We start from the raw sequence: 288,358 nt of genomic DNA, 5'->3' as shown, positions 1-288,358 counted from the left end.
GAGGGCATAGCTCAGTGGTAGAGCACATGCTTAGCATGCACAAGGTCCTGGGTTCAATCCCCAGTATCTTCATTAAAAAACCAAAAAAATAATACTTAATAAATAAATAGACCTAATGATCTCCCCTCCCCCCAAAACAAAACAAAATGAGCCTTTTATTTTGTGTTGTTACATTGCTTTACTTCCAAGAAGTTTATGTAGTTTTACATAATCAGGTGATATGAAGTCATTTTCTTTTGTGAATCTTATTACTCTTTAAAAGAAGTTATTTTGTCTAAGTGGTCAAAAGCTAGAAGAACGATGTGTCCAATAGCATACCTGATTACTTCTCAGAGGAATAAACTCCCTTGGAACACAAGATTTCTCTCATATGATCCATTTTATGTGTTGGGATTACTAAAGTTGATTTCAAGATAATCTGAATAATCTATTTTTAGTATCAGATAAAATGTGTATTCCCATTGCAAAATCAAAATCTGTGGCTTATTATGCTAATGTGATATTTACAAAAGCCATTACCATGGTTTCCAGCCCAAAGTCCCTCAAAGCCTTCAGAATTGGTCAATGAGATGTCAGACTCACACACATGCAACTTTTAATTTTTTAAAAAAGCTTTCTTAAATAATAGCGAAAAAAAGCTCAAGGAGAAATATTTTTGGCCATATAAACATAACTAATGTATCAATTACAGAAAGAGATTCAAATAATAACTATGGTTGACTTCTAAATGTTTAGTAATTTGGTAAGTAATAGAATCTTTTATCCAGAAAAGTATATTTTCTCAAAATAATCTTCTGTTTGAGATTTCCTCCATGATTCTGTATTTTATAATTAACACTAAGTTGAGCAAAACCATCCATGTCCTACCCAGAAATTATTTCCTTTGTGGTGATACTGGTTATTATATTCTCAAGTTTGCATTTTGTTCAATAATATCCTAAGCTGTGAAAATTTGCAGTAATTTGGGGATCTTACAGAGAACAATTAGTTCTAGATGAAATCCCCTCCCGTCCCTAAAGGCAGCATTGATTGAGTCACAGAGCCCACGTGGAGCAGTGTGCTACCACAACTAGATAATTTGCTTCATAGATCAAGTCAGTTAACTGGAGACAACTTCCTAGAGGTGGCAAGATAGCAAAGACGTGGTCTGAATATTTCAGTCCTCTGACAGTCACTTTAGGGATGTGTATTAATTTGTTGATTATGCATTGCCATCTTTAAAAAAATCACTCCAGTTCATACATTCCCACTGGAGCAATATTGCCCCCCAAAGGAACCATAATTTGTTTTTGCAGAGTGAAAAACACTTACTGTTTAATGCATAAAGCACAGATATACGTTCAGTGCATAAACAGATATACAGTATATCTGTGATATTAAAATTTACAGGGAGGGATAAGTAAAAAAAAATGACCAAAATGGCTCCTAAGGGGGCAATAATGGAAAAAAAAAATAAAGGTTGAGAAAGACTGCTCTTGTTATATTCAAAAAGATTAAGGTATCTCTATGTGTACTTCTCAGGAAGATACATAGCAGCAAAGCTGTCAGTAATGTTTTGGTACCTCGGTATTACCATTATTTAGTTTTTAATTCTTTCTATTGTCCTTATCTTACTGGCTTGGCCTCTATGGTTTACCTGTGACAGCAGAAGTTCAAATTAACTTACTGTAAATTTATGTAATTACGGGGTGATTTCAAAAGTCTTTCAATCACTTAATTTTTTACTTAAGTATCTATAATTTTAGTTAATACTCACTAAAACATAAAAGATGATAAAGCATATAATATCATAGATATGTATTTAAGAAAATTCTCATTCTCCCTATGCCATATGTTGGTTATTCACTGAATAGGTATTTATTAGATGATCACTCTGTGCTATGTACAGAGATCCAGCAATTTTTTTAAAAAAGCTGATTTTTTTCTGTCTTTTGGAGAGGAGAAATGAGCATTAAAATACTAATTTTATAATTAATAATTTAACTATAATTCTTATAATGCTTAAAAGACCAAAGGGTAAAGACTCAAATGGTTATTTGAAAGGGTATATATTATAGAGAACTGGTCTTGTTGAGGGATAAGAACTTACTTGATGAAAAAAAATTTCACCTAAAGGATACAAAGTCATAGGAAGAGGGATGGGAAGACAGAGGGACTAAAATGTGTGAGGATTCTGAGTATAAATGAGCATGCCTCTGTGGAGGAACCAAAGAATGGGTGTGGTTGGAGAGAAAGGGACTAGGCAGAGAAATGGGTACAGTGAGGTGGGTGGACAGTGGACCAGATGATGTAGGAGTTTGTGAGCTGTTTTAAAGATCTGAGGAAATATCCAAGCAGAAATGGAAGTCAATTGTAGAGTTTTAAGTAACAAAGTAAATTAACGTGATGTGAATGTTGAGATGATGCATTCTTTCTTTTTTTGATTGAAGTATAGTTGACTTACAATGCTATATTAGTTTCAGGTGTACAACATAGCAATTTGATATTTATATAGATTACACTCTATAAAAAGTTATTATAAAATATTGACTATATTTTCTATGCTGTACCTTATATCCTGGTAACTTACTTATTTATACCTAGGAGATTGTACCTCTTAATTCCCTTCGCCTATTTTGCTCCTCCCCCTCCCCATGCATTCAGAGTGTATTGTGGAATTTTAGCCAGAAGAATGTTGGCGTGGGACACTTACAAGTAAAAAGGTTTTTTTCAGTTGGATCATTGCAGTAGAGATAAAACGATATGTAGAAATTGGTGATCGATTGGATATAAGAAGTAAGAAATAAAGAGATACAAAATGAGAGGCTTAGAGTCCTAACTGTGCATCTGGGTAAATAGTGGAACCATCCCTTAGACGGCATACACTAGGGGAGAACTGGTACACTCCATCTCTGGAAGGTGAAGACAGGGGTGGCGTGGGAAAAAGGACATGGAGAGAGACTAGGAACCCAGTTTTGAATACATTGAGTTTGAGGAGCCTGTGAGATATTTTAGTGGAAAAGCTGAGTAGGAAGTTGGATATATCACTCATCTGGACTTAGAAGAGAGATCTATACTACAGATAAAATTTAGAGCATACAATTGGACATTTGCAGCCCCAGACACAAATGAGAGAGCCTGGGGAAAGCATATCATAGAAGAAGAAAATTGGGTCTTGTAGTGAACATTATGTGATTCCAACATGTTCGGCAAAAAAGACTGAGGTGGGTATGAAGGTTAGTGGAATAGCCAAGAGTCTTGTATCCTCAGGGAAGAGGATATTTCAAGATGGTGGAAATCCACTGGGTGAAATGTTACTGGAATTTCCATCTAATATGTAAGAAGAGGAAAGTAGCTATTGGATCTGTTGGCCTGGATCTCTCTCACCGAGAACTGATCAGGCGCAGTCAGTGCAAGCGAGATGAAAATGCACAGAGACAGAGAAGTGAAGAAACAAGCAAGCACAGCCAACTCAACCCTGAAGGGGAGAAGAAGGGAAGAACAGCTGGAGAAGGAAGTCGTGTCCAGGAAGAAGACCACACTATGAGGGACAGACGGGAGGAGAACAAGGTCAGTCTGAAGACAGAGGACTGAACTTCAGAGGTGCAGGAGTATCTCTCTATTCTACAGAAGAGAAGACATTAAGGATGAGGGAAGATGCAGTAATTCTATAGGCTTGGCCACAGGTATTTGAGAAAGTTCCTGGGTAAAATATTTCCATTCTTACAAATATCCAGCCCAAATCAAGAACACTCTCAAATTCCTGTTAACCTAGTCCCTAAACTTATCTGCATCTTCTCCCAGGACAACTCAGATGACATCTAACTAGTATTCCTCATCCATTCAATCCCGCTGACTAAGCAAGTTCTCTCAGTCTCGCTTTCACTCTGTCTTACAGTAAGTAAGAAGAGGTCATTTTGGTGCCTAACGAAAGCAGAAAGAAGAACTATTACCCTGGGTATCTTAAAGAGACAAAGCCCTGACATAAGTTCTTGGTGAGGAAGGTTATCGCCTTATTCAAAGCTCATGGTGGTTTTTGGTCCTTTAGGCTTAAGGATTATAAGTTTGGTGCCAAGAAATTCTCATGCCTCTTCTTGTTTCTGCAAGGAGTACACAGCATAAATGTGACCCAGGGACAAGACTGACAATTTATACTCCCCCCACTTTTTTTTAGCCTCTGCATAGATGCCAAGGATTAGATCACCTTTTAATGAGAGATTACAATTCCTTTAAGGATTAATTCAGTTGAAATGTCAAAGAGCTTGGTGAAGAGGATTTTTTCAGCACCTCAACTCAAAAGAGAATAAATGATATTTAAGTAGGTTCATATTTCACGTCTGGAGGGCAGGGAGCTTTAAGGTTTAAAGGGTCAGTGATGCTTCCAGGAAATGCCAGGCTTTAGAAGATTTTCTAATTTCCTGCTCTCTCTCCAGAAGGGATTCTTGCCCTTTTCCCATTGAGACAAATCAGATAACGTTCAGATCTGAATCACATCCCAATGGACACACCCCTGGCTGTCACATGGACACATTTGCTGTGATTTCCATTCCTTTCCCCTTCCAGAGAGATCGTCATAGTTCAAGAGAGGGGGATGTACATTAACTTAATATAAACCTGAACATCGGCTCCAAATAACACATGTTTTATAAGTTGTATATGGATGTTCAGACTTAACTATTGGCCAAGTTAGGTGCTGGAAGTCAGTGAGGAAAATTCAATGATTGAGAATTTTAACTTTTAGTGAGGAGACAGGGGGAACAAAGTGAAGCTAGAGTTGCCCTAGTAGAGAAAGAATAGTTCCTCTTGTTTGCAGGAAGAGAAGGATATTTTGTTGCTTTTGTGATTGTCCTTCATCTTGTCTCTGTTCAGGCATGATTCCGGAAAGGTCTTACTTGGGCCTGGCTCCATCATGGTCATGGTGTGACCTCATCTGATGTTGAAATTCTGTGAAATTGTTTATGTTCATAGGGAACACTGTGGGTTGGTACCAGCTGTTAGTTGTCAGAGCCTTCATTTGGTTTGCATCACAGACACATCTTGCCCCTGTAGCCCTGCTGCCTAGTTTCTCTCCTGCCCTATTTGGGAGCCATTTTTGTCAGGTTCTTGTTTATCCTTCCAGTATTTCTTTTTTTTTGCAAATATAATCATGCATATTCTTGTTTCTTCCTTTGCAAAAACAGGTGGCATACAACATACAGTGTTCTACAACCTGCTTTCTTCTCTTATCAATACACACAGGAGATCTTCCCATAACAGTTCACGAATGTCTCTCATTCTTTTTTATGGGTGTATAGCACTCCATAGTCCAACTGTATCAGAGTAATTACAGAACTTTGGCGTCTTAAAAACAAATAGCTCGTGCTCCTAAAAGAATATTGTGTGGATGGCTGTTTATTTATAAAGTGCTGAATTTGCATTTCAAAGCATTTGCCAGATTAACCAGAATCAAGACAGATGTGACAGAGACTCTGGGGAACTAGCAATCTTCTTGGCAAGTCCACCAGGCAATGTTCCCGGCAAGTCACTTAAACTCTCTGAGCCTCAGTTTTCAAATTTGTTAAAACAAGGAGTTGACACATATTTGAAGTCCAGTCACATTTCATCTTTTTTAATCTTATTCTTATAGCTGAAAACCAGTGATTTATAGGTAGATGTTTAACAACTCACTCAAAGTCCAAATTTGTAGCATTTGCTGCTTACCATAGTGTAAACACTCCCATGGGGACCAGTTTCAAGATTCTAACAGTTTAACAGCTAGCTAGCAAATTTCTGAAAATTTAACAATCAGCTCTTGGAGCTGATACAGTCTGATTTCAGCATACAGCCAGGAAAACTTTCTAAAATAAGGCACACTAAGATTCATACAGTATAACCTTATCAGGTAGAAGATACATCCTAAAAGCTCAAGTTACATCACACATAGATTGGAAAAGATAAAAAGAAAGCTAAAGAACATTATTTTCTAAATCTACTACCTTTAGCATTCTCTGAGGCTTCCATTAGTCTGTCGCACAGAAGGAATGTCAAGGAACAAGCAAAAACTCACTTTAATAAATAGCATACATTTACCCAACATTTACAAAAAGGCTTACTTGATTGGGTCAAGGTTTACTAAGTATCCTATCTAATTTTGATTCTTAACTGTGGTTGTACCTTCTCATCAGGATTTTTCAAATTACTGGCATCCTGGTCCCACCCCAGACTAATTAAGTCAGAATTTCTGAAGGATGGGACTCAGGAAGTGATTCATCTTAAAAGAGTTCCGGGGAATTCTAATGTGCCATCAGGGGTAAGGATAAGCAGTCTTGGGATACTCGGTGCATACGTCTTCTGCCATTTCTCGTTCTCTTTTGAGGTGAAGCACACTGAACAGTTATGTGCCCACAAACAGGTACTGATTCAGCTGAACTGACTCAAGCAGGAGAAAAAGTCTTTGAGACCCTACAAACACAACTAATGCAACTGATCTCTCTGAAAAATCAGCTCAACAGAACTCGTAATCGGGCCTCCCATGTTACTGCTCAAGTGTAAGACCCACTGCAAAACTGAAAATAGAGCTTGCTTAGAAGTCTAGTCTCTCTATGTGAGATATAAGTTTGTTTTGCTTTAAAGAAAGGTCATCTTGCTGCTTCTTTTTTTGCTGGCCTTGAGAAGCAGCAGACGATCCCTGCACACAAGAAGTTAATTACCCCGGAGGACCAGGTGCAACCAGTTAGGTGGTTTCCATGGAGACAAAAGCTACACATCCCAGGGTTTTCCAGAATGGGCTCTATTTCATGAAATCTTATTCTCCTCAATAAAGATCATTCCTAAACATGAAAATAGAAGCGTGATTTGATTACTTTATGTGTGCATTAATGTATAAACAGAAAAAATACTTTGTCAAATAATGAACCCTTGTCTTTGTTAGGAAAATTTAAGGATAGGTATAACTTGAGCAGATTAGTTAAAAAAAAAAATGAAAGAAAGAAAAAGGGTAAATCCAAGGTACTTTGAAATCCTGTTGGAAAAACTGGAAAACCAGCTTTCCCAGAGGCCTTCTGACACTTGAAGAATGGTGCTGCTAAGCCTAGTGTAAGTTCCAGGTGTGCCCAGCATGAGAGGCCCAACAGCTCCCATCCAAGATTTCATTACAAATTCTGTCCAATTTGATTGACTTTCAATTCTTCTGAAGAAAACCCAGTGTAGAGCTACGTCTCTAAAACTTAACTCAAGGGGTATTGTTGATCAGCCAAAATGGTAGTATTTTTTTCCTTAAAAAAAGATATGTTTACCTCATTCTTTGGATAGTTTTTGAGTTATTCCACACAGTTGGATTTCAGTTAATAGCAACATGCCAGTGTTGTTTTTTTTAGTTTTGACAATGTCCCATAATAGTTCATGTAAAACGTTGACATTAAAAAATTGTGTGTGTATGTTTGGGGTGGGGGTGGGGGGGGGTATTAGGGAACTCTGTATTGTCTTTGCGATTTTCCTATAATCCTAAAATTATTCCAAGATAAAGGGTTTATTAACAAGTAATTTGTGATGATTAATTGTGGTGGATACATTAATTCATTATATTGAATACTGAAATGTGTTGTACTGATTGTTAGGTTGCCAATGGAAAAAAATGGTGAAATTTGGGGTTTCATACTGCCTTTATTTTGGGGTTTCATACTGAATTTTAAGCATTTTCTATTGAATAATCCAGACATATAATTTTTGGACTGTTTTTATCTTCTATTGCATCATCTGTAGCTTTAGAAATGTCCTAACTTTCATTTTGAACATACAATTTTAGACTGAAGTGACAGCGTTAGGTAACTTTGAAGGACTGACTTAAAAAATGTTATTGAAGTAGAGTTGCTGTACAATAGTGTATGTTACAGGTGTGCAACATAGTGATTCACAGTTTTTAAACTCCATTTGTAGTTATTATAAAATAGTGGCTGTATTCACCATGTTGTACAATACATCCTTGTAGCTTACTTTTCATCCAATAATTTGTACCTCTTTTTCCCTCACCCCTATAATGCCCCTCCCTGCTTCCCTCTCCTACTGGTAACCACTAGTTTGTGAGAAACAGATAATATCCGTGAGAAGTATTGAATTTCTTAACTCAAATTTCTGATATACTGACAGTGTACATAATTCACTAGAGGTCCAATATTTCCATATAGTGTGCTTTTATTCAGCCAATTCTTTTTGATATTTGAGTGACTAATTTGCAATAAACTCTTATTTTCCCTTATTAAAAAAATCTGTTCCTATTTTTCTTCATCTTCTCAGAGCAAGCAGCACTTAGAAATAAGCCTGTGTTTCAAAGGATTGAAATATCTCTTGGTACTTACTACCTCCTAAACTGGTAGAGAAATTGAAGAAGTGTCAGTGATTTACCTCACCTTCTGCATGTGTTAATGAAAGCTTAGTTTATACTTCATATTTAATGTCAAAAGATATTAATTATGTCTTGAAAAACCCTAGGCACATAGTAAGCGCTTCATATATATTTGTTACATGAAGAAATATATTAAATAATTAAAAGTAGTGTTTTTCCTATTTAGCTGCTTTTATTCTGTTTTTAATTTGCTTGAATGTATAGATCTGGCCTATTTCCAGGAAAGTTTATTTCTAGGTTTGCTTTGTCAAAGTCTTCTATTACAGGGCAATCCAACTGAGTGTATGACATATCCCTATTATACAAATTCCCAATCAGAGAACCAGTCTGGCTTATGTCTAGCTCAGAATTTAGACCCATATGAATTTTATGCTTTCTTGGTTTTCATCCTTTTGACCTGGGCTCCAGGGATAATTCTGCAGAGACTGAATTAAATATGACTTCCAGTTTGCAATATATAAGAGACAAAAGGTTAAAATTCTTTTTTTTTTTAATTGAAGTATAGTCAGTTTATAATGTGTCCATTTTTGATGTACAGCATAATGTTTCAGTCATGCATATACATACATATATTCATTTTCATATTCTTTTTCATTATAGGTTACTGCAAGATATTGAATATAGTTCCCTGTGCTATACAGAAGAAATTTGCTGTTTATTTATTTTGTATATAGTAGTTAGCATTTGCAAATCTCTAACTCCCAATTTATCCCTTCCCACCCCCATCCCCCCAGTAATCATGTTTGTTTACTATGTCTGTGAGTCTATTTCTGTTTTGTAGATGAGTTCATTAGTGTCTTCCTTCTTCTTTTCTTTTTTAAATTCCACATATATCATATGGTATTTTTCTTTCTCTTTCTGGCTTACTTCACTTAGAATGACAATCTCCAGGTCCATCCATGTTGCTGCAAATGGCATTATTTTATTCTTGTTTAATGGCTGAGTAGTATTACATTGTATAAAAATATTACAGCTTCTTTGAAATTCTTAATGTATAAGTCATTTAAAAATCAATGAAAAGGGCACTTCTGGGCAAGATGCAGGGACAGGGACTAGATTTACTCTCCACCCTGAAACAGCCAAAACACTGGGGAAAGTATATTAAATAAAGCTTTTTAAGACTTTAGACATTAAGCAACAAGGGAGAGTGATCCTTGGGAAATGGGAAGAAAAACAGGGAAGGCCTATGATGACCCAGTTTACTGCTTGGCTAGAGGCTTCAGGAAGCAGTGCAGGAAGCGAAACCAGTGCAGACCCCAGAGGTCTACTTGAGTTGAGAGCCCAGGGATGGGAGCCTGGGGAAGCCAAGGTGGCTAGCGTTTGCTAAGCACAGTCCCAGAAATGAGAGAGCAACCCAGAAAGAAAGTTCTGGAGATCTACTGAAGGGCCCCCTTTTGTCTCCAGCTGAGTACTGATCAGGCCATGCAGGAAGGAAATGACCTGAGACCAGGAAAAGAACCATTGACAAGAGACAGAGGGAACACGGCACTGACCTCATGCAGCTTGGAATAGTTTGTGTTCCCACGAGCTGAGGTGGAAAACCTCACAATTCATGGAGCATTAGGTAGAGTTCTCAGAAGGCTTTGTCTCAGTCAAATGACTGGGTAGGACGAGTCCTCTATAGGGGAAAACCAGGAGCAGATCAAGCGCTGTTCTGGACCTGCCTCACAAAACTTTGAAGCAGGATCTGAAAGAACTGAAAACTGTTTTCAGATACAATAACTATGTTCCAGACCAAAGCTCAAGAACATTTATAGGAATATAAAAATATCCAGAAGCCAACAAGTTAAAAAAAAATCACATTTTTAGGCATTCAATTAAAGCATGCTAAGAAACAGGAAAATATGCCCCTAGTGATAAAAAAAATTGATATCAACCCATAAAATAACCAGATGATAGAGTTGTTATGACTGTACCCCATATGTTCAAGGATCCAGTGAAAAGATTGCACCTGGAAGATATAAAGACATAAAAGACACAAATCAAACTTCTAGAAATGAAAACTACATTTTCTGAGATGAAAACCATACCAGATTGGATTAATAGGTTGGCTAATGCCCCCCCCAAAGTTGAGTGCCATGGGCTGAACTGTGTTCCCTAAAATTCATGAGTTGAAGCCCTAACTCCCAAAGTGATACTACTTGAAGATAGGGCTTAATTAGGATTAAATGAGGTCATGAGGGTGGGGCTCTCACAATGGGGTTAGTGGCTTTATAAAAAGAGAGGGAGAGAGAGATCATTCGCTCTCCATCATATAAGGACACAGCAAGAAGGTGGCCTTCTTAAGCCAGAAAGAGTGCTCTCAGCAGGAACTAAATCACCTCCCAGCCTCCAGAATTGTGAGAAATAGATGCCAGTGGTTTCAACCACCCACCCTTTCTATGGCAGCCCAAGCTTAGACAATTGATTAACTTGACATAGCAAAGAAACTGAAATGAAACACAGAGAGGGAAAATAATCTTTTAAAAATGAGAAGAGATCATCAGTGAACTGTGGAACATATTTAAGTGGAGATACACACACACACACACACACACACATATAGTTGGAGTCTATGAAGGAAAAAGCAGGCACACAGAAGAAATATTTGAAAAATAATGTCTGCAAATTTGATTAAAAAAACCAACTATAAACTCATATTTTCAAGAGGCTCAACAAACCCCCAGCATAAGAACATGAAGAAAAATACAGGGAACATGATAACTATGTTCCTGAGAAACTGTGACAAAGAAAAATCCTAAAAGCAGCCAGAGGGAAAAATGTACTTACCACAGAAGAACCAGGACAAGGATGACTGAAGATTTCTCAACAGAAGCAATTCACATCAGGAGACGTGTATTAGTGTGTTCAATGTACTGAAAGGAAAAAACAGTCTGCCAACCTAGGATTCTATACCCAGTGAAATTACCTTCCAAAAACCAAGGCAAAACAAAGACATGTGGAGGTGTATACAAAAACTGAAAGACGTCGTCACCAGCATCAGACCGACACTGCAGTAAATGTTGAAGCAAATCCTGCAGGCAGAAGGAAAGTGATACCTGATGGAAATCAGGATCTAAGAAAAGGAATCTAAACAAAAAAACGCAGAAATGATGACAAAAGAACATTGGGACATATATGCCTAGGGATAAATGTGACAGACTTGTTAAAAAAATCATCGAAGTATTTTTAAAAAATCATTGTTTAAAGCAAAAATGATTACATTATGTTGAGTTTGTGACAGACATAGAAGCTAAACGTATGACAAAAATGGCACAAAGACCAGGAGAGAAATGTAAAGTTTTTATACTACATGTAAAATGGTATAACGTTCCTTGAGAGCAGACTGTGAGAAGTAAAGGGTGTATGCTATAAACCTCAAAACGACTGCCATAGTGACATGGTAAATGGTATAATAAACCAACAAATGAGATTAAATGGAATTATAAGAAATACTCAGGACAACAGAAGGGAGACAAATAGGAGAAAAGAACCAAGGAACCAAAGGCACAAATGTAACATGGTGGATTTAAACCCCAACTGTGTCAGTAATAATGTTAAACATGATGGTTTAACTCCAACTAAAAGGAAGAGATGTTCAGTTCAGATTAAAAGTAAGACTCAATCAAATGTGCCTACAAGAAACACTTTAAAGACACAAATAGGCTAAAAGTAAAAAGATGTTATATATAATCTAAATACTCAGCAGGAACAGATTGGTTAAATTACAGAATATTCATAAAATGGAATATTGTGCAGTTATTAACAATGTGGGTGGAGAAGTATATTTACTGACTTGGAGAGATAATCATGATCTATTAAGTGAACTGTATGATCTAGGAAAAGAATTAGGAAAATTTCCCCCTAAATATTAGCATGATTATCTGTGGGTGACAGGAGATTTGGGGTGATTTAATGACTTTGTATTATGTGTTACCCATTATTAATAACCAACCTTGAAAATCAGCTGTCAGACGAACAATTAGGCCATGTGCCTTTCCTCTGACTATACCTCACATGACAAATACAAAAGATGGGGTCGTGGTTTTAGCAGTTCCCATTGCCCTCTGGAAACAGCAATGAAACAGCTTTTCAGCTTTTTATACAATAAACTTTGAGATGATCAAAGTATTTCTTCCCTTTTCATCTGGCATCTTCCTTTCCGTACACTTGACCTATGAGTAAATCTCCTAATTCTATGTAGACCAATGGTTCTCAACCTAATTGTGGTGAAATTCTTGAAAAAAACTCCAGTCTATCTTTGATTATTTTGGTCTATTTGTCATTGGACAAAATGCTCCCCCTGGGAGCCCATACTTGGAAATCACAGCAATATTAAATTGTTATACGTGCTTCTTGGTGCTTAATCTTAGTTTCTGTATTAAGATTGGTAACAAAATGCTTGCTGATCACACCTTAATGTAGCACTGTTATAAACAACAATCATTGCACAGTGCATCATTCACTTAGCGCTAATAACTTAGTCCTAAACAATTCAGCGAGCACTCAGCAGTAAATTCAATGCAAGCTGAGTTGATAGAGGTTAGTTAGTAAGTGACAGCAAACTTTAAAAAGCCATAAAGTAGAAACTTGAGTTGGGACAAACTTGCATCCAGGAGAATTAGGACCACATTGTTAAGCTTTGGATGCTTGCAGATCCCACAGCCTACCGCCTTACAGCGTTATACAATGGCTCCACATTTCTGTAATTTTCATTTTTGGCATATGTATTTTTGTGTTAATATGAGTAACATAGTCAACTTACTTTAAATGTATGCTATAGAGAAGATGTGTTGCATTCTTGGGTTCAATTTTTATTTCCTTTTGGAAGTCATTTCTCTTTTGAAGCAGTAGAATATATTCATTCCATTTTGAGAAGACAGTGGGAAAAGGCTTGCTATATAAAACCTTGCTTCACAGTTAACTTCCATATCTGTTCCACGGACTGAGGATTTTTTCTTAATATATTCTCCTTTCAAGCCCTTTCTATAGATTTGTGAAAAGTTGAAGGGAGAAGAGAAGGAATGTGCATTCTCTCTGCTGAAGCAATTTAATGGTTCTGTTTTCAATTATTTTCATAGGATTTCCATAAAATAGTTGAATAAGAAATGTTTTTGCCAGTTCTGGTGTCCAATCTTACTAAATAATATCAACATAGTTGGGCTAAATCTTATTTTTCCAGGATATGTAACTAATTCTCATTGCTGTTTCTATTGGCAGATATTTCCCCTCCTTAATCTGACTCTACATTTTATCTTCAAAGAATGGACCATTTTTTCTGTCTGCTAAGAACACTATGAGACAGAAAAGTTGTTTTTTTTTTAATTTTCCTTCCCTTACAGTCAAAGCGACAAACTTTCAGACAGCCAAAAGCATTTCTCTTTTCAAAATGAGTTCTGTGAAAGAGTTATACGTCGGACTTGGAGCTGTTTTTAGAAGTTTGATATCTAATTTTGGATTCACAAATCAATCAAATATTAAGTGCTGGGAGCATTAATAGATGAAGGTGGAACATGGTCTTGTAGCTGAAAGTGAAGCTGAAGGAAAGGTGCTGAAACTTCTTATTGGGAAACAAGATAGTTCTGAACTTTTGCAAAGGCACCCCCCCACCTTCAATTTAATCTAGGAAAAACATATTCATTAAATCAAAGCCGAAAGATATTTCAATTTGTGAGCTTCAGACTGACAATGCTGGCATGATTTGTTACAGTGGATTATCGCGAAGATTTAAGTTGCCTAGTTAAGATTAAGGATGTGGAGGTGGAGGGTATAGATCAAATGGTAGAGTGCATGCTCAGCATGCATGAGGTCTTGGGTTCAATTCCCCAGGACCTCCATCAAAAATATAATTAAATAAATACACCTAATGCCCACCCCCTCAAAAAAAAGCAAGGATGCAAATGTTTCCCTCCAGTATCTTAGCTATGGTTTAAGTCATCAAATCCTTTTGCAGTTTTCTGGTGCCTAAGCATTTTGCAATTTGTTTCTCATTATGAATTACACGTTTTCTTTTCATTACAAAATATTCTATAAATTATATGTTTAAACACTTTTCTTCCTTATCTTTTTCTTTTCTGCTTTCCCCAATCCTAGACTAAAACAGCCTCACAAGCGTTCCCTTTGTGTGCTTTCTATTTATTAGTATTTTTCCCTGGTAAGTTTCCTTCCAGTCACTAGTCATGAAGTTGCTGACTAAAGACATTTTTACAAGTAGTTTTTAGTGGTATTTGACTATGGTTTGGATGTGGAGAGCAATTATAGGATTTGGAATTTTCACTAACATTGACTTCCTTGTATGTGCACTCAAGGGTATATCCTGATGTTTGAAAGATGGAAAATTATTAAGTGCGGGGAGATGAGGAGCTGGAGGAGGACAGGGAGTGGAAAAAAATGGTAGCAGACTTCCTTCCTTCCTGTGTCCATGAGTTACAAGCGCATTATCTACTCCCATCTGCCTTCAGGTAATTTAGCAAGTGAGGCCTGAAGATACAACATTTAATCAGCCTCCCTTTTTAAACACCTTTATTATGGCATGGTTCCTGTGCGTAAACTATGCATTTCAGATGTACACTTTGATGAGTTTTGATAGATGCATATGCTAATGAAACCACCACCACAATCAAGAGATCTAACGTTTCCATCACTCCCCAAGAAGTGCAATTCTCAAATTCCCAATTTATCCCTTCCCAGCCACTTTAACCCCTGGTAACCGTAAGTTTGTTCTCTATGTCTGTGAGTCTGTTTCTGTTTTGTAGGTAAGTTCATTTGTGTCCTTTTTTTAGATTCCACATGTAAGCGATATCATACGGCATTTTTCTTTCTCTTTCTGGCTTACTTCACTTAGAATGATGATCTCCATGTCCATTTACATTGCTGCAAATGGCATTATTTCATTCCTTTTTATAGCTGAGTAGTATCCTATTGTATATATATATACCACATCTTCTTTATCCATCATCTTTAATGGACATTTGGACGGTTTCCATGTCTTGGCTATTGTAAATAGTTCAGCCCCCTTTTCTTCACACTCAGAGGCACTGCTGAATTCAGGTTCTCACCACTCTCACATCCCTGCAACAGCCTTCTAACTGGTGTCCTTGCCCTATGGTCTTGCCCTGCTACAAACCATCTCCTTCCTGTTACCAGAAGGATTTCAATTGTAGCCAGTTGGATCATGTCCATCCCCCTGTTTAAAAATTCTTGCTCCTGGGCATATACCCAGAAGGAACCCTACTTCAAAATGACACCTGCACCCCAATGTTCATAGCAGCAGCTATTTACAATAGCCAAGACATGGAAACAGCCTAAATGTCCATCAACAGATGACTGGATAAAGAAGATGTGGTATATTTATACAATGGAATACTACTCAGCCATAAAAATGACAACATAACACCTTTTGCAGCAACATGGATGCTCCTGGAGAATGTCATTCTAAGTGAAGTAAGCCAGAAAGAGAAAGAAAAATACCATATGAGATCACTCATATGTGGAATCTAAAAAACAAACAAACAAAGCATAAATACAAAACAGAAACAGACTCATAGACATAGAACACAAACTTGTGGTTGCCAAGGGAACAGAGGGTGGGAAGGGATAGATGGGATTTCAAAATTGTAGAATAGATAAACAAGATTATAGTGTATAGCACAGGGAAATATATACAATATCTTATGGTAGCTCATAGAGAAAAAAATGTGACGATGAATATATATATGTTCATGTATAACTGAAAAATTGTGCTCTACACTGGAATTTGACACAAAATTGTAAAATGATTATAAATCATAAAAATTGTTTAAAAAAATTCTTCAGGGATGGGTCTCACCTTCCACTCTCACTGATGATGATAAAGACCAATCTATTTTACATGCTGTAGTAGCCAAGAAACTGGGCCTGCAGAAGACACAGACCCTTCTGAAAGATCTTCAGCCCAGGAGCAACTCATTACTTCTGATCACGTGCCATTGGCTAGAACTTAGTCCCATAATCACACTTATTTGCAAGGAGGCTGGGGAATGTAGTCTATTAATGTAGTCTGAGGGAAAGAAGATAAGAATGTATTCTGGGGGGAGAGGTAGCCTTCTTTGCCACAGTATATTATTTTTTAAAGCTCTAGGCAATCACGATAAATGTTCGTTGATTCAGAATTTCTCTCACTGGCAGAAAAATGGGAACTGACATTTTTTGAGTTTACCATGTGCTCAGCATGGTTTTTCTGGGAGAAAGATTTGGTCTTACTCATCTTTCTTTCTCCTGAACTTAGCAGATTGTCTAGCACACAGAAGAATCTTTGCTGAAATGAATTTTATGAAAATATGGAATTTTTAAAAATATGTGAATAATAATATCAGGCTTTCATAATCTTGTTTATTTTTTTCTTTTTTTTTTCCCTGCTTTTTCCCCCATACCTGGACTGTTATTTTTCTCCCCTAGTGTTAGCCCTTATTATTATCCTCTTCTGCTCAACATTCACTAAAACAAGTTCTTCAAGCTAACTCGAAGGTGAGAGTTACTATTCTTCAACGGCTGCCTCAGACTGGCTTCTGGTTAGTTCTGTCCTTACCAGCAAGACGATTCAGACAAGTTTATGATTTTCATACATTTTATTGATGATGATCAAGGATTTTTTTTTCTGGGTTATTCCTTAAGGAGAACATTTAGGAGGATAGGGGAACTGAAACCCAAGTTATCAGCCCTCCAGGCAAGAGCATCTTCTTTCAAATTCCAGAAAGGCCTCTGCCACTCATTCCTCCTGCTTATTGTAACATAGATCATAGCCATTCAGAGCTGAAATGTGGCTCAATGGCCCTGGTTCATCTCAGTGCCATTTCTCAGGAATTGAGAGAGAGAAGGAGGCAAAGAATAGCGTCATATCCTGGGAGGGTTAGACAAGAAGTTGTCTAGGTAGGGACTGAAGGGTTACAGAAGAGAGAGTGCTGGCTGGGGAAGGCAGGAGCCTCCTCTTGCCAGCCAGGTGAGCCATATCACCATGATGACCGATGAAGAGACAGCTATTGAAGCCAAATCCACCTCTCATCCGGAAAGGAAGTGAGATTCTTCTGACTCAGACAATGAACATTCACTTGGCAGCTACAGGGCCAGCCTGGATTTTACCTTAAAGATTGCCAAGATCTCATGCCTTGTTCCTTTCCCCACCTTCTCTGCATCTGTGTCAGTGTCATTTGTAATCTTGCCCTGGGTTGTCTAGGTTAGGTCGGTGGTGGGGAGGGGGAAATTTCCGGGTCTACCAGGCTGAGGGATCCCAAGGTCTCCCATCAGCCATCCCTTAACCATCCCTGGATAGTGTGATGTGCTCTCCTCATCCTTATGCTGTTGGGGTGATGAGTGGCACTTCCATGGACTGCTGAGGGCTCTCGAGTCCCATCAGTGCATAGGGCCAGCCACGATTTGCTTTGGACAAAGGTAGGATTCTAAACCCTCGGATACATACACTGGTAACTAGCCCCTCTGGCCAAAGATGCTGACCCCTTCCTCATGTTCTTTAGGAAGAAGTGGCCAAATTTCATGAGACTGAAAAGATTCTCATGACAGGAGACTCCTCTCTCTCAGGTAGACTTTATCTGGAGCAAATGTCAACTTCACAATAAGTTCTGGAACTATCTCTAACTTTCAACTTTAAGATTGAAAACCTATTTCCTTGTCCATTTCCAGGAGTGGCTTAGCATTGTCTCAAGTGATTTATCAACAAGATGCCAACATTTCTCTCTCATCTTTGAAGCAGGATTCTTATGGAAAAGCAGATCTGTGTGAAGCTGGATTCAACGTTGTCTGCACCCACTCTGGGGAGCCTGGGGAGGGGTGGGGGCTCCTTCCCCTGAGAATCATTGAGAAAATCCGAAACAGGGAACTTGGAAGCGCTGAACTCTGAACTCTATTCAGGGAACCAAGTAAGAATTTTGGAGATGTCAACTTTTGCTGCAATTATGAACAGTTTGCTCTAAAGAACTCAGAGTAAGAATGAGCTGTCAATTATTTCCTTTCGCATTTCCAGCCACAGCTTTTTTAAGCCATTTTATAAATATTCCTCATGACTCCACAGCCAATTAGTTCTGTCTCCGAGCTTTGTAGTAATTGTTCATTAAGCAGACAGGTCACGCATTACTCCAACTCTCGGATCTGGCCATGAAATTGAAACTTTCCTGTCCTCACTATTTTGGACATTCCCGGAGTGACCCTAACCACCTTGTAAAGCTGAATAAATTGTCTAGATTTGAAGTGGTTGGTGATAAAATTGGTCAAGGAATAATGAGGATGATATCATGTCCGGGAAACCTCTTGCAAAAGAAAGTACTTTTAAAGGAAACACAGAAAGGGAATTTTCAAATACCATTTGACTTGTACCACTATGGAAAAAATTTTTCAAGCTCTACAGGAAATGCATCTCAAAGTTGTTTACCCTAACTGTCTGAGAAGGCATGTGGGAGGAATGAGTCCTGCTGTTCCTCCGAATTACCTCACCGTGGATGCTGCCGCTGGGTACCCACAGCAGCAAAGCCCTGGGCATACGTCTAGTGAGTGGCTGTCACTCTTCTCCCTCAAGTCTGACCCGGAGCAAAGCTCTCCCCTCTCCCACCCTTATAAACTCTGGAGTCACTGCATCTTCTGTGTTTATCATTTCTGCCAGCATCCGCCTGCCAGGACTACTCTCTTCAACTTCAGTTTAACAAAGATCATCCTAGGGAGAATCCTGAACCAAACATGAGGCATCATTCATTCATGTGACATGAAATAGGCTTTCTTTCTATGCCTTGGAGGAAAAAACTCCCAGGAGCCAAAACCAGTTCAGGACTTTTTAAATTTTTGAATTACGGAGATGAGGTTACCTAAGAAGGAAGTGATCTGCTATAGTGGGAAAATCACAGCCAGAAAGGAAACCTGGAGATTAGGGCTCAGTTTTTGGCTTTGGCTCTCTCTGGTTGGGCAAATTTGGGCAATTTGCCTGTCCTCTCTCAGCCTCAGCTTTCTCACCTGTGAAATCAGGGTCTGTTAATGCATCTCCCACAACGTCACGGTGGAGATTAAATGCCCCTATCCCAGTGCCCGATCCGCATAGCTTCCTGTGTCCTTCATACTAGACTCTAAAGTCCACCTGAATGGCTCTTCCTGAGACTATGTGAGTCCTCCTTCTCCCTCCCCCATCATTCATCTCGAGCCACAGAAAAAAGGAAGTAAATATTGGAGCAGGAAAATGATACACAATTCAAAAAATGAAGGGGCTAAGCTGCTTTTGTGAATTCTCTTTTAACTGCATGATGTGACTCCCTGGGAAAAAAACTACATTTCATGGGCTATAAATCTGGCTCATAATTACTGAAGTTTCTTGAACTGCCTTTGAAAATATAATTTATTTTTCCTCTATACATCTCAGCATTAACAACTTACATAATTTTTCTCCTCCACATTTTTGACAATCTTTTCTTTCTCTACGTGATGGAAATCATTGCTCAAGCAGATGCCAGATTGTCATGAGTCTAACAAATTTATCATAAATAATTTCATTTTTATAAAGGATTTGGCTCAGTCTAACAGAGAAATCCCAACACCAGTTAACTACCAGCCTTCAGGAAGTCATCCTAAGGGAAGATCGGCCCTCCCCCATCTTTTGCCAACAAGGAGTGAGTGTAAGTAGCTAAAACTATGTCCAAGGAGGGCTTAAAATCTTTTCACATCAGTTTTCCATTTGGGGTTCCAGTAAGACTCTTTGGGCTCCATAAGAGTGGAAAACGATTTATGTGAATATAGAGTTTTGCTTAGAGAAAGGATGATGACTCAGAATGCCGAAAATGCCTCAATTCTCCCACCCTGGCTGAATCTTTGCCCTTTGCAATGTGACTTTGCCATTTCCCCCTGCAAGCCTGTAATTGACTTTCCTGTCCCTTAAATCTGAGCTGTCCTTTTATCTCACTTTGGTCCAGAGAATGAGGCCTCACCTCTGAACCCAGGCCTGATGAGGTCTTGTACGCGCTCTCTTGCCTGAACCATAAGAACAAGCCCAGGTTAGCGTCCTGGAAGATGAGAGAGTGTGCGGAGCAAAGCCAGTCACCCCAGCCAAGACCACCCTACGGTAACTAACAAGTAGTTAACTGCCACATGTGTGAGTGACCCCCCCCCACCCCCAGCCAAGACAAGAACTGCTCAGCGAGGCCCAGCCCAGAGCAGCAGAGCTCTGCAGCCAACTCACAGCCATGAGTGAAAATAAAAGTTTAATTTCACGTGACTTAGATCTTGTGGGTATTTATGTAGCATAATTGTAACAATAGACAACTGATACTTTAACTACCAAATAAGTGGTGGGAGCTCCTGGAGTGATCAGGAAGATTTGCAGAAATTTTCCCATGCTTTGACATGGGAAAGGAGAGATTCTGGGGGGTTTTTTTTGGTTGTTGTTGTTGTTTGTTTATTTTAAAAACTTATTTTCAAAATTGAAGTATAGTCAGTTTGCAACGTGTGTCAATTTCTGGTGCACAGCATAATGTTTCAGTCATACATATACATGCGTATGTTCATTTTCATACTCATTATAAGTTACTACAACATATTGAGTATAGTTCTGTGTGCTATATAGAAGAAATTTGTTTTTTTAATCTATTTTATACATAGTAGTTAATATCTGCAAAGAGAGATTCTGTCTGCCCTAGATGCTACATTTTCATTTACTCATAGTAATCCTGGAGCAAGTCCTGTAGCCAAGGCTTAGTAAATATGTATGTCAAACTTTTTGTCCAGAGGGATGCTGTCTACTACAAGAGAGCAATAAAGACTTTGAGGCCTGGACTCTCAGCCTGGGGTGGGGCAAAGTATCCAAGTGTGGGTCTGGGTACCAGGGGTCAGGCAAAGCTACGTAACAAGCCTGATGTATCTTGTTGGGACATGAAATATCTTGAGGACTTGGGGGACAAAAGTACCGTAGTTTTCAATCCAAATAAAAGGAAATACAGAACAGAATGTAAAGTTCCAATACATTTTTGTGATAAAACACAATTATCCATTTCTCTTTCCTCTTTCAGCCAAGGGTTCACACTCCTATGGTATAAAACACATATTCTGAACAGTTTAAAAAACCCTATTCTGGGCAGTGGCTTCCAAATTTTTCTTTTGTGGTTATTATTCTTCCATCATCAGAAGTTTTACTATGCCCCTTGCCATGTTGAAAAACCGTTTTAAACCTTTTAAATGTATTCTGTGGTTGATGATTATCAAATTTTACAGATGGAGGTTTTTAGAATTAAATTGCTTATAAACTGTTATGTATGCTTCCATAATCCTTCTATATTCCGTATGGTCTAATTCACTCCCAATCAGGAAAAAACAGGTGGTTACCACTCACCTAATGAGAAAACTGATGCTTCACTTTCGAGGTTGGGGGGATGCTGGACCCAGTTAGCTGTCTGACTTTGCATTCCATTTGTTTCCCAACCTGACCACTGGCACAGCCCTGCTGTTCTGCTGTTCGCCAGCTGTGGATGACTTCAACTGCTGGTACAAATGTCTTCTCACCTGTTACGGTCTGGGCTGTGTCCCTCCAAAATTTGTGCATTAAAACCCTCACCCCCAGTACCTCAGAATGTGATTATATTTGGAAGCAGGGCTTTCAAAGAGGAATGTTAAGATGCAGCCTTTATAGTGGTCCCCAATGTAATCTGACGGGTGTCTTTATAAGAAGAGGAAATTTGGACACACAGAGAGATACCAGGGGTGTGTGTACACGGAGGAAAGTGAGGGCACAGTTAGAAGGCAGCGCTTGGTCAGCCAAGGAGAGAGGCCTGGAGAGAAACGAGCGGGCTAACACTTTGCTCTTGGATGTCCAGCCTCCAGAACTGTGAGAATATAAGCTTCTGTGGCTTAAGCCAGCCAGTCTGTGTACTTGGTTATGGCAGCCTCGCAAACCAACAGATCACTCTAGAAAACCAACTTTAGTCCCTTCAACTGTCAATGATTTTTGGTTTTCTTAAGTGCTAAGAAAAGTGTCTCTCCCTTTCCTTATTGACAACTTTCTCTTAGCTCTGCATCTGTTGGTCGTGGTCTCCAGAATGGCCCGTTGGTGCGAGTCTTTGTGATCATCTTCATTATCAACGCACAGTGCTCTTGGGTGGAGGACCATCTGGTTCTAGGAGTTAATGATGATGTGTTTGCATTAAAAAAAAACAAACAAAACTATACCATTGCTTGTTTCTTCATTAATTTGTTTCAACTCTATATTGTATAATAGAATTTTCTTATATTTCTATCAATTTGGAATAAATATAAAAACAAATTTCTTATGTTTCCCTATGGATAGCTCAAAGCTCACTTTTCTTACTAGTCCAACGTTTCCGAGCTTATGTGTCTTTCAAAGTTTTCTCCTTTTTCCTCCCTTGGGCTGGGAAAGCATTTCATTTTAACTTTTACGAGTTAAAAGAAATTCATACCAAGCACTGTAAAATTCCAATGGCAAGTAAAAATATAAGACATATGAAAGTCTATGATTTGCAAAGTAATAGTTACTCTCATCTTTAAGGGGAAGAGGAAATCAAAACGCCAAGTCAAAGCAAAGTTGAACAAGTCCTTCAGGCGAACATTACAGCAAAGTGTACGGAGCTGAAATCAAGACGAGCCTTCGTAATGTGGAAAGTCTGATGTGATCCACTCTGCATTCTTGTCTTGGAGCAGCTGACTAAAACCTTCAAATTACAGTGAATGAATTGCATCACAGAGAGTGTGGGAGTGGAGGGAGGTGGCAAGATTTAGGGGAAATGTCAGACTTGAGTGGGAGCGAAGAGCCTGTGATTGCAACCAAATGGAACTGGGGATGTACTGAAAGAAACGGAATTATATACTTTTTCTTAATTAAATGCTTCTTGTGTTTTCCTTCCTGGCCTTGACTGGTATTTATTTTTCTCTACTTGCATCAAAGCAGCATGACATTCTCAATGGGGGGAAACAGAGTTTTTCATGGTTCTAATGGAAATATTTACTGGCAGCAGACAAGGATATGTTCCTCTAAGGCGAAGGCTGCATTTGTCCAAGATTTGCGTGGATTCCGCCTTCCTTGTTGGGAATAGTTATTCAGTCTCAATTAGCCCTAAATATAGTTGAGCAGTAGAAGGGCCTTAGTTTAAAATCACCATTGCTGTGTTAAAGCTGACTGCAGTAGAAAAGAATGACTGACAGCGATGGAAAGGGCAGTTGACGGGCACGTATCAGAAATCATCATCAATAATAAAATCTGACGACAGGAGCAACATGTATTTTATGTCCCCATAAACACAGATTTAGTGCAGGAAGCCCTCATAATAGTACTTGCGGCACGGGCTGGAGCGCTCTGAATTTAATTTAGAACAACATGAAAGTTCCAGTCTCAGCTGCAGGGTACGCGCCCCGATTTCAGCTGGAGGGCGGCACCTGTTTTGAGAACTAAAGCGATTTCTGAGGTTGTCCTGCATCCTTTCCATTTAGGAAGAAATTCAAAAAAAAAGTCTGGGATTCACCTTTCCAGGGTGTCAGAGCGTGAGTCAACTTGTCCGAGGCTCTATGGGTCTCTCCTGATCACCCTTCCTCACTCTCAGACTCATGTGTGCACGTGCGCGCACACACACACACACACACACACACGCACTCACAATCTCATGGCTAATTGAATCTCTTTTTATTATTTCCTGCCAGTCAACGTAATACAAGTGGATTATCCTGAACATTCCTTGCCTTTAGGCTACTTCGGGGACCAGGAAAGGAAACACTTCCAGTGGTGATGAGAGGAACTCAGAGATGGTGTTTCTCATCTCTCCTCTCCTTTCTGACATCCCTGAATCACCTCGCTGTAGTGTCTCTCATGTGGGGTGGCAGATGATCTCCCTCTCATTGCTACACTCATCCTTGGTAGCTTCCCACCACCTTAAGCCTCCACCAGCATGGTAGCATTTTACTTACGTAAATTAAAAAAACCTACCTAACCATTCACTGCCATTTTCCCCAAGGCACAACCCAAACACGTCAGGGAGGTTTTTCTGATCACACCCATATCTCAAAACTATGACCTCATCCCATGACCTCTTTCCCTGGGCTAATGAGCCGAGGAGGTCCCTCTACCTTTCAATCCCTAGGGATGCCCGCATTTCCTATTCCGGGATAAGTGACATTTCTTTTAGTGGAAATAACCACCACCACCCCCGCCCCCAGACTTCTTATAAATGCAAACCTCACCCTTGCAGTTTCTGTCAGCCTTGACTTAGTGGGAGCAAATGAATCCCCTATTATTTAAATCTGCCATTATTTAAATTAGATCTCTGTTCAGGAAAGCTGATCTCATTTCCCCCAAATCCTGCCTGCCTGCAGGAAGGGAGCAGAGGGTTCCTGGGCCTTTCAACAACTAGCCAGCCAGAAGTTTCTGAAGACACAACTTCCTTGCGGTGGCCCCTAGCAGAAGGTCTCTGAGCCCCCCAGGCTGAAGGTCAGCGTTTTGCTGGGCTGGGCCTTCATAGTCTGACAAGGTTTGAGGAGCAATAAAGCCATTCTTTTTATTTTAGGAGAAATTAAAAGGTAAAATTTCTTTTTTAGAGACATTTTGCAAATACTGGTGATTTCCGTACGTGACTTTTGATGGTCGACTTTTAAGCCTTAGAGGAAAAAAAAAAGAAGAGACACTGACCAGCTGGGAGACACTCATGTATCTTATTTAACCAGCATAACCGAAAAACCTCAAATCCCCAATGTGAACATTCTTATCATAATAATTGTTAGAGACCTGCTCTTTTCCACTTGTGGCAGGAAATCCCTACCCACAGGAAGTGTGTGTGGAGATTTAAGTCAGATCTGCAACTCAATGCAAAAATAACCCCAGGCCATGCTTTCCCAAGAAAATACAGGAATGGCAAATAAAGTACAATTGCTGTTTTGTAGAACAGCTTCCGTAAGTCTCTCTTGGCCGTGGGGAAAGGAGCAAGATGGGCTTTGTGAAGTTCATACTGATTAAACCAAATGTGGCCAAAGGAAACCTTACGTCTCTTCCATCTTTCTGTGCCCAGTCTCTGGTGGATAAAACAAGGTTGCAGATGTCCTAAAATATACAATCATGATCATTCCAGGAAGCGAAATGTCTGAAATGGCCCTTTGGAGAAATTACAAGTTGAAATACGTGACTTGAGTGAGAAGTCAAGTCAGTCGGAGAAAAGGCTGTTTGGCAGTTACTAATGAAGGAAATTTACAGAACTCTGCTACCTGGTTTCCCTCCCAGACAGGTGGGCAGTGAGGTCCCAGTGGACTTCCCGGGGCTGAAGTAGAAATAGGACTGGCTGCTTGTTCCTGATAAAGCAAATTGGTCTAACTTCTGGAGCTCCCCAAATTGGCAGGCTTGAAATCCAAGATGTTCAGTTCCCGAAAGTTCCTGATAGAAATGTAAAAAGGCAATGCTCTACATTAGTTCAAAGCTCTAATTTCCGACACAAGGGCACGTGATTGGGGGTGTTACCTATTCTTGCTGACAGCTGGAAGAGCTCCCCTGAAATTTCTTTTTCCTTTATATATTTAACAAGCTTTAGTTGGGAGTCTACTATGTACCTGGCACTATTTGGGGCACTGGAGAGATGTCAGTGAACTAAAGAAGAAAAAACTGTCTGCCCTCGTGGGGCTTACATTTTAGTCTGGGGAGAAAGACAGTGATGAAGTGAACATCTGGCCCGTCCTATGTTGATGGCTGCGTTGGAGGAGAAATAGAACAGAGAGAGGAGATACAGAGTGGTGGGGGTCAGGGGTGCAGAGCTGTGAACCAATCAAGGAAGATAGCTGTGGGAAAGAGGGTCTAGAAACGCTCATAAAATAATATTAACTGGGTCTCTAGGATACCTCTGATCTCCATGCTGTTTCAACAAATGGAGAGGCTTAGAAACTCTCTTATAATTATGATAAGCGGTGTTTATCTAGCCCTTAATATGTGCTAAGCATTCTCCTAAGCATTTCCCTTGCGTTTTCTCGACCTGTCCGTTCATCAGCGCAGTGACACAAGGTAAGAGAGATCCAGGGAAGTTAGGCGATTGGCTGGAAGTCACCCAGATAAGACAAGAAGTGTTGTCACTTCTTGGGTAGCTGCTAAGGGCAGGTGCTGTGAGAAGGGCTGTACATATATTGATTAGATGTTGGGGTTTGTAAGGGAAATCCCCACCTCACAGAGGCCCACTACCCCAGCACTTTCTTTGTTTCTGAAAACATGCATGCTTTACTTGACATATGCCTCTAACAAGACGGCACCTTCTTTTTTGTTGTTTTCATTTTTGCGGTTTTGGGGGGGGGGTAATTAGGTTTATTTATTTATATGTTATTATTTTTTAAATTTAACTGGTGGTGCTGGGGATCAAACCCAGGACCTCTTGCATGCTAACCATGCACTATACCACTGAGCTATACCCTCCCTCCAAGACTGCCCCTTCTACCAAAATTCTCTCAGCCCCCTCACCCAAGCTGCGCAACAAACCTTCAATGTCACGGTCTACCTCTCTGACCTCCTCTCCTACCACCCTCCCTTTGCTCACACCACTCCAGCCTCAGTGGCCCTTTTCTCGGTTCCTTGAATGTGCCAAACGTACATCAGCCTCCAGGCCCTAGAACTGCTGTTCTATCTGTCTGGAAGCCTTTTCCTCGGACACCTATATGCCCGCTCCCCACTATCATTCTGTTCTATACTTGAATGTCATCTTAAAGTGATGCCTTCCCTGAGCGACCAATAGAGAACGACACAGTGCGCTGCAACTGGTCCACCACCTTCCATCTCCCTGATTCTGCTTCATTTTTGTTCACAGGTTTTTTATCACCTCCTGACTTATTTTATGGTTGTCTTTCATTGTCTGCCCTGCTTTATTAGAAGCTCTGTTCTGTTTACTGTTTCCTCAGCAACTAGAACCATGCCTGGCATCTGATAGACACCCAATACATGTTTTTGATAAATTGTTAAATCACAGGGACTGAACTTTATTGACAAGATCTACGTATCTTGAAGACCGCTGTTAGCTTAACAAAGAAAAAACAACTTTCCACATCCATCACATCTTTCTTGACAAGTTAATACTCTTTACTGATAATCAAATACAATTTCTTTGAGACGAAGGTAACAGAGAGTCATTTCTTTGGGGTCCTGTTGTCAGAAAGTCATGGCAAGGTGGCAGCCAGTGTGGAGCCCACACCAGGGCCTTTCGCTTCAGTGTGGCCGCAGGTGGCTATATTTAGTTGACATTTGAAGGAAGAGTGATTAAGCGGTATGAAAGACTTAAATGGCTGTAAAAGTCATTGTTCCTGGTGCTGTCTACAAGTTAGGAAGCTACACAATAATCCAGGGGAAAGACATTAGTGTTCCGGATCGAGGTGATCATGGAACATGTCAGGAGAAGCAGGTAAATTGGAGGTGTATTTTGTCAATAGAACCCCCAGGACTTGCTGAAGGACTGAAAGAGAAGAATTGAAGGAAATAAAAAATACAAGGATGATTGTTAGGATTTGGGATTGATGATTCTTATCTAAATGGGAAAGACTAGAGGCGGGCACAGGAAATCAAGAGTTACGGATTTGGAACTTGGTATATTTGGAAAGCTTATCGGACATCCAAGGGGAGATGTCAAAACTTAGAGACAAGATTTGGGACTGGAGTAAGTTTTGGCGCCATCAGCACAAGTAAGATATTTAAACCCTACAAATGGACAGGTTTGTCCTGTGAGAGGTTTTAACAGGGCCCAAGATAGTGCCTTCATGTACAGTCTTTCAGTGCTGGGTTGTCAAATGCTTTAGCCTGGGTTGCTCTCAGTTTCCCTCTGTCTCTCTCTCTGTCTCACGCTCCTCTCTCAGTTCTTGCCCCTGGAATCCAATCACTGTGTTTTGAGGAAGCCCAGTCTTCCCAGCATCTACTGCCAGACATGTGAATGAGGGAGCCTTCGGACGATTCTGGCTCCCAACTCGTATCAAATGGAGCATTTGATGGGGGTGGGAAGGGATAAGTTTGGGAGTTTGAGATTTGCAAATGTTAGCCACTATATATAAAAATAGATTTTAAAAAAAACGAATTTCTTCTGTATAGCACAGAGCTATACTCAATATCTTGTAATAACCTTTACTGAAAAAGAATATGTATGTATATGCATAACTGGGACATTGTGCTGCACACCAGAAATTGATGCATTATAACTGAGTGCACTTCAATTAATAAAAAAGCGGAGCAGAGGTAGGAATGCCAGGCACTGTTGAGTCCCCAGGGGAGGCGGACACTCAGTCATTCAGTTGGCAGTGTAGAAAAAGCCAATAACTAGGTAAAACCAGGTTGCTCAGAGTTTTCCCCAGAAGGTACATCAGAGAGAGGGGCATGGAGTCTCAGGGTGTATGTGGAAAGTCACTATAATAACGTGTCTTGGCACAGACACTAAGAAAGGAAGACCAAGCAGTGAGAATGTACTGAGGTCCCTGAGTTGGTGGTGTCAGTGAGGCTGAAAATACGTTACAGTAGAAGTTCTAGAAAGTCTAGGACAACCTGACCCTCAGAGTTTAATGTGAGATTCAGGCATCGTGGGTTGGACGAGTGGAGAGGGTTAGCTGCAGAGTTCTGGGTATTGTGTAGGGCAGGCGCTGGGGACGGCAGAGCCCAGGAACTGTTGCTAATAAATGAAGCCTAAGTACTAAGAAATCAACTGACATCAACAACCCAAGACAGAGACTGTTCCCTCTGTTTTGAGTACAGATTATATTACTTCAAATGCAAAACTTTCCTGTAAGAAAAAAAACCCCGAAAAATCCTTTAAAAAGTTCCTCCTGAGAATTTTCTTTTTCATGTGCTGTGAAAAATGACTGCGGTGTTTTTTTATATAAAGGTTGATAATGATGTTAAATGCAGAAATAAATGAAAACCTGTTGGAAGTCTCTGAAACGGAACTAATGCACCTGTAGCTGGCTTGCATAATGAATCTCGCTCTGTTTCTTGGTATTCGGCCTCCGATAAATTGCTGATCTCAGACCACGCTCTGTTGCCTCCTACTTGCTGAGTTTTTACCAGTACAGTTTGACAAATCTTGTAAAGACAGATATAATGCCTGCCACTACCACGACTGAACTGGGGCTGGGAGTGCCAACTTCAGCACCAAATGCACTTTCTTGTTGGATTTTTCTGTCATTCTTTTAGTTTCTTTGTCTTGGAGGAGTTGGAGGTCATGACTTTACAAGGATCCTTATTGATACATTTCCTGCCTTCGGGAGAAAAATGGAAAGATAGTTGCTATGTTGAGACACCCTGTGGAAGAACCACACGCTCACAGGCATTTCTTGGTAAATGTGATTGCTGAACTATGTGCCTTAGCCTGTTTCTAAAAGACTCAGCAAAATGAAAAAGACCAACATACCAGGCGATAGTCTGTAAATATTATTTATTTCTAAACGGAGGTGAAAGGGGATTATAGAGCTCGTCTTTACTTCTGCTTCCTCTCCCCTTCTCTTTCCATGGTAGCATCCTAACACTCATATAATCAAGCCACAGAGAATTTACTTCTTCCAATCTTCGAAGTTAATAAATTTCCCAATCTCTGGAATCCAGAGCCAGTCACTTCCAATAGAACCTTATGTGATGAGGGAAATGGCCTCTATCTGTGCTCTCCAATATGGTGCCCACTAGTTATATGTGCTTATTGAGAACCTGAAACAAAACTTTATCCTATTTAATTTTAGCTCATTTAAATTTAAACAGCCACATGCGGTTAATGGCTACGTTACTGGCTAATGCAGCTAGATAATCATTTCCATTCTGAGTACCTACTCTGAGCAAAAAGGGGAGAGACACAAGATGCAAAAGAAATTGAGCTCTTCTGCTGGGGAAATGTCCTAGGTGCTGCTCCATCAGGCAGAATTCCTAAAGAAGACAAGCTTCCTGGAATGGTCCAAGGACAGCTTATCCCCCAGACATCGTACAAATGAAAAATCTGACTCTCACACTTTGATGTAAGATTGAGGAAAAATGAGTGGAAACATAACTCAACCATAGCACCTTGGCTTGAAAAATAGGACACAATGATCAGAAATGTTGCTGAAGATGGTTTTTTTTAAATGTCGTAGCCAAGATTTTATGGCGTAACAAACAGCCCCCTCCCCCAAATCTCTGTGATTTATAATAACATGCATTTATTATTCTCACCCACAAGTCTGCAGATTAGCTGGCCTAGTTTTGCTTTTGCCTTCAGGCTGGACTCAAGTCAGCTGCCTGTGTCTCCCATTCTGGTCTCAGTGGCTTCTTGGAGGACACTCTTCTCATGACAGATGGTACAAGACAGCAAGTAAAGCCCCTGCTTGTGTTACAGGCACTAACATTCAATTGGCCAAAGCAAATAATGTGGTCAACCTCAAAGTTAGTGAGGCAAGAATTTTTCCTCCACCTACCTTCCTGGAAGGCTCTGTAAAGTCATTTGGCAAAAAGTATGAATGCATAATTTGCTACAGGGACAGAGTGAAGAGGTTGGAACAATAATAAAATCCATCACAAACGCTAAGAACGCCGAGGATTTGGATAGGGCAATATTTTCTCTGGGAGTGAGTTAATTCTTTCCTTCATTTGGTAGATTCCCCCTCCTCCTCCTCCTACCTATCCTAACTTCCTCAGGAGGAATCAACTCTCCCTGGTAACAGCAGAGAGCAGACAGAGGAGCCATGGTGTCAAATTGCCCCAGTTTCCAGTAGCCAAGCCAAATCATGAAGGCACCATAGGAAGAGAACAAGCCTGGGGGAACCTGGGATCTACTTGAAAGCGGCGACGACCATCACAGAGAGTGGGGGAGTCACTGTGGATCTGCCAAGACTCAGTTAGTGATACTCACCGTGACTCTGCGAGGAGAGGACACAACAGGCTTGTAGTTTACCAGATGCTGACAAGTTTACAGGCTCAATGCAATCTTTAAAATTTCCAATCCCAGTTCAACCCCTTGTCACCTCATTCTTTGTCAACTCCCCAACCCCTCCTCAGACTTCTCCCGAGGCAGAGCTAGCAGACCATACATTGCTTCTCTTCTAATGACAGTTTCCTTTCTTTGCATGAATTTTTAAATCGTTCACTCCTTCATTCATTTATTCATTCAACAAACACTGAAAGAACATTGACGCTGCCAGGCAATGCTTTAAGATCTAGAGATACTGCTGTGAGAAAAACAAAAAACTTGTCTTTTCTCATAGAGCTTACATGCTGGTGGAGGGGAAAAAAAGACAATAGACACGGGACAAATAAATACATAATACAATGTTTTAGAAAGATAAAGCAACATAAAGGGCTTGAGAATGACCAGAATGCTGTCCATCTTACATATGGCAATGGAGAAGTTTGCTCTGCGGATACAACCTTAGAGAAAAGACCTCAATAAAGTGAAGACAGAAGAAAATAATAGAAAAGTGTTCCCATTAAAAGGAATATCAACAGGGCAGGGATGTGTGTGAGGCATATTCAGGGAGCATCTTGAAAAACAATGTGTATGGATCAGAGCGAGGCGGGGAGAGTAGGAAGTAATTAGGCTGGAGAGGGATTGGGAGCCAGATTACGTAGGACTTTGCAGGCTGGGAAGTGACTGGAGCATTTTGAGCAGAGGAACCACATGATCCAACCCTGGAGTGAGAAGGCGCGCGGTTCTGGAGCACTGGGCGTTGTGGCTGCCTCCCTCCGTGTCTCTGGGACCTCCAGCTGTGCACTTGCTGCATCTCTGCTCATCCTTTCTGCTTCTACAGATGCAAACATTCTGTGGTCTCCCCCACTTAATCTGATGGATCTTCCAATATCTCCTTGAATTCGCTGCACTTTTTCATTTCTGTTAACTCCATCTAATGCATGTCCCACCTTCAGTGCATTAAGATGGAAATCTGATCAAATAGCAAACCTATATCACTCACTGCACACAAGTTTATTGTCCGCTTGCTGTGTGCAAACTTCTGAACCAGGAACAAAGAAGGCTCAAATGTGAATTGAAATGGACCTAGTAGGTCAGGAACTAACCACCTAGTTTGTTTCAAGTATGCAGACCTCTATTACCATAAAAATTCTCAATCTCCTCCCTAATAATACCTTAGTGTATTTAATAGTCATTCATTGAGAAACTACTTAATGACAAGAAGCTATTAAACATTCAATAACTCCTTTTATGCATTTTTTTTATTAATGCAGTAACTTCTATATACTATTACTACATAATAGTAAATGCATGTCTGAGACGCGTTACCCCTTCAGTTCAATGTGAGACCTAAATACAGATTTGCCATCCTTTGGGATAATTCCATCTCCATCTTACACCCCTGGATCTAAAGAGAAGCACAGAACCGGAATGGAACCCAGCTGACCCTTAACTCCTTTACTCTGACCGTACAGACAAAGCTTAATGCCCAGAAATATGCTTGTAAGTATGTTTGTAACTTCTGGTACAAAAGCTTAGACTTTGAGGATGTCTCAAAGTAAACGCAAACTATGCATATGGGTACAGATGATAGTGACCTACAGAAGCCTGAGCTCTTGAATTAATTCCAGAAAAGGAGGGGCAGCTACATAATTTGCAGGGCCCAGTGCAAAATGAAAGGCAGGGCCCCTTGTTCGAAAATTTACTAAGAATTTCAAAATGGTGACAGCATGGGGAACTCCTGGACAGGGGTCCTATTGGATCTATGAGACCAGCCCTGAATGGGAGCCTGGTACACACCAAGATGTCTGCGACAGACGATGGACTTTCATGCTCATTCAACAAAATCTATCATGAATCGGCAACAGCAAATGTAATGGTGGCACCTATTGAGTGCCAGGCACTCCTCTAAGTGCTCTGTGTGTTACGTTGCATTTAACTGATGGAATAGGTATTTTTGCTATCCCCATTTTACAGATGAGGAAACCAAGGCCCAGACAGGTTTAATAACTTAACAGAGTTGTGCAGCTAGTCAAAGGGAGAACTGGGATTCAGTCCCATGTAGTCTGACTTCAGAATGTAGGCCCTTAACGCCTCATGTGGTTTGTTTTCCAAACACTGTTTAGCTTTCATTTTAAGAATGAAATAAGAAAAGGTAAGCCAAATGCTTGTTAATTCAGAGTCTAAATATGGAGTACCTACTATGTGCCAGGTATTGTTCTAAGCATATGCCAGCTCATTTAATTTTCAAAACTGTCCTGTATGTATTATTATCAACTGCATTTTACCATTGAGGAAATTAAGGAACAGAGACATTAGGTAACCAGCCTAAGGACATGCAAGTAAGAGACTGAGCAGGATTTCAACCGAGGGAGGGAGTAGAAAGTAAGAAACAAAAACCAGAGGCATTGGTTATTTTATATATTTTTTATATATAAATTATACATAAATATATTATATATATATAATTTACTTATTAAATAGTCATAAGAATATTTTGTGGTTCCTTGTAGGATGGTTCTGAAGGCATTAGCTTTTAAAATGCTTCTTTTATCATGGAAAAGGAATGAAAGATTACAGTTAGAATCGGAAGGCGTACTACAAGAAAGCTCTTGCTTAAGTGGTATCCACGTCTGATGGAAAAACGAGGAGCCCTTATCTCTTCTGGGTCTGCAATTTATGTCTTACTTTTTTATGATCTTGAAATTGATTCTCCAGTAGGATGTAAATAAGGTAGCCTCTGTTTTTTCCCCGTGTTCCTCCATTTTCATACTAATTAAATTGCCCTAAGAGTAACCATTAATCTTCCTCGGCCACCAACCACCCTCCCCACATCAGGAATTCTCACACTGTGCTAACACTGTCTTGCAAAGCCAAACCCAAGGCCAAGAGTGGTTCGTGTGCAAACAGATCAAGGCTAGTTCCTTGGGAAAACTAACAATACAGACCCTTCCCATCTCCTGCCCTGATGTGTGAGTAATTTAATTTACCAAGATGCGAGCTAGGAACCAACCCCCTAATGAATGCTTTCACTGGTATTACCCACTGGAGAGCGTGGATGAGCTGTTAAACATTAGCTGTTAGAGATAATGGAATTACCTTCTTCTAACACCTTGAACTGGTACCACTCTACTCTTGATGCTGCTTCCGGCTTTCCCTAAAACCCCTCCAGAGTGTTGTGTTCATTCAGCAATCAGTGACTGAGAACCTCTTAATACTTTGTGGCAGACACGGAGGAATCAAACTTTCAGGTTCTTTGCAGTCTAGGTAATGCAGAAAAGACACCCCCCTGCCCCCAGACATCTGATGAATTTGCCTGAGGCATGAAGAAATGCCATGGGCATCTAGAGGAGAGAAATCCCTTTTACCAGAGGTTTCAAAATGAAGGAATCATGAGCTGATCCACGTAGCAGCCAGGAAACTCAGTGCCTTATGTGCTTTCTGCACTTTTCTTAATTCTCCCAGCTCTTTCTCAGTCTATTCGAAGCTTATACAAGCCTTTTCAAATCAGATTTCATCCATGCTCAAGAATCACTCAAAACATGAAGGAATTTTGTCCAACTTCTCCATGAGTCAGCTTATAGGAAGAGAAGGAGAAATCAAAGATCATAGAGAGAATTGGCATTTTTTATTGCCAGGTCTCGTGGTGACTGTGGTAGCCTGCCTCCATGATGGCTGCCACCAATGACTTTCCTCCCTGCGGCTCATACAGTTACCCCATCGAGAGGCTGAGTCTATTTCTTTTCCTCTCCATTGAATCTGGGTTTTAATAAACTGAGCAATAAGACATGACAGATGTAGTGCTCTAGGACTTTTGAAGCTAGTTCAAAAGAAGCTTTGTATCTCCTGCATAGGTCTCTGGGAACACTCTGGGTGTGTGGAGCCATGATGTCCCCAATTACAGGAGGCCACCATGCTGGAAAGATCGCTCCTGTGCACTCCTGTGACTGTTCCAGTAGAGCCCAGCCTTCCAGGCCTCTCAACCAAGGCACCAGACATGGGATTTCTATTTGGTGCTTCCAGATCTGCCCAATTGCCACTTGGATACGACTGAGTGGTCTCAGTCAGCACCACATGGAGAAGAAGGTGTGCCCCAGGAAGCCTTGTTGAGTTCCCCATTGACAAGACTGCGAGACAGAATCAAGTGTTGTTCCACGTCACCGCCTTGGGGAGCAAATGATCGCACGACAGCAAAAACAAGAACAGCGATCAGTCAGATCCCTTGAACACTTTTGGTTTCACTTTGTGTTCATAAAACAGAATGGACTTTCTGTAACCTGTAATGGATCCTCACATTTTACAGATGAGAAAACTGAGGTCTGGAGCATCAAATAGCCATCCAGGGTTCTATTTCACGTTTTCTCTTTCAATATTCTCTTCTTTCATGAATCTTGGCTGTTCTCAGAATCAGTTAGAAAAATCATTCCATTTAGTCTCGAACCCGCCAATAATGCGACCAAATCTGGAGCGTGTGTATAGAGCAACCGTGGACCAAGTGGAAAAGCTCAGCTTAACTCACGGGGTTTCGGGCACTCAGCAAACTGGTGCTGAATAAAGGAAGGAAGGAATTTGAATGAGGAGTGAGTGAAACATCCTCTCTTTGTGCAAATGGAGAGATCTGCCACAAGGCAGCTTCACCAACTTTATTTTCATAATGAATTCATCTGACGCACTGCCTTTTGGCAGCTTGACCCCCAAAGCGTCAGCTAGAAAACTGGTATTTGTGTCAGAACCTGTGACTCCATGACACGACTCTCTGTTCCCCGCCAGGATTCCAGTTCCGACCAAGGAAATGGCTTTTCTTGGAGGTCACACCTCTCCATGTTATGTACCACATTTATTCTCTGTGTTGCATCTTGTTGGGGAGCCTGCGGTAATAATTCCAACAGCAATAACTCACTTTTTTCCTGTGAGTAAATTCATTCTTCGTGATGGTTCTGTACCACCTCGGAATCCAGTTATTTGGGTTAAAGAGCTGAGGGTGACCCAGTGAAGGATGGGGTCCCGCTGAGCAATGCTGGCAGTGGGTGGTATTCGTTGGTGTCATATTTGTGTGTGTGACTTGACCCAGAGGCCTAGTAATGCCAAGGGTCCTGCTCACAGGGAACTCAGGTAGAGGAACAAACTAATCTGGGATTCTGTTTCTCGAAGACGATTGGTCCTTTGAAGGCTGAACAGCATGTATTGAAAGAAGCACAAAATTCACTGGTCACTAAGCTTAAGAGGGGCCCTGTCCCTAGTCACCCTCGGAGACGAGAGCGCTCAAAGCTCATGCTCATTTACGCCACAAATCACACCACAGTGAAGCCGCGGAGACAGCGTCGCCCACGGACTGCGGCAGGAAGCTGGGCTACGGAGCTGGGAAGGAGACGGTTCTTTGGCTAGACTTCACTGACTGGAGTCTCTCTCCACAAAGGGAGACCTTTGACCGTTTGACCTTTGGCACCCCTGGGAGCACTGAGTCTGCAGCTGTTGCATCTCCTGGGCTCCCCCCCAAGAACTGGAGCTCTGAAGGCCCCTTGTGAACAGACAATGCGCTCTTATCTAAGAGGGATGGGATTGCCTCTTCTCAGGGAAACAGTCCAGGGCCCTTGTCTCTCGGGGAAGTTACTGAACCACAGCCAAACCACAAAAATCAGCTGCTAAAATAGCCTCAAAATTTTTTTTTAAGGAGTGTGTAAATAAATTAAAGGGACATTGGAGTTTTTAGAGTTTCCTTCTGTCCCAGCTGGAATATTGATCATCAGACCAGTGGGAGGTTAGGGGAAGCATCACTCCTATGACTCTGAGGTGACACGACTCACCATCCGGGCCAGGCCCTGGCCAGCTGCCCCCCCTTCCCCCGTGCCAACCAGTGAAGACCACGCTTCATCCATGGGGCAAGTAGGTACTAAAATCAGGACTAAATGCTAAGCATGGTGCTGTGCTGTGGGAGATACAGTTTGCCTTAAGAATAAACGTGGTTGCTGCCTCTATGGAACTTAACAGTTTTGTGGAGGAAAGAGAATGTTAACCAAACATTCCCATGAACAGTATAAATTTGTAACTGTGATAAGTGTCAGAAAAGTACTCAGTGCTCATCCATAGACAGGGGATTGACTCAGTTAGGGAAGTCAAGTATGTCTGCTTGGAGTAAGAGAAATTTGAGCTGAGCCTTCAGAAAATTTGAATAGGAGTTAACTAGATGATAAGGGAGAAAGGGGTATTCTAGCCAGAAAAAGCAGTACATGCAAAGTCCTGTGACGGACAGAAGACAGTGAGTTTAAGGGACAGAAGATGGCCTGACCCATCCTGCAGGTTGAGGGTGGTCCTGCCACATGACCCTGCCTCGCTCCTGTGTCATACCACTAACGTCGTCTCTTATGTGCCCCAAATTCTTCCTCATGGGCACATCCTTCTCCTTGGAGGAACTTCTCTCTCTTCGTCAATCCTCAGTCTAAAATGTCATCACTGGGGACATCTCCTTGTGTTTCCCCAGAGTTTGTATTGATGATGTTCACAGCACTCTCTAAGGCATTCTTTTTCCACAGCACAAATGAAAATTTTGAGGAAATAAATCCTGAGTGACTGCCTACCATATGTCTCCTCTGTTAGACTATAAACCCCTTGAGGGCAGAGCCTCTGCCTTCTCTGTGCCATGTTCCCACATTTGCACATAATAATCTTGATTAACTACTGAATGCTTATTAGGTACTAGGCATTTTAGAGAAACTAGTTCATTTATTCCCTACAACACTTCTGTGAGGTAACTGCCTTATGGAGGGAGGAAGGCAAGTGAAGTGCAGAGAAAACAATGCGGCTAAGATTGTGCAGCTGTTGTGGTGGAGACAGGATTTGAACTCAGGAAGCCTGAGCAAACGGATACAGCTTGTATGGTGAGATGCACATATGCACCTTTAAAACTTCCATTGCTTTATGTCAAAATAAAATCAATACTTGGGAGAATCTAGAGTTATGAAGTCCAATTATAGAGTTTTTAAATGAGTTGCCAAACGTGGAAATTCTCCCATCTACATCTGATTTCTAGATAAATTGCAGTATTCTGAAACTGAAACCCATGTCCTCTTAAAATATGGCACTGGCACTTTCTCTCTCTCTCACCTTTGGTTTTTATTTGTCAGTGTGTTCCATTATTTGAAAACAAGCTAACTTAATAATTTGCTGAAGTAAAAATTTATCTCCATGTGGGATAAAGATGGGCTTTGATCGGTGGTGATACGGGCAATATGTTAAACTCTGAATGATAACCAACATCTTCTTATAGTTCAAAGATGCTCCAGAAAACATCTGCGTGTGTGATTTTCTAAGAGGAGAAGGTGATGTGGGTCAGTATACTTGCTACCAAGGAAGTAGGAATTTAAGACTTGGCTTGGTCACTGGCCTCTGGGATACTGCTGGCCAGGTGACTTGGCCTCCACCAGCTCCAGGTGCACGGCGGGAAGTCTCCAACCTCCGCCAGTTACTTCCACAATAAAGAAGAGATTCTTCAATTCATTCTCACAGAAAGAGGTGAGAGGGACCACGGGCTGGGTCAGATTGCCAAGGGGAGTCAAGGTCTGCCCCTTCATGAGGGGCTCCAGGTACCCCTGGACCTTTTTGACTGAGAATTGCATTTATGTCAGAAATGTGCAATTGATCATAGAAGCTCAGTGCCATTTCACCACTGCATTGGTTCCTTCTTTCAGTGCAATAAGCCAAAAGTGAGTGCTAAGTTCATCCCTGGTGAATTTAAATCTCACAGGGACCCTCAGAACATCCTTTGATGTTGGGGACGTTGTTCTGAATAATTTTGTAGGAAGGCAGTGCTGGTGAGTTTGGTGAAAAGGACAATTTATGGGAGGACGTTAGTGAGCTGTGGAAGCCAGCCCTTACTTGAAGTAAAACGGCACAAGTTAAAGAAGAGACAGGAACGTCGGTGCTTTGAAGGAAGAACACGTCATGTCCTCGGGGCAGAACAGGAAAATGAATGAGGCTGATCACAGGGCAGGGTCTGAGGAGAGATTTCTTTTTAGGAGCAAGGCTTGCAGAGAGAGGCTTCCACAGACCTCTTTTGACAGATAGAAAAAATATGTATCTATTTTGGAAAATCAAGCAATTAGCTGTACTCCAGAGCCCCCAAAGGTATTTTAGGGTCAATAATACAATGTCTGGGGTCGTGTGTCACAGCTCCCCTCCCTCACACTACCTTTTTTCTCCACTCTTTCATACTCTGATCATGTGTGTAAAAGCTAAATCGTTAGAATGGCCAATGATCATAAGCATAAAAGAATCCATTTTTATGTGAATAATTGGATGTCAGTCCCACTGTGTAACAAAGGCTTAATAAACAAAGGTCATTTATGAAAGAACTAAATGTCTCTTGCAGCCTCAGAACCCCAGTCTCACCTCACTGTACCAGGTGTGGGGGTGGCGATGCTTGTTTTGAATGCAGATTACCTGAAACCACCTGACATTTGCCAGATTAAAATCCCTAGGGGTGGTGCTGAAGAATCTGTATTTTAATCATGTAATTTCCTCAGGCGATGCTTGTGTACACCTGCTTTTGAGATAGAAGGTGATGACAGGTACCCTCCTTCATTAATAAAATTAGCAAATTGGCTCACCGTCATCAAACCATGGGTTACCTCTTGTTTTTCATGATAAACTTCCTCCTTTTGGGTTTGCATTTTCTCTAGTGGTTGCCATTTGCTGACCATGGGGTACCGCTCATACCCAGGTATCCCTGAGCCTCATTCACCCTCTCTCCTAATCAACCCAGGCTCATGGTCCAGGCAAATTTGCTCTTATGCCCAATGGGCTGAAATGCAATTTACACAATGTATTTTCCATTAATGATGTCTGACTCCCATCAACGTTGAGTAGGAAATCATTAAAATCACCCTACACTTTATATCTCATTATAACTTGTTAGTCGTTTCAATATAATAACATAATTCTGTTCACTTTAAAAATTATGAGATGTAAAAATTCTTTTTTAGTCTCTCCTCGGCGTGTTCGATATGCTTAGAGATTAAAATACATGACCTGCATAAAAGATAAGATCAAAAATAAATTCTAAACCCCAACATAAATGGTCATGAGCTTCCAGGAAATGAATTTAGATAAAAAGCAGCAGGTCTGGGCATTTATAACAGTTATCACAGATATGGATTTGGTCCTTTCGAAAAAAAAAATTTTTTTTTCTTTCATTTCTAGCTCCCTCTGGCCTTTTTCTTTTGCTGAGCAAATTTACTTTCTCTCACTCTTGTATGAGATCTGCACAAGGTTCTTTTCTTTGAACAATCAAAGCAATCTCTGTCATTTTAAAGCATCCTCTCTGCTGGAAATTCACTTTGGTTTCCAGAAAGACATTGTTAATTAGGTTACAAAGGTCACTTCGTGTAAAACCAGGCAGGTTTGGGCTTGTATCTTGGTATCCTTGATTAGGAATATTTAAAGTGAAGTCATCTTATAGTTTGAAAATTTGCCTGATACACTCTGTTACAACATTATACAGATGTAGGCTGGGACGTCAGTAATAATGATGCCAGTTGAAGAACGGAATTCAAACGCTTACTGCAGTCAAGCACGATGTGAGGAAAAGAGAGTGCACCTGGCTTCTGAGGGGCCCACCTTGGCACCCAGTAGAGCCCTGATAAGCAGATAACATGATCACCTCTTTAGAGAAATCTCTCCAAGAGACAGCAGAAGCAATCCCACCCAGTGCACACATGACGAAACTTCTGAAAATCACCTCCAAGTTTCTCTCACATCAGAGCAGCTGCCCAAATCCCTGCTTCCCTCTCTCAAAACATCCCAGCCCATCTCCCAAATCCCAAGCCATGTGGCCTTCGCTTCTTGCCCCGCCCTCTCACCGACCCAGGTTCTTACTGCTCACAGATAATTCCCTTTTCTGGTGAAACCCAAGGCATAAGCATGATGGTGCAACGCTGGTACAATTCGTAATTTGTATTTAGGCTCCAGGAATTTGTCTTTAGGCTATGCTGAACTCTCAGAGTGCGATTAGAATTTTTAAAAACATCATATAAGCAAATTTATGGGCTATGGTGAAAATAAATCCTTACTTAGGAAAGCCTGGCCTCTTGCATTAAGACTTAAGAGGATCTGCGGTTTTTCCTGGGCAAAGGTCAACAGAAGAGATAGGGTCACCAATGGTCACAGGTCCTGTTCTGGTTTTAGCACCAAAACTAGGGGCTTCCCATTCCCAGCAAACCAGGACACGTGGCCCCCCTAGAAGGAGGCTGTATGCTTCTATCTGGGACAGCCTGACGTAACGAGACTCCAAAGAGTAACCCAAAGATGAAATCAGAACCTCCTCTTTCACTGGACAAGGCAAGTTCATTGCTCCCAGGGGACCACGGGTTGGCCGGACAATTCCTTCTGCACGTCCTGCCTACACTCTGCTTGTTTCAGGGGTCAGTGTCGCCTGCCTGGGACAGTGGCCAAGCCAGGGACTCGTGCCTTCTTCCAGGCAGGGTCTTAGGCCACAGAGGGTGTACTAAAACTTCATTTCACTTTACTCAGGGTCTGCCAAGTCTTACCCTAGTTTCAACAACTTAGTCATAGTGTCACCTTTAGGATTAGAAAACTGAATCACTAACAAAATTAAAAGCACCATTGTCACTACAGGACTACTTCCCTGTGTGGGTGAAACTCATCATTTTAGCCCTAAAGTAATTTCACTGCCCCCTTCCTTATGAGAGGATGCCAACACATAAGCTGAAATTGTTCCTCTATTTTTTTAAGTCATTCTAATGACATTATAATGATAGCTATTTTTAATGTTACAAATTACATTTCAGAGAAAGCCACTCGTGCCACACCCTTTCAAAAGTCAAACTGATAATATTTATGGATGACCGGACTAATCTCTATTTCATTTTTGCCTACTGGGGGGTGGGTAGATGTGCTTGAGGGGGGGTCTGGTTCAGCTTCTGCGCACGTCCCCACCAGTCCCCACTGTGGGCTGCATTCTCAGACCTGTCTCTCTCCCCAGTGCAAGTCCTTGGGGCATTTCCCTCATTGGCAACTTGGTCTTGTTAATTAGCCCTCCTGAGGGCTCAGGTCATTTGTCCTTTTGGTGGCCAGAAGTTTCTCGACTTAAGGGAGACTGTGCAAAGAAGAGATAAAGTCTTTCAAAAATAAATCTTGTTGCTATTTTCAACGCGTTTCTTAGCTTCCAAAGACCAAAACCAAATGAGGATAACTTAACAAGATACATCGGTTTAAATCACATCTTTCATAGTTTTTTTAAGAGAAAGTGTAATGGACGGCATTCAGTTTTTAATAGTTATTTTCATGTATTTTGCCTAATGCATTTGATATACAGTGTGAACAACACAAATCAGCACTTAACTGGAGCTGAAGTGCAGGGGTTGTGAGACTGTTGCCATACGTTTGATTCACTAGGAAAATTCATCATACCTATGACCAACCCAAAGCTTCAGAACAAGTGGTCCAAAGACCACATGGCAATAGAGACAGGCTTCTTAAGATGGAAATTCCAAACCCAGGATTAAACATGGTCTCTGTCATCCTAAAGAAGCTGAAATGGAACAACCTTAGGAGCACTTTCTGGAAAGCTAGCCATCGAACCAACCCTCTTGGTCTCCTTGGTAATCAGCCCAGGAGGTCTGGGGAGATGTTTCGCTTTCCACTACATGGCGTCAGCTTCCTGGCCCCCTTCTGAGCAAGGTCAAGCCGTCTGGGGGCATCGCCTGCCTCTCTTGGCTCCTTCCTTTGCTCCTTTGCATCAGTCAATACTTTCGGGTCTGACTTCCACCCAGTTCACACTGGCCAAAGGACAAAAAGAGTGTATTGTAAGAATGATGTGGATAGAACTCCAAATGCAAAGAATGGCTTGAGGTCCTGGGGGAACCTCGATACCTCGGGATCCAGATACAGCACACACTGACCCCCTTAGTCTTGCGGCAAGGCTAAGCTGTAGGTTTGATTATTGTCACCATTACATAGAAGAGGACAGAACATTCAGGTAGCTTGCTGAGGTCACATAATTGGTGAGTAGCAGGATTTAACTGCTGTTAGACTGGCTGACCCCAGGTCTAACCACTCAACTACCATCATTCCTGCCAAATTCTCTCTCCTCTTTTTCCTCCCTTTGCTCTTCCTGTCTCCCCTGTTGGGTTATTGATGGAAGGGCTTGGAGAGGACTGGGCGCTGAAGTCAGGGGAATTCTCAGAAACCCGTTTTGCCCTGACAACAGCCCCAAACGCTTGCTCTGGTCTTTCTCCGCTTCCTCTAGCCGCTTCCAGTGCTATTTCTCTTTGGTTCAACTAACAGCTCCAAACTGGAGCCAAGAACTGGATTCAGATTTCTCCATTTGGACCGAGGCAGTGTGGAATATTCTTCACCAAGGCAGAGAACGAATGCCCACTGAACACCGGGAGAAAATTTTACACAAAAACGGTGTGGGGGAAGGAAAGAAGGAAAAAGCAATAATACACAGAAATCTATTCAAACTGCTGAATCACTCATGTTTTATCAGATTACTGTCACACCTCAGGGCTAAATAACCACTAAAATATAATTTAACGCTTGATTGTAAACTGTCTTCTGCTTCCTTCTTTACTTCAGGAGATAGGAAAGTCTTAAAGACCCCATCCAAACACCACCCCTTCCATGTGGCTCTGCCTCCCGGCTTCCCCCGAAGCAGACACGCTGGGGTCTTCCCTTCCCTGCGTTGGCCAAGTGTTCAGCACACAAATATCCCATCGTAGCATCACTGCTGCTTCCTCTGTGCGTTCCTGCCACGAATGATTGTTATTTTCTTAAGAACCGTAACCGTGGCTTGTGCATCTATATTTTACTCATCCTCCCTAATAACGTCTGGAACAAAGTAGTTCAATAAGTATTAATTCATCGATCCCACTGGTCTCCCTTCAGCTCTTCCAGTACATTCTGCATTTGCCTGCCTTAAGGCCAGTGGGCTTACTCTAACTGGCTGAGTGACTCTGTCAGACTCAGTGGGGTGCTTTCTGCTGAAAGCAACGCTTTTCTATTCCTCCATTGCCGCTTCCAACCCACTGCTCAGAGCCATCCTGAGTGACACCAGGATGAAATCTCAGGCAAGTCTCGCCGGTTTTCTGTTGACTCTCAGGTAATAGATGAGCTGTGTCTTTCAGAGGCAGGAGGAGGTTAAATCGCTTGGTCAAAATCATGGAGCTGGTAACTGATGGAGCCAGAACCAGCGTCCAGCGTTCTGCTGGCGATGCTGTCCAGGCTCCAGGCAAGTTCTCCTTTTTGCCTCCACAGTCAGTCATTTGTTGAGAAAATCTCACATCTTGGGAGAGATCTGCCTGAAAAGTCAGTGCATTTAAAGAAGGCTTGAAATCCTAACCAAATCAAGAACCTGGCCTGGAGAGCCCTCTGGGGCTCGTGTGTCCTTTGTCAGTTTCCACTTCATACTGGCCAGAAGTAAAATGTTGGCTGGGTTTGGTTCTGTCTGATCCTCAGTCACCCCGCAAACATAGCATGCTGTTCCATGCTCCTGTATTTATGCACATGTTACTCCTGCTGGCAATGCCCTCCGGTGTAAGTTAGTGCCAACGTCCCCTCGCCTCTGAAACTGCAATAAGTTTGGGGGCTTTTCCTACCGTGCCTTCATTGAACCTCTGTTATCTTTATCCCATTATGTGTGTGTGTGTGTTGAGGGGGTGGTGTATGTGTCCCCACTAGACTCTGAGCTCCTGAAGACCAAGGATCCTGCCTTCTTATCTGTGTGGCCCTAGCATCTAATTTGGCACCTGCCATTGAAATATAAATTTTACTGAGCACATACTACATACCAGGTCCTATGCTACACACTATGGAGTAATAGTCTGTCCTCAAAAACTTTCAGTAATGATAATAACTGTTGCAGGTTTCCCCAACCCATCCCTCCTCTCCCACCATGATTGCATCTAAGTTCTTCAGGTTCTGTGTCATGCTGAGATAGATACTGGGTTGCTGGTTGAGGTGGGGCGGGGGTCTCATCTTCAAATATTGTCCACACAGGACCCCAGCACATTGCTCCTTGGAGTCTTATCTGGAAGGCCCTTTGGAGTCAGGCTTTCTGTGTCTTTAAGCCAGTACCTCACACAAAGACTCACTCTCTCCCCACCTCTGCCATCTGCCCTGACCACAGGGAGCTCCAAGACACTGACCAAGATCTTGTCTACTTCCAGACTCTTTTGGGCACATGATGTCTGCCCCAAGTCTCCCTAAATCTGTCGCGAGTTCACATCATGCCCCACACCCCCAGGACTGTCCCCTCCCTCCACCTCCCGTCACGAGGGTCCCTCTTTCTCAGCCTCCTCAAATGTCTTTGCCACCCCTTCCCCACATTGAAGTTCTGTCTCAGAAGCCGGAGGGCTGGTCCAGCTCACTGTAAATTCTTTCTGCCTCTGCGTTTGCATTGGAGTGTCAACAGCCTTTTTCACTTCTGCTGCAGCAAGTTTTCCCCTAAAGGCAAGGTTTGTGATGGTAATGGCCCAAAAGGGAAAAGAGGTAGAGCAACAGAAAATACCGAGAAAGGAAATTTCAAAAATATTACTGAAGAACAGTAATAGCAATAGCAGCTAATTATTTCTTCGCTGTTATAAAGCACCAGGAACTACAATCAGTAATTCATATGCCTTACGTGAATTCATTATCCCAACGACCCAGGATGATGATACTAGTAATATAATAATAATAATAATAATAATAATAATAATAATAATAATAATAATAATAATAATAATAGTAATAATAATAATAATAATAAAAAATAATAATAATAATAATTAATAATAATAACAATAAATGATTTTCCTTGTGTTACACATGAGGCACAAGCAAGGTTGCCTACATCCAAGGAGCCAGTAGGTGTTGGAGTCTGTTGGGAACCCAGACCTCCCAGCCCCAGAATCCATTTTCAACCACCATTCCTATTGCCTCCCTGCATCTTGGGGCTCGTCCTAGACCTAAAGTAGCCGCAACAGAGTGGAATCAAATCACAAACCAGCACAGAGCAGCCATATTAGCTGAAAGGAGGCGAACAAATGATTGTAACAACGTGGACAATAAAACTCCACGTGGAGGCAACTCATCGGGGAATTGCTTTGGGGGCTGCTCGCCATATTCTCCAGTCAAATAAAAATGTTCTAAGTTGGACACTTTTGTATGTTCTAGAAGAAACAATGACTGTTCTGAGCACAGAGCTCTCCAACCCTGTGTCCAGAACATGCTGTGGACCAGAGCCAAAAGCCAACGTGAATCTGAAAAGAACTCCCTAGAATGAATGTATTTACATTTATTCTGTAAACTTGCACTTCCTTTCCAAGCAATGACATCCATCAACCACTCTTCAAAGTCACTCTTGCTGGGCTAAGCCTGTGGTCACGCCGGAGCCCTATTTTTAGCTGGCCTGTGGTTTGGGCCTTGCAGACGTTCACAATGTCTGCTTTGGTCCTAATCTGTTTCTTTCTTTTCCCCCAGCCTTGGAGCCCATGTTTACTTCATCAGCAGCTTGAACTGAACATCTTGAGGGCCTCCAGCAGGGAAAAATCAGCTTCGAGTGTTTTGAAAGCTCAGTGCTTGATAGCATTGGTGCTGCTTCATCATGAAGAAAATTAAGGTAATAATAAAGGTTTTCAAGAGACCTCAGAGTATGTTTTAACTGCATAAAAATTGGTTTTTAAGAGCGGTGAGCCGTGGAAACTCAAGCTAGAAGAAATCCTTGAATTTTTTTCAAAAATTCATTTTCCTGCTTTAATACAGCAAGAATATTCAAGGTAAGATAACTTCACATAATATCTTGTTGATGTGTGCCTAGCGTTGTTCTACGTGTGGCGAGCGAAGTGCTTTCAGTAAGCATATGGCCCTCCTGAAGGGGCAAGGTATCCACACATGTGTAAAGCAAAACATTCCAAGAGCCACGTGCGACAGACATGAGTGACAGACAAATGCATCTTACAGGCAGAGAGTGCTAGGTGACTCCGGGCACCCCTGGGATGCCCTCCTGTGATGGGCTGCATTGTATGCACACCCCCCAAATTCGTTAATTGATGCCTTCAATCCCTGTACCTTGGAATGTGACTGTATCTGAGATAGGGTCCTTACAGTGGTGACGAAGTTAAAATGAGGTCCTTAAGATGGGCCCTCATCCAACGGACTGTTCTTATGAGAAGAGGAAATTAGGACACAGATACCCTGGCACAGAGAAAAGGCCACGTGAAGGCAAAGGGAAAAGACAGCCACCTATAACCAAAGGAGAGAGGCCTCAGAAGAATCAAACCTGCTGTTTCCTTGGTCTCAGACGTCAAGCCTCCGGAGCCGGGAGAAAACAGATATTTGTGGTTTAAGCCGTCTTGTCACCCATGCTTTGTTGTGGTGGCCCTGGCATCTCTGGGAGCTGGTGTGGTAGCGGGAGACCTCGTGGAAGGCAGAGAAATAGAAATCGGCCAGAAGGACATCTAGGATCTGTGGATGAGGGCAGGCACCCCGGCAAAGGGCAGGAGAGACTTGTTTGAACCAAATCAAGTGGCTGATATATGACCTCCTTCAGCCTGTAAAAATGGCGGTTCCATATGATTCAGCCCAGTGTGAGCAGAGGGCCTGGGACAAGACGGTCACCTGGGTCTTGCAGCAAGACTTCATGGTCACGACGTGCCCACTCCACTCAGTGACTGCCGGTGAGTTTCTGCTCAGACCCTCAGTTTCCTCTTCTGTAAAATGAAGACAAGAACTTGCACCCGATTCACATGACTGTTGGGAGCCTTAAAGTAGATGGTGCCTGCAGTGCAGGGCCTGGGGCGTATTTAGGATCTTGGGACGCGTTAGGATAGCTTTTAGGACTCTGCGTGTTGCAGGTAATAAGAGCTAAATTGAAACAGCTCAAGGGGGATAGAACAGATTATTAAGAGGATGAGAATGCCTCACAGAACACTAGGAGCGAGCTCAGCCCAGTGACTCTCCACTGGGAGTCATGTGGCCCTCCAGGGGACGTGTGGTGCTGTCTGGAGACATTTTTGGTTGTCACAACTAGGGAGGTGCTGCTGGCACCTAGTGGGTAGAAGCCAGTGATTCTACTCAACATCCCGCAAGCACAGAAACTCCCACATCAGAGGATTATCCGGTCCCATGTGTCAGCAGTGCTGGTATCGAGAAACTCCAGGCCAAGAGCTAGAAAGTCACCTGCAGCCTCGAGACCGCACCTGTTCAGGGTGTCGGCCGTGAGGCGCTTGTCCCAGGGCTGATCACACTCTATTCTCTGCTTTGTGATGTGGAAGCTGTGTCTCTGTAAAGCACATTTCTGCTTCGCTAACTTGTTCCATGTGAAGTTCTGTTGAGGGCACAGGATGGCCGTGTCCAATCTCATTCTGAGAACTGAGAACCTGTGCCTGGCCCAACAGCCCATTAGTAAGTAACTGTGGTTACTTAGAGATGAAATAGAAATGTGATTTTTATTTCAATTTATATGTAGCTCAGATGGCTCCTAAGTTGGTAATCCTTAAGGATTTATTAAGTTGTTTTTATCTAACTATTAAATAAAGAAGAAATATTAGTTATTGCTTTCAGCCTAGGGGTGTCATGAAAATATTATGCTGTGATCAAGAAAGTCTGGGAATCTCTGCCATGACTTTTTTACCCTGAAACAAATGTCACACACACACACACACACACACACACAAACCAGCACACTGTCTGATGCACAATGACTTCTCAACAAATATGTCAAGGAATAGATAAAAGAATGAATGGCTGAGACAGCAACACATCTTGGGTTTACCTTCTCATGCTTGGAACTGTGTCCAAGTCACTCATCTCAGGGCAGAGAACCCTCAGTTAGCTTACTCTTAGCCTTTCTTTGGGCAGTCCGGGGGCCAGGGGATGGACCCAGTGGAGCTCTGAGAAGATGGTGGCACCACGAGGTGGGAGTGTAGGAAGGCTTCCTGGAGGAGGTGAACGTTACCGAGGTGGACAGGGTAAGAAGGATGGAGAGGCTGGCATCTGAGTGGGAAAATGTTTCTGGCAGAAGGGCAGTCATGACGGGAAGCACATGAGAAAGCCTGAGACCGAAAACACAAGAGCAGCAGAGGAAGAGGTTGAACAAAAGGGAAGAGAGGTGTGGGATGGGCCTGGGATAGGAGGCACAGAGGCAGGGAAGTCAGACACAGAAGAACCAGGAGGTCAAATCACAGAATTTGAACTTACTTAGAATTTATTGAAGAAAAAGAGTAGGTCAGATATTTGAAGAAGGGGTGATGTGCTCAGAGACTCAGGGAAGAAGTGTAATTTTAGCGCCAATGACCCCACGAGGGCGCCAAGGGCCACCTGGTTAACAGGTAGCTTAGGGAGCCCCCAGACGGGCCCTGAGCAGGGTTTGCAAGGTATTCAGAAGCTTGGGGGAGCATGCAAAATATATCCCAGTGTAGACTCATCTGGGTGAATAATCTGCTGTGTTAGAACGGTTGCAAATGAAGAAAAATGATTTATGCTTTTTCTTTGGGCTGAAAAGTTTCCACACTGAACAGACTTTTATAAACGCAGCTACAGAACTTGGTCCAGATAAACTTCTCCCGTAGGCTACCCGTAGAGGTGAGGGGGTGGCTCAAATATCAAAATCTGCTCACATTGGGATTACGTAGTCCTCCGAACAAAGGCTCTGGTGGCATAGCAGGCTGGCGGTGGGCTCCGCCTGCAGGGCTCATGCCAAGTTTTGTCTTGTTCTGTCTTTAAGAGGGCTCATTCGTTTTGAGTGGCAGCTCACGTTTTCACAAAGGTCTCATTTCAGTGTTATCCCTACATCATCATACCATTTAAAAATAAATAAAATAAAATAAGTCATTTTCATCTGCTTGAACTTGAAATATTTTACAAATTCATGTCAGAACTTTATTCTTAGTTGAACCATTTTTCTTGTGGCATCTGAGATACATGGATTCTAAAGAACTGGTTATCTTTTTACTGATTCTTTGAGGTTGTGTTGTATTGTGGTCTTTTTCATGCTCTTCTTGAAGCACCGGCATGTGCGTCGTTAATACCCTCAAGAAATGCCTGAGGGGCCACTGAGTTTTACGGAAATTCACTCAACTGGAAAACTTGGGATCAAATCCCAAATCTATCCACATTTGCTGTGACTTTGGCACAGTCACTTTACCTCTCTGAACACCTGCTTTCCTATCCAACAGATGACAAGGGACAGTGTGTCACCATGGGCAGAACATGAGTTTCAGGTTCCCACAAGCCTGGGGTCTGAATTTTGGGTCCACCATTTACTAGCATTCTGAACCCAAAGAAGGTACTCATCCTGCATCCAAATTTTATTGTATGTAAAATATGAATAATGATATCTTCCTCACAGGGCTAGTGAGAGAAATAAAGTCACTTATAAATAGAGTTTCCAAGTATCATGTTTCGAACCTCACTGTCTGGTATTTGAGACTTTCACTGGGGGAAAGGGGCAGGGGAATTTTTTTTTAATGGGGGCATTTATCATGATATATACGGTAGTGATGAGTGTTAGAGTTAGCTTGTCGTGTCATGATTTAGGTGCAATTATTCCTGCTTACTCTCTAGGCTTATGCCTTACTATGCTGATTTGCAAATTAGATGTTAAGTACGGGATTTGCTTCCTCATAAATTCTGGTGCGTGCAAGGCAGAATGGCTCTATGCAGCGAGGCAGTTCAGAACTGTGAGCAGACAGGTAACAATTATGAAATAATGCAGAACTTTTTTCTTTTATAAACTTACAGTGCAAGTCAGTCTTGGGTCTACTTTCATTTTTCTCATTTTCTCATTTATTCAGCACATTTGTGTTTTTGATTCTTTGTTTTTAACTTCTTTTCTTATTATAAAAAATGCATATTTATTGAAAAAATTAAGAACACATAGCACTTAGCATGATAGTTTCAAGGTTCATCCACATTGCAGCATGTATCGTACTTCATTATTTCGAGGCTGAATAATATTCCTTTTATGTGTATATCACATATAGACTTGCCTAAGGAACCATATCTCCAATAACTCTAATTCTCATATCAGTCCTGAAAGATTGTATGTATCTGAAAGATACATAACGTTATTCCCATTTTGCAGATGAAAAAACTGAGGCAGAGAGGGTTATACAAGTGTACATGGTGTTAACACTGGAGCCAGGGTCAGAACTCAGTTTTGTCTGTTTCCAAAGCCTGCACACTTTCCCTTTAAGTTTCATTAACAGGACAATTTCCTTAGGATAAAGTTCTAGAAGTGAGATTTGTAAATCACAAGTCATGTAGAATTTAAAATTATTTATTGCAGGACTTTTTAAAAGCAAGACACTTTTGGTGACTTCATCCAGCTTGATCAAAAATCTTGAAGATTTAATTTAGTCCCAAAGAGACTTTCAGAAATTGATGCTACAATTTTTGGCCTGAAGGCCATATTCAAATTGTGGAAAAATGAGTTTCTTGTTTATGCAGATCATAAATTGACTGCCAAGCCACAAATGTGAATTTAAGGAGTCTCAGATTCTAGAAGGAGAATTTAGAATTCATGATACTATACTCTGAGTCTTCTGCATGTGGCTAATGATGATCAATCTTTTGATGAGTAATTCAAATCTGGAGGTTGTCAACATGAAAAAAGGGGCTCCCTCCAAATTCTCTTCAGGAGAACTGTTGGTATTTGGGACATGATGTTCAAATCCCTTGAGAAAACGTCATTTCTTGATAAGTGGAAATATGTTTTCCACAGGGAACCTGCCACTCGATATAAAAACTACTTTGATAATTGCTCTAACTTCTGTACCAAATACCAGATTGAAAATAATTTTTTTCTGCTATGAGTAATCTTGGTTTAATGACTATAACAGAAATAGTCTTGAGTCAATAAAAACCAGTCTTTGTGGTTTGTTGGAGGTTTTTAAAATACTTTTACTTATTTGGTAAGAAGGAGAATGTTAGGTAGAATGTCATCATTAAACGTTCCACAAAATAAATAATTTTTACCTGATAAATCATTCCCATCTAGGCTAGAATGATCTGACAAATCTATTCCAATGTCAGATACAATCCCTGGCCTCTTAGACATGATTAACTTCATTACTTGCATTGATTTCAAAAAGTAGAGATAAGATTAAAATTTATTTACTTATGCAGCACATATTTATCGGCCACTTACTCTGTTGAATCATTAGGGATGCATCAATGAACAAAACAAATTCCTCTCCACCCTCACGAATGTAGACCCGGCAGAGGAATGGTCAGAGGGTACCAACCAGACAAACAAAATGCTATGTGTTCAATGGTGATAAACAAAGGAAAAGCAAGATGAGGAACAGGACGTGACAAAAAAAGTAGCTTTATGAGCAAATATCTGAAGTTAGAGAACAATTTGTGCAGGGGGGGTCAGCAGGATTAAAGATCCTGGAGGAAGATCTCAGCTGGAGGATTTGCGAAGCAGCACAAGGGCTGGGAGGACTAGAGTGAGTTCAGGGGAGGGAGGGTTGTCAGTGAGGTTACAGAGGTCTAGACCATGAAGACCTTTGCAAGAATTTTGCTTCTCCTCTAGTGGAAAACCATTGCAAGCCTTGAGTAGATGTGACATACTTGTGAAAAGGCTAACTCTGGGTGCTATGTGGGGAAAAGAGCATAGGGAGGCAATAGTAGGAACAGGAAGAACATTCAGAAGTCTAGTGCAGCCATCCAGGCTAAGATGGTGGTGGCTTGGGTCCAGGAGGACAAGCAGTTAGATTCTGGATATATTCTGAAGGTAGAGCTGAGAGGATTTGCTTACAGAGTGAATATGGGGACTGAAAGAAGAAACAGCTCAGGGATGATTCTGAAGTTTTTAGTCTTTAAAAATGTATCTTAAAAAATGAAGTTGTATATACAAGATCTTGTGGTAGCTCACAGCGAAAAAAAATGCGACAATGAATGTATGTATGTTCATGTATAACTGAAAATTTGTGCTCTACACTAGGAAATTGACACAACATTGTAAAATGACTATAACTCAATCAAAATGTTAAAAAAAAAAATGAAGTTGTTGTTAATTGAAAGAGGAACATCTCATGAACAGTTTCTTTTAGTTGTTTTTGTTATTGGCTTTTGTCTTCAGGTGATATACGAGTTTGATTTGGGATATATTAAGTACGAGATAACAACTAGAGTCCAGGAGCCAGGTGGATGTACAAACATAAGCAGGAGATGCATACTTGGGAATCATCAGTGTTGTGTTAGATTGTGTTTAAAGGCAAGGTCATATCAGAGGTAAGGACAGACTGGAGAAGAGAAAAAGTCTAAGAACCGATCCCTAAGGAACCTCAAGGTTTAGAGAAAAGAGAGAGAAACAGAATTCAGCAAATGAGACTGACAGAGAATTGTTAGTCAAATAGTAGAAGAATGAAAAGAGACCATTGTCCCAATGGTAAGAGAAGGGAGTGTGTTCAGAGGGAGAGAGTGACTAACTGTCAAATGGTGCTATTGTCTTGGTAGCTCAGGCTGTTATGGCAAAATACCTAGACTGAGTGGCTTAAATAATAGACATTTATTTCTCACAGTTCTAGAGGCTAGAAGTCCAAGATCAAGTGGCGAGCAATTTAGTTCCTGTTGAGGACCCACTTCCTGACTTGTAGATAGCCACCTTCTTACTATGTCCTCACATAGCAAAGAGAGGAAGCTCTGTGTCTCTTCCTCTTCAAATAAGGACACTAATCCCATCATGGGGGCCCCACCCTCATGATCTCATATAACCTAATTACTTCCCAAGGCCCCACCTCCTATTACCATCACATTGGGGATTAGGGCTTCAACATCTGAATTTTGTAGTGACACAAACATTTAGTCCATACTAGGTACAATGAAGAGAATTGAGCATTGGATTTGGCAAAATGGAAGTCACTGCTGACTTTGAAAAGGGTAGTTTTGGTGCTGTGGTGGGATACACTCAGTTAGAAAGCATGGAGAAAGCAAGGTCACCATGGAGAGACTGAGTTGTACTTTACACAAAGTTACCCAGTTTTGAGGCAAGTGGGGATCAAATCTCTCCAACCGGAGCATCACTGGCCAAGTCCTCCACCTATCCTGAACAAGCTGTTTCAGCCTAGAGGAAAGGATGAATTTTTGTAATTTGTCTGCCTGGAGTAGGCAGAATTCTAAGACAGACCCCAGTAGTCTGGCCCCTGGTTTACACATATCATCTCCCAGTTATTCAGTCAAACACTGATCTAAGCACTAAATACTAAGGTACTGTTGTAAGGTTTGCAGATATAATTAAGGACTCACATCAATTGATCTTTAGGGAGATTATTTGAGTGGACCTGGATTGACCACATGACCTTTTTAAAAGTAGAGCATTTTCTCCCATTGGTTGGAAAAGAAATCAGAGAGACATACTCCACCTGGCCTGCAAAAAGCAAACATCAAGACTGTGAACTGTTTATGGGGGCCATTGGGAGGGAACTATGGGTGCCTTTAGCTGCTGAGAGAGGCCTCCAGACAATAGGTATAAGGAAAATGTGACCTCAGTCCTGTGACCACAAGGAACTGAATTCTTCCAACAATCAGCAAGTTTCAAAGAGGACCTTAAGCCCAGATGAAACTACAATTCTGGCCAATACCTTGATTTCACCCCAGTGACACTGCTGAGCAGAGAACCCAGTCATGCTATGCCTGAACTTCTGACTCACAGAAACCGTGAGATAACTCATTTGTATTGTTTTAAGCCATGAAATTTGTGTACTTTGTTACACAGCAATAGATAACTACTACAAGCTTTAAAAATTCACACTATGCACCACAAGTCCCAGAAGCAATTGAAGGAAAAGTAGAGGTAGCCAAGATAGACAACTCTTTCAATAAGTTTTGCTAAAAAGGGAACAGAGAAATGGTGACATATGGAGCTCATGGCCAAATAGTGCTGTTTTTGTTTTAAGTTGGGAAATATTATGGTATTGCACACTGACAGGAATGATGATTCCGTATCACCAGGGAAATGAAAGTGCATGCTAGAGGAAGAACAATTCCTAGTGCAATGTCCTGGAGAGAGGGGTGGGACCCCAGGAAAGTAGGAAGGGTGGGCTCAGTCTTCCACAGAAACAAAGTCATCCTTCCATAGTACAGAGAAAAGGCAAAATGTCTTCTCTGTGCATAGAAAGAAGACAGCTGGTCACCAACTGATGGGAGATTCCTGATTGCTCCCATTTTTCAGGGAAATAAGAATCAAGGAATTAGCCCCAGTTGGGAGCAGAGAGAGTATAATAATCATCTAGGAGGGTGGGTAAGTGGGCAGAACAGGGGAGTGCTGTGGGCTCGATTGGCTCACATCAAGTTAGTGGTTAGGAATTTAAAGCGAAGCCATCAACATAGATATGTATTTTTCTCCAGCCACATCCAGCTCTCTGGGGCAGGCTTTCAAAATTCAGAAAGTTGCATTTAACCAAACTGAGAGTTTTCAGACGAGTCCAACAGCTGAAGGAGGTAGAATGGTCACCATTGAGAGAGCTGCAGGGAAAGCAGGGCCCTGGGGATGGATGCAGGATTCAGAAAGGGTAAGAGGGTGAGGGAATATTGAGTCAAAGGGTATAGGAAATTCTGCTGATGACTAATGTTGAGAGGGTCCCATGGAAAGGAGGCAGAGTGGGAGATGGGGCCATTGCAGGTGATATATGGCGCTGTATGTGGATGACAGTCTGGAAGATGAGGGGGGATCTGGGGAGGTCCTAGCTTCCTGACGGTAGCTGATGAGGAGATGGTGGCAAAGAGCTTGTGAGGATTGGGAGGTGGGTGGGGTCTTCATGTTAAAGGCACCCAAGAAAGCTCTTTCCACTTTCACCCTCTTCTTGCCTACTCCTGGCAGGAGCAGAGGAACTGTATGTGAATGTACTTTGAGAAGGATGAAGCATGAGATAAAGGGAAAAACTTTGATTACAAGTCCATTGATAAAATGCAGTGTGTGAAGAAAAAAGTATCTCTTGCTTTAGTTTGTTTTCACAACAGCACCAGTCAGACAACCATGCCAGGACTGACAATGGCTGTCATGCCTCCCACAACTCCCACTGCAGGCTGGAGCCTGACCCACTGAGAACGTAGAGCATTGCCTTTCAAAAGCCACATCTCTGTCTGACCAACACCAAGAAGGTCCAAGACTGGACTGAGCTCCTATCTTATGATTAGGGAGTTGAATTTAAAATCTGTAGATTTGGTACTTTGGGTCCATTTTCAATATGCTCCTAAAATAACAGCTTTTGTATAAACACAGAGTCCAAACAAAAGTATGGGCCGTGACGGGGGGAAATCTGGTGCCTCATGATCGAAGGGAATGTTTAGATTAAAAATTTAAAAAACCTGCCTAGTGGGACCAAACTTTCAAAGAATGAGAGTCACAGCAAGTACACGTTGGCAGTCAAAGTTGAGTCAGGGAAGAGGTGAGTTGCCAGAGGACTTCGAACTATTATATTATATCCAGATCACAGCCAAGTAGAGAAAAGGTTGTGGACATACAGAGATTAGAGAGGCCAGTGGGCAAAAATTGAAAGACAGCTTACTGTTGCTTAATATTCACAAAGAGGTCTTACCCAACAATGTGTGTGAACTTGTTGTGACCTCTGCCGTTGTCTTTCTGTTAGCAGGACAAGTTTCTGGGAACTTTTACTTGGCCTTTCTCACCATCTAGGATGGTGTATCCTGAACAAAGAATTGTTATGAGAAACAACAGTTCCCTTGAGATCTGAAGACATTTTCCATAGAAGAGCACTGAACATCTGTTAGGGATACCAGTAGGATCCTTGACCATCAGAAATTGATTCAATTTTACTGATTATTGAAGGGTATGGGAAGAAAATTCTGGAGAACACTTGGTATCAGCTCTTCTTCATTTGTTTTGAAAATGGTTAATCTCTCTCCCCAACCCTCAACCCAGCACCGTTTTCTCCTGTGAGCTAGTAGGGCTGCTCAGAGATGCCAAACCAATTTTGCTATCAGCCAAAGAAAGATATACTCTGAAAAGTCCCTTCGGAGTCTCACATTCCATGATCATAAAGCAAACCTCCTGATACCCCTAATCATAGCATGCATCCTTAAATTAAGTAGAGTTTGACTTTGAATGACCCAACTCACAGCTCCTTCTCTGCATGGGAATAATCAGGAAGGCCCTCTGTTCATCTTCCCCACCATCCTTGAACACACATGCATGAACAGACCACTACCACTGTTGCTTGAACAGGGCATGATATGCGATTACTTTATTCAAAAATACTTCAAGGTAATAGATTCAGAGTGACACTGAAAAATTGGCTTGTTGTCCTAGTCTCCACTATCATCTTCAGTCACAAATAGCTGGGCTTCAAAAATACCGAGCTTCCTGTGTTGTAGTTGTTTTGTCAATTCTTGATTCTTCTCAAGGGAATTATTGAGTTCCTTAGGCTTTGGCCTCTTCCTAAGATCATACAACCAACCCTATAAGGAAACAGAGAGGGTGAAAGAAAGGCCAGGAAGTGTGGCACTCTCCAGGGAAGGATGAAGTCATCAGGACCTCAAAGGGCACCCAGTTATTAGCTTGCTTTGCAAGTGACCGCTGTCTTGGCTTAAGAGAACAGGAGGATATTTGAACTTGAGGTTAGTCTGGGGATGAAGAAGATGGAGAGAGGAGGAAGAGGCATTGCCTGCAAAGCACAAAGTTGGGGAAAGATGTAGGAAGCAGTGTTCAGAGCATCTAGGGGACCACATTAGAGTCCTGGGCACTTGTTCAGAGGAAAGCAAAGATGAAGGAAGACCAAGGCAAATGTCACCTACTTTTCTATGTGTTCCTAAGTCGGCATGGTTGCTTCCCTATTATTCAAGGATAATAAACTTTTAAAGGAAACCCAAGGAGCATTTTAAGGGGTGCTTGGGTTCCAGGTCTGTTGGAATAATTATATTTTCATTGTCAGCCACCAAGTGGGATAGAGATTCTCTCAACCCATCCCCAATGGCTTTCCACAGGGCTGGTGTTTTGGGGTCATAAAGAATTCGCACATGCAAATGAAGGCCTTTGCATCTGAGAAGATTTCTGAGGTGTCTCCCTCCCCAGCCCCGTCCTAGCTTCAGCTGGGTCTGCAGATCAGTCACCAAAGCCGTCAAAATTGAGTCTCCCAGGCTTAGGGCCTGAATTCGTATTTCCAAAATTTCCCTAAGCAGTCAGATTTGGAAAGCACTGAAAATTCCCAAGAATGACAGAAAAGGTGAAGGGGGATTGGTAGGAGGCCAGGGGGCAGAGATCGAGTGGGAGGAGGGGCCTGCCTGTCTCTCTGGGTCTTTCTGCAGCGGGAAGCTGGCCCTGCTCAACCATTGCTTTTTCTCTTCTTTCCACTAACTACTGAAAAGAGTGAGGGGAAGCTGGGTGGAAATCTTTTGGGGAGAGACTCTCTGGCTATTTGTGACCAGTGTGAATTACCTAAACCCTCAGTTTCCTGACCGATAGCAATGACTGAATGGCTACCAGCGTCAGCTCACAGGCCCAGGCCAAGCCAGAACAGGCACTGATTTATGGCCTCTGGACGAGTCCTGACCTGGCAGCCCTGGCAGCCCTGGCAGCCCTGGCATTCCCAGCCGCCGAAGTGCCCAGGCAGTGACGTTTTGTGCACCGTGACCCTGATGGAGCCCTGAGCCAAACTGGGAAGTAGACCAAGGTTTTCAGCAACATTTCTCCTATTCCTCTCCTCCCAGCCCTGCAGACTCTGAAGCACCAAGTCCCATTCAGGCCTGTTTTCCCCCAAATGAACCATCATCTTTTTCTCACCACCATTGCCTTCTTACCAATTCCCTTCCTTCTTGAAGCTGGTCACTGCTTAAATTATTGGTCTAATTAAAGCAATTATCACTAAAGTATGGATGACCGATGCATTTCCAACCTTTCAAGGAGTGTCTGTTAATTCAAATGCATCTCCTTGTGGTAAAAAATGGATTCAGGAGGTGGGTTGTTATGGTCTGGAGGGCCCTCTGGGCTCCTTGACTCTTCCAGGAAACTTCCCACCCCAGCGCTGACCTGTCAGCCTCATAATCACCATCCCGTCTCGTTCATCAGTCAGTTTTGACTGAAGCTTTACACCACACAAGCCTGAGTTCAATACATAGACATTCCCGGGAGAAGCCTGACTACCGTGTGAGCCCATTCAAAGCAAGAACATTTGCAAGCGTTACTTTTCTTAAAAATGCCAAAGAATGTTCCTCTGGCATTCATCTGCAACTGTTGTCTACTCCTAAGCTCGCTCTGCCTATATAGATGCCTCCTCTTCACAAATCTTGAATGAGTTAAAACTTGAGTGAGTGAAAAGGTTATGCCTTCAAGTCCAGGAATATAGTGAGGTTGTCAGACATTAATCCAAGACGGCAGCTCTGGGTCCAGTCAGCATGTCCGCCATCCAGCCGACAGAGAGAAGGGAAGGACCCTTCACAGGCATTTAACACACAATGTCCACTGAAGTTGTGCTGACCAGAATCCAGTCACATGACCAGACCTGTCTGCAAGGAAGGCTGTGAATTTTCACTTCTAAGTGATTGTGGGTTTACCTCAGCCCTTATGATTTCCTTGTACCTTAGCCCTAGCAGCATCCACATGTGTGTCACTGCCTAGAAATGCCACCTCCTGAGGCATGATGCTCCTTTCCTACCTCGGCTTTTCTAGCATCTGTGAGATCATGGCCCATGCAGTCCTGGACACTGGTCCGAGGATTAAGTCCTTAAGAATATTCATTTTTGTGTCACTTCCCCCGAAGTCACCACAGAGAACATTCTCTGTTCTAACACTACAGTGGAAAGTGGGAAAAAGCCTCTCAGGCAGGTCATTTCATTAATCAACAAGAATATTTATGAGGTCTCCAATATACCAAGTACTAGGTGAGGTGTTGAGGAGGATACAGTGACAAAAGGCCTGCCTTTAAGGAGTTGAAACGTCTCCGGAGAGATGGGGTGAGTGCAATGTCAGAGACACATGGAAGGTTATCCAGGAGCTCTGGGTGAGGGTGCCTGGACTGTCAGAGCAGGAGGAGGTGGTTGGTAAGTGAACTTGGAAGAAATTAGCTTGAGATGAACTTGAGCGGAGAAGCAGGGATTATTCAGGCAAAATGGAAATGTGTATGCCACATAGAAGGTGTAGCATTATCAAAAGCAAGGAGGAAGAAAAGAGTGTGATGTATTCATGCAAGTACATGCTGTTCGGCGTTACTGGAAATGCGAGAAGATGAACTTACAGAGTCCGGAAGGCAGGCTCTAACTCCCAGACCATCTTGTATGCAACATGGTACAAGTTTCACTTTAGACTGAAGACAGTAGGGAAACCATCAAAGGGTTTCAGTCCATGACACAGTCAAATTTGTGTCTGTTGATAGAGTACTCTGGAAGCACTATGAAAGAAAGTTTTAAGGAAGGGTAAAGAGAAGTGGAGAGACCAGATAGGATTCTACTAAAGTAATCAAGGGAGAAATAATAATAGCCTGTACTAGGGTGGGGTAAGGGAGATGGAGAGAAATTACTAAATAACAATCAAAGGAGGAGGTCTGATGTTTGACTGAGTGGGAGGATGAGGGTAAGAAAGCCATCGTGGATGACACCTTGCTTCCTAGTGTGGGCTGGGGTAGATGGTGCTGCAAACCAATGAAAGTGAATGTGTATGAGAAGCAGGTTTAGGGATATGCTATGCTGTAGACATCTGAGGGTGCTGTGTCTGGGGATATCTGAGTGGGGAAGTCAGACAGATTGTTGACTATAGGAATCAATTTCCCAGGAAAGGTCTGGCCTGAGAGATCTGGGTGGACAGCTTTGGCGTGTAAGTCACAGTTTAAATCACAAGAGTGCCCTGGATCACTCAGATGGAGCTTGTAGGAGAAGAGAGCAGTGATCCAAAAGCAAAGCATTAAGGGCTTTCAGAAGATGCCATTAAAGGAAGGAGGAACGCCGGGGTGGAAGGATGTCAAGAAAGCCAAAGGCTGAGAGAGCCCAGTAAAGAGTGTGGTCCATGGTTTCCCCTTTGGGTGTAACAGAAAGGCCTTACGTGATAAGGGTTGCAAACAGTTTTCGTAGTAAAACACAAATGTCTTTGGTGACCTTACTGGTAGTTGTATCAGAATAGCGGGAAATGAGTAAGATTTTAGAGTCAATGGGACATAAAGAAAGAGAAATGCTGATTTGGACTTCTGTGTGGAGTTTGGATGACCAAGGGAGTAACGGTGTTGGACAGTTCCTGGCTGTCAGAGAATGTAAAGGAGATTTTATTATTTTTGCTTAGCATCAGAGAGATTTGCATGTTTCTCTTGGCTATAGGAAGAGATCCAGTAAAGGAAAAACATCAACTTCAAATTTCTCAACAAAGTAAGAGGCAGGGAATCTTCTGTGACTCAGGAAATGGAAGTGAACAGTGACCTGTGGGGTCACTTTTGAGGGGAAGCGAATGGAGGAGGACCAAGAACCAGTAAAGTGCTTGATGACACCCTGGGATCAGGGTCCTCTGCTGACACCTTAACTATGGAGCTGGAGCCCCATACTCCACTACGGACTTTCTGGATTTCCATGTCTTTCTATCTTAATCTTCAAAACAGTCTGCCTGTGGGTCCCCATCATTGGACTCTTTCCACTTGTTGGCACCCTTTTGTACGATGTGTGGCCTCATCCGTGTCTTCTGAACAACTTTCTACAATTGACACTGTTACATACTGTCATTTTCTCCAGATAAATTGTTCTGCCTGTCACACTGGGATTCTCTGCGTCCCGCACGCAGGCTTACTCTACCCAACCTGACAGTCAGTGGTTAGGTTCCCAGTCTTCACATCCCCTGGTCTGCTGCGACGTGATCTATCACAGCCAGTCAGCTCTGCAGGTAGAAAAAAAGCTAAGCAATGTAGGCGTGAAGAAAGCTGAGGTAGGCAGTTTCCAAGAAGCTCCCCAGTAATCCTTACCTCTTGATATTCACACGTTTGTGCAGTTCCCTCCCATATTATTCTGGGGTTGGTACGTGTGACCACAGAATATGCAGAAGTGATGGTACGTCACTTTTGAGGCTCGGTCATTAAAGACTTTGTGGCCTCTGTCTTTCTCTCTTGGCCCCTGCCTATGCTCAAGCACAGCCAGCCACCCTGTTAAGACCCTTCCATAGCCCTATGGCCAGGGCTATGGAGGGGAGAACAGAGGGCTCCTGCCAACAGCCCTGTGAGTGACCCTTCCTGGAAACAGACCCTCCAGCTCCACTAAGCCTTTAGCTGGTGGCAGCTCCGGCTGACATCCTGACTGCAGCCTCATGAGAGACCCAGAACAAGAACCAGCCAGCTGCGCCAGTTCTGAGCTCTTGACCACTGAAACTGAGATAATCAGTAGTCATTTTTTTTTATGCCATTATTTCTGGGGATAATTTGTTATGTTAGCTAATAGTTCTTCGTTGCTCCTCCCCTTGAGGAAGTGATGCTGATCTGATTGGCTAGATTTCAAGATATGGATTGGATTATGTTTACTGGTGAATGAGGTCCTTGGTACCCGGTCAACCAGAACTTGCTGAGTTTCTACCCTGAGCCAAGTACCATTTTAGGGGCTGGAGATATGGCAATGGATAAGATGGTGCCTCTGACATTCTACCAGGCGGAGGCAGGCAACAAGCACACACACTTTGTCAGTAAGTGCTATCAAGAGGACGAAACAGGCTCATATGTGGAGAGGGCCAAGGATGATGCTTTGGTTGGGATGGGTTAGCAAGAGTTCTCAGAGGAGGGGACATCGAAGTTAGGACCGGAAGCTGAGGCAGAAGTGACTTTCTTGGGCAAGAGCACTACTAACAAATGCAAGGTCCAGAGAGAGAAAAGAACTTGGTGTATTTTAAGGCTGGAAAGAAGGCCAGCAGTGAAAAAGCAGGAGGGAGCCAAGAGATGTATCACTGAATTACATGTCTCCCCACTTCCCCCCATTTTTGCTGGCTGGGTCAGCCAAGGCAGAGTCTGAGTTCTTGAATAGACCGTGCCATCTGGTCTCTCCTCTTCTCCGCACAGATCTGGGGTGGGGAGGGGACGGCTTCCAAGCTTTTGCAGAGTGATTCACTGTGGACTGATTGAGCCCTGGGGCAATTTGTGATAAAAGGGTAAATGGGTCCACTTTTTTTTTTTTGCCCCCTGAGAACCCCATGGAAGGAAGGATGTTTGAGCTGCAGAGAGAATCCAGCTATTCCTGGAGGCTTCAAGCTCTGCCAAATACCGACCACCAATGCCTGCTATGGGAAGCTGGCAAATGATTGAGAAAATGTTTGTATCAAAACTAAGACCATAAGCTTAGACTAAGGGGCATAAAAAGGTAACAGAAGAAGGGTATGACCTAACTCCTACCTCAAGTGTGTCAAGAAGAATCTTCCTGGGCTTGCCTTACATGCTTGGACCTGGGCACTAAATTCTGAACAGCTGTGCTTTTCATGTTTACAAATACAAAAATTTCCAGAATGCTCCTTTATAAAATGTATAATGGAAGGCTGTTGATGAGACGTGATGTAACCATGCCCATTTGTAACTCTTTAGAGTTTCATTAAAGATCCAATCATCTATTAATTTGCTTTTGGGAAAGAGGAGCCAAAATCCTCCTGTTCAAGGAATGGGCAAATATCAGAAAACATGTCAGGAATTCCAGACTGGATAACGTTGTGAAGATGCAAGACATGACAGGAAATAACAGGCAGTGAATACAAAAGTAACTTAGCAGATGCTCCAGAGAGCTCCAGCGATGGGACGAGAGCATCGCTCTTTGGCACTAACCAGATAGGTCAAAAGTAGCACTAAATTCCTGCAAAGGCTCTGGGTGGGTGGCAGAACTTCACGATAAAATGGAGTGAGAATAGGTTTCTGTGACCCCTGTCTACCAAATCACCTTGAAGGCTGAAAGTCAGAAAACCTTGTAGATTAGAAACAGAATAAGAATTACCTAGGGGAGTGTAATTGAAGAAAAAGCTGGCTCTGAGAAGATTTCTGAGCCACATGAAAATGGACTGGGATTTTTAAAGTTCAATGACTTTTTTTCAAAACCAAAAATGAATCAGCCTGGTCAAATGAGTAGGAAGCCACTGCTTAAAAAAATAAAGAACTTGGTTAAGAAAGATTGCATGCATTCCTTGGTCTTCTTCCTGTTTTCTTTGTAGTACTTTGGTTTGCATGGGAATCTGATCTCACAATAGGACTTTGATTATATGTGGTGCCAAAATGTGTATCCCCTTGGTCTGCTGATGGGAGAGTGGTCAGGCCTGGGGGAGGGTGGAAAACAAGAAGGAGAGAACGTTAGAGTCCCTGTGCAAACTGCAGACATTTGTGCAAGAACAAGTGAACACTAATGGAATTTAGTCACCTAAAAATCAAGACTATGCAAAAGAGAAAGTCTTAATGATTAAAATCAGTGAATAATTTTATTTTTCCTTTTTATTTTCAACCTCCTGTTCCCCACCCTGAGTCTAAACCAATGTCCCTTTATCTGTTCATCCACAGCTAATGTAGGGTACACCCCATTCTGACATGGAACACCCCTAGTTGCTTGCTATGGTCCTCAGGACCAGCACCTTCCTACCAGGGCTATACTGGAAGCTCCTATGGCAGCAGAATTCTAAGAATGACCCCTAAAGACTCTTGTCCTTGTATTCTCCCCTTCCTCTTGAGTGTGGGTAGACCTATGATAATGATGACTGTCACTCCACGACTGTTACCAGTGGGCCTGACCCAATCAATGAGCCTTTTAAAAGCAGAGTTTTCTCCATCTGATCACAGAAGAGAAAGTTAGAGATCTGAAGCATAAAAAGAATATGATGTACTCTTGCTGGCTTGAAGATGGAGGGGGCTGTGTGGCAAGAAATATGAGTGGCTTCTAGGAGCTAAGAGTAGCCCCTGGCTCAGAACCAGCAAGGAAAAAGGGACCCATTTCCCAAGGAACTGAATCTGGCCAACAACCCAGATGAAGTTGGAAGTGATTCTTTCCTAGAGCCTCTGGATAAAAGCCCAACCTGGGCAGCACCCTGATTTCAGCTTTGTGCAATCCTAAACAAAGAACCAGGACTGTGAGATAATAAATGGTTATTATTTTAACTTGCTATGTGCATGGTTATTTGTTACACAGCAATAGCAAATGAATACACTTCCCTGCCCGAAGTTCAAGATGACTCTCATTGGGCTTTCAGTCAAGGCGTGGCTCGAGCTGCATCCCTTCTGGAGGCTGTAACTGAGAATGTGTTTCCTGCCTTTTCCAGCTTCCAGAGGCTGCCTACATTCCATGGCTCATGGCATCCTTCTGTGATTTTGCCCCTCCTGCTTCCCTCCCTTACTTATAAGGACCCACCCAGATAATATAGGATAATCTCCTCATATTAAAATCCTTAATCTAACAATCAAAAAAAGTCAAAGTCATAGAAACAGAGTAGGAAAGTCGTTTCCAGGGACTGCGTGTGGGGGAAAGAGAGAGAGGTTGGTAAAGGGTCTGAACTTTCAACTATAGGATGAATAAGGTCTGATGATTTAAAGAAAACATGATGATTATAGCTGATAATACAACATCATATAGTTGAAATTTACTAAGGGAGTAGATCTTAAATGTTCTTACTAAAAAAAGAAAAAAAGATATGTGAGGTGATGGATGGGTCAATTAACTAGAAGAGAGGAATCCTTTCACAGTGGATGTGTATAGCAAATCACTGTGATGTACACTTAATATCTTGCAATTTTTTATGTCCAAGCTGAAATTAGAAAAAAAAATCTTTACTTACACCTGTGAAGTTCCTTTGGCCATGTAAAGCATGCACAATTTCTGGGGACTGGGATGTGGACATATTTAGTGGCCCTTCTTCAGCCTACCATAAGAGGCTTGCCTAGCTTTGGTCTGTTTTTTTCTTTGTTGCTGTTGTTGGTTTTTTTTTGTTTTGGGGTTTTTTTTAAATTGAAGTATAGTCAATTACAATGTGTCAATTTACGTGCACAGCACAATGTCCCAGTCATGCATATACATACATATATTCATTTTCACATTCTTTTTCACTAAGATTATAACAAGACACTGAATATTTAATCATTAACAATTTTTACTACTTGAGAAGGAGTGTAAGACCTTTAGAAAAAACTGTCTTTCTCAATCATTTGTTTCCTCACTAGTTCCTAAATGCCTATATGGCAAGACCACCCCATTGCACCAGTCGACAGTCTCTGTAAATGACATTCTCCTTGACGTGTGCAGCAGGTACAACCATCCTAGACCATTCTGCTGATGTGTGTTAGACACTGAGATACAACGGCAAGCAAGATGACAAATCTTTGTCCTTATTTATTGAACACCTGCAGGAGGCCTAGGCTGGTGTCTGAGCATGTGCGTTTTCTAAAGCTCCCCACATTATTTTGATGTGCACTGAAATGTAAGGACCACCAAAGCCCTCACGCCTGGTACTACCCTGGACTACTGAATTAGAATTTTTGTGAATGGGAGAGATAGCTGTCTTTTGAAGATCTTCCTAGTGTGATCCTCATGTACATAAAACCTTGGGTTTTCCTGCTTGCAGCATCATGGTCCACAAACTGGTGCCTGGAGGGGACAGGATACAGGAAGTTATGTTTGACAGGCTGGAGAAAGGAAAGGTCAGGGCATGGAAACAAGGGAGGCACTAGAGAGGTACCCATCCTCCAAAACCAGGGGATGGTGAGGAGGGGGAGCAGAGAGAGCATAACCTCCTCATTTCCACTAGGAAGCAGGTGTCTAGGGCACGAGGCTAGACTTTAGAGGTATCCGTGTCCACAGGTGAGTGTGGACTCTTCAGTGTTCTTCACAGCTTAAGGCACCGTCCGTGAGGTATCTCAGGGCCAGATGGAATCTCTCTTCAGAAGGTTAAAGAGAGATGTGTCAGGTCAGGCTGTCCAAATGGGCTGTTCATACCTGTCAAGGCTGTAAAGAGCTAAGAAAGGATTTTTAGAAAACTATTTTCACAGAAAGTAAAAAAAAAAAAAAAAAGATGGAAAGACTATTTATGACCATCAGGAGTAAAATCAGCTCCCAGAAGCACCTTAGGGAAAGAGTCAGGGTAAGAGGGAGAAGGTAGGAATCATTCCAAAGGCCAAGTTCAAGGGGACACCTACAGTGAGAGAGAGGCAGCTGTGGGCTCAAGGGCCCTGATCAAATGCAAAATCCTTTCGAGGTCACCAGTGGAGAGAGACTTGATTCCAGATACCAAGAGGAAGCCAAAGGCCAGAGCACTGTCCTGAAAAAGAGAACTATCTATGCTTTGGCTCAAATCCACTGGGCCAGACAGAAAAATTCTGTGGTCCGGTGGATGTCTTCTCATTGGCTGCATAGTGAACACCATATTGTTTATCAAGACAACTTTACAACAACATTAAAAGAATTTTTAAAGAAAATATTCACCATAACACCATCTACCTAATCTAACAGCTTAATAAAGTCTTCAAGAATAATCTTTTTGAGGACCAACATTTGTGATTATAAGCATCAAACTCATTTTGATTCAGAAATTAGTTATTTCTTTAAAATATCTCCCTTTCCACATCAAATGTTAAGTCGCCAGCGAATAAATGAGCATTAGATCATGGAGAAAATGTAAAATAAAAGTCGTCAAATAATGCAAAGAAACAGTTACATTTTTAAATAATCTTAACTATTTTCTTTTCTCTCTATAAAGTGACACACGTCTCTTAGGGAAAAAAATTGAACTTGGATAGGTGAAAGACAGAAAATAAAAATAACTCGTAATTTCACCTCTGAAATCACATTAGGATTTTGTGTCTGCGTATACTTACACTTACCTTCCCTCATAAATGAGATCACACCGTGCATATCATTTGTTAAGCTATTTGTGTGTGTACACACACACACACACACACATGACTTTATACAGCTGGAACATCTTTCTATGTCAAATATGTTATTTTCCTACCACTTTATCTGAATGCCTGTTTAGTCATATTTTGAATGGCTGTTGTGTTTCTCCGGTTCACCATAAACAGACGATGCATTTCAGAGCAGCAGCTGAGGGCCCCGGTCAACTGCGCTCCCTTGAGAACTGAGAGGTTCATTCTCAAGGTCATCAAAGATGTACTAACATTTATTTAATCCACAGTGGGTTACAAGATATTAAGGTGGTCCAATTGTTTGCTATTTTTTAAAAGGCTGCAAAAATTTTTATTCTTTTCACATCTCAGAATATCTTCTAAAATTAAATTTCTCGAAGTATAAAAAAGCTAGGCCAGAGGTTATAGACATTAGATAGATGTTACTAATTTGCCCGACAGAGAGACTGAGCCAATTTGCACTTCTGCCAACAGAATGGGAGACGGCCTGTGTCCTGCAGCCTCACCAATACTGAGTATGGTTCTCTAAAGATCATTGCCAATTTGAGAAGTTAAAAAATGCTGTTTCATTTTAAATTATGTTCCCTTGATTGCTCATTAAATTCATCATCTTATTTTTTTGTCCATTTATATTTTTTCTTTATGAATTATCTATTCATAATGTTCTATGCCTATTTTTCTGGCAGAAATGTTAAACTTTTATTAATTGATTGATATTTATTATTATATATAAATTTTTTACTGTATAATAACAGTGTCAGAGAACCATACACTCTTTACACATGACGCACATTACCCTCAATCTGCCTTAGATAGTGCAAGCGTTTTTTCCTAGCTTATCATTTATCTTCTAATCTTGCTTGGGATGAATTGGTTTTGTTTTGCTTTGTTTAGAAGCCCAGAAGTTTTCAATTTTAATATAATCAAATCTATCCACTCTCCTTTCCCGTCTATCTTTCTCCCTTTTTCTTAGAAAGGCTCTCTCTACCTTGAGAATATTTAAATATTTACCTATATGTTTTTCTAGAATTGTTGTGGTTCTTCATTCAGCTGGACTTTATCTTAGTGTAAAATATAAAGAAAGGGTTGAATGTTTATTCACATATACCTAGCTGGTTGTCACAACACATTTTATCAAATAAATCATAATGTTCTCTTGTTTAAAATGATACTTTTCCCATGTAATAAAGAAAACAAACCCTTACTGACTGATGACTGTATTCCAGAAACCATGCTAAGTGCTTTTCACGGATTAACCCATGTCATCCTCACCCCCTAAGTTGCTATTATCGCCTTTTTACGGAGGAGAAGACTGGTCACAGAGTTTGGTGATCACACAGTTAAGAAGTGGCAAGCCGGGAATCACACTCCATCAGGCCAGCCTCAGAGTGCAATCTCTTCAAGTTCCACCCCAACTGCCTCTCCAATTTTTAATCTACCATTCTGTTGATTTTTCAATTTTATATTCTACTTATTTGTTTTTTCCTTAACTTGTCACATTGCTTTTACAAGTTTATAATATATTTTACTCTCTGGATGGGTGAGTCCCTATGAATCAGAACCTGTGCTTAGGGTCCCTTATCTTGTTCTGTACACCAAAGATGAGACCAACAGGAGGACCATGGCCACAGTTCTAGTGCTGGAACCACAGGTCCCCTGTCTTATACTCCTTCAGACATTTGAGGTTGGGAGCATTAGGGGCATTCTGCTAAGTATCACTCCGACTTCCTAGAAAGGCTTTGAAAGTCAGTTTGTGAAGCCTTGCTCAGTCAGGGCCGCGCTCTGCTATGTCTGCATTAAATTTCCCTGACCTTCTGGGAATGCAGGTACAGACTTCTCTTGTTCTGATATAGTCATTTTAATGGTAATTTGGGAAGTACATGCATTGGTTCAAAACAGAGTCTTGAGCTGGACCACAGTTATAATTTTTTAAGTCTAAAAATGTGTTTAAATGTTGCCTATATTTCCTCTATTCTGAAGCCTCTCTTGTTTAAAGAAAGCCCCTGTCAACTTTACCTCAGCTACTTCTTGGTGCCCTCTTCACTCCCCTCCAGCTCATTCTGGCTGTGGTCAGCACGCCTCTCTTCCCTCCACTCCCATCGGCCCTCCAGGAGAACATCCAACCCTTCAGGGAGACCTCCACTCGCCCACTCTCCCCCACGTCTCTGACACTCACCCACTGAGCTCTCCTGCGGCCTCTGGTAACTCTGAGGATCATGACGAAAGACCACATTCCAATAAAGAGCAAGTAAGTTCTGGCCAAACCGAGTTCTCATGGGCCATGTGCTTTTGAAAACATCTGACCTTGTTACTAAAGCAGGACGTGATTCATTCCCAAGCAGGAGCCCTCTCGGTTACACGCACCAGGGAAGGAGAGCTCGGGCCAGATGCAACAAGCTTGCAAACAACCGCACAAAGACCGTGCATTTCCACGGAATGTGCCCTATGACGTTACTTACACAGAGATGCTGTCTTCTACCTTCAGTTTGCTTAGGACTGTGATGAAATTAGCTTCTACCTCTTGAATTCCTATCTGTTTGCAAGGCTGCGGGTGCTCGGGGGCAAGCTGGGTCGTGGTGATGTTGATCCGGGATTTTACATGTCTTGCAACATACTAATAACCCCAACAAGGTGATGATTAAAAAAGAAAATTGATGATTAAAAGGAGAAATTCGCCAGAATTCAACAGAAAGGCTTTCCAGGCATTGTCAACTCTGCCAAAAACAAACACCCCATAGCACTTAAACCATAGTGCCTGGAACACACTGGACTCTCGCTAAGTGTTGCTTTCATATGGAAAGAGAATATATTTTTTAAATACAAACGAAGTCATATGAGCCTTGTAAAGTTAGTGGTTAAAGACCTAACGTCTCAGGGCTGAATGACTTTTGAAAAATGAATCAGCTTTTAATGAAATTCACTGGAAAACTTGGGGCTTTCTTGGGCTTTGTACTATGTTTTGGGGAAGAAATTAAATAAAAAGAGAAATCCAAGTGCTCATCTGGAGATTTATGTAATTTGTCAATTACATAGTTTCTTTTTAAGAACCATGTCGTATCTTACAAGACCTTAAAGGCTCTGCGCCTACGTGCAGGTCCTTGTCTTTCCATGTGACATGAAGGTATTTTAGATACTACGGGCTGTTGGAATGAGGCTGTTTCTCCCACACCCCGCTTTCTGCTGACATTTTTCTACCACCAAAAACACAAGCACACCTAAGGACACACACACCCAGCATACCAATGTCTACAGCAAGGCATTTTTATAAAAACACTTGATTGGATTCAACCGGATTTTCTTCTTTTTACAACTCGGTTTTGAGAGTCTAGACACAGCCAAACTCAAATCCACTCTCGTTTGCATTTATACCCTATGATATGATTTAGTAGATAATGGATTGTTGTCCACTACTGTAATCCTGGGTGAGAACTGGTTATCACTGCCAGCACACGTAAATCAAGGGGAAACCACATTGCTCTCGAGTGACGTTCATTCAATATCACATTTGCAATTGAATTCATACATAGGTTTTAGAAAGTGTTCTCTTTTATTTTTGTAAATTGGTGTTCATCAGAGAGAGCCAATGTTATCCACACACAGAGTACTCCAGTGGCTTTAACCATTCACTCTCAAGGGACTCTTGTTGGCAAGTGGTCCTTCAAAGGAAGATCTGTTCTATTTAATCTTATTCTGGTTACAAAAGTCTTGACATAATACCTCAATTTTGTTTTTTTCTGCGAAGTGCATGCATTTTAAGCACTGTTTAACATCAGTAGAGTCAAGAACAAGACTCTTTTTTCATTTTGTAGAATTATAGAGGTTCCTCATAATTTCTAATGATTTTCTCCTTTTATAAAATTAGGAGTGCCTTCTACAAAACAATAATTCAAAGCCTTGACCCTGGGTCTTTCTCACATGCTCTACCTGAATTTACTTCTATGGGGCAGCCCTCTTTCAAGACAATAAGCAAGGCATTCAATAATTCCTCGATCATAGCTCCTAAAAAATTCATAGCTGGGGCTCTTACAATGGAGTCGCTTTGCCACAATCTCACTACCTTTGGAATATTTTGTTAAGATTTTAATGTTTTCAAATTCAGAGACATAAAATCTCAGAAAAAAAAAAGTGGCAATAAGTTCCAAAGTAAACCTTATTCAGTAGGATATTCTTAGTACATTTCTTAACTGAAATGTTACGCTGTCTTCATTGAGCTCGCCACCCCAACACAAGTGCTACCGTCCTGGTCTGGTCACAGTTAGGGGTAAGTGCTAGTTCACACGATTGCCTTTTTGGAGGACTTCTTATATGCTGGGTGGTTCCAGAAACATCTGTGTGAAGCTGTACCCAGAAGAGCTCGAAATTATTCATGGTGTGGTTTCTAGATGGCTGTGATTCCCAGAATGGTTTAGGGAACAGAAGTACAGGCTTGTACTTCGAGGCAGTTTGGCTTCATTTACTGACAAGTTTTTGACTTCGGTTTTGGTTCCATTGGTTAAGTTGTTCATTTGCATCCATAATCCCTAAAATTAATCTTGAAAGGAACACAAAAGGGGGCTTTGATGGGAGACTGTTAATAGGATGCCCGATAAAGTACAAATATTTATGAAGATGAATGACAAGATATTCTGGGATTCATATTATCAAATTCTCTTGGTATTTGGAAAGATATGCATTTCTTCCCATCCTCCTGCCACAGAAGGGAAAAGAAAAAGAGATTTACTTGTTGCTTTGAAGTATCTGTCAGGATTACTCCATGTTTTCCCTTTGTGTATACACATAGCAGACAAAAGAGGAGAAAATGAACTCCTTAAGTTACAGAAATTTTTCATCTGATCCAGTGAAACAATTTTTTAAATTTTTCTTTTTTTTAACATTTTTTATTGATTTATAATCATTTTACAATGTTGTGTCAAATTCCAGTGTTCAGAACAATTTTTCAGTCATACATGGACATATACACACTCATTGTCACATTTTTTTCTCTGTAATTTTTTTTTAAAGCCCAAATACATTTATTATTATTTTGTGCCTTTGTTATTCTCCAGATGTTATTTAGTGCTGAATGTTCTGTAACCATTTAGTGGCCAGAAGAGGGCTCAAAAATGTTGGAATTTCAGGAGGCAACTCCTGTTACTTTCTTTCCCTTAAACTGATTTGTACGTATTAAGAATTGCTTTTGTAAATTATTCCCTGGTATCTCGGGTCTCATTTAAGCTAAAGTTTTTCTCTCTTTTATACACGTCCCAGGATAACAGTATTTACTTTTGTTCAACACAGATTTTTATGGTTCAGTAATATTTTTTTTAATTACAAATCTCTTGCGTCTGTTATGCTGTGAGTCAATGACACATTTGGAGTAATTTGATTAATATGACACTTTTTTTAAAAAAATCAACATGTTCCACAGCTTCAATTCAACAGAAAAAAATTTACATGCTTCAACTACTATGACAACTCTAACTTAAGTCATATTTGAAGTATTTTAATACATTCATCTCCCTGGTCAATGACTGGCTTTGTTACTTCCCTTACTTGGTTTTGCTTGTCACTTCCCCCTACCCCCTATTACTTTTGGACCATTTATAAGAACAGTTTCTACATCAGATTTAGTACCTTGAGGTTCAAGATTACATTATTCAAAATGACTCATATGAGGAAAAGTAGCTTCAGAAATAATCAGTCCGGTTGCCCTGGGCAAGTGACTTAAGCTTTGTGAAATCCAGAAAAACAAAGTCAATGATCTCTGAGGTTGGTTAAGACACATAAGCTCTGTAATCTTCTTGACAGAAACGCACGTCCCCAGAGAAAGCATGGGGGTGACATAGTTTCCTCTGGATACAACTTTCCGTAAGATCCTAAGTAAATATCTAGTGTCCCCGCATAGGCTGGAGCAAGGGTTGCCAGAGAACACACAGGACTGAAGGAACCCATGGGATGAACTTACGCTAAAAAAATTACTGTTTATCTGAAATTCAAATTTAACTGAGTTCTCTGTATTTTTATTTGCTACCTGGCCGGAACTCTAACCAGAACCAATTCTTTAGTCATCAGGGAGTCTAGCACATTGTATTAGAAGGAAGTTTTATCATTTCTTCGTCTATTAGCCAAACATGATGTATTCCACAACAGGCAAATTACAGTCACCTAAAGCTTTGCAATCTCTAACAGTCGTAAGAGCCCAGAACAAGTCTTTCCTATAGTTATTTAAAATTCTTGAATGGGCACTATTTCAATACAGGAGGCTTCTCTGAGCTACACCCACTCAGCAACCTGCCTCATTCTTCAGTCATAGCAGCCGGCATTTTAGCTACGCTCTGATGGATCCTTGGCCCAGCAGGTATGTTCCCTCGTCATTAAGCGTCTCCTGAAAATGAACAAGGAGACTTAGGAGCATTCTTCTCAAGATGGCCCGTTTGTCGTAGAGTATTTGTTTTGGACAGTGAGGTTCCTTTTTGCAGTCCAGTTGCTTTTCAGAGCTAAGAAATTGGTCCATCTTTTAAAAAGGATTTAGGTTTAGAACCTCAACACTTTCATCTTACAAATCGAATCTCCGTTTTTCCCTTTGTGCAGCAGGGAAGACAACATCATAGAATATAACTGAAACACTACGTCAAGTTCTAATACCCCTTTGGCCTCTAGACCATTGCTTTTCAAACTTCGATGTGCACACTGAGCACCTGGCGATCTTGTTAAGATGCATATTACTGTTTAGTTTGGGGTGGCGGCAGATGCTGTATTTATAACAAGGTTCAAGGAGATGCTGGTCTGTGACCCCTAAAATAGCAAGGCTAACTATAGCATCCACTGTCCATCCTCAGCTGTTCAGAGTGGACAAGACACCACTCCTTCCAGCAAGGCATGATGAGATACAGTCATGTATCCATGAAAGTCTCTTCTCCATATTACCTTTGACACCCATTCCAGTTGAAATTGCTTGTTTAGCAACTCCAGCCCATAGCTAGAAGGCCCCTAAATTAGTCCTGGAGTAATTTAAATCTCATAACCCTTGTTAATATTACACTCACCACACTTATTTACTACTTTAAAAAGTCATAATCTAAAAAATCATTTGGGGGAAAAACACAACACTAATCTTATTGATAGTCAAAGATGCCCGTACCACTAATTGCATAGTCTCCCCAATTTATTCAGAAGACTGTCGAAGCTACCACATCGGTCAAGTATTTTGAGTGCCTATTATGCCAAAGTCACTGCAGTAGGTCAATGATGAATCAAAAAGCAGAAAATATTATTCTTTTCCCCAAACATAGGCAGACTTTGAATGTCTACAATGTGTCAAGCCTTTTCTTGACATTTTATGTATTTTATCTCTTTGAATTTTTACAATAACCCTCTGGAGTGGTTATTATTATAATCCCCATTTTAAAGACGAAGAACTACCTCAAACTAAAAAGCTTCTGCACAGCCATCAACAAAATGAAAAGACCACCTACAGATTGCGAGAAAATATTCGCAAACTACGTAACTGATAAGGGGTTAATATCTAAAATATATGAAGAATTCATACAACTCAATAGCAAAAAAACAAACAACCTAATTTTAAAATGGGCAAAAGACCTAAATAGAGCAAAGAAGACATACAAATGGCCAACAATTGCATGAAAAGATGCTCAACATCATTAACCAACAGGGAAATGCAAATCAAAACCACAACATCACCTCACACCTGTCCGAATGGCCATCATCAAAAAGAACACAAATAACAAATGTTGGCTAGGATGTGAAGGAAAGGGAACCCTCTCACACTGGTGGTGGGAATGGAAATTGGTGCAGCCACTGTAGAAAACAGTATGGAGTTTCCTCAAGAAATTAAAAATCGAACTACCAGGGGTGGGAAGGAACAGAATGAGAGTTCAAAATTTGTAGATACTGACAGGCATATGTAGAATAGATAAACAAGATTATACTGTGTAGCACAGGGAAGTGTGTGCAAGATCTTGTGATAGCTCACAGCGAAAAAAAAAGTGACAATGAATATATGTAAGTTCATGTATAACTGAAAAATTTTGCTCTACACTGGAAATTGACACAAGATTGTAAACTGACTATAACTCAATTTAAAAACGTTAAAAAAAAGAATAGAACTACCATATGATCCAGCAATCCCACTTCTGGGTATATTTCCAAAGGAAAGAAAATCACTATTTTGAAAAGATTATCTACACTCCCACAGTCACTGCAGCATAATTCACAATAGCCAAGGTATGGAAATAACCTAAATACGGACAAAGAAAATGTTATTTTATACACACACACACACACACACACACACACACACACACACACATATATATTAAAAAGATGGAAACTCTGCCATTTGCAACAACCAACATGGATGAACCTAGAGGGCATTATGCTAAGTGAGATAAACTAGACAGAGAAAGACAAATACTGCATGGTCTTGCTTGTACGAGGAATCTAAAACAAAAAGTCGAACCCATAGAAACAAAGAGTAGAATGGTGGTTTCCAGGAACCAGGGGATGGGAAAAGAGTGTAGGCTGGTAGAGAGTACAAACTTTCAGTTATAAGATGAATAGGGTCTGAGGACCCAACGTATCACATGGTGACTGTAGTTGAAAATAACCCGCTGTGTAATTGAAAATTGCTAAGAGAGTAGACATTAACCGTTCTCACACAAACACAAAAAGGGTAAAATATCTGAGATAATGAATATGTTAATTAACTTGATAGTGGGTATCCTTTCATAATGACAAATCACCATGACATACACTTCAAACATCTTACAATTTTACTTGTCCTTTATACCTTAATAAATCTGGGGGGAAGAAACTGGGGACAAGTTGATTGTTCAAGGTCAGATAGCTAGAAAATGGTGGATGAAGATTTGAATGCAGAAAGGTTTGGTGCCTGGATTTTCAAACAGCACGTTCAGCTGTGTGTATGTCTCCCTGGGACGACTGTAGATCTACATAATTCTTGGGAAAGATTATGACAAGCGGAGCTGGGGCTGGAGAACCACTGGCCACGTGAGCAAAGGCACTGGTGGTTTCCTTCCAGGGCCGAGGGTGTGGGGATGACCTGGGGCACGCTGAGTGGACAGGTCTGGTCCAGCCTTGGTGCCGGCAGGTCCTGACAGTGTGATCTTGAGCTGCGCTCAACCTCTTTAAGCCTTCGTTTCCCTTCTGCTAACAGAAGTGGAAGTAATAGTACCCATCTCATCCAGGTTATCATAGGTGAATAAAAGAATACAGGTGCAGAGTTAACCCTCTGAAATGCTAACTGGTGGTTGATGTTAAGTGACAGCCAAAATTCAGGTGGCAGCATGGGCAGGAACGAGGGAAATGCAGAGGCCTCATGCAGGGACAATCTACACACAACTTGGTGGCTAGATGTACAGGGCCAAAAAGAAGAAAAAAGGGACACAAGGATGCCAGGAGAAAAGGTAAGTTATGATAGAACATGTAATTCATTTTATTTATCATTTACTATGTGCTCTCTCTGCTTGGTGCTTTACAGCCACTACCTTATTCAGTCCTCCACGTTAGACATGGATATCATATTCATTATTATCATGATTATCTTTATTTTACATACGGAAAAGCTGAGACTTTTAATGAGGGTAAATAATCTGCCCAGGGTGACCCAGCCAGCCAACGGCAGAGTTGCAAGCTGAACACGTCTGTCTGATTCAAGGCCACGCTCTTGAGCTTGAGCGGAAAAAAGAGTGTGAAGCCAAAACCACTTTCTCTCTCCTCTACTTTCCAGTGATTTTTTTTCTCTGTATATTTTGCATTGTATGTTGTATCAGAGTGGTGGGTTTTTCATTTCTCCTTCTAGATTATAAACTTTCTGAAAGCAGCCTCTGAAACTCTTGAATTCTCAATGCCTTGGACACAGGAAGTCCTCTCCTACCTAGTGAATGAATTAATGAATTAATGAATTAAAAACTAGGAAGAGTTATCAGGACTAGACAGAAAGATTCTGAAGCCATCTGTACAGATGTAATATTTCACATAGTCATAAAAAATTGATGATAAGGTAGCAAATGGTATCAAAATAGCTTAAAGCTAAAAAAACACGTTCAGGCTGAGCTGCATCCCTGTGGGCTGTAAGCCATCTCATTCTCCCAGGAGCCTTAACTTTTCACAATTGTATTAAATCTCTCCATGCTTATCACTGAATCTTAGGAAAACCAAGTTTATGGGAAATCCACCATTTGTCAAGATACCTTTCACTGCAACTATTCTTTTCATTTCTCTCTTTGTTTCTTATATATCTGCTTTGTGCTCCCATCCAAGGAAAGTTAAAACAATGTTTTTTTCCTGTGATATTTGAACTTTCAGTTGGCTGTTGGCATCACCCTTGATCTATTGACAAGAGTCCTGTTCCTAATCATAGTTATATAGTTGATGAAAAATTTGAATTCATTTTAGTACCATCAAGATAACCTGAGAACAAAGGAAAGACTATGGTAAACGGTAGGAAATTAGGCTTTTTATTCACACAATAGTAATCTGTGGATTCTTCCAAGATATCTCAATTCAAATAGCCTCTTGTGTTTAATACCAGAAGGTGGGGAGTAAACTGAGGGAGATGATTGTGTGTTAGGGACATTCCTCAGTGAGAATCTCACCTGAGGTTCAACTTGCCCACTAGCGTGGGAGTGGCCAACCATCTCGGGTAGATCTGGACCAAGCTTCTACCGAGAATCAGGGCAGAAGAATCCTGTCTTCTAAAGTAATGACTGTGATCCAGAGAATGAAGATAAATGTGATCTTTCACAGCACCCAGGCCATTTACTGGCAAAACAGTACTTACGAGCAAAGAACTGAGTGCCCCAGGCCCTGCCTTTCCAGACACCTTCCTCAGTGGCCTGACAGGGGCTACTCTTCACTGACCCAGAGCTGCCTGGACACCCTGAGTCAGGGTCTCTCCTTTGGACCAGGAGGCGGATTCTGCACCTTTCATGGATTATGAGACAGACTGACATAAGCTGCCTGGATGGGATGGAGGATTTCCCCTCCATCCTTCCTTCTGGATTAAGTAAAGAAATATTTTCTATCACTGGGACACAGGCCCATGAGAGGCAGGACCCTGGCTGTCATATTTACCTTGAGTTCCCAGATCTCATCACTGTGCCTGTCAAAAAGAACAGATCCTCAAGGGACATTGTGGAATCAGTGAAAGTGGAACAAATGAATGAGTGAGATAATGCATTAGGCAGCTAGTGTGCACAGCATATATCTACATAGGAAGCTAGTAATTGTTAAGGCAACATTCTGTCTTTTTTTTTTTAAGATTCCACCTATGAGTCATATCATATGGTATTTTTCTTTCTCTTTCTGGCTTACTTCACTTAGAATAACAATCTCCAGGTCCATCCATATTGCTGCAAATGGCATTATTTTATTTTATTTTATTTTTTTTATCACTGAGTAGTATTCCATCATTTATCACATCTTCTTTATCCAGTCATCCGTCGATGGACATTTAGCTCGCTTCCATGTCTTGGCTATTGTAAATAGTGCTGCTATGAGCATTGGGGTGCGTGTATCTTTTTGAATTAGAGTTCCCTCCAGATATATGCTCAGGAGTGGGATTGCTGGATCATATGGTAAGTCTATTTTCAGTTTTTTGTTTTTGTTTTTGTTTTTTTTTCAAATGCTGCTTTTCTGTGTTTATTAAGGGGATCATATTTATTTTTTTTCCTGTTTGGTATTACAGTAATTTATTTTTCCCCCTGGCTAATTGTTTATTTATTTATTTATTTACATTTTTTTATTGAGGAATAGTCATTTTACAACGTTGTGTCAAATCCCAGCGTAGAGCACAATTTTTCAGTTATACGTGAACATACATATATCCATTGTCACATTTTTTTTTCACTGTGAGCTACCACAAGATCTTGTATATATTTCCCTGTGCTATACAGTATAATCTTGTTTATCTATTCTACATATGCCTGTCGGTATCTACAAATTTTGAACTCCCAGTCTACCCCTTCCCACCCCTCTCCCCCTTGGCAACCACAAGTTTGTATTCTATGGTTAAGACAACATTCTGTAAAGGGCACCTAATTTCGTCGCCTCTAGATGCCAGGATCTCATTCTGTCAGGTTCATTCACACCAGATATTCTCCTGGGAGCATAGCTGAGGGGCTCTTAATTTAAGATTTATGACAAAGGTAGCCATTGATAAGGACTGAGGATGACCAATCCCACGCCCCTAATGAGAACAAGTTCCAGTGTCTTAAACACAGTCATAAATGAGAAACAATGAAGGAGACACAGTGGGTTTTGTACTGGTCTTTAGTGCCTCTTCACTAAAAAGCTGATGTCCAGTTTAACCAGTGTGCCCAAGGCTTCTGTATGGGGCCCATCTATTTCCTTTCCTGAGGGTTCCATGTTGCTTTTATCTTCCAAGATCACCTTATTGCTCAAGAGTCCACAGTACGATCGCAGAGTCTTCAGTCTATTGTCAATCTGCACTCTTTGCCCTGAAATCCTGCCTACACTTTTTGTGCCACCCCAAGCCTGGTCCGAGGGATGCCTAATGGGGCACTGCGTCATGGGAAAGGTTTGTAAGCCCCTTTGCAGGAAAGCAGGAGGAGTTACTTCCTGCCCAGAGTCCATCAGAGATTGCACTCCCTGTTTGTCATCCCCTGAGCATCACCACTGAACATCTCAGATGAGAGTCGTGGAGACATTGCTATGCAAGCCCAGAACCCTTGCTTAGACGTTCACATATTACTTCATTTAATTCCTATGACTACCCCGGACCCAACCACCATTTCTTCACCTTTCAGAATTTGCTAAAGGCAGATTTTCAGAAGGTGCACCCCATAAAACGTTAGCCATCCAGATGCTTCATTTTGAAAAAAAGGATTCCACGGTCAAACAAACTTGAAAAATAATGCATAAATCCCTTTCTTGAATATTCCCAGTGCACATGAATCTTACGGTAAAGAAACGTATTTAACTTCCTTTCACCCAGAGTTTCCCACGTGTTGATCCCTCTGTTCCTACACTGCACCTTTGGAAATTCTGGCCTAAACCTCTGAACAAGTAAGATGGAGCAGGAAAGAGAGGAAAGATGTGAATCTGTGGCCTTTTGACTCCTCCCAGCATACCACACGGTATACCTTCTTTCACTAGTTCATTAACATGTATGTTTTGCATAATCGACATAAGTTTGCCACAATATACAGAAATATACCACACAGTATACCACAGCTGCCTTCTTTCATCTTACTAGTTCACTGATATTCATAAATTTATCTGAATATTTAAGTTGAATATTGAAGGGAGAAAATGTGAACCTTAGGGGAAAATACGCAAAACCATTTGGGGAAGAAAGGAGACTAGAGACAAACACGCAGGACCAAGCTGAGTGTCTTGGTAGTGACTTAAAATAAACAGGAGAAGGTTGAGGACACAGCCCAGTGGGTTCCAGCTTTGGCGTCACCATTAACAATATCCTTCACATTGATATGGCACTCTGTGTTTGCAAAGCACCTGTAAATGTACCATAAAATTTGATTTTCACAGACAACATGGTGGGTGGGTGTGGGGATTCTTTTATGAATAAGTGAAACACCCAGAAAAGAACTCACCCAATGTCCAAACAGCGTGTCCTCTAGTTGGGAGTTGAACCCAAATATTTTAAATCCAGGATCTTTCCAGGCCAAGGCTGTGTGATTGACAAGGACTAAGGCTAAAGTGGACAGGGAATAAAACCTGGGGACAAATGAAGATGTGAGAAAAAGTTGAATTTTTTCACAATTTCCCCTGTAACTGGCAACCCAGGGCCAGTCCATTTCGGGAGCCCCGCCCACAAAGCTGGCATCCTAGTCTGACCAGGAAGTACATTTCTCAGCTTTGTCCCAGAGAGGTGTTGCCTCGGCCGGTGAGACATTTGGGAACATTAAGAATTAAACGGGATTGGAGAAAAGATGTTCATAGATTGGTGTTCCTTCCCACAAAGCGGGCACGGGAGCATAGGACAGATTGGAGGGGCTGGTGAGTTAAGAGACAGTTAGGTCTCCTGGGTTCAGAAGTGGGAAATCCTGAGCTAAGAGGAAAGAAGCAGCCTGGCAAGTGGTAAAATTAAAAGTCGGCATGTAAAAGGGGAAGAAATCTTCACCAGAATGAAAACCAAGTGTTCAACATCCCAGAAGGAGAAACTTCAAGGGAGTCCTAATTAAATCATGATGATTTGAGTCATAAATTATTTCCAGTGAAACACAATGTACTTCCTTTTCTCATGCATCGCTTTCTTAGAATTTCTTTGCTGTGCATTTTCCTAAAACACCAAGCATTGTGACGAAATTAGAAGGTGGCTGGTCCCACGGACCATCGCATGAAATGAAGCGTAGTCACTGAACTTTCCCGTGAAGGACAAAAGAGTAATGATGCCCACGTTTCTGGGCTCCTGTCTCCCATGTGCTGTTCAAACACCCCAAGTTCTTTTTTCCCAGAAATGAAAGATGAGTTTCTAAATCTCTGGCTTGTGAAGTCGAAATAAAATTTTCCCTTCATTAATCTCAACCAGATTTCTTTCCTCACCTCTGCAGGGAGCTAAGGCGACAGCTCCCCCATCTCTTCTGGGGCCCCTACTTCTCCTGGCAGCTTGCTTTTCAGTTCTAGCAATTTCCCGAGTGTCCCCCAGCAGCCTGTGATGCAGGTTAGGATCCACACACCCATCCGAGCGTGGAGCGTGTCTGAGAATGCCTCCACTCTACCTAAAGCGTGTCGATGGCTCCCCATCACCTGCTGGATAAGGTCAGAACCTTTTAGCTCAACATGCAAGACCATCATGTGACCTCAATCTACATGTCTAGTCTCGACTGCCAAGTTTCCACTTTCCAACTGACACCAGTACCTCAGACTCCCTAAGATTTTTGCCTTGATACAGATGGGTCAACCATGGTCTCCCCCACTTCCAAAGGCTGGCCCACGACATCACCCCAGCCTGGAAGGCCGTCACCACAAGTTCCCGCCCCTCACAATCTAGGACTCAGTCCAAGTGTCATTTCCAGAAGCGTTTCCTTTATCCTCTCCACCCCACAACCCAATCTGCATTGGAGGACCACCAGGGTTCATGCTGCCGTCCCACTAAATATTGTCATCATCTTCTGACTTGTCTACATTCATGACACAATTATTTTTTTACTGTTTGCTAGATACTGAATCCATGGAACAAAATGACCATTCAGCTTATGGTCTAGTGGAGAAAATTGACAATCAAATGATCACATATTAAAAAAAAAAATCGACTGTGCCAAGTGCTATTAAGGACAAAAAAGGAGTCTGTGAGTGCATGAAATTGTAGGCTGGGGAAGGGTTCTCTGAGGAGGTGGGGACTGGGCTGGAATCGAAGATGTGAGCAAGGGTGGACTAAGCGAAGAGAGGAGAGAGCATTTCAAACAGGACAGCTGGTCCTACCCTTACAGACCTCTAAGCCTTAACACACAGAGGTGCGAAGCAAGTTTGCTGGGAGGCTGAAGGCATGGATGACTGAGGGAGTTGATAAACGAATGATGTCTGAGACACTGGCGTTCTGAGAATTGCCTTATGTCTCTGTGTTATCAGCCAAAGAACTTAATCCCAAAGTCACCCAATCTGCCTGAGTCTCGTGTCGCACTCCCTCTCCCCACTGCTCGAGGGTAAGGAAAGCTGATTCAGTGGTCAATCCCAAAGGACCACCTGGTACCAAAGGACGGTCAATAGGAAGTGAGAAAGAAAACAGCCTCTCACAAGTGGAGACTGAAAGTCTGGGGCTAGATTATCTGCAACATAATGGCAATGTTGGGAAAGAGGAAAGGAAGTGGAGATGAAAGGAGAAAGTCGGACTCATGCAAAGATAGTTCTGGCCACAGAAAAGGCAGCAGCTGAATTCTGAAGGCTGGTCAGGAGCCAGGCATAATTATTAAAAGCACAATCCTATTCTAGAGATGGTGAGAAGAAATCTGAACCCTTGGGCTCTGCATCAGTAAAAGTGTGTTTGTTTTCTCTGTCCAAAGCGTGTGTTTGCTCTGCAGCCTTAAGTCTACTTGTCGCTGTGAGGGCCCCCCAGGGCTGAGGGAGGAGTTTCCATGGAGAATAGGTCTCAGCGCTGGAAGTCAAGCTGGAACCAGTTCTACATGAAGAGTCTCCTCAGAGGGAAACTCAGGGAATATTTGTTTGTATTTTTAATCATCAAAATGGTGTTATTGTTACCCTGATCTCATTAAGTCATTTTCTCTGTCATTTTTTTCTAAATCCGTGTGCCGGGAGCTTAGTCATTAATTTTCTTTTTCTCTTAAATCTCTAAAGTGATGCCAGGAACAGATAATGCCACCGTTCCTCTCAGGACGGAGTGTTGCTTTGCAATCCAGTAAAGCATGAAAGAGCTGGTCTCTGTCAGTTTTTCATCGAAGCCACTGTCACTAGGGTCACATAGGTGGCTGCCCACACTGCAGGGAGCCATTTGCCAAAATACCTGCTCTTTTATGCTGCTCAGGACTCAAGTACTCATCTGCAAATCCACATTTGGTTTTCAAAAGGGACCCCTCTCCACCCTCCACTCACACCTTCCAGAAACGTACATACCGCTCATCTGCATATGCTATAAAGTGTCTCTGACTAGAATCCAGCCACCTGAAACCTCAAGTTTATAAAGGAGGCTTAAAAAACAGAGAAAAAGGAAATAAGGGAGAATCAGGAAGTAAGTCACCTGGGCAGCCAGGAGACATGGTGTACGTTTCATGCACGGAAGTTTGTACACATTACTTGAAGGAACCCGTTTCCAGATCTTCACAGAAGCGAGGTGATGGTGAGAAGAGAGTGTTAACTCTGAAGCCATGCAGACCTCGGTCAAGTCCCATCCCTTTCATTGATCACCCATGTGAACTGGAACCCACTTTGGTAGGAGGCCGCCCTCTAGTCTTCATTTTCTCCATCCATAAATGGACAATATGAAATGTAGCTTGAAAGATTGTGATGATGAGAAATTAGAAAATAAGATCTCAGAGTCAATGCTTACCTTCTTTTGAACACAAATATAACAGGCTTCCTTCTCTGGATTTTCCCAAGTCTGCCACTGAGTAGCCAAGAATTCCAAACAGGAAGGTGCTCCCCTCGATGCTGGTGAGAAAAGGCCTCAGGTCATTTGATACCAAAGACAAAGCTGACACCAGAATTCAAATAGGACATCTGTCTGTATTCTCTCAGAGCCTGGAGTAAGAGGAAATAGTCCTACTCTCAGGAGATCCCAAGAGCAATAGAAAAACTCAGCAAAATAAGGGTGGTTCCATATGACGACACCACCAGGACCCTCTCCCCGCCAAAAAAAGTTTACATTCTATCCAAAATCTTGTAGTTAAGAAGGCAGGAAGTAAGAAAGATTTGAAAACATTTTCATCTGTGACTCTTCAAGTTTCATTCATTTAACCTCTTCCCAATCTTTATTTGAGCTCTTGTTATGTTTCAGGCACTGCTGACTACTTGGAATACATCAGTAAACCAAACAGACAGAAATCTCTGTCCTGGGGCAGCTTAGATTTTTGCAGGGAGAAGCAAGCAGTAACTAATGAACACAGCGAGGATGTAAACATATATTGTGTTCAAAGGTGCTAAGAGCAACAAAAGAAATGCAGGGCAGGGGTGATGGAAGTCAGAAGAGGTAGGGAGGGAGAGGACCAGGTTACGACTTTAAATAATTCTTTTAATTATTCTTTTACTTTAAATCTCTTGATTTCAAATAAGTCAGGGAGGCCTCAAAAAAAGTTTTGTACTAAAAGGAAAATCTTCTGCTGTTTGAAAAACCCTAAAGAGGGTTGGCTCTGGGCAAGCTAAAGAATCAGAACTCTTTTTTTGTTATCAAATTCCTAAACTGAAATTTAACTTTATACCTCACTGCCCAAGCAGATTTAAATTCTTTGAGAAGGAGTTCAGATGCATCCCCCACACTGCCTAGGATATCAACAGACATTTACGTGTTCAAGTTATTTTGATGAATGAATGAACGAATGAACCAATGAAAGAGTGATGAATAAATGAAACACTCTACTCCGCAAAATCAAGGCTTAATTTGCTCTAACAAATTGAATGCTTACTATCTTCCAAGGAGTTTGGTCATCTTGTTCCCCAGAACAAGCATACCCCTTTCTCCCCGCTTCTCTCCCTGGTGGATTTCTCATTCGCTGTCCCCAGGAGAGAAGACCTATTTGGGCCAACATGGCGCCTTCCATTATGGAAGTCTACTCTTAGGTAGCATTGTACCAAGCTACTTCATTGTTGAATTTCTTATGGTTTCATTCAGTTATGATGAAGACTTGAGAACCAGTCCATTGTGGTCAGGGTGATAGGGTCCCTGGCAGGAAGGAGGCAGGGAGAAACTAGAGACTGAAATTCCCAAGACACATTCTTGAGAAGGAGGTGGCAAGAAGGGCAGACACATACCGTTCTGTGAACCAGCAGGTCTCTGTTGTGTCAAGAACAAATTAGAAAATGGGGAGAGTGAGGCTGAGGTTATTGGACAAGCCCTGACTTGCTGTGTGAATCTCTGTGGTTTTAATGTTGATTCATTTCACTGCAAGCTGCAGTCGTAACTTGAATAGCTTCACAAGGCTAAACAAAAGCTGGCCCGTAGCCAGGAAACAACCAAGATACTAAATTCTCAGATGCGAGATGCTTTTTTTTTTATTATATACATTTAACATCCAGCTCTGCTTCCCATATTTAGACTTATCACTTTCCTGTGTCGTTCCTCCCATCTGCAAAATCTCAAAAGTTAAGCATCCATCTCATAAATAAGTTACTGGGACAAAGGCCAGACTTTAGGGAAATTTGTCCAAACCAAAACCAAAACCCCAGGAGTGGAGTTTTATGGAAGTGTTTGCTGACCCATGTGGTTGGGCTCGAATCAGTTCTCAGACATCTGAACTATATCTTCCTTTTAATGCCTTTGTGTGGAGGTCCTTCATGTCTGAACAGACATCTGATTCCTCTTTGTAGCCAACTCAGGGTCTCAGACAAGGCCTTGCACAGAGCCGCAAGGAGCTTGATAGAAATGGGCTGAGATGTGCTCTCGTTTCCAAGATGGGTGGTTAGTTGGATGGCCTGGTGAAGACCAACCAGGTTTAAAGAGGAGATGAACCCCAAATGTGTTCCTACAGGTGACATTTCCCAGGTGTGGTGCAGGGTGGGACAGTGTGTCTGATAACTGCCCTGCTCCTTCACAAGCAGGAATAAGTGGACACTAGCCAACAACACCCTTCCCTGATGGTGAGAAATGCTTGGTCCTCCCCTGTGAAGACCTTTCTAAAAACAGCTTCTTCTCAAACTTCTGGGACTATGTCTATAGGCACAGGCTTCTGGCCCATGGGCAGGACATGCACCAGGACATATTTTGTTGGGCCTACACAGAATTAAAAAAAAAAAATGCTTGAGATAGTTCCCAGTATTTGAAAACTTGGATGTTTTGTCTAAGAGTCTTAATACCTAACTTCTCCTGACCAACCAGAGGACTTGGCAATGCTGACAAGAAATGGGTGGCTCTGAGGAGCAGAGCCTATTCGGGCTGGTCACGAACCCCCCCAGTTCTCAACATGATTTCACTCGAGCCTTGCCTGCCTCACCTTGGAAAGCCCTTCAGTTGGTGACAAACTGCTCTGACCATTCTGACAATTAGTTCAAAGCAGAGAGTAACAGCTGTCATGTATCGAGTGCTCACCATGGGCCAGACACCTTTCTGAGCTCTTTTCATAGATGACCTCATTTAACCCTCAACAACCCCACGAGGAGTCCCTTCTTAATACATTCAGATCACAAAAGGGGAAATTGAGGCAAGAAAAGTTCAGTGATTTGCTGCAGGCCACACAGCTGTAAGTGGCAGAAATCCAAGAAAAACCAAAGAGGATTGACTCTCGAATCCCAGTGCCTGACTTCTGATCTACCCCGCCCTGAAGATTGGTCAAACGTACTCTCTTTGGGACATTTCCAATTCTCTGGTCTCGCTTCTGGTTGGTTACCTGGTCCAAGTCTGGCCATGCCAAGTGTTTTCCACCTTGCATAGAGGTACCCTGTATCTATAGGTCCATATTATATTATACATAATGAATATTTATTATATATTGTGTAGGCCACATTTTATATTTCTATTAGCGATAGACATACATATAATATTTATTCATCTATTCAAACTCTGAGGGGCCTATAGGAGCAGAAAAATGAAGCCACAGACACTGGCAGCTGTTTGGTGGAAATGAGCCACAACCTGTTCCACGAGGAGGTGGCTGGGAAAGGGGTGGGGAAGAGATGGATGGGGTTGTCAGGCAGACGGCGAGCTCCTAAACCTCCCCAGTTCTTTGGACAGGACGTGCGCTCCGGCCCAAACCGCACACTGAGTCAAGCTGCTCAGATTCACCTCAGAGCCTTCCTTCTCTGATCTGGTGCCTGGGCACCATGTCAGGCCTGTTTTTCCCAGACCATCTTCCACAGCCTCTGCTTCATCCAAACTTGGATTTTGCCCCAAACAGCAGCTCCCTTGGGTTCCCTGCCTCCTTCCTGCTTCCTCTGCAGTATCTTTTCTCTCTCCTGACGGCTCCTTTATTAACAAGGCCTGAAGGCTGAAACCGATTTTTTTTGGTTCTCTGTTAACAAAATAAACTACTTCCATGTTATTTATTTGATTTCATTTCTGAATCCTCTCCCACTCCGGGGGAAGAGGGGGGTGGATTTTTGTTGCTGTTTTCCAAAAGGTTTTTGGTTATTGTTGGTTTAAAGAAGCCTCCGCTGAAGACACCGTGGTGTCCCCAGGGTGCTGCCTCTGGGCTCTGGAATTTTCCTTCAGCCCTAGCCAGCCACGCCCTCAGCTTCCTGTGGGCCCTGGCCTGGCCGGAGAGCAGGAGCAGCTGGAGCAGAGCTGTCTGGCTTGACCGCCTCCCGGCTCAGCCTCCTGCTCACCGGCCTTTCTGGGAACCCCGAGTACCCAGCTTCCCAGGCTCCTCCCCAGACACGCTCAGACCCCCAGGCTCCTCCGACAGTGCTTCCTATCTTTATTTTCCAGCACTTCATAATTTAAATAGATTATTTTTCAGGGGAGGTGTGATGGATATCTTCCAAAATCCAGTCCTTCTGTGGGGAGGTCTATAAAATGAGCACTCCTGTGACATGGTATTTCCCCCTCATATTTATTTGTTTCCTTTAAGGACAAGGTACCATTTATCCACACTAAAAACCCTTAAACACTGGGGAATCCTTAGGGTTTCAATATGTTGGGATTGAGCTCCACAAAAGCAAGGTCCTCTGGTTTTGTTTTTGTTTTTTTTTTTTTCCTTTTTATTGACATACGGTCGGTTTACAATGTTTTGTTAATTTGTGATATACAACATAATGATTCAGTTAAACGTACATATATATTCTTTTTCATTTGAGGTTATGACAAGCTATTGAATATAGTTCCCTGTGCCTATACAGTAGGACCTTGTTGTTTATCTATTTTATATATAGTAGTTTGTATTTGCTAATCCCAAACTCCTGAATTTATCCCTCGCCACCCCCTTTCCTCTTTGGTAACCATAAGTTTGTTTTCTATGTCTGGGAGTCTGTTTCTATTTTGTAAATAAGCTCATTTGTGTCATTTTTTTAAGAGTCCACATATAAGTGATAACATATATTTGTCTTTGATTTCATTTAGTATGATAATCTCTAGGTTCATCCATGTTGCTGCAAATGGCATTATTTCATTCTTTTTTAAGGCTGAGTAGTATTCCATTGTGTGTGTGTGCGTGTGTGTTTATATATACCACAACTTCTTTATCCAATCATATGTTGATGGACATCTAGGTTGCTTCTGTATCTTGGCTACTATATACAGTGTCGCTATGAACATTGGGGTGTATACATCTTTTTGAATTAGAGTTTTCTCCAGTTATATTCAGGGCCCTCTGTTTTGTATACTGATATAGCCCAAGCACTTCACATTTAATAGACACTCAGGAAAAAGTTTCCTGAAGGGAGGAAAGAGATCATTAGTTAAGAACCATTAATATAGACTAGGAAATATATAAGACACTCACTGACATAGCTTGTTAAGTATAGACATTGAAATGGTCTAATCTATACTCATGTTCTTACCAAGAAATAAAATTTTATCTTCAACCTGTTGTCACACTGTGAATTTTCATTACTTGAAAATGTGTCCTACTCTTTATTTTACTGAATTCCAAATAAGCAAGCTACCTCCACAAAGAAAAAAAGAAACCCACAGGAGTACAAATTTTCAGGGTGCTAATTATGACTCTAAACATTAAATTTTTTTTATACTCTTAGAGTGCAAAAGTTACCTGAATTTTCAAGATGAAGGTTTTGTCAAAATTTAGGTCAAATATATATGTAATCAAATAGGATATTTGATTTCAATAGCTTGTAATAACCCCAAATGAAAATAGGATATTTGATTAATATTACTAATTCCAAGTCAGTGCTGGAAAATTTTCTGGCAATGAAGTTCTTGCCTTTCTTCTAGTAAAGCTGATGTTTACAAAAAAGGCTGTGTTTAACATCTTTATGTTTATGGATCCTGGTACATAACAGATGATAAATGTTTGTTAAGAGAATGAATTTAGTAATACTTTGTCATAGGGTTAATAGTACCATATTTTGAAAGCCAAATTTGACCAAATGGCCAGTAAAGTCAGCATATAAATGTCATGGAGCTATTATCTGTCCCTGGAGCATCCCATATTTTAGAAAAGGAACTAAAAAGATCAGCCTAGTTTATCTTATTTTGTAGAAAATGGGTTATGAGAGGTCTTTGCCTACTTCATCATCTCAGAGAGGGACGAGGTTGTGGATGAAGTGGAGTAGACTAGAAAGTTCCCCGGGTTTTCTGAGAGCACTTGATGGGAGTGGTATTAAATAGGATTGACAAGCTTGTTGGGTCTGAAGAGGGATAATGATATCTGGGGAAGGGTCCTGGGGATCTGCATTTTTAAACATGTTTTCTGAATTGGATATTCTTTGTTTGCCAAGATGGCCAAAATTCTCCACCATTCTCTGGATCCGTGCCACTTGCAATGCGACACTGCAGCTCCTCCCGTGAAGACACGATGTCTACCTCCTCACCTTGAATTTGCACTAGTCCTGTGACTTGCTTTGACCAATAGCACACGGCAGAAGGCACAATGGGCCAGTTCTGAGCCTTGCTGGTTTCCACTTGTTCTCTTGTTTGTTGCTACCATGTGAGCAAGTGCAGTCCAGCCAGCTGTATTATTAGTGATGTGCAGCCCCTGTCACCCCGTCACCCCATCACCCCGTCACCCCTCACTGACAGCCAGTCAACCATCAGACATATGAGTGAGAACATGTGAATCTACCTGACTGTTGACTGCACACACACAAGTGAGCCTCCCCAAGATCAGCCCAGCTGAGCTGACTAGCAGACCCTCCCATCAGCCCACAGATTGGCAGGCAATAAGGGATAACTATTTTGAGCAACTGAGTTTGTGGGTAGCAAACCGATGCACACCTCTGCTTCTTATAATCCAGCACGCTTAGGAAATGTGAGTGTGAGAGATCTGCAGCTTTCTTGGAATAAAGATATAAGTCTGAATGCCAACCTTCATAAATCCCTTGGTATTTGGCTCTCCTGCCCCATTAATTAAACACAAATGAAAATATAATTAGGAAAAGCTTATATTAACTCTAAAGAATATAAAACAATCCACTGAAAGCTGCCAAAAAAGTAACCCAGAATTATGGCCTCCTGGGGAGGCTTTGAGTTAGGTTGTGGAAACACCCACTAGCACTTAGGTGTATGATCTATGATCTTCACAAACTCTCCAAAAAAATGTATTTCAGTTTCCCCACCCCCAGAAACGAAGGGCAGAATTGATCTAAAAGCAAGTAACCATTCTTAGTTGTGTTAATCCTGGAATAAGAGGCTATGGCTCAATAATGATTTTCAAGTGCACAGTTTGAGGGCCTGGAAATGGGAACTCAATCCTTTATTTTCTAGCAATAAACACATTCTGCACTCCTCATCCCTGGCGTAGTAACAACACTGGATATTAGTACTCATGATTCATGCCTCTTGTGGTATATGCAGATTGATGGCTCGATGACTGGACAGGAAATTCTGTGGATGTCCACAGGCCAGTTGCCTTAGCTTGGTATTAATCACCAAAAAGTGAATGGCACTGAGTCACAGCAGAACATGAGAAAGAATAAAGGCTTAGTTACATTGATCATTTTTAATTTGCCTTTAGCTCAGCTGGAATGCATAAGGCAAGGCATTATAGGAAAGTTACATCTAGTGAGGACACCTGAGTCATTCTGCTGAAGCGATTCACCTTTCCTCCTTCTTCCGAGGCTGATGAATGAGCTACCATGTGATCCTAACAATCTGACAACAACAAGGAAATCGAACTACTTTTTCAATTAGCACATTGATTAAAGATTTCACAAGTAATTTTATTCATCTTTTACCTGCTAGTAGATTTTTTCTTGGAAAAAAAAAATGAGCCTGGCATGGTCTTGCCTATTATAACATGTCAGTAAGACCAGTGACATTTTGAAGTAATAAAAAGAGAATAGCACCAGAAAGGTGACCCAAAGAGTAATCCTTTTTAAAAGAAATTTGCTTGACCATTAAAAAATCATATTATGTTTTGTTTAGCATAAAATGGGTTTAGAAGAGAAATTCTTTGAGGAACCTCCTTTATGAGCCAGCTTATGAGATGAAATAACTATATTTCAAAAGGAAAAAGACTGAGGGAACAAAAGAAACCCCAACTGTAGCTTTTGTGCTTTGTAAAATCCTTTTGTATGCACATGATAATTTCCTTTGATCTCATCTGAGAGGTGGATGGGACATGTTTTATTACACTCATTGTACAGAGGAAGAAATTAAGGGTCAATGATATTAACTTGCTAGGTACCCAGAGTGCACATCCGAGGACCAACAGTCAAGCACATTTAAAATAACTTCCAGTCCGAAGTGGTATATGAGACAGGTGTACCTGTCTCCTTTCGTAGCTGTGCCTACACTAAATTTATTGCAATGGAATAACAATAATACGTATAAATTCACAACAAAGAAGAGAAAGGGGGGGACCATGAGTAGACTTAAGATTTCAATAAATTTCTAAAAAAAATAGAAAGCAGATACAGGAGTTGTGGATGATCCAAGTGGAGGAATTTGTGGTCAGTAACAGGTAGAGATGAGTGAGCATCTGAGAAGGGAAATGGTCTGGCCTGATTTCAAGAAGCACAGGAAAGATTGAATTGGGGGATTCTAGGGACAACAGAGAGTCAGGGTGGGTCATGACAGGGGAACAACTGAAGTCTATAGACTAACAGCCAACCTTCACCCCAGAAACAGATGCCTGATAAACAGGCATGTATTTACCCTTCCAGTAAGGAGTTCTTTTCTTGAAGATTGATTGGAAGATTCAAGAGAGCTAAGACATTGTTGTGAAGATGGTACCCTAGAGAAATGTTCTAGCATTCTAACACTAGAGCAGAAGAGCCAGCTCACCACTCCTTCACTCTAACTTGGACAGCAAAAACCTTCACCCTTCTTCATAGAGCTGCTTAGAAACCCTTCTGGGATATTTGACTTTTAACTATATACATTTATTTCTTTAAAATTTTTGAAAGTCATTTTTATAAACTTAGAAATTAAAAAGTAAAGTGAATTTTAAATGAAATTATCTATCATCTTAGAGCTCGTTTCCCTTCTATGTTTGTAACACATATTAATTATAAACCACATTTAAAATATTTTTCTAGCTTAAAAAATACCTAAAGTAACTTTTTAAGGATGTGAATTAGTTACCAGATTGATCTTCACAGCATTAAATATTAGAGTTTGAGAAGAAGATAGAATGAAATGATTAAATAAATCACTTGCAAAAATGAAATGCCATGCAGCTGGTCAAACTTTAAGAGTAAAATTTATATTCATAAAAATGTGTTTATCATATATTATTGAGTGAAATTAGATTACAACATATGAGATAAGGTATTATTATAGTTTTAATTTAAAAATTATACTTAACTATGTATACATGCACTGAAAAAAGTCTAAAAAGATATTTAACAAGATAGTAAGAACGGTTGGCCCAGTGGTGAGATTTTACATAGTTTATATTTTCTTTCTTTTTTTAATTTTTTTTCTAAACTTTCTATATAAACATGTTATATTTAACTAACTTAATAGTTCTTTTCTTGTTCTTTTTCATTTAACATCTTAGTAGAAGTTAGTAGATACTTTTAGGAAAAACGTTTTGCCAGCTGCACTCAGACAATTGTTTTGAAGTCTGTGTACACACTATCATATTACTCTATCATAATTTATATAAACATTCCTCTGTTTTTTAATATTTTTGGAATTATAAATAATACTAAAAGAAAAATTCTTTTTCAAAAATGTTTATCTTATTTCTGAGTTTTCTGAGGATGTTTTCCTGGAAGTGGAATTACTAGCTTTAGGAATATGAATTTTATTAGGACACATGGTATATGTCACCATATTTTACACTTCTAAATATTTCTCTAGCTCCTTTTTTTCTCATCGTTTTATTTCTTAGATTTAACTCTTTAACATTTTTGTCATATCTGGAAGGTAAGATTATACATTTAATTTTACCCGCAGATATTTAGTCAATTTACCCAACAGTGTTGTTGAAAACTATTTCTTTACATTAGGTACAATATCTACATAGGTACCTGCTCAATTGGTTACAGAACTCCTTTTACTTTTCTGGTGATTTTTTTCATCACCTTTTGTTGGTAAGGGTGTCACAGTTCTTATGATCACAATTTTAATGTGAATTTTAATATCTCATATAAAAAGAGTCCTTTCTTAATACTCTCCTTTTTCATGATTTTCCAAGCAATTCTTCCTGCATTAATATGCTTTGCACAACAAGTTAACACAAACTCTGTGCCTTAGAATGATACAAATGTGTTTTCCTACAGTTTTTGTGGGTTGGGATTTCACAAAGCTGAGTGGGTTTCGAGGTGTCAGTAGGGCTGTGATTCTCCGAGGTTTGAAATCCTCTTCCAAGCCCACTGGCTGTTACAGAATTGAATTCCTTGTGGTTGTGTGACTCTATTTCTGGTCATGAATTGAGCACTAATTGTCCATGATGTGGCCTGGCAATAAAGATCTGCAAAATATCACCAAATGGTAGTCCTGTCTGATGGCTTATCAGAAGCAAGGATCTGGGTGACTGTGGAGAGTCACCCAGACATGTTTGTCCTTTCAAGCATTGAATGTTTTCAATTATCTTTGAACATTTTGCACAAACTAATATAATGAGATTGGCTGGTTGCTCCTAATTTTGATGAACAAAGTAAAGAAAGAGAAAGATGAGCTCAGTGATTTGAATTCCCAGCTCTAGTGCCATGTAAATGACTTGAAACTTTTATATGTGCCCTGAACCTGCAGCTGCAGGGCTGAGATTGCTGGAAATCAACATCAGACTGGATTTGTTATTCAAAACCCACTCAACCACACTGAGAAGGTCCAGAAGACATACCTTTCACCACTACTGTGAGAAATATTCATGTGGGGAGGTCCGGCATCCCTGAAGAATTCTTGTGATCACCCTTCTCTGTAGGCCAGACTTTACAATGGGAACAGTGGTCACTTAATTGGGAAACCTTAAATGCAGTGGGAGTTAACTGGATCCTGGGATGGCAGGGGTCAAGTGCCAGCACTCAGCTGACAGGGACAAGGTGGAAATGGTTACTGTGTTGACCACAGACTAAAAGCAGCATTCAGAATAGTCTGACTCCTTACCATATGATCCAGCAATCCCACTCCTGGATATACATCTGGAGGGAACTCTAATTCAAAGATACATACGCACTAGTGTTCATAGCAATACTATTTACGATAGCCATGACATGGAAGCAACCTACATGGCCATCAACAGATGACTGGATAAAGAAGTTGTGGTATATTTATACAATGGAATACTACTCAGGCCATAAAAAAGAATAAAATAATGCCATTTGCAGCAGCATGGATGGACCTGGAGATCGTCATTCTAAGTGAAGTAAGCCAGAAAGAGAAAGAAAAAAAATATATGATATCACTCATATGTGGAATCTGAAAAAAAAAAAAAAAGACTGAAATGAACTTATTTACAAAACAGAAACAGACTCACAGACATAGAAAACAAACTACTTATGGTTACCAGTGGGGGAAGGGAGTGGGAAGGGATAAATTGGGAGTTCGAGATTTACAGATACTAACTACTATGTATAGAATAGATAAACAACAAGTTTATACTGTATAGCACAGGGAACTATATTCAATATCTTGTAGTAACTTATGGTGAAAAAGAATATGAAAACTAATATAAATATGTTCATATATGACTGAAGCATTATGCTGTACACCATAAGTTGATACAACACTGTAAACTGACTATACTTATATATATATATAAAAAATATACTTATAATTTTATATATATATATATAAAAAGTCCAGGAATCAAGAGGTGGAAATGGGAGTGGCACCAGCCTCTATTACCCTTAGTGACCCACAAGCAAAATTTGTGCTTCTGTTCCTGTGACCTTATGCTCTGCTGGCTTAGAGGTCTTACTTCCGAAAGGGAGGAATGCTTCCACCTAGAGACACAACAATGATTTCACTGAACTGGAAGTTAAGACTGCCACCTGGTCACTTTGGGCTCCTCATGCTTCTGAATCATCAGGCGAAGAAGGGAGTTCCCTTGGCTCTGGAGATTGATTCTGAGTGCCAAGGGGAAATTGCACTGCAACTCCACAATGAAGGTGAGGAAGAGTATGCCTGGAATACGGTTCTCTTAGGGCATCTCTTGGTATTACCATAACCTGTGTTAAGGTCAATGGAAAACTACAACAGCCTAATCTAGGCAGGACTACTAATGGTCCAGACCCTTCAGGAATGAAGGGCTGTGTCACCCTTCCAGGTAAAGAACCATGACCAGCTGAGGTGTTCGCTGATGGCAAAAGGAATATAGAATGGATGGGGGAAGAAGGCAGTACAAATACCAGCTCCCATCGCACAACCAGTTACAGAACCAAGTACATAACTGCCATGTGTATTTTCTCCTTGCTTCATTACGCGTGTGTACATGTGTATACATTAATATTTTCTTTGTTTTTCCCTCTCTTATTCCCTTAGCATGTAACATAAGATGTATTGACTCTGTATCATAATACTTAAGTATTGTTAATTTTACATCATAGTATTTAAATTACCAGATATCAAAGAGAAAGCAAACATCACTCAAGGACTATATGTCTCCTTCTGGGGAAGGAGTTACTGTGTTTTTGGTTGTACACAAGATAGGGAGTATTATGACCTTGTTTTAATTTGGAGATTAAGTATGGTTTAAAGAGATGTATACAGGTGTTAAGTTGACAAGGGGGAGACTTGTGATGGTTAATTTTATACATCAACTTGACCAGACCACAGGGTGCACATATATTTGGTCAAACATCATTCTGGGTGTGTGTGTGTGTGTGTATGTGTTTAGATGAGATTAATTTGAATTAGTAGACTGAGTAAAGTGGATTGCCCTCCTGCCTATGTGCGCAGGCTACATCCCATCATTTAAAGGCCTAAATAGAACAAAAAGACTGAATAAGACAGAAATGCTTTTGCCTGATTGCCTTTGAGCTGAGACATAATTTAGTTCATGCCTTGAGGCTCAGACTGACTCATGAGTTCTTCCTGGGCCTCAAACCTGCTGACTCTCAGATTGAACTATACCATTGACTCTCATGAGTCTCTGGCCTGATGGCTGTAGATCTTGGGACTTGTCAGCCTCCACAATCACATGAGTCAATTCCTTATAGTAAACTTCTTTCTATGAATATTGGTTCTGTTTCTCAGGATATACATACTTATCATTGTAATTACTAATAGACACACTTATCACTGTAATTTTCCAAATAAACTTGAGGAGAGTTTGGTCAAATTCTAAAACAAAATCTCATGGAACTGTTCCTTTACTTGCAGATGATGTGATGATATATCAATGTATAGCATGCACAAAGTATACAAATCACAGGTGTACACTCAAGGTTTCATAAAATCAATACTTTTTCCCAACCAATTGCCAAATCAAGAGCCCTTGACACTCCTTCGAGTCTTTATCCTCCCAAAGGTAGCCTCCATCCTGACTTCTAACACCATAGGTCGGTTTTGCCTGCTTTTGAACTTTATACAAATGGAGTCATACAGTGTGTGCTATTTTGTGTCTGGCTTATTTTACATAACATTATGTTTACAAAATTCATCCATGTTATAATTTGCAGTTGTTGGTTCTCATTGCTGTATAATATTCCATTGTGTAAACCTACAATTTATTTTACATTCTGCTTGATCATTTCCAGATCTTAGTTATAACAAGTGGTGAAGCTACAATCAATCTTGAATATATGCTTTAGAGAACATATATCCATGGGGATTTTAATCAGAATTTTTATGAACTGTGCATATAACTTTGGCAAGAATTGAATACTTACCCTCTTTGATCCAGGAACTTGATAGCTCTCTCCATTTATTGAAAATTTAAGTCTCTTGCAGCAATGTTTCTTCTACAATCACCCAGTTTGATGTCAATTGACCCTGGTCAAAGAGATGGAAAAAGACAGGGGTAAGGAAACTCTGACCTCTCTTTTACTTAGTAGAATTACACTATCTTGCCAAAACACTGTTCTGGGCTTTTTTCCTCATATTCTGTCCTGAAAATAGATATTATGCCTTCTGTTTCCTTCATTCTTCATAAGTGTTCATTGAGCCCAGTCATTGGCTTTCACAATACACTCTTTGCTTTCATTCTTTGTTATTACTTGCTCATTCAGTTTTTTGTACATGACCTTTTAAAATGTACACTCACTGGAGGGCTCCCTGGGGGCCTCTGGGTTGTTTCAGAGACTTTTAGAAGTGCCCTTCCCTCTTGAGTCATACTCCTGTTTAGAATCTTTTCCTTGCATTTAAGAAAATATCTGCTTCAGTAAGATCTTGAACACATCTTACTCTGTCTAGAATTCCTTCCAAACATTGAAATGGATCAAGAAATGCCAGAAACTGACCAGATGTCCTGCTTTAGGCAAACAAAGCCTCTCGCTGATGGTGTAGGGCTGAAACCTAGTGTCACGTTCATATCTGACTTTGAGCTGAGCTGGTTTTAAAAATCTTCATTAGGAAAACATCTTGGACTCTTAGCAGAAAACCCAGCTACACTGTGCCTTCTGACCTATTGCCCTGTGGGATAAAAAAGGTGTTGTTATATGACAATTATATCTCATTTTAAAAGAAAGAAAAAATACATTATTTAAATATTTACATTTTCCCCAATTTAGAAAAAAAGAGAAAAACACATTATTTAAGTGTTTATGCTTTTCTTTCCATTCTCTGATACATAAGTGAGTGTCTCTCTCATGGTCTAATTAGGTATTTCCCTCACTTATTAAATATTTCCTTAGATATAAAAATTCAGTCTGTATTTCTTCTTTGCAGGCTCAGTATAGGACAGAATGAAGAGATGATGGTGTATGAGAGGGAAGAGGAAAGAAAGATGAGAGAGAAAAAAGACAACGAAAGGAAAAGGAAAGGAAAGAAGGAAGGAAGGAAGGGAGAAATGAGAGGAGTGTTCTGGTTTTCTGTAGCTCCATAACAAATCACTAATACTTGAGACTTGAAACAACAGTTAGTCTGTTATCTCAAAATTCTGTGGCTTGACTGGCTTTGGTGGGCAGCTCTCCAGCTCCACATGATACTGGCTAGGGCTGCAAATGTCTAGGAACTTGACTGTGCTGGGAAGTCCAAGATGGAGCTGACCTGTCACCATGCCAACTGCTGTCTGGGAGCTCAGCTGGGGCTCCAGATTACAGCCTCATGATTTTTCTCTGTGTGATGTCTTCATGTGCCTTGGGCTCCTCACAGCATGGCTGCTGGGTTTCAAGAAGCAGGAAGCAGAAATGGTCCACCTTCTTTAGGTCTGGGAACAATAGTCCAATGATATCATGTCCCCTACATTCTTGTCAGAGCCAATCATAAGAAACGCTCCAATTCAAGTGGAGAGGAAATAGGCTCTTGATATGAGAAGAGATATACATGTATAGATTGGGGAAGAATTTTTGTGAGCCATATTTGGAGACTCACTACTATAAGAAGCAAGAGAGAAGTACATACACCACCACCACCACCACCACCACCACAGGGATCTTCCTAAAACTTAGGTCAGATCATGTCACTCTTCTACTCACAGTCTTACAATCATCTCCAAAATGGTACACAACCAACTCCAACCCTTGAACCTCTTCTAAATCCAACTTCTTTTCCTCTCTCCCTGGCTCATTGCACTCCAGACACACTGGTCATCCAGCTATTTCTCAGATTCCCCAAATACTTTCTTATCTTGGAGACGTTGCCTTTGCTCTTTGTCTGCTGGAACACACTCTCCAGTTATCCAAGAGTTTTCTTCCCTCACTTCTTATAGCTCTCAGATCAAATGTCAGGGAAATTTGCCCAACCAGCCTATACAAAATAGCACCCTCCATCATCCCACCACTATGACTGAATTGTGTTTCCTCAACATTCACCTGTTGAAGCCCTCACCCCAAATATGACTATATTTGGGAAAGGAAATAATGTTAAATGAGGTCATAAGGATGGAGACCGAATCCAACTTGTGTCCTTATAAGCACTCTCCCTTTCTGTACCATGTGAGGACATACCAAGAAGGTGGCTGCCTGCAAACCAGGAAGAGAGTCTTCAACAGGAATTGAATCTGCCAGTACCCTGACCTTGGACTTCTCAGCTTCCAAAACTGTGAGAAATGTCTCTTGTTTAAGCCACGCAGCTTACAGTATGCATTATGGCAGCCCAAACTGATTAAGATTTCCACCTACCCTGCCCAGTTTTTCTTCAAAGCCCTTTATCACTACCTCAAAATTGTACATTTATTTGTTATTTGTGTGTTATCAGTCTCACCTCACCAGAATCTATGCTCCATGCTTAAAAACTTTGTTATAATCATTGCCCTCTCTCTAATACCTAAAAGAGAGCTGCATAGAGGGGCTATTGATAAATATTTGCTGAAAGGTTTGAATGAAACAGTAAACAGGAATTTTTTTAGCATTGATAAAGGTGGAAATAGCATTGTTTCTTCACCAGCTGAAAGCATAACTTTGCCCCCCACCCCACCTTTCCTAGCAAAGACAGTACATGTTTTCAGAAGGTAACACAGATGAAATACTGCCAGGACAACACCTTATTTAAACCTTATGAGAAAAGAGTGGAACAGGAAACAAAATGTGTGGTGACGGTAGGTGATTTTGGACAGTGCATAGCTTAGAATCTCGAATATGATGGACATATTTCTTTTTCATACCTGTTCATATCTGTGCAGTGTATTTGAGGGTCTCTTACCTGCAGAAACCTGTTAGTGTAGCATGGGTTAGATAGAGCTGTCCACTGGGAAAAAGGTGGTTCAGTACATTACAGACCATGATGTGTGTTTGAATTTGCACTAAAGGTATATCTCGAGCATCTTCTAAGAGCTCTGGGTCATTGTTTCCATAGCAGTCTTGTCGATGGTGCCCAATGAGACATTGTGTCATGAGTCTGTGCTGGAATATTTAGATGCCAGAACATTAACCCTTTATGGGAGAGCATCGCTAACTCATAAACACCCGGGGATAAGTCTACAACAGCTTCTGGGAGAGGAGAAGTGGGAAGCAGCGATGACACCTGCTCCTTGGGCTTTGTACCTCTCCTGTCTGTGACAATTGATTAAATTCAGACTACTCAGTCTTTCTGGTCAACAGCTAAATAAAGCAGCTAACGGTGCAGTCCTGGTTTACCCACCGGGAAACTGATACTGAATAAAGTGTTCAAGGTCAGGTCACAGAAAGAATTAAAGAGGAATCAGGATGAGGAGTTGAGGAATTCAAACTCATGGTCAGTTTTTCAGTGCCACTCTAGATAATTCCATAGCAAGAAGATAAAAGCTACCACCTAGGAGGTCACATTAAGGGACCCATTTCTAGCTTCCAAACATGAATATCCAGCTCAATTTTTCAATCACTAAGCCGTTTCTCTGAAGATGCACCATGAACCCCTGAAAGAAACCCGAGACCAAAGGAAGCAGGTCCACAGAAACAGATTTGACAGGCACCCTGTATTGATTTCATAGGACTGTCATAACGAATTACCACAGACTTCGCATTTAAAACACACATTGATTCTCTCACAGTTCTGGAGTCCAGAAGTCTGAAATCAATGAGATAAGTTTCCTTCTGGAGGCTCTGAGGGAGAATCCATCCTGTATCTCTCTCCTAGCTTCTCGTGGCTCTGGGACTCCTGGATATTGCTTGGCTTATGGACAGATCACTCCAATATCTGCCCCCGTCTTCATATGGCTTTCCCCTCTGGGTCCCTCTGTGTCTTTTCCTTTTCTGTCTCTTATAGAGACACTCATCATTGGGTTTATTGACCTTCTCTGGAGAGCCTTACCTTAATTACATCCACAAATAAGATGACATTCCGAGGTCTCAGGGGTTAGGACTTAAACATATCTTTTGGTGGGGACACTATTCAACCCACTATACACTCTTAACCCAAGCTCTCAGCAGACTGTTGGTCGCTTAGCCACAAATATTTGCATTGCTAGGTTTTAAAGCACAGATAGGATGGATGGCATTGAGCCCTTTCTAATCTGCAATGCCCTTCCTCTCTCTAAAGCCCTATTTCATTCTTTCTTCAAGTCACTTCTCAATTTATATCTCCCCAAATGAAAACTAATAACTTCTATACATTCCAACCCGTCCCTCCCCAAAACCCATTTGTTCCGCAGACTTCTCCATCTCTACAAATTCATATCTGGTGACAAAGTATGTTGCAAAGCAAATGGGCTTCCGATCCTGACCCTGTCACTTATAGCTTTGTCATGACGCCTTGGACGAGGTACCACCTTCTCTGAGGTTGGTCTCCTAATCTATAATGTAAGAGGTCGCAAGAAGAATGAATGGTATTGTCTATAAAGCACCCAGTTTGATGCTTGCTCATCTACAGCAAGGACTCAGCCAACACTAGCCATTGTCCTTCCAGGGAAGAACACACACATTTCGTCCGTGATACTGAGTGCCTACTCTAGTAACAGGCTTTGTGGGAGTTTTTCTGAGGCCAGAAGAGAAACATCATTTGCCCTTAGAGAACTAATGTACAGATTTTTGTATATTCTGATATTCTTAGAGGAAGGTTTGCTGATGCTCTTGAATCAGAATACTCCCTGCCTAGATCATGGCTCTTTCTGGGTCCAGGAAGGCATGTACTTCCACCATTACTGATGATGGGCATTTATCCTAATTTAAAACCTCTTCCAAAAAGAAATTACCTTTCAATAACAACCTTTTCTCTCCTGAAAACCTGCATTCAGTAGCTGCTTTTACTAAACTAAAAAGCCCATCTTTTCCTAATTTTCCATCTGATTACTAATTTTCAACCATTCAGTCACTTTTTAGCCATCTTCTCATGTTCTAAGTTGGGGGTGTTTTGATTTGGCCAGCAAATTCTAAAGGTCTCACTTAACCACAGCCAATTCCCTCTTAGCTGTACTGTCAAGTGAAAAATCACTGCTTGTGACCCCCTTTGAGTTTCCCTGGTGCAATGAGACCACTGCTTAAAATGATGCTCCAGAAGCATTGCCAGGCTCCTCTCGTGTCTTTCGAATCATTAAAAGAATCAATAATGATTAGTCAAGTTTGGATGCCATATACATTTCCCTGCCAGTTTCATAGAAATGGCAAATCTGCATATTTTTTGGAAGATAAAGCCCATGGATTATAACCATGAATCATAAATCACAATGTTGATAAGCCAATTGCTCTGTTCCCCTAATCTCACTAGATAGCAGAATGCCACTATTTTCTAGGATCATTCTAGCTGCTATTACTTAAATCTTGCCTCCTCTTTTAAGGTCAAGACAGGGGTTGCACACTGATATCTTGTGTAACTAATGCAATCCTCAAATGAGTATTGTTTGGAAGACATAGTATTAAAACATTTTTCTTTTTTCGCTTTTAGGGGTCCCCAATTCAACATGGTTCCTACCACTCTCCTTTGCATTTTTACCCATTTATGTCACTGCCTGAAGGCATCAGAACTGATGAGTCCTGGAGACATGTGGCAATTTCTCTGGACGATGCTCAGTAGCATTGGCTAATAGGTCCACTTAGAGTTACTAATGACTCCTAGTCTGCTAGGCACACCCATGCAGAGCTGGCTTGGTCATCCTGACGCACGGATTCATATTTCAAGTTTATTCAGACAGTTAATTGCCAGATTATTTGATTCCAAGAACCACATGCTAAATCTCATTGAGTTATGGCACTTCGGTATTGCCTAAGTCGTGCTGTAAAAACACCAGAAGCAATCTGCTCGAAATTTTCCTTCAGTAGAATATTTATTTTTTATTTAGCATCTTAAACAAAATCTAAGCTGGCCCAATAAAGCCCAGAACAAAGTGAAAAATGTACCCAGGGGCTTGAGTTCATGCAGTAGAGTAAACTTCAAACAGATCAGTCTTTCCCACATGGAAATGTTAATCTACTCAGGCTGGTGAGTATTCCACAGAACAAGGGTTCCATGGTCAAATATATTGGGCAAACCCTCTGGTAAACTTTTTTTTTTTTTTTTACTGTAGGATCTGTGTTGTTAGCATGCTTCAGGAAGAGCTACAATACATGTTATTTCCTCAATTCATTTGTCCAGCAAAATCTGTGCACAGAACATCTGCTCACCAGTATTCCAAGGCACATACTTTTTAAAAGGCCAATGTAGGCTGGTGGGCGGAGTTTGTGACAAATGCTTAATACTTCCACATCATCCTGGTGACCGAGCCACCTCTAAAAACTATAAGACCTTTATGAGACCTTGAGCAAGTCTCAAAGCTCCTGTGAGTCACCCCTTCTTCATCTGGAAAGTGAACAGGTTAAGTTCTCTTCCAGCTTGAATAGTTTCTGATTTGCCCTAGGACTTTATGATAGAGTATTTGGTCATTTTCACTAAACGACCAACGTGGATTTAAAAAAAAAAAAAAGGAGTGCTCTTCTATAAAACAGAGTTCCAGGACTTCCCAGCCCCACCTGGCTTTGCAGAAATACATTTTGGATTCCAAGGCTAACCAGTTATTACTTCCCCAGAGACTCACTGCCTTTTTCCCTGAGTGGCATTCCAAGCCTTTGAGTGTTAAGATCACTAAAAATGTCTGCTGATGGCTGCTTCAGCAATCCAAGAATTTTTTAAGGAATTGTTTCTAGAACCCTTATTCATCTGAGTAAGGAAACTGAGAGAGGCTAAAGGATTTTATTATTCAGTTCCTTAAACTTGATAGAAGTAGGTCTGAAGTTAGTGCCCCTCCAGTGTTTCCAGTTTATCCGTAGGTTGGGTTTTCCTTCTTCACTGCAGTGAAGGATGGAAAAGGAGGTCAACGGGCCCATCGCCTCTCCCTCTGAGTCTTCACTTCCTGGGGTTTAAATCTAGTGACTCATCTTCAGGCTTAAGTGGCTTGGCAACAACCCCGCTATTTTCAACACTGATTTGTATTTTGATGGTTCAGGAAGAAGCAGAAGCAGTTTGTACAAGTCCCAACTACAGGCCACCAACCTTTCCAACTTATGGCTCTTCTTTCTAAATCCAAGAAGTAGAAACAAATATTTCTGCTTGTTTCTCAACGAAAGAGAAAAAATAGGTTTTTCTAGTTATGGATGAGAACAGAACTTTGTCTGAAAATAATACCTCTAATTAGGTAATAAGGTTTTAACAAAGCACATTCAAAAGGAAAATTAATTCCCATTAAGCAATTCATTCTTAGCACTGTTTGTTCTTATCACAGATGCAAACATATGCTTTGACTTTCCTTCCGGATGATAATCTGTACTCCAGGAACTGAAAGTCTTCAGTTACAAATTTGAGTGAGTCCAGGATAACTACCTAACTGTCCTACATGAGAAATTGCCAATGTTTGGTGGTGGATGGAACACTTACATGAATTTATTTCTAATTTGTCTAGCAGGGGTCAGTGAAATTGAAAAAAAAATCATATTTTTTGGAAGTTATATCAGTCCATATCTATTGGTTGCCAGAGATGGAAATCCAACTCAAACTAGCACTTCAGCCAAAAGACGTGGTGCCCGGGAGGTCTGAGATGTGCATCCTGCTCCAAATGTAGTGAGATCTGGGGCTCCGTCTGTAATGCCTGAGCTCTCTCTCCATCTCTTCACTCACCTTTGCTGGGTTTTAATCTCAGGCTCTTCTCCATCTGACAGCAAGAATCTGTTCATAGCCCCAAGTACACTTTTTCCTTGCATCTCCTGGTTCTAGAAGGAAAAAGAGACTCTTCCAGCTTTCCCAGTGTCAAATCTCATGAAAAGGCTCTGGTGGACCTTGCTTGAGTCACATGCTCATGGCTGAACCTGTCAGAAGGATGGGCTACTCTGATTGGCTTATCTGAGGTCATGTGCCCACCCTACAGTCAAGACAACAGGGCTGATGTCCTACCACCATGGTGGGAGGGGTAGTTTTCCAAAAGAAGAGAGGCTGGCAGGCACGCACAAGGGAATGGCTAGTACAAAAGACACTCACTTTCTGACAACCACAGCACTCCAGAAATGAAGGGAGCCTCAGAGATCAGCTAGCCTCCTCCTCCTACCCAAGACACTGCTGAGGACCCCTCACAGTTGCGATAACCCACACCCCATTTGCAAAATGTCTGTCTCAACTAACACCCTCTGTGAGATGCCTGCTGATAGGAGACTTGAGACCCAGACTAAAAAATGTGATAAGAATGAAAAGAAAGTTAGTGAGGCAAAGTGCCTAGAATTCAAAGAAAACATTTTTTTAATTTACCTATCGAAAAGTTCCATTTCATTTAGGCTTCAGGAATTTCTTTCTCCCCCTACTCTAGTTTTGGATTGCTTAAAATAACATTAAAGAAAATATTTCAAAAAGACTGTCTTCCTTCCAATGTCCCCAGCCCGGGAACTAGTCGACTGGTATGAGAACCATAAATCACCTGAGCAGTGAAGGCTCAGTGCCTGAAAACATCTAAGTAGAATCAATGATTCATGGTTTATTCTTGAAATTCTTCCTAAAATTCTTCTTAAAATTCTGAGTCATGGTTTTCACACTTCCTACCTCCCTGCCTGGAACATTCCTCTCCCTGTCCACATGGCTGGCCTTTTCTCTCCTTCCTTTTCACCTCCACAGAGAAGCTCTCCTGCCTGATTTATAAGAACAGATCACTCAACTGATTCTCCATCACAGAGCATCATTGCTTCCCTCGTGGAGCTAATCACACTTGATCACAGGTCTATTTATTTATTTGCCTGTTTCCTGTTGGTCCTAGATTGAAAGACCTATGAAGGCAGGGGTGTGCTTGACTTGCTAACACGCATCCAGCAACTAGCATAATGCCTGCCTGGCACCTTGTAGAGAATGAAAAATAACTGAAAAAAGTAAACTAGAATAAAGAAGTGATTTAGGACTTCTTGGTCGTTGGCCATGCTGAGAAAATCAGGGGGAGGTTGACCTGCTAGGCCCGGATCATTTCTTTCTGGGTGAAACTGGGGAAGTGATGAGACAGAGTAGTGGGAGGGGACGGGAGCCTCTGCCTTACCTAACGTCTACGAGTCCTCCCACCTCCCAGTTCCCATTTCAGTATATAGTCTCCACTCTGCCCCAGAGAAACTTGCTCTTAGGAGGGAGCAAATAAACTCCATAACTGTGTTGTAAATGACAAAGAACAGCGTAACATGATAACTTTTTAATACAAACTAAAGCTTCAAACTCTTGTCTATAGATTTCAGCCATGGAGGCTGGGGAAGATAGGCAATGTATGGAGCATTCTTAGCATCTGGAAATATGCAAAATGTTCTCTGTGAGATCCTCAGTGTGTAAAGAAATAAATAATATTATCAGTGTCTCTGTACATAATGGACAACTTATATTTCCTATCTATATACATATTTCCCATCTATATACATAATATGTATATAAAGGGAAGAAAATGTTTGAAACTCACATTTTTAGAAACTTCTGGAGCTGAGAAAAAATAGATTGTTCTTGATAGAAGTAAAGAAGGGGCAAAGCAAATAGTAACTCCCTGGAGGAATGTTCTTAAAAGGCTATGGGATAAAGGAGAGAGAAAAGTGGGCAAACATAAGACAAAGGGGAAAGAGGAGGCGGAGGACAAAGACCTCTTAATCTTGAGTTCTAAGCATAAGGCTGGAAGGGAATAGTTTGGCCTGGAGCAGATTAACCAGGGTTCAAATGTGTTTACTTACATATTGGAACTTTTTTTTTCTCTGCTCTTATTGAGATTTGAAGCTGAGGTCTGAATAAATCCATCCTTACCGCTGGCTCAAAGAAATGTCCAGCCAACATCAATGGAATTCGTGGTTCTAAAGAAGTCTGCTCCTTCTGGGACACACCCGGTTTGGGCGTGGTTTTTTAAGCCCTCTTACAATGCAGAGATGTATTTAATCTCTCTCTGGGTGTGAGTCCAAGCTGAAGGCCCTGTCACGGTGCACTATTAATAAGGGCACTGAGCCATCCACGTTCAAGCGGATGCGGGAGCTCTCGTGTCCAGACCAGCCATTCTCAGGCGATGTGGTCTTCTGAGTCCCTGCAGCTGAGCTCACTCCCAACCTGTCACCTACCTCGCCAACTCAGCAGTTCTGCGCTCTGCATAGTATTCGTGACGCTAAATCAATCAAACACTTGATTCCGACTTACTCAGGGAAACGTATATAATGCTACTAACAATATAGATGCTGGGACTTGCTTTTCTTTTTTCCTTCTGGAAGCCACCACTAGAGCTTCAAGGGTGATGAAATGAATAGCTGGGTACCAGCAAACATTTTGATGCCAAAAAAGACTCGCTGATACCACAGACGCTAAGAGAATCAGACACGACTTCCTTCTACGTGTGGTACTGATGTACATGACCCGGACTAAGGGACCAGAGCCTGACACTTAACTGGCAACTCATGTCCGGGTCATGTGTTTCCGTGAACCCTGGTGACCACTTCTCTGTGGCCAAAAGAATAAATATAGTGGTAATTCTATGCCTCTGTCCTCACCAGCAAGTCTGTCAAGAGGATTTCTCAACTTTCCTAGACCTCTGTTCTTAACATGAAAGAAGAAGCTGATACCTTAGTAAATACTGCCTTTGCTTCAAGCATCTGAAATATTTTGAACAGACCACAAAAGCTTTGAGTTTCCTGCATTACTTGTGAGCATTTTGAATGGGCCCGACTACTTAATTTAATTTGTGTTGGGGATTTCTGCACTGACTGGCCATATTCTCTGTGTAAAGTGGTTTTGGAAATCGTGAACACAGGAATTTGATTACATGGACATATTTTTCCAATAAAGGCTTGTTCAGTTTTAGCCATAGATACGCCTTGGGTCAAAACAAGCTGCTCTATGAAAAATAAGGTATATAAATCAGTAAGGAAGGGAAACTCCTGAGGTGAGACTACGGTGTAAACGAACACACTCATAAAACTCCAGGATGTAGCCGATCCGTTCCCATTCTAGTCACGTAACTCTGGAGTCGGAATGAACCTCTTCTAACCTCTCGTTTTACACATGAGGCCCAGAGAGATCGAAAGTTATGTCCAAAGTCAGGGAGCTGGTTCACGGCAGAGCTAAGGCTGACTCTGTACCTTGACACTAACAGGAAGCATTGCCTTTGCCTTACGATTCTTTTCAAGCCAAATTTGTTCACTGTGATTCTTATTCAATCAACCTAAGTTTATGACTGATCACAAGGTATCAGGCACTGGGATGACTGTGAAATAATGCAGAGTTGATCTCTGCCCTCTTGGAGCTTACATTCCAGTGGGCGAAATAGATGAACAGATACATAAAATGTTTACAAATTAGGATATGAGCTTTTTAAGAAAAAAAAAACAATTAAGGGGCTGAAAGAGAATAACAGGGAAGTATGCACTTCAGAGACAGCAGTTACCTACCAAATCATAGTTCCCATCTTTGGACGGAAGTGACATTTAAGCTCAGACATCTGTAGGATGGAAAAGAGAAAGCCACAAAAAGAGTTTGGAGGGGCATGAGAAGAAGATGCCAGGCTTACAAAGGTGCTTTCGATGTTGTTGAGCATGAGGCCAGTCTAGACTGTTCTCTGATAAGGGACCTACTTATGGTCCAAAGAGGGACCATGCCTGACCTCCATGCATAGGTGGTTCATCTATTCATTGGTCTCGCGACAATGCTACTTGTATTCACAAGGAGGGAGCTCGTCCTGTTACTTGGAATGGGACCCACACTCTTACCCAGCCTCTCCCCCATCCCACCCCTCTTTCACAAACAACATAAGGAAAGAGGCTGAGGTTCCTCAGATCCCCACTCCTAGCCCTGCTCAAATGACCCTGACTTCTTCCTGATTAAACTGAGAGCAGGTCTTCCTAGCAGGGGAAAAACTAACCAAATATAGGACTTAGGAAATTACTCAAATAGTTCATGAGTGACGGAGAATCCCACCTGCCTTCCTCAGTTATATTTGTAGCAAAATGAGCTTGGTTCTCCATATTTTACACACCAAATATGTGTTACAGAAAAATGATGCTTCGAAATTAGCTGCATGGGACTTGCTCATTTGATAACATGGAAGTTTCTGATCGCATCTGAATCCATTGGCCTTCTTCAAATTTAGCCCATTAAAATATCCCAGGGCCACTTATGTTCATTTTTTTAAAATGTATTCTCCTTTGGGGGCATACATAGGAATATTTCCTCAAAGTTTCAGCCAACCTCCACCAGACTCCCTAGTGTCCGACTTCACACACTGTGGTATAAACATCTCATAGATAACGTGAATGTGAACCCACCCTGTCTGTCTGACTGAGTCAATAACTTGACCTCTCAGCTAATCTGAGATCTGATGGCTACAGCTTGCCTGGTTGTTCGGCAGCCAGCTAATTCAGCTGGAATGGTGGTCACGGAGCTGGAGATACAGATTCAGTTCCCCAGAGGACTAATTAGTTTCACACAGAGAAAAAAATTCTTCCAAACTTCCCAAGTAGCCCCAGCCCTCTATTTTGGAAGTGCACTCACTGGGGAAGGAAGGGTATTCTAACTCAGTGCCCCCCGCCCCGAATCTCCAGAATCCCCATTATTCTCGAGAAAGTTCTTGCAAGAGATGTTTAGACTCATTAATTCAGCCTCCCTTTATCAGAGTTACTGCTTAAATGTCTGGATTCCTTCCTCCTCCCTACACTACTCCATTGAAAAATTCCTGCTAAAACCACCAACAATCTGCTAACTGCTCCGAGTAAGGACCATTCAGAGCCAATCTAGTTCTCCAGGGAGGAAAAACAGTGGCAAACATAGTCTCACTCACGGAAGATAAATGAGCCCTCGTGGATGCTGTGCAGCCAGCTCCTTCCCCAGCTGCTGGGGCGGATGCGGGCTGAAGGCTTGCAGCTGGATTGCTCTCTGGGAATCCGTGTCAGCTGAAAGCAGCTGTCTCTCGCAAAGACTTTACCTTTCTGGGGACAGCCAGCATCCAATGACTGGTTGGTAGGGGAGTGAGTATAAAATTTCAGCCTTCTTGCCTTAAATTAAGACAACCCTAGGGGGCCATCCTTGTTCCCAAGCTCCTTGAAGGATTGACTGAAACCTTTGTTGCAACTGCCGTGATGTGACACTATCTCTTGATGAGAACTCCATTGGAATCTCCACCATAGGAGGGACAGTGATTGATTCTGACAGACATATAAACACATTTTGTGGGGTCTGGGTTTGCCTTTTCTTCCCACAGGATCTCAGCCAGCAACACTGTGTGAATATCTGATCTGCTGACATGGGTCCTACATCATATTGGACCAGAGAACCCACCTAAGGGCAAAGAGGTGTTGCAGTGGTCACATGACCATGGGATCTACTGGCCCCATTACTTACTACACTACTCAGATGCTGCTGCCCTGTAGAGCAATAGAATGGAATTTTGAAGGTACAATTGTGGTACCAGCTTGAAGGCAATACCCTGCAAGGGGGCCGCCTCCCCTCCCCAAACCCCCAGGATTCAGCCTGCATGCTAAATCAGTCACCACTGCATGGTGTTCTACAGAAAGTAGAACACAAGTACCCAGAACCACTGGGTGGAAGTAGAGGTGGTCCCATCCCGCATCACACCCAGTGATGTGCTCTTGGTCTTCATAACTCTAGTTCTTATGGATTTAAAAGCCTTAGTGCCCAGAGTGGAAGCATTTGCACCAAGGGGCAAAGCAAGAGTCCCATTAAACTTTAAGCTGCTGGGCTGCACCCAGTCACTTCAGTTTTTTCCTGCTAAGAAACAGTAAGGCAAAGAAAGTTGTCTCCACCCTGGCCGGGATGATTGATTCAGATACTCAGAGGAGGTAAGGCTGCTGTTACCTAGTGGGGACAGGAAAGGTTATATTTGGCACCCGGGTGACCTGCTTGAGCCTCTCTTGGTGCTCCCCTGCCCAGTTGAGACAGTGAATGGATAAATGCAGCAGCCACAGCCTGAGAAGGGCACACTGACCAAAGCTCAGACCTCTCGGGGTTGAGGTTCTGGGTTATCCCTCTAAGTAAACCACCTGAACCAGCAGAAGGGACAGCTGAGGGTGAGAGAAATCTAGAATGGGAGATCAGCTGCAGCTCTGAGACCAGCTGCAGTGATGGGACCTGTAGTTCATCCTATTCACTGTTTTCTTGTAAGTATCCCTAGGGAAAGGGATCAAGTAGAATCCTGGGAGAGTTGTTCCCACAGTGTATTATATGCAAAAACTTGGATCCAAGCAGCACAAAAGGTAAACAGTAGTGTATGTTTTAGCGCACCACCCAGATCCTCCCTCTCACGACAGTGGTGCCCATTCCCCCAGTGGCTGGGAGTGTTGACAGCAGGTGTTCAAGTAAGTTGCCCTCCAGAAATTGCTGAATGTTAAGTAGAGCCACCCCCACAAGGCCATGCCTTCTTCTCACTGGCAGCTCACATCCCATGACTGGGCAATCCTGGGAGGGTATAAAGAACCACCCCCTTTGCCTGAAGGCAAGATTACTCTGAAGGATCGTCTCAGTTTTTGAGCTCCCCATAAAACAGAGTGAGGGCTTTGTGACTGTACTACAGTCCAACTTCTCCCTCTGACCAACCCTGCTTCTGTCAATCCCCCATGAGTACTGATATTGGCAACACTCCCCAGTGAACTTTCTACATACCAATCTCTATCTCAGAGTCCGCTTCCTGGGGAACCCAAGACAGGAGCCTGAGTATAGGAAGACAGTATCACATAAGGTTTAAGGGGGGTTGGATTCTGAAGTTCTATTAGAGCTGGTGCCGATCCGGCTTTCCATGTATTACTGCCTGTGAACTCGTAAGCAAGATGTTTACATTCCCTGAGCTTCTGTTTCTGCATCTGTTAAATGATAATAATAATGTCGCACTAAGATGGTTATTGTTGATCACTAAATTAGACAGGATGAAGTTCTAGCACCGTGTTTGGCATAAGCACTCAAATGGAAGCGCATGTACTTAAGTGCGTCTTCTGCTGGCTTCCTCCTGAAACAGACACTGAGCCTGGTATTTGAAGGCAGGTAGTTTACTAGGGACATGAACCCCAGGAAGCACTCACAGGGGAAAAGGAAGTAAGATGGGGAAAGGAAGAAAGTCAATACTGGGTGTGTTAACAAGAAAGTTAATGTTGCAGGCAGTTAGGACTCAGTCTCACCAGGGACTTCTGAAAAGCTGGGTAGAACTTGCTTTTTTCCAAGAAGGTTAAGGAAACTGGGGTGTTACCCTCAACTCCTATCCATCATTTGTTGAATGCTTTTTCCCAGAGCATTAATTCCTTGGTAATTTCAGTCTGCCTCATGTGCTCTTGGGCCAAGCACAACCCAGCAATGAGAGAAAACTCCTGGTAGAGAGTGAGAGGTGCTTGCAGGTAGGAGCCGTTGTGTGGGAATGGCGGATGCAGGGAGTGTGGGTAGGGCAGTGACAACATTGGCTGTGGTCTGTGTTTGCACAAATGATACAATACCAACAATTGTCTTAAACATTTTCACTTCATTTATACACTTTCATCTTCTCTTGATCCTCTCACTGTTTTATATTTTGGAGAGTGTAGTGGGTTGATTGTTTCTCCACCCCCCAGAAAATGTACAGTTACATCATAACCCTTGGAACCTGTGAATGGGAACTTATTTGGAGGAAGGATCTTTGCAGCTGTAAGTAAGTTAAGGATCTTGAGAAATGGATCATCCATGTGGGCTCTAAACCCAATAACAAGTGTCTTTATGAGAGGCAGAGAGTTTTGTGACAGAGAAGGAAGAGGCAGTGTGACCATGGGTTCAGAGACTGGGGTGATGCCGCCACAGGCAGAGAACATATGGAGTCATCAGTAGGTAGAAGAGGTGGGGGAGGGTTCTCCCCCGAAGACTGGAGGGGCCACAGCCCTGCTGGCAACTTAGTTTTGGGCTTCTGGCCTCCAGAACTATGCAAAGAATCCACTTCTGATGTTTTAAGCATCCCAGTTGATGGTAATTTGTCATAGCAGGCGTGGGAAATGAAAACCAGGAGTTTCCATCCATTTGTTTCTGAATGTGTTTGGCCTCCTTCAGAGAATGTCAGCAGCCATTGACCATAATTTAGAGCTTTGTACTGAAGAAGAGAGAGGCTTGCAGACAGACCAGCTCTCTAGTCCTAACCAGGTTCTAGTGGAACTCCACTGACTGTATTTCTCAGACTGGCCGATGAGCTCCAGGCCTGGAGAACCAGGCACTTGTCATCTCTGGTCCCCTCTGTCCCCTTCTGGTTCTCTGGCTCCAGACTACAAGCATAACCTTTCTCTGAGATTCCCTGGCCATTTCAGAGAAGTCACAGGACATGAGATCTCTTCTGTGCTCACTTAGGCAGTCTGAAAAAAATAAGTTATATTAAGGCTAATTGAGGAAGCTGGTTACTCTACTGGAAGCACTTTGAAATGCATTCTGCAAATTGATGCACAAGTTGGATCTTTATTCCACAAACATTTATCAAGACCTGGCAAGGCTTTCTAGATTCAGCAAATAAAAATACAGCATCAAGTTGAATTTTCGATAAATTATTTTTTTCAGTATAAGTATGTTCCATGCAATATTGGGGATGTACTTACACTAAAAAAATACTTGTTATTTTTTTTTCATCTTCGAGGAGGCATTAATGATTTTCAGTGATTCTGATTTCTTTTTTTAACATTTTTTATTGAGTTATAGTCATTTTACAATACTGTGTCAAATTCCAGTGTAGAGCACAATTTTTCAGTTATACTTGAACATATATATATTCATTGTCACCTTTTTTTCTCTGGGAGCTACCACAAGATCTTGTGTATATTTCCCTGTGCTATACAGTATAATCTTGTTTATCTATTCTACAATTTTGAAATCCCAGTCTATCTCTTCCCACCCCCCGCCCCCTTGGCAACCACAAGTTTGTATTCTATGTCTGTGAGTCTATTTGTTTTGTATTTATGCTTTGGGTTTTGGTTTTGGTTTTGGGTTTTTTTTTAGATTCCGCATGTGAGCAATCTCATATGGTATTTTTCTTTCTCTTTCTGGCTTGCTTCACTTAGAATGACATTCTCCAGGAGCATCCATGTTGCTGCAAATGGCGTTATGTTGTCAGTTTTTATGGCTGAGTAGTATTCCATTGTATAAATATACCACCTCTTCTTTATCCAGTCACCTGTTGATGGACATTTAGGCTGCTTCCATGTCTTGGCTACTGTAAATAGTGCTGCTATGAACATTGGGGTGCAGGTGTCATTTTGAAGTAGGGTTCCTTCTTGATATATGCCCAGGAGTGGGATTCCTGGGTTATATGGTAAGTCTATTCCTAGTCTTTTGAGGAATCTCCATACTGTTTCCCACAGTGGCTGCACCAAACTGAATTTCCACCAGCAGTGTAGGAAGGTTCCCTTCTCTCCACAGCCTCTCCATCATTTGTCATTTGTGGACTTTTGAATGATGGCCATTCTGACTGGTGTGAGGTGATATCTCATTGCAGTTTTGATTTGCATTTCTCTGATAATTAGTGATATTGAGCATTTTTTCATGTGCCTATTGACCATTTGTATGTCTTCCTTGGAGAATTGCTTGTTTAGGTCTTTTGCCCATTTTTGGATTGGGTTGTTTGTTTTTTTCTTATTAAGCCGTATGAGCTGCTTATATATTCTGGAGATCAGGCCTTTGAAAAAATACTTGTTTTTTCACCTGAAGTTCAACTTGAACTGGGTATCCTGTACTTTCTCTGGCAACTCTGGGTGGTGATTCCTCTGCATAGACCACCCTTTCCCCAGGCACCTACATGGCTCAGTCCCTCACTTCCCTCAGGTCTGATCCCATTAGAGAGGCCTGCCCTTAGTGCTTTGTCTGCAAGAACTCACCACCATCATCAACTCCACCCTTCTCTATCCCCAGCCCCAGACAATTTCTCGTTCTCAGTACTTATGACAACCTGGCAGAGTATTCTGACAGGCTATTGTCCGTCTTCCCCACTGGCACATCAACCCTGCATGAGTAGGGATTTGTTTCATTTATTGACATTTTCCTGGGACAGAGTCTGGCACAGAATAGGCCCTTAGTAACTACTCGTCAAAGAAATAAATTTGAATGGCTTATACTTTGCTTTAAACTGTTGATTTCTATACAGACTATTTGCAGGTAAGTATTGAAGTTTAAAATTTTAATATTGCTCTCCTTCAGGAATCATACTCCCTCTCACCCTCCCCTTCTCCCATCAGGACAGACCCTCTCAATAAGGAAACATCTCAAGCAAGAAGTGAATTTACCTTAACTCATGGGTTTCTTCAATTGAATCTTTTCCCTTCCTTGTTCCTTGTTGAATGCCAGCTTAGAGAAATAGGAGTCTTATTTTTTAAAATATAGTTGACATACAATATGATGTCAGTTTCAGATGTACCACACAGTAATTTGATATTTGCATACATTATGAAGTGATCACCACGATAAGTCTAGACTAACCAACTAGTCCCCATGCAAAGTTATTACAGTATTATTGACCATATTCCTTATGCTGTATGTTATATTCTTGTGGCTTATTTATTTTATAACTGGAGATTTGTACCTCTTAATCACCTTTTTTTCTACCCCTACACCCCTCCCCTCTGACAACCATCCATTTGTTTTCTGTATCTGTGAGTCTCTTTTCATTTTGTTTTGTTTGTTTTGTTTTTTAGATATTGCATGTAAGTGAGATCATAGGGTATTTGTCTTTCTCTGTCTGACTTATTTCATTTAACATAGTACCCTCTAGATCCATCCATGTTGTCCCAAATGGCAAGATTTCAATTTTTTATGGCTGAGTAATATTCCATTGTGTGTGTGTGTGTGTGTGTGTGTGTGTGTGTGTGTGTGTGTACACTCAAAACTTTTGCATAGCAGAGGAAACTATCAACAACATGAAAAGGCAACCTACTGAATAGGAGAAGATATTTGCAAAAGATATATCCCACAAGAGGTTAATATCCAAAATATTATATAAGTCAACATCAAAAAAACAACCTGATTTAAAAAAAATGGGCAGAGGACCTGAATAGATATTTTTCCAAAGAAGGCATACACATGGCCAACAGCCACATAAAAAGATGCTCAACATCACTAATTATCAGAGAAATGCAAATCAAAACCACAGTGAGATACCACCTCACACCTGCAGAATGGCTATCATCAAAAAGACAACAAATAACAAATGTTGGTGAGGATGTGGAGAAAAGGGAACAATTGTGCACTGTTGGTAGGAATGTAAATTGATGCAGCCACTATGGAAAATAGTATGGAGTTTCAAAAAATTAAAAACAGAACTGCCACATGATTCAGCAATTTCACTTCTGGGTATTTACCTGAAGAAAACAAAACACTAAACAGAAGGGATATATGATGTACCACTATGTTCACTGCAGCATTATTTACTATAGCCAAGATATGGAAGCAACCTATGTGTCCATCAATAGATAAATGGACAAAGTAGAAGTCATTTATTTAGAAGTCACAGAAAAACATGTAAGTCCTCATCCTTTAGTTGGCAGAAAAGTATAGCTTTAGAAGCCCCACTGATACTTGAATTAGAGGGCTCGTGTGACCTTGAGTTCTCCCTGAGATATCATGTGGGCCGATTTATCTATAATTGACAATCTGGGGAAAGCAAAAACAAACGTTAGAAATTAAAGAGGTGACCCATGTTATTTCATCTCATGCTCCACTTTTCTATCTGTCCCTTGTCCAGGGATAAGGAGACAGATTGCCCTCTGTCTTATGACAGAGTTCAGGCAGAAAGAAAATTATGGCTGTTGTACCAGCTGCTGGGTGAGGCCTACTGTTTCCATTCCAATTAGTCTAGCACTTGAAGGACTAGAAATTGTTTGGAAACATCTAACAGGCAGGTATGCTGGGTTCTGCAAAGTTGACGACAAAGAAAGGGAATCTCAGCTCACCCATCCAGTACCCAAAGGACAACTTTTATCTTCTGTATCTTTACCCAAAGCAGATGCTTGAGCCAGGATAGCACTGGTCAGGAGACTAAATGGGGCTCAGATGAATGTACAGCTCTCCAAAACCCCAACAGTGAAGGGTCTTTGTGACTTTCTCCTGCCCCAGTTACCACCACCCCCACTGCCACCATCGAGTTCCATCACCATGTGCCTGAGTCCCTGCCAACTGACACTGGATTCTAGGCTTTGCCTTGGGAATCTGGAGGTCCCTGCCAGGCACCAATCTTCATCATCTCTTTCACTTGTTCAGAAATTGTTAGTGATAATGTAGCATTTGTCCCATCAAGGTCCTTCTGCCTGACTTTCAAAACCTTCCATCATCTACTTCTTCCCTACCATCGGCCTCCACCCACCCATCTCTCTAATTCCTGCCCTCTTGTTTGGCCTACATCCCCTACAAGGCATTCTTTCAGAGTGATCCCTTTGCCATGTCTCTAGCCTGAACTCGCCTCATCTTCAAGATTGACTGCAGCCTTCACCCATCTCTCCTTAAAGGTTCTAAAACTCCAATTTTAGCATTTCATTATATACTGGCTGCATTTTAACATTTTCTGTTGCCTTTTATTTTCCCAGCTAAATTCTAAGTGCCTTGAGATCTGGAATATCTATATGGAAAATAAAAATTACATCTGATGATTGATTTATTTTTAAATGGCCCCAGTGGCAGAGCACCTAACACCTAACATCAACATCTAAGTTGGTAGCCATAACTTTGGTTCTCTCTTACAAACAACAAGAGAGAGATCTTTGTTGGTTCAACAGCTCCCTGACACTGAAATTTAGACAAGCTTGTTTGACCAAATTTGGGAAATCTGCAGTATCTTGACACTAGCTTAATGAGGGCTGGTTTGTAGCCTATTTTTGAGGAGTCAAAATAAACATTTATGCACTCAACACTGATTATATATTATCTTTAATCCTCACAACAAACTTCTGCAACAGGATTGTTATCCTAATGTTAAGAATTTAGAAAAGCTTAGTCAGGTAAGAAATGTGCCCAAGTTCACGTAGTCAGGATTTGAATTACAGGCTGGGATAACTTTCAAGCCCTTGAGATCTGGCATGCAGGGTAGCTCCTATTCATTCTGCAGGTATTACAGATTATAAGCACCAACACCATTATTATAGAAATGGGTGAACAAAAGAGTGTGGGCTCAGAGTTGCTGACGGTCAAATGTTCAAATAAACTGGCAGCATTGTATGCCTAGGAATTAGTCAATACATTACTTCTGTACATCCCCATGGATATTTGAAAAAACTCAAATCACAAATTCTTCACATTAGCTCAAAATTTTGGCTTGCTGAACCTGATTGTGCTCAGGAAATATTAAACACCTAAATATGATTGATTGTCTTCCCTGAGGGAAGGGGGAAAATCAATGTTTTACTTTTCTTCTAGTTTGGTCAAGCTTTTTTTTTTTTAAAGTCTTCCTTTTGAAGTCTAAATGCGTAATCCAAATAAGCCCTGACACCCTGCAAAGCTTCATCTTACACAGATGCATTGAAAAATGTATGGCTCAATAGCCAAAAAAGTAATTTAATGGAAATTTCATTCTTTACTTACATCTCTTATAGAATATCAAAAGGGATCAAATTCCTAAACCATGGGAACACATATCAAAACCCTGTTTCCTCTTACACCTATTTTTTCTACACTGAAGTTGTTTTGAAGCCTCTCATTTACCAAATCCTTGAAATTCTTTCTAACATTCAACCCACGTAAACTCTCTCTTCCACTCCCTCTCTGGTCCACTATCCTTCTCCACCCATTCTTCTAATTTGACATCACACATACACACAGACAGACTAACAGAATTGCAAAATTCCTAAGTGTGGGAAATTAAAAATGGCTGCAACTTTTTATGCCTCTCTATAACCATACCTTTTGCAATGTGATTTTATAGCTTCTCTTGTTGAGGTAGAAGTGACCGTGTGCCAATTCCAAATTTAGACTTCAAAAAATACTTTGCCTGTCCCCCACCCCTACCCTGCCCCTCTTGTCCTGACATGGCTATGCGAACAAGCATAGGTTAGCCTGCTGGAAGATAAGTAGAGGAGAGCCTAGTTGTTCCAGCTGAGAACATCCTAGACAAGCATTCAGCCAACCAGCCATCAGCATGTAAGATTATAGTAAATACAGGCAAGGCCAGCCAGCAGCCAGACTACCAACCCATCACAGATGCATAAGCAAGCCCAGCCAAGATTAGAAGAACCACCCAGCTAACACACAAATTAATGTTCACAGTTTTAAGTCACTGTCTTTGAAAGTGGTTTGTTACACAGCTCTAGAGCACTAGCTAACTGATACATCAGTGAAAGAGGAAAATCAAAGCTGGAAGCAGAGGGGAAGTAGAAAATACTCATAAGTAAATTTTGTTTCCTTTTGCTAGGAGCTGATATTTATCAGTGAAAGCTCCTGTCAGTCAGCAATATGGGGTTCAGTGCTATCATTTCCTTCTTCTTTGCGTATGATCTACAAAAAATAACTCTGGTCAAAAATTTTTTAAAAACTATACATGGACGTCCTATGACAAATGTAAAAATCTTTTCTAGCCCCTGCTTGATCATAACAATTTAATCTGCAATCTTCCTTATAGTCTAAAGTAGAGGTCTTTTCCTACCACACACATGGCTTCTAGTCAGAGTCCACTGGTTTTGTTGAGAGCAGTGCCTACGTATCAAAGAAGGATTTATCAGAATCTGTGAAAGCTTTATGTATGAGCAACAGCAATGTGTAAGTCACTGGTTCCTGACAGAGCTGTAATAACATCTACATATTGGCTGCATCCACTTAGGAAATATTCCCCTTCTGAGGGTATTTGTTTGCTTTCAGACATTTTGGACATAAATTGTTTTGAAGTTAGGGTACATACCTCTGAGACATTGCCAAAGAACTGCTTTCATCACATCCAAACCCTCTTCCCACAAGATACTCTATAGCTTGTTTATTTTAAAAAGGAGATCCATAACATGATAATGATGATAAGGCATTTCCTCAAGATTTAGCACACACATTTCAAGACAAATTGAATTAGGAAATAATATGTAATGTCACCATCTGGTGACTTTCCGCAAATGTTACAACTATCTCCATGCCAATACGCAACATTTTATTAATGCCTTAAAGCAATAAATATGATTTTTAAAAGGACATATGGGAATTGTTTTGTAATGTTTGATAATCTCATAAAGAACAGTGTATTGGAGGGTCTTTGGGGGGTTCTGTGTTTACAACACTGAATCCAACTGAACTAAATTAAGCACAAAGGAACTTATTGAGAAGGTCATGGAATGAGTCTCACAATCAACAGAAAAGCTAAAGCAAACAAACAAAAACCCCCTCGGTCACCTGAAAGGACAGGGAACACAGCTGGCACCAGGTCTGAGGTGTCAGGAATTATTTAATGAATCACATCTTCAAATTGCCATTGTCATGACGAACAACCTCCAGCTGTTTTCAGTCTCCTGGGGCCATTTTCGTTATGATTCCAATTCCAGGAAGAGAGTATCTACTTGGCTTAACTTGTGTCACCTACTCAGTCTTGACCCAAGGGAGGGCGAGGCCACCTCAATTGACAGTCGCCCCCAGGACACTTCCAATGGGGCAGCGTGCGTGGAGGGGAAGACAGTAGTCCCCCAAAGCAACATCAGCGTTCTGTGGTCTGAGGAGTGAAAACTGGGTGCTGGGAAATCAAGTAACAGAAGTCTCCACTCAAAAGACCTCGGGAAGTTGAATAAAACCTAAAGATCCCCCCCCTACTTTGCTCTACCATCTTCTGCTCTATGCAGACTCGTAAACACTGTTGAAAACGGCTCTATGGACAAGGCCTGGAGCAAAGGTGAGAGATGAACTATTTCAAAGGCAATTTGAAAGGAGAGAGGGGATTAGCTTTCAGCTTAATTGGGCATAAAAAAAGACCCTGCTGTCACCACTAAGGCAGAGTGAATAAGGGAACAGAGAATATGGAGAAGTAAAAACACACATAAACAAACAGACAAAAAAAGCGAAGCTGATAACAAACAAAGAAGCTCTCACAGACTTAGAGAACAAACCAGTGGTTACTACTGGGGAGAGGGAAGCAGGAGGGGAAATATAGGGGCAGAACATAAAGACACAAACTATAAGGTACAAAATAAGCTACAAGGATGTATTGTACAACACGGGGCATATAGCCAGTATTTTGCAATAACTAAAAATGGAGTATAACCTTTAAAAATTGTGAAGCACTGTATTGTACACCTGTAATTTTATAATATTGTACAGCAATTGCACTTAAATTTAAAACAATAACTGACAGTTTAAAAAAAGCAAAGGAGAAGGAAATAAATCCATTATGAGGGAAAAAATGCCATGATAATGACCCTCCCTCTGAAACTCTGTAGACTAAACAAGTGCAGAGCGGATGCTTGCTTATATTAACATCACTGTTTTCTACATCTTAATTGTGACTTCAGAGATACCCAGAATAATTTCAAGTTTTGCATTTTCTAAGTTGGTCCTCTCTGCCCTCTCTTCTTTGTACCTCAACTAACTCTTTCCTCTTAAAATTAATTTAAACCTAACCTTGTGTTATTAGTAGTGATGGTGGAGAATAACATGTCATTACCCTTCCTATCTCATATGTTTACCATTCTTTTTTTTCTTTAAGTGGAGGTATAGGGGATTGAACTCAGGACCTCGTGCATGCTGAGCACATGCTCTCCTACGGAGCTATGCCCACCCTCCTTATGTTTGCCATTCTTAAACCAATCCCAGTCTTGCTGTGAGCCAAGCTAAATGGTCCAATGACCTTTTCCCACTAGTATTCAGCTCTTAACAAGTTTTCTGAAAGAAGAGGTATCACCTTCACTGTGTTCTCAGAAGAGGCCCAAGTCTATCTTCTCTCCATTCAGAGTGCAAATGATTTGTTTTAAAGGAAGAATTATACTGAACTGACGGAGTTTGACCCCCATCCTTCCTTTAAAATGTATGCTTGCAAATATCATCCCACACAAATGCAATGGCAGTTTCCTTAGAGCACATTAAGGCATCTCAACCTGAGTTGCTAGCATCTCAGCATCCTAGACTGATGGGGGAGGGGCAGAAGCCACAATAAGGAGCCGGGACAAGCTTGGCAAGCCGCCCAGGCTATAAGACCAGCCCCCAACCAAATCAGCCAATCAGGAATTGTAATAATAACATCAGGTAGTATTCACGTGTGCGGGACTTAGGTCAAGTGTTTCACATGCATGGTCTCATTTAATTCTCTTATTCACCCTTGCTTTGGGGTTATTTTTCTCATCTACAGAAGATGAAACTAGGGCTCAGAGGGTGAAGAAATGCATTCACAACTACACAGTGTAGGAAGTGTCAGAGCCAGGATTCAGACCGGGTCGTCTGGCTCCAGGACCCAGGCTGGATATGGCTGTTCTCACAAGGGTGATACCCAATGCTGGAGGTGGAGATGAGTGCCCAGTCTGGTGGGCAGCTGCCTAACGGGTCTAGGAGAAGGCCATGGAAGGCCAACACCCCGAGAGAGGATTTGACAAGGACTGGGCAGGATATGGGACATCCTGCTGGGGCAGGGTGAGCTGGTGGGGAGGAGAGGCCTGGTCTTAAGCCTCAGCAGCAATCCAAATGTCAAACAGTGTCGGTGTCTGACTGCCTCAGTCACACCCAAGATGAAGACCAGAGGCTTGTTGCCCAGTGGGTGTTGTTGAGGCGAAGCTCACGAGCCAATGAGAGACAAGCCTGGGAATACGTCAGCAGTCGCCACACCACCAGGGCCATGCTCGGTGTCTGGCTTGAGCCTAGATAAACGGTCACCTAAGAGACCAGAGCCACAGCCAGAACCTATGTATTCCCTCCAGCCCTGCTCACAGCCAGTGCTGTGTGTGCCCACTCACTGTATCCATCCAGGCCCCTATCCATTCCTTGCTGGACCAGAACCCTAAAAACCTATCTAGCCCTGCCCTGCCCCCTTCTCTCTCCAGTGAGCTGAACCCTGTTTCTCAGCCCAGCTGGCCATTTGTCAGTAACACCATTTCATTCCAAACACATCCTCCCTGGATTGGAAATGCGACTAACCATCGATGCTGGCTACCGTGGCCACTTAGAGGTCTTACTACTGTGTCCTCAGTCCCCAAACCAGACCAGTTGGCTGCTAATGCCAGGCCTGGTCAAACTCAGTCTTACCTGGTAATTAAGATGGCTGGCTCCCTTCCTTGGGCAAGGATCTCCCAAATGGTCGCTGTCAGTTTCCTCTGTCCCTGCAGCCCAAGCCCAGTCTGAGTCTGCATACTCTCCCCGGCTACCAGCCTGTGGATGGGGTCCCCACACTCCTGGGGTCAAGCTTGTTATCATAACAGCAGTTGCAAATCAGAAACCCAGTTGTAGGGATTGGCCCTACGTGGTGTAGGGCAGACAGCACAGGTCACCAGGATAAGGGCCACCACGAGCTGCCTGTCTCCACACACGCAGGGCTGGGGATCATGGAGGCTGCTAAGACCTCACTCCCTCTCATGCTCTCTCACTGCTGGGCATTTGTATCGGATGTTCTGTTCCCAGGGGCCTGCCTCCTCTTACCTCTGCCCAGAACTCCCCAAGATACACACTGGCTTTTCCCATGTTGAAATTGCATCTCTTCTCTGCTTATTGTTTGGGGGGAAGAAACAGTTATGAAAGCCCTTTCTGTGGCTGTCCCACTGGCTGGTCTCCATGCAGGTGGGACCCTGGTCCTTCAAGCCAACGGCTTCACTCCTTTTGGGCAACACTGAGCCGCTCCAGGCAGCCCTCACCAAGGACACCATCAACCTGGCTGTTGCTCATTAGCTCTCAGGAGCTGGGATGAAGGAATCAGAATCAGCTTTTCCGAAGATCCACAACTCTTCCCCTTGAGCCAGGACTGTTCACCTCGAGAATGGGAGTGGGTTTCATGAATTATTGTATTTGTATAGTATTTTTCAAATGTGCATTTTCCTGAAAACAGGGTCCATTTCTTTGAGCAGATTCTCTCCCTCACCCACCCTCCCTACATCCTGTCGATATTGTCCCTGGACATCCTCTGCACCTGCATCCCCCACCATTACCCTGGTCCAAGCTGCCGGAACTGCTGTAACAGCCTCCCAGTGGCCCAGACCTATGCTCTTGCCCGCCACCGCCCACCCCCCAACAACCATCAGACACCAACTAGGGTCAGAATGATCTTTAAAAATTTAGTTGATGGGAGCAGCCTGTTAACTCAGAGAGCTGCACCCTTCCACTCCCACTCATCCCCTGAGATATTTTGCTTTTGCTGCACAGTTTCTTCCCCTGTGCTCTGCCCTCGGCGGATGCTCTGCTTCCACCAGCCCAATTCCCGCGATCACTGTGATCCTGAGTCAAGATGGATATTTGAAGAGATGGTACACAGAGAGGTGGGAGGGAAGGGTAAGGTCGTGATAAAGCCATGGCGCTGCAGGCTGACAGCCGGGGCAGAGGAAGGGTGAGGGAGGGAAGGAGGAATGAAGAGGTAAGAGGACCCAGAGCTTCTCGAGCGGGCAGGATAGAGACGGCGGTTTCAAGAAGTGCAGTTGTGTGTTATAAATTACACTGTGTATTAGTCATTGTGGTGGGTAGAACAGTGTCCCCCCAAAATGCATGTCCACCCAGAACCTCGGAATGTGACCTTATTTGGAAATAAGGTCTTTGCGGATCAGTTAAGATGAGGTCATGCTGGATTCTTGTGGGCTCTGAATACAGCACTGGTACCCTTGTGAGAAGACACAGACAGACACATAGATATACACAGAGAAAAAGGTCATGTGAAGAAGAAGGCGGCTACAAGCCGAGGGACACCAAGGTTTCGCCACCGACTACCAGAAGCTAGGAAGAGGCAAGAAAGAATTCTTCCCTAGATCCTTCAGAGGGAGCCTAACCCAGGTGACAGCTTGATTTCAGACTGGTAGCTTCCAGAACCGAGTATAAATTTCTGCTGCCACTCAGTTTGTGGTACTTTGTTACCGCAGCCCTAGGAAGCTAACACTGTTGTGTTACACCAGGGCAACAAACAAACCCTGAAACCTCAGGGCCTTAAAAGGGGGTTTTATTTCTCACTCACCCAAAGTCTGATGCAGGACACCAGCCCTCATACACCTTGTCATCCAGAAAGGTGACCTCCAAGATCGCTGCTGCAGGTAAAGCAAAGACTGAAAGATCACACAAAATGTGTTTGAGAACCAGACCTGAAAATGACTTTCATCATTCTTGGCAAACCCAGCCTCACAGTCCCAACCAAACCAAGCTGCGAGGCAGGCTGGCAAACAGAGAAGAGCACAGAGGTGGCGGAAGAACTTGATACTCTGCCACAGAGCCCCCTTCGAGGCACAGGAATGGTTAGAAGGATCTTTCATTGCATTTCACTGACAGTGTTTTGCATTTAAATGAAGTATCAAGGCAAGACTGAGCCCTAAGCTGCCCAGAAGGAACTGGGGAGTTTATATAATCATGTCATTCCTAGATTAGAGCCCTTTATTTTATTTCTTTTTTCTCTCGGGAGAAAGAAAAATCATTATGGTCTCCAAGTTCTATCTTATGTCATCTGGACCCTGCCAACCTCTTTGGTGTGAGATATGCCACCATTTCCCCCAGTCTCTCTCCCCCATTGCAGAGATCTTCTTCAGTTTCCTCTAGGGCATCAAACTGCTGCTTTGCACACAATACCCCATCCCTACACCTTCCTCCTCCAACACCTGCTTTCAGACCTCAGTTTACACACATCACTTGCTAAGGAAAGTCTTAACCTTATTACTTCTCCTTCCCAGACTAAATTGTATCCTTCAGTTATTCTCACATAGTTCCTTATACTTTCCTTTCTTATTACTTATCATAGTTTGTCATTTATGTGTATGTATTTGATCCATCTCTCTTTCTCTCTCCTTTGCTGCCATTTCTTGGGAAATATTTATTTAAAATAAATGAATGAATGAATGAATGGGTGAATTCTGAAAAAAGCCTTTCCTCCCCTAAAAAAGTTAATTGCTTTAAAATATTCTAAAGTAGGATGTGTTCATTATGATACTTTTGGCTACAGGTAAAAGAAATAACCACTCAAAATTTTCAAGACAATAAAGGATATTTATTACTTATATAATGAGGGATTCCTAGATAGGGGGCACCTCCTGGGTTGATTAATTCAGCAGCTCAGTAACATCTTCAAAGACCTAGGTCCTCTCCATCTTTTGCATCTTCTACCCTCGCCGCATATCTTAGTTACCACTGGGCCACAAGTAGAGGTGATCTCCTCCTTCAGTAAAAATCCCTTTTTATGATCAAGACAACCTTTTTCAGAAGCTTCCCTGCCAACTGACTTCCCTACAAATGATTTCTACCTGTAAACCAAGCATTGGCAAAGAGAATATAATTATTATGATTGGCCAAGATTAATGAGGATTTGCTCCTAAGGCAGGGATCAGAGAGAGAGATGGATAGATGTCTGAACAAAATCCAGATTCTGGTAGCAAGAAAGGGGGATGTCATTTACAGATAAACAACCATTTCTGCTACGCACTGTTTGGCAACTTTACAGATGTGTTGCCAGAATTTGATTGGAGTATAGAATTTATTACATGAAATTCACATCCTGATATTAATAGATATCAGATAGAAATGCTATATAGAGCTAATTGTGTTGCTATGATGCAGTACAGGGTATATTTTCCCACAAGGAAGAGTCAGGAGGCATCGAATATTGCAAAGATATGAGTACTGGCACACATGAAAGTCTTTTCTCGTAAATCAGAGCAAATGTTCAGGACAATGGAGACACGAAGTGGATTATTTCATAGCTATGGTGTTGGGTTGCACCCTCAAGCCTGCAAACCCTGTACTTGCCCAGACTCAAGACCAAAGAAAAAGCCTGGAGTCACAACAGAGACATCAGTAGCTTAGTGGTTAGGGAGGGTCTTTCATGTCTGAGGCGAGGTCCTGGAGCAACGCTCCACTGTGTGCAGCAGACGGCAGGCAGGACAAGGCAGTAGTCTTGGCTACCAGGGGGAGAGGGAGGTTTCCAGTTATAGAGAGAATTGACATCAGGTTGACTCATCCGTTACTAGGGAGACCAACAGAGGGGCACGCCCCTTTGATAAACTATCCTAGTGGAGATAGTTCTGATCTATAGATTAGAACAGTCACTAGCTGGGACGGAGGCAAGAATGTCAGCATTTGCTGATTCTGCTCTATGATTAAGAGGGAAGTTCGGTTAAGTGAGTAGAGCGTAGGCGGAGCAGGAACTGGTGGAGCAGGGGATGTATAGAGAGTAAGAGAATGGCCATCTAGGATATAACTTACGCACCAAAACTTTAGCACAGGGGTCTTTAGGACTGTCCCATGCCTCAGTAGCAATCAACACACAGAGTACCCAGCTCTTGGTTTCTAAATGCTGTTCTCCAATGAAAGGAATCAGGGCTCCTTCAAGAGATGCCTGATTCTAAGGCTGGGTAGAGAAAAAGCATAAGGTGAGCCTACACACCTTATAATTCCAGGAAGCAAGGAAGTGATCAAAAAACAAAAGGTTGGGGCATGTCAAAGGGACACAGGAAAAGCTCCCAGTGGCTAAATGGGGAACAACCAAATGAGTAGCATAGTATTACTGTATTGTGGCCCCAAATATAAAGTAAACATACATAAGTCCATACTGATATAAATAAATAAATGAATTAAATCAGTGCACGAGGGAGAAGGGACAAATCTTCCCTACAGAAGAAGCAGATACAAGGATCTACTATTCATACAAGCAGACATTCCCAGCTCCAGAAGGTGGAGGCTGACCTCCTTGAGTATGAGCTGGGCTTGGTGAATTGCACCCAAATAATACATGGAAAGGGGGGAAATAGTGACTTTTCAGTGGAGAAATGGCAAACACCACCTTAACCACATAATCAGGGTCAACTTTGCTGATCATATTGATGGAACACAGCCCCGACATGATGTGATGAGAAGAGCCCTTCACCTTCGTGGTTTTCTTCCTCCAAACCCACAATTCCAGTCTAATCATGAGGAAAGCACCAAACAAACCCAAGTTGAAAGATATTCTATGAAACACTGGACCAGGACTCCTCAAAGTCAAGGTCATGAAAAGCAAGGAAAAACTGAGATCTGTCACAGACCAGAAGAGATCAAGGAGACTTGATAACTAAATGCAGTGGGTACCCTGCATGGTATCCTGGAACAGAAAAGGATGTTGCATGGGGCAGGGGAGACTGGTGAGATCCAAATAAATTCTGGAGTTTCCTTAGTGGTAATGTGCCAATGTTACTCTCTCTGTTTCCACAAATGTAAGGCGGACTCTTTATGTTATTGCTGCAACTTTTTGCAAACCTAAAATTATTCCAAAATTAAAAGTTAATTTTAAAAAATGTAATTAAAAAAAAAAAACATAGGTTGAGAACAATGGCTCTAAAACCTATGCTTGGATTAGGCGACAGTATCAAAGAACTGGACTGCCTGGGCTCCTGAAGCAAATGGTGTTGCTACCCTGCCTCCACTCCCTCCGTTACAGAATTATCTGATGGTGCTTTGGCATAATTCCATCAATTCATACTAAAGGATATTGCTGTGGTCCGAATGTTTGTGTCCCTCCAAGTTCGTATATTGAAATCCCAATGGCCAAGGTGGTGGTATTCAGAGGCGGGGCCTCTAGAGGTGATTAGGTCACGAGGGTGAACCCTCATGAATGGAATTAGTGCCCTTCTGAAAGCAGACCCACCGAGCTCCCTATCCTCTTCCACCATGTGAGGACACAGCAAGAAATCCACAGCGCAGAAGAGAGCCCTCGCCTAACCACGCGGGCACGCTGATCTCAGACTTCCAGCCTCCAGAGCTGTGAGAAATACATTTCTGTTGTTTATAAGCCACCCAGTCTGTGGTTTTTTGTTATAACAGCCAAAATGGACAGACAGATGTTACTACATTGTAACATATTAAATGGATCAACTTATTGTTGGCACATGCCATAATGTCTCCCTGAAGATCCACAAGAGATATCCTTTAGACTTAGTGCTGGAGCCGTGTTTCTTCTGAAAACGTACCTTAAAGACCCCAATGGTTATGAAGCTTTGAACCAAATCTGCCACCCACTTCTGGGAGTTTTAGGACTTCAGACATGTACCTCGGGGACCATCCTGATTCCTGGTTTCATGTTACTGTCTTATCTTTATATGCCCTTCACTCCAATCTCCATCTGTTGGAATCGGGCCCCTCTTCCACAGACCCACAGGCACCCAGGTCAGAGCCTGGCTCACGGGAGCAGCCACTCACATGGCTCTTACTCTGTGCCGGGCACTCTTCACACTCTTTACAAACAACTCACGTAAATGTCCTACCAACCTGGTAGGGTAGCTACTGTTCTCAACCCCATTGTACAGGTAAGGAAACTGATGCCCAGAGAGGGTAAGCAACTGGTCCGAGTTACAGAGAGGGTAAAACACCACTTGGATTCAAATTCAGAAAGTCTGACTCCAAAGTCTGTGTCCTCAACCTCATAATGCCAAATGGCTTGTCAAAATGAGGGACTGGGAGAGGAAGCGGAGAGAGGGAGGGACAGAAGAGGGTGGATCTCTAAAGGCTTTTAGTCAAAGGGGTGTGGCTGTTGCTCACAGCGGCAGGATTTGAGGAAGGCTTTGAGGATGCCACTGTCACTCCACTCAGAGATGTCTGTGCCCCCGAGTGATACAGCGCTCCCTATTTAGGGTTTAAGACAAGAGCTCATTAAAATGCAAATATTATTTTAAAGGAAGTGAAGCGAGTGTTAAATTTGATTTATCCCCTCAGCTGGCCAGTCCTCTAGAATGAGGACCAGGGAAGGTGATTTCTGATGAGTGGACGCAAGGCCCCAAGTTTATCAGGCTTCCCAGGAGGCAGGAAGAGGAGGACCCCCACTTTGGAAAGGCTGGAAAGAGCCTAGGTGAGAACGCTGGGGGCCTGAGGCAGGTGGGAGAAGGGAGAAGCCCCTGAAAGCTGGGAAAGAGCGTGGGCAAATGCCTCGCCCACCTGGACATCTCCCCAGGGGCTGGTTGGCTCTGCCGGGCATCACGGGCAAGCCAACCTGGGAGGAGTCGGGGGAGCAGCAGTGTGAGACATCTCCAGCTGTACCACATTCTGTTTACTTTCCTTTGGAGGGCCCCCACCCGTGTCCTCATTCTTTCAAACCCCAGAATCTAAATTAGATATAATGGTCTCACAAAGACCAAATTTATCTAAAGCACTATTTCCCGTTTCTTGCAGGCAACATGGGATGCCTGTGAGGCAGCACTGAATCAGGAAATCCAAGTTAGAATAATGATCATAAGAGTTATTTATGGAGAGCTTTCTAGGTGCTTTTTTACATGCTTTTCATTTTATCTTCTCAATAAGCCTGTGAGGTAGTGTTACTTCCTCTTTAGCAACAAATCATTGGAGGCTTAGAGCTGTGTTCAGGGACTTACCTAAGATTTTAGGCTATAAAGAGGGGTGCCTGGATTTGAATTCTAGTCTACCTGACTCCGAGCACGCGCTTTTGCCCATAGCGCCTCCTGGTTTACGCACGTGACCTTGGGCAAGTCGTTTGGATTTCTTGGACCCCAGCTGCCTTGTACATGAGATAAGTGAGTCTGAACAGTCTTCTGAAACTCTGATGTTCACATGACTCAAGTGCGGATTTTGTTAAAATGTGGATTCTGATTCAGTAGGTCTGGCTAAGGCCTGGGATTCTGCATCTGTAAAAAGCCCCTGCATGATGTTGATACTACTTGTCTGAGGACGATGTCTTCAGAAGTAAGCGCCTGGACTAACATCAGTGTTCAGATGCATGTGTGTAAGTGACACATGGCAGGCTTGTTAAAAAATGCAGATTGAGATGGATGCCCAATGGGTAGATCTTGGAATGGATCCCCAGGTGAATTTTACACAAGAATCTCAAAGGTGATCTTGCAGGCCATCTTGGAGTAGACTTTAGGAAACGCAAAGCTCACACTCACAGATTCCCCCTGAAGTTCACCTGCTTGTTCCCAGACCATTTAGGGCATAAGTCTACAAAGTGAAGACTGGTGAGACTAAAGAGGATTCTCTTGGCGTCCTTTGTGGAATTATTGCTTAAAAAGTGACCAGGGATCTCTATGTCTGATATGCTTTAATAACTGGCTTCTTCTTTAAGAAGAGCCAGTCTTTTCTCAAGGTCTCAAAAGGATGTGGCATGGTTACCCTCATTAAATCTAAGATGGTGTATGAGGAAATGTGATAAGGGGAAGTTGAGAGAGAGGTGGAACCCAGGGTCCTTCCCCACAATGGAGATGCTGGGGGCCAGAAACACTGAGAACCACTCTACAGTGAGACAAGATGCAGCACACATCAGCCCCTGCCCTGTAACTGGCTACAAAGCTGGTTAAGCAACCTATGATTTTTAAAAATTGATTTTTTTTCTTTTTTACTCAGAAGCCATTCTTGAGTTTTCAAAGGCTGGTTATTCTCGCTCTGCAGTCTGAGCAAGCTTTGATAATTCAAGGGTCTTCCTGAGCTATTGAACACAGCTCTCTAACCTGGTATGAAGTTGGAAACCTAAAAGAACAAATCCTTTCCTTCTGTTTAGAACTGGAAATCTCAGAACACCTGTCTTCACTTTCCATTCCCCCAACATCTGCCAATAGGGCCTGGGAAAACAATAATAAATGCCATTATCTATTAATTTCTACAACATGCCATGCACTACAGAAGGCACACCAGAAGGGTTGGTAGAGAGCAGAATCAGCAAGGAAACAGGATAGACCAATGATGATCAGAATTAACAATAGTAGTGTTAAGGGCTGAATGTTTATGTTCCCCCAGAATTAACAACAGTAATATTATGGAATGAATGTCTGTCCCCTCCAGGATTCCTCTGTTGTAGCCCTAACCCCCAATGTGACAGAATTTGGAGACAGGGTCTTTACAAAAGAAATTAAGGTTAAATGAAGTCATGAGGGTGGGGCCCTGATCCAACAGGATTAGTGTCCTTTTAAGAAGAGACATCAGATTTCTTTCTTTCTCTCTCCCCTTCTTGGCACAAAGAAGAGCTCCCGTGAGCACACAGTGAGTAGGAAGCCATCCACAATGCAAGGGGAGAGTCTCACAAGAAAATGACCCTGCTGGCACTCTGATCTTAGATTTCCAGCCTCCAGAACTGGGATAAAATAAATTCCTATTTTTTATGACAGCCCAACCAGACTAATACAAATAATACAAGTAATAATATCTGGGAAGCTCTCTGGACTTCACAAAGTGCTTTTACCTAAATATCATATTTCTTTCCCGCAGCAGTCCTTTCAGACTGAGGCCCAGAGAAATCAAATGACTTGGTCACAACCACAGTTTGGAGGTGGCAGAACGGGACAGTAACCTAGGCCTTCTGGCTCCCAGTGTCCAGTCTTCTAGTTCATCTTGTCCACATGCCAAACCTAGCTTGGTCTGTGAGCGGCTAACACTTTTTGCAACAGTAAACTTAACTGCATTTTTCATCATTCAACAAACATCCGTGTCCTTCTCTGTGTAAGGCACTATACGAAAACTTAAAGATATGAAAAAAAATGGCCATTGCCTTGAGGTTAGAGCCCAAACTATGCGCTTACATCCAAGGCAGGATGTGGTTACGTGAAATAAACAACCCATATTTAGAGCTACAGGAGTGCTGGGTGAGGAGACAGCAATGCCGGTGAGGCTGAGAGGGGAAAATTGTGAAGCAAGAAAATGACTATTTCCATGGCAGCGAAGTGTGGTGAATTAAGTCACAAAATGGATGCAACAATCCCTTCCCTCCTGCAGGCCCTTTTGCAATGTGATTTTTCCACTCTTCTTATTATAGACTAAATCGTGTCCCTCCAAAATTCATATGTTGAAGCCCTGACCCTCAGTGTGACTGTATTTGGAGCTAGGGCTTTCAAGGAGGTATTTCAGATTCAGTAAGGACAAAAGTGTGGGACTCTACTCCAATAGGACTGGTGTCCTTATGAAAAGAAATGACACCAAAGATGTCTCTCTCCCTCTCTCCCTTTCCACATGGAAAGGCCACATGAGGTCAGAATGAGAAGACAGCCATTTACAAGACAGGAAGAGAGGTCTCGCCAGAAAACAACCCTAAGGGTACCTTGATCTTGAATTTCTAGTCTCTAGCCTTCAGAACTGTGAGAGAATAAATGTCTGTTAAGCCACCAAGTCTGTGGTATTTTGTGATGGCAACCCTAGGTGACCTGCGTCTCTTATCAAGAAGTAGAGTCCACTTCTCTTCCCTCATTTGAGATAGTTCTGTGACCTGCTTTGAATGCAGCAGAAGTGACATTACACCAAATCCAAGTCTAGTCGTTAAGAAGTATTGCAAGTTCTGGTGTCACCCTCCCGGAGTCTTGCGCTATCATGTAAAGAAGTCTGAGTTTGGCTGGAAAACCTATGTAGAGAGAGGCCTCTCAGCTTGAACTATGACATGGGGGGAAAGGCCCATACAGCTGAGAAAACTGGAGGAGAGAGAAGGCTGCGATTTCCAGCCATGCCCGGACAGGTCAGTCAGTATTGGGTAAATGAGAGGTGAACCAACCCAGCTGAACCCTGCCCAACCAACCCATAAAACTGTGAACAAACAAAATTGTCACTTCAAGTCACTAAGATTAGGATAGTTTATAATGCCAGACTAGGTACTGACAGAGGTGGAGTGAGAGAAGAGATATTTGGGGCAGACAGAATGAACAATGGCACAATAGTAGAAAAAGAGAGTATAAATTTATTTTATTTATTAATTTTTAATTGAGTTATAGTCAGTTTACAATGCTGTGTCAATTTCTGGTGTACAGCATAATTTTTCAGTCATACATGAATAGACATATATTCATTTTCCTATTCCTTTTCACCACGAGCTACTACAAGATCTTGAATATATTTCCCTGTGCTATATAGTATAAACTTGTTTATCTAGATAGCATAAATTTAGATGAGGAATTCTGGTTGGCAAAGCCTCTAGGAACATATTAGAGAAAATAAAAAGGTAAGTCTAGCAAGGTAGGTTAGTTAGATTGTAGACAGCTCTTATTGTAATAATTTTTTATTAAGTACTTGCTATCTAGACTCAGCAAAACCCTTTTCATGGATTAACTAATTCTCACAAAATACTATGTATAGATTATACTATTGTTATGCCCCACTTTACACATAAGGAAACTGAGGCTCAGAGCGTAAGTTACTTGAAAAAAAAAATTATGTAGTGATGAGACTGGCATTTGAACACAGGCAGTCTAACTCCGGAACCTGTGATCCCAACCTTTACAAAAGATTGCCTAAGTCAAGGAATTTGTACCTTAGTGATAAACATGAAATTATTTTAAGCAGTGGGGTAGGATAATTGAAGCAGTATTTTACAAAGATTAAGCTGGCAGTGGTGGATAGGATCTGGAGGCTGAAAGAATAGTTAGGGTATACTGGAGTCGTCCAGGCATGAAGTGATAAGGGTCTGAATTAATCCGAAAAAAAAAGGGGGGGGAAAGGGACAAATAAGAGGGACTTGGGGAAGAAATTTCAATAGCTTCCACCCAGGCAATGGCTGGACAAATAGAAGGAAGAGGAGGAGCCAGAACTCATTCCCGTCTTCCTGCTTCAGTGACTGAGATGTCAGTCATTCCTCTAAAACCCTTTGGAGTAAAGGAAGAAAAACTGCTTTGGGAGGAAGATAATAAATTGGCTTTAGACTTATTAGGTGGGAGATGATGGTGAGATATTAAGTGGAAGTAACGGCCAGGCATTTGGAGATGTATGAAAAGGAACTTGGACATGGGTCAAGGCCATCTGTAGATACAGGCTTGGAATTCATCCAAAGCTAAGCAAAGTTATGTGGGATGTATCCATCAGGGGTGCTTGGTTGCAAGCAAAAGAAACCAAGTCTGGTTAGTGTGTACTTCTACTCAGACGAGGAAGGGGCCACGGAGGTTCTGGGGACCCAGATGGGAAGAATTCACCATCTCATCAAGCCGGGATGAGGCAGCTCCAACAGCTTTCCCCACTCCCTTCAGGATTCAAAGTCCTGGGAGGGAATCTGGTGATCTTGGTTATTTGCCCACCCCTCGGCCAGGGAAAGTAAAGACACTTTGTCTTGCGCTCCCAACAAAGTGGCACATAAAGCAGGAGAGAAGATTCTCCAAAGGAGACCAGATTTGACAATCAAAAGACAGGGAATAAATGCAGGGTGGCCACAAACCAATAAATAGTCACTCCATTGGGAGAGAGAGTGTGAAGGAGAGGAGAGATCTGAGGGCAGACAATTACACAGCACCCACACGTGGGAGGAGGAAATTTGATGAGGGAAAGACAAAGGTGAGCTAAGGAATTGGAGGAGAAGGAAATAGGCAAAGGAGTTGCAAAAGTGGGCAAAACGCCAGAATTAAATGCTGTCAGGAGATCAAGGGTGATAAAGAATGATGCAAAACCACTGGGGTTGGCATTGGAAGTTACTGGTAACCTTTGAGAAGGTGGCAGAGGGAGAGAGGCCGGAGGAGACACAGGATGCAGGTAAGAAGACAGGGCAGAGAGACTATGGAAGAAGGCAGCGTCCAGGTTTGGTGGTAAAAGGAGGAGGAACTAAGGGGTTGTTTGAAGGGGTCAGCATCACAATGATCCTCAGCACCTAGGAATTTCCATCTTATTTGGTCAAATATAGGTAGAAAGTAATCCTCAGCCCAGCATTTAGTGATGTCTTTTCTCTGAAGCTCTTGGTGAAATGGAGTGACGACAAAGGGCAAGTGTGAATTGATGCTCTGGGTGAATCTGTTTCAGAAGTTACAGAAAGAGAAAATTGGATTTATTTGAAAGCCAACTTGAAAGGGAAATAAAAAGACAAATGCCTATTATGAGCTAAAAAAATAAAATCGTACCAAAGCAACAGTCCCAGAAACTAATTGTGTAAGTGAACTGTTATAACCAGTCTCCTTTCCCCCGGCTGAAACAATCTTACATAACAGCATTTGCATCTATAAGGTTGTGTAACAAGTTGTCTTGTGGTGATATGTATTTTAAACAGGGGTTGGATAGGAGAGGAGCAACTATTATTATCTTATTATAGAAACATCAGTAGCTCTTCCAGACAAAACACCACCACCAGGAGAGTCTTTACTTAAATACAAGGTCATACTGTCTGGGTGTATGGGGGAGCAGTGGGGGTGGGGCAGGGGGATTTTCATCTTCTTCCAAAGCCCTCGACACTGGACCTCTTCCAAGAGAGGAAACGAGACTAAATAGATCATTTGTTTTATTCTGTTTGGGCACTTCTTGCATTTCTCCCAACTGCAGCTTATGGACACAAAGCCAAACTCAGAGACTGGCTGGAGCTGGCTAAACTCCAGGTCAGTTTTTTTAAAAAAAAATTTTAAGGAATAAACAATTCGAACCTCTATCAGAGGACTAAGGCAAGCCACACAATTGAAGTATAAAATGAAATTCTGCTGTGAATGTGAAGTTGTAAAGGAGGCAGGTAGGAACGTTAAATGGTTTGGATTTCTCAAACAAGATGGAGGTAGAGATGGCAGGGAAGTGCCGAGCAAAAGCACGCATCTACGAGAAATCCATTTCAACGAGGGTCAAACACCAGAACTGTGGCTCATGGGCACCAGCTGAGGTACGAACATGGCTTCTTGGGGGCAGCCCTTAACGATGGGTGTCAAAGTGCCTGGTCACTTGGGAGATTGCTTCTGTATCCTCTTGCTGGCATTGGGAAAGCCGGCCAACAGCCGCCACGCACATTCTGTAATGAGCATAGTTGGTATTCCCAGCATATCCCACTGGCAGAATGGGTCTTTGTCGTGAATCACTTCCTTTTGGGAGACACTCATTGGCAGTCCCATCCAATGTCCAAGGAGAGAGAAAGGCATATTAAGTGGTAGGGCATATTTTAGCATATTAGTTAATGCTGCATCCTGCCGGATTTTAGAATTGACAAGTCATGTACAGTATTGCTCAAAACATTCCTTCGACAGTACTGGGTAGAGCAGGGAAGTGAATAGGAGCCATTACCGGGTAAACAAAAGAGGTAAGTCCGGAAGCCTTCTGATTGCCTTTTGTAGATGAGGAATCTGGACCTTCATTATGCTGTAATTGGGAACATAAAATGTTTTCCTCCGTGAAAAAATAAAAGCTGTTTCCATTAAAACAAGAGACTGAAACCCTTTAAAATATTAGCTCATTTCTTTCAAAAACTTAGAGTAATTCACAAGAAATTTAAAATTGCAAATAATTAACCAAAGTGTTTAAGACAGAATCAATGTTTCAGTGTTAACATCCTGATCATGACACTATACAACAGTTTTGCAAAATACTACCATCGGGGCAAACTGGACAAAGCATACCAGAGACCTCTCGGTGTTACTTTCCTACAATTGCATATGAACTTACAATCACCTCTATAAAAATGTTCAATTAAAAAAAGTGATGGAGGTAGAAATAGATGTAGGGAATCGGGCAGGTTTTCATAACCTGGATTTACCCACTCTTGGCTCTAGTTTGTTTCTCCACCAGTCCCCTCTTTGACTGCTGTCCATCTGGAAGAGGCGACTCCTAGCTTCTCAAACACATCAAGCTCAGTCTCAGCTCTGGCCTTTTTCCTCCAGCTGCTCCCACGCCATCTCATTCTTCCCAGCTCCAGCTTGCCCTCCCAGACCAGACCAAGCCATAACACCATCCCCGGAGCAGTACTTACCATGTTAATAGTTATTTCGTACTTGCACACCGACCAGTCAACAGATACTTAGCGAGCAACTACTATATGTGGGATATTGGCTGCAGGCACTAGGAGCTGGGTAAGTCAGAAACCACATTCAACTGGATTCTCTTCCCTGGTTTCTGAGACCATGTATTCTAATGAAGAAGGGTGGAAGAAAACTAACCAAGAAACAAGTGAAAAAAAAAAAATTCAAATCACGATGAGGGCTATAAAGAAACTAATGGGTTGGAGAACAGTGGAAGTGACCTTAACTCGAGTGATCAGGAAATATTTTCTAGAGAAAGTGACATGTGTTGTCACCATGAGATGATCCTGGGGAGAAAAAAAAGTACTTGAGGCAGAGGGAACAAGGAAAAAGGATTTGTGTCTTGGCCCTGTATTGAATATGAATATTAGGCATGCATGTAAAACAGTGAAAGGGGTTTTCTTTGTGAGGACTGTGTTTCCTTTTAATTTTAGGGCTTGTTTCCCTACATGAGAGGCTGTGAATACCCTTCCAAGATTCAAGTTGCTCTAATCAGTAGATGCAACCTTAGTTCAAGACTGTGTATGAGGAGATTTACCACATTTCTTTCTCACAGCTGGGGCCACAGGCCTGCTGGTGAGGGTTCTGCACTGTCCAAGGACAACATAAATTATGCCATTAAAGTGGGGTACCCACAAACCTAAGGTGACGCAAAGGAGGACTGAATACAGGACATATGGGTAAGACAGCCTGGAGAGGGACGATAATTTGTCGCCGTCCTCCGGGGTCTCTGCCTCTCTGTTGCGCACAAGGTCCCACCGGCTGTAGTAACCGGTTGGGAAGGGCTGGATTCCCAGGACTCTGCGGGCACCTCACACTGTCACCAGCAGCCAGGAATCCAGTTTTCAGGATTCCCTTGTCTGCCTTTCGCTTAAGGCGACCAGCTGCTGCTTCTCTATCCCCGAGGCCGGGAGAAGTCGGCTCTGGGGCACCCGGAGAAGCGCCTCGAGGGATGATCTGTCCCTTCCCGGCCGCTACCTGGCACCGTTATTCCCACCACCTGGACGGGTAGGCACTGTCCCGGGGCGTCCCCCTGTCTCTCCATGGGGAACAGTCCAGGAGACTCGCCCGGCGTCCCAGGGACGCACCACGCGCCCTTGGGTCCCTCCCCCTCCCTCATCCCCCCGCAGCCCGGCGACCCACGTGCAGCTCGGCCCCGGCCGGCGCCGCACCTCGGGGCCGGCGTGTCTCCCGGCGCTTTCTGGGCGCAGCCCCGCGACGCGGACCGGCGGGGGGCGGCCTCCGCGGGGCGGCAGCGGGAGCGGGGGCGCCCCGGAGTGCAGGCGCGGGGACGCGGCGGCCCGCCGGCACACAAAGGAGGCGGCGGGAAGGCGGGGCGGGGCGGGCCGGGGGCGGGGGCGGCAGGAAGGGGCGGGGGCCGCTCGGGCGGCGATAAAGCCCCCGCCGCCGCGACCGGCCCGCTCGCGCTGTGGGGCTGCGGGACTGCTCCGGCTGCTTAGCGTCTGCTGGCGCGGCCGCTCCTTCCCTCGCTGCCCCTCCTGGCCGCCGCCGCCGCCACCGCCGCCGCTCTCTCTCCTCCGACTCCCCCGCCCCGCCGATACCCGACTCCGGCTCGGGCCGCGCCGCCCTCCGCGGCCGCCGCCTGGGGATCCCGAGCGAGGGGCGGTGAGTACGGGCTGCGCGCCCCGCGGCCGATCCCGGGCGCCCGGGGCGGGAGGTGAGCGGCCGGCGCTGCCCGCCGCGCGGGGGACGGTCCCGGGGATCCGTGCGCCGCCGGCTCCGCGCCGCGACCTTGCGCCCGGCCGGGAGGCTGCGGGGCGAGCGGGCCCCGGGGCGCCGGCGTCGAGGCGGAGGAACTTTCTCAGCCTCCCCCAGCAGGGCTGCCTCGGCCGAGAATGGGTGCGCGCCCGGCTCCGGTGCCCGGCCCGCGGGGAGCCCGAGCAGGACCCGGGCGGGGCGCAGAGGGGCCGCGCCGGCGGTGGCATCCAGGTGTGCCCGCGCCGGGAGTCCTGGGCCGGCGCGGCTGCTGCTGGTCCCTCCTAGCGGGCCCCGGTGACCCTGAACCTGGGGTACCCAGGTACTCGAGGGCATCCCCCCCACCCCGTACTTTGCGTGTGCGCCGCCTGTTAGGGAAAGACACACGGACTCCTACTTGTTACCGCTGCCTGAGCAGGGTGGGGTAACCAGTGGTTTGGGGGGAAAGCCTTTAAATCAGGGGCTTCTGGCAACCAGTTTAACAACCCCGTGGAGCAAATATTTGCTATTTTCATCGTCTGTAGAAATGGGAATTGCAGTGCCAATTAGTGCCCACAGGTAAGGTGAAAGTAGTAAGAAATTCTGGGCGGAATTAGGTGTTTAATTTGCCTGCAAACTGAGCGGAGAGGGAAGGCTTGTATTACATAAGACAGCACTCCACCTTCAGGTATTATGGAAGATGCTGTTGAAGGTTTTAGGTTTTAATGAACGAAAAATCTTTGTGAGTGTCTCTCTTGAGAAATCTCATGTGCTGCTGTGTCTTGCTTTGACTACTTCGCAGGGAACGTTTTTTTATATTTAGCATCAACATAAAAAGGTGTTTGAAGGTTTGACTTCCTCTTTCAAGCCAGGAAGCAGTTTACTCCTCTAAACTGCTCAGGAACAATTTACGTGATAATTTTATACTTTGGAGATTTTACATGGAAAGTTGAACACAGATAACTGGGGAAAAATGTAAGCATTGCTAATTTGTATATCTAAAGCACGCTTCAAAAATGGAAGGTACTTTCAATGCTATCTGCATATCTGTCAGTAATTGTGTGTGCCGTTTGCAGTATTTCAGCAAAAATTTTCTTCAGCTATGCAAATGAAGGTGTTAGCCTACATAAGTTTCTTTCAAACCCAGGTTTGGAATCTTTCTTAAAATAATGTTCAACAATATTGTACAATACAGGGCAATTACTGAAGGTCATCAAGGTGTCATCTATCTTTTATTCTTTAAAAAAATGAATCTCTGCAGAAAATTTCTGCCCCCCATGAACTTCACATATTAGTGTAATTTTAAAAGGACAGAAATGACTCAATCTCCAAAGGGCAGTAATTTTCAGTTCCACACATGAGTGATTAAATACTCACCAGAGATTGTTTGAGGTGGCAGAGCTGGAAATGAGGTAGTGACCTAGCCAGGTCCCAGCTACATCTCCATGTGGCATCCTCTGCCAGCTGGTCCCTCTCCCACAGCGTGGGGGACTTTGGCTCCTGGGCTCTCTCTCCTTCTCTAGTCCCACAGTCCATGTGGGATTAGATGCTCTGGATTCCCGCTTCCGTGACCATCTGAAATCCAGTGATCTCCATCTACTCTCGCTGCTGAGTCGTCTACATCCAGGTCGTGTCCTCACCCAGAGATGCTCAACTTCTGAAATCAGGAACTTCATCTAAGAGTCTCTGCACCACAGGCTCCTTCCTTCCAGGTTGCAGACTGGTTCTCCCACTGGCGAATCTTCAGCCTAAGAGATCTCTTCCCTTCCCTCCTTCCAGTCTAGCAGATAACTTCATGGCCCACTCTCCTGAGAAAGTAGGGGTCACTGGGCTGAAGTCTCACCATGTCCTACCCTATTTCCTTCCTCCAGACTTTTCCAGATCTACCCACATCCAAGAAATCTGCTTAAGTATCTACTGTGTCTAGGTACTTCGCTAAGCCCTGATGTATGGTAAATACAGCTGGTCCCTGCTCTTTTAGAACTGTCATTCTTGTGGGAGCAAACAGACCAAAAGCAAACAGAAGTATGTCATGATAAAATACATGATTTTAAAAATGCATAGAAGAAAGACTGAGTCGGAGTGGGGAATTTAGGGGAAGTTAGAGAGAAGGCCTCCCTGCAGGCAGTGCCTCATGCCTCCCGATGAACTCTTTTCTTTTTTAATAGTATTTTTAAAAGGCCATAACCTCCCTTGTCCGTGAGTCCACATCTCGAGCGACCGTATCTTCTGAAATGAGTTAACACTTCCCCAGGCTCCCCTGTCTTCTCGTCTCTCTGCAAGCTGGCCAAGAGCTCCCCAAAGTAGGAGAAGACCCCGCAATTCCTGAAGGATGTACTCGAGATGTCTCTGCAGCATTGGATGTGGACCTCCCCTCTTTTTCTGACTGATGCTCTTTTCCTTTCCTGGTGGCCCTCTCCTCCTGGTTTTCCTTCTGCCTCCCTGGCATCCCTGCTTCCTCCTGGAGCAACTTGGGGCTCTGTTCTTACCCCTCTTCAGCTCTGCGTGAAGTGTTTGGGTGAACCACATTCCCACCGCTTGCACCCTCATCAGTATCAAGTGAGCCCCAGTTTGGGGTCTCCAGCTGGTTACCTGTAGTCTAGTGGGCTAACCTATGCTCTTTAGGCAGAAAACCCTACAAGAAATCTAAAATTGATTTTAGTTCTTACTGTCCACACCGTCCCCGCTTCATCCTTAGCCAAAATTTGTCCCTCTTTTTTTTTCAGCTGTGGCTCCACCACTCACCAAGGTGCTAAAGTGACATCAGGCCCCGCCAGCACTTCCCACACTCAGACAATCACCAAATCACATTGCTTCTCTGGGCTGTGGAACCCCAAAGAGCTCCGCTCCAAGCACGCTGGCCCTGCCTCACTTTGGAGCCTAGAAGTGGCAAAATTGTGGCCAGCATGCCATCTCCAGCTGGCACGTGTGTTGTTGGCTTAAATCGAATTAATATTTAGAAATGTGAAGCTGTCACTTGGATTTATAGCTTCTCTTAAAACCCAGGAGGCCTGGGTCCCCATGGGGCAGCGCTTGGCTGGCACGGAGCTCCAGTGCCCAGCTACACCAGAAGTGGCTTGCTTCCCAGGCCCGCTTGGACCTGTTGTCCTCAATTACAGTGGCTTCCTGGCTCCCACAGGCTTCTGAGCTAGTGACCATAGGCGGGGAGGCCCTCGGCAGCCCGGGGGTCCCTGGTGACCTGCTGCACCGTCTCCCACCTGGCCTCTCCCACTAGTTTAGCCCCTCTTTCAAAACATCTTCCACGTTGCTTCTGGGGCTACTTACCTCAGGCCTCTTGAATCCGAATCCACTCATGTCTCTCCTGATAAAAACTCAGTACCTCCCTCTTGCCTCGGGGACAAACCCAGACCCTGAAGGAGTAGCTACGTGATGTCACAGGTTAGGTGTCTCAGATGGAAAGGTGAGCTCTCTCTCTTGACTTTCTAAGGTGTTGTACCTGAGTTTCTCAAAATGCTTGTGAACCTCTCTACAGAGAGTAGCTGATCCATGATTGTAAGGTGGTCTCACCTGTGTTGAGATGCAGCCTCTGCTGCTTATAAACCATTTCCACAGACCTCCCCACCTTCCCACTTCCTCAGAGCCACTCTGGGAGGAGATGGGGCCCGGTGGATTCCACGTCCAGACCGCAGCAGGGACACTATAAACATGGAGGCACAGGCTGTCCCAGGAGACTTCAGCCCTTGGAACATGGTGGCCCCATTTAACTCTGGGGCCCAGAGTCACACAGTGTGTTCCCAAGGTCATTCAGCTGCCTTTGGACAGTCCTGTCCCAGAACTCAGCACTCAGCCAGGGACCTTCCCACGGTGCTCTCTCTCTTCCCCAGCGACTCCCCAGGCTGCTGGCCATTTGTAATGACCCAATGAAATCTAAGCTTTCTTCATCCCGTTCCCACCTCCCTTCCTCGTACCCTTCCCCAGACTTCATTTTCTTGCAGAACCGAACTCCCCGCAGACTCCTCACACTATGGTGCTGCCCTGGCCTCCTTGCCTCCAATCCTGTTGGACCTCTGCTTAGAATTCTCTTTCTCCATCTTCTGCATTCATTGCCTGGCCAACTTCCCCCCTTTCAAGACTCACGTCTAGGATCGCCTGCTCCAAAAAGTCTTTCCTGCAAATCAGTGCCCCTAATCCTCTATGGCACACATATGGCATGTGCACACACATGTACACTTTCCCCAGCGATGCTTCTCTGCTGGCAGTTACTGTGTCAGAGCAACACGCCCTACCCACCAGATTCTCAAGTGCCATGAAGTCATGCCTGTGTTCTGATTTTATTTGCACTAGCGGTGCTGCATGACCCAAAGGCATCTAATGCATGTCTGAGCTAAACCAGATTCATATTTTTCATGAGTCTGCTGCACACTTTATGAAAGAGTGCTTGTCTTGTGGGCTTAAAGGGAAGCCCTTTCCCCAGACCGTCTACCTCGGTGCTGATACTTCTGCATTTAATATATATTTTCATGTTAAAAAAAAAAAATCTTCGATCAACCATGTCTTCTGAGATGGGATATTACTTAGAAAAAAGCAGAAGTCTCATTCAGCAGTGTTCCTGTGCCTGTGTTCACTTCAGTTACCCTCATTTGAACCCTTTTTTGGCTACATTCTGTCTTCCTTGAAGTCCACTGGCTGTACTCTGTAGTCCACAGTTTGTTCAAGGTAGGGGAATGCTTTCTGGTTTATTTCCATTAAGCTTCCCAATGATGGCTTTGCAAGCCCTCTTGCTGACCCCCCTTTTTTTTTTTTGCCAGAGTAGTTTTTTGGCTAATGTCTTAAGCTAAGTTTGGTGGAAAGAACTCTGGGTTGGGAGGCGGGCTGGGCTGTGCCACAAATAGTTTATGTAGTTAACCACCTAGAACTTAATTTCTTTGTCTATCCAATTAGTGTGTTGAAATAGTGATCTCAAAGATGTCTTATTAAAAAAAAAATTAGTTTCTTGGCTTATTTTCCTTTCTGATTTAGCTTTCTCATAAAAATCAGGTCTAGATGAATTTTTTTCTTAAATGTCTGTATTTGTCTATATGAAACCTTTCCTCTCTTTTTCTCTCTCTTTTGAACCTGGAAATCATTCAGCTTGGCTCTTTAGAACACAGAAATAGCATTGAGGCCCAACATGAAGATGTAGTTTGTACTCCCACTTGGAGGCATTTATAAAAATGTTAAATTAATTGGGTCCTATATACTTGGATCTTCTTTGTGAACCACTGTCTCCACCTATAAATGTGCCCATCTTCTCTTTCCAAAACCATCTTTCTTCATGAGTAGATTGCATGCCTGATCTGAAAATCAATATTGGGTTTTTAAAAAATGCCCTTAAGTGTGGAATGGAATCAAATGCAGTAAAATACATCTTTAGGCTATTTCTTACCTGTAAGTTCACAATTTGTCTAAGAACACTGAAAGATTTTAGGACAATTATTTCTCTTTTGAGAAATGCTACCTTTCACCTGAACTGGCCAAGTCTATTTACACAGTTAAGTGATTCTCTCCTCTTATTCTGCTGTTAAATTTCTAGGTCTGAATGTAAGCCCAGTCCAGAGAAGTTGGCATTCCTTCTGCGACTCTTTTTGTGCATGGTGATGGCCACTAAGCCTAAGCAATCCTCTATTTGTAATTCCATTCATGCATTTTGACAGACATTACATCTCCTGTTTTTTTAAGGTGAGGGAAGGTAATTAAGTTTGTTTGTTTGTTTGTTTGTTTGTTTATTTATTTATTTATTTATTTCAGTGGAGGTACTGGGGATTGAACCCAGGACCTCATGCATGCTGAGCAGGCACCCTATCACTGAGCTATACCCTCCCCTCCTCATCTCCTACTTCATCCTTGAATTCCTTCAAAGGTCCGGGTGAATGCCCCAATTCAAGATCAGATCAGGAACACCCCCCACGCCTGCCTGTCAATCTGACCCTAGACTTTGCCCTCTGCCTGAGAAGATAATTGGAGAATTGGAATCCACTGTGCCTTTCTATTTTTAACAGTTAATTCTTGGGAGAAAGACAATGTGGAGGAGTTTTAATGGAAAATGGAAAAAAAAAATCCTATGAAGAGGCAGAAAGGATTTCTTATAGTGACTGCAAATCTTGGTAAATGTACTGTTTTGTTTTTATAATGCCATCCCCCACCTCGAAGCAGCAAGAAATCTGGTAACCTGGGGAATTTCTCTCAAGAGCATACTGAGAATAGCATCAGTGCTTTCTTCTCACCGCCTCCCCACATCCCCCCGCCATTTAGTCCCAACTAGTACAGCTATAGAAAAAATAACTGCTTGGTTTTGGCCTAACTTTTTATGGACTAAATCTCGAAAGTGTATGTGGGTATGTGAAGGAGTTTAACACCAAATAAGCTCACTCGAAAATGAACAAGGTGACTACAGATAAAAATAGATCTTTGTTTCTTTCTGTTTTTTTTTTTTTTAAGAAAATGCTGTATAGATAACGGCAGTGTTTGCATTCTTTTTTTTTTTAACTAAGGAATTCACTTAGGAAGAAAATATTTTTATTGAGGATTTGGTCACTGATTGGATTATATGGGTATTAACAACTGTCTTATCTTTTGGTTACAAGTGCAGGAACATGAATGAATATAACTGAGGTAAAAACTTGGAGAGCATGGGGGAACTGTGGGCTTATATTGCCAAGCCCAAGCCATGAGGTGCTCTGGCCCTGGAGGTGGCTGGAACCAGAAATTCAGGGCCTTGGGGCTCTCTTCTCTTGCCTCTGTGTCTCTTGTCTCTGCTTCTCTCTGCAGATCCTTTTGAATCTGTCAGGTACCGTGACTGCAGGTAGCTTCAGACTTTCCTGCAGCCTCTAGATCAAAGGGGGAATATAGGCTTCTTGCAGGTTCCAGCTGGAAAAGAATCCTAGTGAGGCACTCTGATTGGCTCAGGTTGGGTCATGTGGCTTTCCCTGGGCCAATGGCCTTGGTCAGGGGAATGGGATGCTGTGATTGGCCAGAGTCAGAGTCACGTGTTCAAGCCTGCGACTAGGCGAGGAGGGAGTACTGAGGAGGGGTGTGCTGGACAGGCCAGCCACACCAACTGCTGTTAGTATTTGTTTTCAGGTGACAGAGGTCTTGTGTTGCTTCCTCCAGCCTCATGCCTGCCTGTAGGACAGATACAGGGATCATTCCCATTCGGCCAGTTGTGGAGAGTGTGGGGCAGCCCAAGTGTCCGTGGTTATACATACAGCCTGTGTGTGTCAGTGTCAGAGCCCAAACCCAGGTCTGTACACGTGAGCACTGTGGGCTAATACCTGCCGTGAACCTTCAAAGATTTATGACTCATCAATATTTATAACATCTCGAAAAGAAAATTCCTGTGAAACAACACGCCTGCTTTCAAATGACTCCTTTCTTCTCACTTTGCTGTATGATCTCCTTCCATTAGACAACCCAAAACACAGAGATGGAAAGAGACTAATACTTTTGTGTTATGATTGAAGTAAGGTTTTTATGCTTTTTGGCCCCTGGGCCCAGTGGTTGCCTAGACACTTGTTTTTTTCTGGGACTCAAACTCTAAAATTAGCACTGACCTTTAGATTGACAAGGTAGAGTGCATATGCCCAGAGTCCAAGAGAGTAACTTAGGCTGAGCTGGGTAAAACTCAACCAGAGAACGCGTGTGACATGATTTTTTTAAGATGCCTAATTGAACACCAGAAATGTGCGGAGACTTAGAATACTGAGATTTAACTTTTTTTTTTATATAGTTTTTATGGTTTTTTTATATTTAACTTTGTTTCAAAATTTGTCACATCTAAATGATAGATGTTCTGCTCCTCCCCCCTCCCCCTTTAGTATAGGTAGTAATTAAGAGTGTGGAGGATATGGCCACCAACTGCTTTGGTCTGAATCTAGATTATACCAGTTACCAGCTGGAGTCCAGGCAGCCATAGCCAATTTACTGAACTTCTCCAAGCCTCAGTCTTTTCATCTGTGAGTTGGGCATGCAGGTAACCACATCTTATGTTTTTGTGAGGATGAAGTGGAGAGTATACATTAGGTGCTGAGCACAGGGGCTAGTGGAGCTGACTTCCAGGGTGCAAGGTGGCGGTGGGGTTCTGTCAGTCACAGTAGTCCCGGCGAGCATTTAACTCCTCTGGGGCTTGCATTTGCATCATGTCTGTCACCTGGTGAATGAGTGACTTGCTGTATGTGTTGGCAGACTTAGTCTCCAGACCCCTTTCCTGTAAAACTCCCAGTGGGCAGTACCTCCAGTGATCAGCTGGTCATCTGTCCTTTCCAGGGCCTTCCAGCTCTTCTAGTACTGGCGGTGGAGCAAAGGATGGCTGATGTGCGGAGCAAACTCCCTTTTCCTCCATGTGCACGAGGAAATGTAAACAGCTGTGTTACCAGAAGGTCTTTCTAGGGGCGCAGTGCAGGCTCGCCCTGTCAGGCTGGGTTTTTCTTTTCTCCTGTATGTTGGCTGTGAAGAATGAATAAATGTCTGTGCTGTAAGAAAAATAACCTTATTTGGTTTAATATTTAGATCTTTGCAAGTGTAGCATCATGAGTCTTTTTTTTTTTGTTCTCGTTTTTTCTGGCTGTGAAAAAGTCATTTTGCTGTATCCAGTGATGTCTGCAGACCCAGAAATAACCATTTTAAACACATGCTGAATGTATTTAAAACATGTGGTCATTTAATTGTGATTTGATTCCTTCAACATACAGAAGAGAATTGTTGGATTAACCTCTGCAAACATTCCCAGGTAGGAAATGTATTTTCTGCTTCCATTAATCTGTTTTTTCAGGATTTTACTGGCAAATAGCTATTTGGGATTTTACACAGCACTCAGTGTATGCCCACACCTGAATCGTTGCTTGGACAATGAGATGAGAGATGTCAGGGAGATTCTATGTGATGACTTAATTTTAAAGAGAGTTTTCTTTCTGAAAGTGTGGATTTTCTCTTTGAAATTAATTTACTGATAGACTCATATCGTCTCTTGCCAAACCTGTGTTCATTTCCTAATGACATGTTAATTAAAATAGCAACTTGGAGGATGGCCAGAGGTGCCGCAGTCTTCACGGTGAGCCTGTTCTTGTGCGGCAGGGTGGTAAGTCATGAATATCAAAGTGCTAATCATACTAATGTGAATTAATTCAGCAATTACTGAAAAGAGAGTTGTTCTCATGCATGCATATCACTTATTAGTCTAGAATTTCTTTGAGTTGGCTAAGTATATGTTTTTAACACGTACAGCTTTGCTTTTCTCTCGCTCTCTACCTCATACTCTGGTTATGTGTGTGTCTTTTCCTCCCCCTTAGGAAACCTCAAGGATTTTGTGGTCTCTTACTCTCTGGGCCCTTCCACAGCGCCTGATACAGAAGAGCCCAAAAGATCCTTGAAAGGGGAGAATGAAGGGAAGGACCATTGGCTCATCTGTGTGTTGAGTGCTGTTAGGTGCATATTTTACGTGACCTTGTTGAATCCGAACAGGCCTTCTCAGGTAGAATTTAGTCCAGGTTTACAAGTGAGAACACTGAGATTCAGGCTTGTGGGGCCCCCTTCTGAGATTCCCACCCACCCGACACCCACTCCGGGTCTCTATGTCTTGCACTGGAGGTTTTTTGATTCTGAATGACTGAGGCTGGACAGTGGTTGCGGAGCAACAATGCGGGGAAGCCCAGACTACCGCCAGACAGAGGACCAGTCTGGGAGTCAGACGAAGCTGGGTTTAAACACCTGTTCTGCATGTAGTAGTTTTGTGTCTGCAAAATACTCACCCCGACCCCCACTCCGAGCCCCATGCTCCATTTCCAAAGCCAGAGAACGGAGAGGATGGGAATGCAGCTTTTCCGCAGACCGAATACCGCCCCCCTTTTGCTGACGGGGAGATAGGAAGTCCGGTGACTTAGGTCGCTTGGCAAGCCCAGGGGCATTCTGTGGACCAGGAACTCAGAGGCTTCGGGAGGTCAGGAGCGTGGGCGAGTAATGGACCATCTCCAGATCTCAGTTTCCCCCAGGTGAGATGAGGGCTGTGAAGCCTGCTCTCCAGGAGTTCAAAAGCCCCAGCCACAGTGCTGATAAAGCCCTTCACACACAGGACTTTCTTAATGTCAGTCACCAGGTCAGGGCCTGTGGCAGGCTGAGAACTCACGTCTCCGTCCCTGTCACTTGTCACCTCTCCAGACGCAAGTCTGGGTACAATTTGGTGACAGCCGTCACCTGTCACCCACCCCTGAGTAGCCCCCAGGACACCCTGGTGACCTGGGGGCTGTTACCACCCATTCCACTGGCAGGTGAATGTCTCCTTTTATCTCTGTTATTCACGCCTCTGTTCTTAAAGAGGATTATCCCCAGAGAGAAAAGGGGTTCCCAGCACTTCCTCTTGATGGCTCTGCTCCACATGGGACTTCAGAGGAGCAGGAGGTGCAGCCCTGTTGTATTTGGGTGGCATTCAGTTAAAGAGCTATTTTTTGACCACTTACTCTATAACAGGTGTTCTGAGGGACCCTGGCATCAGTCACTACTACCTGTAGTGTGTGTGTGTGTGTAGAGGTAAGTCTGTGCACAGTGCGAAGCGTTGGCTTATAGCTGAGAGGCCCCAGAGTCCAGACAGCCCTCAAAGATAATGCAGTCCTTTTTTTTTTTGCATGCTACTCTCCGTGAAAAAAAAAAAAAAAAACTGTACAATTGCTATTTACCAATTGGTATCAATAACAGTAAGAGTCGGCCATTTGGTCTCGCCCATGTTCTCTACAGCTAAATGCATGGGGGAGAGCTCAGATCCCTTAAAAAAGATGACAGTTTTAACGGACAGCTTTGGAAAGTGTGAAACATTACTCGCATGTGACTTTTACTTTCATTAAATACTCATGACTTTGTAGGCACTGGAGTGTCCAAACTGCAGTAAGGGCCACCCTCTTTGGGTCAGGGCTGCACCCTGCAGGGGTGCCCAGCAAAGCCTTAATGAATCACTGAAAGGCACTATGTAGAATTTTCTCTGAAAAAGAGAGCGTCCTAGTTTAAAAACTGTGTGTGTATGAATATGAGGTAAAAAATTCTTCCAAAATTGCCCCTCAGAGAAAGAAGGAGTTGCTCTGCAGGAGGGTTCTTACAAAATTTTCCGTTTTACAAAGATCCGGATATGTTTGGTGGTCAGAGTTCACCGAAAGCACTGGATGGATGAGACGCGTGAGTGACTGGTTGAGGACAGCTAGGGAAGGCCCATTGGCCTGAAATCCCCGTTATCAGTACTTATTATGTGTGCTTATAGAGGCTGCACGACGAAAAGGGATTTTTAAAAAGGGCAGACAAATCGAATATAGACTTATTCCTGAGGTCACGACTTCGCAATTGCCAGATGTTGTGTGTTGTATTAGTTTAGGTCCTGCTAATTGCTGTAACAAATAAACCCAAACATGTACCATGGCTCAAACACGATGGAAGGCTATCTTCCACTTGCATAAAGCCCAACATGGGTGTGTCGCTTTCCAACCTGGTGATTCAGTGACCCAGCCTCTTTTCTATCACGTGGCTCCAATTTATTTAATAGGCGGGTCCCAAGGGCACAGTGCTTGTCAGCTTCAAGCTGGTGAAAGCAGAAAGGTCATGGCGGATTGCACATGGCAGGTTTGATGGGCCGGGCCTGAGAGTGGCATCCATCACTTCTGTTCCTGTTTTCACTGACTGCATTTCAGTCTTCTGGCCACTCCCACCTACAGCACAGGCTACAGCCCTGTGTTCAGGAAGAAGAGGAAATGGGTTTGCTGAGAAGGTAGCTACTCTGTCAAATGAAATTTTATCAAGACCATGAAGGGTCACTGTAAAAAGTAACTCAGTCAGTGGCATGCTGTGGGCACCACGGGAGCTATATTTACCTATGAGGACCACTGTCCTAATGCTCTGTGAAGGGCTTCTTATGGCTTAGGATGGATTGTTCAGTGACAGCATCACACATAGATTCGAAAAGTGCTGTATCACAGGCAGCTTGGAAGAAATGTAGACGATGTGCTCAGGAAAATGGCTAGACAACAAGTGATGACAGGCATGTAGACGATGTCTGGGAAAACTCTGAATTAAATTGCTTCACGGAAGGTGGAAATGGAAAGAAAGGTTCTGTTTCTAAATCACCGCGTGTGTGATTTCACATATTAGTCCTAAAGTTTACTTGGTCTTGTCGACCAAAATTTGGGGGGGTGGGGGAGGAGGTGTTAGGAAAAGAGGGCTGTCGTATTTGGGAGATGCTACACGTTCAAGCACACGTGGGACTTAGAACGTGAAAAGCAAAGGCTTTCCTGCTGGAAGAAGGGGCGCCTCTGACAGCCTGGGGGAGGGTCGTCAGATGTGCTGGAAGCACCGTCCTGCTCTGGGAGCAAGAGGGCGAAGCTGGAAAACTGGATCAACCCCAGTCTGGGCGGCGGCGGGGGTGAGAAAGGACCCTGAGGGGTCTGACAAGGGGCAGGCTGGTGGCAGGAGCATCTCTGCCCTGTCTCTGGGAGAAGCCTCTGGCAACAACATCTGGCGTGCGCATGTGGGCACAGCTGTGTGCTCTCTCGCCTCTTTCTTGCCGTGTGACGTGCGCACATGACTTCACCCGCTCTGCACGTGTCCCGAAGGGCTCATGTGAGGTTCAGGAAGACGATGCGTTCGCAGGGCCGTGCACACAGTGAGAGCTTTATCAATGCCCTCCCACCTCCTGTGCGGCTCCTCGCCGGCTCCAGCTGGCGAACAGTGCCTCTGTAACTGGCTCTGAAACTGGGGAGATGGTGTCCCCTGTAACATGTGACTTCATGACAAAAGGAAGCTCAGCCTCCTCCAGCCCTGAAGATTCCTCAGCGCAGTGTCTCATAGCACAGAGTGGACAATGGTGGGTAGAACTCCATTAAGGCATTGATTTTTTTTTTTTTAATTAAAAAAAATTTTTTTGGAGGAAGAGAAATAATTAGGTTTATTTACTTTTTCTTACTGGCGCTACTGCGGATTGAACCCAGGACCTCATGCGTGCCAGGCACACACTCTACCACTGAGCTACACTCCCCTCCTCTTAAGTCACTGATTTAACTCCAGGAATCCTTGTTCTACCTTAGCTTTGGATGTGGGGAGGTGTAAAGGCTGGTCCTAGGAGTGAGAGTTCTGTGTGTGGCCAAAGAGTTGTCACATCACTTCTCAGGACGGAGTCACATGTGTGTACCGTCTGAGGTGCAGGATGGGGGAGGGAGGTTGTCACTGATTTTTTAGATGCGGAAGCTGAGTCACGGAGCAGGTGTGGGGCTGGCCCCCTGCAGGCAGGCCTAGGCCATCCTATCCCACAGTCCTGTCGCTGTGGACACAGGTTTCCTCTGGGAAGGAGCTGAACCCTCCCCTCCCCCACCGGGTCCCTTCGGGAGGCGTCAGCAGGGCACCTTAGCAAAAGAAGTCATGTCAGGCTAAAGGCAGAACCTGTGGTATCTGGGTGACTAAAGCCAGGTTTGGAGCTGTGCCTCCCATCACTTCAGATGGTTTCTAAGCTTTGCAGGACTTTGCTGGCTAGATGGTAGCTTCCCCAGAAAAAACATATGTAAATATAGAGTGGTCATCTTCTTAAATATTCCTTTGGGATTTTATTTGTTTACAACCTCATCTCGCTGCCTTTTTGGATATTTTCTTTGTGCTGCAGAGGTTTGAGTCAGTCAAGTCTGGGAGCGTTTGTATGCTTGAGAAACACAGCCCTTTTAAATCCATTGTTTTCAAAGTCACTTGGAGCATTAAAAACCTTGGGTCATCAATTCCTAGTGTGAAAATTTAGGAGTGGTTGGGGCTTCAGGCAAGCAGTATTGACTTAAATGTGTAGAGCACTTTCAGACAGCATTCGATTGTACATTTTAAAACAGGGAATGCAAATTGAAATTCCTCCTGGGTGCTTTAACTCACGCATTATATGTGCAGTATTTTCAATTAGCTGCAGAAAAAAAGTACATTCGGGTGTGGGTCTATTTTTACAGCTGGGAATTGCTCTGAGAACACAATCGACTATTTCACACGTGTGAGATTTATTTAAATGACTCACGGGGCATTTGCAGTTTAACCAATAATTGAAAATATTGTTGCAGTGTGGCAGGTAAAAGTAGGAAGTCATTTTGCATTCCTGGAGAGGTACTCCAAGCGCAGTAGCATTCCAATAATCGAGGGGGCGGGCGGTGGACAGGGCTGAGAGCAATTCAGTCCTTCATATCTCATTCCTGGGCTGAGCCACACCAGGAAAGAAAGAGCATGCCTGGCTGCCTGAGGATGCTGCGGGAGGCTGCCCTCAGCAAGGACCCAAAGCACTGAGGCATTCTCTTATCTCTCTCTCCTGTTTTCATTCACCAGACTCATATGGAAGGTCAGATCAGCTGTGAGGAGCCCCTTCCTTCCCCCAAATCTCCTCTGGCCTCCTGTTCCTTCCCCACCATTCTTTGCCTCCTGTTTCACACCACCCATCACCTAGCACACTAAGGCTGAAAGCCAGTTGAGTCTGTAAGGATGGACCAACCAGCTCCTCCCTGGTGGTTCATAAACGTTACTAGGGATGTAGGATGCGCATTCCCACTGAAATGACGTTGTAAATGGTGGTCAGGGAACACTATATTAAAATGCATGCTTGCTACTGTGATTCAGTCAGAGTGTAGGTTAATTAGGCATTCTGTGGGCAGAATTAAAGTCCTAGCCACCAACTTTTAATTTTTCTCTGTCTGGATCAGTGGTTCGTTCTCAGCCAGGGGCAATTCCCCCTCTCTCCCAGGGACATTTGTCAGTGTCTGCACACATTTGGTTGTCACAACTGGGTGAGCCAGTGGGTCGAGGCCAGGGTTACTGCTGAGCATCCTGCAATACACAGGGCAGCCCTGCAACACAGAATCATCCAGCCCCAAATGTCAGTAGTGCCGAAGTTCTGCAACCTGGCTCTAGAATTTCTTTTAAAAAAAAGAAAAGAAAAAGAAATGACTTCCCAAAATACTTTTGATCACAACGTTCTTGTAAGACGGTGGCTTCTGTCATTGACATTTGTACATGAAGTGAATTCGGGTGATTGCTGAAGGCCTGGCTTTTTCAACAAGGCCTTGGTTACGTAGAGAGCACCTCGGAGTCCTGCGTGCACATGTTGGATGCTGGCTGGGGCAGTGTGGCGAGCAGGACAGAGAAGGTGCTCACTCCACCCGCAGGCATAAAGAGAAGGCGCGGTAACAAAGGTCCTAGTTGGAAGGAGCAAGACTAAGGCCGAGCTCTGCCCGGCAGGTCCTGCGATCCGCCAGGGGGAGTGTATCTGTATAAGGAAGCCAGATCCGGACCAGGCTGGCCAAGCCGTAGGCTCTGGTGGGGGTGGGGGCGGGTGTTTGCATCTCATCCGAAGAGCTCAGGGAAGCCATTGCAGGTTTGATCCAGGTCTTGGTGTTGAGGGTCAAGGTCCGTCTTCCCTATCCACAAGGTCACTGGGGCAGTGCAGACAGTGGGTTGAGTGTGATGTCCTCTTGCAGGAATGTTGGTGGCTTGCTGAGCACAGAGGAGGGAGAGAGCGTGGACCATCAGGAGCTGTGTCAGAGGCAGAGGGACAGAGCTTGTGTGGTGTGGGGGAAGGGAGAGGATGGAGGGCAACTCCCAGACTTTCTACTTATGCTCGTGGCTGGATGGGGAGCTGCACTTACTGAGATGTAGAACCTTGAGGAGCAGCAAGTTTGAAGGGGGAGGAGTAGAATTTCCGTGAAAACAGGTAAGGAGACTTCTCTATTATCTTTCTACCCAATGTTTCTTTAGAAAAGAAAGTGGGTTTTAGAATCCACTCTGCTGGCTAAAATCTAAGCCATTTCTCCTGGATTACCTCTTCTCTCCAGTTACCATTATAATGGGTTTTCCAGTGAAGCTCAGAATGACTCCTAAATGGCTTCCTTGAGCAATCATCAAGCGTTTTCTATATTAGCTATTTCCTCCATCTATGCGAATAAAACAACGAGATCCTGCTCACCATCCAGACTTCCGAGACAGGGCTTGTGTGGCTTTGCCACACGGACACTTTTTAAAAAATTGTGTTAGTCTAATCCTGCCCTGTATCATTTGCCGTCGATAGGAAACATTTCCTTATTCATCAGCCCAGCAGTCTTGTAAAGAACACCAGGAAAAGTCACCAGAGCCTGACCTCCTGTTTCCTAAGTCACTCAGTGTCCGCATGGTCCTTTCCTGACCCCATCACCAGGGCCACTCGAGGAGGCTGCACAGAGCCCAGCTGCTGACCCCAGGAGGACAAGGCCATCAGGTCACCTTTTGACCAGAGGTGAGACTCTGCTAAAGTCACATGCTAGACCTTCAAGGCCTCCCATGGCAAAGAAATGAAAGAAATGGCCCACAATTGAAAAAAGACCAGGAGTAAATAGAAAAGGCAGCATTAAAGAGTCCCTTTGATTTTCGGAAATTGGAATTTGGGGATATTTTGGAGTTGAGGGAACTGTTAGTGTGGGCTGGGGAGTAACCCTGAGAGGCTGAGGAGAGAGACCAAGGACCCTTCACCCTCCATGACAATGGCAGTGTGGCAGAGCCTGCTGGTTGAGCCCTCGGAGTTCAAGAGCTGTCCAGAGGACCTGAGCTATGTCACCTTTTTTCTTCCTCACAGCAGCTCATCAGGCCAGGACTGCTGTTGTACCCATTGCACAGATGGGAAAACCAGGGCACAGTGAAGTTTGGCACCTGTCAAGGTCATGCAGCGAGTGGGCAGGGGACCTGGTCTGAACGTCAGTGGCTTGTCTTGGGGCCTGCAGAGGGCAAGAGGTCCAAGAAACAGGGCTGTCTCCAAACAAAGAATTATGAAAAGGCACAGTTACGCAAAACCAGATTTTTGATAACTTTTTTTCTTTGGAGTGTTGACATTTTTAGTGCGCTTGCAGTATTGGGAAAAGAATCAAAGTGAATAATAAAAAAGATCTGTCTTAAGGTACATTTGTTTGCTGACTAAAATTTTAAAATAAGGTTTCTTATTTTGTACTTTTTATTTTAAGATAGTTGTGGATTCATATGCAGTTACAAAAAACAATAGAGAAAGATCCAACATGTCATCTTCACCTGGTTCCCCCAAAGCTAACGTCTTGTACAGTGATAGTACATGACTGTAAAGACCACAGCTAACTAGGACAGGGGCATTGTCCGTCTGTCCACCTTACCCAGAGTTCAGCAGTTTTACCTGTTCCTGAGTGTGTGTGTGTGTACTTATTTCTGTGCAGTTTTATCACACTGTAGAGTCGTGTCACCACCACGGTCAAGACACAACAATTTCACTACCAGGATTCCTCATGTCAGCCTCTTATATTCACACCCACGCACCGCCCTCCCAGCCTCCCTAATTCCCAGTTACCCCGAATATGTTCTCCATATCTATAATTTTGCCATTAAAAAAAAGTCTAATGGATGGAATCATACAGTAGGTGCCCTTTTAGAGCTGACTTTTTTTCCCTCGGCGTAATTCCCTTGAGACCATCCCAGTCATCACCTGTATCAACAGCTCATCCCTTCTTACTGCTGTGTGTCCCATGGGAGAGATGTGCCACAGTTTATTTAACCAGTCCCTCGTTGAACAACGTCTGGGTTGTTTCCAGTTTGGGGCTTGTTGCAAGTAAAGTTGCTGCAAACATCGGGGCAGGCTTTTGTGTGAAGACCTGTTTCCATTTCTTTGAAATGAATGTCCAGGATTGCTAGATCATATGGTTAAATGCATGTAAGAAACTGCCAAAGTGTTTTCCGGCGTGGCTGTACCGTTTTCCATTCCCACCAGCAACGTGTGAGTGAGCTAGTTTCTCTGCATCTTCTCCAGCATTTGGTATCATCACTGGTTTTTATTTTAGCCATTCCAATAGGCGTGTAGTGACAGCCGGTTGTGGTTTTAATTTGCATTTCCCTAGTGGCTAATGATGTTCAACACCTTTTCATGGGCTTAGTTGCCTTCTGTATGTGACCTTCAGTGAAATGTCAGTCCGTGTCTTTGGCCTGTTTTCTGATTGGAAGGTTTTTTACCTTTATGTTGTGAGAGTTTTTTATATATTAGACAGTTGTTGGATATGTTGGTTTGCAAATATTTTCTCCTGGCCTGTGGCTTGTCCTCTCATCATCTTTGTAGAGTCCTTTGCAGAGCAGATATTTTTTGATTTTGATGAGGTCTGGTTTATCAGTTTTTCCTTTTCAGGGTCCTACTTTTAATATCAAGTCTAAGACAAAATAGGGTTTTGATTCCTGCCTCTTCTAACATGCAGGGTCTGATCGTGAGAAGGAAGCAGTGGGGCAGGATGGACACTGGAGTGTGAAGGGTTGTTCTCCCAGCCTCCGTCTAGTTTGGACCCCGGTGTGTGTCACAATGAGTTGTTGGTCAAGGTTATGGCCCTGGGGACCTGTCTTACAAAGACTATAAGATGATGATGGTGTTAAAACAATTTTTTTTTCAAAATCTCAGTTTCCAGAACCACCCGTAGTACCTCCTAACACAAGGCCTTTGTGGACATGCGATCCTCAGTCTGCAACGTTCTCCCCTGTCCCCAGCCCCCTCCCCCTTTGGTATATCAAGCTCCCCCTCTAGTGCCAGCCTTCCTCAGAGCACCTCCCCGCGGGTGTGCCTTGGCTTCCCTTTGCTGCCTGTTCTACAAGCTGTCCGAGCACTTGCAGAGTAAATATGTAAAAGCGAATTAAGTGTCCATTCAGTCTTATGATGATTTCCTTGAAGTCCCTTTCCATCTCTACCAAGGTTTCTCAGCGTCGACCCTGTTGATATTTTGGGGACAGGTCCTCGTGCAGAGCTGTCCTGAGCCTCGTAGGATGCTGGGCGGCACCCCTGGCCTCTGCCCTAGATGCCAGTAGCCCCCTCCCCCTGCTGTGACACCCCGCACCCTGTTGTGACAATCAAAAATGCCTCCACATGTTGCCAAATGTTCCCTGAGGGGCACACTGCCCAGGCGGAGAGCCACACTCTAGACTATCAGCTCTGGGAGAGGAGGTACCGGGTCCGTTTTTCTTCGTGTTCTCTCCCGGCCCTGTGCCTGGTACCCTGGTGCTTCATTAATGTTTGTGAAATAGATCAATGGATGAACGGTACCTGCTGGCAAACCGTTCTCTTTATACAGCAACCTTGGAAAGATCGCTTGATTTCAACAGTATCAAGTGAGTTTAGTTGTGGAGCTGAGCGCTGGAAATCTAGAGTTCCCCTCTTCCTAGTTTCCTCGCCCTCCTTCCCTTCTGCCTGAAACAAGGATGCGGGAGCCTTTGCATTGCTGCCTGATGGAAGCCCACATCCCCCGCTAACACTGCCAAGGCAGAAGAAGCACCTCCATCCTTCACGGGGCTGGGCGGCCTCCCGCGATCTCTGAATGCTCCTTCCTTCCGAGAATAAGGGACATTCCTGCCGGCAGAGCAGGAACCTCCGGCAGGTGGCGTTTTTGGGATGACCTGGCGCAGGGATACACTGGAGATGCAATTCAGCTTTGGTCTCGCGAGTCTCCTTCTCTCTCCAGCTGGTCTCTGCTCCCTTTTCATGAGGGAAGGGAGGAAAGTAGAGGTTTGGGGGCAGTTTTGCTTAGCTAAGCACTGTAATTGGGTATAATTAGTTCAGAAAGTTCCCAAGGAGTAAGTACAGTAGTCGGAAGAATAATTTGGGGTATGTATGAGCGTTTTAGATTTTTCTCTCTGTACCTGGCAGATCTGTTCCCTGAACCTGGCTTTGGTTTAGCCAAAATAAATAAATAAATAAATAAAGGACTGCTGAGAGCGTGGGGGACCGGGCAGTGGGTGGGGAGGGGCAGGCTGTTGGGAGGTGATGCCTGGCCGTGTCGGCGTCATCGGCTCCTTGCTGCTGCTTTACGGGAAGGATGTCGGGGTGCCCAGAGCAGCTGCAGCAGAAGGAGGTGGAGGCTTGTCCTCCCCCCGCAGAGGAGCAGCCTGGCCTGGTGTAGACGCCTTCCTTCCCTTGTACTCCTCACAGGAGGCTCAGGGTCACGCAGGCCTCCCCCCTCCAGCTGCAGAACCCCTTCACCAGGCTGTGGAGGAACCTGATGTGATGAGGCGGGCTGACAGGCCTGAGCTTTAATTACTGGTAGCACAGACCTTCCCTTCTGGGATTCACAGAAGTGGTGGACCGGATTCCTTCCTCTCCTCTGCAAAGAAGCCTTGGGTCGAAAGTTCTGGTTGGGGTGGGGGTGCTCTGTGACAGCTGGTGTCAGCGCAGTTGTTGCTTTAACAAGAAATAGCCTGTGACTTCAGCCTGGAGCCTCAATTCTGAGTTAAGGGAAGTCACTGGTGACACACTGGGGAAGAGTTGGAGTGTGTGTATTTTTGTACCTTAGACCAGGCTTCCTCATCCTCGGCACGACTGAGGTTTGGGGCTGGATAATTCTTGTGGTGGGGAGCCATCTTGTGCACTGTAGGGTCTGCCACATCCCTGGTCTCAACCCACTAGAAGCCATTGTCATCACCCCACCACCACCACCACCACCAGACATGACAACCAAAAACATCTCCAGAGATTGCCAAATGTCTCTTGGGAGGCAGTGTCACACCACCCCCCGCCTCAGCTGGAACCTCTGCACTAGAGTAACAAGCATCCTGTTCAATTCCTGTCCCCTGGAAGGCTGTGGTCACTTGTTTACTCCGAGTGTTTGATGATTTAAGCACAGGACAGAGATGTAGAAAGAAGTTAGCGTTTCTTCCCTTTTTCCTTGGTTGACCCTTTAAACTCCATCACAAGACTCAGCATGGTAGATTGGCTAAAAGTGTCAATTTTCAGACATCCCTTCACCTTGGATAATCTGTACTGTCCGGGCAAGTTATTTAATTTTTCGGGGCCTCAGTTTTCATCATCTATAAAATATAAGTACTAATGCCTACTTCTTAACTTGAGGATTCAGCTAGACATTAAATGTATAAAGCTCCAGGGACAGTAACTGGCATATAGTAGGCATTCAGTAAATGATGGCTAATATTTTTGAAAACGTGAGTGTATTCTACAAGCAAATCGGAATTTTTTTTAAGTTAGCAATAGCAGTTGCTGCTGCTGCCTAAAAAAGACAGTTAATTTCCATTGAATTACAGTTTATTTCATAAGCATTATTGAATCCCAGCTATATACTAGGTACTATGCTAAACCAGGAAATAAAAAAATTAACTGTAATCCCTGCCATTAAATATCTAATACATAGATTTAGCCACAAAAATGGGTCGAATCATGTCCATCAAAATAAAGCCACCACTTACTGAAAAAGCTCAACATGAAACGATTTATGGGTTGTAATGGGGTATAACTTCATTTCACTGTAGATAAAAGGATCCTACTATATTCTCAACTCTCTCATTTTACAGAAAGCACCAATTTTTATTCAAGTTTTTATGATCCTGTGATTTAACCACTGTTCTCATGTTCCATTGCCTTCTCTGCTCCCCCTTCCTACACATTTCAGCTGATCTAAGTCCCTGCTGATTTTTTTAAATAAATAAAAAAGGGATGCTTGTTTTGAGTGATGTGTCTGTTACAGAAAGTTTGAAAAATATGAAACAATATAAAGACTAATAAACTTAACTCAAGTTCCCACCATCAAAAATAACTATATAGATAATATCTTGATACCTGTCTGCCTAGTCTTTTTTCTGTGCCTGTGTATAATTTTTATATAGTTAATTACACCGTAAGTAGTTTTCTTTTTTCAATTAACAGATATATCACCACAGTCAGTTACAATGTGTCAATTTGTGGTGTACAGCGTAATGTCCCAATCATGCATATATATCCATATATTTATTTCCATGTTCTTTTTCATTAAAGATTATTACAAGATACTGAATATAGCTCCCTGTGCTATACAGAAGTTTGTTTTTTTAATCTATTTTTGTATATAGTGGTTAACATTTGCAAATCTCAAGCTCCCAAATGTATCCCTTCCCACCCCCTTTCCCTGATAACCATAAGATTGTTTACTATGTCTAAGTCTTTTTTAGATGAGTTCATTAGTGTCCTCCTTTTTTTCTTTCTTTCTTTTTTTTTTTTAAGATTCCACATATGACTGATATATTTTTCTTTCTCTTTCTGGCTTACATCACTTAAAATGAGGATCTCCAGGTCCATCCATGTTTCTGCAAATGGCATTATTTTATTATTTTTTATTGCTGAGTAGTATTCCATTGTATAAATATACCACAACTTCTTTATCGTGTCATCTGTCAATGGACATTTAGATTGCTTCTGTGTCTCAGCCATATAGTATATAGTGCTGCTGTGAACATTGGGGTGCATGTCTCTTTTTGAATTAAGGTTCCCTCTGGATATATGCCCAGGAGTGGGATTGCTGTATCATATGGTAAGTCTATTTTTAGTTTTTTGAGGAATCTCCATACTCTTCCATAATGGCTGCACCAAACTACATTCCCACCAGCAGTGTAAGAGGGTTCCCTTTTCTCCATACCTTCTTCAGCATTTATTGTTCATGGACTTTTGAATGATGGCCATTCTGACTGGTGTGGCATGATGCCTCATTGTAGTTTTGATTTGCATCTCTCTGATAATTAGTGATATTGAGCATTTTTCCATGTGCCTATTGGTCATTTGTGTGTCTTCATTGGAGAGTTGCTTATTTAGGTCTTCTGCTCATTTTTGGATTGGGTTGTTTGGTTTTTTGTTATTAAGTTGTATGAGCTGCTTGTATCAGAATATATTAGCATATCTTTATGTTTTCTTCAAAGATAGTTTCTTAGCTTCTGAAAGATAACTGTGTTGGATGGATGTCATGAACTGTCCTTTATTGTTGGACGTCATAGGTCATGCTCTCTCAGATGCAGTCCTTGAGTCAAGGATAAAGTGCAGGTGATTCATTGAGGAAGTGCTCCCAGGTGAAACAGTAAGGGGATGGGAGAAGTGGGAATTAGAAAGGGAGGCAGCCTATCATGGGGGCGATATCAGGTGAAGACCTCCAGTCACCCTAATCCCATGGGAGGCTCTGGAGGTTCAGTTACACCTTCAGGTGGTCTTTGCCACCTCGAGGCAAAGGAGCTGGTCTTCTGTGCTCCAGACCAGTAGTCAGAGGCTGTTGGCCTCCTGGATGGCAGAATGGTGTTTGTAAACTCCCAGCCACTGAGAGCCCACTAAGATGATGGGCTCCAACCCTCACCAGCAAGCCTCTGAAAGTAACAACTAGAAACAGCAACAAAGCACACAGAAGCTAGAGGATAAGTGCACACAGCTGCTAAAAGCTCACCCACAAAGTCCCTCCATCAGAAATTTGGGTTGCAATGATCATTGCTATTGCAATTATATATTGCAAAGAATATTGCAGTGATTTTGCTGCTAGAAATAACTCCACGGTGAACATTTTTAGACCCAGTTCCTTTTTGATTATTACCTTAGGATTGATTGATAGGGGTATATTCCAAGAGATATACACATTCTTAAGATTATATATACCAAAAATTGCATTTCAGGAAGATTTTTCTCAATTTTCACTTCATCACTTACTGTTCACTTATTAGCAACAATCTAGAGAGCATCAATTTCTCACCTTTGAGTAGAAGACCTGTAGACAACATCAGAGTTATTCTCAGGAGCCAGAAAAGTCCTGTTCCTGGTCTAGCTTTGCGTATAGACTGAATAAATAATATCTCAAAATATGATTCTTAAAATGTATCCAGATGCTTTTACGTGTAGATAAAAAAGAATGTGCATTTTACTCGTGTTTGTTAATTCATGATAGTATTTTATCATGTATTTTCACCAGTGCTAAAAAAAATATCATTAGTCATGATGCATCTCTAATACATTTTTAGGCCTCAAAAAGGTGCTACCTTGTTTTAAAGACTGAGAATCACCGGTCAATAATCACTGTAGTATCTTAGGACACCTCTTGTCTGTCGATTAGAAAATCACCCATATAAACTGCGGTGTCTTAAAGATTTGTCAATAAAAAAGTCTATAGGACTTGACACCATGTGTAAAACAGATTTAATGACCCAAGTCAGCAGACTGAAAAAACACATCTCAGACCCACGAAAGAGCCGTCAGAACCATTTTGGAACATACTTAACTACCTCTACCCCAACCATAATGTGACCTCCCTTTCTCTTACAGAGGTGTGGGAGTACACCATCCTGGTCTTATTCTGTGTCTCAAATAGTCTAAAGAAGTTATGAAGATACAGACAGGGCTGTATCAAGGCAGAAGTATCATGTTTGATGTATTTTCTTAACTTGATCCTTGAGCCTTTCTAAATAGCTACTGAAATAAAAGTCACAGACTATTTCGGGTCTTGGGCACTGAGGAAACCAGGGAAGGGAGCCAGCGTTTACTGAGCACCTACTCTGAGCCAGGCACTGTGCTGGTTCCTGTCTGTCTTTTGTTTGTGCATGTAGCATTCCCATGACCACCCCTGAAATCTGATTTCTGATAGAGTGAAGGAGAAAGCTGAGGTTCATAAAGATTATGGCTTGCTTTGGATCCCTTGCTCTGGATGGTAAAATTGGGATTGGAACCTTAGAAGAATTTCCCCTGACACTTAGAGGAAAATAGAATAAATGTTCCATAATCTTGTATTTTAAAAGATGGACAACTAACAAAGCCTCAGTTGCCTTCTTCCTGCTAGCCTTCCCTCTTCACCCCAAAAGAGATTTCAGAATGACTGATATGTGGGTGAAAAGCCCCAGGTTGTCAGAGTGTACTTAAGATATATGTCTCTTTGCTGAAGGAGTCTGTTAGACATTGTTACCATACGTTTCAGTAGCTGAACATTTCTTTCCTAGGTATTTTTAGGTTCCTTCTGGCTAAATTAATTAGTATCATGGATCGAGCATACACTCTGAAGTCTGGGAAAAATTTAAGAAAAAAGATCCAAAAAGGTCTCTAAGCCTCTCTAGTAACCTGGAAGAGCTCGTTTTAGTACCACCAGGCTCCTGGCACCTGGATTGGTTGGCACTTCCTGTTTCTCCTCCTCAGTCTTAAAGATGCTGACTCATTCTGATGACGCTGTATGCTTCCCAAGAGTATCAAGATGCCCTTTGTTTTGCATGTTCATTTAATTTTCTATCTTAAGAGGAAGTGGTAGGTATTTGGCAGACATATTTCAGCAATGTTTATAGAAGCTTGAGGGACCAGAGTCCTCCTCTCTCCGTTATAGGTCCGGACTTGAGGCTTAACCTCAAATATTTGTGCATTAACAACTGCAGTCATTTTGCAGATACAGCCTTCATCTCTGTTGGTCAACTCCTGAAGGTCTCCAGGATGCCTCTTGCCAAACACCGTTAACAGTCAGGCCTTTGCCTGTTGGCCAAGTATTGGTGAGAAACACTTGGCCTGACTGCTGGGCAGCACAGCCCTACTTAAGGCCTCTGGGAATTCTCAGTTTGGCAGCCTGACACTTTCCCTTCACATTGATTTTTGGAGGGGAAGCTCTGTGAACAAAGCTGTTGGGAGATGTTGTGACTAATGTAATCTGACGTGCTGTTTTTCTCTCCCTGCTGAAGCCTCTCTAGAATTGGTGAATCCAGAGGTAGATTCATAAAGGATCTTAGTTTCCAAGAACCAGGATTCTAGCGACCAGCAGGAGGTCAGCAGTTTCCCAGTGCTTGAGAAAAATGTCAGCTTTCGTTGAGGGGAGGGCCCTGGCTGTCCCACCTTGCTTGCCCCCTGAGGTGAAGTAGGGGACTGTCGGTGTCCTGCTGTGGGCCAGGGGTACACTCCAGGCACTTGCATTGTTAGGATCCCACTCTTAGGATCCAGGAGACTCACTGCCTTCACATGAGGGGAATCCACCTTCTCATGCCCAGCTCACTCCCCCATCTTTTCATCGTCCAGTGCATGTTCCCCGGGGCCTACAGCCACGGGAGGCAAACCAGTTCTCCTGTGAGCGGTCTGTCTTCTGTAGTTTGAATTTCAGTGTTTGGATACAGTCCAAAGAGGGATGTAAATGGATTTGGATTTTTCCACACTGCTGTTGCCCATTATCCCCACTGTTAATTTAGGGTTGATTTGGTGAGGAGACTCAGATTGTGGTCTCTAAATACTGTCTCTCACTGAAAGGAACCAGAGTTCCTTAGAGAAGTGTCTGATTCCAACTGGGACAGGAAATATGCAAAATGGGCCTGGACCATCTTGCCAAACCAGAAACAAGGAAGCTTTTGAGACTGTAGGGTCATATGAAAGGTTCAGGAGCCAACCTGAAGAGGCCCGTTCTGAGCATCAATAAAAGTAATAGCATTTCAATAGATCAAAACCCTTAAAATATGCTGAAAAACATGCGTTCATAATTATACTAAGCAAACAAACAAAACAAACCCGCTCTGGTCAACACTAAGAATTCTGGGTAACCAGGTCATTATTTGAGAATGATACAGGGGATGAATCTTGCCTTTGCTATACAAACTGAACCTCAAGATAGCCAGATAGTTGGTTATGGGAAATTTCTTTTTATAGACATACTCCCACTAATAAATGAAGAAAGAAAGTAGCTCCATTTGGCAAGCCCTAATAATACAACATTGTAAATCAAACGAACAAAATAATAACATGCAAGAAAAAAAGAAAAACCCAAAAAACAATGCCCTGAGGCAACGATCATGACTAACTGCCAACATCACAAAAAAGAGACAGACGGCTGCTGTCTCCTGACTGTAGCACCCTGAGCAATACCTCTATGAAATATTTCTGCAAAAAAGAACTTTGAATCTGATCAGCGTCTAGAGCAGAAGTTGGCAAACTTCCCGTGAAGGCCCCGGTAGTCAGTGTTTTCTGGCTTTGTGGTCCAGCTGGGCAGCTGTCTGTTCAACTTGCTGCGGGAGCTTGAACACAGCTGAAGACAAAACAAAAAGCATGGCCAGATCTAGCCCAGGAGTTTGCAGACCTCTGTTCTAGGTCTAACTGCCAGTTTACAGGCAGTAGGAGGACCGAGGAACTTGTGAAACTGCGTCGCATGAATGCAATCGGCAAACTTCAGCCTGGGAGACCCCGCAGGACAGATAAGCTGATTTCTTCCATTAAAAATCCCAAGGAAAAAGTTCAAAGTAAAGCAAGTAGGGGAAGATTTTTAAAAAGACAAGAGACATATCCACCAGTGGCAATCTGTGGAACTTATTTAGATCCTGTTTCAAATAAACCATAAAAAAAAAAACTAATAGACAATCAGGAAAGTTTGGACACTGACTAGATATTTAACAGTAAAGAGTAATTAATTTTTGAGTGGGATAATGATATTGTGTGCGTGTGTGTATCCCTTAGGTTTAGAGTGTATACTGAAAATATTTTGAATTACGTGTTATCTAGAATTTGCTTCAAAATAATCTTTGATTTTAGAAGAAATAAAATAAGTCATGAGTTGATAATTATGTTATCTGGATGTTGGATATTGAGGATTTATTTTTGCATGTATTTGAAATCTCTTATAAAGATTTTTAAAATAGATGCATTTTACAAAATATAGCATTTAAACCTTTTTTTAGAGAAAGAGAAGGGATGGAGTATTTTCTGTTTGTTAGACGCTCCTGGGTCATCGTGAAGCAGATGTGAATCATCTGGCTAAGAGTTGGAGCCAGAAGAGTCCTGTCAGTGGTTTTCCCCCCAAAGCTGTTTACGTACATCTTTGTTAAACTAAATAGGCCCGACAGATGTCATATTATTTATCACTTGAGCTGACAGCTATCTTCTTATTTATCATTTGCTTAGGTGTTATATGTAAAATATAATTATTTTGTAAGAAAAGAATGTGTAAGGTTGAAAAGAAGCTTCATCATCGGTGACCAGCAGTACCAGTTAGTCTCCCACTGTTTCAGCCGTGAGCATCCGTTCAGTGCAGGTGTCCGGCCACCAGGGCCGTCACAGCCCAGAGAGCTCATGTAAGCGATGGCAGCCGGCTTGGCTGGGCCCGGGGCCGCGGGAGCAGAGGGAGCTGTGGGTACAGGGAGGCAGGCGCCCGGCCCCTGGGGTGGTGGCTGTGCAGGGTGTTTGCCATGGGAATAAGAGAACCATTCATTTTCATTTTTCCCTGAGAATAACTCTAGATTGTCTGTGACATCATTTAACTTGTAGTTGTTTAAAATCTTTTCAGAACGCCTGGTCTTCCAAACCAAACAGCCATGCAGCTGGATTAGTTCCATGCATCAGCCTCTGGTTTGGTGTCTACCCAATGGCTAGGCCCTACACGGGGGCCTGTGGCACTAGGTTCCAAAGTGCCAACGTGGCCCTGCGTTCTGTGGGCTTCCAGTCTAGTTGAGAGGGGGAGAAAAGCATACTTGAGAAACAAAGTAAGAGGCGCAGAGAGGAAAGGCTGTGGGAATTCAGAGAAGAGGGCGGCCAGCCCCATCTGGGACAATTAGGGGAAGCTTCCCGCAGGCCACAGAAGGCGTTGGGGGGAGCACGGGTGATCGAGGTGGAGGGCGAGGGGGAGAGAGAAGCAAATTCACGGGCAAGAACAAGGCCACGGGCAAGACCAAGGCCTAAGAAGAAGCCAGCCCTGTGCGAGGAGAGTGGGTAGGTTCCAAGCTCGTGGTCCTCCACAGCTCATCAGTGAAGGAGTTTTCAGGCCAGGATGGTGTTCTGGGCGATCAGATGAAAGCAGGCAGCAGTCCGGGAGTGACAGAAGTGAAAGGTGACTTGATTGTGGCGGTGGTTTCATAGGTGTACACACCTATCAAAATTCATCCGATTTGTACATCTGAAATATGTGTAGTTTACTGTATGGAAGTTATACCACAGTAAAGTTGTTTTAAAACAAAATAGGCAGCAGACAGTGGGAAGTACGGCACTGAAATGCAGCGGAGGATTTGAGCTGCAGGTTTGAGCAGCATCTGTCTAGAGGTGAAGGCTGAGGTCACGGGGTCTGCAGAGAGTGTTTCTCTAGCGTCTGCCCGTGGCAGGTGGTACATTTATAATGTGGAGATGCTCTCCGAGTCTGGCCTTTGCATAACTACCAGCCCATTATTAGCTACACTAAATCTCGCCTGAAGCTCAAAGCAGCACCCAGATACTTCAAAACATTCCCTGCACTGGGAAGGAAAGGTTTAGCCTAAGAGAAGCTGTACGTCCGTGGGGAAAAAAACCCACATTTGGAAGAGAGTACCTGTGGTAATGGCTTTATTTATAGGTTTATGGTCACCCTCCAATGATGGCCTAAAGTAGAGACTTATTTTTTTATTGTTTTGAAAAGATCATTCAAGAAGTGGAAACATTTAAACAGGTTTGTGATCATTCATATTGATGCTGTGCAGTACATTTGAGCAACATCTTTATTTCTTCTTTCTCAATTGAAAGTTTAAAGTGTAATTTCTCTTAAAAAATAAAAATAAACGGAAGATGACTATGGTGTTCCCGTAATGAAGCTCTCCTTGTTCTAGAGAGTGAGCCTTTCAAAGCCTGTTAACGCCAACTGTTACTTCATGTAAAAGACTATCTATTTGTATATGAATATGTATTAATAGTAGGAATGTTATCAGCCCAAAGTATGTATAGATCAACACCCACTCTCCTAGCTACTGAACTTTGGAGAGAAGTGAAAACTTAGACACGAACATAAGCCAGGTGAGTTTAGATGAGTGAGCATGTAGCCTAGGAAACTGAGGCCAAGAAGAAGTTACGCCCAGAACATCAATCAAAAAATAGCTCTGATTCCAAGTTCTGCACAGCCCTGACCCTGTCCCAGCGCACTGTTATGAAACGACACACAGACATCTCTCAAAAACGTCCCAAATCCAAGGAACCAAGAAAAACACCCGTGGCAGCCTTCCCCTGCTTCATAATGAAACTGTTCTTTTAGCAAAAATTCACAACCAAGCAAAATTCTGCTAAATAAAATGGCTATTTATTTGGGAGACTGTCTCTGCTGACTCCAAAACCTTGGAGCTGTTAACTTTCTCTCATTATCAATCCTTTCTACCTGTTTGATGATCTTCTACATAAATCTATGGTGTTTGGGTGAATCAACTTTAAGCTATTAGAGGCAAAACAAATTTGATGTCCTTTATGATTATGCAGATTCAAATATTTATTCAAAAATTTGCTAATCCAGGAGGATTTCTTAGGGGAGTGTAGATTTTGGATGCTGAAGGCAGATGCCAGACTAGAGCTTAATGCAAGAGTCAATGGTTCAGATTGATGGAGTTGGCGCCAGTCACCGGATTTGTCCATTTGTAACGAAGATGGAACAAATTGTTTTATACTTAGGATGGCTTTGTAGTAAATTAAACTTTAAAGAGGAAATTTATTTCCGGAAAGAAAAAAGGGAGAGAGGCCGGGAGATCCGACCCGAAGTCTAATTCTTAGATGAAATGAGTAAAGCTTCCCTAGTCAGGATCTGGAAGCTCTCCAGTGTCCAACAGGCTGAAAGTAACTTAGGGGGATGTTCATGGTATGAGAGCCAGTCCAAGGTGCCAAAGTCAAAATAGGCCGCGCTGGCCACAGGGGAGCCCCCGGTGGGAGCTTATGTAGGGCACTTACATGTTTTGAATTTAGACGGCTGCGTTTACACAACCATTTTACAATTAAGCTCTGGATAAACGCTGAATATTCTAAATTTTTTATAACATGCTTGTTTCACAATATATAAGAAAGTTGCAACATCACTGTGAACGGTGGCCTTCGTGGTTCACCTTGTGGCCCCGTGTGCTCCACGGGGAGCAGGCAGGGAACTCTGATTCTGCTGACAATCCTCTTCCCAGCGCAGTGAATTTCACTCTCCCTGGAAAGTGCTTGGAGCTAACAGTGAGTGAGGCTCGGGACTGAACAGACTCGTTTTCTCAGTCACGCTCAATAAACATTATTTTGATGATACAATGAAAAATAATTAACAGAAAAAGAAAGCATATAAGCCATCAGATTGAGTCAATACCACACGTGTACTTATTGGCATCCACTGCTGTCGGACGCAGGGCACTTCGAAGTTCTCATTTAGTGGAAGTCTTTGCTTTTCCATAAACACATGTAAAGTTCCTACCTCTTACTTGTCATAGCCAAGCTCAGTAAGTGATAATCAGGAAAACATATTTCCAACAAATCCCTGTAATGGAGACATCAGTGTAAACAGGCCATCTTCACAACTGATGAATTTGCCAGTTGTTCTGCCTTATTGTAGATTTAAGGGCGTCACTCAAATTTATTTTAATGAGCAGTTCTTTAATTAAGAAAGTAATAAGCTTATGGTAAAAAAAAAAAATCATGGGCATGTAATCATAAAATATTCACAGCAACCGCAGGGATTCACTCCCTTATTTCAGACCCTCCAGCGGTTTCTCGTGGCTCCTAGAATGGAATCCAAGAGCCATACATAGCTCCGCATGCTGTTCGTGACCTGGCCCCTTTTTCTTCTTCACCTCCACGCCTTCTCTCTCGCCCACATCTCTTCACAGCCACACCAATCTCTGACCGTCTACCTTCATTCCCACCCTGCCTGGCATGCCTTTCCCCTGATCGGTACATGGCAGCTCTTTCTCATCACTCAGGTCTCGACACGTGTGTCCGCCTGCAGAGGCGGTGTCCCTGACCGTCCTCTCCAGTGCTGCCCCACCCTGGGCCCTTCATTCACTGACGTCACTGTGACATGGCTGTGGCCCTGATCGCTCTCAGAAATGACTTGATTGTTTACTGATTTATTTTCTGTCTTCCTTCTGGCATATAAACCCCAGGAAGGCAGGAGTCTTGGCCATCTTAGTTACAGTTCTGTGCCCAGCACTTGGACAAGGGCCTGGCACACAGCTGGGCCTGGCACACAGCTGGCCCTCGGTAAATATTGGTAGAATTGGATGAAAGGTGGTTACGAGGCTGAAATAACAGGATAGTGTCCGGCGCAGAGCTGGGACCTACCGAGTGGAAGTCTCCTTCCTCTCTCTCCCCATCCCTCCAACAAAATGTAGGAAAAGAATTTAATCTGCACTGATCTACCTTGAATACACTGAAGGCATTCAGTTACACTGAATGTAGTAAATCATATCTCGCGGAGTACAAAGTAGTCCCCGAATAAGTGTTCATTTAAGGAGAATGTAAATATGTTCTTTATCTCCTTGTTCAGGTTGTCTTTGCCGGAAGGAACCATGAACTGGCATTTTCCCTTCGTCCTCGTGGCCACCGTGACGCTGCCCTCCGTGTGCTCCCAATTCAACCCTCTGTCCCTGGAGGAACTAGGCTCCGACACGGGAATCCAGATTTTCAATCAGATTGTCAAGTCTCGGCCTCATGACAACATCGTTGTCTCCCCGCACGGGATCGCGTCCGTCCTGGGGATGCTTCAGCTGGGAGCCGACGGCAGGACCAAGAAGCAGCTCACCACGGTGATGAGATACGGCGTGAATGGTGCGTGCGCCCGTGGCCCCGCCTGGCAGGGCCTTGCGGGAGGCCCCCGGCAGGATGGCTCCTCACCTACAGCCCCGAGGAGCAGAGCAGCCTGGAGGGGTTTCCCTGCTGCCTATCGGGGCTTGAGGGCCGGCCTGCCCCGCTACAGGACAGACGTGGCTGTGCTGGCAGTTTGGAGAACTGGATTCTGGCCTCTGTCCTGTAGCTGTGGGGCTTTGGGTCAGTCACTTGATCTCTCAATGCTCCCATTTTCTCACCTCTAAAAAGAAAACTTCCCGCCTGCCCCACTCCCACCCCCCACCCCCCCATCTGTGGTGTACAGAGCTAAAAACGCCGTATGGCTATGAACGTACTTTAAAAACCATAAGCCCGGGAGGTGGGTGGGTGTGACCCTGGTGGGCGGCACCGGGGAGCCCGGTGGTGATGGGACCACTCTGCATCTTGATGGTGGTGGGGGACACATGGATCTCCATGGGGGATGAAATTGCGTAGAGCTGCGCGCCGGCACGCACACACGCACGTGCATGTGAAACAAACGAATGGGCTCTGGCGACTGTACCAATGGCAGTTTTCTGGTTGTGGGTCTCCGCTGCAGTCACACAACATAGTGCCATGGGGGAAAGTGGGTGAAAGGTGGAAATACACGGGACCGCTCAGTATACTGCTTTGCAGCTTCCTGTGACTGTATCTTTATTCCGAAATAAAAACCTTAATTTTTTTTTCTTTAAAGTAAGGTCCAATTGAAATGGTTTCAATTCTTTGAAAGGAAACCCAGTTTAAATTACGTGTTTGAATTTAAGAGCTTACCCCTCCTAGTGCGTTACTTAGCTTCAGCTCAGCTTTTCTCACCCGAGTCCCCTTCCACTGCCTCCTACACGATGCAGGGCACGGCCCGGGGACCTTCCTTTGGCTCCCACGTGCCCCGTGACCTTAAGCAAGTCACTTTTCACGTCTGGAGCTTAGCGGCTTCGTGGGGAAGTGAGGGCGTTATCCCACCCGGGTTCTTCCCCTCCCACTGGCCTTAAAGGTCTAGGGAAGCTGACTGCGCTGCCGCCTTCGCTGGGAGAGGAGGGGAGCGATGCGCGCTTAAGTACCTCCCTCCGCGCGGGACCTGATCTTTCTCAGCGTGGCCCCTGAAGCTGCCAGCACCAAACGCCCGCCGGCCCGCTCCGTTTACACAGCATCACCCTTTTGCAAGAGTTTGCAGTTTGTTCAGCCTGCTTGAAGCGCAGAAGGACTGAATACTTGGGATGCGCTGTGCCGCCCCTTGCTTGGAAGCTCAGCGCTCCTGGTGATGTATCACTTCACAGTGAATCACCGATAGCGGCCCTGGCCTCTCCCAGCGCCATCTAGGCCCTGTCGGCCAATATCGTTACAAAATATCCGCCGGATTTTTATGATTTGTTATCACGCTGAGCCGCATTGATTTTAAGCAGTATTTTCTAAAGTTTTGACGATGTTGGCCTCTTGGCAGCTTCTCCCCACCCCCACCTTTTCTTCCTCCAAAATCTCCGGCAGCTGCATTGTATGACTTCAGTTCCCACGACAGACAGACTCATCTTGGGAGCCCCAGTAGGTTTTCAGGGGCCTACTTTGGGCTCAGCCTCTGACAACTCACAGAAGTTATGCTCTGGTTCAGGATGGAGGCAGGGCAGTCTGGGGCAGAGGAGGGTCTGCCCGACCCGGGCGCGCAGGGGTCTGGAAGGGATGAGTGCTCTGACTGGTCCCTGAAGTCTCCTGTTCCTTTTGTCCTACAGAGTGCCTGCCCGGTCCTGCCGGGCCTGCCCTGCGGAACGAGTGAGGGGGTGGAGTCTCCAGAGACCTAACCAAGGGCCTCCCCTTAGCTAAGAGGGACAGGTCAGCTCTCCAGGGGACCACCAAGGTGACTGCCTGATGTTTTAGGGCAGTGTCACTTTGAAAGAACTCCAAGAAGAAGACGGATCTGTAATTTGAGCTCTCTGTGGAAACACATTTCATCCTTAGAACTTATTTCCGTCTTTCCTGTACTCTAAAACTAAATGGACCATATGTGAGTGGCTCATGTGAAATAAAGCCTACTTTGCCATAAAATTAATCCCCGTACTTTGTGAGCCTGATATCAAGTAAAAATCACATTGTTCTGGGATGGTGGCACCAGGCAACTTTTTGTAGTCTTTCTGATGCCTATTTTATACTTTTGTTTTATTTTGGGGGGAGGAGGTAATAAGGTTTATTTATTTTTAAAGAAGGTACTGGGGATCGAATCCAGGACCCTGTGCATGCTAAGCATGTGTTCTACCACTTGAGCTATACCCTCCCCCCTTATACTTTTAATTTTTTCTGAAATAGAGAAAAGAAATTGCACTGTTAAATCTTTGGCAGGAAAGGAAACAGTGCTTAAGGTTGCTAAGAAAGGGAGACTGGGGTAGGAAGACTCTTTTGATTTATTCCCCTGTGTCTACATAACCAGTCTCCTCAGTGCCAGGAAAGTCTTCCAGGAGATCGAGGTCTGCTTGGGGAAGGTGTGGAGAATGTCTTGAAGACACCTGTTTTGCAGCTAGAGGCACAGCTGGATCCTTAGGAGCGATTAATAGTTATACTTCGTTTTAGGAGAACTGTGCCCCCTTTCTTCCTAACAGAAGCCCAGGAAGAAAGCAGATAACTTCATCTCTTGCTCCTCATGCTTGTCTTGGTTATACTGTTCTAATTTGCCATAATATAAAAGATGTTAAAAAAAAAAAAAAACTTTCCTAAACTCTTGCAGAAATGTTACTGCATTTTCTCCTTTCTCCTTTAGGAGTCGGCAAAGTGTTAAAGAAAATCAACAAGGCCATCGTCTCCAAGAAGAATAAAGACATTGTGACAGTGGCCAACGCAGTGTTTGTCAAGGATGGCTTTAAAATGGAAGTGCCTTTCGTCACGAGGAACCGAGACGTGTTTCAGTGTGAAGTCCGCAACGTGAACTTTGAGGACCCCACCGCTGCCTGTGATTCCGTCAATGTGTGGGTTAGAAACGAAACCAGGGGTGAGTGGTCACGGTTCCCGGGAACTCTTCAGTGTGATTTTAAACTCTGGATAAAAGCACAAGTCCGGCTCTGAGATTCGAACTGGGGTCTACAAGTCCGCTGGCCCTGCCGCTATGAAAGGCCTGGACCCATCTGACAGCCCCATCCTTTTCTTTCTGGGGGACCCCACGGCTCAGTCTGCCTCCCTTCCCTTTTCGTGCTGCCTCTCCTTGTCCCCCCTGGGAACTTTCCTCCCCAGGGCTCAGGGCAGCCCCCAGACTTCCTCCTTCACTGCAGCTCACCGCCAGAGTCCTTGCCTACAAGCCCTTGTCTGATCTGAAGGTTTTATTGCTCATTTCTTCCTGCTTCTTTCTTTTTTTTTTTTTTTTAATGGAAGTATAGTCAGTTACAATGTGTCAATTTCTGGTGTATAAAATAATGTCCCAGTCATGCATATATATACATATATTCATTTTCATATTCTTTTTTATTAAAGGTTATTACTAGATATTGAATTTAGCTCCCTGTGCTATACAGAAGAAATTTGGGGGTTTTAAATCTATTTTTATATATAGTGGTTAACATTTGCAAATCTCAAACTCCCAAATTTATCCTTTCCCACCCTCTTTCCCCTGGTAACCATAAGATTGTTTACTATGCAAATCTGTTTCTGTTTTGTAGATGAGTTCATGGGAGTCCTTTTTTCTTTTTTCTTTCTTTTTTTTTTTTAAGATTCCACATATGAGTGATATCATATGGTATTTTTCTTTCTCTTTCTGGCTGCTTCTGTTTCTGCTGTTCTCTTTGCCCAGAATATGCTTCCCAGCCTTTACGGTTCAGGATTGATCTCTCCCCGCACCTTCCTTGCCTCTTTTTTTTATTGTTAGTTGCTGTACAGTATTATATAAGTTCCAGGTGTACAATGTAGTGGTTCACAACTTTTAAAGGTTATACTCCATTTACAGTTACCGTAGAATATTGGCTATGTTCCCTGGGTTGTACAATATATCCTTGCAGTTTATTTTCTACATAATAGTTTTTACCTCTTCATCCCCTGCCTCTCTGTCTCCCCTTCCCCCTTTCCTCTCTCCGTACCTTCCTCTCCTCTGGCTCCTGTCAGCCCAGGAAGGAGGCACCTCCTCTTTGGTTATGACTGACGTGTGATTTTCCTGTACTGTGCGCTTCACGAGAGCACTTCCATGCCGTGTGATGATTACTTGTTTACGTGCATGTAGCCTCCCGTGAAACGGAAGGAATGTCTAGCATCAGTGTTTTAAACCTGTTCATTTGTAAACTGGAGGTTCAGGTGGGAGCATTCAGGAGGAGAGGTAGGTGCAGAGCCGCAGAGGAAAGTTAAGGCTAGGAGCAGAGATTTGGGAACCATTTTTCACACAAGGGGAGAGTAAAGGTCACAAAAGTGGAAACAAAAGAGACTCAAGGAGGGGAATAAGCCCCAAAATGAAATTTAGGGAAACTTTGGCTTTTGAGGTCATGTTTCTTCAAAGCTTGGTTCCTGCAGTGCCCAGGGTGTATGTTAGAATGCACATCGCCGGACCCCCTCCTACTGAATCAGAATCCCTGAGGCAGGGGCCTGGCATTCTGCACTGGAACAAGTCTTCCCCCAGGCTCCCTCCAGACTTACATATGTGAATGTTTGCAAACCATTTGAGGGACTAATGAGGAGAGGAACTAATGGGGAGACGGAGGAGAAATGTTCTGGAGGGCGGTGGAGAGCCTGGGTGTTATGGTAAATCTGTGACATCCCTGTTCAGCAGCATCCTGGACAGTACAGTCTGGGCTCCCTTCCTGCAACCACGAAGCAGTCAGGAGACCAGAATATGTGAAGGGGTCAGCGTGTTTGTCTGAGCCTGTGGGGCTGAGAACAGAGGTGGGAAGCTGACGGCACTCAGATGCCGGGTGTCTGCATGCTGTGGCGTGTCTGTGCCAGCCAGCTTCTTCTTTACTGGATACTGGGAATTGTAAGTCCCCCAGGATGACACTGGAGGGTTTCACCACTTGCACACGCACTGACTCAGTGAATTGTTCACAGCGTCCAGGGAAGGGACAGCGAGAAGGCTGGAAAAGTGCTTCTCAACCCAGCAGACCTAACTCCCACTTTTAAACAAAGGTTTTCATACTCGCCTTACTGTCTTGAAACGAAATCCCTAGCTCGTATATCCTAGGCACACATGCACAAATTTTTAAAAATTAATATAATGCTAAAGTGTAATACAAGGAAAAACAAAAGTAATTTATGTATGTAATTCAGTAGGTAAACCCTTGTGTACCGCTGCCCCTGAAAGTAACAGTCAGAGTGTTAGAAGAATTGACATGTGAACTGACATTCATGCAGAACGTGAACTGATAGCTACAAAAGCGGACCGAGAAGGCAAGCTGCACTGGGGACACAAAAACCACGGGCTGTGCTACCATCGTTGGTGCAGTTTTTTTCTAAAACGCTGCAAGACTCTTGGTAAATTTCCGACCAAAACAAGCACAAATTCCACTGGGTTTGGTTTGCGTGGTAGTCACATTCCGAGCAAGTTTATCCTACGTTAAAAGTATGCAAAAGAACAGCTACTTTGTGTTGACCTACAGGAAAGAGTGAGGCTCTGGGCTCAGCTGACAACGGGCAGGATTCTTGCCAACTCGAATATCCAGCGGGGCACTTGAAAGCTCTGCGGCAAGCAGGACCGTTCATTTTGGGGGCTGTTTTGAACACCGCAGGGCTTATAGCATCTCTGGCCACCACCCACTCAACCAGAAACGCTCCCACCAATTTCCAAACTGCCCCACTGAGAGGCACTTGCTTACATGCGAGGTCTCAGAAGGACCCTAGAGACGGGACAGTCCACTTGTGGAAGACCGCTGCATGGAGATGACAGATCCTGCCCAGCAGAGAGTGGGGGAGACTTCCCAGTGTGCTGGGATGTGGTGACGGCCCAGCTGGGGCTGCCCTGCCACCTTTCTGCAGCCTCAGCCTCTCTGTGCTCCAGCCACACAGGCTGCCTTCCCATCTCTTGTACTCGCCCTCCTCCCTCCAGTCACAAATGCCCCCCATGCATCCCGCTACCTGGAATGTGTTCCTTCCCGTTGTCCCTTGCCTGTTCATTTTCACACTATCTCACGAATGCCATAATAGTTAAAAGCATAAGTGCCCGGTTTGAATCTCAGTTCTGCCACCCGTTGGCTGTGTAACCTCAGGCAGGTTACTCAGCCTCCCTGTGCCGCAGCATCCTCGGCTGTAAAATGGAGATAAAATAGTGTTAACTGCTAGACTCGTTAATAAGGTTGTTAATGGGAATATAAGTAACATGCATAAAGCATTTAGCACGGTGGTGGACACTTAGCAAGTGTCCAACAGATGGGAGCTACTTTTACAGCTCAGCTCAAGTAATACTTCCTCAAGGAACCACCCATCCCTGACCTCCCTGACCTGGTCAGATCCCCCTCTAATTTGCCCTCACATCCTCAAGTACTTTCACTTCAAGATATTTATTGCAATTGCATTTCCAAGTCATTTATGTCAGTCAGCTTCCTTCCAATCCACAGCTTTTTGAGGGGAAGAGCTTATTTTTGTTTTGTTTTCTTACCTAAAAGTGCTCCTGGCAGATGGTAGGTAGGCATCAAAGAATGGGTGGGGTGGATAAGTGGATGGATAGATGGATGGATGGATGGGTTAGTGGATAGATGGATGGATGGGTGGATGAGTTGATAGATGGATGGATCGAGGGGTAGATGAATGGATGGATGTTTAAGGGTGAGTAGATGGATGATGGATGCATATTTATTGCCATTACTGATGTCAGGTCCCCCATGTGCCTCCTTGCCTCTAAACTATGCATTTCTTACATTTCTCTCTTTTTCCTTTCTTTTTATTTCTCCATGTCCCCTTACTATATCTTAGTTCCACCAGTGGCAACAAGAGGCTTTATTTACCTCAGGAAAAAAGGGCTGAAGAGATTCCTTCAGACCCCTGGTGCGCACTGACAGTATGCTGAACACAGAGCCAGGCGTGATTTTTAAAAATGAATGACAGGGTTCCTGTGCTTGTGCGGCTCACAGTTTAGTTGAGGGAGACAGACATGAAATTTGGCTAGAATAAAATACCGCAGTGGTGCTGAGCATTGGGTTCTATGGAAACCGGGAGATGGAGAGGAGGGTCAGAGAAGGTGTGTAAGGAGAGGGAGCCACGTACGTCTCAAAGGCAAGTAGGAGTTGGACCAGATAATGGCCCCAGCAAAGGCAAGATGCAGCCTTTGCTATCGGGAAACCAACTCTCCAAAGCTTGCTGTCGCTGGGGCACACAGTTCTCACTTCCTTCTCTCAGGACGGGGTCTGTTCACAGCAGCCGGCCCTGCGTTGAGTGCTGGCTATTTACAGCTCAGCTATTTTCCTTCCAGAGCCTGATGTAAGGTGGCATTGGCGCCCCCTTGTGTCAGTGACGAGCAGTGCTGTCACTGGCTGAGCCAGCGGGTCAGGAATCCTCTGGGTGTGCTTCTTCATGGTGATTTACATAAACCTCTGTTTATGGAACATCGAATCTTCTTGAGCTTCATTTAAAAGGACTTAAAGCTCTCTCTGCTGAGTTAGACATTCCTGTTTCTTCAAAACCATTGGTTTTACTCTCATCATTTAACGTATAGTAACTTGTATTTATATTATGCACTTTTAAAAAAATTGGGCCAAAAGCTACACTGAACTAATTTTTAACAACTTTGGTATTAGTGATCTCTCCTAAATGCACTGTCACACACACACACACAGCTGAATCTTCAAACACCGAGCAAAAGGAACCTAAGTGAGAAACCAAAGCTTCGAGCACTTTAGAAGGATCTTCGTGACTCACAAGGGCACCCTGACACCGCAGTGGTTGAGTTTCTCCTTCACTTCTGCACAGATGGGCTGGACCATCCTGACGTCTTGTGAAGAGCGTTTTCTTTCAAAATTAGTTCTTCTAGGACAGACCCGCTTTCTCTCTATCTCTGCAATATGAGCACCTAGGTCAACCCCTGACCCACAAACACCCCTTTTAGTCTCAACTCTTCAAGTAGCTTATAATAACCAGGGATTCCACACTAACAATCAACATTCCTAAAATCTTACGAGAATTTAAGCATTTGCCTTAAAGAACATTACACAGGCTGAAGGGTTCCTTTATGTTTGGGAATAAATTAACCCAGTGTTTAAAACTGCACAACAGACAACTGTTTACCTTGTGCCAATCAAAAACCTCCACTGACAGTCAGAGTGTCAGTTATTATCAAAAACAGAAATTAATTATTAAGTATAGTTTATGGAGATGAGTAAAATGTTCTTAAAACATGGGGCATATAGACAATTTGTTATAAAAAATTTCTTGAAGAAGTTTGATAACCTCAAATAGAGGATCTCTAGTCTTTTGTGGTTCTCTGATTTTTTTTTATTTTGTTTTTTATTGAAGTAGAGTTGATTTATAATGTTGTGTTAGTTTCTGATACACAGCTTTGTGATTCAGTCATACATATACATATTTTTTCATATTCTTTTTTATTGTAGGTTATTACAAGCTATTGAATATAGTTCCCCATGCTATACAGCAGGACTTTATTGTTTATCTATTTTTTATGTAGTTGTTAGCATCTGATTTTTAACTTGTTTTCATCTTTTAATTTTTAGTGATAGGAAAAAATTAGAAGGGACCAAAGGGTATTGTAAAAAGTTTCTTCAAAAAATCCTTTAAAAATCCCTTTGATTTTTTCCTTCTCCGGGATCCCGCAGCTGCCCTCTGCCCTCCAGTAGACTGCTTGTCCTGAGAGTCCTCCGTGTTTGTGCTCGGTGCAGGTATGATCGACAATCTGCTGTCCCCAGATCTTCTCGACGGCGTCCTTACCAGACTGGTCCTGGTCAATGCAGTATATTTTAAGGGTTTGTGGAAATCACGGTTTCAGCCTGAGAACACAAAGAAACGTACATTTGTGGCAGCGGATGGGAAGTCCTACCAGGTGCCGATGCTCGCCCAGCTCTCCGTGTTCCGGTGCGGTAAGTTCGTGGCTGGAGAGGCCCCGTTCTAGAACGTGCCAGGCGCAGGAAGGCCCTCGAGTGCTTCCACTTAGTTCAAGGTAGATCTGCGTTTTTATTTCTAATAAAGGACAGAGGAGGGGAGGACAGGATTTTTTAAAAGCTCATGGTCAGTCTTTGTATTATTTATAAAGATAATGTAAACCACATAGGCTTTTAGGCTGAAATTTAAGGATGAAAGGGAAATTCACAAAATAAGTATAAATGGACATTAAACATGTGAACACATTATCAACTCCTCGTTAGCCATTTTGCATTATTACCAAATTAAAAATTAAGGTAAAAATTAGATTTTTGTTCCATTGATCAGATTAGCAAAAATTATGAAGATTGACAGAGTCCAGTCATGGCCCTGGTGCAGGGGCACATGGGTGCTCTTAGGTGCTTTTGGTGGTGGGAAGCCGTGGTCTGGAGGACTTTGTGGAAACCTTGCCCCAGCATCCCACGCCAAGCACTTCATAATCAAGATAATCCCACACTAGCAAATAAATAGAAGCCATCTACCTACGCGTGGTGGAACCCCCGTGATAGTTAGATTTAGATTTATACAGGGAGAAAGTTATGTAATATGTGGTTGATCTCAGAAAACAAGTTACAGAGCAGCAGATGCCATTTCATCTCGTTTATGTAAAATACTTTCCATATATTCATATGTCTGTTGAGACGTGTCTTGGAGGATGTTCAGTAAAATGGCAAGTGGTAGTATTTCAAATGATTATTTTTCTTTGAGCTTGAGAATTTTTTTTAACGCATATGTATCAGGTTTACAATTAGGAAAAAAAAAATGACGCATCTCTCCTGTCCATCGATAACTAAGTCTGGTGATTGTTTTCTAAATCTGCTTTCTTTGAAGTAACTCTCTGCCCAATTTAACTTACACTTCTTTTCCCTGTGTAAGTTTCCCTGTGTAAGTTAGCCTTTGTGTCTGCAGTCTGTCCCTGAACATGCGGGGCCCAGTGTTACCTTTCCTTACATGGTGCTTATTGGCTGCAACCCCGCTCCACATTTCGCTAGCTGCCTAATTCCCTAAGTTAAGGAGTGAGTGACTCGTGGGAAGGACGCAATGAATGAAGTCACTTTCCTTCTCCCTTGTCATTCATCAAACTTCCAGGTAGAATTTTGTTATCCGCTCAATAAATGTTTTTAAGATAATATGTATTTAAAAGGCCTGCAGCTTTTGAAAGTCCTGTATTTAAAAGGTTCCATGCTAAGCAATTGAAAAATAGAAGTCTCTTTTTTTTTGCCCAGAAGTCACTCTCAGGTCGTTGCCCAGGAAGACTCATGGGAAAGCTAGCCTGGCCCTCAGCTCACATCTGAAGCAAAGCTGTTTTACTTTAGGTCAATCTTTGTGCACATTCTAATCAAATAAATTGTGAGGGGGCCTCATTTGCTGTGTATTTCTGTTGCTGAAAAACAACGACTGTGTCAGTAAAGAGGCAAATGCAAGGGCTCTTTAGACGTTCCCATGAAAGATTAAAATGTTTCTTTGTAGGAATGGAACGTGCTTCCCTTGAGTGTAGGGGATGTTCCCAGAGAGGGAGCTACATCTCCAGGTGGCTTTTCCATTAACAATGTGTCTGAGAATATGTGCTTTACAGAAAATAACGCAAATTACATTCTTTTGGTCAAAGATTCAAGCCCCACAGATCCACAGTGTGTGGGGTCTCTTTCCCCCGCCTTCCCTGATTCACGCCCTCCCTTCTCCACCCTCTCTGAGCTCCCAGGAGGCTGCGTCGGGGCTCCCTTGCCCCCTGGCTTCCTGTTGGTTTGCTGGTGGGGCGGAGCAGCAGGTGATGGGGTAAGGGCGGGGAGGGGGTTGGGCACTGGCTTCCCAGTCCTCCCCTGCGTCACCAGGGCCAGTGTATCCCTCCACCCAAGGTCTCCTGCCATCAGGGCCACCACCTCCTTCCCTTGGCCCTTCCATCCTTAGATGGGTGATGGTGCCCCACTGTTTGTAGCCCTGGGTACCATCCTTGGTGGTTCCTCTGTACTCTCCCCTTTGCTTTGTAGGTGGTCCCTTCGCTAATCTCTGCTTAGTTGACCCAGACTGGTGTCCTGTCCATTTCCTCTTGGCCCCTGGCTGATCTGTACTGAATGCAGAACAGAACATGACAGCCCCCTGGCTCTCATTCCCTCCCAAGTAAACCCCGTAAGTGCTCTGGGGCCACCCTTCCTCCCCTCCTTTCTGTGCCTGTCATAGGGTTTTTACTGAGTAACCTGGGATTGGAACCCAACTCCTTCCACGGGCCACGTGGCAGAGTCCAGGGGTGTCATCTGTCCCTGGGTTTCCCTCTTTGGCTGGTGAAGCAGCTTTTCATGGAAAGATGGGGCCGGTTTGTTTTGTGAAGAAAGCCCAGTGGTCCATGTTGGCCCCGAGCAGGCGTTTGTTTTCGTGACTGCAGACCGCCCAGCTGGTCACCCACTTTCTACATGTCTCACCCCACTCTGGCCAACATGACCAGCCGGGGCTCAGAGGCAGGAGGCCCCGGCTGAGGTGGCCAGGCCGCCGAAGTCACTCACACGGCCTCTGGTGCCACCTGCCCAGGGTCACCAGCCTTGGTCACTTTGCCAAAATGTTGCCAGTCCATTTATCCATTTATCAGCCTTCCTGACTTCTCCCCAAAGATGTGATCGAGATCTCTGAGAGGATTCACTTAGTAATACGAACGGAGAGGGTGGAAAACAGGGGGGCACCCTTCTGACTTAACTTAAGTCCCATAAAGCATGAGCACTTTGAGGGTAGAAACTTTTCTATTTAAAAAATAGAAATAGCCTTAAAATGAGTAGAAGTATAGTTCATATTCTTTGCAAAATCCTCAAATACAGCAGTATATACAACACGGCAGAAAGTGAATGTTTCCGTGTAATCCCATTTCCCAGCCTGAGGACCCCTATTAAGTGCCAGGTGTGTCATTTGAGACCCTTTCTATGTATTTCATATACACAGGATTACATAGTAACTTCGATTCTATCATCTGCTTAATTCATTAGACAGTATGTCTTGGAAATTTTTTTTTATGTTACTTCATGTGGATCTACCTGATCCTTCTTTCAGCTGCAAAACATCCCAAGGCATAAATGTACCATAATTCTCCCGCAGATGGCCATTTGCACCTTGCCTATAACAGCACTAGAGGGAGCGTTCTTGTGCATAAATCTGTAGATGTGTGGGTCAGAACTCCTGAAGGTAATTTCCTTGAATGAGGATTGCTGGGTCAAAGTCGTTATCTGCGAATTTTTTGTTTTGATGGTTATGAATTTACCCTTAAAGCCCTTTTTTGTTTCGAGGAAGACCACAAGGAATTCCAAACATACATATGTTTCCCATTGATTTCTCAGTTTCTGCTGAGGCCGTTTGATTATTCAGGGTAAAAGCAGAGATGGAGGATCCCACCTTGGATTCTCGGGCGGCCCCCAGGCGGAACCCGGCCGAGAGTGCAGGAGCGTCCTGAGCTGGGGCGGGGCGCACCGAGTGCCGGAGCAGCCCTGAGCACCGAGCCGTCCACACGTTCCTTCCTCAAGGAGAGGCTCTTGGTGGCCTCCTGTAGTGTCATTGATTCTAAGAGCTTCACTCTTTATTATCATATTTTATAGCTCAAAGCATTTGTTATGTATTGAGGACAAAGTTCGTGTCTCTCTCCCTCCATCAGTGCCTCCCTCCTGACCCCCATCTATGGAGAACGGCTGATTGAAGCTCCCTGTCTCCAATGCAGTGACTGCAAAGGGCATCCCCAAAGGAAAGACAAGGGAAAATCACGAGAAAAACGTGCTTTCTTAAATCTGTTGTCCTTCTAGGTCAGCTAGAGGAGGAGGAAGAGGGGGCCAGCGTTCAGGCCCTGCTCCGTCTTCTCATTTAATCATCACAGCAGTCCTGTGAGCTGCACAGTTCTAACATCCCTGACCTCTCCATCCTCCAAACCAGGAGGCACACGGAGGTTCAGGAACCTGACCAAGGTCACCCTTAAAAAATGGGAAGTGTTTAATAAAGCATTTCAGAAATCCAGTCAATCTAGAAATGCTGTTTTTTCATTCATCCAGTTAATTCGTATAACTCTCTCATCACATGCCTAGTGAAGGTCCTCTGGGACCCTAAGGCGTGCTCCATCGAGGGCTCTTTTCCCGGGGGGTTAATAGCCTCTCTGGGCCCCACACCCCTGAGCAGGGCTTCTCCCCAGTACTGATTGTGATGGCACTTGCATCCGCTCTGACGGGCAACGCTCAGCTCCGCTGCTCAGTTGCTAAATGTTTTAAATATTTCACGTGGGATAAAAGGGTTCTAAGATCAAATTAGTTTGGGAAACCTGGGAATAACTAGAGTTGAACAGTTTTCCTCAGAATATCTGAGAACCTTTCTAGTACTTTCTAGTGCTTTCTAGTACTTTCTAGTACTGCTGTATCTTATGAATCTGCAAAAAGAATTGCGTGCCCGGGGCTTCCTAAACTTGCTGGGCTGCAGAGTCTGTTTTGCCCCCTAGGCATCTTGCAGGTTGTGTGTTCTTTAGATGACATTCTGAGAAATGCTGGTTTAAATCATTCTTGGGTTTTTATTAGTAAGCATGAGTACCGTAAAGGATCAGAAAGCCATAATGATAGTTCCTGGGTCAGATGAAGAGTGGGCAGGGGGTTGGGGAATGAAGGAAGACGATCATCTTTGGCACTAGATGTACTGAATTCATACTGAGTTCTGCTCCACTTCTGAGCCATGTGTCCCTTGGCAAGTTACTTAATTTCTCCAATTGTAGCCTCTCCAGCTGTAAAGTAGGACGGCTCATACCCACCTCATGGGGCACCATGGATTCTAAATGCATTGGAGTCGTTGGTACATGGCTGGGCCAGAGTGGGCACTGCACAACTTACGCTCCCCCCCCCTTTCTTCATGTGCACACGTAGACGCCGCCAGAAGAATCATCCTTAGGCAGCTCAGATTCATCCCTTCATTATCTGATAAGGGTCTACTTCTTGCCAAGCACTGTATTCTAAGTGCCTTATGATCTAGTTAAATTCTACTCAACAGAACTAATGTGATTTTAGTGCTGGCCAAAGATATCATCTCTAGACTACAGAAGGAGAATCCTTTACCAGGGAAGGAAGAAATAACTGACCTTCTAAGGAAGCTATTTTTGGAAAAGAGAAGTTCTCAAACTGAATTGCTCTTTTCCCTCCAAAGCTACCCTGGAGTTCAGCCACCACTCATGCCCCTTCTGGAAGTCATCAAGGATGCCCTGAACCTGCCTCTGATTTCTTTAGGGTCTACGAGCACCCCCAGTGACTTATGGTACAATTTCATCGAGCTGCCCTACCACGGGGAGAGCATCAGCATGCTGATCGCTCTGCCCACAGAGAGCTCCACCCCACTTTCGGCCATCATCCCGCACATCAGCACCAAGACCATAGACAGCTGGATGAACACCATGGTGCCCAAGAGGGTGCAGGTCATCCTGCCCAAGTAAGTAGCCCCTTTCCCTCAGAAGACAGCAGGAGTCCCTGACCCCTGGGAGAGGTTGTGTCAGATACTCAGACTGGTGTTCAGAGCGGACTGTAAAAAGACTCGTTTTCTAAACATTTGGCCACTGGCACTGATGGTATCATTTGACGTCATAGTGAAATGATTCTTTTTCCCCCTGTTTTCTGCTTTCCCGCTAGGTTCACAGCTGTAGCACAAACAGATCTGAAAGAGCCACTGAAGGTTCTTGGTATCACCGAGATGTTTGATCCATCAAAGGCAAATTTTGCGAAAATAACGAGTATGTTCAGTTTCAATCTTATTCTTACACTTGTAGGCTGTGTTACAAACTGGGTCTCTGATTTGTTCAGAAAGCAAAGGTCAAAATTAGGACTGTGTTGCCCTAAAGCTCTTCAAGGTTTAGTTTGATAAATCACCAAGTGGTGCAACTGAGTCTTGATCATTTAAATCGGCATAGATCAACCATCCTTACAATTCACACATACCTTTCCTCTGAAACCCGTGTGACTCCACACCCTGAAAGAAACATTTCACGTATTGTCTCTGTTACCTAAAAATGTGGTTCTTAATTAGATATTAGTCTCTTTTTTTCCCAAATGGAGACTTTCCCCCGTGTTTGAAAAAAACTAAGATTTTTGAGCTCTTTTTTGATTTTTTAGCTATTTGCTTAGTTCCACCAAACAACAGCAGGCATGCACTATATTCAGATATGTATTGGCATTTCAGGCCTATTAATCTGAAATAATATAAATTCACAGGAGTCTGAGTAGAGCTTTCCTTTTCCAGACCACCTAGGACATGGCTAGTGTGAGACCCCTTCATTTGCCAAAGTTATATTTGAAAGGTCAGTGTAGCCACCGTGTAAGCCACCAAAGACAGGCTTAACCATTGTTTGTCCTTCATTTTTTATTTTTCCCCTTGAGTGATGAGAAAACAGTTCGTGGGCCCTGCAAACGTGCCTCTCATTCACGATCAGTCATGTTAGAGTTGAGCGTTGGTGCAGACAGTTGAAAAGCAGTTGACACAAAAAGCACTTTTTCCCTTTGCACCCGACCTGTGTCCCATCAAGGTCAACATTAACTTCAGTTGGCATCCTCCACGAATGCTGCCCCCAGTGGGCATGGCTGGAACGGTAAGGATTTGCGGCGGAGACTGAATTCGCTAGAAGGTCCCAGCGGCACAGCTGCATTCCTGAGTCTGCCCCCAGCCGTCCAACCTCGCTCCTGCTCTTCTCCCGCCAGGAGATGAGTGACTTCCGTTATGACAGACAGCACTTACTCTGCCACTAAGTAGCCCTGGGATTGGGGGACAGGTTTCTTAGCACTCTGGGCCTCGGGTTCCCCACCTCTAAGTGCCATCTGCTTTCTGGATCTGACATTCTGTAATTGAAAAACAATACTTTCAGCTCGTTTCTTCTGAAAAACTCAGCTACCTTTTGAAAGCTCCATTCTTTTTATTTTGTAACAAAATTCTCAGTGATCAGAGTTTAACTGATAAAGGCACTAACACATTTGGGGTCCAGGACTCCCTCCTCTGAAGTGATGTCACAGTTCGCTTAGCAGAGACTGCAATTCACCACAGCTGACAGGCATCCTACAGCCTTTAGTCACTGGGACCATGGCAAGTCACTTCTGACACTTTTAAGAACTGAAATTCGCCATGGCTTTGAGGCAACTTTCCCAGCCAACCTGCATATCAAACAAATACTGTTTTTTGTTTTATTTTCTCAAACCAGGGTCAGAAAACCTTCATGTTTCTCACATCTTGCAAAAAGCCAAAATTGAAGTCAGTGAAGATGGAACCAAAGCTTCAGCAGCAACAAGTAAGCGCTGGGTCTGGCAGCGGGGCTGGTTCTGGCGGAGGGGAGCCGGCCTGCCCGGTCCAGTCGCCAGCTCAGCCCCTGGGCACAGGCCCTGTTTCTAGCCCGACGCTGTGGGTTGACCCTTGGGACACATGGTGAATTTAGGGGGATGCGCATCCACAAAGCTCAGAGTCTGTTTCGTTAAGGAAGGCACCTCAGTAGAGATTCCTCCAGGACAGGAGTCAGCAAACTTTTCATGTAAAGAGCTAGACAGTACGTATGTTCTGCTTTCCGGGCCACCCAGTCTCCCTCACAACTTCCCAGCTCTGCCATTGTAGCTTGAAAGCAGCATGGACCGTACGAGCCAGTGCGCACGGCTGTGTTCCAATAAATCTTTATTTATAAAAACAGGTCCCCTCAGACTTGGCCCAAGGAGGGTACTTTCCTGACCCCTGCTCTCAGAAGGGTGAAGCTTGTTGTGGCTTCTTATTGGCAGAAAAGACTGATCTTTATACTGAAACGTAAAATTATAGCAACTACTAATAGGAAAATAGCCAATCGGGCCTGTCCAGGACCAAGGGAAGAATTAGCAAGCAGTGACTGAATCACAGCAGGATTGCGATGGGGCCTTCCTGGGGAGTTAGAACTCCCATGTTTGCTTTCTCCTCGATGGCCAGTATAATGAAGGAGAAAATGAAACCATCTTAGGTTGGTTTTTATACCCCCTAATTGTCCATGTGCGATTGGACGAATGGAGCTAGACAGACTCTGTGAACTCACAGAGTGAGTATCTTAGCTAGACTGGTAACTGGGTCAGATAGTTCTGGTCATTAAAAGGTACCATTTATACTCAAAACGGACCCTTTATTGCCTTTCTAGAATAAACATTTAACTCTTATTCCTTTAAAATGACATTTAAAATAAAGACCTGGAAAGTGACGTTTAAATGTTGCCCAAGTTATTGACCAGTTTTGCACATCAGTGTAACTGTCAGGACTGGCTATGTCATTTGCGGGGCCCTACGCAAAATGAGCCCTTGGTTCAAAACTTACTAAGAATTTCAAGACAGCAACAGGAGAGCACCCGTGAACTGAGTGCAGGGCCGTTGTGAGCGTGGGGCCTTGTGACTGCCCCGGTCACACATGCATAACGCCAGCCCTGCTGCAGTCAGTCTCCTAGGGCTGCTGCAGCAAGGCACCACAGGCCAGGCGCCTTAAGCAGCAGAAACTTATTTCTCATGGTTCTGGAGGCTGGAAGTCCAAGATCAAGGTGTTTGCAGGGTTGGTTTCTCCTGAGCCCCCTCTCCTTGGCTGGCAGACGGCCACCTTCTCCCTGTGACCTCACATGGCCTCTTCTCTGTGAGCTCCCATCCCTGGTGTCTCCCTCTTCCCTTATAAGGATGCCGGTCCTATCAGATTAGAGCCCTACCTTCATGACCTCATTTAAACTTAAGGACTCCCTTAAAGGCCCTATCTCCAAACACCGTGACATGGGCAGTCAGGGATTCAGCATGCAGATTTTGAGGGGATACAATTCAGTCCATCACTCTTGCCAGCCGTTGATTTGGTTCTAATAACCCTGGCTTGAGTGGTTTACCCAAGTACCGCGATAGATGGTTCTCTTGTAACGTCCCGCCCAAGTCATCAATGCTTCCCAGGGGTTTGAGGGGTTAGACTGGGCCATCGCACCCGGCAAGTGTGGGGCAGTTATCCCCAACACCTACCCTTCTGCAAGGCCTCATCACTGGGCTATTACTAGATCAAAGCTACCATTGGTAAGCAGGGCAGAGTAAACACATCTAAGACCATAAGCCTTCATACGTTTGCTTTCTAAGTCCAATGTCTGCGACCAGATGAGTTGAACAGCAGTGTAAGACAGTGTGAGCAGTGTACACTGCCAATGCGAAGAAAATCTAGATGCCGGGCCCAAAGGAGGCACCCACAAAAATGGACAAGAAGTGAGCTGGCCCTTGGTGTAGAGAAAGAACTTGAACAGGCTGACAAGACCAGGGACCCCCCCTCATCTACTAGGCAGATGGTCTGATGAAAAACAGCGAATAATAACAGTGACTACACACTGGGTGTTTATTAAGTGGCAAACACTGTTCTAAGAACTGTAATATATTTTATGTCATTTATTAAAGGAGGTGGTGCTTACTTGGACTAAATGGGACCGACTGCCCGGTCACACGCACATAAAGCCAGCCCTGCTGTGTTAGTCTGGGCCATGGTCCTGGCCCACGGCGCGTGTGTGCTCATGGCGCCCCCTGGGCCTGTTATAGCATGGCCAGCCTACGGGACGGGAGTCAGGTCCTGCCTTGAGCCACCTTGCTGGCCTCATGCTGGGTGTACAACTCGGTTTCCTTTTCCTCCTGCAGCTGCGATTCTGATCGCAAGGTCGTCGCCTCCCTGGTTTATAGTAGACAGACCTTTTCTATTTTTCATCCGACACAATCCTACAGGTGAGTGAGTCTCCTCTTCCATTGTTCACTGGCTGTTAGTCAGCTCTTGATTCAGTCCATCTTGGTGCCATGAGTTATGGGTTCAAAGTTGGCTCTGACCTTTAGCTCCCTTTTTAAAATTAGGATAACAGTAGTTCCTACATCTTTGTACAATTCTAAAGAATAATTAAGACTCTTCATGGGAGTTGGGTATAGCTCAGTGGTAGAGCACCTAGCATGCACAAGGTCCTGGGCTCAATCCCCAGTACCTCCATTAAAATAAATAAATCTATTTATTCCCCCCCCCCAAAAAAAAACTATTCTTTTTAAAAGTCTTTGTGGAGAGGTTGTCCTTATGTTGGTACAGAGTAGAAACTAACATATTTTAGTTGTTACTCTTGTTTAAATCAATAACATAAGCTAGTTCCTTATCCTTTTATCTCATTGCATCTTCAGTGTCATAATTACTATGCTTCTGAGCCAACCAGTCCAATACGGGAGCCTCTAGCCACATGTGTATACCTAATTTTTTAACTTTATTAATTAAAGTGAAATGTAAGTAAAAATCCAGTTTCTTAATCACGCTAGCCACATTTCAAGGGCTCAATAACCACATGCGACTAGCGGCTGCCATATTGGACAGTGAAGGTACCAAACATCCCCATCACTGCAGAAAGTTCTGTTGGACAGCAGTGCTTAAGAGCTTTGAAACCTTCCCTGCAGTATACCTTCCAGCTTCCTTTAAGGGTTGTTTTTTATAGAGTTATGCACTGTTTCTTTTTAATTCTCTAGGTGCTGTCTTATTCATGGGGCAGATAAACAAACCTTGAAAAGGAACCATGCAAAGCAAAGACTACTTTGCTAGGAAGAGAAGACTCCTTTCCCACATCTTCCATAGTTCTGTTAAATATTTTTGTACATGACTTTCTTTTTCAAAACTAGTTCTTAGGAACAGAAACACAATGATGGAGCGTTTCTGTTCTGGGAGGTGTTAAAGAGAAAAAAGGGCAGGATGGTTGGAATACTGTACTGAGAAATGAATAGAAAGGCTTCAAAATGTCTAAAAGATTCTTTAAACTACTGAGTGGTTACCTAGGTTAACAGCCCTCTTGAGTATTGACTATCCAATTCAGGACTTTTGTTTTGTTTATATGTGTGGCTTTTCAGAAAAAAATTTAATCAGTGTGATGGAGGGGGGAAAGGACATTTTATGGTAGCTTTTACTTTTTTATATGAAAAAAGTATTATTGGCCTTTTAAAAATTTTTTTCATCTCATCCAAAGTCTTGATAGTAAGCATTATTTTGGGGGTAGAAATAGCTAAATCTCTAGTCTCTCTGTGTGTCTTTGTTGTTGTTGCTGTTTTATATAATGCATGTATTCACTAAAATAAAGTTTAAAAAAAACTAATGTCTTGCTAGACAAGGTTTGCTGTTGTGCAGTGTGCCTGTCTCTACTGGTCTGAACTCTTTGGATTTGCATTTTTGTATTTTGTACAAAGTAAAAATAAAGTGTTACAAGTAGTAAAAAAAAAAAAGTCATTTCTCTATTGTTTGAGAATACAAGAAAAATGGATCCTTTTTTAAATACTTTAGCCTCTCGTAGTGAAGACCTTTGCACATAGGCAGAGAGCAGGAAGCCCTGGCCTTCGTCGCCCTCTCTTCTGAACCTGGCCATCAGACTCTGTTCCCTGCTCCAGCACCTCCCAGTTTACAGATCACTTCTGGGGAGCTCCCGTCACAGTACTCCGGTCCCTGATCTCAGCTGCGGGCTGGGGATTCTCAGCAAAGGTAGGGGTTTTGTAGCAAGAGCAGAAAGAAGTCACTCGGTGAACAGTGGCTGTTTCATTTTTGGTGATAGGCTGGAGCATTTGTTTTTCAAAATGACAAATTTCTGTGGGGTTTTTGGTCTTTTTTTTTTTTTAAGAACTCACAATTCTACAGTTACCATTTTTGGGGGGTTTTTTTGTTGTTGTTTTTACTGATTTCCTAAAGATTTCAGGTATCTTACCTAAATCAGAATAATTTAAAACATTCTTCTTATCAAAACTTTAACTTTTTTTCTTTTTTTTAACCCGTGAACTCTCTTCATCTCTCTTTATACAGTAAAACCTCATATTCAGCTCTCTACCAGTTTGCCATTCGTAATTCTGGTTTGTCACATGGGCTGAGTTCTGCTGTTTGCAGCTGTTGAAGTGTGGGTACGTTTTTAACCCAGAGAGAAGGGACACAGGGGGCAATTGTTTTCCAATTACAATTCCAATTACAGCATAATGTTTCAGTCATGCATATCCTTACATATATTCTTTTTCATTATAGGTTACTGCAAGATATTGAATATAGTTCCCTGTGCTATACAGAAGAAACTTGTTGTTTATCGATTTTATATATAGTAGTTAGTATCTGTAGATCTCCAGCTCCCAACATATTCCTTCCCATCCCCTTTGCCCCCTGTAACCATAAGTTTGTTTTCTATGTCTGTGATTCTATTTTGTAAATAAGTTCATTTGTCTTTTTTCCTTTTTTTTTTTTTTTAGATTCCAGTTATGAGTGATATCATGTGGTATTTATCTTTTCCTTTCTGGCTTACTTTATTTAGAATGACAATCTTCAAGTCCATCCATGTTGCTGCAAATGGCATTATTTTATTTTTTATGGCTTTGTAGTATTCCATTGTATAAATATACCACAGCTTCTTTACCAGGCATCTATCAGTGGACATTTAGGTTGTTTCCATGTCTTGGCTATTGTAAATAGTGCTGCTGTAAACTATTTTTTAAATTTTTTAAAATATATTTTTATTGAAGTACAGTCAGCTTACAATGTGTCAGTTTCTGGTGTACAGCATAATATTTCAGCCACATAGGAACATACATACATTTGTTCTCATATTCTTCTTCACCATAGGTTATTACAAGGTATTGAATATAGTTCCCTGTGCTATACAGTATAAACTTGTTGTTTATCTATTTTCTACATATTAATTAGAATCTTGAACTCTCAATCTATCCCTTCCTACCCCTTTCCCCATCTTGTAACTGTAAGTTTGTTTTCTATGTCTGTGAGTCTGTTTCTGTTTTATAAATAAGTTTGGCTTCTTTTTAGATTCCACATATAAGTGATATCTTATGGTATTTTTTCTTTCTCTTTCTGGCTTACTTCACTCAGAATGACAGTCTCCAGGTCCATCCATGTTGCTGTAAATGGCATTATTTTATTTTTTTAATTGCTGAGTAGTAGTCCACTGTATAAATATACCACAACTTCTTTATCCAGTCATCTGTCAATGGACATTTAGGTTGTTTCCATGTATTGACTATTGTAAGTAGTGCTGCTGTGAACATTGGGGTGCACGTCTCTTTTTGAATTAAGGTTCCATCTAGATATATGCCCAGGACTGGGATTGCTGGATCATGTAAGTCTATTTCTAGTTTTTTGAGGACTCTCCTAAACTATTAATTTTTTTAGTAAATTGCATGTATCTTCGAATTAGAGTTCCCTCTGGATATATGCCCAGGAGTGGAATTGCTGGATCATATGGTAAGTCTGCTTTTAGTTTTTTGTATCCTCTCTATTTTTCATTTGATCCTCCAACTTACTCATCTGTGTCCCTTCCTCCTGTTGACCTGAAACAAGTAGACTGCCAGATATTTCTCCAGCAAAGATGGGTTTATGCAGGATCAGCAGAGAATTACAATTCAAGGTCTGCAACCATGGCAAGGGAAGGAAACGCTTGTATAGAAAAGAAGTTGGGAGGGCGATGATAAAGTGGTCATGGCTTCCCGTTGGCTGAGTCCTTGCCAGGGAAGGAGTCCTGTCTTTTCCCAGTTGGACTCAGCTACCTCCACAGGGTGTGAGAGCGCCCCCTTCTGGCCTCCAGACTCTAATTGAGGTTTCTGTTTATTAACTTTTTAAAAAATTGAAGTATAGTTGATTTACCATGTTTCAGGGGTGCAGCAAAGTGATTCAGTTATACATACATAGAGAGAGATATATTCTTTTTCAGATACTTTTCATTATAGTTTATTACAAAATATTGAATATGGTTCTCTGTGCTCTACAGTAGGTCCTTGTTTAACTTCTTTTTACTCATCAGTCAACACCCAGATTCTGACCCTGGGCTAACTCTTAGACCCTGTTTATAATTTCTGGACTTGGGGGAAAAGTTCCTCTCAAATTATTATTTTTAAATATTATCTTTTAATATACTTAATGAGCCTGTAGGCTTTATCTTCCTTGAAAATAATAAAATTTATGAAAACTCCTTTACTCGTAGGAAACTGGAATAAATTTAAGATATGGAGACTGCCACAAAAATACAGCCCTGTGGCACAAGAGCGTGTTTGCTGCGATGCTGTGATTGATAATGAGAAGTGTATGTTTGGTCTTCATCCCTGTTTCTGGCACAGAACTCTCCAAACCCTTGGAATTTCCTAATAAGGAGCACAACAAAGGTGTCCTCTGTTATGTTAATGAGGTAACTTGCTGCTCCCAGGGATTGGGGCTGGTTGCCCAGAAAACCAACCAGGTAATTGGAGGGGTTGGAATGTTCAGTCCCCCCTCCCTGACCTCCAGGGAGAGGGGAGAGGATAGATGGCAAATCAATCTCCAGTGGCCAGTGATTTGATCGATTATGCTTATGAGATGGAACCTCCGTGAAAACCCACAAGGACAATTGGGAGAGCTTCTGGGTTGGTGAATGGAGCACAAGATGGTGCAGGGAGAATGGTGTGTAGATTGGGCATGGCATCTCTGCGCCGTTCCCACATACCCTCCGCATTCATCTCTTCCATCTGCCTGTACCTGAGTTTCATCCTTTTTATCAGAAACCAGTAATCTAATCAATGTTCCTCTGCATTCTCTGAGCCGCTCTAGCAAATTAATCGAACCCAAGGAGGGGGTTGTGAGAACCTCTGACTTACAGCCAGTCGGTCAGAAGCACAGGTAATAACTTGGACTTGCGGTTGGCATCTGCAGTTTGGGGCAGACTGTGGGCCTGAGCCCGTCACCTGTGGAACCTGATGTTCTTTCCAGGTAGTGTCAGAATTGACTGGAACTGTAGGAAACCCAGCAAGTGGGTGTCCATGAATTGGTGGAATGGAGAAAAAGCCCACACGCTGGAATTGAGTGTCAGAATCTTTACTTGCTATGTAGACATTTGAGCAAATGATTTCCATATAGATTGAATTTGGACAGGAGACAGGCTGCAATTGTCCTAAAGTAACGAGATGGTAGACTTATGGAAAAACTGAGGACAGCTGTCACCAGTAAACTCTTGACCCTTAATGAGACTCACTTCTGCCTGAGACACAATGCAAAAAAAAAAAAAAATAAAGAGGTAGGCACTGATCCAAATAAACTGAAAGCTCTGTATCTTAATTGGTTTTTGAGTCTTTGTCCTAAAAAGGAAATTATGACAGGTGACCCAAAAACAAAATGCCAATCATAAGAGAACTCTACAAAAAGATGCAAGGGAGTGGCTTTTGTACCAGCACCTGTTTTTCTGAAAATAAAAAGCTGAATGACACAAGAGCTCCACATTAAGGGATCTAAGAAACTGAAGGAAGGGCAGGAATTTGCTCTGAGCCAGCAGAGAACTGATGGGTGGTGACTGCCTGGGAGAGGTGAGGTGTGGGTGAGCTGGTGGATGACTTCTATGTCCTTGACCTCCCATGAATGCTGAAAGACACTGTCCTACCAGGAGTCCACTTCGAGCAGCCAAAGCGTGGAAAATACCACTGGCTCTAGTTTCTTTCGAGATTCCCCAAACTGCCCCTTTGACCCTCTCCCAAACCTTGAGGAAAAAAGGGATGCAGCTGTTGTGATTTAAAGAAAATTGCTAACGAGAAACCACTGCTCTATACCATACCTTGGCATCAGAAATTAACCATTCGTATGTGAAATTCTTAACATCCGAAGGGGAGAGAAGGTGAGCTAGCAGATGAGAGCTGTAAGGGGCTTAGAAAAGTCATGTTTCACTGTAATCATATGTAATCAATCTCTACTGTGTAGGGAGAAGAGTGTTCCTCATAATGGCACGTTGCATACTTCACTGTGACGTATTGGGTTAGAGCACCATCTTGTGGCCAAAGTCTGTAACATGCTGAACACAAAAACCAGCCTCTAGTTTCTAATGAGGGAGATGTCTTGCTCATCAAATCATGTTTCCTTGCTGTGGATGACATGCATAAGTGTGGTGTTAAACTACCGGGTTTGGTCCTGTTTTTCTGTGTCAAATTATTAGGAGTTGGAGTTACTCTAAAAAGAAAAGGTGAAATCATTTACATTTAACCTACCTATTCAGCAAACTAGGTAATTCTCACACTCCTCCAAAAGCCGTCTCTGGGTTAGCTTCAGAGCTGTAAGCACTCTTACATGCGACATTAAGTCTACTTCCCTAACCAGTCTCAGGAAAGGAGTTTCAAAGGTCTGTCATCTTCCTTTATAAAAACATTTCATGGCAAAAATACTGTCAGTTTCACATTTTACCTCTTTCTTATTCTCAAGTCCCAAGTCCCACTTTTCTTGTTAACCTCTGGGAGTGACTCCTGGCAGACTGAAACTACTTACTGCCACCACAAAGTTAAAAAGAAATAAATCAAAGGGAATTTGCAGTAAGATTACTGAATTGAACACAAAGGATTAAAGACCCAGAAAGACAGACTCTTAAGACTTGTCCTCTACTGAATCAAATGTTACAGCAAAGCACTCCTGACAGTGCTTGGTACGTGGTAGCTATGAATATGATTATGGAATACTAAATTGATAAATATATACTTTATTTTTCCATCAGCATCAACATTTTAAGCTGCTTTTGATTTTCATGTTTTCTCTTAAGAGCATAAAATTTACCTTTCCTGCCATTTATGTTTTATAGAAATTGAGTAACTATGAAATTAGTTAGCATGCAGAATTGTAAGCCTAGACAGAATCTAGAGTTCATTAACTTAATTGTTATAATCAGCACCTTACATTTCTCACAGTTAAGAGTTTACTTGACTATTTATCATTGTTAATAAATATTATTATTTAGCTATTTATTATTTTAGCTAAAATTACTAGAGAGGCAAAGTTCACTAACCTGGGTATATCAAATCAAGCTACAATGAAATAGTTAAAGAATAACCTTTTTATTGGTATTACAGCAAAGTTCACATAAAACATATATTCAAATTATGATTACCTCCAAGCTAGAACAGAATAAAACACAACTAACTGTACAAGTTAAATACAATAATAAAATCAAGGACTTCAGCTAAAATTTACTGGAAAAATATCAAAAAAGACTTTTGACAAAACAAAAATGATTAAAAAGAAAGCAAGTGACCTGATAAAATACTTGTTTAATTTTAGGAACACAGGATGAGGAGTAAGGCGTATTTCTTTACAATTTAAAAAACGTCCAGCTTGGAACATCTCTGACGTCCGTGTCCCTGCTTTGCTCACCCTCGCTGGCGGGCTAGCCGGCGGTGACGCTCTTTTCTGCTCTTCTGTGCTCTCGAGGCCTCGAATAGTCCCAGGGCCGGCGGTTCTCGGAGAAGCCATAGAGCTTCCTGAGGGCCACTCGAGCAGCTTCTTCTTCTGCAACCAGCACTGTCTCCCCGGGTCCTTCTGCAATCAACTTTTTATCACTAGAAAAAACCCCACAGTAGTCTGAAATTATATGCTGAATCATAAAACACAGCGCACAAATCAACTTTGCCTGATCACCTTCTGGCAATAATATTCACCAGAAGTAACAAACATTGTGCCATTTTTTCTTTCTACCAGCAGTGAATGAACTGCTGCTAAAGGATGTGCGTAAGGCTTGCCAATCTGAAAAGCAAGAGCATCTCATTTTGCTTTGTACTTCAATTAAAACTGAAGATGAGACTTTTTACAATACTATCAATGCTCTCCTTTGTGATGTCCTCCCTTGCTTTTATACCTGTGAAGTCCTACATTATATAAAGATTAGAAAAATATTCACCTAAATTTTAATCTAGTTACCTTAGATGCTCGCTGTTTACATGGAACACTCCAATCCACCTGAAACCAATTTGGGGCAGGTCAACTACCAAGAAAACTAAACACTCAGCATGGGTTGACTTACACATTTTAATGGACAACTAAACCCTTTCTTTTCCAGTTCAAGGCTCAATTGACTGTTCTAAGTGTGGATTAGGGTTAAATCTGTAACTTATGAGTCAAAACTTTAATTTTTCTACAGCAATACTTACATTAGCATATGCTCCATGAAATTCTAGTGAATAGTTGGTTAACAAAAGCTACAATTGGCAAACCATAGATAATTTACCTTCCCCAGCAGGAAAGGAAGTAGTGAATAGATAATCATGGGAATAAGATCTTAAAAATCTTTTAATGCAATTAGAGGTTATATTAAGAAACTGTGAGAAGTCAGTTTTTAAGGCTTCTGATCCATGTTACGAAGTTAAGATGAAAATGTTACTAACCAGTATAAACCAACAAAATACACGGGCAAAGCTGTGGTGCTCCCAGACTGCCTAGTAAGTCTAGATTCAGGAGCTGAAATCTTCCTTTTCTTCAGTTCTTCTGCCAGTAGCCCCATGGGATTTGTTATCTTCCACATCTCAAAGAGTTCTTTTCCAGTCATTTGAGTAATTAAGAAGTCCTACATATAAAAATATAATTTATACATTTAAATTAGTATAAAGAAAATAAAGATCATAGTTCAAAGTACACTTTTTACAGAAATTAAAAATTTAATGGGATTAAAAGGTACAAACAAACATGTATAAAATAAGCTACAAGGATATATTGTACAGCGTTGAGAATTTAGCCAGGATTTCATAGTTAATGGAGTATAATCTATAAAAATACTGAATCACTGTTATACACCTAAAAATACTATTGTTAATCAATTATACTTCAATTGAAAAAAATAGATAAATAAAATGCACATTTGATCATGGAGATGTCCCACTTAGAACTCCAGCTCTGTCTACATTGGCCTTTACAGGACCATCAAATACATGCTTCTTAGCGTGGCCAAGTATAGAGCTGCTCAAATGTTTAGGTGCTTAAGTATCAACTGGAAAACTAGTTAGAACAGAGTCCCAGGCCCTCCTCACAGGGATTCTGACCAGCAGTCTGAGGTCGTGACTGGGAATCTTGCATTTCTAACACGTTCTCAGTGTTGCTGATGCACAAGTTCAAAAGATCTTCCCCACGCTGCCTCTTCAAGGTCCAGACCCATCCCCGTCACTTCCCCAGACACAAAATGATCTGACCACACAAAGCAACTCATAGTTCCCAAAGCAGCCACTCATCCTCAAGGTTTCTTCCTGGAGTACCTTCTTGGGGCAAGTGCCACTTCTGTAAAACTTCCCTAACCCTGCCAGAGTTAGGTGTTGCCTCCTCTGAGTTCCCTCTACACTGTTACAACACCTGAGAGCACCTCCCACACTCCACTCTATCTGCCTAAGGAGCTGGGAGCAAGACCCTGAGGGCAAGGATGGCTCCTGGATTAGCTCTGGCTCCAGACCTCAGCACAGTGCCTGGCACACTGCAGACGATAAATATTAGGTGGACAAATGAATGAAATGAAATAATTCAAACCTGTCACTTCTACTGTGAGAGGTATCAAAGCTCTTGACTTGGAAACAGGTATTTGAATTATCTATCTCTACTAGTATCTACAATGGGAACTGTCAACAAAGATGCTAAAACATGGAAAACAAGCATTTCCAAAACAGTCTCATGATTACCTTGTGGAAACTTCAAAGAGGCGACCAGAAATTGTTCAGACAGTTCTAAGACTGCAGAAGCTAAAGTGATAGAGAATGGAAATCAAGAGACGAGTCTGTCACAATTTCTTTAGAAAAGCTATTTAATTGCAGGTGAAGGAGGAGGCAGGAGAGGCTTTCTTTTTCACCTCAAGCCTGAAGGGCTTCCAAGGGTCCACTAGCCTCTGAAACTGAGGCAAAGGGATGTTCAGTCAACTGGCAGCCAACACACGCTCCTGCTGAAAGACAACAGGCCAGCAGAAGCTGCCGGCAGCAGTAGGGTAGAAGTCTGCAACTGCTGCCAAAGGCATAAAATCCTTAAGACCTGGTGTGGAACTCACAGAATGGATGTCACTCTGAAAGGAATCCTTTCCAGGAAACCAGAAGCTGACAGCTAACACCCGTGTCAAGGAACGTGGTTAGAAGGTTCCAGCAGGAAAATGCTCCCTAGAGTCTTATTTTAAACACTGACCAGGCTCAGAAAGCATTAAACCAGCTTACAGTCATCGAGTCAAGTAATAGCTTCTGCTTTCCTTTCTCCTTCTGTTTCCCTGAGCTCCCACCCCAGATGGGTCAGTTAACAGACCTGCTTCCCAAAGGCAGACAGGTAGTTCAGCTCTGGTTGAGGAAGGAGGAAGACAGGTCTCACCTGTGAATGAAGTCTGAGTGTTGGTTAACAGGGATCCATCATGATCAAAATGATCAAACTCAGTCTCAAAACTAAGTGAACAGATTCCAACAGTAGGGATGCTGGTTCAAAAGACCATGCCATTCATGTGCAGCCATTATGGAAAACAGTACGGAGATTCCTCAAAAAACTAAAAACAGACCTACCATACGATCCAGCAATCCCACTTCTGGGTATATATCAGGAGGGAACACCAATGTTCACAGCAACACCATTTACAATAGCCAAGACATGGAAGCAACTTAAATGTCCATCGACAGATGACTGGATAAAGAAGTTGTGGTATACTGTGGAATACTACTCAGCCATAGAAAAGAATAAAATAATGCTATTTGTAGCAACATGGATAGACCTGGCAACTGTCATTCTAAGTGAAGTAAGACAGAAAGAGAAAGAAAAATATCTTATATTACTTATATGTGGAATCTAAAAAAAAAAAAGACAACAACTTATTTACAAAACAGAAACAGACTCACAGACATAGTAAACAATCTTATGGTTACTGGAGAAAGGAAGTAGGAAGGGATAAATCTGGGAGTTTGAGATTTACAAATGTTAGCCACTATATATAAAAATAGATTTTTAAAAAAGTTTCTTCTGTATAGCACAGGGAACTATGTTCAATATCTTTTAATGAAACCTTTAATGAAAAAGAATATGAAAATGAATATATCTGCATATATGCACGACTGGGACATTGTGCTGTACACCAGAGACTGACACATTGCAACTGATGCTATTTCAATTAAAAAAAAATCCCAACTCTGCTTCTTCCAAAAAATATATATATATAAATATATATAAAATATATATATATATAAAGGTATGTATATATACACATTAAGTAAAAGAAAAAACAAAGACCTGCCATTCAAAGGTCTGAATCAAGACTGTTTCGTGACTTGAAGTGACTGCCTGGAATATTCATCATGTAAGAGAGACCGAAACCTCATTCCACAGCAACATATAAAACTTCTCCCAATTAATAAATTCTAAAAGGACACTGGAGTTAAGTCATACCAATTATTTAAGTATTTTAATTAGCTAAGCTACTGGTTAACAAAGAGTTAGGTGTACATGATAGGGACTCAGAAATCCAAGATTTGATCACTTAGAAGAACAGAACAACAGTTAGTACTTAAGTAGGGAGCTCCCTAAACACACTAGGCCCTCCAAGAGTGTCCTTTCGACTCATTCATTCACTAAACATCTACTAAGCATCTATCATGTAGGCACTATCCTTGGATCTAAGGATTAAAGCTAAAGCCATGAGTGAGCTCACAACCCAGAATTTAATACTCACCTCTGATGACATTCTAGTAAGAGTCAACTGGAGTAATTAAGTACCATAAAAAAAAAAAAAAGTTTAGGTCTTTCCCAGTTTTGGTAGGGAGAAAAATTCACATGTAACCTGCCAAGGTCATAGAGTAAAGAAATTACATACAAAAAAATAATTTTTCTTTCTGTCCACCTCAAGCAGGTCCCAGCATGTGCAATTAATAACCACCTACCCTGATGAAAAGTGCAGTCCTCTCAGGTCCGCTGCTCTGTAGCAGGGCTCCGATCACTGCAAAGAAAGTCTGCCGTAATACAGGCGGGGGGACTGGGAATTCTGCACTCAGTGTTAACTGCTCCACTGCCAAGTTTCTAGCCACGTGACACACAACTTCCTCACCGGTGAGAAAGTTAACCAGACTCTTAACGCCTTCAGTGGGCAAGTCTGGGAATGCGTCCTCAAAAACCTGTGTGAGGCAAGTTTGTGAAAAAGATGCCCCTTGTTCAGACAGTTCTTGATTATCTTTAAGGTTCAGAAGAACAGCTTCTTTCTCTATTCCAAGTTTTTGACGTTTGGCCTCCTCACTTTTAATATAGCAGCTATTAACAAATGCAGTTTTGAGAAGATCTAAGGAAAAGGCTTCCTGTAACCGAGGGCCAAATGCTTGTATTTCAGCATGGTAATCCCAGTTGGGCTTCTCTGAACTGAAAATGTAGAACAGAAGACAGTAAGAGATGGCAAAGAGAACAACAAAGTGTTACTACCGTGCAAACATTTCTTCATTGTGATGCATTTTTATTAATTACATAAAGGAAATTTTAAAAGATTGAGTGTCATTTTAATGCCAGACTGATTTTCCAAAAATTAAAACTCAAGTCATATGATTACTTGTGGTTCTTTACCAGATTAATTTTCCATTTGAGCCAACTGCCACGTCAAAGTGATTCTTCAGCATCAGAGACTAAGCCAATATCCTAACTTTTAGCTTATTTCTGCTCTAACCATGGAACTACACTTTATAATTCGATATGAAATACACGTTGTAATTTCAAAGGTTCAAGCCATAAACAGTAAATAGATTATATTTATCTTGTATTTAATTGATTTAAGTTTTGAAAGCATCCATTTAAATTAACTTTAAATAACCTCACATCAATATTATAAGTAGGTTAAAAATTCATAATCATTCTCAAGAATGACTAAAAGGTCTTTTCTTAAAGAAAAATAATAAACCGAAAATAAAACTTTTTAAGTAAAAACGGACAGCGAAATATAAAGATCTGGGTTGTGGTGGGGAGGTTATAGTTCAAGTGGTAGAGTGCATGCTTAGTATGCATGAGGTCCTAGGTTCAATCCCCAGTACCTCCATTAAAAAACTACCTTCCCCCTGCAAAAAAAAAAAAAAAAATCTGTATTGTTAAGTCGTAAGATGTATACAAATCTATATAACCCATAAAGTTTCTTCCCACTTATAAAAGCCTAACATGATTAACCTCACAATAATCAAAGAAATGTGACTTGAGAACTTGAGGAGAAACGCTGTTTTATTATTCTTTTTAGTTAAAGAACTTAATATTCTATGTTGAAGGTATATAGGACTATGAATACGTATATTCCTACTAGTAGCTGCATAAACTGGATCAACTTTTTTTGAGGGTAATATTAAAGTAGTTATCAAAATTTCATACTATATTTCCAGAGTAATAACTTCAAAGTTATTCACTGTTACGTCGGTTGTAATGACAATAATACGGAACTCAAATACCCATAAATGGAACCATGAAAGAGTGAGGTGCATCTACTCGTTCGGCTACGTGTCAAAGACACATTATTATAAGAGAAAAAGATGCAATATCTCATGTATAGTAGCATCTCTTTGGAGCCATAAAGATCTGCATCTCTTTCTATCACACCCTCTACTACTGGAATAAGAAATAATTACAGCAGAAACCTGAAATCAAATTGTTTTCCTTTTCCCCTGGACAAGGGACTTGTGATTGTATACTTAATTTTTTCCCTTGTCCTAAATCGCAATATTGTGCAGTGCTTTCCTTCCTCTTACCTGTACCGAAAGAATTCTCAGGCATTACAAACCAGGAGCTACAACACCCAAGCCCACATAAAGGTAACCCTCCAGCCGGCCTCTTTTCTCACAATTCTCAGTTGATACGATCTAAGTGGAAGCCTCGAAGCTTAGGGGCAGTCACGCTCCCAACCTCTCGGCAGAAGTCCATTCCCTTTGCATCGGGCCACGTGTCCGCGTTCCACGGGCGTCTGTGTGGCAAAACTCCTACACTCAAGCCAGGAGATCGCCAGAGGTGAGCAACCCTTCCCGCCGCCCGGCCGAAGCCGCGGGGGAGGGGCCCCGGGTCCTCGACCGCCACCCCGACCCCTTCCCGAGGCGGCTCTTACCGGCGCACGGGCGGCGGCGGGCACCGGAGCAGGCGCCACCGCTCTAACTCCTTCTGGAAGCGGAAGGCGGCGCGGAATCCCTTCTTCACTCCCCGGACCGGCAGGAGAGAGGGAGCGGCGGGCGCCAGGAGGCAGCGAGTCCCCCGCAGCAGCAGCCCCACCAGCCCGGATGCCATTATGCCATTGCAAGGGAGAAAGCAATGGAGAGCGGAAGGAAAAAAGCCGGACCAGTGTCGCGGTAACACCGTTCCCCCCAAAATGCGGAAACACAGTTCTCCCAGGACGCGCAGAGCCGAGCGAGGCCGAAGCGGAGTCCGAGCAGGAGCCGGAGCGCAGCGGCCGGTCGCCTGCGGCGGCTTTACTGCGCGTGCGCACGTCCTGGTTTTTTTTTTTTTTGCCCACGTGGAAATTATTCGCCTGTAAACAAGGCTTGAGGAGCATTCCGAGCTAGAAATTTCTCCAAGAAGTTGTTTCATCCTATCAGTTACTGTCTTGTTCCTTACTCTCATTACAGTAAAAGACGTTTCACGGTAAAAACAAAACAAAACAAAAACTTTAATCCTCGAAAAGAGAAAACACTTCTTAATAACATGTATTTGGAGTTCCAGACCATCTATCCAAACACACTTTGTAAGCAAATATTTACCTGGTACATCTCCAAAAGCCTTCTTTTCAGGAACCCTCGACTAAGAGGTGCTGACTTAGCTCAAATTAAAATTTTTATTTGAAAACAATCTAACAGGACCCACTATTTTAAAAAAGAAAAAAAAAAGGAAAGAAGAAAGAAAAGGGAATTAACATCAACATGGAAACAGTGAACCTATGTCATTTTTTCCTTTATCTTTCACTCTTTAGCAATGTGGTTGTATTATTTTTCTACTGAATTATTAATACAATTTTAAATCTAATGCTAATTCACAAAGGAAGGCAGTCCAAATTCTCAATTTTGAGTTGTCTTCCAAACACCTAGACTTTCAAAGGGGCACCTCCTTCTGCATTCTCTCTACTTGTTAACGGCATTATCAACCCCCGTAGTCACCCAGATTGGGCTCCTATGTCTTCAGTTGTTCCTGTTTCCACAAACACACTCTTTTGTCCAGTTGCCAAGTACTTTTTCAATTTATTTCCACAGCAGCTACCCGATGGTAGCCTACCTCTTCCCCAGGTGATCATAATCAGCCTCCATTGTAATCAGTCTTATACCTTCCTCTCTTCCCTGGACACATCTCAGCTACATTCATCTCCCTGAAACACAGACCCAAGCACATTACTTAGCTCAAGAGTCTCCAACCTTAGGACCTGGCAAAGATTTTCTCCTTGACTGAACTTCAGTCAGGCTTCTCTAAGCCCTCTCCTCAAAGAGGTTTTGACCTTAAGAGAAGTTGGTGTCCACCCTTGTCAGGCCTGCATCACCAGGTTTCAGCAAGATCCTGTTAAGTCAGTTTAGAGACACTCCCCCGTCCTTAATATCCTGATCACCCTCTATGATATCTAATCAAATTCATAAGCCTCACTATCCTCCAGGGATAGTGGCCTGCCTTCTGCAAGAATTCTGTCAACTAAGTTTAGCCAGAATCCCCCATTACCCCTGATGTTTCATCTTAGTATTTTTCTACCCACTGACAGCCCCCTGCCCCAACCCGACTTCTTGGCTATAAATCTCCCGTTTGTCCGCACTGTGTTAGGGGTTGAGCCCAGTTCTATGCTGGGGTCTCTTTTCCTCTGTTGTAATAGTTCCCAAATAAAATCTGTTATAAACTACTATCCAGCTCTGCTTTTTTTTTTTTTTTTTTTTACAGATCAAACAACTTAAACAACTTAGCTTAATCCTTCTAGAGGAATAATTTGAATGGTTCATTCCAGCCTGTAAAAGCATTCCTTCCCCATGGGGAGGGAGGGAAGGAGGGAGGTAGGAAGAAGGGGGTTTTGCACACATCACAAAACAAGCTGCTGAATTTCTGGGTGAAGCAAATTCTTTAAAAAGAGGTGAGAGAGGATCATGTTTGCCTTTGTATTACACTGCGTGTGAAGTATTGAAAATTAACGGACCATCAATCAAATAAATGAAACAGAAGAAAGCACGGGGAACTGCTATTTCTGCAATATCCCTCTTATTAAGAGAAGTAATCCAATCTAGTTGGAGCACAATGTTAAGTGAAGTGTCTTTGTATTGAAAGTTTCTCAGTAATACAATGAGAACACTGCTTGCATACCAGAAATGTTGGGTCTCAAGAGATTTCTCCTACTAATGTAACTCACTGAGCTCAGAAATTAACCAGGATTTTTATTCACACATGCATTTGTTCATTTATTCAATAAACACATACTGAAAGGACTACTTGATTCCAGAACCCAGGCTCAGAAAACTTCAAGGAGAGAAAGGCCCTTTTTCCCCCTCTTAAGACCTTGGTTTCCCTTGAAACTGCTGTGATCCCTTTTTTGATCAAAAGTCACAAAATGTCAAGAACAGTGGGTCAAGGTGAGGTGGAAGAAGTGGACAAAGTCACACTTAGGAAGAGAAGATTAAGTGATGAGGGTTCACTTTAACCTCTGGAGAATACTTTAATCCTTTGTTGTTTTGACGTCAGGGATGTTATTTATATATTCCTTCAGTGATGGTGCAGGCAGTTAGAACATGTGCACAGAAAGCTGAAGAATGAGGTTAGTAAGCTCTATAACGGGCTTCTGCTGGACAATGGGGCAATTCTGAACCAACAGAGGTTACCCACAAATATCTCCTAGATTAGCTAAGGAATAAGTACCAAATATTGGTCTTTAATCCAACCCCTAGGAAAAATTGAGGAAAGAAATAATTATCATCAAATAAAACTTACTACAGTTAAAATGGTCCAAAATTTAAAATTAGGGTTATTGATAAATACAGACAGAAAATCATGTCATCTTCACCAAATTTAACATCTGCAAACTTTCGTTTTGGAAATTTGAGTTGGTAGATATAATGGCCAAAAACAAATAAACAGACAAACAAAAAAAAGGAAACAAAACTCATGACAGTAAAAAAAAAATGATTAGCAAAAAGCTTTGGTAAAACTGAGCAATAATAAAATCTTAATTATGAAATAAATGTGAAAAAGATTTTCTCTCTAGAAAGTGGACATTACCCAACCCTTTAACCTTTGTGGGTACAGATTCTTTTTCCTGTCACTAGAGATACTTTTGAGAAACAAGTTTGAGAAAGTATGGGGAAGAGAGCCTCAAATGTAGCATCTCCACCATGAACCAATGTTTCTTGATGCATCAGCTAAACCGAGCAATGCTTGGATCTGAGTGAGAGAGGGGACCTATAATAATAAAGGGAATGTTTTAAAGGGTGACTAAAAAGTAACCTTGTGAAGATGTAAGACCACTATAGTTAGAATCCTGAAACTTCAAAACCCACCTTTTTAAAATAAAATAAATCAAGTATTACAAAGTGGTTTGAACTTTTTGTAATCTGGTTGTTAGCCTGGCTATGGTGTCTGCTTGGTAAAACCCAGAGAACAGTATAAAAGAAGGCCTGGCAAGACTACTGGACAGGATCATCAAGTCTTTTCTCCATGGGATGAAACTGTATCTCCAATATTTTTTGGCAAAGCCTAAGGAGATGAAGCTTGTCCAAAACCAAGAAGTCAATGTAGAGTGCATTTTTATTTTCCTCCATAGATTTAACATGTTTTGAACTGATAAACATTAATTAGTTATGTATAACAACATCTGCAGAAAGACGCTGATAATTTTTTGAAGTATCTCCTCTTGATTAGAGTTAACTAGATCATAGCTATTAAAAGAATAGCTAAGAATCTGGATACTGCATGTGAATAAGATATTCTTTATGAGGTACCCATTTACATTGGTCATATTGTTGATATCCATTTTTTAATAATTCATTAGCTAAATATTACATTATGATTTACTTCTATGACATCCTATTTCCAGTGAGTTCTACCATGTAGTCTTCATGATGCTGTTTGTTAAGTATCAGGATTGTAGTAATTGTACCAGTCAGGGTCCAATCAAGAAAATGGGACTCATACCTGATGGCTCAGTGGAGAGAATGTAATTCAAAGAACTAGTTACAAAGGTGTCAGAAGAAACCAAAAGGCCAAAGAGGGGCCGTGTGGTAACCTAGAGATAGCAACCTCAAGACTAGAAGGACAGAGCGGGGGATGGCACCAGAGCAGGAATACCTGCAGAGACTACCTTTGGATAGCAGAGACAAAGTGGGAACCGGAGCCAAAGAGGAGACACACCCCCTAAGCCGAGAGAAACTGGGAGAAGTACCCAGGTTTCTCATTTCCTCCTGCCTACTAATCACCCACCACTGTGTCCCAGGAAACATACAAATGTTTCAGGAAGCAAGTTGGCAAGGGAGTCTGGGAAATGCAGTTTGCAGACGTCAATTTCCAGGAATATAAAGTGTGCAGGGGCAGGGCAGAGGGCAAGTGAAACTGAAAGCAAACAGTCAAATGACTAGTATGGTAACTACATTTAAAGTATCAGGGAAAGTCAAGGCCAAATTAGAACGCTGACCCATTAAGCAAGCATGCTTTACTTGATGCAAAGTTTAAAACTTTTTGTTAAAAGAAATAATATTTCTTTATTTATTATCATCACCATTATTATAATAAAACTATAAAATATCCCCTCAAGGAAGTCTATCATAAGATATAGGTATCAATAGTCATAGAAGGTGATGGCAGGACAGATGTTTAGAGATGATCAGGTCTGAGGTAAGGAACCTGTGTTAACAATAATAGCTACATACATAATCTCTGCCTTCTACATGTCACCGATAAAAGGTATTATGATTCCATATTAGAGATATCAAATCGGTAAAGACACTAACTAGCTTGCCAAACATTTCTCTGCTAGTAAACAGCAAAGTTCTCTGACTCTAAAGGTCACATTCTTCATTGTTAGGCTACTTGGCTTGCCCAAGGTCACACAGCTGGCAGCCAACAGTAGATCATTATCAATAGACTCCACCTTCTGACTCAGCAGGACAGCTCAGAGATCAGCTGTCTGTGTGTGTACCTAGAGTCCCTCAGTTCTGAGAAACCGTGTTAACAACCTTCTACTATTACCACTTGAACCCACCCCAATCAGGTTTTGCCTCTTCCACTCCAGGGAAACTTCCGGTCATTTTACTTGACTCCTCTGCAGCATTTGACATAGTTGGTCACTCCCTTCTCCTTAGAAAACACCTTTCTTTGTTGGCTTCATGACAACACACACTGATTTTATTTCTTCCTGGCTTATAGGGGCTCCTGTTGGAGGAAGTCATCAAGAGGGCATGATTGCTGTGGATCTAGCCAATCCAAGCTACTCGCTTCCTTCCCTGTTGGGAATGTGTGTTCTGCCCATCGATCCCACAATGGGAGCTATTTCAAAGACTCAGCCTTGAGAGAGCAATATATTGTTGAGATCATTTGGACAGTGTAGGATGTAGAGATCTACTTGTCTTGTGATCATCCAAGACAAGCCTCCTACGTAAGATCTTTTGCTTATTAAAACAGCCACCTTCCAATCTGGAAGGGTCTGCCTCTTTGATCTCTCCTTGCTTTCCTATGGGCTGGTTTCAAATTTTACCTGGGAACTCCCAAGGGTGGAAAGTCCCAAAGGTATAAACCAATAGCTCTTTCTCGGTCTCCTTTCTGATCCCTCCCTCTCTTGTAAACTTCTAAATGTTGGTGTTTCCAAGGACTCAGCCCTCCACATATCTGGAGAAAACTCTAACTCAAAAAGATACATGCACCCCAATGTTCATAGCAGCATTATTTACAATAGCCAAGACATGGAAGCAACCTAAGTGTCCATCAACAGACAATTGGATAAAGAAGGTGATATATATATATGATGTGAGATATCTATCTACCTATATATACACATGTATACATACACACACACACACACAAACACACAATGGAATATTACTCAGTGATGAAAAGAATGAAATAATGCCATTTGCAGCAACATGGATGGACCTAAAGATTATCATATTATGTGAAGTTAGTCAGATAGAGAAAGACAAATATCAAATATCACTTATATGTGGAATCTTAAAAAAATGATACAAATGAACTTATTTACAAACCAGAAACAAACTCAGACATTGAAAACAAATTTATGGTTACCAAAGGGGAAAGAAGGGGTCCGGGGGAGGAATTAGGAGTTTGAGATTAGTATATACACACTACTGTTTATAAACTAGATAAACAAGGACCTACTGTATAGCACAGGGGACTGTATTTAATATCTTGTAATAAACTATAATGGAAAAGAATCTGAAAAAGAATATATATATATATATTATATATATAACTGAATTGGCACATAGTAGGTGTACAGTTTGTGGAAGAGATGAATAAATACATATATATATATATATATATAACTGAATTACTTGGCTGTACACCTAAAACTAACACAACATTGTAAATCAACTATACTACAATAAAAAAAATTTTAATAAAATAAAATAAAATTGAAGGCAAATTAAGCCAGTCTTCCGCTCAAAACCCTCCAATGGCTTCTCATCTCACTTAAAGTAAAAATCAAAGTCTGTACTGTGGCCTCAGGGCTCAACATGGTCTGTCTGGTGACCCCTCTGTCCTCATCTCTGGCTACATTCTTCATTCACTCTGCTCCAGACTTATTGTCATCATCATTATTATGATGGCTGCCTTCCATTCCTAGAAAACCCCAGGCATGTGCTCACCTCAGGGCCTTAGCACTTGCTGTTCCCTTTTCTAAGAGTCATTTCTCCCACATTTCCACACTGCTTACTCCCTCCTCTCCTTGGCTCAAATGTCCCTTTCTTAGTGAGGCCTTCCCTGGCCACCTGTCTCAAGGTGCATTCTTAGGAGACAGAAATTGGCACACAGGGTATTTTTTGGGGGTTGTTAGCTGTGAAGGGAGGGAGATGTAATTAGGCAGGAGGATTCCACTACAACACAGGCCTGACAAAGCCTCAGCCAATCAAGGAGAGAGTTCTGGAGCTGGTATAGCTCAGCCGTGGGGCCTGTATCAGGTTGAAACAGCCTGGCCTTCGTATGCCTGTCTCCTTCAGTTATTGAATTTGGGCTGCTGCGTGGTGAAGGGCATCACTCGACCACCGTGGTTCCCTACAACTGAGGCAGACTCTGAAGGAGACAAGAGCTAGGCTCTGTCTGCTGACAGCCCTCCTTCCATGAAGGCAGACTGCAGTGAATCTTCGATCTGCTAAACCCTCCTGCTTAAAACTGCAGCCCCTTCTATGGTCCCTATCACCCTTCCCAGCTTTATTGTCTCTATAGCATTTAACATCTTTTAATATATTATGTAATTCCCTCATTTATTTTATTTATTATTTGGTTCTGTCACTGGAATATAAGTTCTAATGGTCGAGTGACTTCTGTCTCTCTTGAGCACGGCTGCATTTGGAGTAGCACTGGGCTCATAGCAGGCACTCGATGAATATTTGCTGTTTGAAGAAAATTGTTCAAGAGTTTATCTAGCCTTTCTACTGTGCGAGCCTTGTAGGGTGCATGTCTTCTTTCTCTCATCAGCGTATGGCACATAGCAGGTGTACAGTTTGTGGAAGAGATGAATAAATATATCTGTGAATAGATATTATTAACTTCATCATAAGAAAGTAGTAGTACAGCCCTGTTCAATAGAAATACCATGTGAGCCACATTATGTAATTTAAAATTTATTGGTCATATTAAACATAAGAGGAATCAGACAAAATTAATTTTAATCTTATTTAATTCAATACATCTACATTGTATCATTTCAACATAATCAATATAAAAATTATTAGGGTAGTAACTTACCTACTTTTTGTTCTGTATTAACTCTTTAAAATCTGGTGTGTATTTCACACTCACACCACATTTCAATTTGGAATGGTCACATTTCAAGTGCTGGATACCCACGTGGACAGTACAGCTGTAGTACAATTCTGCAATTCCTGCACTCAGAATAAGATAGAGTGTGGGAGGGTGTGGGTTGGAGGGAGGTCTCTGGAGTCAATGACTTTTTGGGTCCCGTTCATGACCCTTCAACTTACTAGCTGTTGGTGTTCTCTAGCTAAAAGCCACCGGGAACACACATGTAGTGGAATATGTGTTGAGCTGATTGTTTGTTGGAGGAAGAGAGCATATCCTGGGAATCCTGGGGAGTCAGTGATAAAAAGAACTTACAGGATTTAGGTTTCTGCAAGGTAATTTTGGGAAGGGTTTGAGGAGAAAGGGCTTCCATCTGGACTGGAATGCCATCAAGGTAATCCTATGATTGGATGTCTTAGTAAGTCTTTGTCTAGGTGCAAGAAGAGGCTAAAGGTATAATTGGTAAAGAAACAAGAATCATTCACACTAGCCAGAATGGTGGTGGTGGTGGGGGGGGTCTATCATTTTTGAGGTTTGGCTAATGTTCATGTTTTGGTTGTGTTTAGGGACTGTGTATGAAGTGGATTTATTTATGTTTATGAAATCCAGTCCCCCTAAATCTGAGTTCCCCTGCCAGGTTTATGATCAACCTCTCTACCTAAGACTTTATTCCCTTTCTTGTCCCACCCCTGTTCCCCTCAGGATTGAGGGGTATTAAAGAAAAGCATGGGTTGAAACCAAGCAGGACAAACAAGCCTTTCTGTGTCCCCCGTTTCTTGTTTGCAGAGAAGGCTTTAGTCCCCTAGTACTTCCCTGAGTTCTAAAGAACAGACTCAGTTACTAATTATGGAATTGAGGGAACACAGAAACAAAGGAAAAGTAGTCAAGCAAGAAAAGTAATGACAGCTTAAACAACAGTTTAGCGATTGTTAAACTAAGGGATAGACACAACAATCTGTTTTGCAGAAACTAAGACATTCCTCCCACACCCACCCAGGTGGAGGACAGTGAATACAGAGGGACCAAAAGCTCGTGAACCCCAAACTCAGTGGAACCAGATGGTGGATGATTAAGATTCCAAAACATAACTTGTTACTTCATCACCAACCAATCAGAAGAAAGACTGTGTGCAGCACCCCTCATCCCAAATGTTACTTTTAAAAACCCTTCCCTGAAAGCCATCAGGGAGTTTGGGTCTTTTGAACACAAGCTGCCCATTCTCCTTGCTTGATCCCCTGCAAATAAATGCTGTACTTTCCTTCATCATAACTGGGTGTCAGTAGACTGGCTTTGCTGCGCTGTCTGCTACCAGACCCAAATTCAGTTCAGCAATGTAAGTAAATTATGCTCCACAGGAACCAGCTGTCTCCTTTCAACACCCAACTCTGGCTGACAGTCGGTCAAGGGCTGCTTTTCTCTTTCTCATAGCTATGTGACCTCAAGCAAGTAATTTAACTTCTCCATGGTTCAGTTTTCTCATCTCCAAACTGAGACTACAAGAGCATATATCTCTTGATCTCTTAAGGTTATCAGTAGTGAGATAATTCACGTTAAAAAAAAAAACAAAACCTGTGACAGTGACTGATATATAGTCACCACTCAGTGAGTGTCTTTCAAAGATTCTAAATTGCACTCTATTTTTTCACACTTTAAAACGTCTGAAATGGGCAGCGATGAAGTCCAAAATCTTCTTAGAATAGATACAATTTAGTAGTAGTATTTTCAGAAGGCTCTGATTTGGGGGACAGTTCCTCTTCACCGCCAACTGCTCGATTCATTCCCGCGGGAATGACCTTACTTTTCAACCTTTGAAACTTTCTCCACTTCTGGGGCGAGCCCCGACAGGCCTCTCTTTCCGGCACGTAATTTTAGATGCGCGACTTCCTTAGCCAATACGGGCTGCGGCGGCAGCACTCGAGAACTTACGGCGGCGCGGCACCCACGCGGCCCCGGAGCCAAAGCCAAACCGGCGCGTCCCCGCCCGCCCGGCCGTCAGCTGATGGCCCGCCCGCCGAGGAGGCCGCCGCCGCCGCCGCGCGAACATGGCGGCCGAGATCCACTCCAGGCCGCAGAGCAGCCGCCCGGTGCTGCTAAGCAAGATCGAGGGGCACCAGGACGCCGTCACGGCCGCGCTGCTCATCCCCAAGGAGGACGGCGTGATCACGGCCAGCGAGGACAGGTAGGCCAGGGGGTCCTGCGCGGGGCCGAGGCGCGACGGGGGCGGCCCGGGCTCCCGCCTGCGACCGGGTGTGGGGACCGTGGGGGTCGGCGGCCTCGTCCCTCTCCGCATGGGGGCGTCCACGGCCCCCGGGTCGCGCGATCCTGTGCCCCCTCCGGCTCCTTGGCCTTTAGGATGCCCCCACTCCCGCCCGGTTCCAGCCCGCGGGTCCTGCGAGTCTCCATCCCCGCCGCGCCCCTCCGGCCCGCGATCTCCGTCCACTGCGCTCGGCCAGCCCGAGACCCCCATCCCTGCCGGGACCTCCACGGTATCCCTCTAGCCCGGGACCCCCGCCGCCGCCTCCTCTCCTTTGTGGGATTTCGCTCGGAGCTGGAAGCGTCCGGACCCCTGGGGGTTGCTTGGCCCTTCGCGGACAGTGCCCAGCTGCCTTCTCCGGGCGCCGGGACTGGCGGCTGGTTACCGCAGGACCTGGTGCCAGGGATTCCCTTCTGGCAGAAAACCTCCCTGGACTTTCACGCCCTTCCTTTCAGCTTTACGCAGGGGTTTGTTTACACCCCTTTCGAGCTACACCAGGTCCCTGGATCAGTTATTTTGCCACAGCTGCTAGAACCGCCTGAATTGTTAAATACAAAGTAGTTTTTTTCCCCCTCTAAAAGTGACTCCTTAAGAAAAGACTTAAAATAATAATAAGCGAAGCTTTTATTTTAAAGAAAATTTTCCATGTCCACCATTAATGGAAAGCCAGTTGTCACTTGTAAAAAATTAAACTAATAGCTAAAATATGTTAATCTGTGTGAACCTTTAGTCAGCTCTGTCTTGTACCAAGACGTCTGGCCCACCATACTTTGGGACGCACTGATCTGATTCGATTTTCTCATTTTACCCAAGAGGAAACTGAGGCCCATGGAGAGGCACGGAGATACTGGTGACGCTACAAATACAACCCAGGACTCCCTAAACCAGCTGTCTGGTCTTCCCAGGGCTGTGTGATTGGATTGGAGAGATTATTTGCTTTAAAACTTTAGCGTTTTTAAAACCCTAAAAGTTTAAAAGGTTAGTGGCTTTACCATGGAAATTTGGACGAAATGACTGTGTGAAACTGGGCTTCCTGAGTATGATGAGTGGTCTCAAGTGGCGAGGTTACACAAGTGGAAGGACTTTCTGGAAGAAGGAAGGTACTGCTGTTCTAGCGTAGAGGCGGAGTCCAGCATTTTGTAATCTGTCTTTTGAAGTCAGGAGCTTTGAAAAGGACCTGTCCCGAATGGGAAGAGGAAACCTGAAGCCCCCAGCGCCTGTTTGACCTTTGTATTTTGCTTTAGAGTGAGTTTATTGTGAGCCGGCAGTTTACATGCAGTTGACCTCAAACAAGGTAGGGAGTGATTGGTAGGACCTGGGTGTGGATATGAGAGCAGGAAGGGAGGGGGGAAGGAGGGGTGCATGAGCCACAGGGAAAAGAGGAGAATGTGAAAAAAAACGAAGGACAAAATAATGATATTTGCATCATAGATGCAGGCAGTGCTTTATACAAGTTAGCTGTCTTTATTCAGTAAAATATTTTATTCATGACTCATGTGTGTTGAGTAAATTGCTGAATGTTTGAGATTACTGGCCAGGAGCAGTGCTGACCAGTGTTTTATGGAAAGTGATTACTGAGCTGCTGTGGGACTGAAATGTTCTGGGGGAGCCTCCCATCAGCTCATTTTGTCACTGGGACGCAGCAGGGACCTGGCCGATGACTGGACCAGGCTAGGGTTGGGGCTCTGAGTTTCTAATTTGTGTTTATCAGGCCTTTGGAACTACCTGGAAGGTAGGACACTCTTTTTAGCAGGTGCTACACTTAATGATACGCATGAAAGCTCACGGCTGTGGGTTTCTGTTGTTGTTGCTGTCGTTGTTGTATGTGGTGGTTTGTTTTGTTTTTACGTTGTCATAAATATGAGGCAAGTCCTCAGTCATTTATTTATTCACTTATTTATTTAGAAATACTGTACTTAGTGAGTGCCAGGCCCTAGAGATACAACAGGGATCAACAGTCATAGCACCTGCCCTCACAAAACTTCTGATTCATTTATTTTATGGCCCCCAACCTGAAGGAACCAGCCTGATGAGGAAGCAGGCACTGATCGCCTTCATTCATCAAACAAGCATTTATTGGACACTTCTTGTGTGCCCGGCCTGTGCCAAGTCTGTAGGTAAAAAAAAAAAAAAACTGACTTTGAAATTGCTGTTTCCAAAGGGCCGGATGGTGTGGTGAAGAGATGGCCCTGTACTCTCGGCTTCCTGGGTGCTGGGGAGACACAGAGGACGGAGGGTTCTTGGTTGAGGGCTGGGCTTCCAGGAAAGCCTCCTGGAAGAGATGTCGTTGCAGAGAGGAATGGTCTGGGTGAAGGAAGGAGGGGTGCGCATCCTTGGTGCAGGCAGAGGGAGAGGACGGGAGGAAATAGCCAGACGTACAGAACCACAGTTATTTCTAGGTGTCTGGAACAAAAGGCATACTGAGAGCTGGAAGGCCCAGTGTCCAGTTCCAGAAGGATCTTCCTCGGGTGCCGCTCTTAGGAATTTGGATATTAGTTTGCAAGCTGTGGGGGACCATCAGAGAGTTCAGAATAAGCAAATGACATGATCAGAATTTGTACTTCAGAAGTAACAATAGTTAACCTTTCAAAAGTCCCTTCCGTCTCTCAGTGCAGAATGAGATCTCTGTATGTGGTGCCTCCAGTCCTCACATCTCCCCACAAGGTGGGTACAGCCGCCTTCTCTTCTCTGCAGTTCCAAAATGCAATGTATTTTAAAAGTCAAGTGTGTTTTGTTGGTTTTTGTGAGTTGGGCCTGAAAACTCATTGGTGCTAAAACTTGAGCTGCATAGATGAGACTATGTGAATCTTTATTTATCCTTTGTGGTGTGAATGTTCATTCGTTTTACTGCAGAAATAGCAATGCACTTAATTGCAGATGCTGTCCCAAACCCAGCTAGGAGTTTTATGGGATATGTGGGGGAAGCATCCTATTGTAATGAACGTTTGACTATTAGGAAAACTGGGGCACAAAAGACATTGAAGTAACTATCCAAGGTAACATAGCTAGTAAGTGATAGACATGAGGTTTAAACCGAGGTCTGACTCTGAGGCCCTGTTCTTTTTGCCGTGCACCTTGTTGTTCTGCACGTTTGGAGAACCTGAGTCCAGGCGGTATCGATGATTGACGACTCCCGCAGCAAGTGTCAAATGCTAGGATTCTGCCCTTTCCCTCCACGGGACATCTGGCAATAATCTGGAGACATTTTGGTTGTCACGCCTGGAGGAGGGGACTGCTGGCACCTGGTGGGTAGAGGGCCCTCCACGTCCTGTAATGCACAGGTCAGTCCCTCATGAAAAGGATTGTCTAGCCCCAAATGTTAGTAGTGCCGAGGTTGAGAAATCCGGGTCTAGGCTTAATGTACTTGTTTATCTGGTCTCTCTAGACAGTGGTTCCCAAACTTGAGTGTGCATCACATGGAGATAGATCTTGTTAAAACACAGATAGCTGGGCCGCACCCCAGGGATTCTGATTCAGTAAGTCTGGGGTGAGTCCTGAGAGCCTGCATTTTTGCCATGTTTCCAGCGATGTCCATGCAGATGCTCCTGGTCCAGGAACCACACTTTGTGGACCACTGCTGCACACTAACGAAGGGCTGTTCTTCCTGGTGCTTGGTTGTGGAGACCCGCTGGGAGAGAGTACTGTTGACACTTCGTCCTCCTTTTTGTCAGCTTCTGGGATGTATTTGCCTGTAGATATTTATGTATACCCAGCTATTTCCCCCCCCAAACCAAACTATATATGATAGAACTAAATACAGGTAATTCCCCCAAGGGGTAATAAACCAATGTGGAATATTCAGCGTAATTCCTTCATACCTGGAGTCATTGGTAACGATGTGAACTTAGGGGTCTAATCAGAGACCTTCAGGGGTTACTGTGCCATGAAGGGTTAACAGGTAAGAGGGCTGCTCTTTCATATGCATTCATTTATATTTTGTTGAAGTAATTTACACCCTAAGCCCTTTTGTTTAACTTCATCCTTCGAGAAACCTTAATTAGTATTTTTAAATTTTAGTTTTCAGTCACCTGCACTTTGGAGCTAGAGTATTTGAGCATGGAAAGTGTAAGAGTGCTAAATTCTTGAAGTTAACAAAAATACTCTTGAGCCAATCAAGTGTGACTGTCTTCTCTAGTCAGGAAAACTCTCAAAATAAAAGTAATAACCTCAGTAATACGGTTAAGAATTTGAGCTACGGCAGTCATTTTCCTGGTGGGGGAAACAGAAAATGAGACTGCTTTCAGAACAGAACTGAATGTGGTGAGACAGCGGGAATCAATTCCCTCGACACGTTTGCTTTTTGAACTTCTTTGCTGTGGACGGCACCCCAAAGTTCAGACAGTTGGTGGTAGGATAGCATTTTCAAAAGGTAAAAACTTTATTAAAAGACTTATAATCAAGTTAAGGCTGTGGCCCTGCTGTCTTCATTTTTGAAAAACAGACTTTGGAGAGACGCGTGCTAATCCTTTTGTTTCAGGGGCTTGTGGGCCAAGATTGGTTTCTGCAAGAAACTCAGTTTTACCTGGCCTAAGTCAGGCAAAGACAGATCTTATATGTTTTGAGGTATTTTGGAATGTTGCTAGGCTGATAAGCAATAAAGATGACAGAAAACCAACTTTTAAAATATTTTTGGTAGCATCTTCTTTTTTTGTTTGTTTGTTTCATAAGGTATTTAATATATTTGTTTCTTTTTAGATGTTTCTCAGCATATTAAGATGCTTTGAAGGAAAAATTGTGTACTTGCTAACTGTTCACATGGAAATAATCGAATAAACAACTTGATTTTTAAGTCATGCTTATGAGGAAACCTGGCGTAGCTAGAAGTTTTTCGTTTATACAGAAAGCCAGACTGTTAACTGCTGTATTTTTGTTGTTGTGCAGTGCCTAAAAATAGACTCTTTAATTTGCGTTACAAAATTAAGTGAAGACAGGAGAAGGCAGGAAGCCGGGGTGGGAACGAATTTCTTCCTCTGTCGTTAGAGCAGTTTTTCGTTGTTATGATCATTTTCTTTTTACAGCATATTTAAGAAAAGATTCTGTATCTGGAATGCCTGAGTTTGAATCCCAGCCCTGTGACCTTGGGTGGGTTACTTATTCTCTCTGTATCACAGTTTTCTCATCTGCAAAACGGAGATGTAGCGGCACCTACCTCATAGGGTTTTGTGCAAATTAGATGAATTCAGAGGCAGAGCTCTTTGAACTGTGCCTGGTGCAGAGAAAGCGCTTTATACATGTTGGCCATTATTTTCATTCCCATTTATTTTCCATTTAATTGCTTTGATCTCATCAAAAGCTAAAGCTGTCTCTGCTGCCTATGTCGGTGAGTGTGTGTGTGTAAATAACGTGCAATTTTTCCTGTCTGCGTAGGGCAGTACCATTTTGGGCGTGACTTACAACCCTAAGTTCTCATAACTGTCTCAGATCCTGCCTGTTCATCATTTCCGTATTTGGTCACTTTCAAGTCGCGTCAGTCACAAGTTTTTCCTTCTAAAGTCTTTGCCCTGCTGTGTTAGGGAGCCCCAGGACCACCTCCAGTTCCTTGATTCACTAGGAAGACTGCCATCAACGGTCATCCTCAAGGCCATGATTTATTACAGCAAAAGGACACCAAAGATAGACAAAGGGAGAGGTATGGGGCGACGTCTAGAGGAAACCAGGCGTGAGCTTCCAAGAGTCCTGGCCCTGTGGAGTCACGCAGGAGGTGCTTTGTTCCCCCAGCAGTGAGTTCTAGCACGTGTGTGAAGTGCCATCGCCAGCGAGTGGTAAGAAACTCAGTACCCACGGTTTTCACTGGAGGCTGGTCATGAAGGCAGCCTCTGCCTCCCACGTGCCCCAGTTCCAGACTCCCAGAAGGAAAGTAGGTGCTCAGTGGTCTCTCAAATGTTAGAGTAGATCCATCAATAAACCTGGTAGGAATAAAGAAGCCTGGACCAGAAGGGAAAAACAGGCCTTCCTTACTGCCTCCAGCTGTGTTCTTTTGGGTTAGGTTATCCTTGTGCTTCAAGACCTCCAGGCTGTGGACAGAGTTTGAACCTTTTTTTTTTTTTTTTTTTTTTTAATTCAAGAAGCAGTGTTGCGTGGACCCTGCATTGATTGACTGGTTCCGTCCTGTCTGGACTGCTTCTGCTCCTCCGGGTTGTGACGGCTTTTACCCTCCTAGGTGGCAGAGGTCACAAAAAATGATTTTGATGCTAACAGTGAAAAGATAACAGCAGGAATGGTTCCTCAAGTGAAAAAGAACATCTGCAGATAGAAACCAGCCATTGGCCTCTGGAGCAGCATTACTCATTTAGGGGCTGGCGCAGGTACCTTCCTCCTAGGACAGAAATCAGCAGTCTGAGAGTCACCGTCACTGTGCCCAGGACTCCTCCCCCGAGACCGTAAAAGGTGATAGAAATGTTAATTTTTTCTAAGCCCATCTAATTCTCCTCTGTAGAGAGAGGCTGGTTTCCCTGCCTTTCAGTTTAGATAATCAATTCAGTAAAAATCTAGTGTTTTCTCCTTTTGTTATCAGAGGGGAAAGGTGGCTTTCCCCAGCATTAATGAAGAGGGCAGAGATCAGGAGACTTGGCTGGAAGGGAATTGCTATTTATTTGATAAAAGCAGATTGTGCTATATCCTTTCCTTTTTCCCTTTTAGGCTAACATCTTAATGTTATAGAAACTACCCCAGCTACCAGAATTACAGTTTTTTTTTTCACTTTGAGTCATTTTATTTAAAAATTTTTTTTTAATTGAAGTATGGTTGATTTACAATGTTATATTAGTCAAAACTACACATTTCTGTCAGTAACTCTGGAGGTACTGTCAGACTAGGAAAGAATATCCTTTGCAGTAAGTGACAGAAATGTGCGGTGGTTTACCAGTATTTAAAACAGCATCAGCAATCTTGAGAGTGACTGGAAAAATCAGATTCCCTCAGACTTACTATTTGCTCAGAGTTTAAAAGAAACCGGACCTGGGGCTTAATTAATTTGTAACAGGTGCTATACTCTATATTCTTTTAAATTGATTAAATAATCCCTGTATATCAGTTTATAATTTGTAGATGGTTGAATTGCTTTAATTTAGTTATTTTGGGATGGCTAGGGTGTTTTTTGAGAAATTTTTCAAAAGATCTGGTTTTGGAAATGCTGATGTGTCAGACGAGGTAGAACTTGACCTTGTGACTTTACAGAAACACTCGTGTGCTTTTTGAATCTACTTATCAAACTGTGGACACGATTTTCAAGGTAATCATACTGGAAAATAACATGTATCAAGCCTAAATGTGTGTTCTAATGGAGTTATAGGTTTAAAAGTGATGTTAATCATGACTTGCACAAGATGCCTCCTGGTCTGAGAGAGAAGAAAACTCATGCTTTGAATCTATCTTTGCTCTACTGTATTGTAGCTTAAGTAGATGAGGCTGTATAGACTGGGTGATTTCCTAAAGTCTCCTTTTAACTTGCTTTTAATCAGCTCTTTGAGAGAGTAGCACAGAAGGACCAGAAGAATAAAAGGAGCCTCTCTACTTACTCTGATCGTCAGGAGTCTCTGTGAGCAAAGGGCAGATTAATCTCCCTGGAATAGATAGTTCATCCGGCCTGTGGTTTTCAGTCTGCTTTTTATGTATCTACTGTAGTAAGATAAAAGAACACACTGAATTATTATCCTTGATAGACAGGATGAAAATATTGAACGATATTTAATCAACAGTAATGACGTCATATGCTTTTACAGTAACCTCTTTAGGTTCTGAGCAAAGTGAGGATCCTAGAGTTTGGTTAAAAGTTAAAGTGGACTTGTTTGTTTACTAAGTACTTTGAAATTCTTGGCACTCAGTAAATGCCAAATGCTATTTTTATTTCCAATTTTAAGATCCAGTTCCTAAGTATTATGGAAGATATACTATTTGGAACAGAAAGCCCTGTATTAGTTAGCTATTGCTATGTAGCAAATCACCTTAAAATTCATGTTATCCTTGCTCATGAGCCTGTGAGTCACCTGGGCAGTCCTCCTGGTCACAGCCAGGCTCACTTCTACGTATGTTGGTCCTGCTCATCTTGGCCAGTCTCTTTCACGTGGCTTGCTAGCCACAGGCTGGTGGAGGATGGCTTTACCTGGGACAGTGGGGCTCTCTTCTGTGTGACCTCTCATCCTCCAGCACGCTAGCCCCTCTTGTTCTTGTAACTGGGGCAGGCTTCCGAGAGAGGGCCTCTGTACTCAGAGCTGGCACTCCAGCACTACAGCCACGTTCTGCTGGCCAGAGCAAGTCACAGGCCAGCACACATTCAAGGTCAGAGAAATAGATTCCACTCTTGATGGAATCACATTGTAAGGGCACGGGTAGGGAGGGGTGAAGAACCGAGCCCGTTTCTGTTGTTTACTTCCCTGAGCACTTACATATTGTATGGCATACCGAAGTTGATCTTGAGGTGGTGAGAGGTTTGTTAGAATCATTGTTCCTATTTAACCAAGACGTCAGGATTTCTTTGAACTAAGTGAAAACTTTGAAGTTGTACCTAGACTTTTCCACATTTGGTATTTATTTGGAGAAAAAAGGGAATTTAATACTTCGTGTTTTCTTATTGTTTAGGAGTTCCTGCTCTGGAGGATGAAATGTGGCGTTTTCTGAATTGCCTTGAAACATTGTTTTATGTATGAATTACCATATAAAGCTGCTTCACTTTGTATTACTTACTTTGGTAACGTTTTGACATGTGAATTTTCATCATCTTCGGCAGAACAAGTAGACGGAGTCAGAAAAGCTGCCCCAGTGCTGACGTTGGTTTGTTTGGCTTCAGGACTTTTCCCTCTTGGCTTCTGCCTCCCTAAGTGTAGAACAGAGGCCTCAGCTGTCATCTTTGCCAGGAGGATGCAGCGTCATGTCTTCTATGGATCACAGCTTTTCTGGACTCCTGGTGTGTGTGTAGAATGCAGGAGGTCTAGGCCACTGCAGCTCACTGCTGTGAACTTTAAGAAGTTCAGTGGAGACATGTTGATGAAGAGGCCTGGTTTATTGCCTTGTGTCTTTCAGGCCAGTGGGTCTTGTGCCTTTCGGTGTCTTGTCTTCCCTGCCTTTCGGTGCCTGACTTCTTGCCCAGCTCTGCTGGCTCTATCCCTGCTCACTGCTCCCAGGGAGTGATTGATGCTCTCAAGTCCCTGTTCACCTGGCACCTCCAGTGCTGTGTCCAGGTCCTCCTCACCCCTCTGTACTGACTTCTGTGGGTGCATCGAGTCCCCTGATAGACTCCGCAGGGGCACGACATGCTCCAGACTTCCAGGCCTGACTCGTGGTAGAGAGATCCTCAGTGAGGGACCACAGAGCCCTTAGAATCGGCCACACTGAGAAGAGGAAATTGTCTGCACCCTGTTTGAAACTGCCTCGCAGTCTGGTACCTGCGCTGTACCAGAGCTCTGGTCTGACTCCTGTTTCTCTGCAGCCTCACTTGCTCTCAGTGGTAAAGATTTAATGGGCACACTCCGAGGGAGTACACTTGTGACATGCACAGTTTGAGATAGCTGCTCTTGAAAATTAGACAAAACAAGTCCTTAGGTGCCTCAGGGTTAAGGAGGAGGTGTTTAATTGTTGGTGGCCCTGCTGGCCTCCTGCTTCTCAGCTGCTCCTCATCTTTTCTCTGGGGACCACCGCTCCGCTCCAGGAGCCAGAGTCCTTGTCTGCTTCACAGATGTGCTCCCTTCTCTCCTACTGCCCCTCATCAGCCTCCTCTCCCGCCCTGCCCCGCCTGACTCAGCATGCTTATGGAATTTAGTTCTATCATTTTATATTATGCTTTAAAAAAAAAAACTTAACATTTCATGAACATTTTTTCATGGCTCTGTGGTTTTCATAACTAATTTCAATGACTATTCAAACTATTGAATTATTGTGTTATTAACCCATTTCATTATTTAACGTTTCCCCCCAATTTTTACTCCTTTAAGTAATGCTCATATGAACTGTTTAAAAATATATAGTTCTTTTTTTCTTCTATTAAAAAAATGTCTTCAGAATCCATTGGCAAGCCTGGAATTCTCTTATCAATTTATGGTTGTTATTTTTGCCATCATTATTAGTCGTAGTAGGCAGGAAATGTGTTTCTCATTATATGGAGCAAAATTCTTGCCAAAAAATTAGTTCTTATTACAATACTGGCAAAAAAATCATGAGAACCCTAGAAATGGCACTTCATTATTGTTTTCAGTCATTCCTTTGCTTAGCCCTGCCCAGCAATACATTTTAAACACATTTCAGCCTGAAATGTTTAAAATAAAGAAATACAGTCCAACTTTGGCATTTCATTTATCGTGAAAATAAGTGAATCATTCACCGTACTGAACAACGAGACGGGTAAGGTCATGATCATGATGTGCATCTAGAGGGGTTTTGTGTGTATCACGTTATTGTTTCGCAAAGACGTCTGTCCGTGGGGAACCTCGCAGCTCTACGGAAGTGCATGCTTCTCGAACTAGGAGGGCAAAGGAGACCGATGGTAGAGCCCTCCCCAGGGATGGCAGCGGCATGAGGAAGTTTGACAAACACTGAGGTAGGCTCTGAAAGAAATGACACATTTCCTTTCTAAGTACCTTTTGGAAAAATACCAGACTATTGTTTTTTAAAATAACTTAAAAATAGAGCTTGGCAAAGATGAACATGTTTCTAAGGTTTTGATTTTAAGGAAAGACTTTCTTTCCAGATTGACATGATCTTGGAATATCAAAGAAAAGCCTTCTGCTAGAAAAATGGGTAGACTGAGTAGCAAGAAGAACATAAAATGAGTTTCGGTGAGTGGGTGTAACATTGTCAGAATATTAAAGGAGCGGTTAATCTGTTTTCGTCTCAGTTCAGAGAGTGGCTTAGACATTCATCTAGGCAGAAAATATTGTGGTTTTGTAAAAATAAAACCATCTGATCTGGACACTTTGGTGATCACATGGTGTATTAATAGCATCTAGAGTTTTCTAATAGTTTGCTCTTCTAAAATATTACTAAACAGTATTATTGTGAATAGTAGATTTTGTCTCCAGTTTACTGAATAGTAACATTTTTTTGGACTGTGGAATTTGTTGATTTTTTTAAATAGTGCAACTTAAGCCTGTTTTTACAACCATTTTTTAAACCAATGAGACATATTCTGAATACAGTACAAAAGAAATTTCTGTATTACTTAGTAGAAATTATACAACTCTGTTTAATACAATCCCAATAGATAATTTGTCTTGCCCATTTCCTAGTGTGTCAGCTGGATGCTGACCAAATGGTAGTACTGATGTCTGTCCTCCAAAGGAAATAATTCTGTGTTTCAGTAGGTAGGTCCCATTTTGACCTTGGACTAGTTTATATATCATTCTGAAGCTGCGAAGTTAAAATGTGAGCTTTTCCAGGTTGAGTGACTGGGCGGAAGAGACACCTTTAAGGCTTCCCACTTACAATGGACTTCTCTGCCGTCTGAAATAGCTCTTCTCTGAAGAGGACACGGGGAAGAGCATGTGCCACTGAACCCTCTGTTGAGTTACCTACCTGACCCACAACTTTTGAGATTGATTTGGGAGGTTTTAGAATATGACAGCATTCTGGTCTTTAAAAGATGGAACAGATACAGCAGGTTTAGCAGGTTTAAGCCCTTTGAGATATTGTGTGAATGAAGGTTCTGCATGATGCTTTGATCGTCACGTGCTTTGGCCTTTGCTATACTGTCTTTGCAAGTGCAGTAGAATCCTTGAGCCGATTTAATGCTTAGAGGAGAGTTGGCCCTTAATTTATTGTAACTCCTTCTGTTTCATCCCCTATGTTGAAGGAATGAAATGTATCTGTAAACATTCTGTATTAAGTAACATAAAATATAGTCAACAAAATTAATACTGTATTAGTAGTTCAGACCTAAGGATCATCATTGTAGTTTCTATTGATTATTTCAGGTGAGGGAGGTCATGTGGAGATGGTACCCAACTTGCAGTATGCTGCCCAGATGAACTACTGCCTGGAGAGAAAGGTCCTTGGTAGGGTGGGTCCTGAAGGCCTAGGGCATACCCTGAGCTTGGCATATCTGGGGAACATGAGGATGACGGCTTGCTGGGATGCAGGGTCTGGGTCTTGGAATCAGTTGAACCCCTGATTTGAGATTAATCACTGGTGGGCTTTGAGCACAGAGGCAGTGGGATCATGGCTTCTTGGAAGGTGTAGCTAGTAGGAGACATGCCTGAAGTGGACCAGAGGGAAGGGCCACCAGGTAACCTGAGAGGAGGCTGGACTGTGGCATGAGTGAGGAGGGCTGGACCATGGGAGGCATGCTGAGAACAGAGACAAGGGCCAGTGTCCTGGGTAGGAATTGCTGCTTACTTCTTAAAAAACAAGCAAAACCCTGCAACACCATTTAGGCATGAGCCTAAAGAAATGAATGGTGTTTTTAATCAAACGTCTCATCAATGTTCATATTTTCAGTTGTTTCATAATAATATACATATAGTCACAGTTTGATTGAATCAGGATCTAAGTAAGTCTCCACACTGCGATTGCTTGATGTGTCTGTTAAACCTCTTTAGTCGTAGGCTGGTTTTCCATCTCTGCTTTTCACCCTTGCAAATTTTATATAGAAGAAACCGGGTCATTTGTCTGTAGAGTTTCCTGCCATCTTGATTTTTGCTGAATGCACCCTTCGTGGGGGCGTTTGTTGGGTTCTCTGCATTTCCTGTAAATTGGTAGTTGGATCTAGAGGATTGGTTAGATTGTGCGATTTTAAAATAAAACTGGAATTGTACTGCATTTTGTATTTAACAGTATATCATGAACATTTTCCCTTGCCATTAAGTATTTTTCATAACTTGATTTAAATGGTTTCAAACAAGAAAGATCTGTACCGTGAAAAAGTCTTCACCTCTGAGGTTTGTGGAAGAAGAAAGCTAAATAATCATGAATAGTAACCAAGAACCCACAAGTAGTAACAGAGTGGTTTAAATGTTAACCTCAAAGAGTGCTAAATTTTGATTTACGATGTCACATTCCAAACTGTAAAAATTATAGGTCTGCTCATACTTGCATTAGTCTGACCTCCCTCTTTCTTTCCCTTTTAATTTTGGACGTGAACGTGGACTTCCTGGACCTTCTGTCACAGTATAGGTACTCACGAAGAAGTCTGCCTGATTGTCTCGCCTTGTGAACCTTGTTACATAGGAGTTTGTTTAATGATGCTTCAATAAGAGACTGCATCCGGGAGTCTTCCCGGTGTGCTGTGCAGACACTGTGGATTGGCACTTGCTTGATTGCAAACGACAGAAATACCTCGAGCTTGCCTCTTAGAACCCAAGTCTAGGGAAGTAGCTTGGCCTCAAGAGCAGCTGGCACGAGGACCCTCCACCTGAACTCTCCAGCTCTCCTGTTTATCTCCACAAGTTGGCTTCATTCTCCCCCTGCCCTTTTTTAATGGAGGTACTGGGGATTGAACCCAGGACCCCTGTGCATGCTAAGCAGACACTCTACCCCTGAGCTATACCCTCCCCACTCTTTCCCTTTTTTTGATATACAAGATTGTCCAGTCCAAATGGAAAAACGTGTGACCAAGAGCAGTCGTTTCAACTGCTGGACACACACTGATCTATTTGTCTCTCTCCTGGTTTCTGACTTCTGGTCTGGCCAGTTGTGATCAGGCTGAGATGTAGAGGAAAAGTCCCGGGTGATTCAGCTTGGCGGAGGTTCCACCGTGACCTGGGCGCAGCGGCCGGAAGGCGGGCCTGTTGAACAGACGGCTGATCTCACGCACGTGAAACAGCATCATGCCTGCTGCGCTGCTCGGTCGTCTTGCTTATTTGGGCGCGTGAAGGTCAACGTCTGGTCTTTATTTGCTTTTACCATTTCCAATAATCTGTAAGATCTTAAGTAGAGCCGGGCAAGTTCTGACAGATGCGAACACCCATATCACCAACTCCCCAGAGCCTTACCACCTCCCTAGAAAGTTCCCTCATAGCCTTTTGCATTCTCTCCTCACCCCCAGAAGCAACCAGTATCGCAATTTTTATCCTCATAGACCAGTCTTACTTGCCCTGAACTTCAAATAAAATGGAAACATACAGCGTCAACATTTCGCCTTACAGTAGTTTAGTTCAAGGTTGTAAATGTTAATTCAGCGCTGGCTGTGTGCCCGAATCTGTGTTTCTGCTAGGAATACAGGCGTGATTGCCACAGAGCTGACAGTAAGGGACAGTGAGAGAGCTAGGAGTCGCTGCCAGGGCGGAGCAGGGCTGTGCCTGGCCAAGGCCTGTGTGCTAAGGGTTCTGAGGAGGAAGAGGCCCGGGCACCAGGGAGGTTCGTGAGTGGATACTCCTTACTGCTTCCAGGGCGACAAGCCAAAATATTAAACTTTGGCTCTTTTGGTCATGTGTCATTTTCCTGCCTGTGTGCAGGATTTCCTCATCTCCCTGTGTGGGTTCTGATGAAAGGTGGAGCCCGGAGACTGGTGTGGGGACCATTTCCTCCCAGGGCGGGGGGACTGGGGATTACTGGTGAAGTGGCTGTGGCGTGGGGACGCCTCCCCCAGTTCCCAGAAACGTGTTCTTTCCCTTTATGTCTGCTGCTCTCTTCATCTGGCTCGGTCAAGTGACCAAGTGTGCAGTTTGTCTTTGCCAAGAGAAGCAGCTCTGTTTTCTTTGTATATCATCATATAATGAGCAGTTTCCATATTATTAAAATTATTTGAAATCCGGACGCCTGTCTGCTGTGTAACTTGCCATATATGGTCATACGGAAGGTAACTGTAAATCATTTGTGCGTGTGTACGTGTACACAGTGTATATGTATACATATTTGCCAATAGGCTGCACATAGACTAGTGTAGTGTACCATATACTCTGTGTGTGCATTTGTGTACTTTGTCCAGTTGATTAACTTTATAAGGTCAGTTGGGCTATAGTAATGACGCTAAAATAAGTGTTTTCCTGGAGCAGAAAAGAAGATAAAATTACTGAAGACTACTGTTTTTTCTTTTCTTTTCTCCTCAGAACCATCCGAGTATGGCTGAAAAGAGACAGTGGGCAGTACTGGCCCAGCATTTACCACACGATGGCCTGTGAGTAGCCGGACTGTTCCCCCGGAGAAAAACGTCTCTGACGTCTGTGGTGATTTCAGAACGGCAAATTGGAAAGTGCTGTTCAATTTTCTTGATGTGCCTCTCAGTTGCCTAATGCCTCTGAAAGTCCGTGTTAAACTGAAGGAAAATTCCTTTTCTCTTGCAAAGGAGGCTGGGCTGATTGGCTTAACTGAAGCTGACTTGAGCAAAACTGGGGGAGAAAAAAGAAGAAAAAGCCCTCATTCCCCTCCCCCCTATTTTCCTTTGTCTTAATTTTGCCAACTTACATTAGTGGTGACGTTGTACTTGGTAATAGCTGATAATGACGCTAAAAGAGGGCTCTGAACACTCCCCCGCCTTCATAATCGGTCTTTTGTCCAACTTCTGCACAAACTCTGGATGCTACTGAAGATTTGGTCCAAGGTGACAACACATTCTAAATGGAGACTTTTCTCAGTGGTCAAATATATTCTAAAAATAAACCCAGAAGATAAAGCGTTTGCTTTGAGATGTAGTGACATAAAATTACATTTAAATTCTAACCCTTCCTGCAGATCTAAGCAGCATTGCATCCTCCTCTTCCACTCCTCTTCCTCACCCTTTTTTGAAAACAAATGCCCAGGTACCACCCAGGCCCACGCCGGGACTGTCCTGCTACCCCCAGGGGCCGCACGAAAGGCATCTTAGCTGCTGATTTCCTTGTGGTTTCGGTCCTGAGTGAGGGATTTTCCTCAGTTAAGGTTTCAATATTCAGAGGACCCCCTGGAAGAGAAGGACTCTGGGGCATGCTTGGTGGCTTGTTTTAAAGTTCTCCAAAGAATAGCACTTGTCAGTTGTTCCAGATGGAGAGTTATTCCAGGGCTGTGGGGTTTGTCACAAACATGGAGCAGCTAGTTTTTCAGCAGATTCCATACAATCAGCTTGAGTCATCTTCTCAGCACGTCCCTTCTTGGCTAGCACTTTCTCATTTGCACGTTTATTCCAGGGTACACGCAGGGTTTAGTTCCTATAAACATTTTCACAAAGAATTATTAGTTGATCAGGATTTTCATTTGTTCTACCTTCCACTGATGGCTTGGGCAGGCTGGTCAGCTTCTCTGTCTTGAAAACCATGCAATGAAAATGAAATACACTTTTTGGAATGCAGGTATAAAGATAGCTATTATAAAAGGAACCATAAAACTTTACAATATGTGTAGCGTGTTAAAAAACTATCTGAAACCCTTATCATAATTTATTGTGCCAAGCCGTAGTACTTCCTGTTACCCGTGTCCAGGTGTGTTTGTGGGTACATAACCTTGGTTACTCTGATACATGAAGTGGCCGACGTCTTAGTCAATGTGTTTATAGAGCTCTTCTGATAAATTTACTTTGGAATTTTTTTGAAGCCGGGCAGAGGAAGGGGGAACACCCTATGCCTCTGAGCCCAACCTTTACCCCCCCCCCCCAAAAAAAAAAGACTTCTCTAAGACGGATGACTCCTTCCTTCCAGTGGCCCAGGGATAGCTCGGAAAGCTGGGAAAGCAGCAGCCTGAGGCGCTGGTCCCGGCCCGGGGAATGCTTGTCTTCTCTGTGGACAGTCTTGCTAATGCTCCTGCAGTTACTCCTCCCTCCTCTCCATCCCCCACACTTCATATTTTGGCCACAGCTTCATCTGCTTTAGCCCTTAACCTTGGAGTTCATGCTCTTTAGGATAGAGAGAAGCCAAGATGGATTTTTGCCTCCTACTTAGTTCAGTTACTCCTCAGCTTGTGCTTCCCCCAGATGTTTGGTACCTTTGTCATTGATTTCTCCCCCAGGGCACCAGGACCCAGCAGGAGCAGTGCGCGCTTGCTGGCTTTCAGGCCTGGCCACGTGGCTTTGCTCTCTCTGTTGCCATCCTTTACCACCTTGGCCTAATTATACCCTCCGGAAGTAGCTCCCAGAATGCTATGGCTGGAAAGACGAGTAAAAATTAGAAAAGGTCACAGCATCTCCGTGGTGGGGGATGACACCCTCATGTCTGTATGTGCACGTGCACAGCGGGCTGCCTCCAGATGCTTCTTTATTGCCTCCAGCTGGAGTAATGTCTCCTGGTAAAACGGCAGGACCACTGCCAGGAGGAAACAGAATGAATGAATTATGAGAAATAACTGCTTGTCTGTTTTAGGATGACTTTTACTTTAAAATTAAATTCAAAATATGAGAAGAAAAGTGCCATGTTGGATTTAAAAACCACCTGCAGATTACCCCGGTGAGGACATTTCTGTGGTCATCCACCAAATGAAACTTTTGCCTGTGGCCTGACAGAGGTGATCAGGAAGCAAAACCTGAGAATGTTGCTGTATTCACACCAACCATGTTTCACAGTGTCACCTCACGGAACAAAAGTAGCTCTCAACATCTGCTTTAGCTGAAGAAAAATGGAACTCTTAGTTTCTGTATCTGCTATGTGCCTCATGCTTTTTTTTTTTTTTTGGTGGTATTATTCTATGAAATCATTACAACACTATACAAAGGATGGTATTTTCAGCATTTAGTAGACAAGGAAACTGGGGCCAAAGGTTGGAATTCCAGTTCATGCCCATCTGACTCCAAAACTGCTCCTCACCGCAGTGTGGGGCAGGCCCACAAGCTTTTTCTACAAAGGGCCAGACATAAATATTAGACTCTGTGCTAATAATATACTCACCTCTGCCTTTGCGGTAAGAGAGCAGCCATAGGGAACACATAAATGAAACAGTCTGGCTGTGTCCCCAAGATCTCTTTGTTTATTAAGCTAGTGTTTTAAGCATATGATTTTGGACTGCAATGGTGCCTTTTTAAAGGGCACCACTGATTTGAAAAATGATTTGTGTTTTGCTTATTTATAAAACTATGCAAATATTCACATTAAAAAAAATTGTATTGCTGATCTCACTAGAAGGTTCCCTTCTAGGAAAAAAGCCAGGACATTTTTAGACACAAAGCAAGAAAACTAGGGAGCCTTTTTTGTTTCTTTTTTAAATGTGATAATTCTCCAACTTTATAAAATTAGTCAGCACATTGTAATTTTTACACAAAGGAGAGATTTTTACATACTTGTGTAAAGGATGGTATAGGACTGGGCATAAGAAGAATTGAAAAGAAGCTTAAAGCTAAAGCATTAAGATTTAGTACCAGCTGAAAAGCAAGCAAAGCGACGACAATGGATCTTTAAAATCATCAAAGAGATTTGATTTGGTGAAGATAATTTTATGCATGGTTATTAAAGAGCACTTTGTGTGCAGATACATGTATCTCTGTGGTTATAATTCTTAAACATGATCTTCCTTTATAATTTCAAACATCAGTGTGATGGATGAGGGTGTACAGACATGTAGTCAGTTCTAATTGTTTTGTGTACAGTTTTGTTATCTACCGTTGAACTAGGTAGTTCTTTGAATGCAGCTGAAATAGCCCTTTTCTATAGTCTGATAATGCAGCTAACTATGCTTTTGCCTTTGGGTACAATCTAGTATTGTAGTTTATTTTCTTCCTTTGGTGAAGACTATCACCGTCGTAGAGAACTTTAAACTATTTTCAAATGGTAACTTCATTTATAAGATTTTTTTCTTTTACTTTTTTGTAAGAAGTTTTATTTCAGAGTATACTCAGGTTTTTTTTTTTCCCTCCTGGCATGCACTTCTTTCCTTGGTCAATTAAATTTCTTAAGGCTGAAGTGAATCCAAACATTTCTTTTTTGAAATGTTCCATTTTCTAAATCACTTTAATTCTGATTTCTAGCAGAAGATGATTTAGAGTCTCTCCTTTCTGAAGCTCGTTCTCTGGCCCATGCTTTCTGGAAGAACAGGTAGATCCTGGAGGTGTGTGCAGGAGAAGAGGCAGGGTCCGTCCCAGTCACATGACACCGCTGTGGACGAAGAACCACATCTACCCCCCACAACGCCAGTTCCCACAAGCTGGGGTCATATGCATGTGTCATTACAAAGTGGAACATTTTTTGACCATGGGAAGAAAAACAATTAATCCCGAAGTGGCTTTCCCAGCTTGCTCACTTGCCATGGAAAGGGAATTGTGATGCTAGGAACCCCTCTTTCCCCTGATGCCAGCTGCTGTTTTACCTGTGATGCGGGAGGGGGCAGGGCAGGATGACCTGCCGAGTTTGGGGAGCACAGCTCCCTCTGTAAGCACCGGTCCTCAGACCGTTCCAGAAGCAGGTAGGAGCTTCTGTCAGATGAAACTAATGCTGGCTTGCTTCACTCAAAGTTATCAGAATAACTTGCAAGATTGTTAAAGTTAAAATTTTAAACTAAAATAACAGGAAGAACTTTAATAACACTTTTTTAAATTAAATGTTTTTGCCTTTTTCTAAATCTAGGTCATATAGCTCTCTTTAGTATTGTCCTTTGCACAATGGCTCAGTGACATGTTTAGCTTGGCTTGTAATGTGGTCTCTGTCTTTCTGGCAGCTCCTTGCTCTGCTATGACTTACCATCATGATAGCAGACGGATATTCGTGGGCCAGGATAACGGAGCCGTGATGGTAGGTAGCTTCTGGAATGTATTTGTTATAGTTACCTCCCCTGTTCACTCCTGTTGGACATTTTAAATAAAGTTGTTCATGAGTGCCTGATTGTTTGGTAATAGAAAATGTTTAATTCAGTACAGGTTTTAGGCCTAAAAATGGATCAATTTTAGTTAGGGTCTAACTTTAAACTACAGATCTTCCTCGACTTATAATGGGATTACCTCCTGATAAACCAACCCAACGTAAGTTGAAAGTGCATTTAACACACCTAACCTACTGAACCTCATAGCTTAGTCTAGCCAGCCTTACGTGTGCTCAGATCCCTTACATTAGCCTACAGTTGGGCAAAATCACCTAACACAAAGCCTATTCTATAATGAAGTGTTGAATATCTCATGTAATTGATTGAGCCCTGCACTGAAAGTGAAGAACAGAATGACCGTGTGGCCCAGGGTGGTTGTAAGTGTGTGGTCGCAGGGCTGAGTGGGAGCCGCGGCTGCCACGTCCCAGCTTCACGAGAGAGGACTGTACTGCACATCGCTTGCCTGGGAGAAGATCAGCACTCAGAATTCGAAGTACGGTTTCTGTTGAATGTGTGTCACTTTCCCGCCATCGTTAAGACTGAAGAATCGGAAGATGAGCCATCATAAGTCTGGGGCCGTCTGTAGTTCCGTGGGGCTCTCAGTGCTGTCATGATTGCTGGTTTGGTGCTCAGGCTCGCCCAGAAAGCAGTCTTTATACAGGGGACATGAGCCCTGTAGCAGCCGCCATCCCTGACCCATGAAGGAGAAGGGGACGTGTGAGTGAGACAGGAGGTGGAGGGAGAACAAGATTAGGAACCAGTCATTCAGCCAACAACTCATAGATCTCTTAGATGCAGTGCTCCTCAAACCATCTCAAACCATACATGGTGAAGGACCAGGTATTTAAGTTTTCAGTTTATTATGGATTGGTGTCTTTGTGGATCTAATTGTGTGTTTGTATATATACATATATTTAACTGAGATGTAATCCATATACCATAAAATTCATCATTTTAAAGTATGCAGTTCAGTGGCTTTATAGTATAGTTACAAGATTATGCAACTATTCATACTCCAATTCCAGAACATTCTTATCAGCCTCCCCCCCCCCCCCAAAAAAAAGAAATTCTGTATCCGTTAGTAGTCACTGCATTCCCGCTTCCTCCAGCTCCTGGCAATCATTAATCTGCTTTCAGAGTCCAGAGATTTGCCTATTCTAAACATTTTATGTAACTAGAACCATACGTGTGGCCTTTTATATCTGGCTTTTTTCACTTAGCGTACTATTTTCAAGTTTCATCTGTGTTGTAGCTTGAATTGATAATTGATTTCTTTTTGTGGTGGAATAACACTCCATTATAGAGATATTCCACACTTCGTTTATCTATTCATTAGTTAATAGATACTTGGGTTGTTCCTACTTTTTGGCTAATATGAATAATGTCACTGTGAACAGTTGCGTAAAAGTTTGTGAGCCTAAGTTTTCGATTCTGTTGGGTGTGCATACCTAGGAATGAAATTACTGGGTCACGTGGTAACTCCGTATTTAACTTTTTGCACAACTGCCAGGCGGTTTTCCAAAGTTGCTGTACCATTTAACATTCCTACCAGTGATGTTTAAGAGTTCTAATTTTTCTACATCATTACCAACGCTTTTTATTTTCTGGTTTTGTCTTGTTTTATTTTTATCATGGACATCCTAGTGGCTGTGAAGTGGTAGCTCACTGTGGTGTTGGTTTGCATTTCCCAAATGACTAGCTCTGTTGAGCATCTTCTCATGTTGGTCATTTGTATATTTTCTCTGGAGAAATATCTATTCAAGTTCTTTGACCATTTTTAATTGTTTTTTTGTATTATTATTGTTGAGTTGCGAGAGACTCGGACTTTCAGCTTGGAAGAATTCACTGGTGAGACCATCTGGTCCTTTCTGGGCTTTTTGTCCTGGGAAGTTTTTTGAGTGCTGATTTAATCTCTTTACTTGTTACAAGTTTTCTGTTTCTTCTTTGGCCACTGTCTGTTGTTTGTGTCTTTTGGGCAGTTTGTCTGTTTCATCTAGCTTGTCTTATTGCCGTGTAATTGTTCACCGCAGCCTTTTATGAGCCTTTTTATTTCCATAAGGTTAATAGTAATGTCGCCCTTCTCATTCCTGGATTATAGTAGTTTGAGTTTTTTTTATTCTTCATCACTCTAGCTAAATTTTGGTCAATTTTGTTGATTTTTTTCGAAGAACCAGTTTTCATTTCATTGATTTTCTCTGTTTTTTCTATTCTGTGATAATTTATTTCAACTCTGTATTATTTTTTTTCCTTCGGTTTTGCTTTGAATTTAGTTTGTTGGATTGGTATTTTGGATATTGTTGAGTGAGAAAATTCACTGGTTTTATCTGCTTGGATTTCATAACAGTATTAAATTGCTGTAAGGTTTCTGAGCACTCATTCCCTGTTTCTCTCCTTCTTTCATCAGGACCCGTGGTCCATAGACCGCACTTTGAGTCGTACTGTTTTACAGACCTGGGAATCGAAACAATGAGTAAAATGTAGCTAGTGGGGTTCCATGATGTGGTGAGTGAGTACAGCCGTAGCGTGCACACAGAGCTATGAGAACACAGACCTGGTGGCTGCAGTGGCCTGGAGAGAGGCAAGGCCGGCCTGTGCATGTGCCAGGTCCTAGACGATGGCTGGGAGGTGCTGGTGCTGTGGAGAAGTGAGCTGGGTAAGAGGGAAGCCAGAGAGGTCTGTGGCCCTGCCCCTGGTAAACAGGATCGTCAGGAGGGCTGCCCCAAGGATGTGGCATTCAGCTGAGGCCTGAACGGTGGGCAGGAGGCAGCCGGGCAGAGTCAGAGTAAGTGTTCCAGAAGTGAATGTACCCGTGAGGACTCCAGGTGGGAAGGTCTCTGTGTCTGAGGACTCGGAGGACATCATCTTGGCCAGATGGAGCTAAGAGACAGGGCAGGACTGAGGGCGGATGGGACAAGCGGGCTGAGGCCATGTCACGGGGGCCGTGCAGGTCTGGGTGAAGTTTTAAGTTTCGTTGTAAATGCTGTGGGAAGCTCTCGTGGGGTTTCCACAGAAGAATGGCAGTATTTAATTCACATGTTTAAAAGATCGCTCTGGCCGCTCGGTGGAGAGTGGGTTGAGGGCCAGGAAGAGTGGAGGTGGGGACATCAGGTGTGTAGCCGTCCAGGTGAGGGCGTGGCCATGATGATGGACAGAAGCAGATGACTTGAGATACATCTGTGACAGGCTGGGTGTGGGGAGGGCAGGACGAGGAGCGAGTCAGGTGACAGCCATGTTTCTGGCTTCAGTAACTGGGGGAGAGTGGTATCATTTATTGAAAAGAGAAGGGCTTAGGGGTATGTGGGGAGAGGGGGCATTTGGAGGGAAAGAGGACAACGAGGAACCAGCTGAGATACCAGTGAGGCGTCTGGTGGCGATGTGACGTTGGCATTGGATTTGCAGGCCTGGAGTCCTGTGGGAGCCTGGACTGGGGAGTCGTCTGCACACAGGGCGTCTTTAAGCCCTTGTAAGGATAGCTGTGATCATGTGGGGAGAGAATGAGACAAGACAGGGCCCAGGCCTGAGTCCTGAATGGCTCGGATTATAGTGGGGTTAATGGGGAAGCCAGCAGGGGAGAAGGGGAAGTGGAAGTGGTGATCCTTGAGTGTTTATTCCGGAGCCCAGGCTACACTGTATGAGCTGAGTTGCCCAAACTTGTAGAGTCAGGCATATGGATCATCTAGGGAACTTACTGAAATATCCGTTCCCTGGCTCCAGGCCAGACCCGCAGCTTCAGAATCACCAGGGAGGGGCCTGGGAATCTCTGCTTCAGCAAGTCCTTGCAGTGACCCTTAGGGTCAAGTGCATTAGGGGGTCACTGCACGATGGGGAGCCCTTAAAGAGCATTAAGCAGGGGGAGGATGGAATGAATGGTCAGGTGTCTGTCCTGTTAGCTTCGTGTGCTGACACGTGGAAGGTCGGCTTGTAGGGGGCAAGGCTGAAAGTGATGATGCCACTTAGGAGGCTGATGAGGACCCCAGTGTGAGACTGTGACACACTGGGGCGGTGATGGAGGTGATGGCTCAAGGACTGTCTGGGCAGTAGGGCTTGATGTCTGATTAGATGTAGCTGTTTAATAGAGAGCAGTGCTAATGAGGTGGCCTCCAGATTTCTAGCCAGGATGGTGGTGAACGGTTAGCTGCTCCCTGAGACAGAAATGATGCTGAATTTGAGGGGAGAGGTACGCGTCCAGCTTTGACAGCTGGGCTCATGGGCCTGAACCTCAGGGGCTTGGTTTGGGCTGGGGTGGGGAGTCCTCCAGACTTCAGACTCAGTGGAGATGACTGCTCTTACTGGGGACAGAGGTAGCAGGTAGGGTGAGCAGAGCAGAGGGCCCAGGTCACATTCCCTGGGGAATATCAACATGTTGTAAGAGAAAGTCAGGGGACTGGGAACCCACAGGGGAGACAGAGAAAGAATGGACAAAGTGAGAGGAGGCCCAGCCAGGCCTTTCAGGTGAGGCAGAGAGGATGAGACCAGGACCTGAGCGCGACCTTGGGGATGGCAGTTAGACAGCAGCTGGCGGTTGCAGGGAGAGCTTCCCTTGGGGGGTGGGGGTGGTGCCTTGGGGCGCAGTGGACTGAAGGGTGACTGGGGTGAGGAGCCAGAAAGCCTGAGTGGGCGAGCGTGTGCTGATCTGTACAGAAGGGGGCAGGGAAAGTTGTAGTATTGTTAAGGGAGTTTTGTCGTCTTCTGCTTGTTTGTTTTGCTTTTTAAATTAAAGGAGAAGCCTTGACTGTGTTTAAGAGCCAAGAAGGAAAGAGCTAGGAGCAAAGACAGGCTCTCTCTGCTTAAGCAGTTCACTCTGCTGTGGGCAGGTGGCGAGGGCTGGGGGCTGCGGGGTTGGGGCTTGAGGCTGCTGTAAATACATTATTTAGTATTAAATGCCAGTGTTCTCGTGTTTCTTTTTCTAAAGATTTTATAGGACTGTTATGGTAATGTGCATCTGCATATATAGCAAGAAGCCATGAGGGCAAGTCTCAGCTTCTCAGTGGTGACAGTGTTCATACACTTAATTCTCTAGGGACCCTTCTTGTGGCTCCTGGTTCAGGGGTACTCTCTGCAGTTACAGGATGGTGTATAAAAACACTTATAGCTCTTCAGTGTAAATCCAGTTTATCACTAGTTAGCATTGATCTATTGATTCTTTCCCCCAACATAGATTAGTATATGTAAAATACTCTGGTACATTGTTATACTTTGTTAAACCAAGATGGAAAACAAGAAAACAGTATTCCTTTGTGGGTTTTTTTTTCATTCTAATCAATCAATAATTCATAATGTTTGTATTATCTAGACTCTTAAGAACTTATGAATTTAGCATTGATTAGTAGAATTTTTGATTAATGCTTTTTCTTTAGAGTTTTATCTTTTCAGTTTTATGTTGAAGCTCATTTTTTCATTAAGAAGTATGTGCTTTTAATTTTTTCCTAAAGTGTTACATAGGTTATACAAATTTTGGAAAATATAGGAGTATAAAAAAAGAAAATCACCCACAATCTCTAAATTTCCTTTTTTCTGTGTGTTTCTATATTAAATACGTATAGTTTTCCCCTTCCATTGCTTCAGATACCCAATGTCTTCTTTTCACTGGTGCAGGGAACTATGTTAGTAATGGTTTTGTTGTTTTGCTTGATATGTATCATCTTGAGGATTTGTTAGTGAAGCCAAGAGAGCAAAATTAACAGGATGATGCCTTTGCAGTTGGAGAGGAAGGATAGAGCTCTCGTTTGCAGGGGAAAAGTTGGATAAAAACACTGTGCTGGTCAGCAGCATTTCTTTATTTGTCTGGTTCCAAAAGAAATGGGATGAAAAAGGACAGGACCAATGAAAGAAGCCATTCCCAGTTGTTCTTACGTAGCTCATCTTGAGTCTCAAGGCTCGTAGTAGCCATTTTTGGGTTTTACTTCCTTTTGAACGTTGAGTTCCTGTTGTTTTTAAAACCGTAACTGCTTTATTATTGCATGTGTTTACTTTTAGGAATTTCACGTTTCTGAAGATTTTAATAAAATGAACTTTATCAAGACCTATCCAGGTAATCATAATACATACATATATGCTTGCACACACATACACATAGATACACACGCACAAAACTGGGACACTGTGTCTTATGATCAAAATTAGGTTTCCACATTAACTTTTTAAAAGTACTGTTACCTCAGTTATCTGAGAGACTATTGGCTCTTCAGAATTATTTACCATCGTTTTTCCACTTATTAACATTTAAAGTTTTCTATACTATTCCATTGGTTGCATGTATGAGTTAATTTAACCGTTCTTCTGTTTTTGAAAATGTGTACTGCTTCCTTTTTGGTAACACATACTAACGTATACGGTGGTGCATGTTATATGTATGTGTGCATAGGTATCTGTGAGTGTGGGTTATTTCAGTTGTACATGTATATGCATATACATATGTGTGTGTGTCCTTGATGGTTACTCTGACTCCAGTCCTGTAACCCTGATTACTTCTATTTAAGAAAGATTCCTAAAAGTGGGATAATAGGGTCAAACTTAAAAACTTTTTTTAATACTTTATTTCACAAAAGTCTTTCCAGCAATAGTAAATTTTTTACAATTCCATGAGTCGTGATTGCAAGCGCCTGTTCATTAAATCTTACTCTTTATAAAATTTTTTTTTGCTAATTTGATAGTCAAAATAGTTCTCAATTTTGAAATCATTTAGGCTTTATTTAAAACGTTGGCTGTTTGTCATGTTGTCTGAATATCTGTTCATGATTTTGCCCATGTTCCCAGGGGGTTGCACTGTTTTCTGATTAATTTATAAGACAGAGTCCCGCTATTCCAAAGCAGCCTGTACAGCTGGGAGCAAGGTCAGAGGTGTCTCTGTCTAGCCTCTGACTTCATTCATCAGACTGGGCATTTATTAAACACCTGCTGCATGCAAGATCCTGGACCAGATAAGGTAGATAGGTCACTGCCCTGGTGTGGCTTACAAATGACCTGGAAATATTCCAGAAGTTAGGTAGTAGAAGCCTTCCTCATTCTCAGCTATTATTTTGGAATACAGAACTTCACAAATGCTTTGTCTTATAAATAAAAAGTTACACACAAATTATTTTAGGAAAAAAATGCTTCCATTATTTTTAATTTCAAATTTCAGCTGCTCTTTTTACAATGCCAGTGATTTCTGAAGGGTCAAAACACTAAAGATATAAACAAAAAAAAAAAACCTCTTTTAAGAAAAAACTGCTGCTTTCCTTGTGGAACTCACTGATAGTTAAGTTGTGTGTGTGTGTTTTTCATCCGTTCTTCGGTGCGTTATTTGAATCCCTCTAGAGCCTTACTCTTTAATGATTTGCAGCTTTTGATTGTCTTCCCTATAGGGGGGCAGAGGGCAGGCCCCGGAGAGCCTGAGGTCGCGGGGTTGGAGTAGGAGAGGTTCTCTGAAGCTTTTTCAGAGTGCAGGCATTTTCGGGGCAGGACTGTTGAGACAGTGAGTCTGCAAGTCGACCAGTTGGAGAAGGGCAGCCTCAGTTCTCCCTCACGGAGACTAGGTTCTGAATGAGGCATTTCTTCCTGAAAGGCGCAGACTTCCCCTTTCTGTTCCCGCAGCGCATCAGAACCGGGTGTCCGCGATCATCTTCAGCCTGGCCTCGGAGTGGGTGATCAGCACCGGCCACGACAAGTGCATCAGCTGGATGTGCACCCGCAGCGGGAACATGCTGGGCAGGCACTTCTTCTCTTCCTGGGCGTCGTGTTTACAGTATCCTTCCCCCGGCGGGACCGGCTCCTGCCTCGCGCCTCGTGTCTCAGTGGGCGATTGAGAATCTGATCACAAATTGCTAACGGAGATCCAAAGACTCAGTGATTTCTACATATTTCACATAAAATCGAAGAATTTCTCTCTCTGCTTTTCTTTAGTATAAAATTGTTTTATTAAAAAAAATAACTAATTGAATTGCCTTTCTCTGGTGGGAGGTGCTGTATGTGTTTTAACACAATCTTGAAAAGCCTAAACCTCACTAATGCGAACTCCTCCCTTCACTTTTTGGATTTTCAGAGTGAAAGAAAAAACTTTGTGTTGTACAAAGAAAGGGGGAAAAAAAGAATGGATCTTCTAGTATTAGATTATTTGCAGACCCTGCAAGAAAATGTACTAACGGTCTGTGATCCTGAAGTTCATACCTGCACTACAAGGAATTTTATAGTTTTTTGGTGTGTGTTTGGAGAGAGTTCATAATCCTTAGAATGCTCCCAGGGGTGCCTCAGGATCACCCAAATGTTCAGAAATTGCTGCTCTAAAATTTTTCTATGAAATTTGTTTCACATAGCACTTGCTCTTGCTTAAGGCTGCCGTGGGAGCTGTGTATCTCAGTGACCGGGAGCTCAGGGCTGTCCTCGACAGGCAGTTACCCCACGGTCATTTCTCTTTCAGACTTGGACGTCTGGTGAAGTAGAATTCCTTTCTTCCATTGAAAGCCTTCATAAAAAATGTTTGCCACAAATGCGTGCACAGCATGAGACGTTTAACACGCGCGGCACACTTTAGAATCAAACAAGGGAAACATTCTCAGATGTGTCATGTGCTGAATAATTAGATGTGTCACGTGCTAAATCAGTTTTTCTGTTACGTGGTGGGCCTTCACACGCCTTGATAGAAAATGTCCCAGAATCACAAAGTCATGGCCCGGCCTGCAGTCCTCACTGTGCCCTGTGTTTTGGAATTAAAATAGTAGTTATCCTCTTGTGTATGAGCTGCTAATCTGCCACCGACTTCTATGGCCACAAAGTGACCGAGAAAGCAATGAATCGTTACCAATACTTCATATATTTTTTAAATTTTAAATTTACTACCACCCCAGATAACTGCCCCTCGGATGATTAAAGTTAAGCTCTCCACAGCAATTTAAAGTAAACCATCCTCTTCACTTAAAGCTCAATCATCTGGGCCCAAAAGAAACATGGGTTCATGTCTGTATTTAATTTCTAGAGCTATTTCATGAATAGCCATTTTCTCCCAGTTCTTTCTTGCTGTTTTCATTGTTAAGTATTGTACTTTTTAACATTTTATGATAATTGGGTTATACCTACTTGCTCTTATGTCTGTCCTCTCTATCAGCTCTTATCTTTTTTATTGCCAATTCCTAGGATGTTGGTTGGAATGGTAACAAGTACTCAGTGAATTCTCGTTGAATGAATATTAATTTCGCTGATAATTCTAGCTTAAAACATTTTTTCCTTCAATATTTACATGTGTGCTTTTCAGTCGGGTCTTTCTTTTCTCATAGTTTTAGATTTTGTGCTTATTCTCTTTAAAATGTGCATTTTCTGTTTTATAACTTTGAGATGGGTTGTGGTGTATATCCTTGACTGCTTCTCCACAGATACGATTTTGATACTCAGTATGCTTTTGTTGGAGACTATTCTGGACAGATCACCCTGCTGAAGCTTGAACAGAGCACCTGTTCAGTTATTACAGCCCTTAAAGGACATGAAGGTAGGCTGTGTAGTCACCCCCGGTTTTCACTTAATTGGGGCTCTCGAATTTAGTTCTCAGCTCTGTGGCTTCATGAATGATCAACTCCTTATGATCTGTCAGATTTCATTTTGATTGTCCAGATATGGGATTTCAATCTCAGAAAGATCTTGAAGAGTGAGGACTAAGTGAAGACAAGGGGTTGGGTTAGGTTTCGTTTTGTCAAAATCCCTTCCAGATTGCTTGTGTGGGTAATACTTTCTGTTTTGTCTACCTTTTTCAATCAAATTATTTTCAGAAGACCTTTTAAAATGTCTTATAAATGGTAAGACTTTTAGAAGACTGTTGTTATTGCTGTTTTAAATTTGTCACTTTCTAGGGCATTGAGCAAGACCTGGTAGGTCAGTAAAGTTAGAAGAAATGTGTAGGCTGGTTCTCTCTACTTGGAAAATATCCCCTGGGGAGGGACTGAAGGGAAAGAATGACTGGGTGGAATTCTGTTATTTCTGTAGTTTGCTGATTTGGCAAAGCTTTGTGGAAAGGTTTTAAAACTCAATCAGCTGGGCAGTGGGGAGGGATAAACTAGGAGTTTGGGATTAACAGATACATACTATATATAAATATAAATATAAATATAAATATAAATATAAATATAAATATAAATATACACACACACTATATATATAAAATAGAGAAACAATGAGGAAATACTGTATAGCCCAGGGAACTATATTCAATTTCTTGTAATAACCTATAATGGAAAAGAATCTGAAAAAGAATATATATGTGTAACTGAATCACTTTGTTGTACACCTGAAACATTGTAAATCAATTATACCTCAATAAAAAAATAAATAAATAAACTCAATATATCAAGTCAAAAAAACTCAATTGACTATATTGAGTAATAAATTAGAAGCTGTGAGGCCATCTGGTTCAGACTGAAGAACTGGGGTTTTGTTGAAGGAATTAATGTTGGACTTGTTTATGAAGATAGTTTTTTAAGTATGGCAAATTAAATGTCCTCCATAGCTAACCTAGTTTAGTTAAAATGAGTCTAACAGATCAGGGACCTTGCAGAGGAGAAGGGAGCCGAGGACAGTGAGGTTGAATAGTCTGGGCAGGAAAGCTCAGTCCCTGCAGAAGCCACTTTTTGTTTGTGACTCATGGTCTCATGACCCCTGGTCTCTTAAATGTCCTCTGCGTTGCTGAGGGCCGAATCGATTCTGATAACTACTGAGCAGTGTTCACAGAGAAGGCGCTTGCTTGTATCCTCTTAGGCCTCCAGCTGTAGCTCATGGGGCACAGGGTCACCCAGGGTCAGGATTTCTGCAGAATTGATCCCCGAAGCCGGTTTTTGCACAATACTTCTCTTTTCACTTTTGTTGAGGTCTGTGAGAAGCTAGTCTCATAATTTTGACTATGGCTTTCTCAATTTTATATATACTCCCCCAAAATATTATTAGCTTGTGTGACTGGTTCAGTTTAATTAAGTTTATTAATAATATTTTTCTGGGCAAGCAGTAATCAATGGAACAATGAAGAGATCTGTTGAAACGGAAATCTGTAGAAAGAAAGATTTTTTTCCCAACAGTATCAAATTTGATAAGTTTAGCCAGTATAGAATTGTAAAATGCAGGGTTTGGATTTTTTACCTGAATTCTCTGGCATAATTGTGTGGATTGCTTGTCACTGTGGAAAGAGACAGTGAAAAGGATACTACAGATCTTTTTTTTTTCTTTCTGAGACACATAATTTAATTTTCTTAAGCATAGGCATTCTGGACTAAAACACCTGCAAGGTCCCAGAGACCCAGAGTACTCTAGATTTTTATCTTATATAAGATAACCACGGAAAACTTTACTGCCTTTTCTCATGAAATATTAGTAGCTATTTTTTTCTCTTCAAAAGCTCTTTCTTAACTAACCCTCATATACAGCTGCCTTATCATTTTTTGATGTAGACAAGGAAAATCTTTAAACACCTTTGAGTTCAAAGTAGCCTGATGGACAACTGAAAATCCTAATCTTGCAGTTCGGGATGATGGATGCTCTGTGTCTTCTCTGTGACCCACGATAAAGCCCCTTTGTACAAAGAAGATATGTTTTACTTAAAGACTCAGCTGGTCCTAGATCGGTCTTCTGCTATCAGATGTGTATGTCCTAACGTAGATTCATGTTTCCCCTCCCTCTCTCGCCCCTAGGTGGTGTCGCCTGCCTCTGGTGGGAGCCTGTTCAACGGTTACTCTTCTCAGGAGCCTCTGACAACAGCATCATCGTGTGGGACATCGGAGGGAGGAAAGGCCGCACGCTCTTGCTCCAAGGCCATCAGTGCGTGGCTGTCTGCGGGAGGGGGGAGGAGTCTGAGCCGGGGCGAGCTGCGGGAGGCGTTAGTGTTCTGAGACCACGTTCTCCAAACCCCATCTTTTAAGATGGCCATTCGGCAGGGCTCACTGGGTCTGCTTCCAACTGCTTTTCTGTTCGTCCTGAGCGCCTGGTGTTTTGTAGCAAAAACAGGCCAGGGTTTTCTTCCTTCTTGGTCCAAAGAGCACTTGCCACCTTTCTCTCCCAAGGAGTCACCCACATTGAAACGTCTGCTGGAGGCAGACGTGGATTAGATACCACGAGTGAGGACTCGGACCACGAAAGATTGCGTGCAGTGTGCTATTAAGCCATTCCCGAACTGGATGCCTTACTCATTTTTTTTTTAAATTCTAAAGGGTACTTCATTAAGAAGTAAGGTTTGATTTGACACAGTTGCATTCACCTAAGCTATGACACTAATACTCAGGCTTTTGCTGGCTAGTCTTGAAAGGAAAAGGAACCCTTCCCCCCTTGTTTTTGGTTAGGCTGTCACTGTTAACTGAGCAGAATCAAGCTGAAAAGTAGCCAAGGAAAGGGAAGGTTCTCCACACAAGCCTGCGTGTCTGGAGATGGTTTCCTAGGGCGTCCAGAGGGGGCAGATTCTTCACCCCATCAGTGTGTGTCTGCGTGTGTGACTGCACGTGTGTGCGTGCCCACCAGTATCTCCATGTGTTCGATTACGTGTTCTCATGGATTATGTTCCAGTAAGGGACTTACACACCCTTTAAGATTTACCTACTTGTTCAGAAACATTCTTGTGCACCTGAAAAGGAATCATGGTGACTGGTCCAGAAAACCATAGTCATCACCTCATCTGACCTGCAGTTCTTAATGACTGATTGGAAAATAATAGTGTTTATTTCATAGAAACTATTTTTCTGTGTAGTAAGTTACAGAATACCAATGAAAGTTTATATTGGGGTGCAGATTACCATACCAAACAGTCAGGGATAAAATGCCAGTTGGCGATTCCAGTGAGGGGAGAGACTGGAGCCCGCATGGGGATGGTTTCTGCGTTTCCCACACTGAGACACGTGACTGTGTGTGTGCTGTTTGCAGTGACCGGGTGCAGTCGCTGTGTTACCTTCAGCTCACGAGGCAGCTGGTCTCCTGCTCCTCGGACGGCGGGATTGCAGTGTGGAACATGGACGTCAGCAGAGAGGAGGTGAGAGGGCCAGGCAGGGCCGATGGGGAGAGGTCCCCAAACCTGCTTCTTGCTTTTCCACCCGCTGGCTGGAGTTGCCGACCGAGGTGAGGCGGTCCCGGGGCCTCATGCTCGTGCTTGTTGATTTTTGTCCGACAGGGTCTTCCCTGTGTGTCACTTTGCCCCGCATTCTCTACTCGTTGGAGAGTTTCCGCAGCGGCAGGCAGTCCGCACAGCCTGGCATGTGAAACAAGTCAGATAGATGAAATCTTGACTGTGTGTCTACTGGTTAATTTCTCTTTTTGGTTTTTCTAAAAATCTATGGGTAAGCCTTAGAGTAACTCATTAACTAAATGTATGTAACATTGGCTCAGTACTACAGAATGTGTTGTACTTTCTTTGCAAAGGTTTATTTGAATTATGCATTATATTTGTCAACCACTAGTTACATGCCACAGTGACAGCTAGAGAACTGTTCTGTTTCCTGGACTCTCGGCCTGTTGTTTTTCAATCTTATTCTGAGAAAGCAGAAAACTCAGAGAGAGGATGTGTTCCCTGGATCGTGACGGGGGAGGAAGCCCCTGGGGCCCCTTGCTGCTAGTGGCTCTTGTGAGGGTTTAACCGTAGTAATTCAATCCACTAGTCTCATCCTCTGTAAGTTCTTTCCGAAGAAGAAGAAACTAGGAGCAGCGTCCTTTCCTTCCAGGTTATGTGAGTGTGGAGCTTGTTTCTACCTCTCAGGAAAGAAAAGACAGTCCTGTCACTCAAGGTGCTTCCTGTGTTCAGGGCGACTCTTTTCCATTGAGTCATTTACGCAAGGTTACCCCACATCATGTGCAAACTGGCTGGGAACACATTTTGCTCTACTAGCTTCTCTGTCTCAGTCGGTGGTGTTGGTGGGAAAGAAAATTATCTCAGAAACATACAATATTTTTGTAGGCTTTTTTAAATCTTTTTAAACCAGCTGAGTTAATGTTAGTGCAAGAGCGAGTGGCCTGTGATCTGTTAGATTCTCACCCTGAGCTAGGGCTTTGTGTAGTTTGTATGATTTCCTTAGGGATGGGTGTAGCAGATTAATCCTAGACTTTCTAGCCCCACAGGGCTGGCCTGGAATTTCTTTCTAACATACTGGAAACACTGACTGGAGTGTTCCTGCCCCACAGAAGCTGTCGGCCACCACTGGCAGGTTGGAAGCAAATCTGCCTCCTTGTCAGATTGTAATTAGGGGACTCCTTTGGGGAAGTAGGCACGAAACATAAATGAGCAAGTAACGGTAATTAGGATGAATCCTCTTGAAATAAGAACTTCGTTTTAAGCTAGTAGATCACAGAATATATACTATTTTATACATTAGCGCAAAGCAGACCCACGCACCGGTCGGTAGCAGCAGTGCAGTGGGGTTATTCTTGTTACATCATCTTTGTCCAGTTAGGCCAATGGAGCAAGATGTGGAAAAGAGAATGAAACAGTCAGAATACTTAATTGATGTTCTCTTTTGCTCTTCTCAGCACAAAAGAAAGCTTTTTCTCCTTAGAGGATCAACATTTAAGAGGATGGTTCATGATGGCTTACACTTAACACTTAATCCTATTAAGAGAAACAAAGTTATGGGTATTTCTTATATTGAAATGTGCTCCAAAAAGTCTGTACTTCTGAGTTTGTTATCTCAAAATATTTTAAGCCTGTTTTTCTTCCCTTGCTCCCTCCTGTCCTCCAGCTCAGCCAAGCGACAGTTTCCTAGCCCTTAGACAGAACTATGCTCCCGAGGGCGGGAACTCAATCTCTAAGTTATGAAACTCCAGAGATGTGTTTGGGGATCCTCACGTGTTGAGATGAACAGGACCACTCACAGAGGCTGGATAGAGCGCAGTGGACACACCCAGGGATGGGCTGGACTCCTGGATCTCCTGGGGTCTCCAGCCACTAACTGACCACTGACAGTGGCTTCAGTCTCTGAGCCACAGTTTCTTTGCTGTAAATGGGGGAGAAAGTTACTGTGTCTCCTAGGTGTTGTAGAAAATTAAGCAAAATGAGGCATATAACACAGTTGGCACACTGCTGGACTCCTGTGACACTCGCTGTACCAGGCAGGATGCTTCCCAGATATACTCATTTAGTCCCCCCGACCTCATGATGTGTAGACTCATACTCCAACATCACTGCCATGAAAGCATTTCTGCACTGGTTTTGTTCCATGTGACTGTCCCGCATTTGTTGCAAACGTAGGACTCGGCGGTGGTACCTGCTTTCCTTCCCCCTGCAATTCAATGTCCCCATGTTGTTGGCATCAGGGCATGCCCTGTCGCTGCATCCCCCATTCTCCTGCAGGGACGTTCACAGGCAGTGTTCTTAAATCACCTTCTCTCTTCATTGCGTCAGTTATTTAAAGAAACCTCTCTTGTGTCTCGGCCCACGTCAGTCTGTTTGTGAGTGCGTAACCCCCTGCCCCCGAGAGAAAGACCTTTGTGGCGGCTGTCACATGTAGAAATATTTCTAGTGCCATGTCTAAAGTAAGGAATAGGAAAGCCGAAAGTTTTGCTGCAGGAGGAAACAAAAGAAGTAAGGGCACTTGTTTAGGCCGCCCAGAGTCCCTTTCGATTTACTGTGCAGCTGTCCATCTTCACTGCGTATTTTACGAGTCAGTACAATGTGGTTTCTGTGATTCTCTCATCCTTGCTTCCTCTTCTCAGATACATTTTTCTTGAGCGTTAACTTTCCAGATCAAGAAAAGATTATTACTTCATAAGCTTGGTTTAGTTTCATGAAAATTAGTATTTTCTAATATTTTTATTGCACACATGTGATAAGTGATTGAGGTTAAATAGATTTTTAACGAGTTCATTTTGTAATCGAGTACAATTTACAATGTTTTATTTAGAAATAACATTTTCTAAGTTCTCAGTTATTTCAAGACTTTCACTTCCCTGTTTCAACATAAATTCGTTGAGAACCTATCCCTGTGATAGGCTGAATATATACAAAGATGAAAAGACCAACGAATAACTCCTAGGTTAGTGGTGGGGGAAGAGATGTGCGTAAAGAATTACAGTGCAGAGACATCACCGCTAGAGTCGGGGTCTGCAGGCTGGCGTGTGGGCACAGGGGTCCACTCATGAGGGCTGAACGAGGGTGGGGGTGGCAGATCTGTCTGTCGTGATGCCCGCCCAGAAGAACTCTTGTGACCCCACAAACTAAGTGGTAGTTCACCAGATTCTTCAAGAAAGGTTTTTTCTCCATTTAATATAGATATCAAACAACTTGGGCATAAAAAAGAAATACATAAAGGCAACTCTTAAGAATTCATAATGGAAATTAAATTACTCCCTCCTATCTATAGATTAAAAATTGAACAATCCTGAAAACATGGCTAAAACGATAAAGATTACTGAAAACACAAACATAATTTGAATATGCCACAGCTATAATATATTGAGGGATTAAAAAAAATGATAACCCCAATACGGTCTAGAACTGCTGTAGTTCTGAAAACTCACTGTGAGCAGGCAGATGCTCTGACGTCACATTTGCTTTCTCTTCCCCCAGGCTCCTCAGTGGTTAGAAAGCGATTCTTGTCAGAAGTGTGAGCAGCCCTTCTTCTGGAATATAAAGCAGATGTGGGACACGAAGACACTGGGGTTGAGACAGGTGAGTAGCTGCCGTTAATCATATATTTTCTCATTTGTATGATTAGGCTATCATTTTGTTTGGAATCACACTTTTCCTCCATTTTCGGTGTCACCATCTCTGTGTGGCTGACAGTGAGCATGACCTTTCCTTTGGTGACAGTGAGACTGTTACAAACTGTGCCATTGCTTGTCCTATGTTGGAAAAGCAGAGACACAGAAAACCCCAAAAGCCTATTTGTAAATACATAAATGATCTCTGAGTTTAGGACTATTACTTGTTAAACTCAGGGTGTGTAGTAGCCCAGCACAGAATCAGAGTGAACTAGAGCATCTAAGCCTTAGCTTTCACAAGCAGGTAACAGGTAACAGCTTAGCCCTTACTGGAATGCTCTGACACTAGGAATTTTTAGAGTATTCATGAATTATTCCATGTAGGTGTACCTGGAGCGTTTCTATTAAGCATGTTTCAAGTACCTACTGTTTTTTGTTTTTTAAAATTAGTTAAAGAAACATGTCCCAAGTAGCCTATAGGTTTCAAAGATGCTCTTATCACCAGGTGTCCATGCAATACTGCAGTTCTACAAAACATACATTTCTACAGCAGCCTTGAAGGTAGCCACTCACTCAGATCGAATATGAATTTGTGCAGTTACGTTCAAAAGAATGCTGATTTTATTCCTTTTATTACTGGTTGCACCTCCCTCAGGGATTGGCCGAAAGTGTGTGTGTGTTAATAAACCTTTTTTGATTTTACTTACAAAGCTACTCTACCGCAAGGGCAGATATGAGCCTGGCAGGCAGTGCAGGAATTATTTTTCCACTCATAATACTCTAATGCTCAGAAATAGCACCTGAATTCCGTCCTCAGCCTCATTCTCTCAGTGCCTGTCTGGTGGCAACTGATGGGTGAAGTAGTCCGAGTTTAGAAGTAGTGCTTCCAATGAATGAATTTTAATCTTATGAATTAACAACTAATAGTAGAGACAGGAAAGGTGTGGGTCATGAAGCTTTTAGTGGTTAAAATATATATATAATATATGTAAAATATATATATATTTTGACATATATATATAATGTCAAAGGCAGTAATAAATGGACTATTTTGGAATGTTCTTGAAGCTTATTTCCAGGATCACAATGTGAAAGATTAAAGGAAATAGCAAAACGTGATTGTGGATATTTGTTTCTTAATGAAGGAAAATTACATTTAAAACTTTATTTTGAAGCTCTTCTCTGACATAGGAATAAATTCTTCCTTCCTGAAATCTCTAGCCATTTGGGCTCCTAAATGAGCTTGAATTTGGTTTTCATAATGTTGTTTGTTGCCATCTAGACAGATAATATGAATGAGTAAAAAGCAGAATTTGGGCAACAACAAAGCAAGGATATTTGGAAATCCTTGACAGGTATTGAAATGATCTGCCTTTTGCGTGTTAATTGATACATTGAGTCGTGGTTGTAATTCAAGGCGCATCGTCCCCTACCCTGAAGGGAAGCCCCGTGCTTGACAGCAGAAGGTAACAGCCTCCTTTTCCTCCCTGGGTCTCAGCATCACTGCAGGAAGTGCGGGCAGGCCGTGTGTGGGAAGTGCAGCAGCAGGCGCTCCAGCTACCCCGTCATGGGCTTCGAGTTCCAGGTCCGCATGTGCGATTCCTGCTACGACTCCATCAAGGACGAGGAGTGAGTGTTTGCTTGCCTTCCTGCGTGTTCACCTGCAGTGCGAGAGCCTGAGAAGGGACACGGGCGCACAACGCCGGGCGTTGGGGGCACAGCCCTCTGTGCAGTCAGAAGTCCGGGAGTAACTTAGAGGGGGCCCTTCCGTGCGTGGTTCCTCGGCATCCGTGGTTCAGCGGCTGCAGATCGGGTAGTACTGTGCTATTTACTACTGAGAAAGATCCAGTGTAAGTGGACCCACGCAGTTTGAACCCGTGTTGTTCAAGGGTCAAGTGTATTTATACCCACTTGGTCTTGTCTCAGTTTCCTTCTAAAGAGAGGCTGCTATCCTAGCTTTATGACTTAAGACAAGTTTCTCCCAAACACTGGGAGGACGGATGCAGCTCAAACCTGTGAGTTGAGCGGCTGTTCCTGAGCCCCTGCGCCACTCAGGGTGCCGTGAGGGTCAAGGCCACGTGCACACTCTTGGTGGCTGAGCTGGCTCTGCAAAGGCATCCCAGCTTTGACCTTCACTCACACATGCATGGAAATTTTATTAGTAGGAAAATTCTGGAGACAGATGTTCTCTCTTCCACAAAAATCTGACCTAGCCATCTGTCCATAAATAACTGTTTGTGTGTGAGACAAACCTGTCTGGTTTCACGTTCTATCCCAAGTCACGTAGATCTATTAAAGCAGAACCAGCATTTTCTTTCCTTTCTGTTTGAATCATCTTTGAAAGGAATAGACAGGCACACCTTGGCAGAGGCCCCAATGGGAAAGCTAGTGGGCACCGCTGGTGTCGGTTAGTGAGCTGGGGGTGGAGGCTGGCTGGGGCTGCGGGCTACAGAGCAGGGCGGAGCGGGCGCAGTGCAGGAGGCTGCTTCTGACCCCGGGTGTCCAGGAGCCCCAGGCCTCCCTGTGAGTGTGTTGCCCACAACGTACGATCTCATGCAGTGAAGTTCTCTTCTGTGTTACAGGTCCTTGTTCTCATTTCTAGGAATATATCAGCTTTTCCACTAAGAAAATAAAAATTAGTTATTTGGGGAGTTTTATAAAATTTTTTATGAAGCAGTCTTGCAACTTATGCTTTCTGTCATCCTTTAATTGTAGTTACTTTCCAACACTGTAGCCACATTTTTTGGAGTAAGTTTTGACACTGTTACTGTATTTTCTTTATGTTGCTTAGAAAACTTATCCCTTAGCTCTAGCAACAGTTAAGCTGAGTCTTAAATGGTCTCTTTTCTCTTTGTTAGTCGGACTTCTCTAGCAACCTTCCATGAAGGAAAACATAACATCTCCCACATGTCCATGGACGTTGCTAGGGGCCTGATGGTGACCTGTGGGACTGATCGCGTGGTGAAGGTAACCTGCTTAATTGTCCCAATTAGCACTTCGGTGTTGTGCTCCGGATGGGTGCAGCTGGCTTGCCTTCCCTTTTTATAAGCAACCTGTAGTCAAGGGGGAAGCGCTGACTGACAAGTCGCACGTTTGTGAGTTTCCATGCTCTTGGCGACAGCTCCTTCTGGGAGTGTTTCCCTCTGCCCATCTTTCGGGGTGAACTGTGAGCAGATGAGGGCCTGGCACCCCTCTGTTGCGGTCTGCACTCAGCCAGCCCCGGGGTTTCTCCCTCCCCACTGCCTGGGCCTTACTGATCCCTTACTCTGGTCATGCCTTCTGCTACAAACGTTCCTTTTATCCTGGGCAGAAGGCTTCCTACTTGTAAGAAATAACCATACATTTTTTTCATTAAATCCCTGGGTCACTAATGCAGAAACTGAAAGTCTGTTACACTTAATACCCCTCTTGGGTTGTGAAACTATGACGTAGTTTATTTCGTAATTTTAAAAAATGGGCTTTTTCCCATTAGGCTTTTTATTAAAAATAAATTTAAATTTCTAGGAAAACAGAGTGACATAATTTGCAGGTGTCCAGAGAGACTCCTTATAAGCTTTTTTCATGATTTAGCAAACTGCATTGTTTTGTCACTGTATAAATCTTGAGGTTTTGCGGTGAAAAAAGAGGATAAGTTGCTTGGACCCCTTTGCAAGTGTGCCAGCTGTCCGTCCTCAGTGCCAGCACTTCCCCTGAGAGCATTTCTCCAGGCCTCCCCCTTCTCTTGCAGATCTGGGACATGACACCCGTGGTGGGCTGCAGCCTGGCGACCGGGTTTTCTCCACACTGAGCCGGGAGCCGGGCGAGGCCGGCACCTTCCCTAGCGGCAGCCTTCTCCAGACACCCTGCTTCCCTGTAGCTCCACAGTCTCTGTCACGTGAATGGACAGCAGCCACTAAAAAACAAATCAACATTTTTTAAAAAGAAAAAAAAACATGTGAAGGTGTGTTTTGGGGCATTTGTGGAACTACCCGCGGGGACTGACGTGGAAGCAGTTCACCTGTCATGGGTCCCCAAGGAGCGCGGTTACTCCAGCAAGGCTCGAGTCCTCAGGAGCGGTGAGCTGATGCGTTCCGAGACAGTAAGTTAGCAAATGCGAGTTTTCGGAGGAAAAACGTGCTGAACAAAAGAGTTAATGCCTAGAACTTTCTTCCAGCAGTTCCAAGGACAAACACATGTCCCCTCAGACTTGCTGGCCCCCCGAGGTCACGTGCTCCTCTGCTGTCAGGGCAGGAGTTGGGGGGGCGGACTGGTCCTCTCTTTCTTGAGGGGTGCAGCAGGACTTAGGAGCCCAGAGGTCCTCCTCGTTGACCGGCCGTCCGTGAATAGTCTCCATGCTTAGCTGTCGGCACACTTCTTCCAGGTGTCTGTTGTCTTCAGGCAGTGCCACCATTTGCACCCAGTGTGGGGCCCTCTTCAGTTCTTTCTCGTCCCAGCCAGCCTGCCGTGGGCGAACGGTTGTCATTAAGTGAGTGGTCCAGTTTCTAGACTAGCCCAGGCAGCCCACCTTCTTCCCCCGACCCAGATGTGCTCTGAGGACGAGACGTCTCTATGGTGCTGTTAACACGGGACTCACACCGCCTGACCTTTTCTCATTGCAATTAGTGATGACTGAGGGGAAACCCAGCTACCAGCATGACTGTGATGGGAAGTGATCGGTCTGTTCCATGGAACATCCCAGTCCTCCTAAAAGACACATTCTGTTTGCCGTTCCAAGATGAGCCTCTGTGATACGGTGGCAATTTAATGTACACCTCAGAAAAGAACTCCAAAGCTTTTTACCCTAGGTTGACTTTTAGTTGTATAACCTAATAATATTTCATAGGAGGAAACTGGTCACCCAGAGCAGTCATTGTTAAACAGGTCCGGCACAGTAATTCCTAACTTGTTAATTACTTTCCTAACAATTAGCAAAATCTGTTGTATCACATGGCATTTTAAAAGTTTTTGGCCACTTAGTACCAGGATGGGGAAGACGTACGGATGGGGGAGCCTGTCTTTTAATACTCATGTATTTATTTCTTTGTTTGTTTTTAACAACAACAGTACCTGTATTTGTTACTTCAGGGTTATGGAAGTGGGTGGAGAGAGGCTTCCTTCTTTTAAGGACAAATTTAAAAATAGCAATGGTATTTTTGTTAGTCTTCTAATGGGTATTGATAAAAACTCACTACTGCATCATTTTTAGGGGAATCAAATCAAGACAGCGTGGTCATTCTGTATGATATAATGACAAGACTAAATATTTTTAGTAGCAGCTGTTAATTAAAATGTTTTTAAGAAATAGTTTAAGACAGACAAACTAATATGTCTTAATCGCCAGGCACAAACGAGGAAAGGAGGTCAAGCACTTCGTGTTCTAGAATGACCTGCAGTCAAAAAGTTGACTTGCCTTCAGAAAGAAGACTGAAGGGTTTTGTTGCCCCTTACAATTTTTGTGTTACATCACTTGAAGAAGATGTTCCCTTCAAAACCTCTTCATAGGCCCTTTGCAAAATGTGTGCTATTGACATAGTGCAGAGGAAGAATTGGAGTGATGGTAGCTCGAATGGCAGTGTTGAACCAAGTTAGCTTCAGTTGAGTTGGTAGTTCAGTTCATACAAAGGTGCTATCCTGGGGGTTTTATGAAGTCCTGAAAGGAAAATGGAGGATGGTCTATTCCCTGCCACGCGGAGGGGTGCTGAATGGGGGCTTTGCTCTCCGTTCACCTCTGTAAAGTGTGGTTTTGTGTTTGTGGTAGACTGAGCAGAATATTGCTGTAGAATATGCCATAGCTTTCACACCTCTTTTGTTTTAAAAAATTCTTACTGAAAACCCCACTGTTTCCTAGAGAATATAAGGCCGTTACAGCGCCTCCTAAGGGCTGGCGCTAACGTAAGTCGAGGAGGAGAGGTTTACTTGGGGAAGAACTGGAGCCGGGGAGCCGGAAAAGGAAAGGAGAGCATTTCCATGTATTTTCTCTCCGCCAGAGCTCATTACCAATTTTTTTTAAACACACATGACACGGCAGGCTTATCTCTGTCACACACTAGGTAGCAAATGGGGTAATATTTTTTATAGAGGTGGGCAAAGATTTATTTTCTCAACTTTACACATAGAGGTGGGCACATAGAGTGAGCTAGACTTCTAGTTATTGCCTTATTTTGACTGCATTACTCTTAAACAGGTCGCTTAAAATAGTTCTTCAAAGTTAACGGTTTACCGATTTCTCCATTCCTGAATATTCACGCTAATCTGCCACGAGGGATCAAGTACAGAATGTTAGAGAAGACCCTTCTGTTTAGATCATAGTACGTGTGTGACCGGGACACGCCACCTTGTTCTAAACATGTTTTAAAATCGCTCTTTGCGCGTGTAAGTGATAGGCGTGTACTCATGGCATTAGATGGAGACAGATTTTTCATTGTAAATCTCTGTATACTGCGTCCTGGTTCTGTCCTGCTGCCTAGAGGAGATAAACCAAAAATACTGCTCTAGATGGTGGGGTCTCTTTGTTCTCCCCCTAAATAATTCAGTTTGCTAATACCTACATTTTTAAACTGTTGAAACTGGCCTCAGTATGGAATAAACACCACGTGGCTCGGACACAAGGAGCTGTTTTCTAAAATCAGTTGTCATTAAATTACTCCCTACTTCCGTTACTGGCTCTGGTGTCTCCTAAAACGTAAGAAGCCAGTTACTATTAACGGTAAACCATCTGCTCATTGTAAATGTGATGTTTAACAAGTAAGTAATACATGCTATATTTATTCAAGTGTCTATTGCTTAATTGTTAATTGTGAGCAGATTATTGAATGCCTACTCTATTTTCTGCAGTTTCCTATACAATAATTCTTTGAGTAAGTTGAAGTTTAATTGTGCAACAAATTTATATTAGGATACAATTTAAAGTGTTTTTCTGTATAGACTTTTCTGACTGGGGACGCAAAGGGCAGTGTGGATTAGTACATTTTGTCTTGTACTAGCCACGTTTCTATAAAATGATGCCCTGCTCATCCCAGAGAGCTAGAAAACTATTCTTCACTCCCCTTTGTGGGTTCTGTTTTTGTGTGTTTTTTTGAGAAAATGCATACAATAAAATGTTCCTTGATTATTCCTCTGTTGCTTAATTTAGCTTGTGTTCTATTTGATCTGGACATAAGGCAGCAGTAATAGTAATAGACCATGCATTTAGCGCTATCTGTGTGCAGAGCACCCTACCAATATTACATTAATCAATCCTGGAAGGCGTTGTTCTCCCCATTTTACAAATGAGAAAACCAAGTAGATCCTGTCCATCTGTCTGTCTGATTTGAAAGCACGTGCCCGACCTCCTGCCTTGACGTGCAAGTGTAATGAGCGTTTTATGTAAGGGAAGTAGATATCATCTGTTTTGAAGTTCGTGAAGCCATGAAGGCAGATGGCTCGGATAGTCAGGCTCTTTGAGTTCACGGAGCTGGGTGGGGACACCCTTGTCCGAGCCCTGGCTCTCCACCCCAACTGCTCAGTTTTATGAAGAAACACAGGGTGGTTCAGACCCAGGAGAACTGATTCCTTGGCTTAACTGATACAACATTGACTTAGAAATCAGAATGGCAGCTTATTGAGTTTGTTGTTTTAAAGAGCTATAGCTTTATTTTTTTTCTCATCATCAAAATAATACGTTTATTATAATAAACGGAAGAGGAAAATAAAAAGATAATACCAAAAAATATTTAAGAGAGTTTTTTAAAAAACCTCTGTCCAACCACCCAGAGAAAACACTGTTAAACTGTGTATCTTTTCAGTGTTTTATTTTAAATGTATAGGCACGTATATAACACACACTTGTAGACATTTTTAATGGGGCCCTGCTTTTTCTCCCCCACCTGACATAGCACGGTTAGTTTGCCACGTCAGAAAATTGTGCACCCTGTTAGCATCTTCAGCTGCTGCAGATTTGCAGTGGACACTGGCTCTGTGCTGTCTGAAAATGTGCTGGGACTGCCGGTCCAACCCTGTGAGGTTAGGTGAGGTCATGTGATGTGCTTTAGCCAATCAGGTACAGGCAGAAGCAGTTAATTACAGGTGAGAGGCTGAACAGTTTCTTCCAGAGCAGTCACAGAAGTACGGGTGGACTGAGGAGTGTGACACCAAGGGTCCCACGGAACCCTACCTGCCCTGGACCTGCAGTGGGTTTTGTATGAAGGAAAAATAAATCCTTATTCTTTTAGTCCACCGAGATAGGGGGTGTGTGTGTGTGTTAACGGCAGCATAATCGAGCCTGGACAGCAGTATTTCTACTGTTCCATTATGTGAGTAAACCGTCATTTATTTCATCAATCCTGTGTTGAAATTAGATTATACATTTTTAGAATATTTACATTTTTAATTAAAACACTATTTTAAAACACTAAACTTAGCATGCTTGTATATTCATCTTTGCCCTACTTTGCCAGTTATTTTCTTAGGATAAGTTCGTGAAAGTTGGAATTGCTAGGTCTAAGAATATGCATATTATAAGTTTGTATTCTCACTGCTGATACCCTTACACCACTTGAGTTTGTCCCTTTGATTAGACGGTAAACAGGCATAGCTTAGTGTCTTGATTTACGGAATTCCAGTTTATTAATGTATGGGTTTCTTTGGGACAGTCTAGTTAGAACCCAAGTCGCCCTGGAAGACCGTTAGTGGACAGGGAGGGACGCGGACGAAGAAAGGTTGGCTGGGGACCCTGATGTTGTCACCATGGCCTGTTGTGCTCACTGCCAGGGGCGCTGGACAGTAGGTGGTCTCTTTTCACTTGGAAAGAGGAGACTCTAGCAAGTTCTTGTTTCTGGCCTTCCCTTTTTAGATTTCACCTAGCTTACTTGCAAAAGCAGTCTTGGGAAGGTAATACGAGTAGTTGAATTACAGCTTCCTTTCCCGTCCATCACTTTTTGGTCCCTAAGTTTCCTTCACTTTTGTTAGATCTCATTCTAAATCTTTTCACTACACATACAAACCATCCTTTAGGAAGCTTATTACACATTGATACATATGGTTTCCCGTGAAAGTTGGTAACACATTGTGAGGCCACCATCTTGACTTCAGTCTTACCATTTGTGGCAGAGAAACGGAGCCTGAGCGATAACTTCCCGGGTCAAACCCAGGTGGAAAACTGAAGATTCACACTCTGGTTTGTCTGACCTCAAAGCCCACTGTGCCTTTTCCTAGTACCCTATCTGGCTCTTTCATATTTGAAGAAATTATACATCCTGATCTTGACATTCTGGAGAAAGATAAAGTAATAGAAATTTCTTTACGCCATTAACAAGGGTGGTATGACATATTTTCTCACACCCTAGATAGAGTTTAAGATCAAGAGGGGCATCAAACGCTATTCACCACCACCCCTGCCCTCCACACCCCTGAATCACGAATCAGTGGTGGCACTGATAGGTGGCCTCTGTGATGACATTTAAACGCCAGGTTTATTACAAATCAGTCAGTTTCCATGTGCTTTAAAGAGCAGTGATCCTGAATGTATGTTTTATGACCTTTATGCTACTCGACTATTTTAAGACATTTCAAAACTTAAAAAATTCCTCCTAGAAAGTAAGTTTTATTTTTATCTGAAATAGATTATGGTGTCCCAAAATCAAGCTAATGAAATTGAAAAAACTTGGGAATCACTCTTTAGAAGTCTGGCTGTTAAACCCGTGACACTTGTCAGGGCCTTTTTACTTGAATCTGCTCTCATAATGGGGGTAATCACCCATTCCTGTAACATTTCAGAACAGCCGGTAGCTCTAGACTCTACCATGGAAATCAAACCCAACGAATAAAGTCACAGAATAGTTGCATGGTTTTAATATTTCACAGTTCAAGGTATCATTCCCTTAGTAAGTAAACATGATATTCTTTTGGCAAGATAATGGTAACCAGATAGATATTTCAGTAGCTGTAGGTTGTTCCAGTTAATGCTGCGATACCAGGATTCGAGTGACTGCACAATTTGTTGAGTTCAAGATACCTTAAGTCACAGAAAGGAGAATTACTTTCGAACAATTGCAAGTTTATTGAAGTGATGCTTCTGGACCCACCACATGCTTTAACGCACGACCTGAGACTCGGCACATGCATGGGAATGGCCTGCTGACATGGCTCTGGTGGTTGCCTCTGAGCCCTGGAAGGCAGGGACCAGCCTTCGTGTCTGGATCCGCGGTGCCCCTCATACAGTGTGACTCCTCTCCTCTGCAGGTGCCACCTTAGGCTGAATACATTGCGGGTTTTGTGTGTTCTTCCTTAAGGTGTCACCTGGAGTTAGAGGAACTAACTGGAGAGCAACTTCTGTAAGTAGGAACATCTGGTTGAACCCAGTGTGCTATTGAAAAGAGGAAGAAAGAGGGAGGAAAAAGTATACGGTTAAACAGAAGTTTGTTTATTTCTGGATTTGTGTAGAAATAATTCTTTTTTAAAAATTTTTAAAAATTTTATTTTACTACTTTTTTTATTCCCTTTTTTTAAATTGAAGTATAGTCAGTGTACAATGTTGTGTTGATTTCTGGTGTACAGCATGTTTCAGTCATACATATACATACATATATTCTGTTTCATATTCTTTTTCATTATAGGTTACTACACGATACTGAATATAGTTCCCTGTGCTATACAGTAGAAAGTTGTTGTTTATGTACTTTATATATAATAGTTAGTATCTGCAAATCACGAACTCCCAATTTATCCCTTCCCACCCCTTTCCCCACAGGTAACCATAAGTTTGTTTTCTATGTCTGTGTCTGTTTCTGTTTTGTAAATAAGTTCGTGTCTTTTTTTTTTTTTGGTTCCACATAGAAGTGATATCATATGGTAAAAAAAAAAATAATTCATTACTCAAGTGACTTGGGACTTTATTTCTACTTTATTAACATAATTTTACATTTCTTGTATTTTACTGACATAGATGACATCTCATGTCTTTTGCTTCAGGGGTCCTATCAGCGGTAATCAACTGAATCCCAATTGCAAATGTATGCTGAAAATACAGGCAAGCTTGTGGGCACAAACCTCGGTACAAGCCTGCTGGCTCTGCCCTCAGAACATATCCCCATATGACCACTTTTCCCCATTCAGCGCTGTTACCACGGTCCAGCCCCCTGTCATCTGGATTATTCCTGTAGCCTCCTAACCAGTCTCCCTGCTGCTGCCCCGACAGCCTGTTTGCAACACACCAGTTAAAACACAACTCAGATCATGCCACTCACAGAAGCCCAAGTCCTAAAATGTCCCGTCATTATCTCCCTGACGTCTGTGTCCTCCTAGCTCACCTGGTGCAGCCACAACAATTCTTGGTTTCCTCTGATTTCTAAGGGAAAGGTGAGTTTGTGCACACAGCATGGAGCTCAGTGTCAGGCGTGTAGTAGGCACTTAATAAATAATGATGCTTGAGTGTGTACAGCTTGGGCGCTATGTGCGTAAATGAAAAAAGGAACTTACGTGAATTTTCTTTGGGAGTGAGTCCGTAGTGTGAAGCGACTGTTCCTCCACCGCCATCACTCCTACCCACCCTGTTCCACCTTTCGAGCTGCTGTTAACAGTTTCCAGAGGCTGAAAGGAGTGGTTGGAGGGACGTGTAGGGAGGGTATCGAGTGTAAGTCCGTGAGGGGCATGATGAGACGCTTCTTTCTAAAACATGAAACACCAGCTCTGGGTGTCTGATCATCATGAGACCTAATCAGAAGACAGCTCCGCTCTGCAGCTTCGTGGCTGTCGGGTGTGGTGGTTTTACAGTATTTCTGCGGATTCTTAGACTCTCCTATTGAGTGCTTGGATTTATGTTCTCTCCCCTTGCATCTGGGCCAAACTTAGTGACTCACTGATAGAATACGGCAGAAGTGCCACTGCAGTATCTGAGTCTAGATCAGAAGATGCTGTGCAGCTGCCACGTGGTTCTCCGCGGGAAGCCAGCCGCCTGAGGCCGCCAGGTGTTCTGGTCAGCAGCCGAGCGGAGCTTCCAGCTGACAGGCAGCGCTGCCAGCCTTGGGAGTGCGCCGTCTTGGACGTCCAGCCCAGATGAGCTCTGAGAAGGCTGCAGGTCCAGCTGACAACTGCAGTAGCAGGAGAGGTGCCAAGTGAGGTCTGCCGAGGTCAGCCCTTCCCAAATTCCAACCAAATAAAATGCTTGTTTTAAGCTGCTAAGTTGTGGAGTGATTTGTTACCCAGCAGTGGCAACCTGAACAGTGGGCCACTGGACTTTTCATTCCTCACCTGGGAGCTGGAGTGCAGTGTACCACAGACCCCCCACATCCCAAACCTTAGGTGGAAGCAGTGGACCCCAGGCAACAGGGTACAGGTGAGGAGCTTCTTCAGAAGCGTTTGTAAGAGTCCTCTAGGGGCCTGGAGCTAATGGGTCATGATCCTCATTAGTTCCCTCCATCTTCCTACCCACCAAGCCCATCTCCCGACCTCCACTCCAGATTTTTCTGAGATTTTTCCTTTTGGCCACGTTGAGTTTGGTTGTGAGTTAACCCAGTCGGAACTAAGCATGTTCAGATATTTATGTTGGCCGTATTTAAAGGTGCTCAGTTCTCTCAATGTCTTTGCCCATAATGTAAATACAAGTTAGGTACCATGATTAGGGCACGGAGGGTTCTGAATTACAGACTTTTCAGTTTTCCAAGCACTGAAACATTACTGCATATGCTGTGTATTTCATATATTGTGTTTTTATTAACACCATTCATTGAAAAAATACTGAGTACCTACCATGCACAGGCACTATTCTAGATTCTTGAAAACACATCAGTGAGCTAAACAAAGATCCCTCTCCTGTGGAGTTCACGTTCTTACAGAGGGAGACAGACGATAAACCATACGCCTAATGAATAGATGAGTTATACAGTGTGCGAGAAGGTAATAGTGCTGCGGAGTAAGGCAAAGAGCAGGTTTCCGGAAACGGAGAATGCAGGCGCGAGGGTGGGGACCAGTTTGCCAAAGAGAGTGATCAGGGTGATACACGTTCAAAGGATTGGAAGGAGGTGAGGAAGAGAGCCTGTGTGGAAATCAAGGAAGGAGGTCCCAGGCAGAGAAAAGAGCTGGATCCAAGGCTCCAAGACGGGAGTGAACCTGCAGTGTCGAGGGGAGAGCAAGGAGATCGGCGTGGCTGCAGCGGAGTGAGTGAAGGGGCGAGCTTTAGCCGAGAAGCTGAGCGCTCAGTGGGGGCTGGGTCGCGGAGCCGTCGCAAGGATGTTGGCTTTGACTGGGAGTGAGGTAGCAGCCGTCAGGAGGCTCCGAGGACCGGAGGGACGCGGTCTGACCCGCACGGCAGGAGGGTCCCCGCTGCTCCGCTGTGCACGCACGCCCTCTAGTGGCCGGAGCAGGGAGGTAGCGGAAGAGGCTGCGGAGTAACCCAGGCGAGAGGTGATCGCAGCTCAGAGAAAAATGGCTCCCAAGTTTTGCCAAAAACGTCTGGAAGGGCGGAGCTGCTATGTTGCTCACAATTACGATGATCAGTTGTTGAGCCGAAAAGTAGCTGCTGTGGAGCCCTGATCTGAGCTCCTCCTAGAAGAGGAGTCCAGCGTATTCAGAACCGATCAGATGCCAAGCCAGTATTCATTCCTTGTGCGTCCCCCCCCCCCAACCTTCGTTTCACACAACGTCCATGACTGAGGACGAATCCCCATTTTGCAGAGAAGGAAACTAAAGTTCTGAAAGGTTCAGAGACATTAACGTTGAGGGAACTTGCCCAACCTACCAAGTGGAGGAGCCGGGATTCAGTTCCACTCGGACCCTGCTGCCTGCGGATTCTCTGCTGCAGCACCCGGGGACGCTCTTCCTCCGCGGTACCTCAGCCGCTGGCATTTTCACTGTTTCTTTTTTCAAAATACGTTACTTAATTGTCCAGTTGTAGAAGACAAAATTAATTATTGATTTAAAAGTGTCACTGCCTTCTACATCTCCCCTCTCCCGAAGCAATAGATCCTCCAGTGTCTTTATATCTACAGATTCACTTAACTTACCCCATTTACTCAATGTGAATGGCTTGTGTTCTTACTGTTTATAGTCTCGTACAGCTTGAAAACATCGCTGCCAGACAGTTGACGCCAGGTTGCTCTCGGTCTTGCCTATGATTTTCTAATAATAGATGCACAATTCCCAGTGATGGGTATTTAAATGTCTAGGGTTTCCAAGTGGAGGTACGTGAGTTTCCTAGAATTTTTCTATCTTTGCTGTGCTGACTTTGGCACCATCTTATTTTCAGCACTGGATTCTCTGTGGTGCCTGATAAACTACAGTTTTGCATCTTTCTAGACTTCCATTATTTGGAGATGTTCAATAGAAGGAGGCAATTGATGAGCCGTGACGATGTGGAGTTACTGCTGGATAAATGCCTGCTGGACCGTTTAGCCCTGCGAAAGGTAGGGTGGGAACTACTCCGGAAAACTTCATTAGATGCCTGGATTGTCTGCTTAAGAAGAGGGGTCTGCAGACATTTCGTTATTCCTGTGTGGAACAGTCATTCCAATTACACCATTTTAGAAGGGTGAAATGGTCCACTGATACCTTTATCAGCTGGTATGCAGGGTGCGTGCCCAACTACAACTGCTCCAGACGGCCTCAGGGCTTTTTAATCTTGGTTTCTTATTTTCAGTTATAACTGAAATTAAATGGAAGCTTGTTCACCTTCATTTAGGTTCTGGTTCCATTAAATGGTGCATAATCACCCTCACCCTCAGGGTCCTGCAAGTGCAGGATTGATGGCTTGTGTGGCTTTGACTCCTTAAAACTTCTGCCCCAGGAGGCTCACATGCTGCATCCTGACCCCAGCCCTGAGTGGCATTACCCACGTCTTCTTAGTAATGATCATAATCTGAAGCCATCCTCTTCGTTCATTTACTGATGTGAATAATGTGACTAATGTTTCTCTCTCTCCTTAGACTATAAGCTCAATGAACATGTAAACTCTTCATCACAAACAGGGCTTGCTTGTCCAGTAGATTAAGGAAGCATCGTGCCTCCGGGCTCACAAGAAGTCTTTATTTGCTTTCTAAAATTAGAAAAAAGAGGGGTGAGTATAGCTTAGTGGTAGAGCGCATGCTTAGCATGCACAAGCCCTCTGGTTCAATCCCCAGTTCCTCTGTGAAAAAAAATTCAGAAAAAAAAATGAACACAATAAGAATGAATATGTAATAATGAAGCTAGCCTGGATAATATTTTTCTTTATACCAATGTAGTCATAAAATATAATATTTAAGATTTTTTTGGGGGAAAGGGGACCATGATGGCGAGAGTGGCCTGGGGTCCACAGAAGTCATAACGCAGCGGTGGCCACAGCACCTGGGACTGTGCCTGGCTTAGGACAGGTGCTCAGGAAATCGCTGTCACAAGAATGAGCCAGAGAAAGGAGCAGTCAGCCAAAACAGAGATCTGGAGTTGCGTCAGGAGACGCTGGACAAATAATTTCGTCCCTGGAGGTCTTCCATTTCTAAGAATTATTGCTTCTAATTTCAGGTTTTAATCTAGATTGAAAGAAATGCCCAAAGACTCTTAATCTGTCTGCGTGCACTTTACCAAACCACCTGGCTCTGTGATTCACAAAGAATGCGAGGACTTTGACACAACATTGTAAAATGACTATAAATCAATAAAAAAAGTAAAAAAAAAAAAAAAAAAGAATGTGAGGACATTTTTAGCAGACCAGCCCAGCATTCTTGCTGAAATGGAAGCTCTTTTTTTTTCCCCTTTTGTTGAAAATAAATGGTTATTGTTCTCCCTTCACTGGCTTTTCATTTATCTAAAAACTGGCCTAGTGTCTTCTCTTCATTAATTCAGGTTCCCCAAGTTTTAATTTAAACATGTCAGGAAACATAGGTGAATCTCAGGGAATTCTAGGGTACTAGGCCCAAGGATTAAGTGGATCACAGTGTTTCATATTGCAAGTCCCAGTAGTAGAAAATTTGCATAGTTTATTTCAAAGACTGTACAGAATAATATCTTTGGGACTGATGATAAATACAGTTGATCAATTTAAAATTTTAGTTTTTGTTGTTACAGGTGATAGCTCCCTCCACCTTTTTTTTTTTTTTTTTTTTTTTTTTTTTACAAGCATCTAACTTTGTTTGGGAAGGGGAAGCAGTGTGGGATAATTGTTAAGTGTACACACCCTGATGACTTCATGCCTGGGCTTGAATCAGCTCTGTCACTTACTGGCTGTGTGATCTTGTGTAAGTTACTTAGCCTCTCTGCGTCTTAGTTTCCTGATCTTTAAAGAGAACGTTATTATGGTTCCTACATCTCTGGGAGGTTGTTATGGTCAAATCAATTAATCTATGTAAAGGTGCTTAGAATGGTGCCTGGCATATAGGACATGTGCTTAGTTAGGATATGTTATGCAGATTCAAAATTCAGCTTGTTAAGCTTTAGTAAATTAAAATAAACATCTCTTCTGTCTAGAAACAGACAGGCTTTAAACTAATCAGGGAGGCAAAATTTAGATTAATACCAGTACTCTTGCAAGTCCTCATAAAATATATATATTGTCATATAAAATTTCTTCTTTTTTTTGTCATATTTCCAAAGATTAGTCAAGATCAAGGTTTCTATCGGACTCTTCAAGAGACCTAGTTAAAACAGGATCTATTCTCATTAGAATTAAATTTTGAAAAGAAGATTTTGAGTTATTATTTCTACAGAGTATGTCTGATGGATTTTTCCATTTTTAATTTATATTTTGATTTTATAATTAATTCACATGGTTTAATAGTCATAAGTGCGAGTGATAAATACATTGATTTTAATTAGGTTTCTAGTTTAGCTCCAAGACTTAACAGTATTATGACATCATTTTACTCATAAAGTAATTTTAAACTAAAATATTTAAAGCTTCCATTTTAATTTCAGATGAATTGAAAACTTAAAGCACAACCACAACCTTTCCCAAGATGTGAAAACTTCATTCCTTCCTTCCTCCTCTCCAAACCGCCCCCCCCAAAACCCAGCTTTCTTTAGTTTGACATAGTATTGCTAATTGATTATTAGAGAAAAGAGCAATTAATATTCTAGTTTTCAATGATTTGATGGTTAATTTTGCCCCAGATGAAAATGATTTCACTGGCTCTTTTTCCTTAAAATAATTATCTCTATTAAAAAGAGAAAATCTATTACAGAAATAACTTCTTCAAGACAAATGGTTTTGGTGTATTTGTCAACATTTAAACATTATTTTTTAAAATTCCAGTCATCTGGGACATACGTAAGACTGTTGAGTTTGTCTTGGTCCTCAGTTATCAATAATCGAGAATGCTGTCAACTGCTTTTTTCTTAACTTTTTCTTTTGACACAATTTCAGACTTACAGAAAGCTGCAAGAGTAGCACAGAGAATTCCCACGTGCCCTCCCCAATTCTCCAAATGTTAATGTTTTACCATGTGTGAAACCGAGAGCAGTCCAGTGAGACCCTTTAACTATAACTTGCTTAATAAATAATATCCTGGAACCTGTCTTCTCTGAGAAAGCTCACTTTAATTATTTTTGCAAGTTGTATACCCTTTAAGCTTCCTGTAATCTTGGTTATCTGCATTACAGGACTCCCTAACTGCCTCCAAGGATAATAATCTCTGACAAACGCGTTGCTATAGTAATGGTATCTTAAGTTGTTCTTCAGGAACTTGGAGTTGGCTCTTGTCCAGTTCAAGCTGGCTAAGATTGGTTGGGACCACTGACCCTCAAACTGGACCTGTGCAGCTGTCCAATGAATGGCCTTTTGACGTCAGAGGGTCAAAATTCCACCCTCAGGTCATGCTAATGCCATAATTTTCTGAACATACGTCCCATGAACAGCATGTAACTCAAATACGTCTGCACAGAGCAGGGATTGCCTCACTTTTTCCCTGCCTCCAGTCACCGTATACCCTACACATCCAGCCACCCTATATTCTTCACCCATAAATATCCCAAGCCCCTCCCCTTCGGGGACATGGACTTGAGAATTGTTCTCCCATCTCCTCGCTTGGCTCCCCTGTGAATAAGCCTTTTCTCTGCTGCAAACCTCAGTGTCTCAGCTATTGGCTCGCTGCGCTTTGGGCAAACACATTTAATAGATACTTTGAGACTCTATGAACATCCACTTACTCTTCAAATTTTCACCCGCTAGTCTTACCACCCATTGGTCATTCTTGCTTGAAGATTTTCTTGGTGCTCACCAAGACTGCTCGATGATTTTTTCCCCAGCATTTGTTCTATGTTTATTCATTGCTTTCTACTGTAAGAAAACCTTTTCCTTTACCTCAGCTTGCTTGCTTGTTGATTATAAACCAGTCCACGTAGACTCATGAATTCTTACTTTACCCACTAGGCTATAATCCTTTACTATTGCTATTTTGTTGCTTGGATCAGTTCAGATTTTTCCCGTGGGAGCCCCTTCAGGTTGGCTCTCATGTCCTTTTGACATGTCACTGTCATTTTTTGCTTACTTTCTGGAACAACAAGACATTTTGGGTTTTTCTTGTACTTCTCCTGTGTCAGTTCTGGTATCTTCCTTTTCTTCAAATTTTATTTCCTTTCATGGAATATAGAAGCAAGATTTGGGTTTTGGGTGGGCTCATTGCTTCTGGGGTATCACTGCTTTTAGGCATTTCAAAGGAGAGAGTTCAGGAAATAGATGTACATCTACACACACACATGTGCGTACCTACACGCACCTACTTCTATTCTGTCCCTCTATGATGCATTCTTAATGATAATTCCAATTGCTGTCCAACCCCACAGAGTTCATGCTACCGTCCACTCTTTCTGCCTTTATAACTCCCTTCTATGACAGCGGGAAACCTGTCTCCCTTGACCCATGATATATTTATGTACTTGTCAAATCCTAGGATTTACAGGAAATAGCTTGAGAATTCCTAATCTATATCTCTGTGGACGGAAAAGGCAGAGGACTTGGGGGAAGGAGAGAAAAGAGGGAGAATTTGTTTCCTAAATTCAGGTCCAATATTTGAGGGTTCTCCATCTCTAACCTGAGGGGATACAGTCCCAAAACTACCCCCTGCAGATTCTGGATTTGTTAGCCTCCATAGTTGCATGTGCCAATTTTTAAGAATAAATATCTCTTTCTCCACAGCCCTTCCTTGACTATTTATGTGGTTACAACCCAATAAACCCATCATAAGTTAAACAATGCGCTTAATACACCCAACCTTCCAAACATCATAACTTAGCCTAGTCTACCTTAAACTTGCTCAGAACACTTTGTTAGCCTACAGTTGGCAAAATCACCTAACACAAAGCCTGTTTTATAACAAAGTGTTAAATATCTCGTGTAATATTTTGGATACTGTGCTGGAAGTGAAAAACAGAATGGCTGTGCAGTCCGGAGTGGTGTTAATCGTGCGCGTTGTTCACCCTTGTGATCACCCGGCTGCTGGGAGCTGTGATCACTGCCACTACCCGACATCACAGGAGAGTGTCTGGCCATGTATCACTACCCCTGGAAAATTGCAAAATGCAAAATTTGAAGTATGGTTTCTACTGAATATGTATTGCTTTTGCAATATGGTAAAGTTAAAAAAATCATAAGTCAAGCCATTGTAGATCGAGGACTGTCTGTACACGTACATCCTGTTGGTTTGGTTTGTCTAGGAAACCCTGACTAATACAGATGTGAAACATTAACCTGCATCCAAATATTAGAACTGGACTGAAAGCTAAACGTAGAGAAGTGACATTCCTAGATTTTCCACTCCCATCCCACCTACCCTCCCTTGGTGAAAAACCGGACGGTGCCAGGTTTAGGTTCCTCGTGTAAAAGGAGCAGACATATGTGTTTTCTTGTTTGCTCTTTTTTCTTACAGGAAGGTGGCCTACTGTAGAGATACCCTTGCACTTGGCTTTCTTCATTTAAAAATATATCCTGGGAACCACCGACATCAGCTCACAGAACCTGTTCCCCGCAGCCTGTCAACAGGCTGTGTCATCATACTGTTTAATTTTTGTTGGCCAACAAGGTGAGAAACCTCTAGCTTTATTCTATTTCTTTAGTTTTTAACGGAGGTACGGAGGATTGAACCCAGGACCTCGTGCATGCTAAACCTGCACTCGACCGCTGAGCTCTACCCTCCCCCCAGAAATCTCTAGTTTTAATTTGCATTTCAAAGGTTGAATATCTTTTCATATGTTTAAGGGCCATTTAAAACATTATGTGATGTCACTTACACTGCAGTAGAAAACAAAAACAAAAAGCAAGCAAAAATAATCTGTGTGCGTGTGTGTGTATGTGTGTGTGTGTGTGATAGAGAGAGAGAGAGAGAGACAGAGAGAGAGAGAGACAGAGGTTCTCCTGTCAGGTGTTTTGATCCTTTCACCCTCAACTCTGAGGAATTCTTCCTATGTTAGGGAAGTAGCCCTTTATCTGTGTTGCCAATCATCTCCCTGCCCCCCAAGTTTTTCATTTGTTTTTTGATTTTTGACTTATGGTGTTTTTTTCCTGCATGAAATTAAAAAAATTTCTTTCTGTGTAGTCAAATTAATCAATCTTTTCTTTTACTGATTTTGGCTCTTGTTAGCAAAACTTCCCTATACACAGGTTAAAGAGGAATTTATATATGTTTTCTTTAGTCTTTGTATGATTCCCACCCTCCTCCCCCCTTTCCTTCCTTCCTTCTCTTTCTCTTCCTTCCTTCCTTCCTTCCTTTTCTCTCTTTTTTACATTTAGATTCCTGATTCATGTGGAGTTTACTCTCATATATGCAGTGACATATGGACCTAGCTTTATCTTGTTCCAAATGGTAAATCAGTGTCCCAGAAGCATTTATTAAAAATTCATCTTTGACTCTTGGACATAGAAAACAAACTATGGTTACCAAAGGGGAAGGAGGAGGGGGAGGGATAAATTAGGAGCCTGGTATTAGCAGATAAACACTACTATATATAAAAGTAGATAAACAACAAGGACCTACTGTATAGCACAGGGAACTATATTCAGTTTCTTGTAATGAGCTATGATGGAAAAGAATCTGAAAATATACATGTATATATATGTATGTATAAATGAATTGCTTTGCTGTACACCTGAAACTAACATTGTAAGTGAACTGTATATCAATAAAAAATAAAATTTAAAAAAGTTCATCTTTGCCTCAGTGATTCGAGATATGAGCTACTAGCTTTGTAATAAAGTTCCAGATATACTCGGGTCTGTTTCCTGACTGTGTATGCCATCCCCGGGTCGTTACTCCTGCCAGAGTGCTGCACTGCTTCAGTTGTCAAGACTTTACAGCATGTGTTAGTGTCTAGCAGGGCCAGTCTCATGTTGTAGTTATTTTTAAATGTTTCCTGATTGATGGTGAATGTTTATTTTTCCATATAAACTTTATTTCTACTTGTCTAGCTCTATAAACGATGCCTTGGTATTTTTATTGGGATTAATTTTTTTATAAATTAACTTAGAACTGACATCTTCATAATGCTGAGTCATCTTATGTGAAGTAAAGATTATGTTCCTTTTGTTCAAATCTACTTTGTGTCTTTCAGGAAAATTTCATGTTTCCTCTAAGTTTTCGCACAGGTTGTGTTAAATTTATTCCCAAGTGTTTTTTTTTTTCCTTTCATTTTTATTGATATGGTAAATGCAGGTTTCTCCAAGTATTATACTCTCTAACCAGTAATTGTGTACATAAAGGTTATTGATTCTTTTCTTTTGAAATTATAGCCTGCTTCTTCACTGAATTCTTTTATTGTCTGAGCGCTGAGTGCTTTTAAACAATTTTGTGTTTCTCTCTTCCCCCAAAAAATTTGTTAGTCTTCATTAAACCTGGACATCAATGATACAGCGATAATGAAGTACTTGAAAATTTTTTCTGCCACATTTAAATCACAACTTGTGAAAGCAGATAGATGAAAATGAAGAAATGTACATTTTAACGTAGCATTATCTCAAATCTTCATATTTAATTATGGTAAAAAATGTCAAAGTCCTAATTATGCAGTGAAGTTAAATTTGTGGCTGGTGTCTGGGAATGTGGTGCATACTTCTTTTCCACAGCTCCATGCAAATTCTTTAGAAAAACTTTAACCATTGTTTACAAATATTAAGCAGACTGTACTTGTGTGAACTTGAAATCATTCAAATCTTGAGTAACATATTGGGTAAAGGGCAGGGAGAAACCTGCACATATTTTTTAGATTTGAGATTTCCAAAAGGCAGTAGACAAAGGTAGTTTTTTTTTTTTTTCAATCTAATGTTTTATGTGTTAAAATGTATTAATTAAGGATGGTACACAATTAAGCACCTAATTGTGTTGAAAATGCAATTGAACATTTCGGAAAATTCTCCCTGGTTGCAAAGTTGCTTCTGTATTCCTATAATCATTTCAATTGCTCTTTAATTCCCCCTATTTAAACTATTTATCTGCACCCAAATGAATGCAGTGGAATCTTCGAATTAAATGCAGAGGGCTGGGTTTATTTACACCTATCACCTAAGACTCAAACCCAAGTAACAGCAGGATCCAGAGGGGCATTTGCATCTCAGAAAATAAAATACCATTAGAGAATTTATCTCAGTGTTTGCAGAAATCAAATATTCAAAGGAACATAAGAGGACGGGTATGTGCTTTGAGTAAGTCTTGAAGCCAGGTTGCCCTTTTTTCTGGCACCAGGGGGCTCAGAGCTAATTCAGTGCAATATATTATTAAATTATGTGCAATATATTCTTCCAGATGACTTTGGTGAAATGCAGGAATATGGGATTATTACTTAGAGCTGTCGACTAAAATAAATGCGCAGCCTAAAAGTTGAAAGTTACATTTTATTTGGCGGGAGGACTCGAGCCGGGATGACATCCCCTCAGATGGCTCTGAGGGACTGCTCCGAAGAGGTAGGGGAGGAGCTAGGATATATAGGAGCTTTACAACAAATACAACAAAGTTGGAACAATAAAAGATTACTTGTTATCTAAAGAAAACCAGGCATCTCAAGTTAAAGAATTTAACCCTTTTCTATGTATGGGAGGAAGCAAATATTTGGGCTCACTGAATTCACTCCTTTTGACAAGCACCTAACTATCTATGGCCAGTATCCTGTCCTTTCTTATTCTGAGTCCCCTCAGAGTACACCATTGTGAGTGGCTGCAGAGGCTGGGCTGCAGGCTTGTCTGGGGGTGGTGGCAGCCGCTGGTGACTTGATGGCTTCAGCATTCTTTGTTTACTGATATGGTTTGCAGTATTTTTCGTTCACAGAGCCAACTGATGATTTCAACAAAGTCAAAAAATAGAGCACTGAAGAACCAAGGTTTCAAACAGGATAAATTTGATTCATTTGTTTATTTATTGATTGATTCATTCAAACATCCTCGTCACATATTTAGTTACTGGCACCAGTTTAAGCAAAACACTGGGGCAGTGGCTGGGGAGGGTGTAGCTCAGTGGTAGAGAGCATGCTCAGCATGAACAAGGTCCTGGGTTCATTTCCCAGTACCTCTGTTAGAAAAAAAAATTAAATAAATAAACCCAATTACCTCCCCCCCAAAGAAACAGTAGGCATATAGCAGTAAACAAACACGCAAATCTCTGAGCGCCGGATTTTACATTACACCACGATGGAATAAAACAGACATGGTGAGCTGAAACTTTGGGGTCCAGGGACTATCGATAATCTGTCTGGACCTTAATTGAAATTCCAGGGTCTTTTGGGCAGTAACACAGAATTTGGTAAGAAGGAGAAGTCCATCTTCCTGGGAAGCTTCAGGTAATTGTAAATGACTCTTTCTTGTGTGGAGAGGGGAGCACCGCAGTAGGATGTGAAGATGGTTAGTGAGAGACTAGTTAGATTGGTTGGTGAAGAGTCCCTCGGGGATATAGGTATAGATACACAACTTTAATAAAGGGTTTCCCTGGGGAAAGGACAGAAAACTGTGAGCAGGAAGTTGTGCAGAAAATACTGCATATTAAAGATTTTTACAACATGTAGAGGTACATGCATTTTCTTCTCTTTAATTTACAGCTTTTCCCGCATTGGTTCCCTCTAATGGTAATCTTAAAAAACTCTAATGTTTCTTCCCATTTACCTCATTTTTATAAAAATAAATTTGAAACTGTCTGCCTTTAAACAATAGCTCTTTCATGCTCGGAAAAAAAAGGCACAAAATTATATATTTTATCATATATATTTTATTATATTTTATATTATACAATTTATTATATTCATATAATATATTTTATATTTTAAAATTTATTATACTTGTATAGTTATCATATATTTTATATTCTATATTTTTACTGCATTTTGTTTTTGAATTCAATGCTTCTATTTTAGCACGGGGGGGAGGCAGGCTTATTCCTTATGACACCTAACGTCTTCAGTACTATGTGTTCTTGTTATTCTTTGCTTTCTCTTTGCATTTGTGTCTTTTCTCTGATTTTAGGCAGTTCATTTAACAATCCGAATCAGAGCTGAACTAATTTCTCTATTCAAAACACATTTGCTCCCTGCATATGGTTTTAAATTGTGTTCATTTGAGGCCAAGCCTGTCTGGACGTAAAATTACACCTTCACCCCTTGTTTTATAAGCACGTTGGTGCTGATTCTTCTCCCAATGGCCTGGCACGGCTGCACCTCTCGTGTGGGCCCGGTGTGGGGTCACCTGCAGCTCAGAGCAGGTGCGGGAGGAGGGGGGCTTGCTCTGTTTTAGTCTCAGTGCTATGTTCTTTATCTGCGTTATTTGACTTAATCCTTTCAAAAACCCTCTATGGTAGAAACTATCTTCACTCCTACTTGACAGATGAAGAAATGATCCTCAAATTCTGTTTTTTTGTGCCATCTGCCCAAGCATTGATTCTGGCATCCCAGAGGAAGCCCACGGAAATGCTAATGAACACCTTCAAGACAGCATTGAGTAGAAAGAGCATGGCCTTTGGTCCCAGACTTATCTGGAATTGAATTCCAGTGCTACTGCTCATTGGCTCTGTTAACATTTGCGAGTTAGGCAAACATCCTGGGCACTCAGTTCCTTCATTACCTGGAAAAGGAGTCCAATCATATCATGTATATAAAGAGCAAGGTGTTTAAAGTAGCTAGTCTAGTATCCATAGTAGGTAATAAATGTTAGTTTCTTTCCCGTCCCTCCCTTGAATGAGGCATGATGGCAATAAAGTGGAGGTTGAACCTGCTTTGGGGAAGCTGATGGAGAAGAGAGTGTGTGGGACGTGTCGCTTGAGGCAAAGCTCACTTTGGGGTGGAGAGTGAGGTGCGTGGCCTGATTGCATCCTGAGTTCCTGGTTCATGGCCTAAAAAGAACACAGGGTGCTTTAACAGAAGGCTGATACTGGGCAGTGCATGCATGTCTTCCTTGGCTCAGACCCTAGGGTGCTTTTTACCAGTTAAAGAAGAAGCCTATAAAATCTGAGTGAGCAGGATTTCTAGGTATGGGTGAGGCCACCTCTCTGAGGGTAGCCAGGAGTGCTGTGGAGTCGTGGAGGGGAAGCAGCTCTTGGGTCAGCAGTAGACCTGCTGGCCAAGAATCCCCTTGGAGTCAGAAAGGAAGGGAAGGGGCTCAGAGAATCTGGAGCCCAGGAGCATTCCTTAGTGGGATCTTGAAGTGAGTTCCATTTTGATTCATTCAAACATTTGTTCAGCAATGAGTCACTCAACAGGTATTCATTGAGCACCAGCCCACCCTGCAAAGCCTTGGGCGTCGGGAGTGCGGGCGGCGTGGCCGAGGGCATGGGCTGCAGAGCCCACCGTCTGGACTGGGGCCCTCTTAGGAGCTGTGTGGCCTCAGACCAGCTATTTAACCTCTGGCTTGAGATTTCTTTATCCATAAGGTGGGGAGGGTAATTACCTGCAGTGAAGATTAAATCAGCTCATACATATACAGTGTTTTGAACCCTGCCTGCCATATACTCAATGCCTAGTGAATTTTAATTTTTTTCATCCCCCAGCCAGGAGATAGATATTCAAAGAATAATAATGCATCTCAGAAACCTGCAAGTCACCCAGAGGCCCCTAATCGCCGGCAGGTGGAGTCTAGGAACCCTTGTCAAGGTGAAGATAATGCGGGGCGAATCTCCCACCCATTTCCCAGTTCTGCTTGGTGAGCGGGTGTTTGAAGGACCCCAGCTGCATCCCATGGTTTCACGACTCTTTCTTCTCTTGGTTCCCAACTGGCCTTTTGTACTTATGCCCTCTCTTTGGGGGACAGAGACCACCGTGTCCCGGGAGCCGCCCCAGTCTGGGGGCCAATCTCGGGGAGTGCCGTCAGTTTGGACACGTTGCAGTGGGACTCTTTCAAGCCTGTGAAGTGGGGTGGAAGTTCTGAAGGTTACAAGTTCAATGCAATTGAAAAGTGCCTACGAGAGCACTGAATCCAATCCGCCAGCTCTTCCCTGACCCCGAGAGCTGGTGAGGATCAGTGACTTGAACACCCAGAGCAAAGACGAGGCAAAGGCAAGACTAGAACCCAGCTCTCCAAGTCTCAACACGAGCTCCTGGGATTTTAGAGCTGAAAAGGCCCCTGGACGGTACATGGTCCTAACTTACTACTTTTACAGTTGATAACACTAATGCTCAGCGTGGCTGAATGGCAATTCATTACTGGCCCTACGTCTTAGCTCCACTGAATTTGAGCTGACTTTCTTGTTTAGTAAGTTATATTTGAAAAGATAGCTACTAATTATATAAAAAATAAGTTCCTAAGAATGGCCCTGGTGCATAAAGAACATTTTCCCACTTAACACCTCTAATTTTTTTTTAGATTGGAGAAAAAAGGTTCCGACTGGCAGCTATTACTCAAAATGAACACAGGGGGTCTCCACTGAGATGTCTTGACTTGAAATTAGCTCAGTCTTTTGGTCTTCATTGAACGCCTTACAATACCCAACTCTCGTAAGATTGTAAGAATCTAGTCTTTAAATTGGCAGGGTCAAAAAAAGGTTATTCACTGCTCTGAGAGCTTCATTTGACCAGAAGTCAAATTCTGAGCTAATATTCACACTCTCCTTTTGCCTGAAAGTGTAGGTTTAGTGCAAGAGGACTATCTAGGCGTGTTGAATGATTACTAAATGGGAGCAATGAAAAGTGTGGGACACTCCCAATCTGAGCCCTTAACGACTTACTCTAAACTCTGGAACACATCTCCTGAGTCGGCATTTCTTGGGCGGGGCTGGCAAGTGTATCTTTCGTGTGTTCCCTCCCAGGGCTACACACCAGAGTTTGTGATCCCCTGACTCTAGCGAGCAGGGCCAGAGTTCTCAGGGCTTCCAGTGGCCCCAGCAGCATTTTTCTCATGGGTATTTGTGTTTGCCCTGCCTATCTGTTGGACACAGACCCGTGTCCAGGGTGGTGATTCCGTTCCTCAGGCTGGAGGAAAGAGTGTGAATGGTGTGTGCAGCACAGGGAACCCTTTCCAGACTTGTGCTCAAAAATGCGGGAAGGTTTGGAGTCAAGAAAGAAGAGCACAAGAATAAAGGAAAGCTCAAAGTCAGGATAAAATACGTGCTGGGGGCTGAAAGGTCACCTTAGGGGAAGGATAGTGGACTTTGGAGGCAGGGATGCCCAAATCTGAACCCAAATCTGAATCACTATGCTGTACACCAGAAACTAACATAGCCTTGTAAATCAACTATACTTCAATATTAAAAAAAAAATTGTTAGTAGGTAATAGATACTGGTTATTAATCTTATCTTCAATACAAATATTCTGCCCTTTTGACTCTAGGAGTTGGGTGAAGCAAATCTGAACCCCACCTCCGCACTTAACTAGTGAGGTGATCTTAACAAGTTCCTCACCATTCTGAGCTTCAGTTTCCTCATCTCCAAATGGGGGACAATAACTTAGACGGAACCTTTGGAGCATCTCAGTACTTTCCAAAATGTGTGACTAGGGAGAAAATGAGGGTAAACTAAGTGTGATCAGAGAGAAGATAAGAATTGAGAGAGGAAATTATGTGGTTGAAGAAGACAGATGAAGAAGGGGCTGAGCCTGCACTGAAAACCTCATGGCTGAATGGATTACTGCGAATTGTTTGCTTCACCCAAGTCCTAGAGTCAAAAGGGCAGAATATTTGTATTAAAGATAAGATTAATAGCCAGTATCTATTACCTATTAACAATATGTATACATACATATATATTTTATATTGAAGTATAGTTGATTTACAAGGCTGTGTTAGTTTCTGGTGTACAGCATAGTGATTCAGTTATACATATAGATTCTTTTTCATATTCTTTTTATTATAGGTTATTATAAGATATTGAATATAGTTCCCTGTGATATATAGTAGGTCCTTATTTATCTTTTTTAAAAATTCTTATTGAATTGAAGTATAGTTGATTTACAGTGTTGTGTTGTTTCAGATTACAGTGATTCAGTTTTTTATATATATATATTCTTTTCAGATTCTTTTCCATTATTGGTTATTACAAGATATTGAATATAGTTCCTTGTAATATATTCTAGGTCCTTGTTGTTTATCTTCTTTATATATAGTAGTGTGTATCTGCTAATCCCAAACTCCTAATTTATTCCTCTCCCATTCCTTCCCCCTTTGGTAACCATAAGTTTGTTGCTATGCCTATGAGTGTGTTTCTGTTTTGTAAATAAGTTCACTTGTATCACTTTTTAGATTCCACATATAAGTGATATCATATTTGTCTTTCTCTGCCTTATTTAATTTAGTGTGCTAATCTCTAGATCCATCCATATTGTTGCAAATGGCATTATTTCATTCTTTTTATGGCAGAGTAATATTCCATTATATATGTATATACATATATATTGCACCTTCTTTATCTGGTCATTTTTCAATGGACATTTAAGTTGCTTCCATGTCTTGGCTATTGTAAATATTGCTGCTATGCACATTGGGGTGCAGGTATCTTTTCAAATTAGAGTGTTCTCCAGATATATGCCCAGGAGTAGGACTGCTGGATCATATGATGCTTCTATTTTTAGTTTTTTAAAGAATCTCTATACTATTTTCCATAGTGGCTGCCCCAAATTACATTCCCACCAACAAACACTGTTTTTAGAATACTGACTCATATTAGAAAAGAGCCAACATGTAATTAGATATTTATGACAGTATAATATTATAAAGACAGAAATTAGAAGGCAGAGAACTTGGTCTCTTCCAACAGGAGAGAAAGCATTCTCTCACAAATTCCTGAATGAAGCAGACAGCTAGCTGACATTTTCTCGGGTGACAATCTCCACCTTTGCGGATCCAGCAAACACCCTTATGCATTCACATTATTTACCCTGAAGAACCTTGGGATGTGATTGCTCAAGTCCTGCTTGTGTGTACAGATTTTTATTCTGCTTATTGCTTGAGTTTCATGTGAAACTCAAGTGTGGCTTGCACTGCTGGGTGCCATCCCATTTAGCTCTCTCCACTGCTTTGAAACATGCTTTTAAGAAGGCACATCATGCTTTGGAAAAGGTGATCTGGTCAGTGAGTATACAAGGCAACTTTTAAATAAAGTTAATACTCATTAACATTTACTACTAGTAGTAGGAACAGCTGTAATGATTGAGTGTGAACTTTGAAATCCTGCCAGCGTCTTTTGGAGGCATAAGAATGATTATCTCCACTTTATAGGGAGGAAATTGAAGCACAGTGAGGTTAAGCATGTTGCCCAAAGTCACATGGCGGGTAAAAGGAGAAACCAGACCTGCACCTCGGGCATCTGTTTGCAGAAACTCCTCTCCTCCTAAGACAACCCCAGCACATTACTCTGGGCAGACGCTACCTCTCCACTCTTTCTCTGTCCCACTCAGTTGAGGACTAGGTGATTCCAATTGTCCTCCATTGCCATCCCCTCTCCCTGACCTGGATTTTGAAATCACTGGCTTTGAGTTTCGTCCCTTGCTCAACATATACATTAATCTAGTGACTCTGTACTCATGATCAGCCTACACGTGGCCACAGGATTCCATGGGGAGTTCGACTGAGTTCTACAAAGCCAAAGACTGTCACTCTGGAACACCAGGGCTAAGAATTCTCTGGTTGATGTGAATTTAAATCTCAACCACAACAGCGAAAAAAATGTGACAATGAATAAACGTATGTTCATGTATAACTGAAAAATTGTGCTCTACACTGGAATTTGATACAACCTTGTAAAATGACTATAACTCAATAAAAAATGTTCAAAAACAAATATTGACTGTAGAGTTCAGTATATTCCACAGGAGACTGGCAACGTATGATACCAATGTGGCATTAAGCTTCAGAACAAACTGAAAACCTCTCAAGTAGGAAGGCGTCTTCTCCCATCCAGCTATAAATCTGGCCCCAAACATCACATCTATGTCTTGGGCCACTCAGCAGCGTCACCACCGCTGGGTATGGCGAGCGGCCACAAGAACCTCCAGGGGTGTGCCACTGTTCGAGCATTCAGAATTCCAAAGTAGGATGGATATAAGCAGTGAGGAAATGGTGGCCAAAGTCAGCTGAAAGTGTGACGCGGCAGTCAGGAATGACGCCAGTCCTTTGACACCAAGACCTTGAGTGGGGAAGGCAAGTCTCTGAACACGACTGAAGGATCAAATCATGAAATTGTTTCAAAGGCTCTCCAGTTTATTTGGCACCTAGTAGGCTGACATTTTCTGCATTTTTAATGATTATTGTAACCATTGTAACCGGGCAAAATCAAGGTGTATTCGCATTTCATTTTCTCTTCTCTTTCGGTGCAGCAGTCTGCTTTGTTGAATTACCTTGTTTTTGACAACATTAACAAAAATGAAAAATCCAAGAACTGCTTCTCCCCCTCCATTTATTTTTATTTTAGTTAGCCTTTAACCAGATTACCATTATGATTAGAAAGGAAAAATCTTGTTCACTTCCTGACAAATCTTATTTGATGGCATCAGTAAGTCTTATTTATTCGCAGATTCCAAAGATTACTGTTAAGAATTCAATAGCCATCAAGAAGCATTTTGCATAATCATACACACACACATACACAAATGCACACTTTGCACCTTTGTTCTTTTCTAAAGACAATCTGCATTTACAGTGTGATAAAGTAACATTTGAATAGTATTAATTAGTATATATGTCATCTGGTTAGATACCATTAAACCTCGAAGGCAGAGATGCAGCTAACTGCAGGGATATTTGCCTCATTCTTTAATATATTCTTTAATAAAATCCCTCATTCTCAGGGATTTGAGATTTCCGCATGAATCCTTCAGTATGTCAAGAAGAGATGGTAAAAAATAAAAAATAAAAAAAGAAATGGTAGATCAGCCCACCTTGATGATATGCACGTAGCTGTGCTTTTAAAATCAATTTGCAAGTGAGTCAGACAGAAAAATGTCGTATGGTAGATATCACTTATATGATGAACTAAAAAAAATGATACAAATGAACTTACTTACAAAGCAGAAACAGACTCATAGACATAGAAAACAAATGGATGGTAACCAAAGGAAAAAGTGGGGGGTGGATAAATTAGGAATTTGGGATTAACATATACACACTACTATATATAAAATAAATAAACAACAAGGACCTACTATATAGCACAAGGAACTACATTCAGTATCTTCTAATAACTTATATTGGAAAAGAATCTGAAAAAGAATATATACATACATGTAACTGAATCACTTTGCTGTACACCTGAAACACTGTTAAACAACTATACTTCAATTAAAAAAAAACAATTTGTGGGCTCTGGAGATAATGGATATCATTAACTTATGGATGAACCAGTGGGACCAGGCAGTCCAGGACTTTTCCTGAAGAGGGAGGGGCCTGCTTAAGGTGTCCCCCACTGAGAACTTGTAGGGGTGACAGTAAGCCTGCAGCATCTGACTTGCTGGCTTTCCCACCTTTCTCAAGGATCTGTGCCCATCCCACCACAGCTCTGGCTCTGGGACTCCTTCCCCTCTTTCCATAAATCCTTACAGCATGAATGAGGTATCACCTCACACCAGTCAGAATGGCCATCATTCAAAAGTCCACAAATGACAAATGCTGGAGAGGCTGTGGAGAAAAGGGAACCCTCCTACACTGCTGGTGGGAATGCAGTTTGGTGCAGCCACTGTGAAAAACAGTATGGAGATCCCTCAAAAGACTAGGAATAGACTTACCATATGACCCAGGAATCCTGCTCCTGGGCATATATCCAGAAGGAACCCTACTTCAGAAAGATACCTGCACCCCAATGTTCATAGCAGCACTATTTACAATAACCAAGACATGGAAACAGCCTAAATGTCCATCAACAGATGACTGGATAAAGAAGAAGTGGTATATTTATACAATGGAATACTATTCAGCCATAAAAATGACAACATAATGCTACTTGCAGCAATATGCATGTCCCTGGAGAATGTCATTCTAAGTGAAGTAAGCCAGAAAGAGAAAGAAAAATACCATATGAGATTGCTCATATATGGAATCTAAAAAAAAAAAAAAAAAAAAGAAGAACGTAAAAACAAAACAGAAACAGACTCATTGACATAGAATACAAACTTGTGGTTGCCAAGGGGGTGGGGGATGGGATGGGATAGACTGGGAGTTCAAAGTTTGTAGATACTGACAGGCATATGCAGAATAGATAAACAAGATTATACTGTATAGCACAGGGAAATGTATACAAGATCTTGTGGTAGCTCACAGAGAAAAAAAATTTGACAATGAAAATATGTATGTTCATGTATAACTGAAAAATTCTGCTCTACACTGGAATTTGACATAACATTGTAAAATAAATAAATGTTAAAAAAAAAAACAACAACAACAACAAAAAAATCCTTATTGCATGAGAAGCATGTTGGAAACATACTTACATAGAAATGGAGACAACTTAGGAGTCTGTGTACTGCCTTCCCTGGTGATTGATTCCAGTAATCAGTAAAAGCCATAACGCAAAGAAACTGAATCCTTGTGGGATTTTTGCCTTTATCACGGATGTGTGCGTGTGTGCGCGCATGTGCATACGTGCATGTCAGTGAATTAAACCACATACACGCACTGAATTTCTTGCCCAGATTACTAGTTTCTTCTCCTATCTCCAGGAGTACATTTAAAGTCTCACTTGACTGGGCATCTAGTTGTCTGAACAATTCTTTCTGGCATCCTGTCCTTATGCCCTGCAGCCAAATACGTTCTCAGGTCAATCTCCTTCCAGCACAGCTTTGTTCCAGCCACACACCAACCCCTTCCACTGCACCCCCTCCCGAAACCCTCACCCCGACTGAGAAACCTTCAACAGCTCCTCATTGTCGAAAACAGGACTTATTTGACTGACATGAGTGTCCTTCAGAAATTGGTCCAAACCTACACTAGCCGTTCTGAAACACTCACTATCCTAACCCACGTCACATCTGAGCTGAACTAGGGAGTGAGTGTGAAGACCAGAGAGGTCCAAACACTGTGCCTGGGGAGGCTGACGCCTAGAGGATTGCAAGATGAGGGGGGTTTAGCAAAGGGTGAAGGATAGGGCCGGTGAAGCAGAAGGGGCACCGAGCGAGTGGTGTCCTGGAGGCCCAGTAAAGAGTGTTTCCTGGAGGAGGCTGTGTGCGGTTTGGTCACACACTGCGGATGGATGGATTGTGAGGAAGGCTGAGTGCTACCCCCTGGGTTGGGGCATGAATTGGGGTAAAAGCAGTGTGATGGGGCAAAAGCCTCACGGAAGTGGGATCAAAAGAATGAGAGGATGCGAAGACAGGGAGTAACAGCATTTGAGACATTACTGCGGAGGGAAGAAGCGATGTAGGGTAGCAGCTAGAAGGAACCACAAGGCCAAAGAGAGTTTTGTCTCATTTTTTTAAAGATGGAGGCTATGACTGCATGTTGAAATGTTGCATGGGGATGTGTGACAGTCCCAGAGCAAGATCCTTGCTGCTGTGAGTTGCGGGGGAGGTACTTGTGGCCAAGTGGAGGGGTGCAGACAGGCCACCCATGGAAGGAATAGGAGGGACGAGCAGGTGGGAGACGGGAGAGAATTCGAGAAGCCTGGAACATTGATGTTTCCAGGATGAGGAAGTTCTCTTTTGATTGCCTCTGTTTTCTCAGGGGAATAAAAAGCTGAGAGTTTGGAAAGGGGAGGAGGTGCAGAAGTACACAGAGAGAAGAGAAAGTCTTCAACAGTTCTTCCAGAGAGGAGAGCAAGCAGGCTGGGGCACTGTGGTGAGGCTGCCGGTTGGCCCTGAAGATTATTTAAATTTGTGGGCAGGAACTTACAGTGAGACTAGCCGGCACAGCCGTGCATTTTCCCCAGTTAAGTTCAGCTGGCACTTTGTTCATACTGAAATTACTTTAAGAGTTCCACAGGTTGTTTATTACTGGTGGGAATGTGGACCAGTGTAAACTGGTACCATCTTTCTTGATGGGTAGATAATAGCGAGAAAAGCCTCAATAAGGTTTACTTTTTAAACCAGTCATTTGAACTTTATGAATGTATCCTGATGTAACTGGAAACTTGGAGAAAAATTTCATGTGCAAGATTTCCATTGTCATATTCATAAAATAACAACTGGAAACAATCTCAGTATTTAGTCATCAGGACTTAGATTCCTGGAAATTCATTGCGTTGGTTTTCGGGGAATAGACTATGACTAGCCCATGAATGGACTATTTCTGTGTCCTTTCAGGATTGTGTTTTTTTTTTTTGTAAACTAGAAATTGATATTGAGAGATTCTCACAAAATAGTATTAAGTGCAAAATCCATTACAAGCATCCTGCCTGAAGTCACTGTTATCATCTCTCACCTGAAATATTGCAAAGACCACTTGGTCTCTCTGCATCCTCTCCTGTCCGCCACCCATTCTGTTCTCCACACCATGGCAAATGGGATTGTTAACAGACATCTTTAAAACACAATCTTGACATTTCTCTACTTGTAAGCTTTAAATGGCTTCTTGTTTCTTGATCTCATATCCTGAATCCTTAATCCAACTTCCAAGGCCCTGCGTGATTTGCCCCCTCCCTGTGCTGAAGTTTTTTGCTCCAGTATTCTGCACCTTCATCTGCTCCTGGCCCCTGCACACCCTTGTGCTGTTCCTTGCCTTCAACTGCTCTCCTTACCTCACTCCTGCTCTAGCCCTGCTTGATTCCTACTCATTCGCCAGGTCTCACCTTACACCTGCCTTCCTCAAGGAAACCTCCCCTGAATTGTTTATGCCTCCATCATTTTAGTCATCCAAACTGTGACAACCCACACTAGCTCAGGTAACTGCACAACCCAGGATTAGTTTCTGTCTTGATCCAGAACTCAAAAAGTGTCACCAGGACCTGATAATCTTCTCACCTCTTGACCTCACTTCTATGCTGGCTCCAGAGTGAAGCTCATTTCTCATGGTGCTAAGATTGCTGCAGTGGCTCCAGCTTTCTCCTTTACCTTTAAATCTAGTAGGAAGAGTAGATATACTTCTCCAAGAGGATACCAATAAACGTTCCAGAATTTAGTCTTGTTGTCCTGGGTTACTTGACTCCAAGTATATGCCTATTTTAGAACCAATCATTATCGCTTCAAGAAAGCAATGCTCTGATCAGCCAAGATGCTGTCAGGCCACGTGCTCCTCCTATGGCTAAGAGCTATGTGTGCACTGGGTCCCCAAGCCCAAACTGGGATTTCAGGAAGCAGGGGGAAGGGATCCTGGAGAGACAAAAAACAAGAGTCCATCAGGAAATTTTTTATTACATATTTGCATAGAAACTTTTTTCCTTTCACAGCATTTCTGATAATTATACATTTATGTATATTATTAAAAATATTTGTCTTCTCTATAACACTGTATACTCACCTTGGGAGGGACCCAGTCTTTTGTTTTTTTTCCTCCACTGTTCTATGCCCAGTAGCCAACACCATTCTTAGCACAAAGCTAATGCTCGATTAACATTTGTTCAATAATTGTGTTACCAACCCCTCCAAAACAACAACAAAAAACGGCCAGTAGAATATAAACCAGTATATATGGTAGGATTCCAATT

General features: G+C 42.8%; 3 protein-coding genes across 7 annotated transcripts; 2 read left to right on the top strand and 1 right to left on the bottom strand.

The window, feature by feature from the left end:
* Positions 1 to 140,657: 140,657 nt before the first annotated feature.
* Positions 140,658 to 193,541, top strand: SERPINE2 (serpin family E member 2). 4 transcript variants are annotated; one of them, XM_032480350.1, is made up of 10 exons: positions 140,658 to 140,942; positions 157,054 to 157,257; positions 172,976 to 173,256; positions 176,033 to 176,260; positions 182,064 to 182,261; positions 187,548 to 187,746; positions 187,944 to 188,044; positions 189,500 to 189,586; positions 191,943 to 192,026; positions 192,798 to 193,541. In XM_032480350.1, the coding sequence occupies exons 3-10, from the start codon at positions 172,998 to 173,000 to the stop codon at positions 192,833 to 192,835; spliced, it is 1,194 nt and encodes a 397-aa protein (XP_032336241.1). In that variant the 5' UTR covers positions 140,658 to 140,942; positions 157,054 to 157,257; positions 172,976 to 172,997; the 3' UTR covers positions 192,836 to 193,541. The 4 variants fall into 4 exon arrangements, with proteins under 4 accessions (XP_032336241.1, XP_032336239.1, XP_032336242.1 ...); XM_032480349.1 differs by lacking the exon at positions 140,658 to 140,942 and adding an exon at positions 156,367 to 156,699; XM_032480348.1 differs by lacking the exon at positions 157,054 to 157,257 and having other exon boundaries at positions 140,660 to 140,942.
* A 5,576-nt stretch (positions 193,542 to 199,117) lies between these two features.
* Positions 199,118 to 206,344, bottom strand: MRPL44 (mitochondrial ribosomal protein L44). Its single transcript, XM_032480347.1, has 4 exons — positions 206,126 to 206,344; positions 203,949 to 204,417; positions 200,457 to 200,635; positions 199,118 to 199,634 (listed from the first exon to the last, which is right to left on the bottom strand). Exons 1-4 carry the CDS (start codon positions 206,299 to 206,301, stop codon positions 199,463 to 199,465), a joined length of 996 nt encoding a protein of 331 aa, XP_032336238.1. The 5' UTR covers positions 206,302 to 206,344; the 3' UTR covers positions 199,118 to 199,462.
* A 9,629-nt stretch (positions 206,345 to 215,973) lies between these two features.
* On the top strand, positions 215,974 to 259,590 carry WDFY1 (WD repeat and FYVE domain containing 1). Of its 2 annotated transcripts, none has more exons than XM_032480344.1 (12): positions 215,974 to 216,175; positions 231,223 to 231,290; positions 235,721 to 235,794; positions 241,838 to 241,892; positions 243,437 to 243,587; positions 245,209 to 245,321; positions 247,504 to 247,630; positions 248,723 to 248,828; positions 252,351 to 252,452; positions 253,983 to 254,113; positions 255,343 to 255,451; positions 256,212 to 259,590. In XM_032480344.1, the coding sequence occupies exons 1-12, from the start codon at positions 216,039 to 216,041 to the stop codon at positions 256,269 to 256,271; spliced, it is 1,233 nt and encodes a 410-aa protein (XP_032336235.1). In that variant the 5' UTR covers positions 215,974 to 216,038; the 3' UTR covers positions 256,272 to 259,590. The 2 variants fall into 2 exon arrangements, with proteins under 2 accessions (XP_032336235.1, XP_032336236.1); XM_032480345.1 differs by lacking the exon at positions 215,974 to 216,175 and adding an exon at positions 219,509 to 219,531.
* Positions 259,591 to 288,358: the final 28,768 nt, after the last annotated feature.

Source organism: Camelus ferus, chromosome 5 (genome assembly GCF_009834535.1).
Source record: "Camelus ferus isolate YT-003-E chromosome 5, BCGSAC_Cfer_1.0, whole genome shotgun sequence".
Classification (NCBI taxonomy): Eukaryota; Metazoa; Chordata; class Mammalia; order Artiodactyla; family Camelidae; genus Camelus; species Camelus ferus.
This window is presented reverse-complemented; position numbering and strand designations above follow the sequence as displayed.

Excerpts from the sequence above, each read along its gene's own strand:
- WDFY1 (XM_032480344.1), top strand. The coding sequence starts at position 216,039 with ATGGCGGCCGAGATCCACTCCAGGCCGCAGAGCAGCCGCCCGGTGCTG. Across the intron at positions 245,322-247,503 it reads AGCCCTTAAAGGACATGAAG|GTGGTGTCGCCTGCCTCTGG; the intron begins GTAGGCTGTGTA and ends TCTCGCCCCTAG. Across the intron at positions 255,452-256,211 it reads GGACTGATCGCGTGGTGAAG|ATCTGGGACATGACACCCGT; the intron begins GTAACCTGCTTA and ends CTTCTCTTGCAG.
- SERPINE2 (XM_032480350.1), top strand. The coding sequence starts at position 172,998 with ATGAACTGGCATTTTCCCTTCGTCCTCGTGGCCACCGTGACGCTGCCC. Across the intron at positions 176,261-182,063 it reads GGTTAGAAACGAAACCAGGG|GTATGATCGACAATCTGCTG; the intron begins GTGAGTGGTCAC and ends TGCTCGGTGCAG. Across the intron at positions 192,027-192,797 it reads CATCCGACACAATCCTACAG|GTGCTGTCTTATTCATGGGG; the intron begins GTGAGTGAGTCT and ends TTAATTCTCTAG.
- MRPL44 (XM_032480347.1), bottom strand. The coding sequence starts at position 206,301 with ATGGCATCCGGGCTGGTGGGGCTGCTGCTGCGGGGGACTCGCTGCCTC. Across the intron at positions 204,418-206,125 it reads CCGCCGCCGCCCGTGCGCCG|TTCAGAGAAGCCCAACTGGG; the intron begins GTAAGAGCCGCC and ends CTACATTTTCAG. Across the intron at positions 200,636-203,948 it reads GGACTGCACTTTTCATCAGG|GACTTCTTAATTACTCAAAT; the intron begins GTAGGTGGTTAT and ends TTTTATATGTAG.